Genomic DNA, 288,358 nt, shown 5'->3' on the forward strand with positions numbered 1-288,358 from the left:
CTACACAAACAGTTTTATTGGTTTATTGGTTTTGAATGATGTTAAAAACCTTTGAAATAATTCACTGACAGGAAGAGAAAGAACTTAAATGAACCAGTCAGACATAAAAAACAGACCCATTTAGTGCAACATCATTATATTGAATTTAAATTCTTGAATTCACTGTTTCACAATTCGCCAACTTACACAGCCCTTTATTTCCAAAAACAAGTCACAACATTGAATAAAGTGAATGTAAAGCCGGCTACTTTGGTTTTGTGCCTGCCCTTGACCTTGATCAATTGAAAATAGTAATCCTAGTGTTAAAAGTAGAGATGATCTTGTCTGGGGTACCCAGCAGCATGTCAGAGGTGGGTTTTTTCAAAAGGGGAAAAGTAAACAACCATTGTCATATCTGATAGAAGGTATCTGTCTGAATGTTTACAATAAATATTTGCTGGATTTATTTTTAATGTTGGAAACAGGATATGCAGCTTTTTATATCAAATGTAAATACCGGTAACCCTTTGTGCATGGCAGGAGACCTCTGTTCCCAAGCAGCACCCCATGGTGTGTGGATGTGTAGCAGACTGTTTTCCTCCATCACTGCAACAAATGGCTCTGGCAGCTCTCTGTGGCAGGTACTGTAAATAAGAACATCCTGCCTCACCTTTCCGCCCATCACAACTCAAGACCTGCATGACCTACCCTTCTGAGGAGTTGAGCAGCAGTGCAGTATCGCAGATCCAAACTGGGCTGTGTTCCCTCATGGCCGCTGGACAACTGATAGGTGAGACCCACTACTTACCCCGTGATCTGTAAAGAACAACATTCTTCCTTCCCCTGGAGTGGGAAAAATTGTGATATGGTACATGAGAACATGGGAAAGAATTGATAAAGCTCGACTTGTAGTGGGAGTAATGCCATTTTCTCTGCAAGTGTGTGTGATTCTGCACATCACACATCATGATGACTTAACTCTCTCTCTAGATAGTAGGAATTATTGAAGGTAAATAATATGTCCAGAAATGCAGGATCAATCACTTTTGCTGATGCACATGAAGTCAATCATACATCAAGAATTGATAAGATGAATACCCTGGCCTGAGGTATGTTTTATGTCAACTTTTTCGATTTTACATCAATTACCACAAGATTATGGGCTACATAATCCTCTAAAGAGGCCATGATTATGGGCTACATAATCCTCTAAAGAGGCTATGATTATGGGCTACATAATCCTCTAAAGAGGCCATTATTATGGGCTACATAATCCTCTAAAGAGGCCATTATTATGGGCTACATAATCCTCTAAAGAGGCCATTATTATCGGATACATAATCCTCTAATGAGGCCATTATTATGGGCTACATAATCCTCTAAAGAGGCCATGATTATGGGCTGAGAAATCAATTCAGTGAAGAGTAAATAGGGACATCTCACTGACTTCATAATACGATGAAACAATGTTATTTTCTTCTTCAAACCTTTTGTTCCTGAGCACATGAGAACGTGTGTGACCGGTCATGTGGTTACCATGTTCCACCCAGAGTGAGGCTCTAGCTGCTATGCAGTGTGTTCACTAATATGATGGAGTCTTCAGAGAGCAGGGCACATTCCCCTTGGAAAGGGAGGGCAGCTAGATAAGACTCAGGCAGGAACAATTGCTGGAAGCAGGGAGCTGAAAGGAGTGGGGTTTTAAGACGTTTTATTTTAGGATCTGCTGTAGGAAACACAATAAGAGGGCCAGCTCTACACACGCAGCTTGCGGTCGTTCCTCTGTTCCAACAATAAAGGCTTAGTAAAAGGAGCGCAAGCAGCAACAAAGACTTTCAACAGTGAGGCCGTGACCGCCGGTGACCAAATGACCATGATGGAAATAGGATGTAAATGATACCCTTCATTCAAAAGGGCTCTTTCTCATACGATGGCAAAGGAAGCTGGAAAATCTCTTGACATATGCAGTACACTGCATACTTTTATATGAACATCATTTGATAAAAAGTTTTTTTATTTGTTTTTATTAATAGTTTATTATCCTCATTACATCTTTATTAGCCTACAAAGGCTATGGTGGATAGCAGGGCTCAGGGATAGGCAACTGGTCGCTGCAGCCCCCCTTTTGTAGGCCACCCCCACCCCCATTTTTTTTTTTTTTTTAAAGAAAACTCAGTTGGGAACTCAGTTGGGGTCTCAACTTACTGTTGAGAGTTAGAATAGTAGAATACACAAGGTGCAATTTCGAAATTTGGTAGTGCATCAGCAGTTATTCTTGTTATGTCAGTCACTGACTCAATTAGCCCATGTCAGCTAACATTTTTTAGATTGGTAAATTAGTCTAGCGGTCAGTTATCTAAACTTGTAGTAATCATTACCGACCGGGTGGCCCCCATTGATTTTGTTAGTCAACAACATGTTGCTTAGGAATTAATGTGGGTAAGCAGACCCACGAGCCACTGCGGACCCTCATGAGTTCTTAATTTTTGTAGCCCCCACCCCCATCAAAAAGCCCTTCCCTGGCCTAGCTCAATAGACTGTTTATTGGATCAGAGTATAGATAGGCAACATTAATGCCTGCTGTAGGCTATTCAGTGCTCTAGTATCAGACACCATCTTGTGGATGTAAAATAGAATCGCACCAAAAGTTTTCATTAGAAGTGGGAAAGAACAGTCAACTTTCTTTTTCAGTTCTAAAACGTTTACATTCAATTTCATTTACAAAATAATTTGGCCAAAAATAAACACTATTTCTATAAAAAAGTGAATTAGGCCTACCTGACAATTTGATGCTTCAACCATAACGACAAGCTATATTTCAATCTGGCAGGTTGCTCACCTTCATTTTGGCTGCTCTTCACATCCCTGTGCAATTCTTCATCGCCTAACGAGAGTAGCTCGCACGTCGCCAAGATTACGGCTGTCAATGTGACATCTGACTGGAGCGCTAGATAGCAGTTAAAATTAGCTAGCTGGCTAGCGAGATAATAGTTACGTTAGCTACTTAGTTACATTATTTGTCTTTTTAACGCCTTCTTACATGTTCCTTCAACTGAAACCTTGTCCTGTCTGTTTCAAATGTGAAATGTGAGTTCATAGCTACTTTTTTCGACATTTGACTCCGAACTCTGGGTATCCTATCTAGCTGGGTAGCCAGCGCAGGCAAATTAGCATTTAAAGCTACCTTTACTTTAGCTGTGAAATACATGATTCATGCCAATGTCATCATCACTGACCTTTTCCTTCCGTGACGTGTACCTCCCTACTTGTCGGTCTGTCGTCAGTGCTTCATGTGGCATCAGACTGCTGTACTCATGTGCAGGGTTGCCAGGTCTAGCTAAAATGAATAAATCAATGACTACTCAAAACCCACCCAAAAGGCCTGAAAACTAGCCCAATTTTTGTATTTCTTTGCACAGCAAGAGAGGAGTTGCTATTTTTCCATGTTATCGAGCCAATTAATAAGGGATATCAATGTAACTTGTAACTATGTTAGAAGCAAAATTCGGATTTCATCTAAATAATAATTATTGTGAACTATGACACGACTTAATAAACAAATTTGAATATGTCGCAAAAGTAAAGATAATTCACCCTTATTAAAAACCGCCAGATCATATTCCATCAATGGATGTCGACTTCACTCGTTTGACTGCTATGATTAAGCCAATAAGGCACGAGGGGGTATGGTATATGGCAGAGGTGGGACAAAGTCATTGTTATGCAAGTCACAAGTAAGTCTCAAGTCTTTGCCCTCGAGTCCCGAGTCAAGTCGAGTCAAAGATGAGGCAAGTCCCAAGTCGAGTCAAAAGTCAAAGCCATCAAGTCTCAAGTCGAGTCCAAAGTCCTACCATTTTAGTTTCGAGTCATTTCAAGTCCTCTTACCACAGAAATAAAATGTATACAAATCATGTATGTCTGTAAGATTTGTATTTATTTAAACCCTTTTATACAATAACATTAATCAAATACAGCAAAAACATAACATTTAATTTTCACAAAAAAAATGCTTGTATTTGAACAGCATATTGCACTAGAACAATGCGAGAGAGAGAGAGAGAGAGAGAGAGAGAGAGAGAGAGAGAGAGAGAGAGAGAGAGAGAGAGAGAGAGAGAGAGAGAGAGAGAGAGAAAATGGTTTACGGGGAAGGACAAACACCAAAGCTCTGGAAGTAAAAACAGTGTGGGAACCTGCACTGCAAATGAACAGATCTTACTCCATGTGAAACTCCTACCACAGGAGAGAGAGAGCTGTGTGGACAGGTGATGAGCAGAGAGTGAGTGTGTGTGCGCGCATGCGTGCTGTGGACAGGTGGAGGGAGGCCCCTATACTGCATTGCATTTGCAAAAGATCAAATTGGCCATCCCTTTTCTGCCTCTTATGGTATGCAGCAAACAGCCCTTCTCCTTCCATGTCCTCTAGTTCTTCTTCAGCAGGCACCGGCACAGGCTGCTCTGTCTCTGCAGCATCTTGCAGGATCAATTCTAAAAATAAAAATAAAAACGTGTCACAACAGCAGAAACAAAAGAGCCCTTATTTCTGATGTTGATGATACTGTTCAAGACTGAAATTTTTATTATTGTTAAAGTCAGATTAATATCACATTAGATCCTATATCAGATTAAGATCAAATTATTGTACGTTGCATTTAAGTTGCATTGCAAGTCAATAATATTTACCTTTAACTCGTTGTGCCACCTCTGCCTTGATGTCACGGTTGACCAGCACATGGGGCTCAATCCACAGCAGACAAAAGGCTGGATCCAAGGCAGCTGCTTTCAGGTAGACTGTGTCTGAAAAGGGGGCAGTGATCCCTTCTTGAGACTGGGCCATTTTACATTAATGAAGATCCCAAGAAATCTTTTTTCAGGGATGCCTGCAGACCTCTGACCAGGCCACTCAGGAAACGAACTTGAGGCTTCAGCTTCTCAAGATGGTGATTGAGGGACAAGATGGATGGAACAACTGCACTGATTGTAATGACTTTCTCCCCTGTGTCAAATCAGTTGCTTCTCCGAACGGTTTTAAGATGTCCACCAACTCCTTCAGCAGATTCCACTCTCGTGGTGTGAATGACAGTTCTTTATGCCCGGCCTTCTCAAGAACTGCGCAGAGCTTTTGCTGATCACAATGAAGGACTGCTTTTACCTGCCGCAGTGTGGAATTCCACCTCGTGCTCACTGCAGCAGGGATGCCTCTGTGCTCCCCCAAATTCACCATCGAAGATGTCTTTAAACGTTGTGCTTGTGTGGAGCAGGGAGCTAAGTTTTGATAACTTGGAGAGAGAAGGACATGCCGCTTTTGTTTCTTTCAAACCGTCTCCCACAACCAGCTGCAATGTGTGTGCAAAAACACTGCAGGCGCTGTTTCTTTGCCATAGCAGCATCGACGGTTTGCTGGTCTTCTTGGGTTAAGTCATGCCATAGCTCAGGATCATCAAGATTATCTCCAGCATCTTCATCTTCCTCCTGTTCGCTGGGGAAGCAGACTGTAAATGCCTTGCGCATGTTAGCAGCATTGTCACTAATTATATAGTCCAATTTAGCTTTGATGTTGTATTCATCACATATTGCCTCAAATTGGTCACAGATTCGCTCTGCTGTGTGAGAGCCTTTGAAGCGGTTGCAGGCCAAGAGATTAGTCTTTAGCTGTACCCTCTCTGCATCTCGCTCCATCCAGTGCACAGTGACACCAAGGAATCCCCTCATCTTTCGATCAGACCAAATGTCCACAGTGACTGAAACATGGTCAGTGTTGCTCAATTGAGTTTTTAACTTTGACCGTCTCTCCTCAGCAAGGCTCTCTGTTTTTGTGGTCAGCGTTCGGCGACATACTGGGGTATACTTGCTGTCCAGCACAGCCAGAAAGTGACGAAAGCTCTTATTTTCCACAATAGACAGAGGGAAATTGCAATCAATAATCAAGTCAGACAGTATCGCATTGGAGATGGCCTTCTGCTGTGGGTGGGTCAGGCTGTAACGCCCTACACGAAAGTGTCAAGGAATTGTGAGATTGAAGGCTGTTGTGGTTCATCTACGATGATTTTGTTCATCTGGTATTCTTCATACCTGTAACAGAGAAGAATATGAAACAGATGTCAGAAAATCCTTTACAGCCACACATGTTGTATTTGAAACTACTCTTTACTCATATCAATGTTGTTGTGTTAATATTCATTGCCTATTGTACACTACGGTTTACGATAATACATTTCAGTTTCAGTGTATGCAATATTAAGAATATTTTCACTGCTTCAAAATTCATAAGAAAGCCCTTTCCCTCAAGAAACTGAAGTCATATGCTTTATAGCAGTGGTTTTCAAAGTGGGGACGGGGACCCTTGGGTGCCGCGAGGGGTTCTAGGGGGCCATGGCAAGTTGGCATGAAAAGTATAGAAAAACAAAATAATTGAATAAATTAAATAACTAAAGTAAACCAAATTAAACCAAAAATAAGCTAAACAATATTCCCATTAGTTAAGAACTGCACTATAATAATCTATTGCATCTCTGAACATTACTACTATAATCGTTATTATTTTATTATATACTGTATATATCCCAGTGGTGCGCTGCCTCACAGACCTACTGTAGACTACGGTAGCACTCTGTCCATGCGCTGTCTGCTGTTTGGGCATGATATGAAAAGGGAAGGCTAATGGTGGATCTACTGTGACTGTGTTATCATTTTCCTCTTTACAATGTATACGTCTTACTATGTTTCCTGTTGTACTTGGATGGGTTTAGGGATGCACCAACTACATCCGAGTTGTGAAAGGGGGTGCATTCATTGTTTAATTGTGATATTTTGTCTTCAGCGACAGTTCTGCTTAGTTGTGATTAACCAAAATTACATAAACGACCTCAATGAGGTCCACACCAGCAACTCTGAAACTGAATTCTAAAACGCTTAACGTGAAAAACGCTTAACGTTGCTTAATGCTTAATATACTAAGACAGTAATATTATAAGACCAAACTCTGCAAATATCATATTAATAAAGCATACTATGTACAAAACATCAGATGAGCCCAGAATATGAACGCAAACACGCTTTAATAACACGTTACGTTTTCCTCCCATAGAAAACCATTATAAGAAAAGGCTTAACGTGTCTTATGTACTAAGACAGTGTTATTAAAAGACCAAACTAAGTAAATATCATATCAATAAAGTATACTATGTACAAAACATCAGATGAGCCCAGAATACATAGTAGCCTACATAAGACATGTTAAGCCTTTTCTTATAATGGTTTTCTATGGGAGGAAAACACTTAACGTGTTGTTAAACGTGTTTTGCGTTCATATTCTGGCCTCATCTGATGTTTTGTACATTTAGTATACTTTATTAATATGATATTTATAGTTTGGTCTTTTAATATTACTGTCTCAGTATATTAAGACACGTTAAGCCTTTTCTTATAATAGTTTTCTATGGGAGGAAAACGCAACGTGTTATTAAACGTGTTTGCGTTCATATTCTGGGCTCATCTGATGTTTTGTACATAGTATACTTTATTAATATGATATTTACAGAGTTTGGTCTTTTAATAACACTGTCTTAGTACATTAAAGAACGTTAAGCGTTTTTTTTTTTTTTTTTTTAGAATGTCCATATAATAGCAGTTCAAAAATCCATATTTTTGTAAGCATGAACCAGCAAGGGAGACGTGCGTTTGTCTCGTTGATACAGTAAATATGCAGCAGCTAGCTAGTAAGTTACGGTACATCCGATAAGGTGCGTAGCATTCGTTCAAAACTTACCTTTCTTTGTGCAACTTCAGGTGTCGAACAAAGTTGGACGTTGTGGCAGCTCCGTCTGTAATCTTCGATCCGCATGTTTTGCAGATTGCAACTCGTTTTTTGTCGACTACCTCGTAATTTTTATAGCCAAACCAAACTATCTTCGGTATCATTTTGACAACTGGCGCGTTGTTGCTTGATGTGCTTCATTGGTTGTCTTGCAATGTGCCTGCTTAGATGCTGTCGAATCAAAACAACGTGGGACTACAGTGATTGGATAACGTGCAGGCAGCGCGCGCTCTCTGTATGCATACAGGTGGATGGTGCACATTTTTTTCACAGATGCAGATAAACGGAGAGCGGCGCGGCCGTGTGAAAAATTTTTTCCCCAGTTTTCATGGGAAGTAGCAAGTCTTCTCGAGTCATAAGGCGCAAGTCCAAGTGAAGTCACGAGTCATTGATGTTAAAGTCCAAGTCGAGTTGCAAGTCTTTGTACATTTTGTCGAGTCGAGTCTGAAGTCATCAAATTCATGACTCGAGTCTGACTCGAGTCCAAGTCACATGACTCGAGTCCACACCTCTGGTATATGGCTAATATACCATAGCTAAGGGCTGTTCTTAAGCAAGACACAACTCGGAGTGCCTGGATACAGCTGTTAGCCGTGATATATTGGCCATATACCACAAACCCCCAGGGTGCCTTGTTGCTATTATGAACTGGTTACCAACATAAAAATAATGTTTTGTCATACCCATGGTATATGGTCTGATATACCACAGCTTTCAGCCAATCAGCATTCAGGGCTGAACCCGTTTATAATTGTACATTTAATCCCTTTTGAGCATGTGCATAACTATAGATAAACTCTCCTGTCGGATTTGAGTGAAAATTTTAGGCTATTTTCTGGCAATTGTGCTGTTATTATGTGCCAGATGTTAAGACTACAAACAGTTATAAATGGCCCATTTGTTAGACTTCAGTGCGGCTTTTGACATTATCGATCATAGTCTGCTGCTGGAAAAACGTATGCGTTATGGCTTTACACCCCCTCCTATATTGTGGCTAAAGAGCTACCTGTCTAACAGAACACAGAGGGTGTTCTTTAATGGAAGCCTCTTCAACATAATCCAGGTAGAATCAGGAATTCCCCAGGGCAGCTGTCTAGGCCCCTTACTTTTTTCAATCTTTACTAACGACATGCCACTGGCTTTGAGTAAAGCCAGTGTGTCTATGTATGCGGATGACTCTTCACTATACACGTCAGCTACTACAGCGACTGAAATGACTGCAACACTTAACAAAGAGACGGCTGGCCCTTGGATGTACACAGAGAGCTAACATTAATAATATGCATGTCAATCTCTCCTGGCTCAAAGTAGAGGAGAGACTGAATTCATCACTACTTGTATCTATGAGAGGTATTGACATGTTGAATGTACTGAGCTGTCTGTTTGAACTACTGGCGCACAGCTCGGACACCCATGCATACCCCACAAGACAAGCCACCAGAGGTCTCTTCACAGACCCCAAGCCCAGAACAGACTATGGGAGGCGCACAGGACTACATAGAGCCATGACTACATGGAACTCTATTCCACATCAAGTAACTGAAGCAAGCAGTAAAATTAGATATAAAAAAACAGATAAGAATACACCTTATGGAACAGCGGGGACTGTGAAGCAACACAAACATAGGAACAAACACATGCATACACACACAATAAAATACGCACTATACACACACGTACACATGGATTTTGTATTGTAGATATGTGGTAGTGGTGGAGTAGGGGCCTGAGGGCACACAGTGTGTTATGAAATCTGTGAATTTATTGTATTTACTTATTTGTATTGTATAACTGCCTTCATTTTGCTGGACCCCAGGAAGAGTAGCTGCTGCCTTGGCATTGGGATGGACATCCATTATAAATACAAATACAAATGCGTTCTAACAACTGATCGTAATTGTGATAGAGCTTTGATAACTTCCAATTTAATTAACTAAACATGGCCATTAATAATTGCATAATAACACAAGGCTACAACAACAATACACTGAAGTAATAGGCTATCTATTAAATCTGTTTGCCAGCTCCAGGTCGGATACACAAGTGGCACAAATTGATTTGCAATGACTCCAGTGATATAGTCATTTCAACATATTTATTGTATCAAATTGTAGCCTACAGTAGCCTACACTGGTATATAAATTAATAGACTACTTGATGGCCAACAGATGCAAATGTATCATTCTCCACATTTAATGTCAGTTTCATTGAGGACTTTTTCCCCATAACAGAAGCACGCTAGGGAGTTCCATAACTTCTAATTTAAAATGTACACTCGCGCATAATGCCATGTTAAATAGCATACCTACAACTGGCAAAAAATTGTCATGACGTCCGCGTGCTGCTGTCTCCTCTCACTCACGTGACTCAGTCCAATAGTGGACTAAGCTGTATGCTGCAGTGCTTTCTCAACACACACACACACACCTCCGGCGCTCCCCACCACTCACTCACTCAGTAACAGCCTGCCTCACTGCCTGATTGTCAGCAGCAGCAGGTCACAGTGAAATATATATATATTTTTTAGAAATGCCATGGCGGGCGCGGTGCAACGTAGAAGTAGCCCAAAAACCCGCAACCAATACATTTTCGCCCGCGACATCGTTTTCAAAGTAGCCCAATTTCCAATAGATGGCGCTATGCGCAAACATCCTGTCAGTGTATCGTCTCACATGAAATAAACCACTGTACTGTAAGGCCTACGTCTCTGTTACTGTAATTATACTAAAACTCTGAATTCTACTTTCTTTACAGATGGCCAGCAAAACAGGAAGAACCTGGCTAGACTGTAAAAAGCCCCAGCTAGCTGATAACTTCATAAGTCTTGCTGTCAAAGTAAGCTTGCATATGTCAAACTATACCCTATGATGACTACAGTAGATTAGAGCGCTGATAACCTTCTCGAATTTCTGTCATAACACTCTGTCATAGCACTGAAATTCACATAATATATTCCGTAATATTGTTTGACCAGAGTTTGGAGACATTGTACAGCCAACTAACATCCCGAAGCGATGGAGGGACAGACATCAACACATCGAAAGGAGATGTGGAGAAGGACCTGCTTCGAGTTCTGTGAGGCAGACAATATGTAGTACCCAGCTATAGGAGGGGGAAAAATATGTTGACATATAGCTTTAATTTACTGATGTACTGGTTATATTCCCACAGGCACTTAGTTACAGTAAGTTGCTGAACCCTCTCCTTTAGGCCAAGGTCCTGAGGCTCCTTGCCACTGACTATCTAAAGCAGGGCTGTCAGCAGTTTCAGAAGGCACTCAACCCCCCCCCCCACCCGTTAATACTTTTTAATATTAAGCAAGATTATTTGGCTTTCTATTAATACTTTGCAATTTGACAGGAAAGTGTGAATCCCTCTGGGCTCTAGCTGAAGATCACAATTCTATTCAGATGTGGGGCTCAGGATGATCACATAAGAGCTGGTGAGTAGGACATTACCCTGCTTCTCTCTCTTTCTGCCCTTGAGTGGCTTGAGTGGGAGTTTTACATCAATTTAAGGACTCCAAGTCCAACTTTACAGTACTGTATAATGCATTACCATTTAATCTTGCTGTTCAACATCCACTGAAGTAGCTAGCAAGTTTACTAGATAGCTACAGTAGTTTCCGTGGTAACCAAACAAACAGACTTGCTAGTTTAGCTAACCAAACCATCAGTCCTAGCTTGCCATTATGAGAATCGAATTCAACAATGCCAATAATGTTTTAAATTCGACTTTTGCTTTCAAAAGCAGCTCAAACATAGAACATGTAAAAATGAACTATAGTCATTGAATTCTACCGTGCAAATATACTATGCATTATAGCGAAATAATGCTAGTTCTAGAATGCCCTTCAAGCCAATCAGAAACAAGCATTCAACAATGCCATGGTGTAATTAATAGTAATCTTTGTGTGTGTACTTTGTGCATTCCTGAGTGTGTGTGTGTGTGTCAGGCCAAAGAAGCAATAAAGGAGGCAGAGAGATTTGAATCAACCAGCATCTTCACTCAGTTCAGCGTTTACAAGATTGCTGTTCTGGAGAACAATGTGGAGGAAGGTAACAGCATATTACATGAGTGTGGTGAGTTTTGGGATTGACTACATGTATCCAGGCCCTCTGTACTGCTCAGTCTGAAACCTTGTTTCTATCAGCTGCAGGGGCAGTAAAGGCCATCGGGGCTCTGACCCAAGGACCTGTGACCAGTGAAGACAGACTGCTGGTGGCTGAGAACGCTGACTCCAACCTCCATCAGTCTGGCTGCTCAGATCGCTCTGGAGGTGGGTCCCCATTACTGACCTACCATTACTGACCTACCTCTGGTATGGTGATAATGTTGGTGATTATGGTGATGATAATGATGATGATGACAATTCTTGAAGGAGAACATACCCATCATCATCATGAACAACAGGACACAGCCATGAAGGCTCTGGAGAGTTTGTGTGAACACTCAAAAGATGAAGCTCAGGTTGTCACTGCTCTCAGGTCAGATACTAACACACAACATCAGCGAAATTGTCCAGCAAGATCGGAACACTTTATGTGAATGGTCCATCGTAATACATACATTATGTTATCATAAACATGACATAACCTACAATGACAGTTGATTATGACCATTTGTGTCACCAGTCTCCCACCATAAATGCATTAGAAAGCATGACACATGGTGCTGTGTAAGGTTTCACTGTCTCCCAGATCTACTGACCTACATCTTCAAATTTCTCCTGTGAAATATGTGCCTCTCAGTACAGTGTTAGTAGGTGAAAGGAACTAGGTCCCCAGTCCTCATCATCTTTGTATTTTATAGGCATTTGGTTCCACTGGTGCTATCAACAATAGAAAAAGCCAGTGTGGAGACAAGGAGAGATTGATGAGATATTGTTAAACATTATGCATTATACAATGTTGTTTAAATGCTTCATTTCTACCAGGAGTGTGACGTTTAAACGAATTTGGGATCGTTAACGTTTAGAAAAAATCCCTAACCCAAAATCCCCCCCCCAAAAAATTATGAAAATCAGTGCCAAAAATCTAACTACCACGAACAGTTCCCGATCATCATCATAAAGGCAAAATGCTGTGAATAGGAGACATGCAACTTCCAAATTATTTTCCAAAGATATAAAGCGCCACGCTCTTCGTTAACAGTTGGGAAAATGGCTGAGAGTGAGACAGGGAAGCGACAGCAGCTACATTTTGTAGGGCAATACTTTGAGAAGTTAAATGAGAAGAAGGTGATGAAATGCGAACTTTGCAAGGTGGAATTGAGCTACAGTGGCAGTACAGGTACAATGCTGAAAGGGAGACACCGCGAGACCCAAATCGTTGCTGGCAGCAGTGCGATAAGGGACGGAGTGAGAAAATCACAGTGCTGATTACAGAAATGATTCCAGTTGATATGCAGCCATTGTCAATGGTAGAGGATGTCGGCTTCAATACCCTAATGGCATATCTAGAACCAGACTACAAGATGCCATGTCGAAAAAACCGTGAAGGCCCTGATGGAGAAATTGTACAATGTTTGCTCTGCCACCTACATTTTCTCTTAATATATGAGTAGCCTGAGGTAATGCTTTAGCACCGATTCTATTTTTATCTGCTGTGCGTTGCTTTGTTTTCACCACAACCAGTGTTTGTTGTCACCAGCACAGAAATTCAGAAAGTATCACAGCTCAGCCCTGGGCCTAGCATGGCTGTGGAGTAGCAGCGCACAGAGGAGGCCAACTGGTTCACTAGCATGGCTGTGGAGCAGCAGCAAACAGAGGGAGGCCAACTGGTTCAGGAAGATTGGTACTTACATACTATCTGGAGATGTACTGTTATCTATCTCACTGTTGTACATTTATCTGGGTCATCTTGCTATTTTACGAGTTACAGTGGCACCATGAAAGCATAGTGCACTGTGCATTTTGTCTATTTTATTCCTGTGTGTGTGTTTGCGCCCACGTGCTTGTGTGTGTCCATGTGTGTCTTAGCTTGGAAATCTGCGCTGCAGTGTGAGAGCAGCCCTGACAGGATGAGGGATTTCTTTGTGTTCTCTTACCAGACAAGTCCTCTTATTAGCATCGCTGGGAGAATAGGTCATTATCAACAGCGCCGGAGAAGATGGCTGCCGTTTTACAGCCCTCTAACCAATTGTACTATTATGTGTGTTTTTCCGCGTTATTTGTAATTTATTTTGTACATAATGTTTATGCCATCGTCTCTTATAACCAAAAAGAGCTTCTGGATATCAGGACAGCGATTACTCACCTCGCATTGGACGAAGACTTTTTCTTCAACGAGTCGGACGCGAAGGATATTCTACAGACACCCGGCAAGGCCCAGATCCCCGTCATTCGCCTGAGGAAGAGACGGAGATATCGTGGGACGTAGGTCGGGGTGCCTTGTAAGGATCCGACGGCGAGCGAGTAAACTGCCTCTCCCATCAATACTATTAGCCAACGTTCAATCTTTTGAGAATAAAATTGACGATTTAAGATTACGGTTATCCTACCAACGGGACATTAAAAACTGTAATATCTTATGTTTCACGGAGTCGTGGCTGAACGACAACAATGATACCATTCAGCTAGCAGGCTACACGCTACATCGGCAGGACAGAACGGCTGGCTCCGGTAAGACAAAGGGTGGCGGTCTCTGTATATTTGTAAACAACAGCTGGTGTACAAAATCAAATACTAAGGAAGTCTCGAGGTTTTGCTCGCCTGAGGTAGAGTATCTTATGATAAGCTGTAGACCACACTATTTACCAAGAGAGTTTTCAGCTATATTTTTCATAGCTGTCTATTTACCACCACAAACCAATGCTGGCATTAAGATTGCACTGAATGAGTTGTACAAGGCCATTAATCAACAGGAAAACGCTCATCCAGATGCAGCGCTCCTAGTGGCCGGGGACTTTAATGCAGGGAAACTTAAATCCGTTCTACCTAATTTCTACCAGCATGTCAAATGTGCAACCAGAGGGAAAAAAACTCTAGACCACCTTTACTCCACACACAGAGACGCATACAAAGCTCTCCCTCGCCCTCCATTTGGCAAATCTGACCATAACTCTATCCTCCTGATTCCTGCTTATAAGCAAAAACTGAAGCAGGAAGCACCAGTGATTCGGTTAATAAAAAAGTGGTCAGATGACGCAGATGCCAAGCTACAGGACTGTTTTGCTAGCACAGACTGGAACATGTTCCGGGATTCTTCAGACAGCATTGAGGAGTACACCACATCAGTCACTGGCTTCATCAATAAGTGCATCGATGATGTCGTCCCCCACAGTGACCGTACGTACATACCCCAACCAGAAGCCATGGATTACAGGCAACATCCGCACTGAGCTAAAGGGTAGAGCTGCCGCTTTCAAGGAACGGGACTCTAACCCGGAAGCTTATAAGAAATCCCGCTATGACCTCCGACGAACCATCAAACAGGCAAAGAGTCAATACAGGTCTAAGATTGAATCATACTACACTGGCTCTGACGCTCGTCGGATGTGGCAGGGCTTGAAAACTATTACAGACTACAAAGGGAAGCACAGCCGCGAGCTGCCCAGTGACACAAGCCTACCAGACGAGCTAAACCACTTCTATGCTCGCTCGAGGCAAGCAACACTGAAGCATGCATGAGAGCACCAGCTGTTCCGGACGACTATGTGATCACGCTCTCCGTAGCCGATGTGAGTAAGACTTTTAAGCAAGTCAACATTCACAAGGCCGCTGGGCCAGACGGATTACCAGGGCGTGTACTCCGAGCATGTGCTGACCAACTGGCAAGTGTCTTCACTGACATTTTCAACATGTCCCTGACCGAGTCTGTAATACCAACATGTTTCAAGCAGACCACCATAGTCCCCGTGCCCAAGAACTCTAAGATAACCTGCCTAAATGACTACCGACCCGTGGCACTGACGTCTGTAGCCATGAAGTGCTTTGAAAGACTGGTCATGGCTCACATCAACAGCATAATCCCAGAAACCCTAGACCCACTCCAATTTGCATACCGCCCCCAACAGATCCACAGATGATGCAATCTCTATCGCACTCCACACTGCCCTTTCCCACCTGGACAAGAGGAACACCTACGTGAGAATGCTATTCATTGACTACAGCTCAGCATTCAACACCATAGTGCCCTCTAAGCTCATCACTAAGCTAAGGATCCTGGGACTAAACACCTCCCTCTGCAACTGGATCCTGGACTTCCTGACGGGCCGCCCCCAGGTGGTAAGGGTAGGTAACAACACATCTGCCACACTGATCCTCAACACGGGGGGCCCCTCAGGGGTGCGTGCTCAGTCCCCTCCTGTACTCTCTGTTCACCCATGACTGCATGGCCAGGCACGACTCCAACACCATCATTAAGTTTGCCGACGACACAACAGTGGTAGGCCTGATCACCGACAACGATGAGACAGCCTATAGGGAGGAGGTCAGAGATCTGGCCGTGTGGTGCCAGGACAACAACCTCTCCCTCAACGTGACCAAGACAAAGGAGATGATTGTGGACTACAGGAAAAAAAAGAGGACTGAGCACGCCCCCATTCTCATCGACGGGGCTGTAGTGGAACAGGTTGAGAGCTTCAAGTTCCTTGGTGTCCACATCACCAACGAACTATCATGGTCCAAGCACACCAAGACAGTCGTGAAGAGGGCACGACAAAGCCTATTCCCCCTCAGGAGACTAAAAAGATTTGGCATGGGTCCTCAGATCCTCAAAAAATTCTACAGCTGCACCATCGAGAGCATCCTGACTGGTTGCATCACCGCCTGGTATGGCAACTGCTTGGCCTCTGACCGCAAGGCACTACAGAGGGTAGTGCGTACGGCCCAGTACATCACTGGGGCAAAGCTCCCTGCCATCCAAGACCTCTATACCAGGCGGTGTCAGAGGAAGGCCCTCAAAATTGTCAAAGACTCCAGCCACCCTAGTCATAGACTGTTCTCTCTGCTACCGCACGGCAAGCGGTACCGGAGTGCCAAGTCTAGGTCCAAAAGACTTCTCAACAGCTTCTACCCACAAGCCATAAGACTCCTGAACAGCTAATCATGGCTACCCGGACTATTTGCACTGCCCCCCCACCCCATCCTTTTTACGCTGCTGCTACTCTGTTAAGTATTTATGCATAGTCACTTTAACTCTACCCACATGTACATATTACCTCAACTACCTCAACTAGCCGGTGCCCCCGCACATTGACTCTGCACCGTTACCCCCCCTGTATATATAGCCTCCCTACTGTCACTTTATTTTACTTCTGCTCTTTGTTTTTCTCAACACTTTTTTTTGTTGTTGTTTTATTCTTACTTTTTTGTTTAAAATAAACGCACTGTTGGTTAAGGGCTGTAAGTAAGCATTTCACTGTAATGTCTGCACTTGTTGTATTCGGCGCATGTGACCAATAAAATTTGATTTGATTTGATTTGATTTGATTTGTATCTGTGCATCTGTAGATCAATATAACCCACAGGGAATTAGTGTTGCCGTAGATAAAGAAACATGGAGCCCTGCAGCTTCCCTGGAGCCCTGAAGCTTCCCTGGAGCCCTGCAGCTTCCCTGGAGCCCTGCAGCTTTAGCACAAAACAACTTGGTCAGTCATTATATCCTCACACCCCCAAACACACAGACACAGACTATCATGCAGGCACACTCCATTTTAATGCGTTCTCTCTGTGTTGTGGTCCTTAATCTTTATGGTTCTCTTAATATATATATATATATGTGTATGTATGTGTGTGTGTGTGTGTGTGGTAACCCTAGCTGTCCCTGTTCTGTCCCCCTGACCGGGCTGAGTTGATGGGCAAGAAGACGTGCCTGTTGATAGCTGCTGCTGCCTCTGGAGCTCTGTAGGAAGTCTCCACACTCTGACCAGGTGTGTGTGCCACCCACTCTCCCTCTCTCTCTGCCTGTTGTCCACATTTAGCTCCCTCCATCCGCATGGATGGAAATTTACCATGCCAGCGGAGAGGAGAGGTGACTAACTGTGTTATCAGTGCTGGCGTAGGTGGTTATTTTAAATCCTGCTGTTATGGGTAGCGGCCACCAGGAGGCGATGATGAATACTGAATGACAATGTCACTGTGTCTTCATGTTTAGACCGAGCAGCTGACACAAGCCCTGGAGCACATTCAGATCTGCTGGGAGGTCTGGAAGACTCTTAAAGCCTCTAATTATCCCTCCTCTTCCATTCCATGCTATGCGCAGTTCTGCCATGATGTTGGATTACCTTGTGCAAGGAGAATAATCGGAGATCATCCGACATGCACTCCAGGGGACTTGTCCAAGGACCCAACATACATCTTGCTGCTGTTGTGTGAATTTGAGACTCGTGCCAAGCTCAAAGACAGTGCTGGAGTCAGTGCTGGAGCTGGATAACATTGAGACCAAGGTGTTGGAGACCATGGCAGGTGAAGAGGACACACCGTAGCTGACCCTCTCCTTACATAACTTGTTCTCTTCATCGAGGTGTTGTTTGTTGTGATGAGTTTATTCTGTCATGGAGCCTCCTGCCTACTTCCCTCTGCTGTGTAAGATGGCCTTGAGGATTGCTCTGCCTCTGTACAGGAAATGACCACAAGCAGACCTGGCCGGTTGCAGGTCCATCTCATCTGCCATCCCAACACCCAAAACAATTAAACGCCTCACAATTTACGATTGGTCCACTAAAAGGGTCTAACAGATACTGGTATATGATCCAGTCAGATATTAGCTGTGACAGAGAGCTCCAGTGTGTCCGAGCGTAGGTTGCTCTCTCTCTCTCTTCCCCTCTCCCCTCTCAGCCAGCGTATGCACAGCCTGATCCAGCTGTAGCTGCCGAGCGGCGTGTCGAAGGTGGAGGCCTCGAAGGTGGATAGCCCCATATCCTGGAGGAGGATATGGGGCTAATATGAGGATGGCCTGTCCATCATCACAGCCGCAGTGAGTCAGCACCAATCACGCCCCCCCCCGCCCCGCACTGTCATTACCCCCCCCCTCATCCCTTCGCCCCCCTCCGCCCACTGCTGCTGCCCTGAAAGTATCTTCTGTTTGTTTTTATCAATGGGCTTTCAGCACCACTTCAATTAGCAGATGCTTCCATTCACCATCCCCTTCCTGCCAATTGGAATGGTAATGTGCTGTACAAGCCATCACTTTAAGAGCGTTATTGAATGTTATTGAAGCATTACCAAGCTTTATGTGCACAGGCACATTTTCATATGCAGTTGCAACTCGAAGCGCTGCCATGCAGATTTTCCATTACACCACCTTGAAATCGATACATTAAAACAATGGATGGACAAGTGCCATAAAGGACAAGTTTACCCAAAATCCAGAAACTCCCAAGTGATTCCATACATTTCAACTAGTTCAGTGGAGTTTGCCCTCTCCCCCTCTCTCTCCCTGTAGTGCTGTACTGAAACAGTTGCAAAAACGGGTCACGTGACTCGTGAGGTTGCTGGATGCGAAGTGTGGCCAAATTCGTTTTATTTTTTTATCGTACAGCCGAATTAGCTATTTTTCAGCTTTGAGTCAGAAAATGTGTACATTTCCACCTACAACTAAATATTAGGAAGGTGTTCTTAATGTCTGGTAGCCTATGTTTATTTATCACACTGTTTTTCCCCCTCATCATAAATACAGTGGCTTGCGAAAGTATTCACCCCCCTTGCCATTTTTCCTATTTTGTTGCCTTACAATCTGGAATTAAAATTGATTTTTGGGGGGGTTTGTATCATTTGATTTACACAGCATGCCTACCACTTGGAAGATGCAAAATAAGACAAAAAAACATAACTTGAGCATGCATAACTATTCACCCCCCCCAAAGTCAATACCTTGTAGAGCCACCTTTTGCAGCAATTACAGCTGCAAATCTCTTGGGGTATGTCTCTATAAGCTTGGCACATCTAGCCACTGGGATTTTTGCCCATTCTTCAAGGCAAAACTGCTCCTTCAAGTTGGATGGGTTCCGCTGGTGTACAGCAATCTTTAAGTCATACCACAGAATCTCAATTGAATTGAGGTCTGGGCTTTGACTAGGCCATTCCAAGACATTTCCCCTTAAACCACTTGAGTGTTGCTTTAGAAGTATGCTTAGGGTCATTGTCCTACAGGAAGGTGAACCTCCGTCCCAGTCTCAAATCTCTGGAAGACTGAAACAGGTTTCCCTCAAGAATTTCCCTGTATTTAGCGCCATCCATCATTCCTTCAATTCTGACCAGTTTCCCAGTCCCTGCCGATGAAAACATCCCCACAGCATGATGCTGCCACCACCATGCTTCGCAGTGGGGATGGTGTTCTCGGGGTGATGAGAGGTGTTGGGTTTGCGCCAGACATAGCGTTTCCTTGATGGCCAAAAAGCTCAATTTTAGTCTCATCTGACCAGAGTACCTTCTTCCACGTTTGGGGAGTCCCACATGTCATTTGGCGAACACCAAACGTGTTTGCTTATTTTTTTGTTTAAGCAATGGCTTTTTTCTGGCCACTCTTCCGTAAAGCCCAGCTCTGTGGAGTGTACGGCTTAAAGTGGTCCTATGGACAGATACTCCATTCTCCGCTGTGGAGCTTTACAGCTCCTTCAGGGTTATCTTTGGTCTCTTTGTTGCCTCTCTGATTAATGCCCTCCTTGCCTGGTCTGTGAGTTTTGGTGGGCGGCCCTCTCTTGGCAGGTTTGTTGTGGTGCCATATTATTTCCATTTTTTAATAATGGATTTAATGGTGCTCTGTGGGATGTTCAAAGTTTCTGATCTTTTTTTATAACCCAACCCTGATCTGTACTTCTCCACAACTTTGTCCCTGACCTGTTTGGAGAGCTCCTTGGTCTTCATGGTGCCGCTTGCTTGGTGGTGCCCCTTGCTTAGTGGTGTTGCAGACTCTGGGGCCTTTCAGAACAGGTGTATATATACTGAGATCATGTGACAGATCATGTGACACTTAGGTGATAGCCCCCCATGTAGCTCAGTTGGTAGAGCATGGTGCTTACAACGCCAGGGTTGTGGGTTTGTTTCCCACGGGGGGCCAGTATGAAAAATGTATGCACTCACTAACTGTAAGTTGCTCTGGATAAGAGCGTCTACTAAATGACTAAAATGTGAACTTTATTTAACTAATTATGTGACATCTGAAGTTAATTGGTTGCACCAGATCTTATTTAGGGGCTTCATAGCAAAGAGGGTGAATACATATGCACGCACCACTTTTCCGTTATTTATTTTTTAGAATTTTTAGAAAACGTTTTTTTTTTTTTCATTCCACTTCACCAATTTGGAATATTTTGTATATGTCCATTACATGAAATCCAAATAAAATCCATTTAAATTACAGGTTGTAATGCAACAAAATAGGAAAAACGCCAAGGGGGATGAATACTTTTGCAAGGCACTGTACATAGGGCACATACGCTAACCTGTAGCGCACCTATGTTTACTTGGGCTCCCGAGTGGCGCAGTGGTCTAAGGCACTGTATCTCAGTGTTTGAGGCGTCACTACAGACCTCCTGGTTCGATTCCAGGCTGTATCACAACCGGCCAGCGTCGTCCGGTGTAGGCCGTCATTGTAAATAAGAATTTGTTCTTAACTGACTTGCCTAGTTAAATAAAAATGATAAGAACACCTCGAACTTCAAGAATCAGGCTAGGCTACATACCTCCGCTCGCTTTCTCTTCTCAAACGCGCCTTTATATTTTGGCACTGCGCCAGATCCAGTCAATGGAAATACAGTAGCAACATCTGTATTTTTCAGTATGCTTCGGTTTTCTGTCCCCATAATTTCAGACAGCATATCTCGTTCATCTGCATAGTCGCTGAAGTGCTTGCTACATACACGCAATGAAGCAAGGTTGGCTGCAGGAGTATTTACATCGTATTGACCATTTCGAATGGCTACTAACCATCTGCATCTCTCCATATATTTTATCGGACAACACTGACATTTTGTGCCTTTTTCCCTTGATTTCCTGTATAAAGTGCAGCCAGGGACCAAACACCAGCTTGGTCTTGCTGACATCTCTTTATCCACTTTGCGTAACTCACTTTACCTGCGATATACCTAACCCTATCAACATTCGCACCAGCTACTTCTCCCCCCCAAAGAACTTGAATCTGTGACGTCGAGCTCCATATAAGGGCATGCCGTGACGTTTCTTAGTACACATTTAATTACTCAAAACAGGTAGTACTTTTGACAAAAATAGTTAATTCGGCCATATGCTTTCAATAAAACAACGAATTTGTCCACACTTCGCGGATTTCAGAATAATTAATTAATTGTCATCGGAGCAGAGCAACGATTCACGTGACCCGTTTCCCCCCCGGTGTTTCAGCCAGCACTACAGGGAGAGAGAGGGGAAACTACACTGAACTAGTTTAAATGTATGGAATCACTTGGGAGTTTCTGGCCTTTGGGTAAACTTGTCCTTTAAATCAATATACATCAATCACATTTGAGTCTTTCTCAACAACTCTTTACCACGTGTTGTCATGTATAAAATCCTATATTTTCTGATGCTAGGTGTCATTCCCAGACTGACTATAGACATTAAAAGCCCATTCATAGGCATACCTGGACTCTGAGGCCAGGTGAGTTATCATCACAGGTGCTCCTAGACAGGTGGACTGCGGCAGCATGAATGTGTTCGTTGTCTCTTCTGTACCTCCCCTCCAGCCTGAGGACTTCCCTGAGATGGAGATCCTGTGGCTGCTGACCCAAGCCTGGAACACAGGCATCCTGCTGTACAGCCTGGCCCAGTACCCTGAGAGGTGGTGTGGCCTGGGCATGAGCTTCCTCTGCCACCTGGGCTCCCTGCAGGAGAGCTACCAGACACTGGTACTACTGACTGACTGGGGCAAGGAGGGAGGGAGGGAGGGAGGGGGAGAGGGGACAGCAGTGGAACGTGACAGGGCTGAGTCATCCAGAGTCAAATGAGAGGCCTCGGCCCAGGGAATACTGATTATATGTCTTAAATAAAAGTTTGTCTGTACACCTGTAACCGAAAAGAGATATAGACCTAGCCATTTGTTTCTTAGATTTCTAATATCCAGTATTGTTTGTCTGTCCACAGATGATAGATCTGTACACTGAGATCCTGGACAGGCTGGACAAAGCCAAGAAGAACCTCATCATGGAGTAGTGATAGAGCTGGTTGAGCTTTGCAGAGCTCTTTTACTGTCAAGTGCCTGATATGAGTCATGTGGTTGCTGGGATGCTGGTTTACTGTATGATGTCTCACAGGTTCTTGTATGACTGGTCTACAGTTTAGTCAGCTCGTCCAGGATGTCAGTTGCATCCTGCCCTCCCCCAGTATTTCCCTCACTTTCCCTATGGAGAGTTCAGATAACCATTTCTAGTTAATGTTTTGCTACTTCTGTACATGAATGTACTTTAATTATTTTATGCCTCCCGCATATATTACATTGATATGAAATTTACATGTAAAATTGTATTTATTGTCTTATATAAATAATCGTCTTAGAAACTGCCAATACCAGTAGACTCGAATAAAACACATCAAAATCGTAACCGAGTCACATATTTTATTATTTTCAAACAAATAAACTCTTGTCCAGTCCAAAATCCCAAACAAAATAGGTTGCAGAACTGTGTTCCCTCATGACTAGGACAGGGAAGACCGTTTGGCCCAGCGTCCTGATAGGCTCGAACACCTGCGGTGTGACAGGAAGGAAACTACTGTACAATCAAAGGGTTCGCAAGCACTTACTGCACAGGTGTGCTGTCACAAACAACTCATCACCCAAAAGGACAAACCATAACCCGACCGACCCCCCAGAGCTCATGTCCCTGTCACTGGAACAAAGACCCTCATCAATTATACAAACACAGAGGCATTCAGGTTCAATCTTGTTATACCGCAACCTCAATGGAAATAATAAAATGTAAATCAAGTTCTTTGGGCTTTATTGACATGGCTGACCGAGAGGTATAAATACCAGACGTTAACAGTCTGGTGTTTAGTTGAAACACAGCTGAGGACCAGTTCTAAAACTTCTAAATGAGATATTGATCAATGCTCCTCCTGGTTTCTGGAATATCACCTTGTAGGTTGCTGCCGGTGTCTCATCTTCATAATTGTTCACATAATTGTTTTAATCTATACACCCAGACACCATTTTCCACAAGAAATAACATGTAGACAGGCCCTACTTGAGGGAATTAAATTCCCAACTGACAAGAAAAGAAAACCCAATAGGCAGCTGAAGATTTGTCTAGAGAAATACCAACATTACGGCACATTTGTATGGAAATTATATCTCAGAATAGCTCAATTTACTTACCTGACATTTGTGATCTATAAAACGTGTTTTCCCCCAGTTTGTTTCACACATGCATGAAGCACAGGTGAGGGAGATCTGCTGGGGGCATATTTACATTTGACAGCTACCACACCCTTTGAAACAGTCTGTATGCAGTTTATAAATGGCTCTGTTCCCTTCGGTTATTCCCTGAACTCTGGTTTTGACACAGGTAATGACAGCTGGTTTAGCAGTGGTGCCTGGCAGGTGGGCACACCTGTTCAGAAAATGCCTTCAGGTACAGGTGCTTTAGGGGGAAGCAGGGGACCCAGAGGGCTAGGTGACAACTTCCTGTGGGCATACAGAAGATGGTCCGGCTCTCAGGCATCGGAGGAAAACCCTTTCCCCTCTTCCAAAAAAAGGTGGAAAATCAAATGTTCACAAGGTAGGGGGCCACAGCATTCCTTATTCTTCAACAAGTCAGACACGTCCCCTCACATGTACACAAACACAGTGCCAAGACAAGATCCGCAAAGGGAGATGGTGGCGGGTCATTTTAATCCTGTTGAATCCATACAGCCAACTCAGGCAAGGGTTTACCACAGAAGTGGTCTTCACAAAGCTTCACCGCATCATAAGATAGACATATTATATCTGCATATTAAATAGTTCAATGCAAATGCCTTTAAAATCGCTCAGACCGTTCATTCAATTACTCTTTCATTCACATTTAACAGCTTTGAACTCTCCAGGTCTCCTTTCAAACATGGCATTTCAGTCACAGGGGAAATTATATCTGTGTGTTAGATTCCTGAGCTGATCTAGCTCACCCCAGACATACCATTAGGATCATGACTGTAAGTCGCTTTGGATAAAAGTATCTGCTAAATGGCATATTATTATTATAACAGTGGTTCAACACATGCCCAGAACTAATTCAAAAAGGATTTAAAAACTTTATAGATACACAGAGCATATAGGTTTTAATTAAACCCCTCTTTAGTGTTCTTTTGGGTGGGGGGAAAGGGGACAATCCAAAAGCAGGTTAAATTGACTCTTTAATTGTTAGGACATCCAATACAATTATTGTCTTGTTCTACCCGTTTTTAAGGCCACCTTCATGATGGCATATAGAGGACAGTACCATGTGACCATTCAATCAGAAGAGACACTCATCTTGGAAGGTAGAGAGTGTAATAGGGTGGTCTGCTGCTCAACATGGGTGAGGGAGCTATGGCTGCCCAAATTAGATTCCAATAAATTCTTAAATTACAACAGGAAAGGAGTAAAAAAAAAATACAGGGGGAAGATAGGAATCCACAGAGGTGAGACTGCGTTCGGTCTATTGCACTCACAAGTTAGGCCTCCTGGAAGTCAGGAGGGCAACGCAGAAAAAGTGAAAATTAAAAATAAAAGTTCCCTCTTTTTTCCTTGTCAATTATTTGTAGCTTCCATCACAAAGTACAGGTAGTAATATAACAATTTGTATTTGATATAAGGCAGTTTGGTGTTTTGCAGAGAGCCCCGTTACACTTCTCTACCCCCATCCTTTACACAAAGCAGCTAAAAACCACAAGCAAAAAATCCCACGGAAAAACCCAAAAGAAATGAAATCTAACAGCCCTCCAAGTAGACAATTCTAGTGAAGTGTAAAACGTGTAGTTTTTAATATGTAGTAAAATCGCAGTAGGATTTGATAATTGACCTTGTGATTTCATTATATAAATGTAGAGATTCATAACTCATTTCCTCCATTTGTTCTGCCTCCCAAGAGGTCTGTATCAGCTGCTGCAGCACCAACAACTGGCAGCTGATCAAACAGCAAGCTGGTTTGTGATCGATCACCAGTCTGTAGGCTTCTCCACCAATTTCTTCAGTAATTACAAAGAAGAGAGCTAACTCCAACAGTACCACCAGCTGGGCTTGATATTATCCAGTCCTTGTAGAAAAAAACAACCTAAGTGGTCTTTGCTTCTCATCTTGCGTGTCTTTTTTAAAATGTGATTTGATGAACATTTACAAAGTGTTCCAACTTGTATGATTTGTCTCCGTTCCCCTGCAACTTCTCCTGAATCCCAAACTCCTCCTCACTCCGGCGTCGTCTGTAAAACATTCTGATCTTCAACTGTCAGTCCCATTTCACAAAGAACGATTCATTTTTATTTTCCCTTGTTTTGTTTTAAATGACAAACTCACTTGGAATGGCATTTCCAGTCTTGAATGGATTTGCTGAGAAACACATGCAGGGTTGTGCACAGTCACAGTAATGGTGATAAGACTTCTTTTCATTTGAGATTAACATAATGATGACACTAAAACTTGATATGAAACATATCTGCAAAAAAGGGGGAGGGAGGAGCTATTCCGGGGATGGGCAGGGTGTCGGGAGGGGTGGGGGGGCACTGTGCCGACAGAGGGGTAAAGCTGGGTGCTCAGAGCTTCTCTGAAGAAGGTATCCAGATGTAGGGGCCCGACTGTTCCTCAATGATCATCTTGATTTTGTTGTAGATCTCCTCTAGCGAGTCACCCTGTACAATGGCTGCAGATAGATAGAGAGATAGAGACAAATATCATGAGTGCATCGATGCATTAAGATTCCTACTCATACTACAATACAATTCAAGCTTATCTAAAATATTTAGCATCCGTGAAAAAATGAAATAAATAGTGGCATTACCTGTGAAAAATTCTCCAAACTCTTGTTCAAGCTTAATTGCCTTATCAAAGACTTTATTAGCTTGCTCGTAAGTCTGTCTCTTATTCATGTCCCTGCAACACAACACATGATTGGTTGTAGTACAGGAAGTGATTGTTGTATGGAGTTAACAGTAAAGTGCAACGCAGTTAACAGTTTATTAGTTCCAAGAACACACACTTACATAAGAGCTTCAATGGATTTTGGTTTGATGAAAATTGCAATCGAATAAAGTTGTGCTTGTTGCAGTCGCTTTATAGCATTTCCAGACACGTCCAGGATACAGTGTTTTCCCTGCAGGAAGAGGAAATTAAGAGCAGTTAAGTATGAAAATACCACATACTTTATCAGGCTACATCCATTAAGAATGAATCAGAAATTAACCCTGGATGCAAACTTGTGAGGACCCAAAAAGGTGACCATTTTTTCGCACAAAAACAAACAGAAAATCTGTACGCTGCAAGAATTTCCCCATTTTCAGAGTGGGGTTAACACAATACCAACATTTTACTAAAGATGTGATACCAGGCCAAGTATCACCATACCAAGTAGTATTGTGATTCCAGATTTAGCTTAGAATTACATTGATTAGGCATATGCATCCTACCGTTGAAGCATCTCTTTGAGTAGGCTATCACTTTTCTGTTTGTCCTGTGCCATCCATATTTGTGCATAGCCATGGTAACATGTTGTTAGCTAGCTAGCCAGGTAACATAACTAAACAAGGTTGTTTGTTATCAAACCAAAAACTTGCAGCTCGTCAGGAGTTGAAAAACGGCCTGCGACATGGTTCATTATATAAACTGGCACCAATTCGCAGTAGAAAGAGGAGAAGGTAGCTCCATTAATAAGGAGCATAACTTTTGAGTGGTTTGGCCTAGAAACTCACGGTTTCCAGTGATGTAAAGGCGCAAGCATGACTGTCACCGTGCTCTGTTTTTCCTCTATGGCTGCCTGACAGCAAAGCCTAGCAGACTGGCCTGCTTGCTCTTACAGGTGAAATTAAAGATACGTATCCACGTCGCTCGCGCTGCAATACCTAAACAGAAGCCTCATCAGTCTGCACACCCCAGCTCACCATCACGGCTAAATAACATTTTAAACCCGATGGAGATGCGCAGAAGGAACGGACTGAGAGAAGCAGCTGAGTAGGCTAATGGCTCTTTAGGGGATGTGGCTGGCTGCTCACAGCCGTCACAGGTGATATTGGATGAAGCACTCATTCTGATATAATCTCTCGTAGACCAATTAAATGCCAAACGTTCGCAAGATAATTTTACTTCTGGGTAACCGAGATTCATTTTGATATGACATCACGCTCTGAACTTTGTTTGATATTCTATTTGTAGGATTAGTAAAGATGCATTCTGTGCTGTCATTAACTTCGATATGAGAAACATACATTTACATTACATTTTAGTCATTTAGCAGACGCTCTTATCCAGAGCGACTTAAAGTTAGTGCATTCATCTTAAGATAGCTAGGCGGGGCCTCCCGAGTGGCGTCACTACAGACCCGGGTTCGATCCCGGGCTGTGTCGTAGTCGGCCGCGACTGGGAGACCCATGAGGCGGCGCACAATTGGCCCAGCGTCGTCTGGGTTAGGGGAGGGTTTGGCCAGCCGGGATGTCCTTGTCCCATCATGCTCTAGCGACTCCTTGTGGCAGGCCGGGCGCCTGCAAGCTGACTTCGGTCGCCAGTTGTACTGTGTTTCCTCTGACACATTATTGCGGCTGGCTTCCGGGTTAAGCAAGCAGTGTGTCAAGAAGCAGTGAGGCTTGGCAGGGTTGTGTTTCGGTGGACGCATGGCTCTCGACCTTCGCCTCTCTTAAGTCCGTACAGGAATTGCAGAGATGGGACAAGACTGTAACTACCATTTAGGGAGAAAAAGGCGCAAAAAATGAATAAAAAAGTACAAAAAGAAATAAGATAGCTAGGCGGAACAACCACTTATCACAGGCATAGCAAGTACATTTTTCCTCAAAGTAGCTATCAGCAAAGTCAAAGCTAGTAAGGGGGGGAGTTGTTTATTTAGTGATCACAGGGAGAAGAAGTCAAGATCTGTTTGCGCCTCTTTTATAGCTCAACGGGTGATCCACTGCGTCTGCATGCTTTACATTTCGTTTTTTTACGGATCTACACGATTCACGTGGATTACCTATTTGAGAACAAACCGGCGAATATCGCAGAAAAGTGAGGAGTTTGCATCTCTGTATGCTGTACATTTATGTTGTGTATGTGTGAGCCCCTTACCCTCTCAGCCACTGCTCTGACAGACAAGATGCTGGTCCCATAGAGGTTCTCGTTGAACTGGCCTGCCTCAATGAACTTATTATCCTGAATGTCCTTCTCCATCTGCTCCCGCGAGCCCACAAAGTGGTAGTCCTGTCCATCCATCTCATTCTCCCGCTGAGGACGTGTCGTGTCTGCACAGAGAGAGGGACACGTTCAAATGATGGTTAGAGAGTAGTCGCTAAAACACAGTGTTTCCATAAGTTGCTGTGATAATGTGATGCATGTTGCTGAGTGGTCTACTCACGGGGAACACAGGAGCCAAACTTGTGAGAGAACTCTGAAATCAGGTCATCGTTAACTCGGTCTTTCATTGGGCCCAAGATGATCACAGGCCTCGTGTAATGAACTGCAAACGAGAGGATTCAGGTCAGAACTAATGTCTGCAAACACTGGAATAAAGACACAGCAAGCATTAAATGGTCTCCAACCCTCTTCTAAATGGAGAACAAATCATTTATATACGTATATTATACTCACTCTCCTGTCGAATCACTGGCTCGTATGAGAGAATTGTGTCTTCCTGGCCCTCTGAATAGCAGAAAGAAAGAAAACGGTATGAGTTAAGAGAGTAGTCTTTATTATAATCCCATGACAATGGATTACCAGATGTGGTTGATAGTAGTGGAATGTTTAAAGTACTCTTTTCATGCAGTCACCTTTTCCATAACAGCATATAAGAGACGGTTTTGCTACTAAAGGACCTGATACTACCTCAGTGGAACTACAGCACCGAGGATTCAAAGACATTCTGGATACAGGCGTAATGACGTGCGGCGTGCTTTTCATTTAGGTGGGTTATTTTAGAAACGAGGCATTCATTTTTTTTTCTTACAAAAAAAGACGGTTGCTTACTTGAGCTGCTTTCACTGTCGCTGGTGTTTGACGTCAGGCATTCTGCAAGGAGAGGAACATGTTTATGTTGGGGAAAGTTTAAAGCTGGTAAGTAGTAGTAAAGCCACATTCATTTTGGTGAAAAAAATTATGTTCACCACCAGTCTCAGAGCATCAAGAAGAAAAAACAAACCCCCGTTGTCCCACTGCTTAACCCCAAAGAAAAACAGGCAGAGTGCCAGCGACGCCACTCTCTATAGGGGGAAGTGTTTGGAGGTGGCAGCAATAGGAAATTAAGTGTTTCCTTTCACTGACCCTGCGGTCCCTTGCCTATGTTTCCTATGGATGGGTCTGTATCTGTGACGGCAGATACAATGTCAGGGACAAGCCAAAGAAAACACAGTTGAAGTTAGCCTGTTAACAAGGATGCATGGGCACTGGGCAGTCAGGCGGCTGGCTAACAGGGAAAAACAGAATAGGAAAAGCAATCCCTGTCCAGTCAGTGAAGGGAAGGGAGATACTAGGTTCCTCCAAGTAATCACTCTCTGACAATGCCCTGCTAAACTTTTATAGTAAAATCCCTACAAGTCAGACGAGGTCTAACGCTTGCACTCTTACCCTAGGGGTGTGTGTTTGTAAGTGTGTGTGTGTGTATCGGTAAACAAGAGTGAGCACGTGTGCGTGTGTGTTGCAGCCATTGCCAGTCGGGTTGAACAGGCGTTTAGCTCGGAGCTCAGGGAACAGCAGCTGCAGCGTGACAGTCCAACCACACACTTACTCAAACTCTTTGATCCATAAAAGTCATCGCTTAACCCTGGGAAGTCCTGAGTGTCCCGACAGGTGAGAGCAGAAACACAGAGAGAAGAGGCAGACAGAAGAAGAAGAGGTTAGTGAGCGCTGGAACGGGCCGAGAGAGAGAAAGGGAGGTGTGCTATGCTGCTCGCCTGGAGGCAGGCAAAGATGGGGGGGACCAACACAAGGCACTGTGCGCCCTAAACCCGGAACGCCACTCTATTCCTAGTGAAATCCAACGTGTTTTTCAATTACACACAGTCAATCCCATTAAGAATGGGATTTTGACCCGTTGGTCTTAATGCTTTTTAGTTCTGCCGTCCAGTTAATGTGATTCTAGATCTGTGGGTCGAGGATTGACTGGGCAGCAGTGAATAGTGGGGATCTAACAGGGCCTCTAGCAGCAGTACACGGTTACTGTTTTAGTGCAGCCAGACACACACCTTCCCTGGCAGCCAGCAGAACACACCTGGAGTCTCCACTAGAGGACAGACAGATGGACACCAGAGAGAGGACGACACCTGAACCCCAGGCCTGGTTCTGTGTGGGTCTTCTCTGGGTGATTGAATAAGAGGGGAAAGACCGCACTGCCCACAGACAGACAGCCACGGTCTGCTCCCAGAGGTGAGTGGAGAGATGAAGCATGAAAGGAAAGCGTGAAAAGTAAAACCCCCTCGTATCACACACGTTGGGTACTCACGTTCAGACTCCACCAACTCCTGCACAATATTCTCCTTGCTCTTGTAAAACGGGAACTTGTGTGAGAGGTTGAAGCTTTTTTTGCGCTTTACTTTGATTGACTGCTTGGAGATGTGCATGATGAGGGGACAGGGGCGATAGGAGGGGTAATGAAACAACAAACAGAACAGAATGTTTTTGTTCAACGAGGACACCAAACACACATGCCAAATGAAATAAAACAGACAAAAATCTATAAAAAATTTAACAATAAATGAAGGCAGATAACCAGGGTGAAATGAATGGAACACTTATGCAAAGAAAAGATGCTACTTCCATTTTTGATCATAGAAACGGTATATAGAAGCTGAAATTACTTTCTTATATCATTACAGTGTGAATGATTGGGTCAAAATATTACATGAACATCATGTGATAACACTTAGCCAATCAATAATTGACCAACGAGAGCCTAGATTTGTGAACCAGGGGTTTCATACATTGCCTGATGTACACAGATTGTATATCACATAAAAAAAACACTAATGCACTTAGATAGGACAGTTCTTATTAAGCATTATAAACTGGGTGGTTCGAGCACTGAATGCTGATTGGCTGACAGCCGTGGTATACCACGGGTATGACGAAACATTTCTTTTTATGGTTCTTATTACGTTGGTAACTAGTTTATAACAGCAATAAGGCACCTTGGGGGTTTGTGATATATGACCAATATACCACGGCTAAGGGCTGTATCCAGGCACTCCACGTTGTGTCGTGCTTAAGAACAGCCCTTAGCCATGGTATACTGGCCATATACTACAAACTCCCTCGGCCTTATTGCTTAATTATTAAGCATGAGTCGGTTTGGTAGCCTGTCTGCAATGTAATGTATTCTGAGTCTTTAGTTTCCGCCACTAGCTCCAGTGAGTAGCTAGGTCCCTACTACATGCTCCTGTTCCCACACTGCCTGCCTCAGGGAGGGGGAAGTGGGTCAGCTCCCTGGGTGCCCACTGCCAGGCAGGAGAACCAGAGAGCACAGCCCTCCAGACTCACCCTGTTGGACTCGATCATGCCCGTCCTGGCGTGGAACTTGACTGTTTTTAACCTCGCTCGCTCTTTTTTCTCCACCCTGCATAGAAAAAGACATTTCAGATCTCTTACTGAGGCACTTTTGAAAGTCACACGACAGCTGCACATTTTGGGTAGTAAAAGGGGGTGATGAGGTTACCTCTTCTTGCTTGGAATGACCCCGATTTGCTCGCTCTCCCCGTGGGGCGTGACCAGGCGTGCCTGCCACCACTCGTCATCGGAGGCGTTGATGACATGCAGGATGTCCCCATAGGAGAAGCTCAGGCCCTGGCTGGGCAGACAGCTGTCTCTGGTCCGGTCGTAGTCAAACAGAGCTCTACACACACACACAGAGAGAGAGACAGACAGACACAGACAGACAGAGAGACACAGACAGACAGAGAGCGAGACAGACAGACACAGAGAGAGAGAGAGACAGAGAGAGACAGCGAGAGAGACAGAGAGGTGTCCGTGTCAATCACTCAACAACATATTACTGCACCACACTAGTAACAGGTTGTGAAGTTTAAAACCCACTACTTCTCATGTAGCCCCGTGTAGCTCAGTTGGTAGAGCATGGCGCTTGCAACGCCAGGGTTGTGTGTTCGTTTCCCACGGGGGGCCAGTATGAAAAAAAAATTTAAAAAAATGTATGCACTCACTAACTGTAAGTCGCTCTGGATAAGAGCATCTGCTAAATTGCTAAAATGTAAACGATGAAATTTGACAATGTTATTGCAAAACAGACACTGGCTTCTTTGTTGCCACAGTTTCCATTGAAGACAGCTAGGCTGCTGTGGGTCTGTCTGTTCCCTGTCAGACAGGTCAACCACTGCTATTTTACAGGGAGGAATTCCTGCTCTAGAGGTTCCACTGCTGCCACCAATCTGACCTGGATCTGCAGGACACTACGTGGTCCAGTGTGGAATTGATCTTACCAGTGTGTTCTCCCTACTGGTTGCCTGGTCTGAAGAAGTATTCAGACTGCCCTGCTACTAGCTCCCTGCAGGTAATGGTATTGAGTCTCACTGCCAGGTTGCATGACTGCCTCCCCTCACACAGGCATTCAGACACACCCTGGGTATGTGTGTGTGTGTGTAGTTGGAGTGTGTGTGAGCACTGGAGAGGCCTCCTCACATTCCAGAGGCTGCTGCAGTGGGCTAAAACAGACACAGCCTTTTCCTCCATAACTGTATGCTTAGTCACCCACACAGATGAAAGGAAAGGATGGCTCTCCCTGGTTGACAGGAGAGTCTTAGAGAGCATTAGTCATCCTGGTTTACACAGTCTACAGGTGGTCCAATGAGCTAGAGTCTTGCTGGGAGATAACACGAATGGTTAAATGACAGAGCAGTAGAATCTTACTTTTTTCATTGACCGTTTTTGCTTTAGAACATTGAACTGATTACACTTCAAGTAGGGGGCGGCAGGTAGCTTAGTGGGTAAGAGCGTTGTGCCAGTAACCAAAAGGTCGCTGGTTCTAATCCCCGAGCCGACTAGGTGAAAAATCTGTCGATGTGCCCTTAAGCAAGGCACTTAACCCTAATTGCTCATGTATGTCGCTCTGGATAAGAGCGTCTGCTAAATGACTAAAAATGTAAAATGTAAGTATTTTGATCTAGCTTATGTTCATAGTAAGATGCTTCCTTCTCTGTCAAGAATCTCCATCAAATAGGATCTGAAACTGTTCATATTATTGCAGGGGTTGTAGCCTAAATATTGGGCTCACGTGAAGCTGCTACACAGCACTTAACTTGAAATATGGTTCCTTGCTATCTCTCGCTCGCTCTCTCCGTCTCTCTCTCTGAGTGTTAAATCATAGATTCATCATTTTCACCATGACCCCCCCCAGAGCCCTTCCTGTCCTGAATCAGGCAGCTGCACTCATTATAGCAGAGAGAGCGAGAGGCCTGCCACCTGTTACTCTTCCTGACTGACTGGCTGGGGTTCCATACAGTTTGGCTTCATGCCCACAATGTGATAACATTATGATACCAGCAGAACTTTCGCCATTCGTAGGATGCGCTATATGTAAAATAGTTCATGTGTGGCATCCAACAGAAAAGCTTGCTCATCAAATTAATCAGATATTTGGCATCCGATAGTTTAATGACCTACTTTGTGATGATGAAAAATCTTAGTATTTGTGAGTGGTGAGCTAAATGTGATGAGTTTGGGAGCTGTGTGTACTGTTTGTGTGTGTGTTCTGGTACCTGATGTAGAGGGAGCGTTTCTCGCTGGTGCACAGGGAGGTTTGTGTGTGTGTTCTGGTACCTGACAGAGGGAGTGTTTCTCGCTGGTGCACAGGGAGGTTTGTGTGTGTATTCTGGTACCTGACGTAGAGGGAGCGTTTCTCACTGGTGCGCAGGGAGCCCGACCCAGAGCTCATGCTGCTGTTCATCATCTGTTCCCTCAGGTCGTGGATCTTCGACTCAAACCGGCTGTACTCTGCAGGGACACACACAAACGGTGTCTAGTCACAATGTCACACACAATGTTTCTCCCCCTTTAATTCTCACACACAATCGGATGTACGGTTGATGCACTTGCAGGGACAGACAAACTGTGTCCATATCCGCAATGACACACATTAGGTTTGCAAAGGGAGGGTAAATTACTGGTAACTTTCAAAGTAATTCTGTAACATTGATGTTTCTTTTCATTGATTTGGCTAATTTCTCTTGAACCATATGGTCTATCCACTAGAAACTCATGAACACAGATATAGAAGTGAATACTTCATATGAATATTTAAGTTATTCAAATATAAATTACCAAAAAAGATTACCTGATCATCACCAAAATTACCAAACATTCCAGTAACTTTTGTAAATTACCGTTAGTTTTGAAACCCTAACACACACACACACATTTCCGTGTTTCTCCCCATTTCATTCTCACACACAGCACCTAAAAATACCATTGCTCCACCTTCCAGTTCTGAGGTCAACAACACATAGCCTGCATCAATGTGAAGTGACCCCAATCCTCTACTAGCGTCTCCTGGCCAGGTGTGTGTGTGTGTGTGTGTGTGGCTCAGCGCTCGGGTGAGCAGAGTGTGAGTGGTGGAGTCCAGGTTCAGTAGCGGCTCTTTTCAGCCTGATTAATTACCTCAACACCAGATGGAGCTTCATCATGTATCTCCCTCACACATCCACTAATATCTCCTGTCAGGTCATTAATTATGCAGATTAATTAAGTAGGTTCAACAAGGAACTCAAACATGATTTTTTTAAAAGAAGCTAGCCACTCCAACACGTTTGAAAGCCAGTCCAACCCGTTTGAATGGATGACCATTTGTCATGGCGTAAATATCCCCTGCTTCCTGATATATGAATCCACCTGAGCCTCCTCATTAAACATGCACTCGTTAGACTAGCAGGGCAATGGAGTTCGTGTGTGTCCAGGCTGCTGTAACAAGCCAACCAACCAACCCATAGGAAGTGTACACACTAGGCAACAAGATCAAAACCAACAGACGCTGATAGAAAAACAAGTACTCGTGATGAGAACAGTGTAAACATCAGAAGCACAATGGTGTTTGTGGAGTGCCGCAACCAACGTTTGTATCTGCAGTCCCCAAAACATGAGATAAGGCAAGATAAAGCAAATATACGTGGAGGCAAAACATTGATTCCAACAGTATTGTGTCAGAGGTTCCACATTGCTAGTAACATACTGGACAAGGTGCCATTCATTCCATTGAGTGATACCCTACCACAAACCATTGCCTCTGAAGTCACCACTGTCGACAAACTAAGTGACATTCAGTACGTGTCAACTTCAAAAGGTTATACTTTTAAAACAGAGTTGCTTAAAACAAAAGATTGTTGTGCAATGAAACCGACTCCCATCCCCGTAAGGGTTTCACCCACCTTAGAAATCAGTCAGCTGGTTGGAAACACTTTCCAACATGAGAATGATCAGAGATCAATGTCCAGATATTGTGTACTGCAATGTTCTAAAGGTAGCCTAACCTCGGAAATAAACAACCTTTCCTCCAACGATGACTTAGGCTACTCCAGTTTCTCCGTAAATAAACCCTGTCAGATGTGAAAACAAGGTAATTCTCTCTGGCAGTAGGTCCCCGGCCTCAACTCCACCCCCCCAGCCGAAACCTGAAGTAGAGAGGATTCAAAGCAAACAGAAACCACTCCCGAGGCCTGCTGTGTAGTCTCCACCCTGCTCCCTCTCTCTGGCTGGCTGGGGTTAACGATACAGGAGGATGGCACAGCAAGGTGAGGTAACCCGACACCACCTGCCTGTAACCAGGGGCAACTCCCGGGCACTATCAGGAGCCACAGAGCAGCCTATGACGAAGCAGCCAGGCAGACTAGTCCACTTGGCTCTCAGACAAGGGAGGGGAGAGAAAGGAACACTGCCGGAAGCAGGTATATTAGAGGGAGGGACAAGAAAAAAGACTAAGAGAGACCCAAACATTAGTGTCCTATTTCCAAGAATATCAACACAATACCACATCGTTAGTCAACGCTCCGCAGAGCAATGGAGAAGAGAGTGGAGTGGGTGGGGCCCTCACTCCTAAAGGTCTGTAAGCAGCACTGTATCCATTGTCAGTCGTCCCTTCAGTCCTAACCACCAGAGAGAAAGACGTTGAGGGGTAGGACCACCCTGCAGCCCCCCTCCAGCTGCCAGGCTCCACAGGGAACACATGTAACAACAGAGGATACAGCTGTAGTCTGCAGTCAGCCTGGCTTTCAGAGGGGATTGAAGCACCACAACCTGATACGGAGCAGAGTCCATAACCAAGTCAAAACATAGGAACGACAATCTTCATATCTACACTACCAAAAAGTACAAACTCTTATCGGAATAAGTATGATAGGAGAGTACATTTTGGAATGATCCCCGAGGAAGAAGTACAGGGAGACAAGAACAGAAACTGGGTCATTTCTGCATCTCGCCATCTCCTACTGCTTGTCCTTATTAGCTGTACTGTCTTTTATTTCTTTGTCGGGGGGGCTGCCTACTTCGCTCTTGATCCAGTTATGCAACAGCCTGGGCATGTGTTTGTAATATGAGTGTACAGTGCTATGTTGCTATGTTCTCAGGGTTCATCTAGGTTGTGACTACTTTCCCCAGTGCTGTAACATGTAAACTTGGGCTACACTCAACCGTAAAATGAGTTGTTGGGGTTGACATTTAGCCTACTCCTGTTGCTGTGAAACCCCTCGCCGGGGCAGGGATAAGGTCTACTGTAATTCTACCCCAGTGACATAGGGAGGGGGGTAGCATGAGAGTACACTACGCACTACGCACCCCTCCATTCCACTCATTGAACTCAATGTTACGATTGAGAGTCAGAGAGACATTTGGTGGCAGTCCAGTAAGTATGAAAGGGTGCAGTCACTACGCTCTGCTGTGAGTTCAGTTAATGTATTCTTCATCGCTGGCCTTCCATCAGAGGTCTGTGGAGTGGACAGCCAGGCTCCTGCCCCTGAGAGAGGAGTCCAGGCAGTGGGCCCAGCATGAAGCCGCATTCACACTCCACTTACTCCTGACTAACTGAGTGACTGTCCTCTAAAGCGGGCCGGGTCCCTCCTCTGAACAGACCCAGGCTAAGGACATGTCATGTCTGAGCTCAGGATGCCAGCTGAGTTATTGGCCACAGATCTTAGAGCACGCTTGACTCATCCGTCTAGGTCTGGTTAAGTATTGCCAGCGCTAGACTTTAACAGACACTGCTCTGAGTGTCCTTCATTGTCCTGAAGGACACAACAGTAGAGAGGCACAATACTACAAAAGGCACTATTGTATTGACTTGAGGCATTTTACAAAACAAGAGTTCACTATGGCAAATGCAAAGTTATTTCAAGATATCTTTTGACGCCTGTAGATCAAATATTTAACAGACTGGCAACAGTTACTATGGTAGAGGGGGCATCATAATAATGATCTACTGTAAAGACGCACTTTGCTGTTCTTGTGCTTGTAGGCACATCAGCCTAGTTGGCCCGGGCCATCAGCCCAGCTGCTTCCAGAGCCAGAATCCAACTCTGATTCAATGAGCTTTTCTGGTCTCCATTGCCTGACTTTTCTTCCCATAGAAATGCCAGATCCGTGGAGAGTAATTAAACCATCCTTGATCCAGGTTTATGTTTTATGTGTTATTGGAGGTATCTGGAATATGGGGGAGAACAAGCTACAACTTAGACTCCTACATTCCTGTCATAGTCCAAGCTGAGAGGAGAGCTGAGACCTAAAGCTCATAATATCCTTTCAATTGTTGTTACAGCGTGTGCATGCATACTAGATTCTACTTCTAAAGAATGTCATATTTACCTATGATCTGCCCTTTAGGCTTTTGTTAGTAGGCTATGTGTTCATCTTTGTTACCTGAATATGAGTTGTTCTATGACATCAGAACTGCTAAAATGGCAATATCAAATCCTACTGACTCGTTCATTGCTTTAGGCAGAAAACTTAGTAAACATTATGTCAACGTGACCGGATGAGACATGTAAATGGTCATGCCTCACCCCGACATATCAATCAGGTGGTTGAACATTTTTGTTTCCTGATGAGGTCACTTCCTGAAATGACAGAAAACGTCCACGCACCTGCTCCATTCTGGTCAGGGCTAGAAGGGATGAAGCTGATGTCAAAGTGAGGTCAAAAATTGCATGTTACAGTTGCGTCGGGAGAATTTTTGCGTTTTAGCTAACCCTAACCTAATTCTCCTAACCTGTTACGAAAAGTCACTTCTAACATTAGCTGCATCACATCTAGTCAAAACCTTCCACTCTGACCACACCTCTCAGCGTACACCTGTGTGTTATCTAATGAGGCCTTTCATATCGCTAAATCAATAAGAACACTGACAAGAGTAACGTTAGATCACTAGCTATGTGCTGACAATCTATTTGGACAGTAACTTATTAACTCGTTCACTATAATGCAACATTTATAACTACCTAGCTAATACACATTTAGATAACCTCTGACATGTTATTTAGGTTGAATACTAACCTTAACAAGCTAGATAACTAGACTTCCTCAATTAATTTGACTAACTACCCAGCTAACGACGTTAGGTAAATTAGCTAGCTACGTTAACTAACTGCATTTGGTGGAAGCTGGCGATCTATGGGCACATAACTAGCTACTGTAGCTAGCTAACTAGTTAGCTACAAATACCATCTAGATTATAGCTAATTCCAAACGGATCCTAGCATCGGGTTTACCTAAGAATAGAGTTGACCAAAGGGCGCAAACATAAACTAACCAACGGCTTTGCCCCGTAACTTGGTTGGGCAACAACAGATAACCCTATAATGGCAAGTTACTCTCGTTAGCCGACCCCAAAAGCTTGCATGCCGACAGACAAAGTAAAGACACAAATGTTACAGTGAATGTTCTTGATTCCACTGTATTCTCTCCACCCTCTTTCCTGAAAATGGGAGCGCACGAGACAATAATTGCTCCTGCTTATTTCCTCACCTCTGTTCAGTGCAATGCTGTGTTACTTCGCAGCCCGTGGTATCTGATGATCCTAACATCCAGCCGACTGGGAATCCATGCCCATCCCCCATGCACATTTGTGTGTAGCTGAAGAAGTTAAAAAGTTCCTCCACCTTTTCCTTTCGTCTCCCTAGTATATCCTCGCGCACGCTCTGTAATTATGTTCGCGCCCCTCTGCCTGCCCTCTCTCCAGTTTGCTTTGTTTCCGTTTTCCTTCCCTAGTACAGTGACAGCCGAAATAGGGCCCTTCGGTTGGCCGCCTTGCAGTTGCCTCTACACTTCAGTCTGGCTGTACAGCGAATGTATTAATGTAAACGGTGCCCCTGAACATGAATCCAGGCACAGTGAGCCAATCACACAACGCTCTGTAGCCTACTGTCCTCATTTGCAAACCAGATTATCTTCAAGATAACTAAGCCAGACCAGGTAAGGGCTGCCTGTACCCTGATGAAGACAGCTGGTATGTGGAAACGTTATTATACAATTATTGCATCTGAGCTCCTAGTGTGAGAGAGGCTCTCCTTTTCTTTTTCAAGGGCTGCCTACACCACTGCAGTAGTTTAAACATTTGGGACATTTACATGTCACATGCTTCTGAAAGATTGGTTTTACTGTATTGTAAATATTTACATTAGTAGGTCTACACTTCAAAGTAAGAACTACAAATACTGTAGGAGCAGGTTTGCTTAACTAGATCACCTGTATGCCCCTCATTTAGCTCAGTCCTCGGTAAGACTGAGATGATTATTCAGCACATCTGTTCCACAACATAAAGATCAAGATAACATTGAAAGTAGAAGCTAAGAATGAGCTGTTTGTGCAGTTGCTCAGCAGCTCCCTTACTGCACACAAACAGACCATAAGTTGCTTTGGATGACAGCGACTAAAATGTAAAGTATGTGGGGTAGGTAGGTGTGGGTTGAGAGAGGGAGAAAGAGCAGAGAAACTCCTACCTTCTGGTCGGTACTGGGCGATGATGGTGACGGTCTGGCCGGCCCTCTTCAGCGCTGCAGCTGCCTGCTCGTGGGTGGCGTTCCGCAGGTTCACCCCGTTCACCTGAGACACAGAGCAGAGGGCAGAACCTCAACCATGGAGCCTTGATTGACATGTCAATGGACCAACCAACACTGTTCCTCACAGAGATATTGAGCCTACAAAGGAATGAGACTACCTGGCTCTGACATAAGGATGTACAGTGCTATGAAAAAGTATTTGCCCCCTTTCTAATTTTCTCTACTTTTGCATATTTGTGATACTGAATGTTATCAGATCTTCAACCAAAACCTAATATTAGATAAAGGGAACATAAGTGGACAAATAACACAACAATTACATATTTATTTCATAAACAAAGTTATGCACACCCAATTCCCCTGTGTGAAAAAGTAATTGCCCCCTTACACTCAATAACTGGCTGTGCCACCTTTAGCTGCAATGACTCCAACCAAATGCTTCCTGTAGTTGTTGATCAGTCTCTCACGTCGCTGTGGAGGAATTTTGGCCCACTCTTCCATGCAGAACTGCTTTAACTCAGTGACGTGTGGGTTTTCAAGCATGAACTGCTCGTTTCAAGTCCTGCCACAACATCTCAATTGGGATTAGGTCTGGACTTTGACTAGGCCATTCCAAAACTTCCAATTTGTTGCTTTTTAGCCATTTTCATGTAGACTTGATCGTGTGTTTTGGATCATTGTCTTGCTGCATGACCCAGCTGCGCTTCAGCTTCAGCTCACAGACGGATGGTCTGACATTCTCCTGTAGAATTCTCTGATACAGAGAAGAATTCATGGTTCCTATTAAGGCAAGTCGTCCAGGTCCTGAGGCAGCAAAGCATCCCCAAACCATCACACCACCACCACCATGCTTGACCTTTGGTATGATGTTCTTACTGTGGAATGCAGAGTTGGTTTTCGCCAGGCATTACTGGAACCATGTCGTCCAAAAAGTTATAATTTTGAATAATCTGTCCATAGAATGTTCTTCCAAGAGTCTTGATGATCATCCAGGTGCTTTTTGGCAAACTTGAGTCAACTTTTTGGACGAAATGGGTCCCATTATGCCTGGTGAAAACCAAACACTGCATTCCACAGTAAGAACATCATACCAAAGGTCAAGCATGGTGGTGGTGGTGTGATGGTTTGGTACTTTTTCATAGCACTGTAGAGGAGAGCCTCAGACTATTTACCCTCTCTTGGATCACCAGCTGGATGATTAGTTTTCAATCAGTGGAGGTATGACCTTGGCATGATGAACAGTTTCGTGACTAGAGAAAATGGCTGAGTCACAATGGGGGGCCTTGCATTAGATATAAGAAATTATTGGTTTAAATGAGAACTGTGACCTTGACTGGAAGATGGTCCAATGGTGTCTCTTTGGATTACTTTGATTCCATGCTGCCCAATTTACCATATTTAGCCTGTTCCCCCTTTGGGTCTACTCCCCTCTCCATTGTTATTGTCTATTGGTAAAGGCAAGTCTTTAATGGTAAATCTTCAGTGCTAAAACACCTTAAATGCATTTGGGAGCTATCTATGTCGCTATGTCGAAGCACTAATACTGTATATACTATGCAACCTGCTGTACATTTTAAAGCAAATATCTTAGATGTGCAAGCCCTGCCACAGGTTGGCTGGCTGGTTAGTTAGTTGCCAGGACCGGTAAGCCACTGACCGAGAGGATGCGATCTCCCCTTCTGAGCTCTCCGCTCAGGTCTGCTGGTCCTCCGGCCAGGATGAAGGAGACAAAGATGCCCTCTCCGTCCTCGCCGCCCACGATGTTGAAGCCCAGCCCCGTGGAGCCCTTGTGCAGCAGCACCTTCCGCGGCTCCCTGCCAAACAGAGCGACAGCGTCAGGGCGCGTTGCGGGACTGGGAGCACAGGAGAGAGGCAGAGACAGACAGAGAGAGGGAGAGAAGTGTTTAGATTATTCATTTGTTCATTCATTCATTCATTCAACAACAAAAAAAACATAAAACTTGAAAAAAAACATACATGCACTTGAGTAAAATCATCGAGAATAACACAAAGTCTGGGACTTATTTCCATTGTGGTCCTCTTGAGACAAGATGGCTAGGCAAGATCGGACACGGTTGAACACAGTATGACAACGAGATAATAAAACATAAAAACAAAGAAGAAGAACATCTATCTCATCATTGCAGTTACATCGTAGGGTACATTCATATGGGCACAGAAGACATAACATTTTTTAACTTTATTTTTAAAGCTGCCCAGAGAGGATGTTGTTTTTATGGTCAGAGGCAACTCATTCCACTCTGAGGCTCCAGTATACAAGAAAGTACCATTCCCAGCATTACTCCTGAACCTGTTTTAGCGCACATTAGCAACACCTGATCTGGTGCTGTGGTTGTGTGCATCCCTAACATGGGGAAAGTAGTCATTCAGATATCTGGGTGCAGAACCATAAATCCTCCTGTAAACCAGACCCAGTCTAATCTGGGACACCCTAATTAAACCAGACCCAGTCTAATCTGGGACACCCTAATTAAACCAGACCCAGTCTAATCTGGGACACCCTAATTAAACCAGACCCAGTCTAATCTGGGACACCCTCATTAAACCAGACCCAGTCTAATCTGGGACACATTAATTAAACCAGACCAAGGTCTAATCTGGGTCACCCTCACTAAACCAGACCCAGTCTAATCTGGGAGACCCTAATTAAACCAGACCCAGTCTAATCTGGGACACCCTCAACGGGCAGCCAGTTGATTCCTGAAAGCAGCTCCTGCCTATGTGAGTATATGGACTCACCTCACCTCACCTATTTACCAAGAGAGTTTTCAGCTATATTTTTCATAGCTGTCTATTTACCACCACAAACCAATGCTGGCATTAAGATTGCACTGAATGAGTTGTACAAGGCCATTAATCAACAGGAAAACGCTCATCCAGATGCAGCGCTCCTAGTGGCCGGGGACTTTAATGCAGGGAAACTTAAATCCGTTCTACCTAATTTCTACCAGCATGTCAAATGTGCAACCAGAGGGAAAAAACTCTAGACCACCTTTACTCCACACACAGAGACGCATACAAAGCTCTCCCTCGCCCCTCCATTTGGCAAATCTGACCATAACTCTATCCTCCTGATTCCTGCTTATAAGCAAAAACTGAAGCAGGAAGCACCAGTGATTCGGTTAATAAAAAAAGTGGTCAGATGACGAGATGCCAAGCTACAGGACTGTTTTGCTAGCACAGACTGGAACATGTTCCGGGATTCTTCAGACAGCATTGAGGAGTACACCACATCAGTCACTGGCTTCATCAATAAGTGCATCGATGATGTCGTCCCCACAGTGACCGTACGTACATACCCCAACCAGAAGCCATGGATTACAGGCAACATCCGCACTGAGCTAAAGGGTAGAGCTGCCGCTTTCAAGGAACGGGACTCTAACCCGGAAGCTTATAAGAAATCCCGCTATGACCTCCGACGAACCATCAAACAGGCAAAGAGTCAATACAGGTCTAAGATTGAATCATACTACACTGGCTCTGACGCTCGTCGGATGTGGCAGGGCTTGAAAAACTATTACAGACTACAAAGGGAAGCACAGCCGCGAGCTGCCCAGTGACACAAGCCTACCAGACAGAGCTAAACCACTTCTATGCTCGCCGAGGCAAGCAACACTGAAGCATGCATGAGAGCACCAGCTGTTCCGGACGACTATGTGATCACGCTCTCCGTAGCCGATGTGAGTAAGACTTTTAAGCAAGTCAACATTCACAAGGCCGCTGGGCCAGACGGATTACCAGGGCGTGTACTCCGAGCATGTGCTGACCAACTGGCAAGTGTCTTCACTGACATTTTCAACATGTCCCTGACCGAGTCTGTAATACCAACATGTTTCAAGCAGACCACCATAGTCCCCGTGCCCAAGAACTCTAAGATAACCTGCCTAAATGACTACCGACCCGTGGCACTGACGTCTGTAGCCATGAAGTGCTTTGAAAGACTGGTCATGGCTCACATCAACAGCATAATCCCAGAAACCCTAGACCCACTCCAATTTGCATACCGCCCCAACAGATCCACAGATGCATGCAATCTCTATCGCACTCCACACTGCCCTTTCCCACCTGGACAAGAGGAACACCTACGTGAGAATGCTATTCATTGACTACAGCTCAGCATTCAACACCATAGTGCCCTCTAAGCTCATCACTAAGCTAAGGATCCTGGGACTAAACACCTCCCTCTGCAACTGGATCCTGGACTTCCTGACGGGCCGCCCCCAGGTGGTAAGGGTAGGTAACAACACATCTGCCACACTGATCCTCAACACGGGGGGCCCCTCAGGGGTGCGTGCTCAGTCCCCTCCTGTACTCTCTGTTCACCCATGACTGCATGGCCAGGCACGACTCCAACACCATCATTAAGTTTGCCGACGACACAACAGTGGTAGGCCTGATCACCGACAACGATGAGACAGCCTATAGGGGAGGAGGTCAGAGATCTGGCCGTGTGGTGCCAGGACAACAACCTCTCCCTCAACGTGACCAAGACAAAGGAGATGATTGTGGACTACAGGAAAAAAAAGAGGACTGAGCACGCCCCCATTCTCATCGACAGGGGCTGTAGTGGAACAGGTTGAGAGCTTCAAGTTCCTTGGTGTCCACATCACCAACGAACTATCATGGTCCAAGCACACCAAGACAGTCGTGAAGAGGGCACGACAAAGCCTATTCCCCCTCAGGAGACTAAAAGATTTGGCATGGGTCCTCAGATCCTCAAAAAATTCTACAGCTGCACCATCGAGAGCATCCTGACTGGTTGCATCACCGCCTGGTATGGCAACTGCTTGGCCTCTGACCGCAAGGCACTACAGAGGGTAGTGCGTACAGCCCAGTACATCACTGGGGCAAAGCTCCCTGCCATCCAAGACCTCTATACCAGGCGGTGTCAGAGGAAGGCCCTCAAAATTGTCAAAGACTCCAGCCACCCTAGTCATAGACTGTTCTCTCTGCTACCGCACGGCAAGCGGTACCGGAGTGCCAAGTCTAGGTCCAAAAGACTTCTCAACAGCTTCTACCCACAAGCCATAAGACTCCTGAACAGCTAATCATGGCTACCCGGACTATTTGCACTGCCCCCCCACCCCATCCTTTTTACGCTGCTGCTACTCTGTTAAGTATTTATGCATAGTCACTTTAACTCTACCCACATGTACATATTACCTCAACTACCTCAACTAGCCGGTGCCCCCGCACATTGACTCTGCACCGTTACCCCCCTGTATATATAGCCTCCCTACTGTCACTTTATTTTACTTCTGCTCTTTGTTTTTCTCAACACTTTTTTTTTTTTTTTTTTTGTTGTTGTTTTATTCTTACTTTTTTTGTTTAAAATAAACGCACTGTTGGTTAAGGGCTGTAAGTAAGCATTTCACTGTAATGTCTGCACTTGTTGTATTCGGCGCATGTGACCAATAAAATTTGATTTGATTTGACCTTCAATAGTACCCTGTTCTTCCCTTTAAGAAATGGAACACTAGTCACTTTAATCATGTTTACATATCTTGCACTACTCATCTCATATTTATATATTCTATTCTATAATATTCTACTGTATCTTAGTCCATGCCGCTCTGTCATTGCTTGTCCATATATGTATATATTCTTACTAGTTTTGTGTGTATTGGGTATATGTTGTGAAATTGTTAGATATTACTTGTTAGATATTACTGCACTGTCGGAGCTAGAAGCACAAGCATTTCGCTACACCTGCTATAACATCTGCTAAACATGTGTATGTGACAAATACAATTTGATTTGATTTGATCATCTTATTCTGGGCTATCTGGAGCTTCCCCTTCAGAAGCTTAGATAAGCCCCCAAACCAGGAAGTACTAGCGTGATCAAAATGGTATTGAATGAGGGCAATGGCTAGCACTCTCATGGAGTCCTTATCAAGCAGCTTGGACATTTTAGCCAGAAACTTGGTCCTGGCATTAACCTTCCCTAGCACTTTTGTGGCCATGCTCACCCCCCCAAGCTTCCATCAAGGATGCATCCCAGGTAGCTAACAGAGGTTTTAGTAGTGGAAAGTGAGGGAGAGAAAGACAGAAGGGGAGACAGAGGCAGTTTAGGAAACAGCCCACACCAACATCTGTTTATACATGCCACCAACTTGTATTCTGGAAAAGGTGACACATACATATCTCATTTTGCAATAAGTATACAATCCTTGGACTATGCTGCCGCAGAGCCTGAAGAGAAGTGCTTTATATACATGTTTCAAAGTAAGTACTTTCATTTACCTTTGCAGGAAAAAAGATTGCAGCATATAAATGAGTAATAAACATCCTTACACAAACAGGAAATTAAATACTTAGACGGCACTCTCACACGTGCTGAACTACACTGGCAATAGGCCTGTAGGAAGAACATGTGGTGATTATGATCAGACTTCACCTCGAACAATGCTTTGAGTTTCAAGGCACAACTGGGCCCACCAAGACATGCTGTCTTTTGCATGAACTATTTGCCCCCTCAAGCGCTGTTCCGTTTCACGCTCATGTGCGTGTGCGGGCACACAAACACACACACCCACAATGAGCAGCCCCACGCATGACTGCTCCTGCTGCAGCTCTGTTTTAGTTTTAGCTGCTGTGAGTCAACAGGCAGGCTGAATTCCAGACTGTGTCGGACTGAGGATCCTGAAGAGGCCAAACCACTGCTAGGGACCATCAAAAACCTTCTGATAATATGCCTCAGACTATAAGGCAAAGACACACTCTGCAGAGGCTCTGGAAGCTTACACACACAGTCGCCCCTCTCAGCAGAGCCCTCCGCATGGTTCCCATTAGTGGTCTTCACTCCCAGTACTCAGCCTGCGGTCCACAAGAACAATTCCTACTCAATCCCTAATGGCTTTGCTCTAAGTTGCTGAAGAGACTCTTTTTACGTCAATGGGAGCCAAGACTGCATACAATATACTTTCCTAGCATTATGATTGTTCCAGTAAAACATGTGAAGAGGCATGGTACGTTTTAAATGGTTTCACAAAGGTTGATTAACATGAATAAAAGGTACTTAGACTGAAGAGCAATGATTGTATGGTACATACATAAATACCTCATATTGATCTAAAACCCATATCAGCACATTCTGGATTGTTACAAGAGGGTTGGATCCAAAATTATTTTCCAATCGTTCCGTTCTGAACATAACCCTTATTTTTTATGTTCCATTCCAGTGTTCCAACCAGAAAATAAAGTTCTGAACTGGTTCAAACCCAAAAAAAGTAATGGTTCATATAGTTCCTTTTTGTAATTTTTTTACCTGTGAAATCAACATAATTTTTTACAAAATAGCTCATTAATTTACTTGACCCATTAGTATAGATAGAAAAGCTTGCTATGGAACGCGTAAGCTAGTTGTTTGATTGGTCAGATAAATGCAGGCTCGAGATGCGACTGAAATTTCACTGATGGGGAGAAAGTGAGAGAGAGGGACAGACATGGAGGGGGCTTGGCTTGAAGCGCCGAACATCATGACATGATATGAATTGGAATATGGTTAGGCTATTACTAGCATTGTAACTTCACCAAATTACAGAATGATATACTAGACATTAGGAATATTTTTGGGAACAAAAAATAACATTATTAACCGGTTCTCAAGATTTGAAATGAACGGTTCTGTTCCGGAACACTAGAGATCACTTTCGTTCCCGGTTCTGTTTCCGTTCCTCGGTTTTCAGTTCTGTTTCCTGAACCGGTTCCAACCCCTGGTTACAATACCCTCCAAATATAATGCATTTCCTCTAATGAGAGTCCATTCATTTAGGTTCATGCCCATGGCCTCAATCTAGACTCTAGAGCATACTGTATGAATAAAGTTTATTCAGCAATGAAAGCCTGATGAACAATAGTAGCAGTGCAGTAGGTCTGGGTCTGAATAAGGCAGTCTTTTTCAAATGACTGCATTAGGTTTGTTCCCACATGGGAGGGTGAGTCACAGAGATTCATTAAGCCCATACTGACCACACACATACACACTCAATCTCTTTCTGTAATCCATGTACAATTCTGCTTAGCAGAGGCTCTTTTTTATCTTTCTAAAGGATGAATACCTTTTTGAAAAACGACATAACACTAACAAACATAAATAGAAGACATGAGATATGATCTTAAAAGACTTCATAAAATAGCAGCAAGCAGCGACACAAGAGGACCGTTGTACCCCGCAAAGCGGACCAGGCAGTATTTGATCATCCAGAGGAGCTCTATGTACTCCCATTCCAACACAGACAGCCGCATCACCATGGTTACCTGAGGTTCCTATGTATGCGCCTGATTGACAGTTGCTTCCTCAGCTGCTCGGGGTGAGCTCTCACAAACGACATGGAGAAGGAGATGTTCACCGTGAACATTGCGGCTACTGACTGTGGCACATTATTACTCTAACTCCAGGCATTATTACACTAACCCCAGGCATTATTACACTAACCCCAGGCATTATTACACTAACCCCAGGCATTATTACACTAACTCCAGGCATTATTACACTAACTCCAGGCATTATTACACTAACTCCAGGCATTATTACTCTAACCCCAGGCATTATTACTCTAACTCCAGGCATTATTACACTAACCCCAGGCATTATTACACTAACCCCAGGCATTATAACACTAATTCCAGGCATTATTACACTAACTCCAGGCATTATTACACTAACCCCAGGCATTATTACACTAACTCCAGGCATTATTACACTAACCCCAGGCGTTATTACACTAACTCCAGGCATTATTACACTAACTCCAGGTATTATTACACTAACCCCAGGCATTATTACACTAACTCCAGGCATTATTACACACTAACACCAGGCATTATTACACTAACTCCAGGCATTATTACACTAACTCCAGGCATTATTACACTAACCCCAGGCATTATTACACTAACTCCAGGCATTATTACACTAACTCCAGGCATTATTACACTAACTCCAGGCATTATTACACTAACCCCAGGCATTATTACACTAACCCCAGGCATTATTACACTAACTCCAGGCATTATTACACTAACTCCAGGCATTATTACACTAACTCCAGGCATTATTACACTAACCCCAGGCATTATTACACTAACTCCAGGCATTATTACACTAACTCCAGGCATTATTACACTAACTCCAGGCATTATTACTCTAACCCCAGGCATTATTACTCTAACTCCAGGCATTATTACTCTAACCCCAGGCATTATTACACTAACTCCAGGCATTATTACACTAACTCCAGGCATTATTACACTAACTCCAGGCATTATTACTCTAACCCCAGGCATTATTACTCTAACCCCAGGCATTATTACTCTAACCCCAGGCATTATTACACTAACCCCAGGCATTATTACACTAACTCCAGGCATTATTACACTAATCCCAGGCATTATTACACTAACTACAGGCATTATTACATTAACTCCAGGCATTATTACACTAACTCCAGGCATTATTACACTAACTCCAGGCATTATTACACTAACTCCAGGCATTATTACACTAACCCCAGGTATTATTACACTAGCTCCAGGCATTATTACACTAACTCCAGGCATTATTACACTAACTCCAGGCATTATTACACTAGCTCCAGGCATTATTACACTAGCTCCAGGCATTATTACACTAACTCCAGGCATTATTACACTAACTCCAGGCATTATTACACTAGCTCCAGGCATTATTACACTAACTCCAGGCATTATTACTCTAACCCCAGGCATTATTACTCTAACTCCAGGCATTATTACTCTAACTCCAGGCATTATTACACTAACCCCAGGCATTATTACACTAGCTCCAGGCATTATTACACTAGCTCCAGGCATTATTACACTAGCTCCAGGCATTATTACTCTAACTCCAGGCATTATTACTCTAACCCCAGGCATTATTACTCTAACTCCAGGCATTATTACTCTAACCCCAGGCATTATTACACTAACCCCAGGCATTATTACTCTAACCCCAGGCATTATTACTCTAACCCCAGGCATTATTACTCTAACTCCAGGCATTATTACTCTAACCCCAGGCATTATTACACTAACCCCAGGCATTATTACTCTAACCCCAGGCATTATTACTCTAACTCCAGGCATTATTACTCTAACTCCAGGCATTATTACTCTAACCCCAGGCATTATTACTCTAACTCCAGGCATTATTACTCTAACTCCAGGCATTATTACTCTAACTCCAGGCATTATTACTCTAACCCAGGCATTATTACTCTAACTCCAGGCATTATTACTCTAACTCCAGGCATTATTACTCTAACTCCAGGCATTATTACTCTAACTCCAGGCATTATTACTCTAACCCCAGGCATTATTACTCTAACTCCAGGCATTATTACTCTAACTCCAGGCATTATTACTCTAACTCCAGGCATTATTACTCTAACTCCAGGCATTATTACTCTAACCCCAGGCATTATTACTCTAACTCCAGGCATTATTACTCTAACTCCAGGCATTATTACTCTAACCCCAGGCATTATTACTCTAACCCCAGGCAGTATTACTCTAACCCCAGGCATTATTACTCTAACTCCAGGCATTATTACTCTAACCCCAGGCATTATTACTCTAACTCCAGGCATTATTACTCTAACCCCAGGCATTATTACTCTAACTCCAGGCATTATTACTCTAACCCCAGGCATTATTACTCTAACCCCAGGCATTATTACTCTAACTCCAGGCATTATTACTCTAACCCCAGACATTATTACTCTAACTCCAGGCATTATTACTCTAACCCCAGGCATTATTACTCTAACCCCAGGCATTATTACTCTAACTCCAGGCATTATTACTCTAACCCCAGGCATTATTACTCTAACTCCAGGCATTATTACTCTAACCCCAGGCATTATTACTCTAACCCCAGGCATTATTACTCTAACTCCAGGCAGTATTACTCTAACCCCAGGGAGAAGTTAGCTATCCCCCTAACACCGCTCTCTATCGCTCCCTTACTGGTGAGAGGAGCTCTGGTTGAGTCTCGCTGTGTACCGACGGAATCTCGGGCTGTTGTGTGATTGGGAAACAGCTCCACATTGGGCTGTCAAACTCTCCTGCTCATCATCAGCAATAGGACAAGACTTAACCCTCACCCAGACGCAGCAACAGCACACCAGCATTCCTGTCCATCAGCCCAGCCCTCTGGAGATTAGGCAGACAGTCTCCCAGCAACTCCCTGCTAATCTGTGATAGAATAAACAAGCTGAGGAAGTCGTGAACTTAACTTTCAAACCCCTGACATCGCATCCTAAAAGAACTGATGACAGTCAGGACCCGGCAATAACAGAGGCCCAAAGTTGTCTTTCAGTAAAACAGCAGGATACAACTGAGGAGAAAATGTGAATAACCGAAGTGACAAGGAGATTTGTTTACGTTCTTTGAGTGTTGGTGCTCTCTAGTTAAAGGTGTGCGTTTGTTTTGTGTGCCAGCACACGTGTGTATGGAATCCTGATAACAGAAAAAAGGCTTAGGCAGTGAATCCCAAAGGTTACGAACACAGGGATCAAGCACTCCCTCCCTATCATGTGACTACCTCCCCCGTCGTCTTTTCATCCACGCCAGGAATGTAAACAGTTATGGTGCTGTAAAACCTTTACTCTCTATGCCTGTCTATGGGCCTCTCTCTCCCGTTCACCCTGTCTCTCTCTCCTTCTCTTTCTTTGTCTCTCTCTCTCTTTGCCTCACTCACTCTCTCTCTATATCACTGCCCCAGCCACCCCCTTCCCCTCAGTGTTTTGGCTGAGGCAGCTCAGTCCTAATGCTCTGAATGGAGATGTGGGCTGTGGGGTTCAGCGGGTCGTGCTGCCCCAGTGCTCTGCTGCTCTGCTCTGGCAGTCTCCCTCTCCTCAGCCCAATAATTGGCTCTGCTTGGCTGATTAATAGTGGACACTGTGGACCACCATTTTCCATGAACACAGAGAGACAAAGTCTCAGTGGAAAACATTAGCTCCCTCTCTTTCTCTCTGGCAGGGTCACAAGCCCGTAGCGTGCAGGGCTGGCGTATACAGATGAAAGAAAGACTGCTCTCTCGTCCCTCTTTTAGTTTTCCCCTTTACATTCTCCAGTGGATTGTACCGCTACTGCCTCTCTCTCTTCTTAGACCTACTATTTCATTCTAATTCAGTGGTATTCAAACTTCTTCAGCGGGGACCCCATTTTTTCCGCCAGTATTTCTTGCGACCACACCCCAAATCTAATGACACAACCTTAAAATAATAATTCAAATAATTCTAAATTAATAGCATTTTCATCTCTTATCAAAATGTAAAAAAAAACAATAAATACATTTACTCAATAACATTGTATCTTTCAAAACTATCTTCTCAAAAACGTTTGTATATTGTCCCAATCTGTACTCTTAATTTTTTGTTCCCAAATATATATATATATATATATATATATATATATTTTTTTTTTTATGGCAACCCCACTGCAGTAGTGGGGCCGCGACCCCGACTTTGAATACCACAGTTCTAATTTGACATGGAAAAGAAAGTCCTCACTGCTAAGGCGACAGACGGTTCAATATATTTCAAGCCTCTCTGAGCACCTAAGAATAAACCAGACGCAATGAATGATTAACAGTTTAGACTCACTCTGGAGTTCAACTGAACAATTACTTTGTTCTAACCTTTCTGCTGTCTCTGTCCAGACTCACTCCTATCTCTGCTATGAATGGTTTCCAGTGGCCATTGAAGACCCTGCTGCTAATGTGTATAAATCCCTGTGACCCTCTCTAAAAGCTTGCCAGGTCAAAGGTTGATCGGATTCCAGAATGAAGAACAACGTCAAGTTACTGATTAGCTCACCTGCTGCAGGCTCTGTGTTTACAGTAGCTAGTCTCTGGGAAAACAGTCCTGGCCAATAGCATTCTTTACTCTGATAGCGCCCAGTTACACAGTTCAGGTGGCAGTAATGGTCAGCTGAGACACAAACACATGCGCTGGTCATGAGGTCTCATTTGAAAAAATATATTGTATCTCAACAAGATTAACCTGGATTAATAAAGCTCACATTGCCTGTAGCAGGGCTCTCCAACCCTGTTCCTGGAGAGCTACCGTCCTGTAGGTTTTCACTCCAACCCTAATCTAGCACACCTGATTCTAATAATTAGCTGTTTGGTAAACTGAATCAGGATAGTTACACCTGGGGTTGTAGTGAAAACCTACAGGAGGGTAGCTCTCCAGGAACAGGGTTGGAGAGCCCTAGCCTATAGAAACCAGTGATATATTAAGATATCTGCGTATGATTCCAGTGAGCTAGTAGTGCCAGTGGTGGACCTGGGTGCATGGCCTGGTTTTCCCAGAGTGCAGATGAATCACGACAGCTGCAGGAATGTCCGGTGTCTGGCGCTCCTCATTTGCTGCCCCGTGCCGGATCAGCCTCTCACTTCCCAGTACGTTTATGGTTAAGACCACGGCCCAGTGTTTATATTTACATAAGGACAGCAGCAGGCAAAACATTCCTGTGCTGCAGAGCTGTGTGTGTGAGCGATGACAGCCTCCAGTTACCCCTCCTCCCAATACTGTCTGTTCGCTTTACCCCTACAGTCTGTCTACAGCAAGACCTGGATACCAGGGTACAAACACCTGCATGCAAGCATATATGCATAAACACACACTGGCACATACACACAGGTACTGGTGGCATGTACTGTACACACACACAGGCATCCATGCACATTGACATAGATTAGACACGCATACTCTACACAATCATAAATACAGTGGCATGCACCCAGCAACATAAAGGCCTCCATGATGACATTGTGATTGATAAGGGAAGTGCAGACATTGTAGAGTGGACACGCAACATGAATAGACACTGAGTGTACAAAACATTAAGGACACCTGCTCCTTCATTTACATTTGAGTCATTTAGCAGACACTCTTACCCAGAGTGACTTACAGTAGTGAGTGCATACATTTTTCATGCTTTTTCGTACTGGTCCCCCATGGGAATCGTACCCACAACCCTGGCGCTGCAACTGAGCCACGTGGGACCGCCAGTCTATTTCCATGACATAGACTGGCCAGGTGAATCCAGGTGAAAGCTATGATCCCTTATTGATGTCACTTGTTAAATCCACTTCAAATCAGTGTAGATGAATGGGAGGAGACCGGTTAAAGAAGGATTTTTTAGCCTTGAGACAATTGAGATATGGATTGTGTATGTATACCAGTCAGAGGGTGAATGGGCAAGACAAAATATTTAAGTGCCTTTGAACGTGGTATGGTAGAAGGTGCCAGGCACACCGTTTGTGTCACGAACTGCAATGCTGCTGGGTTATTCACGCACAACAGTTTCCTGTGTGTATCAAGAATGGTCCACCACCCAAAGGACATCCAGCCAACTTGACACAACTGTGGGAAGCATTGGAGACAACATGGGCCAGCATCCCTGTGGAACGCTTTCGACACCTTGTAGAGTCCATATCCCGATTAATTGAGGCTTTTCTTAGGGCAAAAGGGTGGGGTGCAACTTAATATTAGGAAGGTGTCCTTAATGTTTTGTACACTCAGTGTATGACAACACATAAAAACAAATCAACTAAACAGACACAGAGATAGGTAGATGACTTAAAATACACTCATAAACAACACAGACACACACTAACAGACATTCTATCCATATATCCACTGTAGAGGTTTTCAGTAGGGAAGCTAGGACAATGACAGTGGCTTGGCTGGGGACTCAGGCCTGGGTTAAACTCAGCTCCTGACAGATGGAATTGAACAGCATGTGGGAGCGAGTGGCCCTGTCAGCCATACTGCTGTGGAGACGTGTGTCTCTGTGAAGGGCAAGTATGACTCTCTCATCTTGAACTATCACTTAGCCGACTCTGCCTCGACCTCGCCTCAGTTCAGACTGGAGTGATGTTACTGTTTCTAATTCATATACATGATCAGTTTGATGACTGATTAAAGGTATTTAACACTATTAACACAGTATTTACAATCTTAATTAATGTGAAATTGTATTTATGAACATTTCCAATAACTGAATGGAGGTTAGAATGGAAGTCTCCGCTCTAAACAAAACAATCAATCAAATGTATTTATAACACCTTTTTACATCAGCAGATGTCACAAAGTGCTTATACATAAACCCAGCCTAAAACCTCAAAGAGCAAGCAATGCAGATGTAAAAGCACGGTGGCATGGAAAAACTCCCTAGAAAGGCAGGAACCTAGGAAGAAACCTAGAGAGGAACCAGGCTCTGAGGGGTGACCAGTCCGCTTCTGGCTGTGCTCGGTAAAGATTATAAGAGTACATGGCCATTAAGGCCAGATCGTTCTTTAAGATGTTCAAACACTCATTGATGACCAGCAGGGTCAAAGAATAATCACAGTAGTTGTAGAGAGTGCAACAGGTCAGCACCTCAGGAGTAAATGTTAGTTGGCTTTCCATAGCTGAGAATTCAGAGGGAGAGGGAGAGGGAGAGAGAGAGAGTGTGTAGGGAAAACAACCTTTAATATGTTAACTGGAAAATACAAATGTAGATGAGTGGATGGAGAGGATGAAAGGAACATCAGTGGAACACGTTCACACTTGACTTGAGGGGGAGTTTCTGTCATTTCTTTGTCATTCCAAGGCAGGGCCGTAGCTTGTTAGTAAGGTCAGCTAAGCGTACGCAGCGATGTCTCTGGGTTAGTACCTGCCAGAGGAGGGGACAGGGCCTTGGCCAAAACAGTAGCCTGTGTCCCGGGGTGCCCCCCCACTGTAGAGACCCAGGGGGACACTGCTGTAGAGACCATGGGGAACCCCGCTGTCCCCATGTTGTTTGTGAATGACACTGTAAATAGGTTCAGGCCTGGTGGCCTGGTGGGGGAGTACAGAGATCACAATGACTGGGGCTTGAGAAGGACACAAACACAGAACACACAAACACACTTACAATACACATGACAAATACACAGGACAATACTCATACGTACGTGCACATACATAGAAACTATTACACACAAACATTGTAGAACTACACGCCCATACAGTCATTGCCACGCACATCCCACATACACACATGCACACGCACCCACACACATCAACACGCACACTCACTCACACACACACAATAGCTCGGGGTATTAAGGTGATGCTGCGCCTCTTAAATCAAGCTCTGTGAATGTTGTTTCAGTGTTTGGCCAAGAGGTCGTAAGGCAGAATTAGGGACTATGTGATGAGCAGAGCCCCACCTGTTTTGAGCCCTACATTTGTAGCTTTTTTTTTTGCTTGCCTGTTTTGCATGTTATTTTGGCATTAATACGTGTCACATATCAGTTTGCAAACAGCATGGCTACCACAGCATTCTGCAGCAATACGCCATCCCATCTGGTTTGAGCTTAGTGGGACTATCATTTGTTTTTCAACAGGACAATGACCCAACACACCTCCAGGATGTGTAAGGGCTATTTGACCAAGAAGGAGAGTGATCAGATGACCTGGCCTCCACAATCACCTGACCTCAACCCAATTGAGATGGTTTGGGATGAGTTGGACTGCAGAGTGAAGGAAAAGCAGCCAACAAGGGCTCAGCATATGTGGGAACTCCTTCAAGACTGTTGGAAAAGCATTCCAGGTGAAGCTGGTTGAGAGAATGCCAAGAGTGTGCAAAGCTGTCATCAAGGCAAAGGGTGGCTATTTGAAGAATCTAAAATATAAACTATATTTTGATTTGTTTAACACTTTTTTGGTTACTACATGATTCCATATGTGTTATTTCATAGTTTTGATGTCTTCACTATTATTCTACAATGTAGAAAATAGTAAAAATAAAGAAAAACCCTTGAATGAGTAGGTGTGTCCAAACTTTTGACGGGTACTGTATATTGAGTTGATAAAGCCGCATACAAACATGGTCTCTTTTTTGCTTTCTTGAGTAAGGCAGCTCCAAAATGCAGGTGTTTCAGCCTAGCTCAGCGCTTTCTGTGGTGGTGGGGAATCAAGCGGAAAATACGGAGTGTAGGTGTTGGTATTGTTCTCTAGTTGCGCTGTGATTGGCTCAGTGTTCTTTCACTCATGGGGACACTACATCCCCGCCAAGTCTAAGGGTAGAGCTCGAAAATTCAAGCCCATTGGGTGCTGCCATTGAGTTACATTAGAAGTGCCCATCCAAGAAGACTTAAGGTCAATGGCCACAGATAAGATGACGTCAAATCACATTATATCTACAGTAGCTTTGATTGGACTGATCATGTCAACATCATACTTTCAAAATCTTAGCTAGCAGTCATCATCATGAATCAAGTCGACAATCTACTGGCAAATCCTTTTTAATCCTTGTCATATGAAGATAAATAATGAAGAGAAATTATAGATAAAACGTATCGGTGCTCATCGGCCATTGGACATAAACATTACATAACAAGTTGGAAATCGCAAATTCAACTATGAGTGGTTTGGAAGGAATCAGTGGCTAACTGCAAGCATTTCAAAGCAATCACTAGCCTGTTATTCAGTGGAGTGGCTGTGTGGTCGCAAATCTGGGATTAAGAGTCTCTTTTCCAAGTTTAAAATGATAAACATTCAACATTGGCCATGCTGTCAATGAAGCATGATTTGTGCCGCGCTCAAAACAACTATTAATTCGGAACTGCGAAAACTTTACTTCAGTGAGTTCAAGGCAACTGGGAACTTGGGAAAAAATGAGCTCCGACTGGGAAAATACGCTTTGAACGGTCATCCAACTCGAAATTGTAAATCCGGAACTCGGGCCTCTTTCTATAGCTACGACCTGAAGATCACTGACGTCATCATGATTCTACCTGTTTTTTTTCAGAGTTCCCAGTATGAAAAATGTATGCACTCACTAACTGTAAGTCACTCTGGATAAGAGCATCTGCTAAATGACTCAAATGTAAAAATTTAAAAATGTCTTGAAAGCACTATAAATCCAGAAAATGCCAGAATCTGATGTCAAAATTTGCCCACGAAGGACCGCTGCATTTACATTTACATTTTAGTCATTTAGCAGACGCTCTTATCCAGAGCGACTTACAGTTAGTGATTACATATTTTTTTTATACTGGCCCCCCGTGGGAATCGAACCCACAACCCTGGCGTTGCAAACGCCATGCTCTATCAACTGAGCTACATCCCTGCCGGCCATTCCCTCCCCTACCCTAGACGACGCTGGGCCAATTGTGCGCCGCCCATGAGTCTCCCGGTCGCGGCCGGCTGCGACAGAGCCTGGATTCGAACCAGGATCTCTAGTGGCACAGTTAGCACTGCGATGCAGTGCCTTAGACCACTGCGCCACTCAGGAGCTGCGCCACCTTCCTGTTCAAGTGAGCACAGCATAACAAGTTGAGTCCAAAAATGTATTGTATGCTGCTGCATAAATGATGTAATATGCCAGGGAGATATGTATACTGTAACTAAGAAAGTAATACTAAGTGTATGTTGTGTAGTAAAATGTTAGTAGCCCATGTGCCTCACCCTAATAATTTGGTCTATTTTCCCCTCTTAATTTCGCCTACTGTTCTGACTTGGTGGTACATATGTAGCCTATAGCCTGTTTTAGAGAAATGTCATCATCGAATATTGTAAGAGCTTTCATTGTCTGCTTATATGCCCCCTTATTTATCCTACGGTTCTGACTCGGTGTACAGGGAGAATACTGTAAGAACGGCTCATGTTCTGAATTCTGTCGCTGTACATTTCAAAAGTGCTGAACAAATAGTTATATTGACTACGTCTGTCCTAGCTTGCTCATTAATGTCTTAATCAAAATTACAGATTGCCTCTTATCCGCTCGTCGTCCCCTTATGCCATAGATTGTACATCTCAATTGTCAGTAGAAACCACATTTGTTTAAGCAAGTCAGCCATATCAGCTATGTTATTTTTTTTATGCAGTAAATGAGGCTGAATGAACTGTTTCGCTGCCAGACAAGGCTCCGCTGATAGCCCCAGTCTAAGGTCCTGAGCGCTCTGGAGGCGGTTTTCATCAAGGATCTCTCTGTACTTTGGTCCGTTCATCTTTGCCTCGATCCTGACTAGTTTCCCAGTCCCTGCCGCTGAAAAACATCCCCACAGCATGATGCTGCCACCACCATGCTTCACCGTAGGGATGGTGCCAGGTTTCCACCTGACGTGACGCTTGGCATTCAGGCCAAAGAGTTCAATCTTGGTTTCATCAGACCAGAGAATCTTGTTTGTCATGGTCTGAGAGTCTTTAAGTGCCTTTTGGCAAACTCCAAGTGGGCTGTCATGTGCCTTTTACTGAGGAGTGGCTCCCGTTTGGCCACTCTAACATAAAGGCCTAATTGGTGGAGTGCTGCAGAGATGGTTGTCCTTCTGGAAGGTTCTCCCATCTCCACAGAGGAACTCTAGAGCTCTGTCAGAGTGACCATCGGGTTCTTGGTCACCTCCCTGAGCAAGGCCCTTCTCCCCCGATTGCTCAGTTTGGCCAGGCAACCAGCTCTAGGAAGAGTCTTGGTGGTTCCAAACTTCTTCCATTTAAGAATGATGGAGGCCACTGTGTTCTTGGGGACCTTCAATGCTGCAGAAATGTTTTGGTACCCTTCCCCAGATCTGTGCCTCGACACAATCCTGTCTCAGAGCTCTACGGACAATTCCTTCAACCTCATGGCTTGGTTTTTGCTGTGGGACCTTATATAGACAGGTGTGTGCCTTTCCAAATAATGTCCAATCAATTGAATTTACCACAGGTGGACTCCAATCAAGTTGTAGAAACATCTCAAGGATGCTCAATGGAAACAGGATGCACCGGAGCTCAATTTCGAGTCTCATAGCAAAGGGTCTGAATAATAATGTAAATAAGGTATCTGTTTTTTGTTTTTAATACATTTGCAAACATTTCTAAAAAAACTGTTTTCAATTTGCCATTATGGGGTATTGTGTGTAGAGTGATGATATTCTAAAATTGATAAAAAATATATATATACAGTGGGGAAAAAAAGTATTTAGTCAGCCACCAATTGTGCAAGTTCTCCCACTTAAAAAGATGAGAGAGGCCTGTAATTTTCATCATAGGTACACGTCAACTATGACAGACAAAATGAGAAAAAAAATTCCTGAAAATCACATTGTAGGATTTTTAATGAATTTATTTGCAGATTATGGTGGAAAATAAGTATTTAGTCAATAACAAAAGTTTCTCAATACTTTGTTATATACCCTTTGTTGGCAATGACACAGGTCAAACGTTTTCTGTAAGTCTTCACAAGGTTTTCACACACTGTTGCTGGTATTTTGGCCCATTCCTCCATGCAGATCTCCTCTAGAGCAGTGATGTTTTGGGGCTGTCGCTGGGCAACACGGACTTTCAACTCCCTCCAAAGATTTTCTATGGGGTTGAGATCTGGAGACTGGCTAGGCCACTCCAGGACCTTGAAATGCTTCTTACGAAGCCACTCCTTCGTTGCCCGGGCGGTGTGTTTGGGATCATTGTCATGCTGAAAGACCCAGCCACGTTTCATCTTCAATGCCCTTGCTGATAGAAGGAGGTTTTCACTCAAAATCTCACGATACATGGCCCCATTCATTCTTTCCTTTACACGGATCAGTCGTCCTGGTCCCTTTGCAGAAAAAACAGCCCCAAAGCATGATGTTTCCACCCCCATGCTTCACAGTAGGTATGGTGTTCTTTGGATGCAACTCAGCATTCTTTGTCCTCCAAACACGACGAGTTGAGTTTTTACCAAAAAGTTATATTTTGGTTTCATCTGACCATTTGACATTCTCCCAATCCTCTTCTGGATCATCCAAATGCACTCTAGCAAACTTCAGACGGGCCTGGACATGTACTGACTTAAGCAGGGGGACACGTCTGACACTGCAGGATTTGAGTCCCTGGCGGCGTAGTGTGTTACTGATGGTAGGCTTTGTTACTTTGGTCCCAGCTCTCTGCAGGTCATTCACTAGGTCCCCCGTGTGGTTCTGGGATTTTTGCTCACCGTTCTTGTGATCATTTTGACCCCACGGGGTGAGATCTTGCGTGGAGCCCCAGATCGAGGGAGATTATCAGTGGTCTTGTATGTCTTCCATTTCCTAATAATTGCTCCCACAGTTGATTTCTTCAAACCAAGCTGCTTACCTATTGCAGATTCAGTCTTCCCAGCCTGGTGCAGGTCTACAATTTCGTTTCTGGTGTCCTTTGACAGCTCTTTGGTCTTGGCCATAGTGGAGTTTGGAGTGTGACTGTTTGAGGTTGTGGACAGGTGTCTTTTATACTGATAACAAGTTCAAACAGGTGCCATTAATACAGGTAACGAGTGGAGGACAGAGGAGCCTCTTAAAGAAGAAGTTACAGGTCTGTGAGAGCCAGAAATCTTGCTTGTTTGTAGGTGACCAAATACTTAATTTCCACCATAATTTGCAAATAAATTCATAAAAAATCCTACAATGTGATTTTCTGGAATTTTTTTCTTCAATTTGTCTGTCATAGTTGACGTGTACCTTTGATGAAAATTACAGGCCTCTCTCATCTTTTTAAGTGGGAGAACTTGCACAATTGGTGGCTGACTAAATACTTTTTTTCCCCACTGTATGGATGTAACGTAACAAAATCTGGAAAAAGTCAAGGGGTCTGAATACCTTCTGAAGGCACTGTACTTATCACCAAAGAAAGCCACAACACCAACACCGGGGAATGCCAGGTAAAGCAACGGTCACCACACCAAGATCAAAGAAGGAATATTCTAAAGTTCACTACAAAACCCCTTTTACTGCGCTCTCTGATGGCTCTGTGCTATTTTGTCATGAGAAGGTGACGAAGCTTAGATTGTAAAAAATACTCCTTAAAACCTACATTCACATGGTAAAAACATAATATAATTCATTTTTTTGTGAATTCTACATTATATCATCCTGTAAAAAAGATGAATGTGCTGTACAACAATGAGATAGTAAGAAAACATGCAAAAATGGTACTGACCTGGTGAAGTCTTCCTCCCCCAGCATGTGACGGGGGTCTGGGGAGTACCTGGAGGGTGTGACCTGGGGGGGCTGGCTGTAGACGGGCTTGGGCTCCATAGCTCCCATGTAGGCCATGCCTGAGTTGTGGCTGACGTGGTTGTCCACCATGGTGGGGAAGGCTGGAGGGAGGGCGGGGAGGGCCAGACCAGTAGATAGAAAGGAGGGATGATTAAAACAGTGGTCCACTGGAGGCCGCTGGAGGCCTGGGAGCAGTCTTGTCAGGAGGGATCCACTCATACAACTATCATACATGTGACGATGCCTGTTTATATGTGGTATAAAACCTTTGGCCCATAAAATACAGTATTCTCTCTACATTAGATTAGTCAGTGTGGGTGTTGTCTATACCTGAGATATAATGGATGTGTGCAGGCTACTGTGAGACCACAATAGGTTCTACACCAGTAGTTTAGAGTAGCTAAAGTTGAGAAAGTCCCCAGATTTACATTCCGTCATGGGGGGCTATAGTACTTATAACCCATGGAGGGCTACAGTCCTTATAACCCATGGGGAGAAACAGTACTTATAAACCATGGGGGGCTACAGTACTTATAAACCATGGGGGGCTACAGTACTTATAAACCATGGGGGGCTACAGTACTTATAACCCATTGGTGGCTACAGTACTTATAAACCATGGAGGGCTACAGTACTTATAAACCATGGGTGGCTACAGTACTTATAAACCATGGGTGGCTACAGTACTTATAAACCATGGAGGGCTACAGTACTTATAACCCATGGAGGGCTACAGTACTTATAAACCATGGGTGGCTACAGTACTTATAAACCATGGGTGGCTACAGTACTTATAAACCATGGGTGGCTACAGTACTTATAAACCATGGAGGGCTACAGTACTTATAACCCATGCAGGGCTACAGTACTTATAAGCCATGGGGTGCTACAGCACTTATAACCAATGGAGGGCTAAAGTACTTATAACTCATGGAGGGCTACAGTACTTATAACACTTGGCTCTAAAAATGACTATACTGTAGAACACAAGTGTCAAACTCATTTCACGGAGCGCCGAGTGTCTGCGGGTTTCACTCCTCCATGTGCCTGATTGATGAATTAAGGTCACTAATTCGTAAGGAACTCCCCACACCTGGTTGTCTGAGTTTAATTGAAAGGAAAAACCAAAAACCTGCAGACACTAGGCCTAAAAATGGAATGAGTTTGACACCCCTGCTGTAGATCATACTGTCAGAGCTGGTTTAAGTCAGTATAAAGGCCTTGCTCAAACCATGGCAACCATACGTACTAAACAACAACATATACAGTCCCCCATATATCTTTTTTTTATAAATATATACTGTATATTATTTTAAATGTATACACTACCAGTCAAAAGTTTGGACACACATACTCATTCAAGGGTTTTTCTTTATTTTTACTATTTTCTACATTGTAGAATAATAGTGAAGGCATCAAAACCATGAAATAACACATATGGAATCATGTAGTAACCAAAAAAGTGTTAAACAAATCAAAATATATTTTATATTTGAGATTCTTCAAAGCAGCCACCCTTTGCCTTGATGACAGCTTTGCACACTCTTGGCATTCTCTCAACCAGCTTCATGAGGTAGTCACCTGGAATGCATTTCAATTAACAGGTTTGCCTTCTTAAAAGTTAATTTGTGGAATTTCTTTCCTTCTTAATGCGTTTGAGCCAATCAGTTGTGTTGTGACAAGGTAGGGGGGTATACAGAAGATAGCCCTATTTGGTAAAAGACCAAGTCCATATTATGGCAAGAACAGCTCAAATAAGCAAAGAGAAACGACAGTCCATCATTACTTTAAGACATGAAGATCAGTCAATACGGAACATTTCAAGAACTTTGAAAGTTTCTTCAAGTGCAGTCGCAAAAACCATCAAGTGCTATGATGAAACTGGCTCTCATGAGGACCGCTACAGGAATGGAAGACTCAGAGTTACCTCTGCCGCAGAGGATAAGTTCATTAGAGTTACCAGCCTCAGAAATTGCAGCCCAAATAAATGCTTCACAGAGTTCAAGTCACAAACACATCTCAACATCAACTGTTCAGAGGGGAATGTGTGAATCAGGCCTTCATGGTCGAATTGCTGCAAAGAAACCACTACTAAAGGACCCCAATAAGAAGAAGAGACCTGCTTGGGCCAAGAAACACAAGGAATGGACATTAGACCGGTGGAAATCTGTCCTTTGGTCTGGAGTCCAAAATTGACCGCTATGTCTTTGTGAGGCGCGGTGTGGGTGAACGGATGATCTCTGCATGTGTAGTTCCCACCGTAAAGCATGGAGGAGGAGGTGTTACGATGTGGGGGTGCTTTGCTGGTGACACTGTCTGTGATTTATTTAGAATTCAAGGCACACTTAACCAGCATGGCTACCACAGCATTCTGCAGCGATACACCATCCCATCTGGTTTGGGCTTAGTCGGACTATCATTTGTTTTTCAACAGGACAATGACCCAACACACCTCCAGGCTGTGTAAGGGCTATTTTACCAAGAAGGAGAGTGATGGTTGCTGCATCAGATGACCTGGCCTCCACAATCCCCCGACCTCAACCCAATTGAGATGGTTTGGGATGAGTCGGACCACAGTGCAGGAAAAGCAGCCAACAAGTGCTCGGCATATGTGGGAACTCCATCAAGACTGTTGGAAAAGCATTCCAGGTGAAGCTGGTTGAGAGAATGCCAAGAGTGTGCAAAGCTGTCATCAAGGCAAAGGGTGGTTATTTGAAGAATGTCAAATATAAAATATATTTTGATTTGTTTAACACTTTTTTGGTTACTACATGATTCCATATGTGTTATTTCATGGTTTTGAGGCCTTCACTATTATTCTACAATGTAGAAAATAGTAAAAATAAAGAAAAACCCTTGAATGAGTAGGTGTGTCCAAACTTTTGACTGGTAGCATATACAGTGGGGAGAACAAGTATTTGATACACTGCCGATTTTAGCAGGTTTTCTTACTTATAAAGCATGTAGAGGTCTGTAATTTTTATCATAGGTACACTTCAACTGTGAGAGACGGAATCTAAAACAAAAATCCAGAAAATCACATTGTATGATTTGTAAGTAATTAATTTGCATTTTACTGCATGACATAAGTATTTGATACATCAGAAAAGCAGAACTTAATATTTGGTACAGAAACCTTTGTTTGCAATTACAGAGATCATACGTTTCCTGTAGGTCTTGACCAGGTTTGCACACACTGCAGCAGGGATTTTGGCCCACTCCTCCATACAGACCTTCTCCAGATCCTTCAGGTTTCGGGGCTGTCGCTGGGCAATACGGACTTTCAGCTCCCTCCAAAGATGTTCTATTGGGTTCAGGTCTGGAGACTGGCTAGGCCACTCCAGGACCTTGAGATGCTTCTTACGGAGCCACTCCTTAGTTGCCCTGGCTGTGTGTTTCGGGTCGTTGTCATGCTGGAAGACCCAGCCATGACCCATCTTCAATGCTCTTACTGAGGGAAGGAGGTTGTTGGCCAAGATCTCGTGATACATGGCCCCATCCAACCTCCCCTCAATACGGTGCAGTCATCCTGTCCCCTTTGCAGAAAATCATCCCCAAAGAATGATGTTTCCACCTCCATGCTTCACGGTTGGGATGGTGTTCTTGGGGTTGTACTCATCCTTCTTCTTCCTCCAAACACGGCGAGTGGAGTTTAGACCAAAAAGCTATATTTTTGTCTCATCAGACCACATGACCTTCTCCCATTCCTCCTCTGGATCATCCAGATGGTCATTGGCAAACTTCAGATGGGCCTGGACATGCGCTGGCTTGAGCAGGGGGACCTTGCGTGTGCTGCAGGATTTTAATCCATGACGGCGTAGTGTGTTACTAATGGTTTTCTTTGAGACTGTGGTCCCAGCTCTCTTCAGGTCATTGACCAGGTCCTGCCGTGTAGTTCTGGGCTAATCCCTCACCTTCCTCATGATCATTGATGCCCCACGAGGTGAGATCTTGCATGCAGCCCCAGAGCGAGGGTGATTGACTGTCATCTTGAACTTCTTCCATTTTTTAATAATTGCACCAACAGTTGTTGCCTTCTCACCAAGCTGCTTGCCTATTGTCCTGTAGCCCATCCCAGCCTTGTGCAGGTCTACAATTTTATCCCTGATGTCTTACACAGCTCTCTGGTCTTGGCCATTGTGGAGAGGTTGGAGTCTGTTTGATTGAGTGTGTGGACAGGTGTCTTTTATACAGGTAACGAGTTCAAACAGGTGCAGTTAATACAGGTAATGAGTGGAGAACAGGAGGGCTTCTTAAAGAAAAACTAACAGGTCTGTGAGAGCCGGAATTCTTACTGGTTGGTAGGTGATCAAATACTTATGTCATGCAATAAAATGCAAATTAATTACTTACAAATCATACAATGTGATTTTCTGGATTTTTGTTTTAGATTCCACCTCTCACAGTTGAAGTGTACCTATGATAATAATTACAGACCTCTACATGCTTTGTAAGTAGGAAAACCTGCAAAATCGGCAGTGTATCAAATACTTGTTATCCCCACTGTATATACACTACCGTTCAAAAGTTTGGGGTCACTTAGAAATGTCCTTGTTTTCGAAAGGAAAGCAATTTTTTTGCCCATTAAAATAACATCAAATTGATCAGAAATACAGTGTAGACATTGTTAACGTTGTAAATGGCTATTGTAGCTGGAAACTGCAGATTTTTAATGGAATATATACATATGCGTACAGAGGACCATTATCAGCAACCATCAGTCCTGTGTTCCAATGGCACGTTGTGTTTGCTAATACAAGTTTATCATTTAAATAGGCTAATTGATCATTAGATCATGCTGAACTTCTAGGCAGAGTTGCAAAGAAAAAGCCACATCTCAGACTGGCCAATAAAAAGAAAATATTAAGATGGGCAGTCTGAGATGTGGCTTTTTCTTTGCAACTCTGCCTAGAAGGTCAGCATCTCGGAGTCGCCTCTTCACTGTTGACGTTGAGACTGGTGTTTTGCGGGTATTATTTAATGAAGCTGCCAGTTGAGGACCTGTGAGGCGTCTGTTTCTCAAACTAGACACTAATGTACTTGTCCTCTTGCTCAGTTGTGCACCGTGGCCTCCCACTCCTCTTTCTATTCTGGTTAGAGCCAGTTTGCGCTGTTCTGTGAAGGGAGTAGTACACAGCGTTGTACGAGATATTTAGTTTCTTGGCAATTTCGCATGGAATAGCCTTCATTTCTCAGAACAAGAATAGACTGACGAGTTTCAGAAGAAAGTTATTTGTTTCTGGTCATTTTGAGCCTGTAATCGAACCCACAATTGCTGATGCTCCAGATACTCAACTAGTCTCAAGAAGGCCAGTTTTATTGCTTCTTTAATCAGCACAACAGTTTTCAGCTGTGCTAACATAATTGCAAAAGGGTTTTCTAATGATCAATTAGCCTTTTAAAATGATAAACTTGTATTAGCAAACACAACGTGCCATTGGAACACAGGACTGATGGTTGCTGATAATGGGCCTCTGTACGCCTATGTAGATATTCCATTAAATATCAGCCGTTTCCAGCTACAATAGCCATTTACAACATTAACAATGTCTACACTGTATTTCGGATCAATTTGATGTTATTTTAATGGACAAAAAATTGCTTTCCTTTCAAAAACAAGGACATTTCTAAGTGACCCCAAACTTTTGAACGATAGTTTAAATTTATTATTTTAAATATATTTTCCTTTATTATTATTATTCCCCCTCCCCTAATTTGAGTAAACTAATGGACAACAACACTTAAACTTCTACTTCCAGCTTATAAATACTACATACATTTTACGGACACAGTACATTTAAATTAGTTATCTTTTGTTTGTTTTAATATACAGTGCTACTGTACAGGCCCTTTGATAATAAACCACTAGTTGACATGCATATTGTTTGGTGCAATATAGTATATGTGTAATAATTACATACAGTCAAGTACAGGTATGTGTGTGTGAGTGTGTGGTTCTTCTGTAAATCGATGTGTGTGGCTGGCAGGAGCCCCAGGCCGTGGGTTCTCCTGAGCAGGCATGTGGTATGTGAGAAAGCCTCCGCACTCAGTGGGAGAGACAGAGAGACAGACAGACAGAGCTGTTGCTGTGGGCAGCGGTGTGTGTGCACCATGTAGGAGTCTGGGCACAGCCGCGCCGAGGAGAACACACTGAAACAGCTCTACCGCTCACTAAGATCATCTATAAACATCCCTGTTACAGGGACAATGATGTGCACCTAGAGTTAACACTAATCAACAGAGCATTCTTCACACTGTTGCTGGGGTTTGTTTTTGAGGTTGAGGTATGAAATGATAATGAGCGTTGTGAATAGAGACCACCAGTGTTATTACTGCAGGGTTCCTGTGGTCTTCCATTAAAACAAAGTGTGTGCCGGTACCATTGAGGCATTGCCTGGGATATAAAAGTGTAGTTGGATGCATTGTAAGCAGTATGAGGGTAGGAGAGGAGTGGGAGTGTTTAGTTTGAGCCATAGGGGACTACAGTTGCTAGCAGAAGAAGGTACGTACTACTGGAGTAGTCCGGAGGGGCGTACATGTCGTTGAGGTGTACAGGTCCGGGCTTGGCCACCTTGAGGTAGACCATGTCAGAGGTGTTCTTCAGCGCCGCCACCGCCTCCTCGTGACGCACGTCCTGCAGGATGATGTTGTTCACCTGGAGCAAACAGACCACAGTGAAATCCTCAGGTCCACAACACTGAGGCTTATAGCTACCTCTCTTAGTTTGCCTGAGCCACACCCAAATCAATCATACACGACTGTTGCTGTGTCCTACTTAGATACAGCATGTGATATGCGAGCATAAGATGGCGCCGACGGAGATGGTCCAACCCGACTGACTCGGTACCCCTGGTATATAACCTCCTTATTGTTATTTATTGTGTTACTATTTAAAAAATGTATTTGCTCATTTTCTTACTTTTTAACTCTGCATTGTTGGGAAAGGGCTTGCGAGTAAGCATTTCACGATAAAGTCACAGGAAAGTCTGTTGTATTCGGGGCATGTGAGAAATAGAATTGGATTTGATTTGATAATATTTCCAAGGTTTTGAAGAGAGTTGTTCCATATAAGAAGCGAGAGATTACTTACTTAAGGAACCACCACGTCTGCATCATTGTGTCTACAGATAAAATTATGGATTTGGGCAAACACTTTAATCAAATAGCACAAACGATCAATACGGCTGTCCGTCCAGAAGTGTACTGTGATGAAAACAGTGCGGCGGGGATTCAATGTTGGGCAGCTGTAGTCACTCACAGCTCTCCCCACACAAAGGTAGCAGTGCTTTAATGACTTTGTTTTTATGTATGACAGCCTTAAACACATCTCATATTTTTCAAACAGCGTTGTCAATCATTCAGCCTGGCAGGTGGTTCTCTTTATGTTCTACCAGTGTGGCACAGAATATGCCCGGGGAGCAGCCGGGCTGTTTGTGCCCCGTCTCCAGCACCGTATCAATCACACACATGGAAATAAACGCTGATGAGTGTCGCCTCGCCTGGCTCTCTTGAGGAACGGCCAGGGATGGGCACAGAGAGGCACCCACCAAAGTGGCAGTGTCCTGATGTGTGCAGGGTATGAATGTAGGTGGGGATGGAGAGTAAAGACCACATAAAAAAGAACTCTGGCACTGCTCTGCAAGCAGCCATGGACACGAGTACTGCCCAACTTTATTTGTTTGTTTGTTTTGTCACAAACTAGGGAAAGTAATGCGCACTATTTTGCATTTAACGCACGAGTGACTGGCAAGGATTACTGGACTACTACTAACATGGCTGATTATATTCAGCGTCACGCAATGTTCCACTGCTACGATGCTGCACTTGGCACAGGGTGATCGGGCTTCATGGACATACACCAGGAAGGAGCTCCCAGCACTACGGGACTACGGAGATCAATCGCTCAAAGCCTAAATCTTGAGACTGGCCAAGACAGCAGGGAAGATTATAGGCATGATACTTCCCTCCTCTCTCCAGGACATTTTCCAGGAGACCATCATCAGACAGGCACTGAACGCAGAGTTCCAGCTGATGCCATCGAGGAGGCTACATGGTGCCTATATGCAGGCTGAACAGATATAAACTGTAGGCCTTCATCATGTGGAACTGCCCGCTAGTCACAGCCTTGCCTGACATGAACTTATTCACTTTTTGTGTGGGTGGGGAGGGGGTGTGTATGATGGGGTTTTGTGTCAATTGATGCTATGTATTTATGTGGAAGCAGCAGCACTCTATCGTCCAAGTCAAATTTCTCCTCAGGGACAATAAAGTATATCTTAACATTACAATAAGAGAATGAAGAGTGTTCTTGGGCATCCATTAGAGCTCAGTATCTGTGTGACTGACTGGGTATGGAACAAGACTGTGTTAGGCTGCTGAGCTTAAGTCTAGGCATTCCCTCTGGCTTCACCAAACCACCTCTGCTACATCAAAGCAGGGGTAAGCTCAGTTAATGAACGAAGGTCAAGAGTAGATGTGGTCTTACAGCTAGCAGGCGGTCTCCGGTCTGCAGCCGTCCGTCTTTCTGCGCGGCCCCGCCCTCGATGATCTTTGTGATGTAGATGCTGTTGTCTCCAGGGATGTGCTGGTTGCCGATCCCCCCAGCAATGCTGAAGCCAAGGCCTGGGGGTGAGAAGCACACAGAGGACAGTCAGTACTGGTTCACAGGCTGATCTCTAGGGGTTGGGGTCAATTCCACGTCCTTTTAGACAGCTAAGTGAAGAATAGAAAATAGCAGAAAATCTTCAATTCAAGTTCTCGGAAATACTCTCAATTTATGTTCCAATTTCAGAGTTGAACTAGAATTTCCCAAGGAAACAGGGGTTTTGTTAAGTTTTAGGGGCCTAGAAAATCCTGTCCCTCACAATGAGGATTCATTCATGTATGTAGTATATATCGCTGACCTTTGGGCCCCTTCAGCAGGTTGATCTCCAGGATGGTCTCAGGAGGGGCCTGTCTTCTCCTGACCAGCAGCCTGACCACAGGGCCAGCCTCTTTCAGGGCCTCCACCGCCCGGCTGTGGACCACCTCAGACACATCCACCTCGTTCACACGCAGCACACAGTCATTCACCCTGGGGAGACGAGGGGAAACAACGTTCATATTTTACAATGCTGTTAGTACTGTAAAAACACATACATGCACCCCCTGTCAATCCACAGGCTCTACAATATGGATTGAATCAACTGTTAGTCATACTGCTAGTCAAATGCATGCAAAAATAGAGTGTGGGCACACACACACAATCAAACACATAGGCCAGCCGCACACCAAAAGCACTCAATATCATTTTTTTTTTTGGCCTTTGGTTTCCCAGTGAATCATAACTTAGTGGAAACACAAACAGAGCCCGGGGGCAGAGGGCTGTAGAGACACACACACAACACACACACACACACACACACACACACACACACACACACGCAGAGCTCTGGCTGCCTGGCGGGACGTGGTGGAGTGAGAGAGAGAGAGAGAAAAAGAGAGCGAGAGAAGGAAAGAGAGAGTGGGACTAACTCACCCCAGCCTGCCGTCCATAGCTGCAGCTCCTCCAGGGATAATCTTGGTGATGAAGATCCCTGGGTCATCTGGTATGTGTGGATTGTCCATCCCCCCAGCGATGCTGAAGCCCAGGCCAGAGTTACCCTGCAGAGCGGTTATGAGGCAGGAATCTTCTTTTTATCTTATGTTTGTTGTGTAGTAAATATTTCAGCTTTTATTTTCATTGTTTTTTATTTGTTTTTCCCTGTGAAGCACATTGCGTTGCATTCCATGTCTGAAATGTGCTGTATAAATAAAGCTTGATTTGATTACACATACAATAGAGAGGCACAATAGACACACACACACGAGTGTTCAGCTGTGCACACGTTCACACACAGACACGTGCACGCAAGCACACATAGCTCTACTGCATAAGTGATGGGTTGCGTCCCACTCTAGGAGTGTGGACTCAAGGTCAGTGGGAGAAGGGGCTTCTTAATGGTATTGCAGTCTCAGGGGAACATGAGATCTATGCAGACTGCTCGGGGGAATTCAACATTGCTGATGACCATGGCACTTTCTCATACGTGTGTGTGCATTTTCCTCCCATTCAATGTACTTTATACTATACTGAACAAAAATATAAACGCAACATGTAAAGTGTTGGTCCCATGTTTCATGAGCTGAAATGAAAGATCCCAGAAATTTTCCATATGCACAAAAAGCTTATTTCTATTAAATGTTGTGAACAAATTTGTTTACATCCCTGTTAGTGAGTGTTTCACCTTTGCCAAGATAATCCATCCACCTGACAGGTGTGGCATATCAAGAAGCTGATTAAACAGCATGATCATTACACAGGTGCACCTTGTGCTGGGGACAATGAAAGGCCACTTTAAAATGCAGTTTTGTCGCACAACACAATGCCACAGATGTCCGGCTTCTTCACCTGAGGGATCGCCTGGCTCCCCAGTGGGTGGGTCTGGCTGACAAGTGGGTGGGCCTATGCCCTCCCAGGCCCACCCATGCCCACACATGGTTGCACCCCTGCCCAGTCACGTGAAATCCATAGATTAGGGCCTAATGAATTAATTTCAATTGACTGATTTCCTTATATGAACTGTAACTCAGTAAAATCTTTGAAATTGTTGCATGTTGCGTTACTATTTTTGTTCAGTATAGATACATCAGGTCACTTAATTCAATTCTAAATGTATGTAAGACAAAGTGTGGGGGGGGGGGGATTCATAGGTGGAAGACAATATGAGTCAGGGAAGTTTCATTTCTCTGAAGACTTGGTCCTTTTCTTCTCTCCATCTATATGCACCCCCATCCCCCACCTCTCCCTCAGCATGACAAAGCACCCATTTGGATCCAGTGGGCCCAGGCGTGCTGTTCTATCTGACAGCCATGGCTGCAGAGACAGGCTCCAAACAAGACAGCTGAGAAAAGACTTCACTTTATTATTTTCTATTATTAATAAGCAACCGTCGCAACCAATTAGGACAGAGGGAGGCTGAGGCCTCCCAGTACGCTGCTCCCGTTCCAAAAGGAGTGCACTGGGCCCGACCACCAAATGTTCCCCACCCACAGACCTTTTAAAGTGTGATTTTATCTAGTTTATTTAAGCCTCTGCATGCAGAAATGCCACTCAAGAGCGGGAGATGGAGAAAGCAGCCCTGCATCTAGCTGCTGGTGGAATAACAAGAGCAGGAACATACAGGATGTCTGCACTCCACTATAGACTGAACTCTGCCACTGACAAGTGCAACTGTCAAGGGTTCTGAGAGTGTGTGTATATGGGGAGATGACGTAATAACTATTTCATATGTGTGCTGTTTAAAGATGCAGTGTGAGGCCTATAAGGGTCTGACGATGACGACATGCAGCAAGATTATATAAAAAGGATGCCTCTTTGTCGAATCTCTGCATATGGTCAGATATAGGCCCGCTGTTACAAATACCGACGTATACTGATGTCATAATCTTTACCACTTACATATAGAATGACTATATGTAAGATATTCAAAATGTCATATGTGATAGAGAAATAATTTGCTTTGGTTTTCTATAAATATACTGGACAAAAATATAAATGCAACATGTAACAATTTAAAAGATTTTACTGAGTTACAGTTCATAGAAGGAAATCAGTCAATTTAAATTAATTCATTAGGCCCTAATCTATGGATTTCACATGACTGGGCAGGGTTGCAGCCATGGGTGGGCCTGGGAGGGCATAGGCCCACCCACTTGGCAGCCAGACCCACCCACTGGGGAGCCAGGCCCAGCCAATTAGAAATAGTTTTTCCCCACAAAAGGGCTTTATTACAGACAGAAATATCCTCAGCAGCCCCCCACCAACCCTCCCTCAGACGATCCCACAGGTGAAAAAGCCGGATGTAGAGGTCCTGGGCTGGCATGGTTACACATGGTCTGTGGTTGTGAGGCTGGTTGGATGTACTGCCAAATTCTCTAAAACGACATTGGACGCAGATTATGGTAGAGAAATTAACATTAAATTATCTGGCAACAGCTCTGGTGTTCATTCCTGCGTCAGCATGCCAATTGCACGCTCCCTCAAAACTTGAGACATCTGTGGCATTGTGTTGTGTGACAAAACTGCACATTTTAAAGTGGCATTTTATTGTCCCCAGCACAAGGGGCACCTGTGTAATGATCATGCTGTTTAATCATCTTCTTGATATGTCACACCTGTCAGGTGGATGGATTATCTTGGCAAAGGAGAAATGCTCACTAATAGGAATGTAAACTAATTTGTGCACAACATTTTAGAGAAATATGTTTTTTGTGCGCATGGAACATTTCTGGGATCTTTTACTTCAGCTCATGAAACATGGGACCAACACTTGAGTTTATATTTTTGTTCAGTGTATATGCAACATTTACTGTCCTGAGAAACCTTAAAGCCAAAGAGAGCTGCTTACTGCCATCTAGTGGGAAAAGCTCATGTGTTTAACAAAAGGCTTTGAAAAGAACACATGATCACAAGACAAGAACATAATAAGTGGTTATAAAGGTTTTAGTGAACCTCACCCTCTCCAAGATGATCTCTTCATATTTATACATCCCATCACTGCCATTTACCTGTCAACACAGAACACATACAGGTCAGTTACATCATCATCATCATCATCATCCCACATGAAAACATCCTACAAATAATTTAAAACAGAAAAGGATAACAGAACATTGACTGTAATCTTTCATCTCAATATAATCATTTTTAATTACCATAGAATTTAACATAGACATACAGGTAACTGCCAAAATAAAGGAAACCCTTGCGTAAATGAGGGATACATAGTATATTGAAAGCAAGTGCTTCCACACAGGTGTGGTTCCTGAATTAATTAAGCAATTAACATCCCATCTTGCTTAGGGTCATGTATAAAAATGCTGGGCAGGCCATTAGTTTGGCTACCATGACTAGAAGAAGAGATCTCAGTGACTTTGAAAGAGGGGTCTCAAAGGAGCATAGGGGGTTTAAAGGGTGTGTGTGTGTCTCAGTCACCAGATCTCAACCCATTTGAACACTTATGGGAGATTCTGGAGCGGCGCCTGAGACAGCGTTTTCCACCACCATCAACAAAACACCAAATGACGGAATTTCTTGTGGAAGAATGAATCCCTCAAATAGAGTTCCAGACACTTGTAGAATCTATGCCAAGGTGGATTGAAGCTTTTCTGGCAGCTTGTGTTGGCCCAACGCCCTACTAAGACACGTTTTGTTGATGTTTCCTTTATTATGGCTGTTACAGTGCCTTCAGAAATACCCCTTGACTTATTCCACATTTTGTTGTGTTACAGCCTGAATTTAAAATGTATTAAATGCATGTTTTTCTCTCACCCATCTACACACAATAACCCATAATGACAAAGTGAAAACATGTTTAGAAATTTGTTTGAAATACAGAAATATCTAATTTACATACAGTTGAAGTCAGAAGTTTACATACACCTTAGCCAGATATATTTAAACTAATTTTTTCACAATTCCTGACATTTAATCCTAGTAATAATTCTCTGTCTTAGGTCAGTTAGGATCACCACTTTATTTTAAGGATGTGAAAATGTCAGAATAATATTAGAGAGAATGATTTATTTCAGTTTTTATTCCTTTCATCACATTCCCAGTGGGTCAGAAGTTTACATACACTCAATTAGTATTTGGTAGCATTGCCTTTAAATTGTTTAACTTGGGTCAAACGTTTCGGGTAGCCTTCCACAAGCTTCCCACAATAAGTTGGGTGAATTTTGGCCCATTCCTCCTGACAGAGCTGGTGTAACTGAGTCAGCTTTGTAGGCCTCCTTGCTCGCACACGCTTTTTCAGTTCTGCCCACACATTTTCTATATGATTGAGGTCAGGGCTTTGTGATGGCCACTCCAATACCTTGACTTTGTTGTCCTTAAGCCATTTTGCCACAACTTTGGAAGTATGCTTGCGGTCATTGTCCATTTGGAAGACCCATTTGCGACCAAGCTTTAACTTCCTGACTGATGTCTTGAGATGTTGCTTCAATATATCCACATAATTTTCCTTCCTCATGATGCCATCTATTTTGTGAAGTGCACCAGTCCCTCCTGCAGCAAAGCACCCCCAACAGCATGATGCTGCCACCCCCGTGCTTCATGGTTGGGATGGTGTTCTTCGGCTTGCAAGCATTCCCCTTTTTCCTCCAAACATAACAATGGTCATTATGGCCAAACAGTTCTATTTTTGTTTCATCAGACCAGAGGAAATGTTTCCAAAAAGTACGATCTTTGTCCCCATGTGTAGTTGCAAACCGTAGTCTGGCTTTTTTATGGTGGTTTTGGAGCAGTGGCTTCTTCCTTGCTGAGCGGCCTTTCAGGTTATGTCGATATAGGACTCGTTTTACTGTAGATACTTTTGTACCTGTTTCCTCCAGCATCTTCACAAGGTCCTTTGCTGTTGTTCTGGAATTGATTTGCACTTTTCGCACCAAAGTATGTTCATCTCTAGGAGACAGAACGCGTCTCCTTCCTGAGCGGTATGACGGCTGCGTGGTCCCATGGTGTTTATACTTGCGTACTATTGTTTGTACAGATGAACGTGGTACCTTCAGGCGTTTGGAAATTGCTCCCAAGGATGAACCAGACTTGTGGAGGTCTACAATTCTTTTTCGGAGGTCTTGGCTGATTTCTTTTGATTTTCCCATGATGTCAAGCAAAGAGGCACTGAGTTTGAAGGTAGGCCTTGAAATACATCCACAGGTACACCTCCAATTGACTCAAATTATGTCAATTAGCCTATCAGAAGCTTCTAAAGCCATGACATAATTTTCTGGAATTTTCCAAGCTGTTTAAAGGCACAGTCATCTTAGTGTATGTAAACTTCTGACCCACTGGAATTGTGATACAGTGAATTATAAGTGAAATAATCTGTCTGTAAACAATTGTTGGAAAAATTACTTGTGTCATGCACAAAATATATGTCCTAACCGACTTGCCAAAACTATAGTTTGTTAACAAGAAATTTGTGGAGTGGTTGAAAAACAAGTTTTAGTGACTCCAACCTAAGTGTATGTAAACTTCCGACTTCAACTGTAAGTATTCCCACCCCTGAGTCAATACATGTTAGAATCATCTTGGGCAGCAATTACAGTGGTGAGTCTTTCTGGGTAAGTCTCTAAGAGCTTTGCACACCTGGATTGTACAATATTTGCCCCTTATTCTTTTCAAAATTCTTCAAGCTGTCACAGGAGGTTGGTGAAACCTTAAATGGGCAGGACGGGCTCATAGTAATGGCTGGAACGGAATAAATAGAATGGTATCGAACTCATCAAACACATGGTTTCCATATGTTTGATACTATTCCATTGACTCCATTCAAGCCATTATTATGAGCTGACCTCCCCTCAGCAGCCCCCTGTGAGCTCTGTCAAATTGATTGTTGATCATTGCTATACAATAATTTTTAAGTCTTGTCAAAACTGTAACTCGGCCACTCAGGAACATTCACTGTCTTCTTGGTAAGCAACTCCAGTGTAGATTTTGGTGTTTTAGGTTATTGTTGAAAGGTGAATTAATTTCCCAGTGTCTGTTGGAAAGCTGACTGAACCAGGTTTGCCTCTAGGATTTTGCCTGTGCTTATAACTCTATTTTAGTTTATTTTTTAGCCTGAAAAACTCCCCAGTCCTTAACGATTACAAGCATACCCATAACATGATGCAGCCATCACTATACTTGAAAATATGGAGAGTGGTATTGGATTTGCCCCAAACATAAGGCTTTTTATTCAGGATAAAAAGTTAATTGCTTTGCCACATTTTCTGCAGTATTACTTTAGTGCCTTGTTGCAAACAAGATGCATGTTTTGGAATATTTGTTATTCTGTACAGGCTTCGTTCTTTTCACTCTGTCATTTAGGTTAGTATTGTGGAGTAACTACAATGTTGTTGATCCATCCTCAGTTATCTCCTATCACAGCCATTAAACTATGTAACTGTTTTAAAGTTACCATTGACCTCATGGTGAAATCCTGAACTTATTTAGGCTTGCCATAACAAAGGGGTTTAATACTTATTATCGAGACATTTCAGCTTTTCATTTTTGATGAATTTGTAAACATTTCTACAAACATAATTCCACTTTGACATTATGGGGTATTGTGTGTAGGCCAGTGACAAAAAAACTCAATTTAATCTATTTTAAATTCAGGCTGTAACACAACACAATGTGGAAAAAGTAAAGCGGTGTGAATACTTTCTGAAGGCACTGTACCTGTACATAAAACATAGCATTGCTGGTTTGGGCTATTATATCCAGATTTTTACAATGAACACACAACTTATATTTAAATATCTTGCATTATCAAACTAAATGCATAACTGCATCATATTCATGCTGTAGAGGCAGCGTCAATAGAGATCATGAAATAAATCCACATGGTGAACACAACAGGATGCTGCGACTATGAGACATTCATTTACACAGAGAGACAACAGAATAGATACTCCATCCACACAGAGAGACAACAGAATAGATACTCCATCCACACAGAGAGACAACCGAATAGATACTCCATCCACACAGAGAGACAACCGAATAGATACTCCATCCACACAGAGAGACAACCGAATAGATACTCCATCCACACAGAGAGACAACAGAATAGATACTCCATCCACACAGAGAGACAACAGAATAGATACTCCATCCACACAGAGAGACAACAGAATAGATACTCCATCCACACAGAGAGACAACAGAATAGATACTCCATCCACACAGAGAGACAACAGAATAGATACTCCATCCACACAGAGAGACAACAGAATAGATACTTACATAAGGGCCTGCATCCAGTGAGTCTGCGTTGACGATGACGGGGGGAGGGTTCGCCTGCAAAGATAGATGAAGAGATACAACATTACCTCAGTGTGTGTGTGGGTGTGGCTTGCATCACACATTATCAGTCAGCTAGGAGACAGTAAGTGAATGCCATGGGAACAGTCGTTGTGTGTGTCTCACTGGGGATGGGTGGATGATGGCTACAGTAGGTGTGAGGACTGAGAATGAGCAGTGGGGAAAGGAGACCAGTGGTGTTATTATTGCCTGCTTCCTGTGTTAGACTCCATTTGAACAAACTGTGTGCATGTTAGGACCATTGGGCCATCACCTAGGATATCACAATCATCTCATCCTGTCCCCTACTTTCACTACCTGTTCTAATCGCTAGAAATGACAACTTTAAGTCTGGCATCCAACACTTCGTCTATGTTTTGATGGCCTATAGCAGGGGTACTCTAGTACTAGTTGAGATGGTCCAGTCACACACATTTCTTAGGTGGCAAAAGTCTGGATGGATAATGTCATTTATTGGCATGGTAACAAACTCCCACCCCGCAACCCATGCGACCCCAAAATGTTTTTATACAGTACCCAAGACCAATCTGTGAGTTAATTTGACCATTGGAAAAAGAGCTACTGCGTAAATACTGCAATGCAGGTTAGATTGAATTGAGCCCCTAATCTTCATTTTCAAGGTGATGATTGCATTTTTCTTCCCAACACAATACCGCAATAAAAGTGAGTCCACACTTCAAAGATTTTTTTGCACCCCATGCAGGATTCGAATTTACACTGCAAGTGGCAATAGATGTCAGGAACTCGGCGCCTTACCAATGTGAGACGTATATGCTCGCGATGCACATCATTTTGTTATCAGAGTGTGACAGTGGACTTCTGGTAAGTATGCTTTAGTGAGAAAGTGTTGGGATCAGGTACAACTACATTTACCCACACCCAAAATGTATATTCATGAGCAATTCCCCCACCCACAACCTCTCACCTGAAAGCATTAGATTTTTTATGAAGAGGTTTGGCAAAGGCTGAAATCAGGGTTGAGAGTTACCATTTAAAGCTAATTTCCTGCAATTCTATACATTTTGCCATGAGGCAGAGAGAAAATGTTGCCCGTATTGGCCTCATTCTGGGTCTGGATCCGGACCGCGTTCCACCTGTTGAATATGGCTGGTCTAAAGGGTCAGTAAGACACAAAAACTGTTGCATTCCTGTATTTTATCAGAAATAGATCTCTTAGGAAGACAATCTGGCTGTTTAGGCTCCATTACGCCACCTAGTGGCTGGTGTTCATTTCCCAACATCTCATGCATGTTGTATCAGAGGAGATGTTAAGGTCCTGTGGAAGGGCACCAGTCAAAGCAGAGTGCAGGAGAGGGCATTGCAAAGATATGCCTCTCACAGCAGCAGTTATAAACGTGATTTCTTCTAAGAAAACGTCCCCTCACAAGGATCTGATCCTTCCTTCCTTCCTTCCTTCGTCCCCTCCTTCCATCCATCCCTCCATCCATCCCTCCCTCCGTCCATCTAGCAGCAGTTATAAACATGACTTCTTCTTAGAAAACGTCCCCTCACATGGATCTGATGTGAATGCTATTCTCAGTTAAATGTTACAGAAAGCCTAGCAGCTCTCAGTAGAGGAGAAGACTGAGGAGGAGCAGGTCATAGCCCCAGTAGACTGGACTGGACACAGAGCTGGCCAGCGTAATGGCCTCTCCTTATAGCCCTGGAATGATGGACCACTTGCTGTTCTCTCTATTGATCTGATTGAGCTGTAAGGTGATGCTGCTGACAGGGCAGCTAGGGGACCAAGGCTGCCTGAAGTCTAGCAGAAGTCCAGCAGAAAGGAGCTACTGGTCCCTCACTACCTCCCCCTGCCTCTCCTCACTGTCTCCCCCCAGTATTCACTATTCACACATTACCAGGGTCTTGGGGCTTTCAATGTGGAACCACTCCTACTGATCCCCATTGATTCCAATCTTCTTCCACCAACCTCTATCGCACACATGCTTTCTCCATGTTTTGGCTGCGTAATGTGGCAGCCTATGGCCTGTGATATTACATATTACATGACTACTTTAAAACGCGACGAGGGGTCGTTTCAGCTACGGGCTGATTGCTTTCGTGGCACAGACTCTCGTACATTCATTTATTTCCGTAGCGTCTCTCCCCCCTAGTGACGGCATCGAAGGATCACTTGAGATACGTTTTTAAAAGCTTTTGTATTCCTACCTGGCACTTCTTTCACACAGGACTCACAGGAGGTGCAAGCGCGGTGCAACACTCCAATATAACAGGTCACAGTCTGAGAGAAGAGAACCACACTATTTATATTACAGCTCAAGTTATAACAGTCCTTTGATGCTGGCCCATTCTATATGAATACACACATACAATTAGAGCTGGTTTGAGCAGAAAACGCTGAAGCACAGCTAAAATACTGGAGTGGTACTGAAGTCATAAGATGATAGCATCAAGCCCCACTCACTTTGATCGGCATCATTCATCACCCAGCATGCAAGCTGCTACACCCCAGTATGCCTCTTTATTGTTCCAGAGCTTTGTTATTTATTTTCACTCAGTGACTTCTCTTATTATGGAAACTCCTCTAAAAATCCAACATAAAAGCTACATACTGTAGACGTGACCTCTTCCTCAGATCTGTAGTATAGTTTTATGGCTCTGGCTAGCTGTGGACGCACACAAACGTCCCTCAGTCAGCACAATCATGGCTTGTAATCTGCATATGGATGAACAGACGCTCGCGACAATGCGTGCACGTCTTTCATGTACCGCACACATTTAGGCATTTCCTGTTTATCATAAATATACAGGGCAGAAAGGTTCTCATCAGACCTAAAACAAAAGGCTTACGGCAGCAGCAGCTCCCCTTACATGCTTTTAGAAGTGTGTGTGTGTGTGTGTTAGATGTGCCATAGCACCATAGACAGTGGGGAGACACCCAGGCCTTTAAGAGGTCTATTCATCCCCACAGCCAACAGGTCCCAGTGAGCAGCCGTGTGTAAGGTAGAGGAGAGACGGAGCCTGAGGGCAACAGTGGGGACTATTTCTGCTCTGTCACTGTACTGGACTAAGCTAGTGAACTGAATCCAGTGCCACAGCCAAAGGACCACAAAAGACAAGCACAACAGCAGGAACAAAATGGTTTATCATAAGCAACAGAGAGGTTACGTCCTAGCTGGCTAATCAATTATTTAAAAAATAAAATAAAAAAACAGTGCATGTTACAATAATAGCACTATAAACCTCATAGGGTTCAGACTGAAATATCGTCTGAAAATAAAAACGTCATCCTAGTCTGGGATTGAAGCGGGTAATCCCAGTATCTGTATCACCCTTAACAAGCAAACAAAAAGGGGAAGATAATCTCAGTGTGTGTAATCCTAAATCCTCCCCACAGAGTGGTGTGTTGTCTCTGAAGTGGGAGTTGGGTTGGAGGAGGAGATGGTTGCTCAGCGTGGGGCCAAGGCACAGCACACAGCTTTATGACATAGATACAGTATCAGACAGCGTGTTCTTTCTGCTTGGACTGAGAGAGCCCTGGACACGTCCCTGAGAGAGCCCTGGACACGTCCCTGAGAGAGCCCTGGACACGTCCCTGAGAGAGCCCTGGACACGTCCCTGAGAGAGCCCTGGACACGTCCCTGAGAGAGCCCTGGACACGTCCCTGAGAGAGCCCTGGACACGTCCCTGAGAGAGCCCTGGACACGTCCCTGAGAGAGCCCTGGACACGTCCCTGAGAGAGCCCTGGACACGTCCCTGAGAGAGCCCTGGACACATCCCTGAGAGAGCCCTGGACACGTCCCTGAGAGAGCCCTGGACACGTCCCTGAGAGAGAGAGAGGCTTACACAGTCTGATCTCTAGGCTCACAGAGGTCAAGATAAACACACATTTACAGATCAATACCAGGGTACGGTGCATACAGTGCTGTGTGTATGTGTGTGTATGTGTGTGTGTGCGTACGTGCCTGTATGTGCACGCGAAAGACACGCACACCTATTTAGGCGAGGTGCTGACTAGCAGAGTAGAACACTTGAAAAAATAAACGAGAGCCACACACTCTAGGAGCTCAGATGCAATAATTGAATAACCTAATAACCAACGTTTCGACAGACAAGCTGTCTTCACCAGGGTATAAAGGGCAGAGGGGAACAGGGGAGGACGCCGGTTAAAAAGGTTGGCGACCGTCCAGATGTGGTAGAAGGGTGTGACGGAGCTGCATGGGGGGAATTGACCAAATCTGGATAAGATTATCATAAATTCCCTTAATTTCCTTTTAATTCAAACAGTAATCATTAAATGCTGTTTTCCCAGCCAGCTGTCGCTGTTCACTTCTGTCCACCTGCAGCTCAGGACTCAGGGCAGGCTTGGAGAGGACACACACACACATATAAAGACAAACACATACACACACCCTGCTCAGGATGCTCTCCCAACAGGAATGACTGTACAACCATTAGAACCAACCAATCCCAACTGACCACCATACCAGACAGAAACACTAATGTATATCTGTATACATCCATCTGTTCACATTAGTGTCCTCCAAATTGTTATCTATCAATTTATTGATCCATCCCTCCTTCCATCCATCCCTCCTTCTATCCATCCCTCCCTCCCTCCCTCCCTCCCTCCCTCCCTCCCTCCATCCATCCATCCATCCATCCATCCATCCATCCATCCATCCATCCATCCCTCCCTCCCTCCCTCCCTCCCTCCCTCCCTCCCTCCCTCCCTCCATCCATCCATCCATCCATCCCTCCCTCCCTCCCTCCCTCCCTCCCTCCCTCCCTCTATCCATCCATCCATCCACCCCTCCCTCCCTCTATCTATCCATCCCTACTTCCATCCATCCATCTCTCCTTCCATCCATCCATCATCCCTTCTGACTTCCATCCCTCCTCCCATCCATCCATCCATCCCTCTATCTATCCATCCATCCCTCCCTCTATCTATCCATCCCTACTTCCATCCATCTCTCCTTCCATCCATCCATCCATCCTTCTTCCTTCCTTCCTTCCTTCCTTCCTTCCTTCCTTCCTTCCTTCCTTCCTTCCTTCCTTCCTTCCTTCCTTCCTTCCTTCCTTCCCTCTTTCCATTCATCCATCCCTCCTATCCATCCATCCCTCCCTCCTTCCATCCCTCCTGTCTTCCACCTCTCCTTCCTTCCTTCGTTCGTTCGTTCGTTCGTTCCTTCCTTCCTTCCATCCATCCATCCATCCATCCCTCCATCCATCCCTCCCTCCCTCCCTCCCTCCCTCCCTCCCTCCCTCCCTCCCTCCCTCCCTCCCTCCCTCCTTCCTTCCTTCCTTCCTTCCTTCCTTCCTTCCTTCCATCCATCTCTCCTTCCATCCATCCCTCCTTCAATCAATCAATCAATCAAATGTATTTATAAAGCCCTTAACATCAGCAGATGTCACAAAGTGCTATTCAGAAACCCAGCCTAAAACCCCAAACAGCAAGCAATGCAAATGTAGAAGCACTGCAATAATCCTTCCTTCATCCATCCATCCATTCATCCTTCCTTCCATCCATCTATCCCTCCTTCCATCCCTCCCTCCGTCCATCTATTAATCTTGTTTCCTCATGTATTATCTCCAAACAGCACTGCACCTTACAGCACTGATTTGGCTCGGGTCTGCAAAGCTACAAAGACTCCCGCTAAACCTTGGCAAGCGTAGGGCACAGGCTTCGTCCAAATTGTTAAATAATCAATGTGTTCCCATGACAACCAGTGCTCGCCAGCATTGGCTGCGCGGCCCGCTTAGCTGCCTCTCCCTGGTTCACCTCTCAGGACGTTGACTGCAGCTTATGCGTCTCTCTGTCGCACATGCGTGGCCATGGGCTCAGCCTCAGCTTGGCTGGCCTGCCTGTCTGTCCACATAGCATTAGGACTATAGCTACAATCCTCATCCTGCAATGAATGAATGAAACAGCAGAGGGGCCAGGAGGAGAGACTGTTAGTTATGCTGGTTCCAGATCTCTACTAAATACTGTCAATCAGAGCCCACACGATCAGACGCCCTGTGTCTCCACTACCTAGCTAGAGTACAACTTTTTTTTAAATCCTCTTTTGTGAATGAAGTGTGAGGCTACACCTTTAAATTGTTCATCTGATTCACTCAGATTTTTCATTACAGTTATGATTCATTCTCTGAATAATTATATGAAAATACCTATTATTATCATATAAACTCCAGGTAAATACCAGTGAAAACAGTACCGTAAAATAAAGTACAAACAATATTAGCCTATATATGATGATGCCATATGTTGGCACTGCAATAGATAGTGAGGCCACGCCTCAAATGAAATCCAAGCGCCTCCTCATGCAGCAGTATTTCTATGGTGTTTTTAACTCCTTGAGTTCCCTTGGGTACAGGAGGGTTCGGCATTTGCATAGCAATGAGATGCTGACAAGACAATAACCCTCAGTTCCTTAGCAGATATCGCCATCCTCCTTTACAGAGCACACTGATATCGTATGGCAGCCCTGTATGGCAGCCCAATGGCAACATCACAGTGAAATATGACTCTGATCCCCTCTGAGACAGGGTAATGGAGGCTGTTCTGTCTGAAGATACGTGTACCATTAGGAGATGGTTTCCCTCTGCCTTCACTCATTCATGCTGATTACTAAAATATAGACATTGTGTGCCCAAGACCAAAAGTCAATCTCAACATTTACATCATCAACCTTCCCTACAGTACCTACTAGGCTTGGGCGGTATCCAGATTGTCATACTTTCATACCGACCTTGTGCCATACCGTGATATTAGGTAAAACCGGCACTGAACACAAGGGGCGCTGTTTTCAAACCTCACTGATACTCTGTAATCCGATGGTTAGCAATGCTAACAAGTACATGTACAATCCCATAGAGAATGCTAACTAAATGCTACTGAGCGCATTGCGAACATTTTGTACAGTTTCTGATCTAAACTATACAAGTATACAACAGTGGAGGCTCCTTAGAGGAGGAAGGGGAGGACCATCCTCCTCAGTGAATTTCAGAAAAATCTAAATAGGGACACATTTATCCTTTTTAGATAAAACTATGCTAAATATATACACGTCACCAAATAATTGATTAAACACACTGTTTTGCAATGAAGGTCTACAGTAGTCTCAACAGCATTCTGTAGGGTAGCACCATGGTGTAGCCGGATGACAGCTAGTTTCCGTCCTCCTCTGGGTACATCGACTTCAATACAAAACCTAGGAGGCTCGTGGATCTCACCCCCTTCCATAGACTTACTCAGTAATTATGACAATTAGGACATCCTCCAACCTATCAGAGCTCTTGCAACATGAACTGACATGTTGTCCACCCAATCAAAGGATCTGAGAATGATTCTAGTACTGAAAGCATAAGCTACAGCTAGCTAGCACTGCAGTGCATAAAATGTGGTGAGCAGTTGACTCAAAGAGAGAGAAAGACAATAGTTGAACAGTTTTGAACAAATAAATGTCTTCAAAAATGAAGGAGAAGCAAGAGAGAGAGCGAGAGAGAGAGAGAGAGAGAGAGCTAGCTATATTTCACCCCTCCCCCCTGTGTGTAGCGGTTATGATATGAAGGTTTGGCTTGGAAAGGTTTTTTCACCTGGTCACAGACAGCTGATGCGTTGTGCATTGAAGTCCACAAGCAAAGGGAAAAGGTGAGATTAGGAGAGCGCACAGATGGAAGAAGGAATTCTACAACGATCTGGCTGCTATGAAAGTGAACTGTGTTTGCATGTGATCAGGGGTGAATTCATTCTGCCGATTCTGTTGAATAAATGTCTTAAAAGGAAGCAAACGGAACAGAGATAAACATACCTGAATTAGACCAATAGAAACTCTCGTTTGCAACTGTTGGAGTAATGATTACACCCTAGATCAGCTAGATGCAGGCAAGATTGTGCACGGTGGTATTGAATGTGTCAATGTCTGTCACCTTGATTACTCAAATTTATCTTGACCTGTGCACCTATGTTGTAAACATTCATTCATAGGCTAGGTTGTAGCAACCTCGTGATGGGTATAGGGAAAATGTGAGTATCATGTAGTAAGTAGCCTAAACCTATCCATGTTACATTGAGCTGGGTGAATGGAATATGAATGACAGTCATCCAATATGCTGTAATAGAAATAAGGCCATGCTCATAAAAATAAAAATAAATTGGCCTCACTCATCTTAAACAGCACCGACTGCCACTGGTACACAAGTAACAAAAAAATGCTACTCACAGTTTGCTGCATGCACAAAACAAATATTAGCCAACAAAGCTCTTGATCCAGAAGGGGATTCTCTGCTGTTACCAAGCAAATGCTTGATTTTGGAACTAGCTACTAAATTAGCAAATCAAATACACAACTGCAGAGCATTTAGCACATTTTAGACAGTTACCTTAATAGTTATAAGATATCTAGCAGGAAAACATTTAGTAGTGAATTCCATACTGTAACTAAGATCACCTGGCGCATGCTGCACAACAATGAGTGACAAGGCTCCGGTCTCTTGTCGTTGTGTGCTTGTAAACAAACACCATGTGACATGTGACTGGGGACTACCATAAGCTTCATAATAATGTGACAGGGGAAATGAAGAACGCAATGTTCTTCAAAGAAATTGTTTGAAGGTATTAAAAAACCATCTGGTGGCTTTTTTCCAAATACCCCGGTATATGGTATATACGGTATTCCACCCAAGCCTAGTACCTACTGATGCTTACAGAACAACGGTTACATACACTATATATATAAAAGTATGTGGACACCCCTTCAAATTCGTGGATTTGGCTATTTCAGCCACACCCGTTGCTGACAGGTGTATAAAATCGAGCACATAGCCATGCAATCTCCATAGACAAACATTGGCAGTAGACAGGCCTTACTGAAGAGCTCAGTGACTTTCACTGTGGTGCCGTAAAATGTCTGCTAGAACTGCCCGGGTCAACTGTAAGTGCTGTTATTGTGAAGTGGAAACGTCTAGGAGCAACAATGGCTTAGCCGCGAAGTGGTAGGCCACACAAGCTCACAGAACGGGACCACCGAGTGCTGAAGCTCGTAGTGCGTAAAAATCGTCTGTCCTCGGTTGCAACACTCACTACCGAGTTCCAAACTGCCTCTGGAACCAACATAAGCACAATAACTGTTCGTCGGGAGCATCATGAAATGGGTTTCCATGGCTGAACAGCCGCACAAAAGCCTAAGATCACCATGCGCAATGCCAAGTGTCGGCTGGAGTGGTGTAAAGCTCGCCACCATTGGACTCTGGAGCAGTGGAAACGCGTTCTCTGGAGTGATGAATCACGCTTCACCATCTGCTTGTCCGACGGACAAATCTGGGTTTGGCGGATGCCAGGAGAACGCTACCTGCCCGAATGCATGGTGCCAACTGTAAAGTTTGGTGAAGGAGAAATAATGGTCTGGGGCTGTTTTTCATGGTTCGGGTTAGGCCCCTTAGTTCCAGTGAAGGGAAATCTTAACACTACAGCATACAAGGACATTCTAGACGATTCTGTGCTTCCAACATTGTGGCAACAGTTTGAGGAAGGGCCTTTCCTGGTTCAGCATGACAATGCCCCGTGCACAAAGCGAGGTTCATACAGAAATGGTTTGTCGAGATCGGTGTGGAAGAACTTGACTGGCCTGCACAGAGCCCTGACCTCAACCCCATCGAACACCCTTGGGATGAATTGGAACGCCAACTGTGAGCCAGGCCTAATCGCCCAACATCAGTGCCCGACCTCACTAATGCTCTTGTGGCTGAATGTAAGCAAGTCCCCACAGCAATGTTCCAACATCTAGTGGAAAGCCTTCCCAGAAGAGTGGAGGCTGTTATAGCAGCAAAGGGGGGACCAACTCCATATTAATGCCCATGATTTTGGAATGAGATGTTGGACGAGCAGGTGTCCACATACTTTTGGTCATGTAGTGTATCAATACAACATCATCTACAATCGCTTGTCCCTGTCAGCTGGTCAGTGTGTTGTAAGCCGTGTTTGGTTTGTGTGTTTCCTGCAGAAGGTGGGATGAGAGGCGCAGTGAGTTGGTCAGTAGCGCCTCGCTCTGATCCTCGGGCCTTCATTGGCCTCTCGTATGCCACGCTGCAGTGCAATCAATACCTATTCAATTACCATGCACTCAACATCTTATTCAGGCTGAGCTCACTGCCAGAGGGACCAGGGGAGAGGAGAGGAGGAGAGGAGAGAAGGAGATAGGAGGGAGAGAAGAAGGACGGGAGAGAGAGAAGGAGGGAAGGAGAGAAGAAGTGACAGACATATAGACAGTATATAGAGAGAAAGGGACAGAGCGGAAAAGGTGTTTTACCTTGAACCTGCTCTTGTTGAATATTACTGTTGTATTCTCCATTAGTGTTCCATTCTCCCTTAATGTTACATTCTCCCTTAGTGTTCCAATCTCCCTTAGTGTTCCATTCTCCCTTAGTGTTCCATTCTCCCTTATCCCTCTCCTGCAGTCATTGACAAAAGCACCCTCTTTGGCCTCACGGGTGGAATGCTATTCATATTGTTCATAATTTCATTTTATTAATTTTTTTAAACGACGACAATCCGGTGTTTCTATGTCAAACAGTTTTGTTATATTTCAGTGATGTGCATTCGGAAAGTGTATTCGGAAAGTATTCAGACCCCTTGACTTTTTCCACATTGTGTTACGTTACAGCCTTATTCTAAAATATATATATTTTTAAATGTGTTCCTCATCAATCTACACACAATACCCCCTAATGACAAAGCGAAAACAGGTTTTTAGAATCTTTAGCAAATGTTTTACAAATAAAAAACAGAAATACCTTATTTGCATAAGTATTCAGACCCTTTGCTATGAGACTCAAAATTTAGCTCAGGTGCATCATGTTTCCATTGATCATCCTTGAGATGTTTCTACAACTTGATTGGAGTCCACCTGTGGTAAATTAAATTGATTGGACATGATTTGGAAAGGCACACACCTGTCTATATAAGGTCCCACAGTTGACAGTGCATGTCAGAGCAAAAACCAAGCCATGAGGTCGAAGGAATTGTCAGTAGAGCTTTGAGACAGGATTGTGTCGAGGCACAGATCTGGGGAAGGGTACCAAAAAATGTCAGCAACATTGAAGGTCCCGAAGAACACAGTGGCCTCCATCATTCTTAAATGGAAGAAGTTTGGAACCACCAAGACTCTTCCTAGAGCTGGCCGCCCGGCCAAACTGAGCAATTGGGGGAGAAGGGCCTTGGTCAGGGAGGCACCTAAAGGACCTGAGGACTCTCAGACCATGAGAAACCAGATTCTCTGGTCTGATGAAACCAAGATTGAACTCTTTGGCCTGAATGCCAAGCGTCACGTCTGGGGGAAACCTGGCACCATCCCTACGGTGAAGCATGGTGGTGGCAGCATCATGCTGTGGGGATGTTTTTCAGCGGCAGGGACTGGGAGACTAGTCAGGATTGAGGAAAAGATGAACGGAGCAAAGTACAGAGAGATCCTTGATGAAAACCTGCTCCAGAGTGCTCAGGACATCAGACTGGCGAAGGTTCACCTTCCAACAGGACAACGACCCTAAGCACACAGCAAAGGCAACGCAGGAGTGACTTCGGGACAAGTCTCTGAATGTCCTTGAGTGGCCCTGCCAGAGCTCGGACATGAACCCGGTCGGACATCTCTGGAGAGACATGAAAATAGGTGTGCAGCGACGCTCCCCATCCAACCTGACAGAGCTTGAGAGGATCTGCAGAGAAGAATGGGAGAAACTCCCCAAATACAGGTGTGCCAAGCTTGTAGCGTCATACCTAAGAAGACTCAAGGCTGTAATCACTGCCAAAGGTGTTTCAATAAAGTTCTGAGTAAAGGGTCTGAATACTTATGTAAATGTGATAGTTCAGTTTATTATTTTCTATACATTTGCAAACATTTCTGAACCTGTTTTTGCTTTGTCATTATGGGTTATTGTATGTACATTGATGAGATATATATATATATTTTTAAATCCATTTTAGAATAAGGCTGTAACATAACAAAGTGGAAAAAGTAAAGGGGTCTGAATACTTTTCTTATGCACTGTAAAGTGTAATATTGGGATGCAAACTTAAAATTGAATAGATTTCAACTCTACACTGAGTATACCAAACATTAGGAAAACATTCCTAATATTGATTAGGAAAACCTTCCTAATATTGAGTTTCCCCTCCACACCTTTTGCCCTCAGAACAGCCTCAATTCGTCGGGGCATGGACTCTACAAGGTGTCAAAAGAGTTCCACAGGGATGCTGGCCCATGTTGTCTCCAATGCTTCCCACAGTTGTGTCAAGTTGGCTGGATGTCCTTTGGGTGGTGGACCATTCTTGATACACACGGGAAACTGTTGAGCGAGAAAAACCCAGCAGCATTGCAGTTCTCAACACAAACCGGTGCGCCTGGCACCTACTATCCATACCCCGTTCAAAGGCACTTAAATATTTTGTCTTGCCCATTCACCCTATGACTGGGACCCATACACAATCCATGTCTCAATTGTCTCAAGGCTAAAAAAATCATTTAACCTGTCTCCTCTCCTTCATCTACACTGAATGAAGTGGATTTAACAAGTGACATAAATAAGGGATCATAGCTTTCACCTGGTCAGTCTGTCATGGAAAGAGCAGGTGTTCTTAATGTTTTGCGTTCTCAGTGTATATCTGACACGGTACAGGTGTCTTCTTTTTTTTAAGCCCATAACCATGTGTGTATACGTTTGTTTCAAAGTAGATGTGTTTAAGACTACCAAGAATCACTCTGTGTGACCCTGATTTAGCTCACTGCAGTAAAACGTTATTAAGGCTGGTTTATACTTTGTCTATCGACATGTCTGTAGACAATTAGAATGTCGCTGGTCAAAACAACATTTAATTTATACTCCGGTGGAATGTTTGTAGACTGTCGCTGCGACTGTCGGTTTCCTTGTGGCAGAAAGTTAAACTTTGACCCTGTCGCTGTGTCCGTTGTCATGGTTACCTGACAGACAGCAACGAGACAGCGCACAAGTCATAAGTTATCCGGTAGATGCCCTGCTTTTATTTCATTGCAAGCTATATTCTGTATATTGTTGTGAATTTCTTTTCCTGTAATAATTAACAAAAATTTGCTAAAGTCATAGAAGGAAATGCTCACTAACAGGGATGTAAACAAATTTGCGCACAACATTTGAGAGAAATAAGGCTTTTGTGCGTATGGAACATTTTTGGGATCTTTCATTTCAGCTCATGAAAAATGGGACCAACACTTTACATGTTGCATTTATATTTTTGTTCAGTGTATTTTGGATCACCAGGCTGCTGATGTCATTCATGCAGCCTGTCTTTTTTGTGTTTATACGTTTTCATAACGACAACGACAATAGAATGTTCATGATGTCACTGCAACAACTGTCTACAGACATGTTGATAGACCAACTGTAAACCAGTCTTTAGTATTCTCCCTTAGTGTTCCATTCTCCCTTAGTGTTCCATTCTCCCTTAGTGTTCCATTCTCCCTTAGTGTTCCATTCTCCCTTAGTGTTCCATTCTCCTTTAGTGTTCCATTATTCCATGCAAAACAATTGCACACATTTAGGTCTATCATCAGAGTTATACAGCAAGTAACTGCATTCTTTTCATGATCAGTAAACATCAATGATCATGTAATTTCAGATACGTGAAGGTACCTATCCATGAAGCTAAGCAGGGTTGGTCCTGGTCGGTCCCTGGATGTGAGACCAGATGCTGCAGGAAGTGGTGTTGGAAGGCCAGTAGGAGGCACTCTTTTCTATGGTCCCCCCCAAAAAAATATATGCCCCAGGGCAGTGATTGGGGACATTACCCTGTGTAGGGTGCCGTTAAACGGTTGTCCTGACTCTCTGTGGTCACTAAAGATCTCATGGCACTTATCGTAAAAGTAGGGATGTTAACCCCGGTGTCCTGGCTAAATTCCCAATCTGGCCCTCATACCATCATGGCCACCTAATCATCCCCAGCTTCCAATTGGCTCATTCATCCCCCCTCCTCTCCCCTGTAACTATTCCCCAGGTTGTTGCAGTAAATGAGAATGTGTTCTCAGTCAACTTACCTGGTAAAATACTGTATATATATTTTTTTGAAACAAGTAAATTAATTACTTCACTCATAAAGCAGGTCTATTAAACAACATGGTTTCCATGGGAAGAACAGATTTGATGCGAATGATTAAGCATTGTGACACGCTAACAGGCATGATGCTCTTTGGCTTTCTCACAGAGCGAGAATGACTAGCACACACAGTCCCATTTTTATGAAATGATAATTAATAGGCGGTCACAGCTGTCAGCAGCATTCCCTCCTCATCTTGATGTAATATTACTAAAGCATGCTCAGGCTTAGCTTCCTGTTTGGTCACGGTGATCGGCTCCAAATGAGCCTCAGAGAGGTGGCTAGTCTGACCTTCAGCACAGCAGACACAGCCACACTCTGTAAATGGTATTACTTATCATATGCCCTCCACACAACACCACTCCCAGTGGATGCTTCAGTATTCATCAGCCTGTTATGTGGTACTCAAGTTGGAGCATGGGAATGTGTGTCTGATGAGTGCATGTATGTACTGTATGTAGGCTGGTATATAGAGTAGGTGTGTATATAAGTGGACTGTGTGTGTGTGTGTGTGTGTGTGTGTGTGTGTGTGTGTGTGTGTGTGTGTGTGTGTGTGTGTGTGTGTGGACTAAGCCTTACATCTGAGTGTGTGTTTGGGTGTGTCAAATCAAATCAAATACAATGTTATTTGTCACATGCTTGGTAAACAACAAACAGTAAAATGCTTACTGACGTATGTGTTGATGCGTTCATGTAAGCTCGTATTTAAACGTGTGTTGTATTGTGGTTGTCCATGTGTTGTATTAGGGTTGTCCATGTGTTGTATTGTGGTTGTCCATGTGTTGTATTAGGGTTGTCCATGTGTTGTATTGTGGTTGTCCATGTGTTGTATCGTGGTTGTCCATGTGTTGTATTGTGGTTGTCCATGTGTTGTATTAGGGTTGTCCATGTGTTGTATTGTGGTTGTCCATGTGTTGTATCGTGGTTGTCCATGTGTTGTAATAGGGTTGTCCATGTGTTGTATTGTGGTTGTCCATGTGTTGTATCGTGGTTGTCCATGTGTTGTAATAGGGTTGTCCATGTGTTGTATTGTGGTTGTCCATGTGTTGTATCGTGGTTGTCCATGTGTTGTAATAGGGTTGTCCATGTGTTGTAATAGGGTTGTCCATGTGTTGTATTGTGGTTGTCTATGTATGGTCAGTGTTTATTTTTTGGGATGCCCAGGGCAGTGGCAGCTTCTGCCTGGTCTGTGGATTACGCTGTGTGGTAAGAGAATCAGCAAAATCTGGGTTAATCATTTAATCTACCCCCCACCCCACACCTCCTTGTCTGCCTGATGCCACTGGTGCCAGGTTACTTGACCCACCGCCGTCCGGCCGCACTGCTCTAATAATTTCCACTCACTATTACACGGAACGCGTCGGAATTGGCACACTATTCCCTATGTAGTGCACTACTTTTGACCACACCTGGACTGCAACAGGCTCTGTCACTCCTCAGATAGATGATTGACGGGTTGCTTCAAATGACCACAAAAAGATGTGCGTCATTACATCGTTACAGGAAATTATGAAAAATAAATAGAATTACTATACATTATTATTACTAGAAATTCGGAGAACGGTGGATACCTTTTCCAATCCATTAACATGGCACACTGATCTGGAGGGGGGAAAACGTGTCATATGTACGCATCATTACCAGTATGCTTGGTATGATCCCGCCCCCACTGCTCCCTCTACATCAGAGGTCTCTACAGATTGCTAGCTCGCAGGCAGCCCTCTCTCGGCTGGTTGCTACCCCTTGTTGCTAAGCTGAGAGCAACACGTGTTCCTCTGTGCTGTTTGGGATTCTGCCTGTACTGAGTGAGAGCCAGCGACAGTGTACAGCACTACGCTGCCATTTTGAAGCTATCTGACAATAATAGTGTTATAATAATGTTTTGCCATCAATAGTCAATTACATTACGACATAGAGGATTTTGTGTTCTGGTCATTAAACATAGTCCCTTACGCGGGCTGTTTCTCTGGGATGCTAAGTGTCTCGTGATGTAATAGCCTTATTTTGGCAGCTTATTTTGGCACCACACTGTGACCTTTGACCTTTGATTGTGTCGGTGTGCTGCTTCGGGGCATTAGCCAAGCTGACAGCTTCCAGGCCATCCCTGCCTGGGCACCACCATACACAGTATCGCCTATATAAACACAAAAACACCCTTGGCTAAAAGAAAACACCAAAACAAATTATGATTAATTTGTTTCTTTAAAAAAATACCATAATTTGAATCATTAAGCTGAACCTGCGAGCCATGGGGAGATGGTGAGGGAAGCAGAGAGAGGCAGTTGTTCAGTAGGGAGAAGTACACTGTACAGGAGAGGCAAAAAGGTGCTGTATGGTCAATCCGCCATCTGCACTGGCCGTGCAGCATTTACGGTGATACAGCCTCGGCAGAAGTCAGGGCATTCATACTTCTTGCGCTTCAAGGAGCAGTACAGAGCTGTTGTGAAGGAAGTTGTCAAGGAAGTGAGTTTGTGTTTATACAGGACCTCCCGCCCTCACCTACTGTCAACCAATCGTGTCAATGCGGATCTATACGGAGCCCTCCACATTGTTACAACATTTGGGAGTCGCACAGAGATGTGGTACGGAGCTCAATTTGGCCTCTGCATGCCTCCGGAGGCGCCGCAATTGCGTCACAACCTCCACACGGAGCTTCCGACCACATTTTCGGATTAAGCATACATTGCCTTTAAGGGGTCGGCACAGAGCCACTGTTAAAACAACCAACGCCGATGACAGAGCCACCTATGACCCTGACCAGGATAGAGAGAGGATGGAGGGGCTGGTCCCAGGCGGTACCCCCGTGGCACTAGAAACAGCCCAGCAGCCCTCTTCCCCCTCCCCTCCCCTCCCCTCCCTCCAGTCATCATGGCCCACAGGGCTCAGCAGGTCTTTATTCCTCGACCGTGGAACACCCACACACAGCTCCATTCACTGCCTGCCCTCCTGTGCTCTGCCCGCGTTCACGTTGGCTGGCAAAGCGTGTAGGTGTTGAAAGTGATGAAGAATTACAGTAAAGTAGGACAATGGCGAGGCAACAAAAAGTGTGACACTACTTTCTACTGCGCAATTATTAATACATTCATGAGCACGTTTGTCCATATGCTGGTGTATTTACTGCCAAATGAAATGGCGGTGGAAAAAATGTCCTTTTGTTTCAAACGTTTGTATCACTTTGGGAATTGCCAAGCCAATCTGCCTCCTGTTGAGGGTCCAGATTTCCCTGTCTCTTCTTCTCCTGTAAAACACCTCAGGTTGGATCACGACACGCAGGCATCATGGAGGACCGTGTCTCAGCACAGATCAAAGCAGACTCAGAGCAGCCATCATTTGGGTATGGACACATGACACAAACACTGATCAAAGCAGACAGACAAGAGGCTTAAAAGTTGTAACATTTCAGCATAGAGGCCTCAGATCTGATGATAAGGCCTTTTTTCATAGAGTCCTTCAGTCAGGCCATGGGAAACAACATTGGAGCATGGGGCAAAAGTAAAATATTCAAATTCAATAATATTTAAGATTTTAATATACACTGAGTGTACAAAACATTAGGAACATAGACTGGCCAGGTGAATGGCATAGACTGACCAGGTGAATCCAGGTGGAAGCTATGATCCCTTATTGAAGTCACTTGTTAAATCCACTTCAATCAGTGTAGATTAAGGGGAGCAGACATGTTAAAGAATGATTTTTAAGCCTTGAGACAATTGAGACATGGATTGTGTATGTGTGCCATTCAGAGGGTGAATGGGTAACACAAAAGATTTAAGTGCCTTTGAACGGGGTATGGTAGTAGGTGCCAGGCACACCGGTTTGAGTGAGTCAAGAACTGCAACGCTGCTGGGTTTTTCACGCTCAACAGCTTCCCGGGTGTATCAAGATTGGTCCACCACCCAAAGGACATCCAGCCAACTTGACACAACTGTGGGAATCATTGGAATCAACGTGGGCCAGCATCCCAGTGGAACTATTTTGACACCTTGTAGAGTCCCATGCCCCAACGAATTGAGGCTGTTCTGAGGGCAAAAGAGGGGAGTTACAACTCAATATTAGGAAGGTGTTCCTAATGTTTGGTACACTCGGTGTATATACAAGAAGGTTACAATAAACAAGATCATTCCTTTAGTGTGCTAAGATCAAAGAAGCATATCATGGTAATTTAATATCTCCCATGAAGCAACTCTGTGGTAATTCCATACTGTACATGACTACAGCAGCTCATCACTACATAGTTCTCTCTGAGGACGCTCAGAGGGAGGAATAGTTGGATGTTTCTCTATCTTTACAACACAGAGGAGGGTCATGACCTGAACAAAAAGAACAACAATACTTTGGCGTATAATACCATACTCCCCATGGCCATTCTAGCTGGGATGAGATTTTTTGAAATGACCAAATCTCTAACAGCTTTTCATCTCCTGGGCACAAGAGAGAGCAATCTGTCGTTGCGGTGTCATTGGCTTCATTTTGATAATGCGCTGTAAATAGCACCGCAACCACATGTAACCATGGCATTACCTGGTCAGCCTGCCTAGCGGACACAGCATACACAGGAGATGACATTTCAGGGTATAAAGTGCATGGCCTGATATTGCATCATTCCTCTCACTCCCAAGCCCCTCCCTGCCTCCTTCCGCCCTCTTCTCTCTCTCTCGGCTCATCCCCCCCATCCCTGCCAGGCACGTCATCAGGCTTAGAGATATTCCAATGAGCATATGCAACGCTTGGATTTGTCTAATTACATAATTTGAATTTTAAATGAGGAATATTAATCCACATCAGCCCATATTGGGTTTTATAAACTGGCTGATCATGATCTGCAGCCTCTCCAGCAGCCTATTCACAGCAAGGCTCTGGGGCTCGGCTGCCTGGAAGACCTCTCTGTGTTACACAAGTGGTACGCTAAGTAACACAGGAGAGGAGAGGGAAGCAGCACTAGTACCAGAATGGCTCCTCATTCCTCCACTAGCTGTCTCTACCTAAAACAGCATCCTTCTCTGCCTGTGCAATAGCAGTGGGAGCATATAGGATTTATACTGTCTTTCACAAACATCTTCATTTTACATGTTGGTGAAATAAAAACATTTATGAAAACGTGTATGTGTGTAATCTGTGTACGTATGTGTACTAGCTACATGTACTCCATATCTACAGTGGCATGAAAACATCCTTTGCTAAAAAAGGCCCTTTGCCTTGCTGCCTGCTTGCCTGCCTTACTACCTGTCTGCCTTACTACCTGTCTGCCTTACTACCTGTCTGCCTGCCTACCTTACTACCTGTCTGCCTTACTACCTGTCTGCCTTACTACCTGTCTGCCTTACTACCTGTCTGCCTGCCTACCTTACTACCTGTCTGCCTTACTACCTGTCTGCCTTACTACCTGTCTGCCTTTCTACCTGTCTGCCTTACTACCTGTCTGCCTTACTACCTGTCTGCCTTACTACCTGTCTGCCTTACTACCTTACTACCTGTCTGCCTTACAACCTGTCTGCCTTACTACCTGTCTGCCTGCCTACCTTACTACCTGTCTGCCTTACTACCTGTCTGCCTGTCTGCCTTACTACCTGTCTGCCTTACTACCTGTCTGCCTGCCTACCTTACTACCTCTCTGCCTTACTGCCTGTCTACCTTACTACCTGCCTTACTGCCTGTCTGCTGCCTTGCTGCCTGCACGTCAACATTGCAGTCTCTCTCCATAACTAACAGAGCAGCAGAGCTTATGTACAGCTCTGGTTAAGATTGCACCATGGCAACACACTGGCTCCCCTCCTCTCCCCTCCCCTATCCTCTCTTCTTAACTCCCCTCCCCTCCTCTCCTCTCCTCTCCTCAACTCCTCTCCTAAACTCTTCGCTTCTCCTCTCCTCTCCTCTCCTCTCCCCTCCCATGCCATCCCCTCCTCAACTCCTATCCCCTCCCCCCAACTCCTCTTGTCTCATCTCCTCTCCTCTCCTCTCCTCCTCTCCTCTCCTCAAGCTCCTCCGCCCCAGCGACAGAGACACAGCTGAAGACGCCTTATGGCTTCACATGTGGGAAAGCAGCGCTCAACATTACTGCCTTACTTATTCTAACACAGGGATATGTACTAGGATATTATGTAATTCAGTTAAACTACAAATTAGGGCCATCTCCAAGATACGGTGCCTAACATCAGTGCTTAGACATCACGCAGTTGCCCTCAGTGAATCTTTGTTTGTAAAAGGCTGGCAAGAGTGATATTGAGACACATGAATGATAAGGCCATTCATCTGATCGTTGATCATTTATGCGATTCATTGACATGAATAGCCCTGCACATTCAGGGACCAACACTAGGAGCCTGAGCTCTGTGACATTCCATGGGCCAATAGACAGACTGAGACGACTGAGAGAGCAGGCAACCAACCCCAGGTTCAAGCCCATCCAGCCCTGGCTTTGCTGCTCCGATTGCAAATGTAGCGAGCAGGCTGAGGCATCTCGCTATTGCAAAGGTTTAACGGGAGTTCACATCTCTTTTCCTATTTCCAGAAGCAGCCCTTCCAAAAATCACTAATGTCACATAATAAACTGCTGTTCTTCTTTTTTTCTGTCTTTGCCAGATGCAACATGAAACACGAAGCAAATATCTATTCTGTGCTCTTCAAGCATCACCGCCCTTTCCTTACTTGTCACGAGTTTTGGGGGACTCAGGTTTCAAGAGGACACCATCAGCCTGAGGTTAAATAGTCCACAGTTGACCCTAAATACCCAACAGACAACAGGTCTATACTGCATTCACCAGTGGTGGGCACCAATATCAATAATTTGATATGATATTGATATCGTTTGAGGCATCAGTTTATCCTTTCTGTTAACCTACACTTCTATGTAAAAAAGAATACATGACTGTTCCTGCATTCACAAAACCCTCTCAACTTAGCATACTTAAAGGGTTAGTGTGACATTTTGGCAACTAAGCCTTTTTTTCTACTTACCCAGAGTCAGATGAACTCAAGGATACCATTTTGGATACTGCATTCTAGTTGTTCCTGTGGACTTCCAGTCACTGTGCTAACGCTAGTTAGCAATGGCTCCAGAAACTATCTTCAAACTTCCTTCAAACTGCACGCAGAAACATGGTATCAATGAGTTCATCTGACTCTGGGTAGTAGAAATAATTGCCAAAATGTTGCACTATCCCTTTAATTGCCTGATCATGGTGCATTGATTGATGCCCATTGCATTCAGACTGTTTGGGTAGGTCTTAGGCTCTCAGAACATTCACACCTGACCTAATGGGAGACTAGTGAACATTCAAACAGTGGCAATGTTTCTTTTTATTTTTTTAAATTTTATTTCACCTTTATTTAACCTGGTAAGCCAGTTGAGAACAAGTTCTCATTTACAACTGCGACCTGGCCAAGATAAAGCAAAGCAGTGCGATAAAAACAACAACACAGAGTTACATATTGGGTAAAACAAAACATAAAGTCAAAAGTACAACAGAAAATATATATACACTGTGTGCAAATGTAGCAAGTTATGGAGGTAAGGCAATAAATAGTGCAAAATAATTACAATTAGTATTAACACTGGAATGATAGATGTGCAAGAGATGATGTGCAAATAGAGATACTGGGGTGCAAATGAGCAAAATAAATAACAATATGGGGATGAGGTAGTTGGGTGGGCTAATTACAGATGGGCTGTGTACAGGTGCAGTGATCGGTAAGGTGCTCTGACAACTGATGCTTAAAGTTAGTGAGGGAGATAAGAGTCTCCAGCTTCAGAGGTTTTTGCAGTTGTTCCAGTCATTGGCAGCAGAGAACTGGAAGGAATGGCGGCCAAAGGAGTTGTTGGCTTTGGGGATGACCAGTGAGATATACCTGCTGGAGCGCATACTACGGATGGGTGTTGCTATGGTGACCAATGAGCTAAGATAAGGCGGGGATTTGCCTAGCAGTGATTTATAGATGGCCTGGAGCCAGTGGGTTTGGCGACGAATATGTAGTGAGGACCAGCCAACAAGAGCGTACAGGTCACAGTGGTGGGTAGTATATGGGGCTTTGGTGACAAAACTGATGTTTTATTGGGGAGGGGATATGATATCAATAATGGAAAAATGTGACTGATATCAATATGGACTTTCCATATCGGTGTCTATCACTAGTATTTATGAACAGCATACAATATGGTCTCCATCACAAGGATTTTTCTCTGCAGTCTCTGAAATATCTGCCTTCAGAGACAAACCCAAGGCTACTGCTCAAGTGAGGTTCAATTCAAGACAGAAAAGACAAAATGAAGGTAACATTTCCACGAATTCCAATCGTATGTCACGTGCACATGCATACTGCACGATCCCACCTTTTCCTCGTATTGATAGGAGACTCACAAAAGCCAGTGTTGGAAAGGGAGATGGCATGCTTGTGGTATTTCCAGGTGGTAGTCGTGTATAAGCCCATAAAGACTTGAGGAGTGGCTTTCTAGTCCAGCAAAGTCATCGCAGTCATGACTCCTCTCTGTGCTACGTCTCATCAAACTAGGTCTTTATCCTAGTCACCATTCAGATAGGCAAACATACATATAATATATATGTAGTCTCTCCTAAAACCAGCTCTTCAGACCAACTCTATACAGTAAAGAGAATCAAATCCTCACTAGGATTTCGAATAATTATCCATGTTCACACCTCAGCTACACTTCCCTCTGTATTTATTTGGACAGTGAAGCTAAAACCTTTAATTTGTCTCTATACGCCAGCATTTTGGATTTGAGATGACATTTTTTATATGACGCGACAGTACATAACGTCACCTTTAATTTGAGGGTATTTTCATGTGGTTAATGCATCTCTTCCCATGTGTAGCGTAGTTGCACTGAGTGCCATCTCGATAATGCATTATCCAAGCAGCCCTTCAGCCATTTGGTCTTCTGGCCTCTCAATGTTTTTTTTCTTCAGTTTTTCTTTATTTCTGTCATCCTCCTCTCATCTCTTCCTCTGCCCTTCTGTCTTTCTCATACATTGTCAGAATCAAAAGCTCCATTTCAGGGTGTCGACTAGCTACATGGTGAGGGTATGTTGCAGCAGGCGGCTTCAGCTCTGTGCGTCAGTATAATTAGCACAGCTTTTCTCTGCCATTTTAAGAGGATGTGCAGAAGCTGCCGTTTCATTCAAATACAGCCGCTATGCCTTTAAAACAGTCATGTGTTTAATCTTTGAAGTCGCACTGAATACTGCATGTTTTTTCTTTCTAAATGAGGCCTTGACCAAATGTAGTACATTAAACTAAATGTTGATGGTTGATCCGTAGTTGAAATACGTGGATTACTTTTGTCAAATCTAACAATAAAACTGGATAAATCTTTTTGAACCTGCTGTTCATTGCACGTCTGTTTAACATAGCGCAGTTGGTTTGTAATTATTCATGTTTTCACCGCCATTCCTGTAGTTAGTCTTATTTTTTTACATTGCTCTTTAGATTGGGTTTAGTCAATGTGTCTCTGCAAAATCAGTCGCTCCTAAAGGGATGGACACAGTACAAGCACCATATAGCCACATATAGAAGCATATGTCTGTCTGCCGCTGCATTCTCCCTCCATCCCTCTCTCCCCCCTCTTCCTCCCCAGTGAAAAGACAGGATGAGTGAGAGGGTGACTGACGTTATCCAAACATATGTCTATGCTAGAACACAGACCACAGAATATCCTTTAACAGGCCCCAGGTTCATTATCAGTCATTATTGCCTAGTGGATATATACTGTGTCTACCCATTGAGCTTAATGTGCTTAAGATAGTGTCTCTCTCTCTCTCCCCTCCTCACTCTCTCTCTCTCTCTGGGAAATGGAGACAGATATCCCAGCCTAGAGACAGAGAGAGCAAGAAGAGAGAGAGAGAGAGATAAAGACAGAAAGAGAGAGCACAACCCGACCCGTTCCTGGTTACAAACAATACAAACAATCCCATCTTAATATCCTACATCTCATTGCACTGTAGATGGGGTACACCGGCCTTGACATAGCTTATTCTGGATTTATTACATCTCCTCTCCCTCTGTGCATCTAGGGTGTCTGTGAATATGCCATATTTGAGTGGCGGTTAGATGCCTGTCTGTGTCTTGTCTACTCTATATGATTGCATTGTTGCCCCTCAGGTACGCAGCTCTCTCCCTTATATGTCCTCTCCTCCCCTGGATTTGTGTTAGTGCCGTAGTATGGGAGTATTTGACTGTTCATTAAGACCCGTAAAACACTGCCGTGCCCACTGTCTTCAGACTACAGAGCAGTACTGTATATGAATATATTTGTTCTCTCTTTTTCCTTTTTGCTGAACATACATTTGATATCCATCTGCCCAGAAACATGGATGTGCGTAGGTCTATGTAATATTTCCCTGTACTGTATGGGCCTAAATGTCATCTCTGCATCTCTCCGTCCCCTGACTGTACTGTAGGACTGTATTTAAGATTTAACACAAGCTGAGTCTGTCCAGATTACATGCTGGATTACCATGGTATGTTATCAAAGTTTCTAAGTAGTACATGGTCAGCAGGCAGCAGCCCAACGTTGGAGCTGGCAGGGCTCAGCGGGCCGTACACAGCAAAACAATAAGAACTTCATTGGGCACTGATGTAATTGTCTTTATGCATCAGTGTAGCGCCTCTGCTGCTCACTGCTATTGCGTTCTTCTTCATGACTGCCGGCTGAGGCAAGGCACTTGTGGGTATTTGGGTGTGTGGTTGATTTCTAAGCATTGGAAGTATAGAGCGTTGGCACCCTGACTCATTGTAGATTATCATGCCATCTTTATACTAACAGCACAGCATCCATTTTGTAGCCATTACTTCAATGTAATGATGTTTATTGTTCACATCAAAAATCTACTGCCAATCCTCAACCTCAACCATGGATATACACGCCCCTACGTGTTTATTTGGACAGTGAAGCTGAAACTTTTAATTTGGCTCTGTACTCCAGCATTTTGGATTTGAGATAAAATGTTTGATAGGAGGTGACAGTACAGAATGTCACCTTTAATTTGAGGGTATTTTCATGTATCTTGTCCCCCCATTTGAAGGTGTCATAAGTACTTGGACAAATTCACTTATAGTGTATTAAATTTAGTCAAAAGTTTAGTATTTGGTCCCATATTCCTAGCACGCAATGACTACATCAAGCTTGTGACTCTACAAACTTGTTGGATGCATTTGTAGTTTGTTTTGGTTGTGTTTCGGATTATGTTGTGCCCAATATAAATAAATGGTAAATATTGTTTACCATGATTACGGATTCTACCACGATTACGGATAATCATGAATGAATCATGAATAATGATGAGTGAGAAAGTTACAGATGCACAAAGATCATTCCCCCAAAACATGCTAACCTCTCACCATTACAATAACAGGGGAGGTTAGCATTTTGGGGGGTATGATATTTATGCCTCTGTAACTTTCTCACTAACCATTATTCACAATTTATTCAGCATACACATGAACGTAGAAATGTTCAGAAACATATTACATTTTTATTACCCATAAAAGTGACTGCAAAATGACAAAACATTATTTACCATTTATTTCTATTGGGCACAACATAATCCGAAACACAACCAAAACAAACTGCAAATTCATTAGATCATTTGTTTTGGTACTGTCCATTTGTAGCTTGTTTTTGGACACAGGTTCAGGAATGGCTAAAGGATTGCAATATTTACCTGGAGCTAACCCTGCAGATAGCATTACTGGGTGATCTGAAAAGTCATAGTCAATCGATCAATAATATAATAATACTTTTAGCAAAAATGTTTATTTTCAATTTACAATCTATAGAAACAATGAGAATAGAAAGGTGCAGAACTTTTGTAAATCATCACAGTACAGTTGAAAAATATATGGCAAATATAAATCCAATATGGATGGTGTTAAGAGATAGATCGGTGGTGTTGAATGGAGTTGAAGGATGGGACTAATAACAACTAACAACAACTAATAACAAGATAACTAATAATGTAAGCATACTGTGTCCATAATAAGTATATAAGTTATAGGTTGAGAGCTTTTGTGAAAGAGCACAGTTAGAAGATATGGCATATAGAAGCAAACCGGATGGACATCATGAAAATGATCGGAGAGGTTGAGGGTAGAGGAAGTTCAGGAGTAAAAACAAACAAAATATAATTATTGTAAAATTGACTGTGTCCATAAAATGTATATAGTATGTATATATTTGCGAGAGAAAAAAAACATATGGGGGATTGGAAGTGATGCAGACAATTACATTGACGGAAGTTACAATCTATCTGCAATATTAAAGCTGATCTACCCCCCCAAAAAATAAAATCATCCAACAAGTTTGTAGAGTCACAATTTACGAAACTTTTGACTCAATTGAATACCCTATAAGTGAAGTTCTGTACTGTCGCCTCATATCAAACATTTGATCTCAAATCCAAAATGCTGGAGTACAGAGCCAAATTAAAAGTTTCAGCTTCATTGTCCAAATAAACACGTAGGGGCGTATATATCCATGGTTGAGGTTGAGGATTGGCAGTAGACCACCATTTTTTACATTGAACAATAAACATCATTACATTGAAGTAATGGCTACAAAATGGATGCTGTGCTGTTAGTATAAAGATGGCATGATAATCTACACTGAGTCAGGGTGCCAACGCTCTATACTTCCAATGCTTAGAAATCAACCACACACCCAAATACCCACAAGTGCCTTGCCTCAGCCGGCAGTCATGAAGAAGAACACAATAGCAGTGAGCAGCAGAGGCGCTACACTGATGCATAAAGACAATTACATCAGTGCCCAATGAAGTTCTTATTGTTTTGCTGTGTACGGCCCGCTGAGCCCTGCCAGCTCCAACGTTGGGCTGCTGTTTGCTGACCATGTACTACTTAGAAACTTTGATAACATACCATGGTAATCCAGCATGTAATCTGGACAGACTCAGCTTGTGTTAAATCTTAAATACAGTCCTACAGTACAGTCAGGGGACGGAGAGATGCAGAGATGACATTTAGGCCCATACAGTACAGGGAAATATTACATAGACCTACGCACATCCATGTTTCTGGGCAGACGGATATCAAATGTATGTTCAGCAAAAAGGAAAAAGAGAGAACAAATATATTCATATACAGTACTGCTCTGTAGTCTGAAGACAGTGGGCACGGCAGTGTTTTACGGGTCTTAATGAACAGTCAAATACTCCCATACTACGGCACTAACACAAATCCAGGGGAGGAGAGGACATATGAGGGAGAGAGCTGCGTACCTGAGGGGCAACAATGCAATCATATAGAGTAGACAAGACACAGACAGGCATCCAACCGCCACTCAAATATGGCATATTCACAGACACCCTAGATGCACAGAGGGAGAGGAGATGTAATAAATCCAGAATAAGCTATGTCAAGGCCGGTGTACCCCATCTACAGTGCAATGAGATGTAGGATATAAGATGGGATTGTTTGTATTGTTTGTAACCAGGAACGGGTCGGGTTGTGCTCTCTCTTTCTGTCTTTATCTCTCTCTCTCTCTCTCTCTTCTTGCTCTCTCTGTCTCTAGGCTGGGATATCTGTCTCCATTTCCCAGAGAGAGAGAGAGAGTGAGGAGGGGAGAGAGAGAGAGACACTATCTTAAGCACATTAAGCTCAATGGGTAGACACAGTATATATCCACTAGGCAATAATGACTGATAATGAACCTGGGGCCTGTTAAAGGATATTCTGTGGTCTGTGTTCTAGCATAGACATATGTTTGGATAACGTCAGTCACCCTCTCACTCATCCTGTCTTTTCACTGGGGAGGAAGAGGGGGGAGAGAGGGATGGAGGGAGAATGCAGCGGCAGACAAACATATGCTTCTATATGTGGCTATATGGTGCTTGTACTGTGTCCATCCCTTTAGGAGCGACTGATTTGCAGAGACACATTGACTAAACCCAATCTAAAGAGCAATGTAAAAAATAAGACTAACTACAGGAATGGCGGTGAAAACATGAATAATGACAAACCAACTGCGCTATGTTAAACAGACGTGCAATGAACAGCAGGTTCAAAAAGATTTATCCAGTTTTATTGTTAGATTTGACAAAAGTAATCCACGTATTTCAACTACGGATCAACCATCAACATTTAGTTTAATGTACTACATTTGGTCAAGGCCTCATTTAGAAAGAAAAAACATGCAGTATTCATTGCGACTTCAAAGATTAAACACATTACTGTTTTAAAGGCATAGCGGCTGTATTTGAATGAAACGGCAGCTTCTGCACATCCTCTTAAAATGGCAGAGAAAAGCTGTGCTAATTATACTGACGCACAGAGCTGAAGCTGCCTGCTGCAACATACCCTCACCATGTAGCTAGTCGACACCCTGAAATGGAGCTTTTGATTCTGACAATGTATGAGAAAGACAGAAGGCAGAGGAAGAGATGAGAGGAGGATGACAGAAATAAAGAAAAACGGAAGAAAAAAAACATTGAGAGGCCAGAAGACCAAATGGCTGAAGGGCTGCTTGGATAATGCATTATCGAGATGGCACTCAGTGCAACTACGCTACACATGGGAAGAGATGCACTGGCTGCATCGCCAAATGTCCTCCTCACAAGACACAACTCTCCAGAAAATGGAAGAAGACATCTAGATTCCCACGGGGGGCCAGTATTAAAAAAATAATGTATGCACTCACTAACTGTAAGTCGCTCTGGATAAGAGTGTCTGCTAAATGACTAAAAATGTAAATGTAAATCTAAATCTGTGCATTTCAGCTCTTCAGCTTTAGCATCTAGTATTCATTCAGCAGCTAAAGCCTCACAATAATGCATGAATAACAGCATCCCGTCAATGCTCAAATGAACAAAGCGACACAGTACTGCGGTGAATATTCTAGACGTGCAGGCCCTGGTCCACACCACTACAATACAATACATGCATCCACTGGAGCTGTGTTTGTAAAATGACTAGCCGTGGAACAATAGCGCGAGGGCTGTTGAAAGCACCCACGGACACCCACAAAAAAAGGAGAGGAGTCAGAAGGCTTGGGGATAGGCCCACTCTTCAGCGTTATCGATTGTGATGCATGCAGATTCCGTGGCAGTGTGTGGGTGTTCTAGTACGCTCTGGCCAGGATGTTAGTGCTGCGATCTGAAGCCTACCCAGCCAAGAGCAATAGAGGAATATAACACAGATAAGGTAACAGGAGAGTACTGTTGAAGCTAGAAGTATCCTACAGAAATCATACAGTACTGTTTTCTGTACATAACCTTTACTATTCATCATAGATTATAGCAGGAGGGGGCGTGACCATGTCTCCATCATCAACCAATGAAAGGCCTCTTCTTCCTCTCTTGTCTTCCTGACAGAACAAGGGAACGATGCTTCCATCCCTGAATCAGGAGTACAGCACAGTCCCGTTTTCTAGGCCAGTCGCTACTGTGATCAGCAAAAACAGCGAAATAAAACAAAGCAGGCCAGCAAACAAACAGCCCCTCCCCTTTCTCCTCTCCTCCCTGGCTGATTGGCTGGCTGGCTGGGTGGGAGAGGCAGAGGGTTGGGCCCAGGCAGGGGCTCTGACAAACAGCATAGAAAGCAGGCACACCTGTTTACACATACTGCAGAAACAGCCCACGCCAATAAACATGTCATTCAAATTCTGCAGTAAATGTTTTTATAAAGGACTCCACAAGATCGCTATGTTTTTATGATGGTTTGGTTGCATCTGAGAAGCATATTTGTATTATATGTTGAGTACAATATTTATATTTACAGTAAGCCTAACGTTGAAACAAAGCAGGTCCACCTCTCTGTGAATGATGTGAAAAAGCAGCAGATTTTACAGGAGGTGTGGGAGGTGAGGTTAGATACCGCTCCAGTCCAGGGTCAGTGTTAGACCAACATACCTGACCATTCAGAGATCAAGCTGCAATACTTTTCTAATGGCCGCTCAGCTGTCAAACGATCCCTGGCACTCTGACGTCCACGTCTGGCCGGCCTCTTCTCAACCACAGAATCCTTGCCATCTCTAATGGTGTAGAAAAAGTTGACTTCTGTAAAAGTGCACATAAATATTGCAGCACACCTTCTGCCCTCTGTTTCATAGTGCATTTGCAGTGATTCACCGTGCTGCTCTCCTTTATCTGTCTTGTAAATTTGGTTTTAGGCAAAGGTGTGTTTTATGGTGTGTGTGTGTGTGTGTGTGTGTGTGTGTGTGTGTGTGTGTGTGTGTGTGTGTGTGTGTGGGAGAGATCGAAAGAGACAGAGAGGGGAGACATATTGATGGATAAATACAGTATTGGACAGGCAGTATCCACAGGCAGTAAGTCGTTGTAAAATGACAATTGATACTGCAAGTGAGCATCAGTGTGCAGCCAGCCGCTGACAGGCAAGTCAGACAACATAGCAATTACTTACAGGGGAGAAAGTCTCGTGGTTGTTAACCAGTCTAGCAGATTGTCAGAGCTAATAAGATTATGCCGTAACTGTGTTGCACTGGACCACGTCAGCTAGCTGGACGACTCCTCTCTCCCTCCCCTCCTTTCCTCTCCCCTCCCCTCCTTTCCCCTCCCCTCCCCTCCTCTCCCCTCCTTTCCTCTCCCCACCCCTTTCCTCTCCCCTCCCCTCCCCTCCCCTCCCATGGCAGGGCACTGCTGGCCAGCTTGGCATGGAGGTTATACAATACCAAATCCAGCTTTATGTGCACACGGCAGCAAAGACAAACTGACAGACCTACTGTTCTATGTTTTATCACACCAAAATGTTCAAGGCTGAGATCCCATGAGTCTCATGTATAAAGTAGCACAATGTAGCAATTGGATTTCGTAAAAGCTACGATTAACAAACATGTGTAGGCCTACAGTACATTTATTCCACTAAGTATCAAACCAAGCACAGAACATCCCACACTGTCTGACATCAAGCTGACTCTGAACATCCAGTTCTGTAACCCCTGAGCATCCATCCAGCACTCAGCCCCAGTGATTAGTCAGAAACAAGCACACTGAGCTCTGTTTTGGAACAAGCGCGTAGGCCTCCATCCATCCATCTCTGTTTCTTCCCTGTTTATACCCCCCTTTTGTACAGACACCCAGTGCATTTCAAATGACATCATTCTCCGGATGCCAAGCTGTCTGGCCTTTTAGAGTCACCAGAGATAACGGTCAGGGAGGATAGAGGATGGAAGGGGGGAGGTGGGGGTAGGCCCCCCTGGGATCCACCCCAACCCCATCTCTGTCTGGGGCGGCCTGTGATCAACACTCTCTGTCTGCCACCCCTGTCTCTGTCAAAAGGAGAGGCAGCACCTCACCAATCCACTCCACTCCACTCACTGACAGACACCACCAGGAACCTAGCTGCTCCTGATTCTTACCCCTCCAGATGTACTGTTAGAAAGCTATGCATTATTACTGTCTTTGCGTGTCCCAGGGGTGACATCTCAGGCCAGACAAATAGCGAAATCCAACTAACCAACCCCCTCCTCTCCTCTTCCCTCCCATCATCTCCCTTCCATTCTCTCCTGTCCTCTCCTGTCCTCTCCTGTCCTCTCCTGTCCTCTCCTGTCCTCTCCTGTCCTCTCCTCTCCTCTCCTCTCCTCTCCTCTCCTCTCCTCTCCTCTCCTCTCCTCTCCTCTCCTCTCCTCTCCTCTCCTCTCCTCTCCTCCATGGAGACCAGTCCAGAGAGCAGCCCACTGCCGAGGCCCCAGTGACAACATGATACGCTGGATATCTGCTGACATATGGGACATATCTTCCCCGTCTGAGAGAGGAATAATAGCCAATGAGAACGCTGACATGTAACGTTACACACTATATATGCAAATGACTCCTCCTCATTGATAAGACACTTAAAAGACAACCATGAATGAATCATCTGTAACAATGGCCAGGGTGTATGGACCTCAGAATATATGCAATGAAAGGCCATACATCTTGCCCTGTAATAAGGACGCTGCAGTGCTCCAGTCCCAGTGTAGTGTAGCCTATCATACCAACATCACCTCGTCCTTGCTCCACATTTTGAGATCAGCTCAGAGATAAATCCCTCTTGATCTGATGAGAATATTGCTGCGTTCAGATGGAGGCTGTCTAAATCACGGCAGGGGTCTGAGCTTAAGACATTTGGGTAAAAAAGCCTTTGTAAATCCCCTCCTGTAATACTCCCTGGGTTGGGGCCCCTGTTATAGGCCTGGCAAATCACATCAAATGGACCAAATCTTCACATGGATGTACAAACACGAAAACACACAAATCGAATTGCTTTATCTACACATACTGCATTAAATGTGGTATCATACAAACACACCAGATATGTGGATTTAAGTATCAAGGAAAGACTTGATCATAAGGATATTGATCAAAAACACAAACATTGGGCAATCTGTTAATCACTGTTAATTTCCTATTCAACTACACGCAGCTGGTGGTTGGATCGTCTAAAATGGAGACATTGAAGAGCGATCCAAACATTTCAGTGAGTGATAATAACAGCCAAGATCACCCAGCGAGAGACAGAACTATAGAGGCAAAGAGACATTTCTAATCCAACCCTAAAGGCTCTCGACAGGAAACCACCTATGGGAGTGGTAATGATGATGTAAGCCCACCCAACGCCCATGCATTAGAATGATCCTGTACGTCCACAGCACCAATCATCCGGTAAACAATAGACCTACAACGGAGCATGGGGGATTGGGAGAGCAGTTTGGAAAATATTTAATATCTTGCTCTTAATAAATAAAGTAAAATCCAATTAATATTTAAAGCTAATCATAGCCACAGAGCTGGAGAGCACACACAGACAGATTGGAGCCTGAGGGGGGGACGGCGCGTTCTGAGTGAAGCCTCCCATTAGGCCGGGGTCTCCTCATCTCTCAGATGGAAATTCAACTGCTCTTGTTTAAAGGAAATGCTCCTTTTCATCCCAACTGGCTTCATGTACATCCATCCATAATTAACCTAACCAACCCCCTGACAATAGACCGTTATCTTGCTTTAAAGGAGATATGTTGGGGAGGGAGGTGAACACAGATGTGCGGTTAAATGGAAGGATCATATACTGTACTTTGGTTAGTTTGGAACAATGTCTCTGCCATTTTAGGGGAACACTTGTGTCTATCAAAATCCTTTGGAAAATAATATATGACATGAAAATAGGTTACCCAACTGTAATCATATATTATTTTTGAGAGATTATGTCGGATGACTACAAATAACTATTTCAGTCTCCCAAAAATCTTCTATCATAAAGATCAGTGTGGTTGAGTGGCTGTGTTTAATATGAGCATTACACATGTCCATGATCTGGGCTCTGGCCTATTGTGAGGGCTGCGAAGGTGGTGGGGGTGGGGGAATATTCCCACCCATGGATGTCCAGTGGGAACTGAAGGGAACAGAGGCTACAGCGTCCATCCAAGGCTGTACTCTGTGCCACAGCAAGCAGGAGGGATGGTGCTAATGTATGTTGATGCTGTACTAGAGACTGAGAGGGGGTAAAACCTAACTCTGTAGAGGGCCTGTTAGGAGGCTGAGGCCCCTCTCTCTCTTTCTCTCAGCACCACCAACTGCCTCCTCTTACATAACCCCCTCCCCCTCTCCAGGCCGGCTGCCTTTATTGGCTTATTTCTCTCTTTTTTTTCTACATTCGTTTTTTTCACCTCTACTATCACCACTAATTCTGTCTCTGTATTTCCGGTTCTGTTGTGCCGGTTTGTATGGTGTATTTGACACAAGTTGAAACGTCTCTCTGTACACCCAGACCATCTCCTAACAAAGATCTGTGATAATGTGTAACTGACTGAGCTACAGTATGTGTAGTATGAACCATCCCAAAGATCCTCTGACAGGATGACAGAAGAGGAGCAGAACCAATCATTTTACCTCTACTGATTTCATCTATCAAAGGCTGTGGCTAAGATGTGATGATGCATGCTCGAAATAACCAACACCCTTTGCATGAATTAACAAGCCACTACATAAATGAACGAGCGACTGAAAAACATCTCACATGAGATATTGATTCCAATTCATTTGAAATCGGGACATTCAATATACGCTGGGAACGAGCAGTTGGCAGGAGGATATTTGTACTGATGATGGTAAATAAATAGTAGCCACGAAAATGCTTACGTAATCAAAACTGCTGTGAGGTTTTAAACGTGTGAGAAGTGAAATCTGCCTGATTGGTCTCTGTGCACAGCTGAAGGTGGAAGAGGACCGGTTAGAATACTGTAGAATATTATTACAGCACTATCATGTCAAGGGTGCAGAAAATCCTAGGCTACTTACAGTTGAAGTCGGAAGTTTACATTAAAACTTGTTTTTCAACCACTCCACAAATTTCTTGTTAACAAACCATCGTTTTGGCAAGTCGGTTAGGACATCTACTTTGTGCATGACACAAGTAATTCTTCCAACAATTGTTTACAGACAGATTATTTCACTTATAATTCACTGTATCACAATTCCAGTGGGTCAGAAGTTTACATACGCTAAGTTGACTGTGCCTTTAAACAGCTTGGAAAATTTCAGAAAATGATGTCATGGCTTTAGAAGCTTCTGATAGGCTAATTGACATCATTTAAGTCAATTGGAGGTGTACCTGTGGATGTATTTCAAGGCCTACCTTCAAACTTAGTGCCTCTTTGCTTGACATCATGGGAAAATCAAAAGAAATTAGCCAAGACCTCAGAAAAACAATTGTAGACCTCCACAAGTCTGGTTCATCCTTGGGAGCAATTTCCAAACGCCTGAAGGTACCACGTTCACCTGAACAAACAATAGTACGCAAGTATAAACACCATGGGACCACGCAGCCGTCATACCGCTCAGGAAGGAGACGCGTTCTGTCTCCTAGAGATTAACGTACTTTGGTGCAAAGAGTGAAAATCAATCCCAGAACAACAGCAAAGGACCTTGTGAAGATGCTGGAGGAAACAGGTACAAAAGTATCTATATCCACAGTAAAACGAGTCCTATATCGACATAACCTTAAAGGCCGCACAGCAAGGAAGAAGCCACTGCTCCAAAACCGCCATAAAAAAAGCCAGACTACGGTTTGCAACTGCACATGGGGACAAAGATCGTACTTTTTGGAGAAATGTCCTCTGGTCTAATGAAACAAAAATAGAACTGTTTGGCCATAATGACCATTGTTATGTTTGGAGGAAAAAGGGGAAGTCTTGCAAGCTGAAGAACACCATCCCAACCGTGAAGCACAGGGGTGGCAACATCATGCTGTGGGGGTGCTTTGCTGCAGGAAGGACTGGTGCACTTCACAAAATAGATGGCATCATGAGGAAGGAAAATGATGTGGATATATTGAAGCAACATCTCAAGACATCAGTCAGGAAGTTAAAGCTAGGTCGCAAATTGGTCTTCAAAATGGACAATGACCCCAAGCATACTTCCAAAGATGTGGCAAAATGGCTTAAGGACAACAAAGTCAAGGTATTGGAGTGGCCATCACAAAGCCCTGACCTCAATCCTATACAACATTTGTGGGCAGAACTGAAAAAGCGTGTGCGAGCAAGGAGGCCTACAAACCTGACTCAGATACACCAGCTCTGTCAGGAGGAATGGGCCAAAATCTACCCAACTTATTGTGGGAAGCTTGTGGAAGGCTCCCCGAAAAGTTTGACCCAAGTTAAACAATTTAAAGTCAATGCTACCAAATACTAATTGAGTGTATGTAAACTTCTGACCCACTGGGAATGTGGTGAAAGAAATAAAAGCTGAAATAAATCATTCTCTCTCCTATTATTCTGACATTTCACATTCTTAAAATAAAGTGGTGATCCTAACTGACCTAAAACAGGGAATTTTTACTAGGATTAAATGTCAGGAATGTATTTGGCTAAGGTGTAAACTTCCAACTTCAACTGTAATTGTTTCTGTTACTGTTCAAACCTCTCCCTCCATGGTTGTTGTAGAGCAGGGATGGGCAACTTTCACACCCCAAAAATGTATCCGAGGGGGGAACTCAGTCGGGATCTCAATTTACTGTTGCGAGATAGAATAGTAGAATACACAAGGTGCAATTTCGAAATGTGGTTGTGCATCAGCAGTTTTTCTCTTGTTATGTCAGTCACTGGTAGTCACTTAATTAGCCCATGTCAGCTAGATTTTTATAGATTGGTAAATTAGTCTAGTGGCCAGCTTTCTAAACTTGTAGTAATGTCGAATTAGAGCCCGGGGGGGCCCCATTGATTTTGTTAGTCAGTCTCACTCAGATATCATATTAAAAACTGCCTTCTCACCCTATGGCAAAATGTGTAGAATTGCAAAAGATTAGCTGTAAAACTGCTAATTTTCCTCCACACCCCATGGCAAAATGAGTAGAATTGCACGAAATGAATGCTAAAAATAAAAATGTTGCATGAAATTAGTTATAAAATTGCTAAATATTCTCTCCACTACATGGCAAAATGTGTAGAATTGCACGAAATTAACTCTAAAACATACATTTTTCTTTCGGGGTGGTGGGGGGGGGCAACTGCGGAACCTCATGATGAGTTCAGATTTTTTGTGATCCCCACCCCCATTAAAGTTGCCCATCCCTTTTTTATAGGAAGGCAAGCTACTAATATCAGTCAGGTTGCTGTTCATCTGTGCTCTGTGTTCAGTAGAATTTCTCCAACATTGCCATTGAGATTTCAGCCTCCATTTTACCCCCATAATGTTTCTCACTCTCTCACTCTCCTGCCATTCTATGCTCTTTGCTCAAATACACAAACACCCTGATTTCATAGCGTTAGTCAAAAGAGATATGTCTAGACTGAGATGATAGAGGCCCCAGGAATGTGAAGGAAATGTTAAATGGAGAATATAAAACATGTGCTGGTTTAAATGGTCCTAGTCACAGTATCATATTCACCCAGTAGGATGGATGCTTCTTCCCTTTCATCAGTCAGCTTTTATCCAACCCTCCATCTCAGGAGAAATGTACATCTTATAAGGAATAACTAGCTGCATACAGAAATAAGACATCTTAATGGAGCTCTTCCTTCTCTCCTCTCGCCTTCTCACCTCTCTCCTCTCCATCTCCTCTCCCTCTTTCTACCGAAAATCTGCCTGATGAGAGACAACCCTTTCATTAGTTAATCTGTGAGAAACATGCATCACATATAGGGTGTTCGTGTCAGACAAAATGTATTTTTGTTAAGGGCCGATGGAGGAGAAACATTTATTTCTACATTGCAGTATAATGAGCCGGCTTTAGCATCATTTAGCTTTCAATGCATATTTCTCTATCGCCTCTACACTGTGGCTGTAGGATGAAAACAAATGCAGGGCTGTTTTAGTCTGTAATGTTAACCTAGGCCTTCGATGAAATAAAATTAATAAGCAATTTCAATCCCATCTGACCTTTATGTAAGGCATTACATTCTTATGTTGAAGTGAATGTAGAATAGTCTGCCTGCTCAGTATAGTTGAACAATGTATAGGAAACAGCCCACTACTCCCTAAATGAATGAATGAGAATGAACAGATGAACCGAGAATCTGTATTAGAGCAGAAGGCTGGGATGAAGGAAGGATGAAGGAGTGAATATGAGGCATCAGCTCCGGTTGCTCTCTACCACAACACAGCACAACAGGCTCCACCAAGACAGATAAGCACCTCTAAAAGATGTACACACTCATGTCTGTTCCAACCCAGCAACCTCACATCAAATCCCATTCACCCACTGCCCCTCTGCCTAACCCTTACGCTCCCAGAGGCGTGGGATGGAAGGCCATAAGGCCGGCTGAGGAAGTTGAGGTAGTTACCTGGTCGTACCACTCCCGGTTGGAACAGGTGCACTCCGGCCACCAACCTGCTTGACCACCAGAATTGTTGCCATTCACCTTGGGGCCGCCCTTGGATTGGCCCTTGGGGTTTGGGCCTCCGGGACCCCCGGCAGACGTCATCTTGCCTTTACTTCTCCCCAGAGTACCCCCTCCTCCTCCCATGCCTCCTCCTCCTCCTCCTCCCCCTGAGGCTGGAGGCTGGGGTAAGGTCTGCCCGCCTCCGGGCCCGTACCCGGCCGGGTATCCATAGGGCTCGGCCTGCCATTCTTGGTACTGAGGGGCGTCCATCCTGCGCAGGGCGGCCATGCGGGTCACCTCGTAACATTCTGGGCACTTGCAGCAGTGGTGGTGTTTGTGCATGCTGACTGGGCTGACTGGGCTGGCGCTGGGCTGGCTGAGCGGCGTGGTGTGGCACTTTCTCTCTGCTGCCTCCTCAAATCACACGCAGCACGCTGCGATCGGCTCGCAGAATGCTAATACCGACAAAAATAACACTAATCACAGCAATTCGACAGATTTTCCCTTTTTCTCCAAATCCTGTTACTCTCCTCTCTTCATTCCCCTCAGATGACAGAAAAAAGAGCGAGGAGGGTGGAAGTAGCAACAGGAAAACAAAAAATTAGTACGTAGTCTTCCTTCCTCTTGACGTAGAAGATAAAATAAAATAATATTGAAAATATTGTATACGATCACACAATCAGAGACCAGCCCCGATGGTACATTTTCCTCTCACCGCTCGTTTCACAGTGATATGTATATAAATTAATAGATATATTAATTTGTTTATATATTATATATATATATATTTACACACACACACAAATACATATAAAAATATTAATATAAACAGACAAGCACAAATACACAGATATATACAGAGATATATGTATATAAATATCTATATGCGTGTGTACAAATATATATATAAACAATATGTACAGGTATAAATGATATCCTCAGACGAAATCTTCCTCTGTGTTTCTCTTCCCTTTTTCCAAACCCGTTTTCTTCCTCCTGTTTTTCCTCCTGCGTTGATAAGCAGCGTTTTTATGTCTTTCTCTCTCTCTTTCTCAGCCTGCAGAGAGGAGCTAAGCACTGGATTGCCTCTCAGTCAGCTTGCCCTAGATGTGGATTATACAGAGGGATGCGAGAGGGAGATGGAAAGAAAGAGAGAGAGAGGGAGAGAGAAAAGAGCGAGAGGCAGAGAGGGGGAGACAGAGATACGTAGCAGCATCCCTCCAGCCCCTCAGCCCTGACAGCCACAGCCAATCAACTGGCAGCACTGCCCTCATCAGCAGCAGCAGCAACAGGACTGAGCGCTTCACTGGCTGCTCTTAAAGGGGCCACGCCACCTAAACCACACTGCTCGCTGCCTAGGTAGGAAAGACATTGCCTCACACACGCAATGACTGTAACCTAGTCACATTTGTCCATCTCCTCCATATGTGTGGACTGTGTTTGGAGGTAAAAGATAGATCATAACCTATGCCATTCGAATCCATGTTTTCCCTGGTTCCAATGCAACCAAGATCCAACATACAGCCTCCAATTTACAGCCCTGTTCCTGGAACCGGTCCCTGGGCGTCTACTGTAATCTCTGGTTCAATGATGGGAGCTTTGTTGTCTTGGGCCATTGATTGACACCCTCAGGGCTAATGTCATGGTATAGTGCTGAACATCTAGACATAATGTAACAATGAAACAGGTGTTGTTGCACCTCACATTCACATGACAATCCTGTTGCATTTGGTATATTATCAACAAAATACTAGGGGTTATTATACTAAAATCCATTACCATTATAGGGCTTTGCCTTGTAATAAAGTGTGCCTATAAATCACCATACTATTACTATAGACCCCCCCCTCCCCTGTCTATACCAATGTACTACATTTTCAGCAAGCCTTGAACAATATTGAATCACGTCATTCTAAACACCTAGATCAAACCTAGTATGACGACCAGAGCCCTGTACTGACAGGTAGAGACTAGTATATCTATTAGAATACAATGCAGTTCAGTACATCTAAGACCCCATAGCACAGTGAAGAATCATGGGGGAAATATCTCACATGTTCACAATGATGACATCAACACATGTGTACGCAACCAACAAGATTACACGCTTGGGCTTTCGAGTGGGTGGAGGAAGAGAGAGAGTGAGAGAGGCAGTGAGAATGTGGAAGAGAGACAGAGAGGAAGAGAGTATGGACGGATATGGTATTTTTATGTGTGTGGTTACGTTTTTAGTCAGTGATGACTGCCAGTGTACTATTTATGCAAGCTTAGAAATGTAAGTGTTGATAAGAGCTCCATCTAACAGACACCAAGGCTGATGGTCTGTCTTGTGGATAACTGGAGTGTGTGTTACAGTATCTGCATTAAATACCTGTATATACACAGTACCAGTCAAAAGTTTGGACACACCTACTCATTCAAGGGTTTTTCTTTATTTTTAAAAATGTTTACATTGTAGAATAATAGTGAAGACATCAAAATATGAAATATGAAATAACACATATGGAATCATGTAGTAACCAAAAAAGTGTTAAATAAATAAAAATATATTTTATATTTGAGATTGTTCAAAGTAGCCACCCTTTGCCTTGACAGCTTTGCACACTCTTGGCATTCTCTCAACCAGCTTCATGAGGTAGTCACCTGGAATGCATTTCAATTAACAGGTGTGCCTTCTTAAAAGTTAATTTGTGGAAATTCTTTCCTTCTTAATGCGTTTGAGCCAATCAGTTGTGTTCTGACAAGGTAGGGGTGGTATACAGAAGATAGCCATATTTGGTAAAAGACCAAGTCCATATTATGGCAAGAACAGCTCAAATAAGCAAAGAGAAACGACAGTCCATCATTACTTTAAGACATGAAGGTCAGTCAATACGGAAAATGTCAAGAACTTTGAAAGTTTCTTCAAGTGCAGTCGCAAAAACCATCAAGCGCTATGATTAAACTGGCTCTCATGAGGACTGCCACAGGAAAGGAAGACCCAGAGTTACCTCTGCTGCAGAGGATAAGTTCATTAGAGTTAACTGCACCTCAGATGGCAGCCCAAATAAATGCTTCACAGAGTTCAAGTAACAGACACATCTCAACATCAACTGTTCAGAGGAGACTGCGTGAATCAGGCCTTCATGGTCGAATTGCTGCAGAGTTTACTAGCAAACAGTGAGGAGAAACAATAATAGACCAAAATGTGATTCGGGGCACAGTAACCAAAAAAGGTTGGGAATCACTGTCTTAGTGTGTACATGAAGAATATATCTATGAGTACGCACCTTGGTGTGTGTCTGGGGACATATCTTAAGAGTAGATGTGTGTGTGTGTGTATAAGTGAGTGCTTACAGTCAGTACACAGCTACTGCAGCCCTACCAGGAGGTACAAACAGCAGGCTCAGCAACACTTCATTACATGCAACAGTAACTCACTTCATTATCATGATATTCTATTCCTGTAACTTATGGAGATTCTGCAAGCAGAGCAGAAAGAAGGGGGAACGTTTACATTTTTAACGGAGCGAGAGGTGCCGCTGAGAGCGCCCATCTCGGTTACGAAGACGCAGTCACAATTTCTGTCAAAGCCAATCACGGCTTAAAGGCGCTGCTTGAAGGCGCTGCATGAAGACGCTGCTTAAAGCCACTGCTTAAAGGCGCTGCTTGAAGGCGCTGCTTAAAGGCACTGCTTGAAGGAGGTGCTTGAAGGTGCTGCTTATAGGCGCTGCTTGAAGGCGCTGCTTAAAGGCGCTGCTTGAAGGCGCTGCTTGAAGGCGCTGCATGAAGACGCTGCTTGAAGGCGCTGCTTAAAGGCGCTGCTTGAAGGAGGTGCTTGAAGGAGGTGCTTGAAGGAGGTGCTTGAAGGCTGTACTTGAAGGCGGTGCTTAAAGGCGCTGCTTGAAGGCATTGCTTGAAGGCATTGCTTGAAGGTATTGCTTGAAGGCATTGCTTGAAGGTGGTGCTTGAAGGCGGTACTTGAAGGCATTGCTTGAAGGCATTGCTTGAAGGAGGTGCAAGCATATCCATCACGGCACACATGACCGAGCACATGTTGGAACCATCCTCCCTCTGCCTCTCTGGCTCTCTTACCCATCACCTGCATCATATTTACCGTCCAGCGGTTTGCAGCAAGGGCGTTTGCAGTATAAAAGGCACCATATGACAGAGGGAATGAAAATATATGGATACAGTACAGGCAGGAGAGATGGAGGAGAGCAGGAAAGAAACAGAGACTGCCTGCACTGTATGAATACAGATATGTCATGTGTGTGTGTGTGTGTGTGCGTGTGCGTGTGTGTGCAACAGTGTGCATCTGTGTGAGTATGCGAGTGCATGTGGGCGTTTGTAGTACCTCTGGGGAAAATAATCCTATTCCTTTAAAGATTATATAATATGAAATATAAAACATTTTGCTTGGTCTCCTTAGAACCAATCAATGACCAGTACTCTATGTGTAAGCAGGACAGGGAGATGGAATGAGAGAGGAATAAAGAGGGGAACAGTGATACAGGAGGTTACCAATGGCAAATCAGACCAGAGGTTCTATGAAATGGTCTCCAGCATGGCATAGTATGTATTATATTATCTTACAGTAGCATGGATGTGCCTTTAAGCAGATTATTACTGACTGACATGGATGCATTGGATATACAGTCATTTTGATCAAATGCTTTACTGGTCATTGAGGTTTGGGAATAGTGCGTATAGCAGTATATGATCCTAAGAGTGGGTCCATATTGTCACGCCCTGACTCTGGGGACTCGTATTTGTTGAGTCAGGGTGTGTATTTTCTGTGTGATTTTCTATGTTGTATTTTCTATGTTTGGATCTAGTATGTTATAGATCTATGTTGGCCGGTGTGGTTCCCAATCAGAGGCAGCTGTCGCTCGTTGTCTCTGATTGGGGCCAATACTTAGGCAGCCTATTGGCACTAGTGGGTTGTGGGATCTTGTTCTGTGTGAGGTATGTTGTTTGTGTACTTTACGTTTCGTTTGTTGCTTGTTTATTCATTCCAAATAAACATGTATGCATATCACGCTGCGCCTTGGTCCGTCCCGCCCGTCAACGATCGTGACACATATCCTAGTTCAGTCGCTCTCACACACTGAGGGCTCAGATGCGTCTGTGAACAGATACAGTTGAAGTCGGAAGTTTACATACACCTTAGCCAAATACATTTAAACTCAGTTTTTCACAATTCCTGACATTTAATCCTAGTAAAGATCCCCTGTCTTAGGTCAGTGAAGATTACCACTTTATTAAAAAAAAAAAAAATGTCAGAATAATAGTAGAGGGAATGATTTATTTCAGCTTTAATTTCTTTCATCACATTCCCAGTGGGTCAGAAGTTTACATACACTCAATTAGTATTTGGTAGCATTGCCTTTAAATTGTTTAACTTGGGTCAAACGTTTCGGGGAGCCTTCCACAAGCTTCCCACAATAAGTTGAGTGGATTTTGGCCCATTCCTCCTGACAGAGCTGATGTAACTGAGTCAGGTTTGTAGGCCTCCTTGCTCGCACACGCTTTTTCAGTTCTGCCCACAACTTTTCTATAGGATTGAGATCAGGGCTTTGTGATGGCCACTCCAATACCTTGACTTTGTTGTCCTTAAGCCATTTTGCCACAACTTTGGAAGTATGCTTGGGGTCATTGTCCATTTGGAAGACCCATTAGCGACCAAGCTTTAACTTCCTGACTGATGTCTTGAGATGTTGTTTCAATATATCCACATAATTTCCCTTCCTCATGATGCCATCTATTTTGTGAAGTGCACTAGTCCCTCCTTTTTTTTTACTGTGGATATAGATACTTTTGTACCTGTTTCCTCCAGCATCTTCACAAGGTCCTTTGCTGTTGTTCTGGGATTGATTTGCACTTTTCGCACCAAAGTACGTTCATCTCTAGGAAATTTCGTTTGGAAATTGCTCCCAAGGATGAACCAGACTTGTGGAGGTCTACAATTTTTTTTCTGAGGTCTTGGCTGATTTCTTTTGATTTTCCTATGATGTCAAGCAAAGAGGCACTGAGTTTGAAGGTAGGCCTTGAAATACATCCACAGGTACACCTCCAATTGACTCAAATGATGTCAATTAGCCTATCAGAAGCTTCTAAAGTCATGACATCATTTTCTGGAATTTTCCAAGCTGTTTAAAGGCACAGTCAACTTAGTGTATGTAAACTTCTGGCCCACTGGAATTGTGATACAGTGAATTATAAGTGAAATAATCTGTCTGTAAACAATTGTTGGAAAAATTACTTGTGTCATGCACAAAGTATATGTCCTAACCGACTTGCCAAAACTATAGTTTGTTAACAAGAAATTTGTGGAGTGGTTGAAAAACGAGTTTTAATGACTCCAACCGTGTATGTAAACTTCCGACTTCAACTGTACCTGCTCAGAGGGTAATTTCTAAAAGTTAAATGTGTTCACTGTGTTGTTACCACAGCTGCACTGTCAAGCCAGTGCTTAGGATTCTCCTTAGTTTACAGGAGTCAAGTAGGACGTCTACAAAGCACTTACACAGAGGAGCGTTTCAACTGAGATGGAACACATCTATAAAGATTGTTTACAGTATGTCATTTTTTATGCTGAGAGGGATATCATAAACTAGGTTTCCATCCAATTGGCGACAGATTTTCATGCGAATATCCTAAAATCCGCATAAAAACAATATGCGCATTTTCCCACCAGAGATGTGTTCCCATCAAATTGACTTGTTGCAGATAAAGACTGTGCGTGTTGACGTAGTGCACATAAAAATTGCTTTTGCGGTTAAAAAAGTTTAATGGGTTTCCATCGCATTTTCAACTCTACTGATGGTTTTCTCACAAAAATTGTTTGCGTTATATAGTGAATGTGCCCACTCCGGTATTGGCACATGCGCTCTAGCCACAGCGCACTTATAACCTACATGATGAGATTATTATGGATTGAAGAGCGAGACTATTTTTACTTGTCAAACGGCAGCCAAACATCGATGATCATGTCACCAGAATAAGACCCTCGATATTTATTGGAAAGGAGCATCAAGCTCATCACCGTGCACTTTCACCATCCTGTGAAGTTAATAATAATGTATTTAATCTGTAGTCTAATAAACTGCATGCTTTCCTGATGAGTCGTAGTGGGAGGACCACACAACGTCATCACGTGACTCCAAGTTTACTTCGATATGATGTTTATTATATCAATATTTGCATATAAAAGCGTTTCCATCGACATTTGTTGCATAACTATTTTTACTGACACAAACAGATCCCACCTTGTCTAGCATATTTTGTTTTGTCGACATTTGGAACGTTTACTTCAAAAAAGTATGTTTTTAAAAAAAAAGGTTGGCTGGAAACCTGGTTATAGAAATAACCAATATTTAATATGTGGTCCTCTGTAGCTCAGCTGGTAGAGCACGGCGCTTGTAACGCCAAGGTAGTGGGTTCGATCCTCAGGACCACCCATACACAAAAATGTATGCACGCATGACTGTAAGTCGCTTTGGATAAAAGCGTCTGCTAAATGGCATATTATTATTATTATAATCTCTCTTTTATCCTTAATGCAGGATTAATATCGGGGAATAGAAATGTCTAGAAGCGAATAATGAATGACAGTACTAATTTACCTCGCACATGAGGTAACGTGTGTACGTTTGTGCGCACGTACATGTGTGTGTGTGCATATGTTTGTTTGTTTAGGTAAACACTGTGTCCAATTAAAGGCTTGGGGACTGCTGGGAAGATTTGGATCAACAATATAAGGTGATTTATCTTTGAAATTAAATCGGTAACCCTTGACCCTCCCTTGACAAATGAAAAGGGGAGACCTGTGATTTATGTTGTCAAGGAGGGACTTTTCCTCTGGCTTATGGGAGGGCTACAGCATATCCCACCTCACAGCCTCACAGCACATCTGTCTGTCAGCGTACTGTCACCTAGCGCTCACATCCCCTATTATATAAACACACCTGGAAGAACCAACACACTCAAACTCACTCACAAACACACACTCACACACACACCCATTATCACCATAGCAACACCCCCACCCCCTGCACACACAGCATGTGTAATGTGGAGAGCATTTCTGTAATTTCTATGCATTCTCAGAGAAGCAATGTGACTACTCCCTGGTCACCTGACAGGATGCATGCCCATGTAAGGAGACAGGACGGAGAGGCAGTCTTAAAGGAGCAGTCACACCATAACCCATCCTGATCCTCTTCTGTTGTCTTAAAGGAGCAGTCACACCATAACCCATCCTGATCCTCTCCTGTTGTCTTAAAGGAGCAGTCACACCATAACCCATCCTGATCCTCTCCTGCTGTCTTAAAGGAGCAGTCACACCATAACCCATCCTGATCCTCTCCTGTTGTCTTAAAGGAGCAGTCACACCATAAACCATCCTGATCCTCTCCTGTTATCTTAAAGGGGAATTTCACCCTGGGGGAATCTGGGCTTGTTTGCATCATGTCTGAGGCATTTCTAGGACAGTGAGATGTGTTTCACACATAATTTCCCAGGAGGAAGGCAGGTCAAGGCTTCGCACTCTGAATGATACACCCTATGACGGCTTCCAGTGTATTGATGGGGTGGGGGGCGAGATCAAAAAATTCATGTAGTCCTGCTTTGTGCCATTTCGCGAAGGCTCTATGTTATACTGATCGTACTATACATTTTTGTGGGTGTAGATATGGTTGTCCTTGTTCGATAGAGCCATTGGACTTCTTTCAGCGATGTTCCTATCGGCGGATTCATTGCTAAATATACAAGCAGACACATTTTTCCAGTCTGAAAGACTACAACTTGTGTTGCTCTGGCCCCCGTCCCTCCCTCAATGTGGGCTTTATTTAAAAGGAGGCAGACACTATAAACAATCCTTTGGTGATATTCAACCATTCATGTTTCAACCGCAATATAGCAAAGAGGATTGGAAACAAAGGGTTGGATTTAGCTAACGTTAGAAGCTCAGCTACAACCGATGCCAGCACCAAGAGGGCAGATAACAAATATGGTGCCTAGTTAAGTAAGTAATTTTTTCTGCAAGGCACCTATATATATATATATATATATAGCTAACTTTAATTTATTTACTGAAATCCATATTGTGTATTGCTGGCTAACATATTTCAGTAAATAAATGCTGCCTTTGACACCATCGATCACCACATTCTTTTGGAGAGACTGGAAACCCAAATTGGTCTACACGGACAAGTTCTGGCCTGGTTTAGATCCTACCTGTCGGAAAGATATCAGTTTGTCTCTGTGAATGGTCTGTCCTCCGACAAATCAACTGTACATTTCGGTGTTCCTCAAGGTTCCGTTTTAGGACCACTATTGTTTTCACTATATATTTTACCTCTTGGGGATGTTATTCGAAAACATAATGTTAACTTTCACTGCTATGCGGATGACACACAGCTGTACATTTCAATGAAGCATGGTGAAGCCCCAAAATTGCCCTCGCTAGAAGCCTGTGTTTCAGACATAAGGAAGTGGATGGCTGAAAACTTTTTACTTTTAAACTCGGACAAAACAGAGATGCTTGTTCTAGGTCCCAAGAAACAAAGAGATCTTCTGTTAAATCTGACAATTAATCTTGATGGTTGTAAAGTCGTCTCAAATAAAACTGTGAAGGACCTAGGCGTTACTCTTGACCCTGATCTCTCTTTTGACGAACATATCAAGACTGTTTCAAGGACAGCTTTTTTCCATCTACGTAACATTGCAAAAATCAGAAATTTTCTGTCCAAAAATGATGCAGAAAAATTGATCCATGCATTTGTTACTTCTAGATTGGACTACTGCAATGCTCTATTTTCCGGCTACCCGGATAAAGCACTAAATAAACTTCAGTTAGTGCTAAATACGGCTGCTAGAATCCTGACTAGAACCAAGAAATTTGATCATATTACTCCAGTGCTAGCTTCCCTACACTGGCTTCCTGTTAAGGCAAGGGCTGATTTCAAGGTTTTACTGTTAACCTATAAAGCGTTACATGGGCTTGCTCCTACCTATCTTTCCGAGTTGGTCCTGCCGTACATACCAATACGTACGCTACGGTCACAAGACGCAGGCCTCCTAATTGTCCCTAGAATTTCTAAGCAAACAGCGGGAGGCAGGGCTTTCTCCTATAGATCTCCATTTTTATGGAACAGTCTGCCTACCCATGTGAGAGATGCAGACTCGGTCTCAACCTTTAAGTCTTTACTGAAGACTTATCTCTTCAGTAGGTCATATGATTGAGTGTAGTCTGGCCCAGGAGTGTGAAGGTGAACGGAAAGGCTGGAGCAACGAACAGCCCTTGCTGTCTCTGCCAGGCCGGTTCCCCTCTCCACTGGGGTTCTCTGCCTCTAACCCTGTTGCAGGGGCTGAGTCACTGGCTTGCTGGTGCTCTTTCATGCCGTCCCTGGGAGGGGTGCGTCACTTGAGTGGGTTGAGTTACTGACGTGATCTTCCTGTCTGGGTTGGCGCCCCCCTTGGTTTGTGCTGTGGTGGAGACCTCTGTGGGCTATACTCGGCCTTGTCTCAGGATTGTAAGTTGGTGGTTGGGGATATCCCTCTAGTGGTGCGGGGGCTGTGCTTTGGCGGAGTGGGTGGGGTTATATCCTTCCTGTTTGGCCCTGTCCGGGGGTTTCTTCGGATGGGGCCACAGTGTCTCCGGACCGCTCCTGTCTCAGCCTCCAGTATTTATGCTGCAGTAGTTTATGTGTCGGGGGGCTGGGGTTAGTTGGTTATACCTGGAGTACTTCTCCTGTCTTATCCAGTGTCCTGTGTGAATTTAAGTATGCTCTCTCTAATTCTCTCGTTCTCTCTTTCTCTCTGAGAACCTGAGCCCTAGGACCATACGTCAGGACTACCGGGCATGATGACACCTTGCTGTCCCCAGTCCGCCTGGCCTTGCTGCTATTCCAGTTTCAACTGTTCTGCCTGCGGCTACGAAACCCCTACCTGTCCCAGACCTGCTGTTTTCAACTCTAAATGATCGGCTATGAAAAGCCAACTGAGAGACCTGAGCCCTAGGACCATACGTCGGGACTACCGGCCGTGGTGACTCCTTGCTGTCCCCAGTCCGCCTGGCCTTGCTGCTATTCCAGTTTAAACTGTTCTGCCTGCGGTTATGGAACCCCTACCTGTCCCAGACCTGCTGTTTTAAACTCTAATGATCGGCTATGAAAAGCCAACTGAGATTTATTCCTGATTATTATTTGACCATGCTTGTCACTTATGAACATTTTTGAACATCTTGGCATGGTTCTGTTATAATCTCCACCCGGCACAGCCAGAAGAGGACTGGCCACCCCTCATAGCCTGGTTCCTCTCTAGGTTTCTTCCTAGGTTTTGCCTTTCTAGGGAGTTTTTCCTAGCCACCGTGCTTCTACACCTGCATTACTAGCTGTTTGGGGTTTTAGGCTGGGTTTCTGTACAGCACTTCGAGATATTAGCTGATGTAAGAAGGGCTATATAAAATAAAATTGATTGAAAATTGATATAGTGAGGGAAAAAAGTATTTGATCCCCTGCTGATTTTGTACGTTTGCCCTCCTCCAAACACGGCGAGTTGATGCCAAAGAGCTCCATTTTGGTCTCATCTGACCACAACACTTTCACCCAGTTTTCCTCTGAATCATTCAGATGTTCATTGGCAAACTTCAGACGGGCCTGTATATGTGCTTTCTTGAGCAGGGGGACCTTGCGGGCGCTGCAGGATTTCAGTCCTTCACGGCGTAGTGTGTTACCAATTGTTTTCTTGGTGACTATGGTCCCAGCTGCCTTGTGATCATTGACAAGATCCTCCCGTGTAGTTCTGGGCTGATTCCTCACCATTCTCATGATCATTGCAACCCCACGAGGTGAGATCTTGCCTGGAGCCCCAGGCCGAGGGAGATTGACAGTTATTTTGTGTTTCTTCCATTTGCGAATAATCGCACCAACTGTTGTCACCTTCTCAACAAGCTGCTTGGTGATGGTCTTGTAGCCCATTCCAGCCTTGTGTAGGTCTACAATCTTGTCCCTGACATCCTTGGAGAGCTCTTTGGTCTTGGCCATGGTGGAGAGTTTGGAATCTGATTGATTGATTGCTTCTGTGGACAGGTGTCTTTTATACAGGTAACAAGCTGAGATTAGGAGCACTCCCTTTAAGAGTGTGCTCCTAATCTCAGCTCGTTACCTGTATAAAAGACAAATGGGAGCCAGAAATCTTTCTGATTGAGAGGGGGTCAAATACTTATTTCCCTCATTAAAATGCAAATCAATTTATAACATTTTTGACATGCGTTTTTCTGGATTTTGTTGTTGTTATTCTGTCTCTCACTGTTCAAATAAACCTACCATTAAACTTATAGACTGATCATTTCTTTGTCAGTGGGCAAACGTACAAAATCAGCAGGGGATCAAATACTTTTTTCCCTCACTGTACTACTGTGATACAGTGGGGGGAAATGAAATTATTTTTCAGTTTGCTAATTTAGCTAGCTATGTAGCTATCTAAACAACTACCGGTAGGCATATCTATGACAAAAAAAATATATTTTGTATCTCGATTGTAAAACCTCTTCTCTTTTTAGTCGTAGATATGGTTAGCTACTAAACAGCAAGCTACAACGTTACAACCAGCCACCTAAGCTAGGTTTACCAGCAAACGTTAGCACATGACTGGAGTTGGCTAGCTAGTTAGCTTGGCGCCTGCTAACTTGTTATGTGCAACGCCTCGCATTTGTAACTTGTTAGCAAACATGTGTCGCATCAGCAACTGTAAATAATTTACTAGCTAGCTATGTAACATAATTGACAAGGGCTGACATTGGTTATGATTATGACCTTGGATGCATTTAAATCAGAAAATTATAAGCATGACACAAGATAGGATTCCAAACAGATGTAAATAACAAGTATTGCATAGCAAGCAAGCTAGCTAGCTAAGTTTACTAGCAAACAGTGAGGAGAAACAATAATACAACAATTTACTATTGTAAATCTCTAAAACTGAAGCTGGTTTTACTATCAAAAAATATTTGCCTAAGCATGCCTGATAGACATGGCTCTAGGTAGATACTGTCTGCCTACCTACCTCATTTGTACGGTCTGGTCACTGTGCAAAGGCTGAGGGTTATGCCGTATTTCTTTCTATTAGGCTAGATATTGTTGTAAATGTAAAATCTGTGCCTGTGAACATGTATGCATGTTCAACTAGTCTACCCTAATGTTGATGTTATGCTGGCATGGTTCAACTGTTGTTCAAACTGTACAAAAGAGTATAATTGTATTTGTTTTTTGTCTTACACACAATACTGTGTGGTGTCTGGGCATCTTCCTGGAGTGGATTCTAGGTACAGAAACAGAATTCCTTTGCCTGCGTGTGTCATTGTATCAGAACTGTATCCCGTGAACTGTATCCCTCTCGAGGGTTTAGACATTATGTTCAATTTCAAGCATAAGACTCATGAGGAGCTGAATGGCAGTTTGATTATAACACTCCTCCCACAGCTTTACAAGTATTCCCTGAACTTACTGTATGTTTCTTTGGAATGGCAAATTCATCATGAACACCTCTCCCATCATCTGCTGATCACCATTTCTCTTAGCTACAGATAGAGAATGAAAAACAGCTTCTATCTCAAGGCCATCAGACTGTTAAATAGCCATCACTAGCACATTAGAGGCTGCTGCTGCCTAATGAAATCACTGGCCACTTTAAGGAATAGAACACTAGTCACTTTAATAATGTTTACATATCTTACACTACTCATCTCATATGTATATACTGCATTCTATTCTATAATATTCTACTGTATTTTAGTCCATGCCGCTCTGTCATTGCTTGTCCATATATCTTTGAGAATGGTGCCGGAGAAGATGGCTGCCGTTTTACAGCCATCTAACCAATTGTACTATTATGTGTGTTTTTCCGCGTTATTTGTAATTTATTCTGTATATAATGTTTCTGCCATCATCTCTTATAACCAAAAAGAGCTTCTGGATATCAGGACAGCGATTACTCACCTCGTATTGGACGAAGATTTTTTCTTCAACAAGTCGACGCGAAGGATATCCTACAGACACCCGACAAGGCCCAAATCCCTGTCATTCGCATGAGAAAGAGACAGAGATATTGTGGACGTAGGTCGGGGTGCCTTGTAAGGATCCGACGGCGAGCGAGTAAACTGCCTCTTCCATCAATCCTATTAGCCAATGTTCAATCATTTGAGAATAAATTGGATGACCTAAGATTACGGTTATCCTACCAACGGGACATTAAAAACTGTAATATCTTATGTTTCACCGAGTCGTGGCTAAACGACGACAAGGACAACATACAGCTAGCGGGCTATACGCTACATCGGCAGGATAGAACGGCTGACTCCGGTAAGACAAGGGGTGGCAGTCTGTGTATATTTGTAAACAACAGCTGGTGCACAAAATCAAATACTAAGGAAGTCTCAAGGTTTTGCTCGCCTGAGGTAGAGTATCTTATGATAAGCTGTAGACCACACTATTTACCAAGAGAGTTTTCATCTATATTTTTCATAGCTGTCTATTTACCACCACAAACCAACGCTGGCATTAAGATTGCACTGAATGAGCTGTATAAGGCCATAAGTGAACAGGAAAACGCTCATCCAGAGGCAGCGCTCCTACATTTACATTACATTTGTCATTTAGCAGACGCTCTTATCCAGAGCGACTTACAAATTGGTGCATTCACCTTATGATAGCCAGTGGGACAACCACTTTACAATTTATTTATTTATTTTAATTTTTTTTTTAAATTGGTGGGGGGGTGGGGTAAGGATTACTTTATCCTATCCCAGGTATTCCTTAAAGAGGTGGGGTTTCAAGTGTCTCCGGAAGGTGGTGAGTGACTCCGCTGTCCTGGCGTCGTGAGGGAGCTTGTTCCACCATTGGGGTGCCAGAGCAGCGAACAGTTTTGACTGGGCTGAGCGGGAACTGTGCTTCCGCAGAGGTAGGGGAGCCAGCAGGCCAGAGGTGGATGAACGCAATGCCCTCGTTTGGGTGTAGGGACTGATCAGAGCCTGAAGGTACGGGGGTGCCGTTCCCCTCACAGCTCCGTAGGAAAGCACCATGGTCTTGTAGCAGATGCGAGCTTCAACTGGAAGCCAGTGGAGTGTAAGGAGGAGCGGGGTGACGTGAGAGAACTTGGGAAGGTTGAACACCAGACGGGCTGCGGCGTTCTGGATGAGTTGTAGGGGTTTAATGGCACAGGCAGGGAGCCCAGCCAACAGCAAGTTGCAGTAATCCAGACGGGAGATGACAAGTACCTGGATTAGGACCTGTGCCGCTTCCTGTGTAAGGCAGGGTCGTACTCTGCAAATGTTGTAGAGCATGAACCTACAGGATCGGGTCACCGCCTTGATGTTAGCGGAGAACGACAGGGTGTTGTCCAGGGTCACGCCAAGGCTCTTTGCACTCTGGGAGGAGGACACAACGGAGTTGTCAACCGTGATCCTAGTGGCCGGGACTTTGATACAGGGAAACTTAAATCCGTTCTACCTAATTTCTACCAGCATGTTAAATGTGCAACCAGAGGAAAAAAAACTCTAGACCACCTTTACTCCAAACACAGAGACGCATACAAAGCTCTCCCTCGCCCTCCATTTGGCAAATCTGCCCATAACTCTATCCTCCTGATTCCTGCTTATAAGCAAAAACTAAAGCAGGAAGCACCAGTGACTCGGTTAATAAAAAAGTGGTCAGATGACACAGATGCTAAGCTACAGGACTGTTTTGCTAGCACAGACTGGAACATGTTCCGGGATTCTTCAGATAGCATTGAGGAGTACGCCACATCAGTCACTGGCTTCATCAATAAGTGCATCGATGATTTCGTCCCCACAGTGACCGTACATACATACCCCAACCAGAAGCGATGGATTACAGGCAACATCCGTACTAAGCTAAAGGGTAGAGCTGCCGCTTTCAAGGAGCGAGACTCTAACCCGGACGCTTATAAGAAATCCCGCTATGCCCTCCGACGAACCATCAAACAGGCAAAGAGTCAATACAGGACTAAGATTGAATCGTACTACACCGGCTCTGACGCTCGTCGGATGTGGCAGGGCTTGAAAACTATTACAGACTACAAAGGGAAGCACATTCGCGAGCTGCCCATTGACACGAGCGTACCAGACGAGCTAAATTACTTCTATGCTCGCTTCGAGGCAAGCAACACTGAAACATGTATGAGAGCATCAGCTGTTCCGGACGACTGTGTGATCACGCTCTCCGTAGCCGATGTGAGTAAGACCATTAAACAGGTCAACATTCACAAGGCCGCAGGGCCAGACGGATTACCAGGACTTGTACTTCGAGCATGCGCTGACCAACTGGCAAGTGTCTTCACTGACATTTTCAACCTCTCCCTGTCTAAGTCTGTAATACCAACATGTTTCAAGCAGACCACCATAGTCCCCGTGCCCAAGGACACTAAGATAACCTGCCTAAATGACTACCGACCCGTAGCACTGACGTCTGTAGCCATGAAGTGCTTTGAAAGGCTGGTCATTGCTCACATCAACACCATTATCCCAGAAACCCTAGACCCACTCTAATTTGCATACCGCTGTGGCTTCGTAAGAAGCATTTCAAGGTCCTGGAGTGTCCTAGCCAGTCTCCAGATCTCAACCCCATAGAAAATCTTTGGAGGGAGTTGAACATCCGTGTTGCCCAGCGACAGCCCCAAAACATCACTGCTCTAGAGGAGATCTGCATGGAGGAATGGGCCAAAATACCAGCAACAGTGTGTGAAAACCTTGTGAAGACTTACAGAAAACGTTTGACCCGTGTCATTGCCAACAAAGGGTATATAACAAAGTATTGAGAAACTTTTGTTATTGACCAAATACTTATTTTCCACCATAATTTGCAAATAAATTCATTAAAAATCCTATAATGTGATTTTCTGGATTTTTTTCCCCTCATTTTGTCTGTCATAGTTGACGTGTACCTATGATGAAAATTACAGGCCTCTCTCATCTTTTTAAGTGGGAGAACTTGCACAATTGGTGGCTGACTAAATACTTTTTTTCCCCACTGTATATTCTTATATCCCATTCCTTACTAGTTTTGTGTGTATTGGGTATATGTTGTGAAATTGTTAGATATTACTTGTTAGATATTACTGCACAGTCGGAGCTAGAAGCACAAGCATTTCGCTACACCCGCTATAACATCTGCTAAACACGTGTATGTGACAAATAAAATTTGATTTGATTTTACACCAGATAATGTGATTTAACCGAAATTGTTGCTATCTATTACTGGGAGTTACAGGATAGGTACTGTTTGGTGTAGCACAGAGGTTTTCCACCAACCTTAGCGATGCCGTCTTCGTCCTCGATTTGGGGAAACAGGAGTCTCATAAAAAGTCTGTGTCCAGTTGCAGGGGGTCAGTTTGAATTTAGAAAACGCTCCGTTATGAAAATACTTTTTTTGCTCCATAAAGTAATCCAGCAATACAGTGCATTCGGAAAGTATTCATACCCCTTGACTTTTTCCACATTTTGTTACATTACAGCCTTATTCTAAAAACTGATTACATTGTTTTTTTCCCTCATCGATCTACACACAATACCCCATAATGACAAAGCGAAAACAGGTTCTTCAAAAATGTTTACACATTTATATGTTACCATTGATCATCCTTGAGATGTTTCTACAACTTGATTGGAGTCCACCTGTGGTAAATTAAATTGATTGGACATGATTTGGAAAGGTACACACCGGTCTACGCTACCTGTCAAAAGTTTGGACACACCTACTCATTCAAGGGTTTTTCTTTATTAGTAAAACATTTTACATTGTAGAATAATAGCACACAATTGGCCCAGTGTCGTCTGGGTTTCATAGTTGAATTGCTGCAAAGAAACCACTACTAAAGTGCACCAATAATAAGAAGAGACCTGCTTGGGCCAAGAAACATGAGCAATGGACATTAGACCAGTGGAAATGTGTCATTTGGTCTGGAGTCCAAATCTGAGATTTTTGGTTCCAACCGCCATGTCTTTGTGAGACGTGGTGAGGGTGAAAGGTTGATCTCTGCATGTGTATTTCCCACTGTAAAGCATGGAGGAGGAGGTGTTATGGTGTGGGGGTGCTTTGCTGGTTACTCTGTCTGTGATTTATTTAGAATTCAATATTGTGGATACAGAGTTACCTGTCTAACAGAACACAGAGGGAGATGATTGTGGACTACAGGAAAAAAAAGAGGACTGAGCACGCCCCCATTCTCATCGACGGGGCTGTAGTGGAACAGGTTGAGAGCTTCAAGTTCCTTGGTGTCCACATCACCAACGAACTATCATGGTCCAAACACACCAAGACAGTCGTGAAGAGGGCACGACAAAGCCTATTCCCCCTCAGGAGACTAAAAATATTTGGCATGGGTCCTCAGATCCTCAAAAAAATTCTACAGCTGCACCATCGAGAGCATCCTGACTGGTTGCATCACCGCCTGGTATGGCAACTGCTTGGCCTCTGACCGCAAGGCACTACAGAGGGTAGTGCGTACGGCCCAGTACATCACTGGGGCAAAGCTCCCTGCCATCCAGGACCTCTATACCAGGCGGTGTCAGAGGAAGGCCCTCAAAATTGTCAAAGACTCCAGCCACCCTAGTCATAGACTGTTCTCTCTGCTACCGCACGGCAAGCGGTACCGGAGTGCCAAGTCTAGGTCCAAAAGACTTCTCAACAGCTTCTACCCCCAAGCCATAAGACTCCTGAACAGCTAATCATGGCTACCCGGACTATTTGCACTGCCCCCCCACCCCATCCTTTTTACGCTGCTGCTACTCTGTTAAGTATTTATGCATAGTCACTTTAACTCTACCCACATGTACATATTACCTCAACTACCTCAACTAGCCGGTGCCCCCGCACATTGACTCTGCAACGGTACCCCCCTGTATATATAGCCTCCCTACTGTCACTTTATTTTACTGTATATATAGCCTCCCTACTGTCACTTTATTTGACTTCTGCTCTTTTTTTCTCAACACTTTTTTTGTTGTTGTTTTATTCTTACTTTTTTTGTTTAAAATAAATGCACTGTTGGTTAAGGGCTGTAAGTAAGCATTTCACTGTAATGTCTGCACCTGTTGTATTCGGCGCATGTGACCAATAAAATTTGATTTGATTTGATTTTCTTTTCTTTAATGGAAGCCTCTCCAACATAATCCAGGTAGAATCAGGAAATCCCAGGGCAGCTGTCTAGCCCCATTACTTTTATCAATATTTACTAATGACATGCCACTGGCTTTGAGTAAAGCCAGAGTGTCTATGTATGCGGATGACTCAACACTATACGTCAGCTACTACAGCGACTGAAATTACTGCAAGACTTAACAAAGAAATGCAGTTAGTTTCAGAGTGGGTGGCAAGGAATAAGTTAGTCCTAACTAGTTCTAAAACTAAAAGCATTGTATTTGGGACAAATCATTCACTAAACCCTAAACCTCAACTAAATCTTGTAATATATTGAATGCACCGACCTGTCTGTTTGAACTACTGGCGCACAGCTCGGACACCCCATGCATACCTCACAAGACATGCCACCAGAGGTCTCTTCACAGTCCCCAAGTTCAGAACAGACTATGGGAGGTGCACAGTACTACATAGAGCTATGACTACATGGAACTCTATTCCACATCAGGTAACTGATGCAAGTAGTAAAATTAGATTTTAAAAAAAAAAACAGATTAAAAAAACACCTTATGGAACAGTGGGGACTGTGAAGCAACACAAACATGGGCACAGACACATGCATACACACACGATAACATACGCACTATACACACACACGTACACATGGATGTTGTACTATAGATATGTGGTAGTGGGGAGTAGGGGCCTGAGGGCACACAGTGTGATGTGAAATCTGTGAATGTATTGTAATGTTTTTAAAATGGTATGAACTGCTTTAATTTTGCTAGACCCCAGGAAGAGTAGCCGCTGCCTTGGGAGCAGCTAATGGGGATCCATAATAAATACAAATACAAAATACTCTTCCTGCCTAAATGACTACCGACCCATAGCACTGACGTCTGTAGCCATGAAGTGCTTTGAAAGGCTGGTCATTGCTCACATCAACACCATTATTCCAGAAACCCTAGACCCACTCCAATTTGCATACCGCCCCAACAGATCCACAGATGATGCAATCTCTATTGCACTCCACACTGCCCTTTCCCACCTGGACAAGAGGAACACCTACGTGAGAATGCTATTCATTGACTACAGCTCAGCATTCAACACCATAGTGCCCTCAAAGCTCATCACTAAGCTAAGGATCCTGGGACTAAACACCTCCCTCTGCAACTAGATCCTGGACTTCCTGACGGGCCGCCCCCAGGTGGTAAGGGTAGGTAACAACACATCTGCCACACTGATCCTCAGCACGGGGGCCCCTCAGGGGTGCGTGCTCAGTCCCCTCCTGTACTCCCTGTTCACCCATGACTGCATGGCCAGGCACGACTCCAACACCATCATTAAGTTTGCTGACGACACAACAGTGGTAGGCCTGATCACTGACAACGATGAGATAGCCTATAGGGAGGAGGTCAGGGACCTGGTCGTGTGGTGCCAGGATAACAACCTCTCCCTCAACGTGACCAAGACAAAGGAGATGATTGTGGACTACAGGAAAAAAAAGAGGACTGAACACGCCCCCATTCTCATCGACAGAGCTGTAGTGGAACAGGTTGAGAGCTTCAAGTTCCTTGGTGTCCACATCACCAACGAACTATCATGGTCCAAACACACCAAGACAGTCGTGAAGAGGGCACGACAAAGCCTATTCCCCCTCAGGAGACTGAAAAGATGTGGTATGGGTCCTCAGATCCTAAAGAAATTCTATAGCTGCACCATCGAGAGCATCCTGACTGGTTGCATCACCGCCTGGTATGGCAACTGTTCGGCCTCCGACCGCAAGGCCCTACAGAGGGGCCAAGCTTCCTGCCATCCAGAACCTCTATACCAGGTGGTGTCAGAGGAAGGCCCTCAAAATTGTCAAAGACTCCAGCCACCCTAGTCATAGACTGTTCTCTCTGCTACCGCACGGCAAGCGGTACCGGAGTGCCAAGCCTAGGTCCAAAAGACTTCTCAACATCTTCTACCCCCAGGCCATAAGACTCATGGCTACCCGGACTATTTGCACTGCATTTCACTGTAATGTCTGCACCTGTTGTATTCGGCGCATGTGGCCAATACATTTTTGATTTGATTTGAAGTCTGTATTGCCGTTCGGCTGGAGACAGCCTAGCTCTGTCTAGTTGCATCGGATCGGGGGAACTCGGGTAGCCTCGGGTTCTCTCAGCAACGTAGCTGTTGGGGACTTCCGGGATGCCTCGGAGTCGAGGTGGAATCCTTCCTCTCCTTCCTTAATTGCCGTAGTCGCCCATCGATCCAAATGGTCAAGGGGATGAGCGAGTCGAGATCCGTCGGTAGTTCCCGGGTTGCAAGCTCGTCCTTTACTTCCTCCAAAAATCTGTGCAGGAACTTGTCGAACAGCGCTTCCGGGTTCCAGGCACACTCAGCTGCCAACGTGCAGAAATCCACTGCATAGTCTGCCACACTGCGGTATTCTTGCCGAAGCAACTTCCGGGCAGCATCACTCCTGGACAATGGAGCATCGAAAACCTTCTTTACCTCCTGCATGAACTCCTCCAGACTGAAGCATACGGCCGACTGTTGTTCCCACACTGCCGTAGCCCAGGCGAGAGCCCTCCCGGACATCAGCGTGATGAGATACGCTCTCTTAGAGCGGTCTGAGGGGAAGGAGCTGCAGTCCCCGACTCTCCAGCGAAGCGTTCAGGGGGAGGTAAGCAGGGTTCTCGGGAAACCGGGGGTGGCTGGGGAGGCCGCGCTGCTAACAGCCGGGTTACTGAAGGGCTGGGAGGTTACCGTTGTGGTAGGCTGCCTAACAGACAACCCACGGAATTGCTCCAGCAATGTGTTAAACGCTCGGTCATGGCGTTCGGCAAGGTCTGGAACCATGAGACCACAAAGCAACTCCTCGTGCCTTCCAATGGTGGTTCCTTGGGAGGAGATGGCGTTGCGGAGCTGGTCCAAGTCTGCTGGGTCAGTCATGGCCAGTTCGTACTATCACGTTTCAGGAGAAGACCCAGATGCAGACAGTGTCGAAGTAACAAAAGTTTATTACAAAAACAGGGTGCAGGCAAACGACAGGTCAAAGGCAGGCAAAGGTCAGTAATCCAGATCAGAGTCCAAAAGGTACAGAACGGTAGGCAGTCTCAGGGTCAGGGCAGGCAGAGGTCAATAATTCAGGGTGGTGTGACAAGGTACAGAACGGCAGGCAGGCTCAGGGTCAGGGCAGGCAGAATGGTCAAAGCCGGGAAAACTAGAAAACAGGAACTTGAAAAAGACAGGAGCAAGTGGAAAAAAAGCTGGTCGGCTTGACGAAACGAAACGGCAATAGACGAACAGAGAACACAGGTATAAATACACTGGGGATAATGGGGAAGATGGGCGACACCTGGAGGGGGGTGGAGACAATCACAAAGACAGGTGAAACAGATCAGGGTGTGACAATCATCAAGCTTTGATTATTTGAGTTAGCAGTGTAGTGCTAGGGCAAAAACCAAAACGTGCATCCCTTGGGGTCCCCAGTACCGAGTTTGGGAAACCCTGTCTTATGTTGAGCCACACTGGCTGCGTTTACACAGGCAGCCCAATTCTGATATTTTTTCCACTTATTGGTCTTAATCACATTTTTCAGAACTGATCTTATTGGTCAAAATACCAATTAGTGAAAAAATATCAGAATTGGGCTGCCTGTGTCAACTCAGAATTAGTCCTTTATCCGGCTTCGGTACACTGGCAATGGTGGGCTGGGGAAGCTGAGACTCTTTGTGCTTATGGCGATGGTCTAGTCCTGTCTGCGGTGAACGGCCAGCTGGATAAGACTCTGCCAAAAGTGTTGTAGGGCATCTTAACCTCCTCTTGCAGAAGACTTGCTGGTACTGCACGTCTCATGGAAAGACATGGTTGTGGTCTTAGCATTTTACACTTTTTGTGGAAGGGACGTAGGGCAACACACCTTTGTTGGTAAAGGTATCAACCGAATGGGACTGGCTAGTGTATTGTTTAGGGACAATGAGAGGACATTGGGTGCTGCTTTTAAGAGGAAAGATCAGTCAACAAAATGAATGGGTGGGGGGCTTAAGAAGGTGTGAAAATTCTTAGGAAGGCAGTTCTTACACCGTATGAATTGTTGTGTATGGGAGATTGAGGAGAAATGGCACCTCAATCGCTCCCATACACAACAATACATTTACTGTCTAAGCACAACCCTGCACAACCAAAAAAACCTTCCTCATCTCAAAGTACTGTCTGTAAACCTCCCCCAGCCCATTGACTTTGACAGATCATTCTTGTCAATAGCCGTCAGCTTGTGTTTTATAGACAAGGGTGGAATAGATGGCTACCAAATTGAGACTCGTATTTGGTAACATTAGCTAGTTTACGTTAGCTAACGTCAGTCAGAGATAGAACAAGCATGTTTGCTCTGCTGAAGGTAGCTACCAGTCTAACAGTGACTACCATGGCATAGGCGAAATTGATTGACAGTGTGTCTACCAAAAGATAGCTATATGATTTAGCTGATGGCTTTCAGAGTTCAATAAAGGTCTGCAACATTAGCTAGCTAATGTACCCAGCTAGGCTAGCAAGCTAGCTAACATTAGCTAGCTAACATTACACAAAGAAAATGTATGCACGCATGACTGTAAGTCGCTTTGGATAAAAGCGTCTGCTAAATGGCATATTATTATTATTATTATTATTAGGTTACCTCTAATTGAGAATCTTTTGTTTTTTTGTGAAGGAAATAATCAATGGTATCACATCACTTCTCTGCTGTTGTTGAAATGGATTCCCCATAAGTTCAGCCTGAAAATTCTTCTGATAATCTTTGGTCACTGCATCATTCTTGATAGGCGCAACACAAGCCACTGGCATATTAGCACAGAACACCACACGGGCATGAAGACAACCATTAGTGAAAAAATAACATTTTCAAAAATATCTTACCTAGAGAAGTTCTGAGATTACTGTGTGTTGGTCATTCTAAGTAAACAACGCCATTATTGAAGTTTGTGGGCACGCCCCCTCTACCTAGCGGGCGGTATCATGATTCGCTATGAATGCCGGACTTTGTGGTTCACTATGAGCAGACGAATACACAGGGAGTCGACACTTCCCGATTCTACCAGTGAAATGAAAATGTGTTAGTTCTAGCTTGTGGTGTGGATAAAGTTGATGTTTATGATAAAAACATAATGTTGTTAATATAGTCATGACTATATGCCATGGCAGAGCCAGGATGAAACTCCCCTTTAATTAACCGCAGGGAGGCTTGGAGATGGCTAGAGGCACAGGTCCCTCTCTCTCAGGATGAAACTCTATATCAGAGCACTATCCACCTGTTTCCTCCTCAGAAGAAAAGGGATATAGCAAGGCGCCATATCTCAATATAGCAAGACGTCAAATATTGTCAACATGGTCAATAGGAATGTATCCAGAGGAATTGACATAAGACATAAAATTGATCAATGTTCAAAATGAGATCCTCCGACCTGTGGAGGCATGACACACACACACACATACATAACTCTGTACTGAACCAGAATATAACCTGCAAAGGAGCTTACAGTTTGCACTACCAGAAACACAGAGAAAGGAAACAAAGGCTCCACGGCTGTGACTCCTATTAATAGGCCCCAGTGGCAGAGAACAGCTGCTCCACCAACACAGCACATCCAACTGATAGAATAATGATAGAGGGAGGGAGAGAGCAAGAGAGAGGGAGGGAGGGGGAAAAGACAGAGGGAGAGAGAGAGAGAGAGAGAGAGAGAGAGAGAGGGAGGGAGAGAGAGAGAGAGAAATAGAGAGAGAGAGAGAGAGGAGAGAGAGAGAAAAGAGAGAGGGGGGTGTGAGAGAGAGAGAGAGAGAGAGAGAGAGAGAGAGAGAGGGTAAGAGGAAGAGAGAGACAGAGAGAGAGAGAGAGAGAGAGAGGGAGGGGGGGAAGACAGAGAGAGAACAAGAGAGGGAGGGGGGTAAGAGAGAGAGAGAGAGAGAGGGGGGGTAAGAGTACGAGAGAGAGAGAGAGAGAGAGAGAGAGAGAGAGAGAGAGAGAGAGAGGGAGAGAGAGAGGTACACCTATAGCTCATCTCTTGGCAGTAGTCCTGTAGACTACTTTATCACTGACCTCAACCCAGAGTCTCTCAGAGCGTTCACAGTCAGTCCACTGACACCCCTATCAGACCACAGCAAAAGCATAGTCTACTTGAACAGAGCAATACTCAATCATGAGGCATCAAAGCCAAAGGAACTGAATAATATTAAGAAATGCTATAGATGGAAGGAAAGTAGTGTCGAAACCTACCAAAAAACAATTAGGCAACAACAAATTCAATCCCTTTTAGACTACTTCCTGGACAAAACGTTCCACTGTAATAGTGAAGGTGTAAACTTGGCAGTAGAAAACCTAAACAGTATATTTGACCTCTCAGCTTCCCTATCAAATGTAAAAATCTCTAACAGAAAACCGAAGAAAAGTAACAACATTGACAAATGGTTTGATGAAGAATGCAAAAACCTAAGAAAGAAATTAAGAAACCTATCCAAACAAAAACATAGAGACCCAGAAAACCTGAGCCTACGCCTTCACTATGGTGAATCACTAAAACAATCCAGAAATACACTACGGAAAAAGAAGGAACAGCATGTCAGAAATCAGCTCAATGTAATTGAAGAATCGATAGACTCTAACCACTTCTGGGAAAATACTAAACAAACAACAACATTACATTTTAGTCATTTAGCAGACGGTCTTATCCAGAGCAATTAGGGTTAAGTGCCACAAAAGTGGAGCCAAATTTGACCCCAATAACTAACGTGGGATATGCGTCAACAGCAACCTTGGGAAAATTCTCTGCATTATCATTAACAGCAGACTAGTTCATTTCCTCAGTGAAAACAATGTACTGAGCAAATGTCAAATTGGCTTTTTACCAAATGACTGTTCAACAGACCACGTATTCACCCTGCACACCCTAATTGACAAACAAACAAACCAAAACAAAGGCAAAGTATTCTCATGCTTTGTTGATATCATAAAGCTTTTGACTCAATTTGGCATGAGGGTCTCCTATACAAATTGATGGAAAGTGGGGTTGGGGGAAAAACACACGACATTATAAAATCCATGTACACAAACAACAAGTGTGTGGTTAAAATTGGCAAAAAACACACACATTTCTTTCCACAGGGCCGTGGGGTGAGACAGGGATGCAGTTTAAGCCCCACCCTCTTCAACATATATATCAACGAATTGGCGAGGGCACTAGAACAGTCTGCAGCACCCGGCCTCACCCTACTAGAATCTGAAGTCAAATGTCTACTGTTTGCTGATGATCTGGTGCTTCTGTCACCAACCAAGGAGGGCCTACAGCAGCACCTAGATCTTCTGCACAGATTCTGTCAGACCTGGGCACTGACAGTAAATCTCAGTAAGACAAAAATAATGGTGTTCCAAAAAAGGTCCAGTTGCCAGGACCACAAATACAAATTCCATCTAGACACCGTTGCCCTAGAGTACACAAAAAACTATACCTCGGCCTACACATCAGTGCCACAGGTAACTTCCACAAAGCTGTGAACGATCTGAGAGACAAGGCAAAAAGGGCCTTCTATGCCATCAAAAGGAACATAAAATTTGAAATACCAATTAGGATCTGGCTAAAAATACTTGAATCAGTTACAGAACCCATTGCCCTTTATGGTTGTGAGGTCTGGGGTCCGCTCACCAACCAAGAATTCACGAAATGGGACAAACACCAAATTTAGACTCTGCATGCAGAATTCTGCAAAAATATCCTCTGTGTACAACAAAAAAACACCAAATAATGCATGCAGAGCAGAATTAGGCCGATACCCGCTAATTATCAAAATCCAGAAAAGAGCCGTTAAATTCTATAACCACTTAAAAGGAAGCGATTCCCAAACCTTCCATAACAAAGCCAACACCTACAAAGAGATGAACTTGGAGAAGAGTCCCCAAAGTAAGCTGGTCCTGGGGCTCTGTTCACAAACACAAACAAACCCCACAAGCCCCAGGACAATAACAACAACACAATTAGACCCAACCAAATCATGAGAAAACAAAATGAGAATTACTTGACACATTGGAAAGAATTAACAAAAAAAACAGAGCAAACTAGAATGCTATTTGGCTTTAAACAGAGAGTACACAGTGGCAGAATACCTGGCCACTGTGACTGACCCAAACTTAAGGAAAGCTTTGACTATGTACAGACTCAGTGAGCATAGCCTTGCTATTGAGAAAGGCCGCCGTAGGCAGACCTGGCTCTCAAGAGAAGACAGGCTATGTGCACACTGCCCACAAAATGAGGTGGAAACTGAGCTTGACTTCCTAACCTCCTGCCAAATGTATGACCATATTAGAGACACATATTTTCCTCAGATTACACAGATCCACAAAGAATTCGAAAACAAACCCATTTTTGATAAACTCCCATATTTATTGGGTGAAAAACCACAGTGTACCATCACAGCAGCAAGATTTGTGACCTGTTGCCACAAGAAAAGGGCAACCAGTGAAGAACAAACACCATTGTAAATACAACTCATATTTATGTTTATTTATTTTCCCATTTGTACTTTAACTATTTGCACATTGTTACAACACTGCATATAGACATAATATGACATTTTAAATTACTTTATTCTTTTGGAACTTCTGAGTGTAATGCTTACTGTTAATATTTATTGTTTATTTCACTTTAGTTTACTATCTACTTCACTTGCTTTGGCAATGTTAACATACGTTTCCCATGCCAATAAAGCCCTTAAATTGAAATTGAATTGAATTGAATTGAGAGAGAGAGAGGGAGAGAGATGGAAGAAAACGTTAGGAACAGGGCGAGTCAAGAGAATAGTGTAGGTAAGGTGTAGTGGGGGTGGAGGGGTGTTGTATAGGTAAGGTGTAGTGGTGGAGGGGTGTTGGATAGGTAAGGTGTAGTGATGGAGGGGTGTTGGATAGGTAAGGTGTAGTGGTGGAGGGGTGTCGGATAGGTAAGGTGTAGTGGTGGAGGGGTGTCGGATAGGTAAGGTGTAGTGGTGGAGGGGTGTCGGATAGGTAAGGTGTAGTGGTGATGGAGGGGTGTTGGCTAGGTAAGGTGTAGTGATGGAGGGGTGTTGGATAGGTAAGGTGTAGTGGTGGAGGGGTGTTGGATAGATAAGGTGTAGTGGTGGTGGAGGGGTGTTGGATAGATAAGGTGTAGTGGTGGTAGAGGGGTGTTGGCTAGGTAAGGTGTAGTGATGGAGGGGTGTTGGCTAGGTAAGGTGTAGTGTAGTGATGGAGGGGTGTTGGCTAGGTAAGGTGTAGTGGTGGAGGGGTGTTGGCTAGGTAAGGTGTAGTGGTGGAGGGGTGTTGGCTAGGTAAGGTGTAGTGGTGGAGGGGTGTTGGCTAGGTAAGGTGTAGTGGTGGAGGGGTGTTGGATAGGTAAGGTGTAGTGGTGGAGGGGTGTTGGATAGTAAGGTGTAGTGGTGGAGAGGTGTTGGATAGGTAAGGTGTAGTGGTGCAGGTGTGTTGGATTGGTAACGTGTAGTAAACATAGAAAACTGTGATGGGAAGAGATTAGGAGAGAGAGAGAGAGAGAGAGAGAGAGAGAGAGAGAGAGAGAGAGAGAGAGAGAGAGAGAGAGAGAGAGAGAGAGAGAGAGAGAGAGAGAGAGAGAGAGAGAGAGAGAGAGAGAGAGAGAGAGAGAGAGAGAGAGAGAGAGAGAGAGAGAGAGAGAGAGAGAGAGAGAGAGAGAGAGAGAGAGAAATAGGGAGCAAGAGAGAGACAGGAGAGAGAGAGAGAGAGAGAGAGAGAGAGAGAGAGAGAGAGAGAGAGACAGAGAGAGAGAGAGAGACAATAAAGACGAGGGTGTGTGCATGAGACTGCATAATCATGTCCGTATATTTACACATTTAATTCCTGCAGTGAAGCAATGCATTTAAATCACATGATCCATGCTAAATACAGCATCATTTGAGGATGTGCGGATGCCTGTGTGTGTATAGTATGGCTGGAAATTTAACTGGGAATAAAAGAGAGATGCAAAAGAAGGAATGAAAAATGGAGAGAAAGAGAGCGAGAGAGAGAGTCAGAACAGTCTGTAGGGATGCGGGCAGGGGGAGGAATGTGGTTACCATGGCAACCCAAGGAAGGCTGAGCTCTGGGTGTCCGTTCCAGCTCTGACTGCGCGTTGCACTGCACCGGCCCTCGCCTCTCTGCCGCCTGGCTCTTTCCATCCTCCCCCACGCTCTCTTTCTCCCTCTATTTCTCCCTCGCTCACGCATCCCTCCCCCGCCACCTCCTCGGCTCCCTCCCTCCATGCGAGAGAGAGGAACTCAGCACTACCCACCCATCTCCATATTATCCAGCCCTTCACTGAGTCAAACTGTACTGTCACTGTGGTTTTATGCAGATATTACATTACCACAGAGCACAGTGATCCCGTACCACCGTGCCTCAACCCAGGCAGCAGCCCCCTAACCTCTATCCTCCGAACCCCTCTCCTCACGCCCCCGCCCAATGCACTAGTTCTCGGCTCAGCTGAAAAGCCAGCGCCTGTGGGCATTATGCTGCCATGTGCCGCTGGGCATGTTGTGATTGGGAAGGCATGTGAAAACAAGGCCTTCCATGATACTGTACTGAACATGGACAGGATGCCTCCCTCCCCCTCCCTGACAGTCAAACAGACAGACAGACAGACAGACAGACAGACAGACAGACAGACAGACAGACAAACAGACAAACAGACAGACAGACACAGGGGCTGTGTGACAGCAGGTGAGTCACACCCCTCCATTCTTAGGTAACATGACCTGCTACAGACTACACTAATATACAGTAGAGAGCAGTGGAGGCTGCTGAGGGGAGGATGTAAACAATGTGTTTGATGTATTTGATACCATTCCACTAATTCCGCTCCAGCCATTACCACGAGCCCATCCTCCCCAATTAAGGTGCCACCAACCTCCTGGGGTATAGACATATTTTCAATCTTTGATGATTCATCATACATGCATGATTTACATCATTTACATATTGTCTAAAAAATACATTTAAAAAAAGATATTCGAAAGTATGACAGTTTACCAAATTAGAAGAGGCTAAATACCATGAAATACCAGGCCCCGTCATCTCCCCAGTGTTCACATATTGAGTTCAAACGGCTGTCAACATGCTTGCCACTTCCTTTTTTGACATAATGAACCCAAACTAAGCAATGTTACAGCCTCCACCTCCACAAATATCTAATTGCAAAATAGATGTGGAATTTCAGAAACGCACACCAGTAAAATCTACAACAATTCAGAATATTCTCATTTCAACAATATGATGAATTGTACTAAAGGCTGTGGTCATGACAGCTGATATAACTGATTTGAGATTCCGTGTGATGCACGCACTGTGACATCCTTATCTGATTATTAAAATGTTCAAAAGGTCATTGAGCTTAATGAAAAAAAATGAAAGGGCACCCATGTGATGCTTCACTGAGCAAGCTGGGAGAGGACACTGATTGGGTCAAACTTTTTGGGCTCCTTTATGTTATGGAGCGTTCATTTGACCCCTGGGTGACCCTGGGTGACTGACCTTAGGCGTCTCGACGTGGTAGCGGCTCACGAGCCCCAACACATGCTCCACCTTCTGAGGGCTCCTCCTACTGGTCACTCGTACCCGCGACACTCCCTCCTCCTCCTCAGAGTTCTGTAGGAAGGACACACAGGATGGAATGGATCAATAGCTGATTAATATAGCAACACGCATGCCCCACCCACATGTGGATCTGTCTTTTCAGCCATCTATTTCCTGTGTTTGAGGGGTGAAAAATCAATTTGTCATTTAAATCTCGCTGGATTTATTGCTTTAATTTTACTCCTGCTACTCTTTCATACTCTTGCTTGTGCCTGACGTTTTTTGCCGTTAACGTTATGACCGCGGAAATGTTTGTAATGACCTGTCAAACCCATCCCGGTAATGGCGGAATTGGGATCAATGGAATACATGGTCTTACCGTTGAATCTATAAGAACGCTAAAGCTTCGTCAGGGATTTAACGCACCGTCACGACACTTACATCACAAGAAAGATACGTTTATTTTGATGGGTGTTCATTTTGTGTGGAATTTAAATTGGTATTAATTTAATAAAGTTGAAATGTTTACAAAATTAGATGAATGAAAGCAATTTCCGAAAATGAACACTTGGATTATAGTGATATTATGTCTGATCTCACAAACAATGTAAACTATGTATAGATAGGAGTAATCTAGACCCAAGTGTGTTGATCTTTAAACCGAGGGTATTCTGCTATTGACACACTTGTTGAATTATGCAAGAGAACGTGACAACAACAGTAATTAATGAGGCAGTCTAGACAGCGCAGGTGAGTACAGGTAGGGTAGACAGAGCAAGTGTTTGGTGGTTGCAGCCCTGTTTCACCCCTTTATGTTAATTTATTCATATATGTAAATACAGCTGGCATGTTTATTTTAACACAAAATAAATATGTTTTAATACCTGATACAATAAGCACATTTACAGTTGAAGTCGGAAGTTTACATACACCTTAGCCAAATACATTTAAACTCAGTTTTCACAATTCCTGACATTTAATCATAGTAAAAATTCCCTGTCTAAGTTCAGTTAGGATCACCACTTTATTTTAAGAATGTGAAATGTCAGAATAATAGTAGAGAGAATTATCTATTTCAGCTTTTATTTATTTCATCACATTCCCAGTGGGTCAGAAGTTTACATACACTCAATTAGTATTTGGTAGCATTGACTTTAAATTGTTTAACTTGGATCAAACGTTTCGTAGCCTTCCACAAGCTTCCCACAATAAGTTGGGTGAATTTTGGCCCATTCCTCCTGACAGAGCTGGTGTAACTGAGTCAGGTTTGTAGGCCTCCTTGCTCGAACACGCTTTTTCAGTTCTGCCCACAAATCTTCTACAGGATTGATGTCAGGGCTATGTGATGGCCACTCCAATACCTTGACTTTGTTGTCCTTAAGCCATTTTGCCACAACTTTGGAAGTATGTTTGGGGTCATTGTCCATTTGGAAGACCCATTTGCGACCAAGCTTTAACTTCCTGACTGATGTCTTGAGATGTTGCTTCAATATATCCACATAATTTTCCTTCCTCATGATGCCATCTATTTTGTGAAGTGCACCAGTCCCTCCTGCAGCAAAGCACCCCCACAGCATGATGCTGCCACCCCCGTGCTTCACGGTTAGGATGGTGTTCTTCGGCTTGCAAGTCCCCCCGTTTTTCCTCCAAACATAACGATGGTCATTATGGCCAAACAGTTCTATTTTTGTTTCATCAGACCAGAGGACATTTCTCCAAAAAGTACGATCTTTGTCCCCATGTGCAATTGCAAACCGTAGTCTGGCTTTTTTATGGCGGTTTTGGAGCAGTGGCTTCTTCCTTGCTGAGCGGCCTTTCAGGTTATGTCGATATAGATACTTTTGTACCTGTTTCCTCCAGCATCTTTACAAGGTCCTTTGCTGTTGTTCTGGGATTGATTTGCACTTTTCGCACCAAAGTACGTTCATCTCTAGGAGACAGAACGCGTCTCCTTTCTGAGCGGTATGACGGCTGCGTGGTCCCATGGTGTTTATACTTGTGTACTATTGTTTGTACAGATGAACGTGGTACCTTCAGGCGTTTGGAAATTGCTCCCAAGGATGAACCAGACATAGATCCCCAGAGATTGGAAAGCTGCCGCGGTCATCTCCCTCTTCAAAGGGGGTGACACTGTTACAGACCTATATCCATCCTGCCCTGCCTTTCGAAAGTATTTGAAAGCCAAGTTAACAAACAGATCACCGACCATTTCGAATCCCACCGTACCTTCTCCGCTATGCAATACGGTTTCCGAGCTGGTCATGGGTGCACTTCAGCCACGCTCAAGGTCCTAAACGATATTATAACCGCGATCGATAATAGACAGTACTGTGCAGCCGTCTTCATTGACCTGGCCAAGGCTTTTGACTCTGTCAACCACCGCATTCTTATTGGCAGACTAAATAGCCTTGGTTTCTCAAATGACTGCCTCGCCTGGTTCACCAACTACTTCTCAGATAGAGTTCAATGTGTCAAATCGGAGGGCCTGTTGTCTGGACCTATGGCAGTCTCTATGGGGGTGCCACAGGGTTCAATTATTGGGCCGACTCTTTTCTCCGTGTATATCAATGATGTCGCTCTTGCTGCTGGTGACTCTCAGATCCACCTCTACGCAGACGACACCATTTTGTATACATCTGGCCCTTCATTGGACACTGTGTTAACAAACCTCCAAACGAGCTTCAATGCCATACAACACTCCTTCAGTAGCCTCCAACTGCTCTTAAACACTAGTAAAACTAAATGCATGCTCTTCAATCGAACGCTGCTGGCATCCGCCTGCCCGACTAGAATCACTACTCTCGACGGGTCTGACCTAGAGTATGTGGACAACTACAAATACCTAGGTGTCTGGTTAGACTGTAAACTCTCCTTCCAGACTCACATTAAGAATCTCCAATCCAAAGTTAAATCTAGAATCGGCTTCCTATTTCGCAACAAAGCCTCCTTCAATCATGCTGCCAAACATGCCCTCGTAAAACTGACTATCCTACCGATCCTTGACTTCGGCGATGTCATTTACAAAATAGCCTCCAACACTCTACTCAGCAAATTGGATATGTAGTCTATCACAGTGCCATCCGTTTAGTCTCCAAAGCCCCATACACTACCCACCACTGTGACCTGTACGCTCTTGTTGGCTGGTCCTCACTACATGTTCGTCATCAAACCCACTGGCTCCAGGCCATCTATAAATCACTGCTAGGCAAATCCCCGCCTTATCTTAGCTCATTGGTCACCATAGCAGCACCCACCCGTAGTCTGCGCTCCAGCAGGTATATCTCACTGGTCATCCCCAAAGCCAACACCTCCTTTGGCCGCCATTCCTTCCAGTTCTCTGCTGCCAATGACTGGAACAAATTGCAAAAATCTCTGAAGCTGGAGACTCTTATCTCCCTCACTAACTTTAAGCATCAGTTGTCAGAGCACCTTACCGATCACTGCACCTGTACACAGCACATCTGAAATTAGCCCACCCAACTACCTCATCCCTATATTGTTATTTATTTTGCTCTTTTTGCACCCCAGTATCTCTATTTGCACAAAATCTCTTGCACATCTAGCATTCCAGTGTTAATACTAATTGTAATTATTTTGCACTATAGCCTATTTATTGCCTTACCTCCATAACTTGCTACATTTGCACACACTGTATATATATTTTCTGTTGTATTTTTGACTTTATGTTTTTTTACCCCATATGTAACTCTGTGTTGTTGTTTGTTAACAATACATTTGTGGAGTGGTTGAAAAACGAGTTTTAATGACTCCAACCTAAGTGTATGTAAACTTCCGACTTCAACTGTATATATGAGTGCAATCAACAACAAAAAAAGGTGACTTTTGACAATAAATTGAATATCTGAATTCCCACTAAGATCCCTTAACTATTTGTCTGTGCCAGTAAAATGTTTTATGTGCTATAATTAAGTCAATATCTGATGGATTATAACAATTTAAAACGTTTGGAGTGTCTTCATCCATTGTCCAACTGTTGCATTTATTAGATTTGTTTTTAAAACCTTTGAACAATTTTGATGACCGTTGCTATATTCATATACACACAGTGTACACTGCCAGAGAAGAGTACCTACAATACAATAGAACCAGTAAAGAGTCAACGTTTATGTACATTTTTATTGACAACTTTTATGGGTAGCTATGAATTTAGCTACCCATCAAAGTTTTGGACTGTATCAACAGTATTGCATTTTTTTTATAAAGAGGCAAAGCTTCGCCTTGACCTGTAGTAAAATATATTTGTCTTCAGACCACAATGTTGTAAAAACATATAAAGACCATTAAGGAAACATTAATCTGTGAAGAAACATATTGAGTAATACAGCGGCTAGGCTTTCTTTCTGTCGGCTACTCTGCTAACGACCATTGACTGACTGATATTTGTTGTGCAAACAGTCACCGGTGACCCGCAGAACAAATGGAGGCAAGCCAGAATATAAACTGGACTGGACGGACCAGTCTGTCAAAGATCTGTTGAACATGACAAACATCAGGAGAATAGTGAAGAGAAATGAAATCTCAACCAATACATAGTGATGAGAGGAGGAGTAATTCCTACACACTAAAAACAAATGGTTCTATATTGGCATTTGTGACCAAGGTGATATAAAGAACCATGCTCATATGGTTCTAAATGGAACCTTTATGGTGCTATAAAAGAGCCCTTTCCTAAGGTTCTATAAATAACTATTAAAAAAGGTTCTATATAGCACAAAAAAGGGTTCCGCTATTGTTAAAACCCTTTTTGGTGCTGTATAAAACCCTTTTAATGGTTCTTTATATAACCTTAATGGAGAATGGCTCTATAAAGAACCTTTCTCAATCTCAAAGATTCTACAAAGAACATTTTGAAGAATGATACAGGGTTACCTTTCCTGGTTAGCCATATTATATTGTTCAAAATTACATAGGTTTTATTATTGTGTTAATTGACAAGTTCAATTATGTGTTCTAGCACTGGAAAAGCTTGGGGGCCCTGAGAAGAGAATTGAGAACCACTGATTTAGACAATAGTTCTCAATTGACGCAAGGCCATACATGAGTCTTCCACAAGACACTGTCACTGATCATAATCGTATTTAACATGTAATGAAGTAACACAACATATTAGATACATTGGAATGACATGCTCACTCACGGTTGCACAAAAAGAGCTATGCGCAAACCACACCCCATAATATTCTAATGAGCCGCTGCCCCTACATTTTAATTATCACTAAAGGAGGAAAGAACCCTTTTCTGAACTGCAAAGATCCATTGAAGGGCTCAAAGGTTTTTTTGGGTTAGTATGGTTCCACATAGAACCATCACCTCTCCCAGATAACCCCTGAGGAACCCTTATTTCTTAGTGTGTATGCTCCAGGTTAATACAGCACAGGCTGGTAGCCTAAAGACTTTTACTATATGAAACGATATGAGGATGTTGGCAGCTATTGATTCTTACACACGACATATGTATTATTCATAGTAAAATCTGACACAGAGACTTTGCCTTCCTGTGAGCTGCTGAGGCTATTGCCACAGCTTAACCCGCACAGACCCTTAACAGACAGCAGAGGGCAGCCTGTAGAATAGGCCATGGCTGCCTGCCTGACGCAAGGTCACAAAAGGCTCTGATAAAATTGAATTGATTACTATCCTGATGATCAAGGCTCCAGGGGGTTCTTTGTCCTCCCAGCAGAACTGAAAGCGTGTCCTGATCTTACCCTTAACAACAGGGTGGCGTGTGTAACATATATACTATACTAACGGAAGCATGCAGGCTACTTGGCCCCAACCACACCCCCTTCAGCAAGAGCTAGAGCTAAACATCCCTCATTCCGTAAAAAGCATGACATAGATACACTTGTATCATATTTCAAATGAATGCTTGTAGATTGTCATTGCGGTTCTGTACTTTAACCAAACATGTAGCTGTGTCTGAATATGTTATCGGTGATGATAAGTGGGTTTTGCTGTGACAGCTCTGTTCCCACATGGCGGTGCTGACAGGCAGGTCAACTGACACCAGCAGGGCCAAGGGTGCCCCCTGCCCTCTCAGCTGCCCCCTCAGTCTAATGGTGGCAGCTAGGAGGACAGCCTCAGCAGCACTGGCCGGTCACTTATCACACACACACACAAATGCAGGCACACACACACACAGACACATTCATGCAGTGTGCTCAGAGACAAGCACACATGAACACACGCACGGTCGAAAGTCAACAAACAGCATGCAGTATTCATTAGAAACATTCCTATGAACAGTCATGGTCAAAGAACAAGTAATGATAACTAAATAGACCAAATCACACAAGTATGACATTTCATACTCATTAGGAATCACATTTTAGATCCGAACTAGATTCAACTCTTTGTACTCTCTGTCACCTGGGGCTGCATGGCAAACGGCCCAGGAACACATAAGACACAAAGGACAATGATTTAAGGGCCAGTACGCACTTCCCCCCTCTGAGGGGCCAAAATGTATCGCTCTCTCTCTCCAACAGTAACCAGAGAATTTACTACAGAAATGTGTGTTAGAATAACACTGTTGCAGCCATGTCTGGTATCTATTTAAGACTTTTATGTCATAAAATAACTTTTAGGTCATCTATATGGATGTATGATCTATGTGGTTAATTGTAGTTGTTCAGAGTAAACTCTGATGACAATGTATGCAATTGTCCTCTCAGGAACGCTGTCTTCTCTCTATGGTAACCAGCCCACCCCGCCAGGTCATCACACATGGACGTGACCCCCTTCCTAGAGGACGTTGGCTGGTTCGATCTGATTGGATATCTTAGTTTTACTACTTTTGGTTTGGTCTGTGGATTGGTCACCAATTGATTTTGAATACAAACAAGTCAGATCTGGTAGAAATGGAATGAAGGTCTGTTGTTCTCCCTCTTATCCTGTATCCAGTCAATTAGAGAATGGTTGTATGATCTTTTTTCATTTCCTAGGCTTCTAGGCCTCTTTGTCCTCTAAGTTAACCTTAGGATCTATATGCCTAGAATTAAGCTTTGTTCTTGTCAGTATTGCCTTGTAACTTCAGCTTTATAACTTGTTTGTGAATCCATTCATTTTACAAAGTTATTAAATAATACTTGCGTTTTGCATTCGCTTCTCATGACCATGTATTGATCTTAGTCAGCTAAACGCATAATACTTTATTCCACTTGGTATTACTCTTCCATCAGGCCTCTTTCTCCTAAGTACCTGTCTCTCTTGAGCCAGCTTCCTTCATTCCATCTCTACAGAAGCTATTCTCCCCCTAACCTGCCTCACTGCACCAAATCAGTGAATTTGCAGACTCATTTAATGTCCCTCCATCCTCACTCAGCCTGGAATGCTGATGAGGGCCTCCTCACTGGCCCCCACTGCTAGGGCCTCCTCACTGCTAGGGCCTCCTCACTGCTAGGGCCTCCTCACTGGCCAGCCACTGAGCTGAGCTGTCCCATTCACTAGCCCCCACTGCTAGGGCCTCCTCACTGGCCGGCCACTGAGGTGAGCTGTCCCATTCACTGGCCCCCACTGCTAGGGCCTCCTCACTGCTAGGGCCTCCTCACTGCTAGGGCCTCCTCACTGGCCAGCCACTGAGCTGAGCTGTCCCATTCACTGGCCCCCACTGCTAGGGCCTCCTCACTGGCCAGCCACTGAGCTGAGCTGTCCCATTCACTGGCCCCCACTGCTAGGGCCTCCTCACTGGCCAGCCACTGAGCTGAGCTGTCCCATTCACTGGCCCCCACTGCTAGGGCCTCCTCACTGCAAGGGCCTCCTCACTGGCCAGCCACTGAGCTGAGCTGTCCCATTCACTGGCCCCCACTGCTAGGGCCTCCTCACTGCTAGGGCCTCCTCACTGGCCAGCCACTGAGGTGAGCTGTCCCATTCACTGGCCCCCACTGCTAGGGCCTCCTCACTGCTAGGGCCTCCTCACTGGCCAGCCACTGAGCTGAGCTGTCCCATTCACTGGCCCCCACTGCTAGGGCCTCCTCACTGCTAGGGCCTCCTCACTGGCCAGCCACTGAGGTGAGCTGTCCCATTCACTGGCCCCCACTGCTACTTCTACTGCTGCTGCCTCCCTATATAGCCCACACTGGCCAGGCCGGAGGCTATGGATGGGGCTGAGGGATAGGGCTGAGGCTAGGGCCTGAGGCTATGGATGGGGCTGAGGGATAGGGCTGAGGCTAGGGCCTGAGGCTATGGATGGGGCTGAGGGATAGGGCTGAGGCTAGGGCCTGAGGCTAGGGGTGAGGCTGGTGTTGAGTATGGGCTGGGGTTGGGCATGGTGACCAGCTGTAATGCAGGGAGGGAGGGCTGGGGCCTTTGTGTGGCTGATGTAGTTGTAAGCAGCACCAGGGTGTATCTGAGCAATGGTGGGTGGGGCACTAGGTCTTTGGTTAAAGCCTTTGACGTGTGACCACAGTGCGTGTTTAACATGGGCCAATGAGATGAGGGATTTGCAAAATGATATCTGTCATGTGAGCATTAAATCTGACTGTAATTCATTGAATGAATGAAAATCAGATTATGTCAGGGAAATGATTGGTTCACTACTAAGGTTGAATAGTTAAAGCTAGGAGGTACATATAGGAATACCTAGAGCCAACAAATACATTGAAGTACTGCAAATGGAATCTTTCTAGAAGCATTCACACATTCAACAAATGAATCAGATGATTCCTCTCTCCAGGCTTGGCTCCTAGTTATGTCATGTCACACACTAAGCTATGTGAACAAGTAGCAGCCATGAACTGCACAACACAATCTTCTGTGTTAACCCATCCATTCAATTCAATCTGGTAAGTGATTACTGACATGTTTATTGCACGTTCCCTATTTGACTGACCAAACGTAATGCTTATAATGCATGGATTTAAAAAACACATTGCCATTACTTGATTGTTTTGGGGGCTGGTTAAATCATGACGGGATATAAGACCCAGAAGAATGAACGTGTCAGGTAAACGAGATTTCTGTCTGATGTCCTGGATTGATTTATTATGGACTATCAATATTACATTAAAAACCACTTCACTTAAAGCAGCTGAAAAAGCGGTTGTAACAGAGGCACGAGCACTCGTGCACACACACACATTGTAGGTAGTAGTATTTTCTAATCCCAGTGCTAAAGCCAGGCCAAAAAGCGTTCCCTTAATGGGCCATAGAAATCAGCCAAGGATCGATTTCATTAACATTTAGGCTTAGCTGGAACAAAGTTATGAGGCAATATTAAATTATTCAGGTTATATGAAATCAGTCGTCACCTCCCATTCAGAGACCATTACACCATCAATCACAACACGGTACTACTTTAGACCAGATACATAGAACCCTGATTCACAGGCAGTTGACTAGAGTAAATGGCCTGTATTTACTATAGTGTACACCCAACTAGAGAACTAGTGTTTTATGCTCTCCTGCTTTGAATTTAATTACTTTCTACCAAACTTCTCAGTGTTTATTTATCCTGAGCTTGTCTATAAATAATACCGGCGGTGATCATGTGATGCAATTGCAAACACTTGCAATGAAAGGTCTGTGTGACATCATCATCATGTGACATCGTCATCTGCAGCCCACTGATATGCACATGGTGTTACCACTGCTGAACTGACTAATGTTGTGGTGTCTGTCTTCCTCTATCACTCCCAGACAACCACTACTTTCTCTCTCTCTCTCTCTCTCTCTCTCTCTCTCTCTCTCTCTCTCTGCATATCACTCAGTCTCTCTCTCTCTCTCTCTCTCTCTCTGCATATCACTCAGTCTCTCTCTCTCTCTCTCTCTGCATATCACCCAGTCTCTCTCTCTCTCTATCTCTCTCTCTGCATATCACTCAGTCTCTCTCTCTCTCTCTCTCTCTCTCTCTCTCTGCATATCACTCAGTCTCTCTCTCTCTCTCTCTCTGCATATCACTGTCTCTCTCTCTCTCTCTCTCTCTCTCTGCATATCACTCTCTCTCTCTGCATATCACTCAGTCTCTCTCTCTCTCTCTCTCTCTGCATATCACTGTCTCAATTCAATTTCAATTCAATTCAATGTAAAGGCTTTATTGGCATGGGAAACGTATGTTAACATTGCCAAAGCAAGTGAAGTAGATAATAAACAAAAGTGAAATAAACAATCAATATTAACAGTAAACATTACACTCAGAAGTTCCAAAATAATAAAGACATTTCAAATGTCATATTATGTATATATACAGTGTTGTAACAACGTGCAAATAGTTGGGAAAATAAATATGGGTTGTATTTACAATGGTGTTTGTTCTTCACTGGTTGCCCTTTTCTTGTGGCAACAGGTCACAAATATTGCTGCTGTGATGGCACACCGTGGTATTTCACCAAATAGATATGGGAGTTTATCAAAATTGGGTTTGTTTTCAAATTCTTTGTGGATCTGTGTAATCTGAGGGAAATATGTGTCTCTAATATGGTCATATATTTGGCAGGAGGTTAGGAAGTGCAGCTCAGTTTCCACCTCATTTTGTGGGCAGTGTGCACATAGCCTGTCTTCTCTTGAGAGCCAGGTCTTCCTACGGTGGCCTTTCTCAATAGCAAGGCTATGCTCACTTGTCACATTCGTTGATGAACGGGTCAGACCAAGGCGCAGCGTGATATGCATACATGTTTATTAGAACCTAATAAACAACGACAAAAACAACAAACTAACAACACATGAAGTCCAAGGTACACAAACAACATACCTAACACGGAACAAGATCCCACAACCCACTAGTGCCAATAGGCTGCTTAAGTATGATCCCCAATCAGAGACAACGAGCGACAGCTGCCTCTGATTGGGAACCCCACCGGCCAACATAGATCTAGACATACTAGATCTAAACATAGAAAATACAACATAGAACATCACAACAAGGAATATACACACCCTGACTCAACATATAAGCGTCCTCTGAGTCAGGGCGTGACAGTACCCCCCAAAGGTGCGGACTCCGACCGCACAACATACACATAACAGGGTAGGGCCCGGGTGGGCATTCCGCCTCGGAGGGCGTGACGACCTCTCACTCTTCGCCTCCCTGTTGCGCCCCTGGTCTGGTCTGGACCTCGGCGCATTGCTTCCCCTCTCCCACTATACTCCAAGCCCTGTCTGAACCCTGGTGTGGGAGACCCCGAACCTGGAGAGGGGCTGACGTCTGGGTCTGGACTGGAGCCGCTGACCGGAGCTGGACCGGGCACCGGTGGAGCGGACTACTCAGGCTCCGGACTGGAGCCGCTGACCAGAGCTGGACTAGGCACCGGTGGATTGGACTGCTCTGGCTCCGGAGTGGAGCCGCTGACCGGATCTGGACTGGACCCGGTGGAGCGGACTGCTCTGGCTCCGGAGTGGAGCCGCTGACCGGAGCTGGATCAGGCACCGGTGGAGCGGACTGCTCTGGCTCCGTGGTGGAGCCGCTGACCGGATCTGGACTAGACCCCAGTGGAGCGGACTGCTCTGGCTCCGGAGTGGAGCAGCTGACCGGAGCTGGATCAGGCACCGGTGGAGCGGACTGCTCTGGCTCCGGAGTGGAGCCGCTGACCGGAGCTGAACTGGGCACCGGTGGAGCGGACTGCTCTGGCTCCGGAGTAGAGCAGCTGACCGGTGCCGAACCGGGCACCGGTGGAACAGGCACGGGCCGTGCCGGACTGGACACACTCACCACTGGCTTGGTGCGAGGAGCAGGAACAGGCCGGACTGGGCTGGCGACGCGCACCATTGGCTTGGTGCGAGGAGCAGGAACAGGCCGGGCCGGGCTGGCGACGCTCACCACTGGCTTGGTGCGAGGGGCAGGAACAGGCCGGGCCGGGCTGGCGACGCGCACCACTAGCTTGGTGCGAGGGGCAGGAACAGGCCGGACCGGGCTGGCGACGCGCACCACTGGCTTGGTGCGAGGGGCAGGAACAGGCCGGACCGGGCTGGCGACGCGCACCACTGGCTTGGTGCGAGGGGCAGGAACAGGCCGGGCCGGGCTGGCTAAGCGCACCACTAGCTTGGTGCGAGGGGCAGGAACAGGCCGGACCGGGCTGGCGAAGCGCACCACTAGCTTGGTGCGAGGGGCAGGAACAGGCCGGACCGGGCTGGCGACGCGCACCACTGGCTTGGTGCGAGGGGCAGGAACAGGCCGGGCTGGCGACGCGCACCACTGGCTTGGTGCGAGGGACAGGAACAGGCCGGACCGGGCTGGCGACGCGCACCACTGGCTTAGTGCGGGGAGCAGGAACGGGCCGGATCGGACTGGCGACACGCACCACTTGCTTGGTGCGAGGAGCGGGACTGGGTTCCTTTATTAACACCCGTTCCTTCTGCTGCCTAACCAGCTCCTCTCGCCGTGCCTCTACACTTTCCTTCTCCCTTTTAGCCTCCTGTAGCCTCGTCATCCACCCCGTGTGCCCCCCCCCAAAATGTTCTTGGGGTTGCCTCTCGGGTCTCCGTCGTCGGCACGGTTGGCACCGTTTCACCTCTCCTGCCTGGGCATCTACCTTCGCCCATGGCCCTTTCCCCGCAAAATATCTCCTCCCATGACCACCATTTGCCCACCTGTGACATGGCTATTCGCTCTTCCTGGGCATGCTGCTTGGTCCTCGTTTGGTGGGATCTTCTGTCACGTTCGTTGATGAACGGGTCAGACCAAGGCGCAGCGTGATATGCATACATGTTTATTAGAACCGAATAAACAACGACAAAAACAACAAACTAACGACACGTGAAGTCCAAGGTACACAAACAACATACCTAACACGGAACAAGATCCCACAACCCACTAGTGCCAATAGGCTGCCTAAGTATGATCCCCAATCAGAGACAACGAGCGACAGCTGCCTCTGATTGGGAACCACACCGGCCAACATAGATCTAGACATACTAGATCTAAACATAGAAAATACAACATAGAACATCACAACAAGGAATATACACACCCTGACTCAACATATAAGCGTCCTCTGAGTCAGGGCGTGACATCACTGAGTCTGTACATAGTCAAAGCTTTCCTTAAGTTTGGGTCAGTCACAGTGGTCAGGTATTCTGCCACTGTGTCCTCTCTGTTTAGGGCCAAATAGCATTCTAGCTTGCTCAGTTCTTTTGTTGATTCTTTCCAATGTGTCAAGTAATTATATTTTTGTTTTCTCATGATTTGTTTGTGTTTGTGAACAGAGCCCCAGGACCAGCTTGCTTAGGGTGTGTGTGGATACTGGTTGGGTGAGGTTGTGTTTCTCTAGCGGGAGATGCGAACTGGCTGAATCGATTTAGTGGCTAGCTTTGCACTTAACTGGCTAACAGTAGCTACTACGGGACATGGGTGACTAGTTAACGTTAGCTTGGCTCTCTCTGTGTGTTTCGTGCCGTGGGTGGAGGGGTTGGTTCGTTGGCAGAGAGCAATGGCTAGCTAGTATGCTAACTATTCTAGCTAACTAACTGGCTGAATAAGATGACGTACTCACTCAAACTGTCAAAACTAACCCAAAACTTTAGACGTTAGACACGGACACGAATGATCTGTTTGGCGTGTTAACACACTGGTGGTTTGTTGTAACCGAGTATTGGTGCTAAACCGTGTTATTGGAGGCTGGCATGATAGTTGGCTATGGCCCTGGACGGTTTTCACGGAAGAATACTGTACCAAGTTAGCTAGCTGAATAAACTAAGTTAGAGTCTATTCCTAGAAAACATTGAACCGCTGTAGTTTACAACAATTATAATTTCTAAAGTGGAAGTTGGGAGAGTTATATTTGAGTGTTTCAGTGAAACGTAAGTGAGGGAGGCCCCGCTCTCTCGCTTTCCCAGATGTTAAGTTAATTTCATTCTGATCTCCTTTGCATTATTGTAGCCTTTTTCTGTAGCCTGTCAACTATGTGTCTGTCTATCCCTGTTCTCTCCTCTCTGCACAGGCCATACAAACGCTTCAAACCGCGTGGCTGCTGCCACTCTAATCTGGTGGTCCCTGCGCGCACGACCAACGTGAAGTTCCAGGTCTCCGACAGCCTCTGGAACTGCCGTTCTGCGGCCAACAACGCAGAGTTAATCTCAGCCTATGCTACCCTCCAGTCCCTCGACTTCTTGGTGCTGACGGAAACATGGATTACCACAGAAAACACTGCTACTCCTACTGCTCTTTCCTCGTCTGACAATGTGTTCTCGCATACCCCGAGAGCATCTGGTCAGCGCGGCGGTGGCACAGGAATCCTCATCTCTTCCAAGTGGACATTCTCTCTTTTTCCCCTGACCCATCTGTCTATCTCCTCATTTGAATTCCATGCTGTCACAGTCACTAGCCCATTCAAGCTTAACATCCTTGTCATTTATCGCCCTCCAGGTTCCCTTGGAGAGTTCTTCAATGAGCTTGACGCCTTGATAAGTTCCTTTCCTGAGGATGGCTCACCCCTCACAGTTCTGGGTGACTTTAACCTCCCTACGTCTGCCTTTGACTCATTTCTCTCTGCCTCCTTCTTTCCACTCTTTTCCTCTTTTGACCTCACCCTCTCACCGTCCCCCCCTACTCACAAGGCAGGCAATAGGCTTGACCTCATCTTTACTAGATGCTGTTCTTCTACTAATCTCACTGCAACTCCCCTCCAAGTCTCCGACCACTACTTTGTATCCTTTTCTCTCTCGCTCTCCTCCAACACTACTCACTCTGCCCCTACTCAGATGGTAATGTGCCGTCGCAACCTTTGCTCTCTCTCTCCCGCTACTCTCTCCTCTTCCATCCTATCATTTCTTCCCTCTGCTAAATCCTTCTCCGTCTGATCTCCTGATTCTGCCTCCTCAACCCTCCTCTCCTCCCTTTCTGCATCTCTTGACTCTCTATGTCCCCTATCCTCCCCTCCTGCTCCGTGGCTTGACGACTCATTGCGAGCTCACAGAAGAGGGCTAACTAGACTCCCTGCGGACCTGTCATCTTTTCACTCCCTCCTCTCTACATTCTCTTCCTCTGTTTCCGCTGCTAAAGCCACTTTCTACCACTCTACATTTCAAGCATCTGCCTCTAACCCTAGGAAGCTCTTTGCCACCTTCTCCTCCCTGCTGAATCCTCCTCCTCCTCCCCCTCCCTCCTCCCTCTCTGTGGATGACTTTGCAACCATTTTGAAAAGAAGGTTGACAACATCCGATCCTCATTTATTAAGTCAAATGACACCGCTGGTCCTGCTCACACTGCCCTACCCTATGCTTTGACTTCTTTCTCCCCTCTCTCTCCAGATGAAATCTTGCGACTTGTGACGGCCGGCCAGCCAACAGCCTGCCCGCTTGACCCTATCCCATCCTCTCTTCTCCAGACCATTTCCGGAGACCTTCTCCCTTACCTCACCCCGCTCATCAACTCATCCTTGACCGCTGGCTATGTCCCTTCCGTCTTCAAGAGAGCGAGAGTTGCACCCCTCCTCAAAAAACCTACACTCAATCCCTCCGATCTCAACAACTACAGACCAGTATCCCTTCTTTCTTTTCTCTCCAAAACTCTTGAGCGTGCCGTCTCTAGCCAACTCTCCTGCTATCTCTCTCAGAATGACCTTCTTGATCCAAACCAGTCAGGTTTCAAGACTGGTCATTCAACTGAGACTGCTCTTCTCTGTGTCACGGAGGCTCTCCGCACTGCTAAAGCTAACTCTCTCTCCTCTGCTCTTATCCTTCTAGACCTATCTGCTGCCATTGATACTGTGAACCATCAGATCCTCCTCTACACCCTCTCCGAGTTGGGCATCTCCGGCGCTGCTCACTCTTGGATTGCGTCCTACCTGACAGGTCGCTCCTACCAGGTGGCGTGGCGAGAATCTGTCTCCGCACCACGTGCTCTCACCACTGTTGTCCCCCAGGGCTCAGTTCTAGGCCCTCTCCTATTCTCTCTATACACCAAGTCACTTGGCTCTGTCATATCCTCACATGGTCTCTCCTATCATTGCTACGCAGACGACACACAATTAATTTTCTCCTTTCCCCCTTCTGATAACCAGGTGGCGAATCGCATCTCTGCATGTCTGGCAGACATATCAGTGTGGATGTCGGATCACCACCTCAAGCTGAACCTCGGCAAGACGGAGCTGCTCTTCCTCCCGGGGAAGGACTGCCCGCTCCATGATCTCGCCATCACGGTTGACAACTCCATTGTGTCTTCCTCCCAGAGTGCAAAGAAACTTGGCGTGACCCTGGACAACACCCTGTCGTTCTCCGCTAACATCAAAGCGGTGACCCGATCCTGCAGGTTCATCCTCTACAACATTAGCAGAGTACGACCCTACCTTACACAGAGAGCGGCACAGGTCCTAATCCACTTGTCATCTCCCGTCTGGATTACTGCAACTCGCTGTTGGCTGGGCTCCCTGCCTGCGCCATTAAACCCCTACAACTTATCCGAACGCTGCAGCCCGTCTGGTGTTCAACCTTCCCAAGTTCTCTCATGTCACCCCGCTCCTCCGCACACTCCACTGGCTTCCAGTTGAGGCTCGCATCTACTACAAGACCATGGTGCTTGCCTACGGAGCTGTGAGGGGAAGGGCATCTCCTTACCTTCAGGCTCTGATCAGACCCTACACCCAAACGAGGGCACTACGTTCATCCACCTCTGGCCTGCTAGCTCCCCTACCTCTACGGAAGCACAGTTCCCGCTCAGCCCAGTCAAAGCTATTCGCTGCTCTGGCACCCCAATGGTGGAACAAGCTCCCCCACGACGCCAGGACAGCGGAGTCACTGACCACCTTCCGGAGACACTTGAAACCCTACCTCTTTAAGAAATACCTGGAATAGTATAAAGTAATCCTTCTTCCACAACCCCCCATACAAATAAAAATAAAAGTTGGTTGTCCCAATGGCTATCCTAAGTTGAATGAACCAATTTGTAAGTCACTCTGGATAAGAGCGTCTGCTAAATGATGTAAATGTAAAATGTAAATGGGACTCGTCTCCAGGTTCATCGCTCTGTAGGTGATGGCTTTGTTATGGAAGGTTTGGGAAACGTTTCCTTTTAGGTGGTTGTAGAATTTAACGGCTCTTTTCTGGATTTTGATAATTAGCGGGTATCAGTATCTCTCTCTGTGTCTCTCTCTCTCTCTCTCTCTCTCTTTCTCTCTGCATATCACTCAGTCACTCTCTCTCTCGCTCTCTCTCTCTCTCTCTCGCACTTTCTCTCCCCACTTCTGACACCAATGTAGCAAATGGCGGGACAGGGGAGCGAATCCGGGTTGCTGGCGTGAAAGGTAAACACCCTACGCATCGCGCCAATAGAGTTAACCCACTTGGTAGTAATTGTAACATGGTTCATATTAGCAAGGATCGCTACAATATATTTTTTGTGCATTATGCAAGATGTGTAGAGCATTTGTAAAAGGATACAATTGTATCTGGTTTATTGATTTTTACAGTGTGTACAGTTTGACTGATAAAGTGAAGCAGGACTTTCTCTAAGTTTCTCACCTCCCCCGCATCCTCAGCACTGGCCTCCTTCACAGCGTTCTGGGTTGTGTTCAGTTGCAGGGTCACCTCGTAACATTCTTGGATATCTGCAGGGAATTGAATAAACACCAAGTTATAGAAAGCAAGGCCATTGTCCCCGCACAAAAATAAAAAATAAAAAATAAAAACTGATGTCCCCGCACAATTTTTTTTTTCTTGTTTCCTTCAGTGTGTTTCTCTGCATGGGTGGGACATCTGTTCACTATTACTCATTTATGTTTTTGTCTTAAACTTTTCTAAACGTTGTTGTATGACTCAGGTCCTGACTGGTCAATGTCCAAACTGCCCCAACAAGTCATGCTTTGTATACAGATCAGCACTCTGCCTCCTACGGAATTGAGTTTAGACTAAATTAGATGAGAGAAGTATAGCTTTCTCCACAAATACCCCATCTGCACCAATGGTATGGCATGAAGATGTTGGACTGTCTGTGATGTCCATAGACCCTCTGAGGTCATTGGTGCTTATACAGTGGGGGAAAAAAGTATTTAGTCAGCCACCAATTGTGCAAGTTCTCCCACTTAAAAAGATGAGAGAGGCCTGTAATTTTCATCATAGGTACACGTCAACTATGACAGACAAATTGAGGAAAAAAAATCCAGAAAATCACATTGTAGGATTTTTTATGAATTTATTTGCAAATTATGGTGGAAAATAAGTATTTGGTCAATAACAAAAGTTTCTCAATACTTTCTTATATACCCTTTGTTGGCAATGACACAGGTCAAACGTTTTCAGTAAGTCTTCACAAGGTTTTCACACACTGTTGCTGGTATTTTGGCCCATTCCTCCATGCAGATCTCCTCTAGAGCAGTGATGTTTTGGGGCTGTCGCTGGGCAACACGGACTTTCAACTCCCTCCAAAGATTTTCTATGGGGTTGAGATCTGGAGACTGGCTAGGCCACTCCAGGACCTTGAAATGCTTCTTACGAAGCCACTCCTTCGTTGCCCGGGCGGTGTGTTTGGGATCATTGTCATGCAGAAAGACCCAGCCACGTTTCATCTTCAATGCCCTTGCTGATGAAAGGAGGTTTTCACTCAAAATCTCACGATACATGGCCCCATTCATTCTTTCCTTTACACGGATCAGTCGTCCTGGTCCCTTTGCAGAAAAACACCCCCAAAGCATGATGTTTCCACCCCCATGCTTCACAGTAGGTATGGTGTTCTTTGGATGCAACTCAGCATTCTTTGTCCTCCAAACACGACGAGTTGAGTTTTTACCAAAAAGTTCTATTTTGGTTTCATCTGACCATATGACATTCTCCCAATCCTCTTCTGGATCATCCAAATGCACTCTAGCAAACTTCAGACGGGCCTGGACATGTACTGGCTTAAGCAGGGGGACACGTCTGGCACTGCAGGATTTGAGTCCCTGGCGGCGTAGTGTGTTACTGATGGTAGGCTTTGTTACTTTGGTCCCAGCTCTCTGCAGGTCATTCACTAGGTCCCCCCGTGTGGTTCTGGGATTTTTGCTCACCGTTCTTGTGATCATTTTGACCCCACGGGGTGAGATCTTGCGTGGAGCCCCAGATCGAGGGAGATTATCAGTGGTCTTGTATGTCTTCCATTTCCTAATAATTGCTCCCACAGTTGATTTCTTCAAACCAAGCTGCTTACCTATTGCAGATTCAGTCTTCCCAGCCTGGTGCAGGTCTACAATTTTGTTTCTGGTGTCCTTTGAAAGCTCTTTGGTCTTGGCCATAGTGGAGTTTGGAGTGTGACTGTTTGAGGTTGTGGACAGGTGTATTTTATACTGATAACAAGTTCAAACAGGTGCCATTAATACAGGTAACGAGTGGAGGACAGAGGAGCCTCTTAAAGAAGAAGTTACAGGTCTGTGAGAGCCAGAAATCTTGCTTGTTTGTAGGTGACCAAATACTTATTTTCCACCATAATTTGAAAATAAATTCATAAAAAATCCTACAATGTGATTTTCTGGATGTTTTTTTCTACATTTGTCTGTCATAGTTGACGTGTACCTATGATGAAAATTACAGGCCTCTCTCATCTTTTTAAGTGGGAGAACTTGCACAATTGGTGGCTGACTAAATACTTTTTTCCCCCACTGTAACTAGGTGTTAGTCAGATCAGGAAAAACTCCTGGCTTTGCCTCTAAAAGTGTTCTGTGTCACTCCCTCACCACTAGGCCATGCTGTGTTCCACCGTGGCCAGCTCTGTACCGCAGCCTCCCTCACTGCCAGCCCAAAACTTCTCACCCTCCCAAATTCTGCTTACTCTCCTACCATAAACTCATGCCTTCCCTTCCTCAACTCATCCTCCTTCTTTAATTTAGTTTCTTAAACACTCCTCCCTCTCCTTCCTTCCCTTCTCCCCTCCCTACATTTACATTATTTAGCAGACGCTCTTATCCAGAGCGACTTACAGGAGCAATTAGGGTTAAGTGCCTTGCTCAAGGGCACATCGACAGATTTTTCACCTAGTTGGCTCGGGGATTAGAACCAGCGACCGTTCGGTTACTGGCACAACGCTCTTAACCACTAAGCTACCTGCCACCTCCCTCTCCTCCCTTCCCCTCTCCTCCATCTCCTACCACCTCACTCTCCTCACTCCTCCCTCTGCTCTCCCTTCATCACCTCTCGGGTCATTAAGCTGCTGTGTCCTGTGGTCACCTATTGACTGGCAGCCACTTGATGAGAATGCAGGGCGACATTGTTGCTGATGTCACACACTGGCCCCCTTGCTGAACTGTCGACATAAAGAGGTCGCTGTTCTCATAAGAGCTCCTGCTACAATTTTCTTAGCTTCAATGTCAGGACACATTGACAGAAACAATGTGTAGAAAGAACATCAACAATAACTTGAAATGTATAAATATGTATTTCTGTATAAATATGTATTGCGTACAAATATGTATGTGATTTCTGTAAACTAGAGCTGAAGGAGTGAAGGAACTGTGTGTACCAGCATGTGCGTGTGCGTGTGCGTGTGCGTGTGCGTGTGTGTGTGTGTGTGTGTGTGTGTGTGCATGGGGTCGTTGTATCCCAACAGGGTGCAGTGGGAACAAAAGTGGAAGAAGGGGGTATGTGACTCATCACTGTGTAAGAGTGTCTGAGTGTGTAGGAGTAGAGGCAGAGATTTTTGCTGCCCAGCTGGTTAGAGAGGCGCGCACACACACACACACACACACACACACACACACACACACACACACACACACACACACACACACACACACACACACACACACAGTATTATATAGTCCTGTGATTTTACAATGTAGTATTTAGCTTTGTTGTAAGCATTGTACAAACAATGCAAACACATAACTTGAGATAAATATATTACTACATATCGCTTGTGTAAATTGTTCAATTTATGTGAAATTGCTTGGCATTAACCACCACTTATATGAAACCATTATCACACTGCAAACTTAGTTTACAGAGATGATTTCTTTAAAAAGGTTTATTATCAACTGAGAACAGTGTGTTCAGAGCTGTGAAGAGGTGCAATGTTTTGCACAAAAACCATAGTCAGATAAAACCTCAGAGACTGGAGCTTTCTCTTTCTCCAACTTTCCAAAAAATTTTCCAACCCTCAAAGACCACATAAATTCCTGGCCACGGAACAGAAAATAGAAAACCTGTTTTATCCCGGTTAGTAGACCGCCTCTTTCACAGGCCGTCTCTCACAGATCTCCTTTCAGCACTGTGATCCCGTTTTGGGATGTCCTGGTTAGAATGTGTGCCTCAGTCAGTGCAGAAATCTTCCAACTGTTACTTCTCTCTGTTCTACAAATGACACCATGGGCTTTGTATGTCTGTGTGTGTGTGTGTGTGTGTGTGTGTGTGTGTGTGTGTGTGTGTGTGTGTGTGTGTGTGTGTGTGTGTGTGTGTGCGCGTATACACCCATGTTAGACCCTCCTCTATTTGCGGTAGACCTATTCAAGTGTACTGGAGACATCTCTCCACTCATAGCCTGCTCTGGGTGAATCATCCCAAAAATAATGTGCCCCTGAGTGCTTTCCATGGGATGACAATGAGCGACAGACAGACAGACACTCTGCTCATTAGAATCTAACAAAATTGGGTCAGAAGTACAATTCCAACCCCCCCACCCCCACTCTCTTCCTGCATGTTTGCATGTTGGGGAACAAAGAGATGAGTCCGCAGTTAAGGCGACCTTTGTTCGTGATTGTGCAACCATGCAAAACATCCAATCAAGCGCTCAGTGCTCCAACTTCCCACAGTGCATCACAGGCAAGGGCACTCCCATTCATTCACACATCAAATACTAAAATACTGTACAATTCTGCCCACAACTGAACTGATGAACACTTTTTTACACCAGTCATGCCAGGTTTCATTCACTATCATCATACCTTGTTTGACATAGTGCCAATACTGTTAATTTACACATTTTCCCACTGTGGCAGAGCATACCGGTAGCAATACATTGGCAACAACACAAATACAGCCAGTGCAAAAATACCTTCACCACTACAACAATCCCACTACAACAAGTAGCCTAAGCAAAGTCCTTCTACCTCTATTGTAACGATCCCGGCAGTCTGAGTCGGGTCCTGTCTGTGGACTAGTTGTTATGTTCGTGATCTCCAGTTTCCCGAGGGTTCTGGAACGCTCCGGGGAGCTCTCTTGATTTCCGCACCTGCATCCCATCAGCAATCTGCACACCTGGTCCTGATCATCACCCTCCTTAGGCTCTGGCCTAACATCCATTCCCTGCCGGATCGTTAGCCATGAACAGTAGGTTTACCAGAGTATCAGTCTTAGAGCCTAGCGTTAGTTTTGTTGTTTTTGCACCTTGTTGGTTTGTTGCTTACTTACCCCCGTTTTGTTCCATCTGCAGTCACCCGTCCGGAACCTTCCTCCAACCTCTGCCTGGTGGTCGGCGGCTGCCGACCCAGGATGGGATCAACCACTGCACCCCCCAACAACTAATCAACGCCGCCCGCTCTGTTCCCTGGATTATTCAGCATCACTCTTGAACTTGTAAATAAACACTCACCTTCGTTTCAACTTACCTTGTCCTGGTCTGCTTCTGGGTTCTGGCTTAGCAACTCGTGACAGAACGATCCGGCCCGTAATGAACCCAGCGGACCTGGACTCTGTTCGCCATGCCATTACCCAGCAGGAGAAGATGTTGGGCCATCATAGCACGGTACTACAGGAGATCGCGTTGTCAGTTCGGAACCTTTCTACCGGTCTGACGGAGGTCCAGAACCAACGCAAGTGTCCAGTGGAAGATCCACTACCGGTTTCACCCATCTCGCCTGCCGCTTCTGAAGCTGTGTCCTTCCGTGAGCCCAAGGTTCCGACACCGGATAAATATGAGGGGGGAGCTGGGAAGATGCCGTTCCTTCCTTATGCAGTGTGGATTAGTGTTCGATCTACAGCCCTACTCTTATGCCACAGACAAGGCTAGGATAGCCTTTGTGATTGAGTTGCTGCGTGGTCGAGCGCTGGAGTGGGCTTCAGCCGTTTGGGAACGACAGGATCCCTGCATGGCTTCATACCAGGGGTTCACGGCCGAGATGAGGAAGCTCTTCGACCATTCCGTCCGAGGGAGGGACGCAGCTAGGCGCCTGTTTTCGCTTCGCCAAGGAACTCGTAGCGTGGCCGACTTCGTGATCGAGTTCAAGACGTTGGCTGTGGAGAGTGGGTGGAATGAGGAGGCTCTGCAAGCGGCCTTTTACCAGGGTTTGTCGGAGCAGCTCAAGGATGAGTTGATCTCCTATCCGGAGTCTAGTGACCTGGACAGCTTGGTAGCCTTGTCTATTCGGGTGGATAATCGAGTCCGAGAGCCGAAGGAGGGAGAAGCAATGGGCTCCGTCCAACCGATCAGCTTCTCAGGTTCCAGTCGGGTCGTCAAACTGCGCGGCTCGCTAAAGTTGGGAGGACTTTTAGCGAGCCAGTTTCGACCTCTCAATACCTCTGTCAGACCCCCGTTTCCCGGCTACCCTTATGAACAGGAATCAGAGCTTAGCGATTAACGCTTTATCGATTCAGGTGCCGATGGAAGCTTTCTAGATGCCGAGTTGGTGGAACAGCTGGGGCTTTCCAAGGAGCAATTGCCGGAAGCCATTGAAGCTACCACTCTGGACGGCAGTAGTCTGGCACGTATCACGATGAGGACTGAACCGGTTAAGATGCGGTTGTCGGGGAATCATTCTGAGATGATTTCATTTTTCATTCTGCCGTCTTCCCAGGTTCCTCTGGTCCTTGGATACCCCTGGCTGAAGGAACACAATCCCACGTTCGATTGGGTGACGGGCAAGGTAACGAGTTGGAGCCTTGATTGTCATGCTAACTGTCTCAAGACTGCCTGCCCCCATTCGGTTCCCAGTCAGGTGATTGAGGCTAAACCCCCAGATTTGTCCCTGGTTCCCGAGACATATCACGATATGGGGGAAGTTTTCAGTAAGCAGAAGGCTCTGTCACTCCCTCCCCACCGACCATATGATTGTGCCATCAACCTGTTCCCTGGAGCTGTCTACCCCAAGGGAAGGTTATACAGTATCTCCCGACCTGAACGTGAGGCTTTGGAGACCTACATCAAGGAGTCCCTAGCTGCTGGTCTCGTTCGTCCCTCGTCATCACCCCCTGGGGCAGGATTCTTCTTTGTGGGTAAGAAGGATGGCTCTCTTCGACCGTGTATTGATTATCGGGGGTTGAATGACATCACGGTCAAGAACAAGTATCCCCTGCCCTTGATGAGTTCTGCCTTCGACTCCTTACAGGGTGCTACGGTGTTCACCAAGCTAGACCTACGCAATGCGTATCACATGGTCCGGATCAGAGAGGGGGACGAGTGGTTGACGGGTTTCAATACACCGATGGGTCACTTCGAGTATCAGGTGATGCCGTTTGGACTGACCAATGCTCCAGCGGTATTCCAGAGTATGGTGAACGACGTCCTGAGAGATATGATCGGTCTCTTTGTGTTTGTTTACCTGGATGACATTCTGATCTTCTCGAAGGAACCTTCCGACCACGTCCAGCATGTCCGGCAGGTTCTGCAGCGATTGTTGGAGAATCGCCTGTTCGTGAAGGCCGAGAAGTGCGAGTTTCACGCCCACACGACATCCTTTCTCGGGTACATCATCTCCAGGGGAGAGATTAGGATGGACCAGGAGAAGGTTAGAGCGGTTCTGGAATGGGCCCAGCCCGGTACGAGATTGCAGCTCCAGAGATTTTTGGGGTTTGCGAATTTCTACCGCAGATTCATCCGGGATTACAGCCGTGTGGCCGCTCCGTTAACTGCCTTGACTTCCAGTATCAGGACCTTCAAGTGGAATCCGGAGGCGGATCGAGCGTTTCTGGATTTGAAGAGGCGATTCACCAACGCACCGATTCTCTCTCAACCGGACACGGCCCGTCAGTTCGTCGTTGAAGTGGACGCGTCTGATGTGGGAGTTGGCGCCATCCTGTCGCAGCGATGCTCCACGGACAGTAAACTCCATCCCTGCGCCTACTACTCTCGTCGCCTTTCGCCTGCGGAGAGGAATTACGATGTGGGTAACCGGGAGCTTCTCGCGGTGAAACTTGCCTTGGAGGAGTGGCGCCACTGGTTGGAGGGGGGCGGAGCAACCGTTTATTGTCTGGACTGACCACAAGAATCTTGCTTACGTGCAATCGGCTAAACGTCTCAACTTCCGTCAGGCCAGGTGGGCGTTGTTTTCGGACGATTCAAGTTTTCCCTGACGTTCCGACCTGGATCTAAGAACGGCAAGGCGGACGCCTTGTCCCGGATGTTCTCCAAGACGGAGGAGAGTGGGTCCAAGACCGAGACAATTCTCCCCCGGAACTGCGTCGTGGGAGCAGTTATGTGGAAGATTGAGGAGGAGGTGCTGGCGGCCCTTCGGACTCAGCCCGGTCCCGGTAACGGTCCACCCGGTCGGTTGTTTGTGCCTGAGTCGGTTCGTCCTGCTGTCCTCAAATGGTCCCACGCCAGCAAGATGGCTTGTCACCCTGGCGTGGCTCGGACAATGGCGTTTCTTCGCAGACGTTTTTGGTGGCCTGCCATGGCCGAGGATACTCGGGGTTATGTTGCTGCCTGTCCAGTGTGTGCGCAGAATAAGAGTACCAATCGGCCCAGCTCTGGACTACTTCACCCCCTTCCTATTCCCCGGCGACCATGGTCGCATCTGGCCCTGGACTTTGTCACTGGGTTGCCCGCTTCTGAGGGGAACACGGTCGTTCTGACTATCGTGGACAGATTCAGCAAGTTCGCCCACTTTGTGCCTATTGCCAAGCTTCCCTCTGCCTCGGAGACGTCCGAGATCCTGGTTAGGGAGGTTTTCAGGGTCCACGGGTTGCCCAGTGATATCGTTTCCGACCGTGGGCCTCAGTTTACCTCTGCTGTCTGGAAGTCCTTCTGTTTGGCCATTGGAGCTACAGTCAGTCTCACATCTGGTTTTCACCCCCAATCTAATGGTCAGGCGGAGAGAGCCAACCAGAAGATGGAATCCACGCTACGCTGTCTGGCCTCTTCCAACCCCACCTCCTGGGTCTCTCAGTTGCCTTGGGTTGAGTATGCCCACAATACTCTCCCTACATCTGCCACTGGGATGTCTCCCTTCCAGTGCCTGTATGGCTACCAACCTCCCTTGTTCCCTTCTCAGGAGAAGGAGCTCTCAGTGCCTTCTGTTCAGGTCCATATTCGTCGTTGCCACCGGACCTGGCATCGGGCCAGAAAAGCACTCCTTAGAGTTTCGGACCGGTATCAGCTCCAGGCGAATCGTCGCCGGATCCCCGCTCCCACCTACACCATCGGAGATAGGGTCTGGTTGGCCACACGGGATCTTCCTTTACGGACTGAGTCTAGGAAGTTGTTACCGAAGTTCATTGGTCCGTTTGTGGTGGAGAAGGTGATCAATCCGGTGGCAGTTCGACTCAAACTCCCGAGGACGCTCAGAGTCCATCCCACCTTTCATGTCTCCTGCCTCAAGCCTGTTTTCCTCAGTCCTCTGTTGCCTCCTCCGCCTCCTCCTCCTCCTCCTCGGATGATCGGAGGTGGTCCTGCCTACACGGTGCGTCGCATCATGGATTCCAGACGGCGGGGCCGGGGTTTCCAGTATCTCGTGGACTGGGAGGGGTATGGTCCTGAAGAGAGGAGTTGGATTCCGCGGCGACAGGTCCTAGATGCTGACCTCATCAGTGACTTCTACCGCCTCCATCCTGGCGCTCCGGGAGTCCGCCCGGTGGCGTTCGTCGGAGGGGGTACTGTAACGATCCCGGCAGTCTGAGTCGGGTCCTGTCTGTGGACTAGTTGTTATGTTCGTGATCTCCAGTTTCCCGAGGGTTCTGGAACGCTCCGGGGAGCTCTCTTGATTTCCGCACCTGCATCCCATCAGCAATCTGCACACCTGGTCCTGATCATCACCCTCCTTAGGCTCTGGCCTAACATCCATTCCCTGCCGGATCGTTAGCCATGAACAGTAGGTTTACCAGAGTATCAGTCTTAGAGCCTAGCGTTAGTTTTGTTGTTTTTGCACCTTGTTGGTTTGTTGCTTACTTACCCCCGTTTTGTTCCATCTGCAGTCACCCGTCCGGAACCTTCCTCCAACCTCTGCCTGGTGGTCGGCGGCTGCCGACCCAGGATGGGATCAACCACTGCACCCCCAACAACTAATCAACGCCGCCCGCTCTGTTCCCTGGATTATTCAGCATCACTCTTGAACTTGTAAATAAACACTCACCTTCGTTTCAACTTACCTTGTCCTGGTCTGCTTCTGGGTTCTGGCTTAGCAACTCGTGACATCTATTTAAATAGGTACTATACAAATGTACAGTAGTGACAGTAGCAAACAAACCTTGGCCCTGAATGCAAACAACAGAGAGCATCTGGGAGGCTAATGCGATGAGTAATGTTTGAATAACCCCGTATTCCCTTTAGCTGTGTAAACGTTCAGCACCTCCCCTGTGCCTGGGCTGATGATTAAAACCACATGTTGAGTAGAAAACCCGGGCCTCATTTGACCCTGCTCTGCCCCTGCACCTGAGACACTCTCTCTCTCACACAGACTCTCTCGGCTGTATCCTCAGGCTGAACTCAGATCAGTCAGGTAGGCCAGGAGAAACAGGGAGTGAGGATGGCGCGGCACAGCAAACATGACCGTTTGTTTTCTACAGTACTCTACTCCACCGTACCTCCAGCCCCAGCCTATGGCTGCACATTCCTGCCCCGGGATCCAGACTCTTTGGAATGGAATGCTTGGAATCCTGATTCGGGATCATAAACCTCCTCGCTGCAGCCCAGCCTGCTCTTTTCATATGGAGGCCACGTCTTTAATAAATCAGATGCAAACTGTTGGGATAGTCATATGTGGTTTACAAAGCCATCCTTTGAATACTGAAGATATTGACCACATGAACTGGCTGACAGATAGATCAATATATCTGGTATTTTCTGTGTTGTGATTAACACATTGTTTTTTTGTTAGACTGCAGCAATAGTTTCGCTAATAGCACATTATCATCAATGTATCTGTTCAACGAGTTTGGACAGGCATGCATCCATGTCTGGAGAGACCACTGATCAGGGTGGACAGCATCCTCAGTCTCCCGTCTTCTCCAGTCCTCACCCCTGCTCCATGGTCACCCATCCCCCATGGAGGCTCCAGAGCGCTGGGTAGAGCATTAGTAGCAGCAGACCCACAGGCTAGCATCATTATGGCATGGCCATGGTAATTAGAGGGGCCACTCAACCATTGGTTAAATGGAACTAATTTGTCTCCTTTGCAGGGTAAAAAGACTGAAGTGAAATATAGTTTCACAGGAGCTATTTTGGGGCCCTAACTGCTTATTAAGGTATCGTTGCAATTCACTCAAGACTTAGTTTAGTTAATGGTTCCAGTTAAGCAATGATACTGTAGATGTGGTGAGGTCATGCACATTCATGGTATTGCAAAAGCTATTCTGGACTGGTAACACCCTGTTATTACACCTCATACAGCAGGGTTTTGGCTGTTGCGAGTGAACCATACCTAATGAGGAACTCTTTCTATGAGATGATCCTGACCAAGTTAGGAAAAGATGGCACAGTGCAAATACTGATTCTTGTGCAAGTTGAGAAAATATGTGTAACTCTTTTAAAAGGTAAAGAAATGTGAGATTTTGGTAAAACTTTGAGCTCTGAGAGGGCCGGCTTGTGATCAGCCCATAGATAGTGTCATGGGCATGTTTATTGGATTTAATTACCATCCGAGTACATTAGAGTGGGGGGTATACAACAAACCTTTTGTGAGTTGAACTGAAAGGCCTCTTTCATGGGACTTAATTGAGAAACGTTTAGGCTCTTCCCACAAAAATTTATATAACCTGCCTCTGCCATCTACGTCCTCTAGTTCTGGCCAATAACAAGCCTCCACACAAAAACAACTAGTGAGTCGTCTCTCATTTTCTCACACATCTGTACGTAGGAAGATCATAGTTTTGTTGAAACTAAACACACTAGTTTCCCAACCCTGGTCCTTGAGTACCCCCAGCAGTACACATTTTATTGTAACCCCTGGACAAGCACACCTGATTCCATTTGTCAACTAATCATCAAGCCCTTAATGAGTTGAATAAGGTGTGTTTGTCCAGGGCTATAATGAAAAATGTGTACTGTTGGGGGTACTGGAGGACCAGGGTTGGGAAACACTGCACTAGTTGATTTGGAGTAAAGTGATTTGAAAATGAATGTGCTTGTATTGTTGTGGGAATGGACTGAGACTTCCTTATTCATAAAATAATAATAGTGAAAGCCTGTGTGTATTTTCCTTCTCTTACCTAGTAGGGCATGAAACAGTTGGCTGCCGAAGATGGCGGAGACCTTCCCCACGCTGGTCTTCAGGGCCTGTTCCTCTGGCCTGGTCAGACTATCCTGGTACTGTCTCAGCAGACCCACTGCCCTCTCTGTGTCTGACAACATGAATGCTTCATGTTAACACCCTCACAGAGCCAGTCGTGATAGAAAGTTAAGAAACTGATCAGATGTGCAGTGTACATTACCATTATGGTCCTTCAAACGATTAGCAATATTATTCCACCATTAGCATAACACAAGTCTAAATGTATGTGAAACTGTAGGAAATGCCTAATATTAGGGGGTTTACCGGGCACACTCATGTGATAGGCTACTATACAATTTAGGATTGAGTTGGTTTTGTTCATTGCTCAAGAGTTTGTCTGACTTTTGGTGCTGCTATAGGCAAGAAAGGGGAGTGCTATCAGAACTTGAGTATAGTAGGCTACAGCCTACCCTATAATGTATAGCAGCCATACCCTATAATGTATAGCAGCCATACCCTATACTGTATAGCAGCCATACCCTATACTGTATAGCAGCCATACCCTATACTGTATAGCAGCCATACCCTATAATGTATAGCAGCCATACCCTATACTGTATAGCAGCCATACCCTATACTGTATAGCAGCCATACCCTATAATGTATAGCAGCCATACCCTATAATGTATAGCAGCCATACCCTATACTGTATAGCAGCCATACCCTATACTGTATAGCAGCCATACCCTATACTGTATAGCAGCCATACCCTATAATGTATAGCAGCCATACCCTATACTGTAGATAGTGATATTTTTGGAATTTGGTCAGGATTCGACTCCTGGTATCATATGAACAAACATAAGACATGGAAAATGTGTAGAATTGCAGGAAATTAGCTTTAAAACTGCACATTTTTCTCTCTGCCAACAAGAGGGATGTGAACAGTTTGGGGTCGCATGGGTTGCGAGGTGGGGGTTTGTTACTACACCAATAAATGACATTATCCATGTGACCGGACCTTCTCAAATATACTGAACAAAAATATAAACGCAACATGCAACAACTTCAACGATTTTACTGAGTTACAGTTCAAATAAGGAAAATAGTCAATTGAAATAAATTCATTATGCCCTAATCTATGGATGTCACATGACTGGGCGGCGCAGCCATGGGTTGGCCTGGGAGGGCATAGGCCCACCCACTGGGGAGCCAGGTTCAGCCAATCAGAATGAGTTTTATACCAACCTAATTGACAGAGTGAAAAGAAGGAAGCCTGTACAGAATACAAATATTCCAAAACATGCATCCTGTTTGCAACAAGGCACTAGAGTAATACTTCCCCACAAAAGGGCTTTATTACAGACAGAAATGCTCCTCAGTTTCACCAGCTGTCCGGGTGGCTGGTCTCAGACGATTCCGCAGGTGAAGAAGCCGGATGTAGAGGTCCTGGGCTGGCGTGGTTACACGTGGTCTGTGGTTATGTGGCCGGTTGGATGTACTGCCAAATTCTCTAAAATGACGTTGGATGCGGCTTATGGTAGAGAAATGAACATTCAATTATCTGGCAACAGCTCTGGTCGACATACCTGCAGTCAGCATGCCAATTGCAGGCTCCCTCAAAACTTGAGACATCTGTGGCATTGTGTTGTGTGACAAAACTGCACATTTTAGAGTGGTCTTTTATTTTCCCAGCACAAGGTGCACCTGTGTAATGATCATGCTGTTTAATCAGCTTCTTGATATGCCACACCTGTCAGGTGGATGGATTATTTTGGCAAAGTAGAAATGCTCACTAACCGGGATCTAAACAAATTTGTGCACAAAATGTAAAAGAAATAAGCTTTTTGTGCATATGAAAAATGTCTGTGATCTTTTATTTCAGCTCATGAAACATGGGACCAACACTTTACATGTTGCCTTTCGATTTTTGTTCAGTACAGTATTTGAGTACCCCAGCTGTGTATACGTTGCACGAGGGTGCACAGCTGTTTGCCGAAGCCAGGTGGGAGGTATAGGTAGCCTAATTAACCGCCTTGAGATGCTCCTCACTCACTTACTACAACCACATAAAGTTTATTATGAGTAAACTGAATTACTTCCCTTGGCAGTGTGAAAGTGCTCCATGGCAGTTGCCTATATATGAATTCATGGAAACATACTTCCTGTTTTCCCTTAGAAGACTTCACGTTTCTTCCAAAAATGCACTAGTTCATTCGGTTCAGGCTTCATAGTTGGTAACACAGTGGCAAAACCACGGATAGCCTATGTTGTAGCTGCTATTTTCGACTTGTCAATACTTTAACAACTATGAAAGCGAATAAACCTAAACGTTCTATAAACTGTCTCGAACAAAGTATAAAACTTGTACACAAACTAAACACCTGAGAAAAATTATGTAGGCACTTACCGTACTTGTGGACCATGGTGTGTAGAAAAATATTTTGAGGACTACTATACTAGGCAATCCGAAAACGAACCCACACACCAGAAGAAAAAAGTTGAAGTTCGGCGTAGAATGTTGTACCGTTATTCTCCACCAAAACAACTGTAATCCTGACCACCAAAACAGACACTCCCAAATTCGCTCTACACTGAACTGTTACATTAACCGTAGAAGTAGCAGGACACTTGGCACGAGAAGGGTTCCATGTGAAGTTCCCGGGATTTCTGTTGAAAAAGTGAAAGTGTTTATGCGTCACGGGTCGCGCCCTCGGCCCCTCGCCTAAACATGTGATCACTGTATAGGAGAGTCTGTAGCCCATCCATGGGGATGTATCACTGTATAGCAGTCTGTAGCCCACCCATGGGGATGTATCACTGTTTAGCAGTCTGTAGCCCACCCATGGGGATGTATCACTGTATAGCAGTCTGTAGCCCACCCATGGGGATGTATCACTGTATAGCAGTCTGTAGCCCACCCATGGGGATGTATCACTGTATAGCAGTCTGTAGCCCAACCATCAAATCAAATAAAATTGTATTTGTCACATACACGTGTTTAGCAGATGTTATAGCGGGTGTAGCGAAATGCTTGCTCTTCTAACTCCGACAGTGCAGTAATATCTAACAAGTAATAATTAACAATTTCACAACATATACCTAAAACACACAAAACTAGTAAGGAATGGGATTTAAGAATATATACATATATGGACAAGCAATGACAGAGCGGCATGGACTAAGATACAGTAGAATATTATAGAATATAATGCAGTATATACATATGAGATGAGTAGTGCAAGATATATAAACATGATTAAAGTGACTAGTGTTCCATTTCTTAAAGTGGCCAGTGATTTCAATATGCAGCAGCAGCCTCTAATGTGCTAGTGATGGCTATTTAACAGTCTGATGGCCTTGAGATAGAAGCTGTTTTTCATTCTCTCGGTCCCAGCTTTGAGGCACCTGTACTGACCTCGCCTTCTGGATGATAGCGGGGTGAACAGGCAGTGGCTCGGGTGGTTGATGTCCTTGATGATCTTTTTGGCCTTCCTGTGACATCGGGTGCTGTATGTTTCTTGGAGGGCGGGTAGTTTGCCCCCGGTAATGCGTTCGGCAGACCGCACCACCCTCTGGAGAGCCCTGCGGTTGCGGGCAGTGCAGTTGCCGTACCAGGCGGGGATGCTCTCAATTGTGCATCTGTAAAAGTTTGTGAGGGTTTTAGGTGCCAAGCCGAGTTTCTTCAGCCTCCTGAGGTTGAAGAGGCTCTGTTGCACCTTCTTCACCACACTGTCTGCGTGGGTGGACCATTTCAGTTTGTCGGTGATGTGTACGCCAAGGAACTTGAAGCTTTCCACCCTCTCCACTGCGGTCCCGTCGATGAGGATAGGGGGGTGCAACCTCTGCTGTTTCCTGAAGTCCACGATCATCTCCTTTGATTGGTTAATGTTGAGTGAGAGGTTATTTTCCTGGCACCACACTCAGAGTCCTCACCTCCTCCCTGTAGGTGGTCTCGTCATTGTTGGTTATCAAGCCTACTACTGTTGTATCGTCTGCAAACCTGATGATTGAGTTGGAGGCGTGCTTGGCCACGCAGTCATGGGTGAACAGGGAGTACAGGAGGGGGCTGAGCACACACCCTTGTGGGGCCCCAGTGTTGAGGATCAGCGAAGTGGAGATGCTGTTTCCTACCTTCACCACCTGGGGGCGGCCCATCAGGAAGTCCAGGACCCAGTTGCACAGGGCGGGGTTCAGACCTAGGGCCTCAAGCTTAATGATGAGCTTGGCGGGTACTATGGTATTGAATGCTGAGCTATAGTCAATGAACAGCATTCTTACATAGGTATTCCTCTTGTCCAGATGGGATAAGGAAGTGTGCAGTGTGATGGCGATTGCATCGTCTGTGGATCTATTGGGGCGGTAAGCAAATTGGAGTGGGTCTAGGGTGACAGGTAAGGTAGAGGTGATATGATCCTTGACTAGTCTCTCAAAGCACTTCATGATGACAGAGGTGAGTGCTACAGGGCGATAGTCATTTAGTTCAGTTGCCTTTGCTTTCTTGGGTACAGGAACAATGGTGGCCATCTTGAAGCATGTGGGAACAGCAGACTGGGAAAGGGAGAGATTGAATATGTCCGTACACACACCAGCCAGCTGGTCTGCGCATGCTCTGAGGACGCGGCTAGGGATGTCGTCTGGGCCGGCAGCCTTGCGAGGGTTAACACGCTTAAATGTCTTACTCATGTCAGCCAGGGGATGTATCACTGTATAGGACTCTGTAGCCCACCCATGGGGATGTGTGTCTATAGACAGCATGCACCGACAAATTCCTTGTCATTAAAACATACGTTCAGGTTTTTGTGGGATCATTTTGCTAGACTAAAATCATAATTTCCATCATCTTCATCATTCATCTCTGCTAATTCTGTTCTCATGATCTGATGACACCTGTATATTGCTTTGTTTGTTGTCTGTGTTCTATGTTCTGTGTTTTGGATTGTTTTTATTATTTTTAGGATTATTTATAGTGTTTATTTTTCTTGTCTCTTGGTGTGAGAAAAGCGCTTTACAAATTAAATGTATTATTATTATTATTATCATCTTCATAATCTTCATCTTCATCATCGTCATCATATCCACCACCAACAACCCGATTATTATCATCAATATCACCAAGGAACAATTACCTTCGGTTCCCACTTTTTCAAATAGCCAACCAAAAATACTCAATAGTTTGACACTTCAAATTTGACCATGGCACAAACATTTGGTTACTTCTGCCATCTAATGGTTGTAGAAGAGACTTTTTATTTTTCTCTTATTTTTTTTTTTTTTTAGTCATTTAGCAGACGCTCTTATCCAGAGCGACTTACAGTTTGTGAATACATATACATATTTTTTTTTTTACTGGCCCCCCGTGGGAAACGAACCCACACCCCTGGCGTTGCAAACGCCATGCTCTATCAACTGAGCTACATCCCTGCCGACCATTCGCTCCCCTACCCTGGACGACGCTGGGCCAATTGTGCGCCACCCATGAGTCTCCCGGTCGCGGCCGGCTGCGACAGAGCCTGGATTCGAACCAGGATCTCTAGTGGCACAGTTATGCAGTGCCTTAGACCACTGCGCCACTCAGGAGAGTTGCCAAGGAGTAGCACCTGCAGCAACTGAACCCAACACATTCCAAGGTGTTACTGCATTTTGTTTTGTTATTCACACAGACAAATAAATCATCATAACATGTTTTTTTTCTGACACACACACTCTCTCTCTCACGCACACACCTACTCACTCACGCACGGGTGCGCGCGCTCACACACACGGGCGCGCGGTCACACACACATTCTCTCATGCGTTCACACAAGCACACACAGACGTGTCAAATACGGATATGATTTTATCAAAAATATGATATAAGATGATTTTTGATCATTTTGTAAATCTCTCATTCAGAATGTAACCCCCAGTGGAAATAGTGCTGACATTTATCAGTGAACACAACACCAGTAGTTTCCAAATAAGACTAAACTTCATGTATACAGTGTATATAAAAAAAAAAATACAGTGTCACACAAACATTTTCTATAGGAAAACCCTATTTACAAATGGTCACAAAAAGCATCTAAAATATATTGAAATAAAATGACTATGAAATGACTTCTTGAATTAAAAGCAAATAAAATGGCCATCCTACGGCAACATGTGGATGTGGTATTTGCACCTTTGTTCATAAATTCTCATGATGAATGTAAAATGTACTTTATGCATGTGAACCACACATTCTTTTGATACTGTCTTTTCAATTAGCTTAATTACTTCCTGATTCAAGGCTGAGCCATACAGATGGTAAGGTGGGGTGGGGTGGATTTCTGGATCCAGGCTGAACTATTCAGAGGGTAAGAAGGGGGATAGTTCTCTCTGATTCCAGGCAGAAAATCCCTTTATTTGCTTTTTCCCTGTAGAGATAATCAGACACAAACAATTATTCCACTTCCTCATTATAGGATGTCTCTTTACATGATGCCCTTGTGTCCTAGTTTATAGGATCATAAGCACAAATACAGCAGTTGTTTTCTTTGCATGTCATTAATGCAACCAAAACACTAAACATTTAATTATTTACACCATCAAAACAAGAATGAAATGTATTACGGTAAGAGAGCGTGGTATAATCCTTATATATCAGTCCCATATCAAAGTTTACAATAGCTATCATAAAGATTCATCATACAAGATACATACAGTGCCTTCAGAAAGCATTCACACCCCTTTAATATTTCCACATTTGATTGTTACAGCCTGAATTTTAAATTGATTACATTTAGATTTGTTTTTATCACTGGCCTATACACAATACCCCATAATGTAAAAGTGGATTTTTAGTTTTTTTTAGTTTTTACAAATTAATTAAAAATGAAAAGCTAAAATATTCAACCCCTTTGTTATGGCTTAACCAGTTTCATAATAAGTTGCATGCACTCAATCTGTGTGCAATAATAGTGTTTAAAATTATTTTTGAATGACTACCTCATCTCTGTACCCCACACATACAATTATCTGTAAGGTCCCTCAGTTGAGCAGTGAATTTCAAACAAAGATTAAACCACAAAGACCAGGGAGGTTTTCCATTGCCTCACAAAGAAGGGCACCTATTGGTAGATAGGTAATTAAGTAAAAAAAAGCAGACATTGAATATTCCTTTAAGCATGGTGAAGTTATTAATTACACCTAATTCAGTTGCCTGAGATGAAGGAAACCGCTCAGGGATTTCACCATGAGGCCAATGGTGACTTTAAAACCGTTACAGAGTTTAATGGCTGTGACAGGAGAAAATTGAGGATGGATGAACAACATTGTAGTTACTCCACTATACCAACCTAATTGACAGAGTGAAAAGAAGGAAGCCTGTACAGAATACAAATATTCCAAAACATGCATCCTGTTTGCAACAAGGCACTAGAGTAATATTTCCCCACAAAAGGGCTTTATTACAGACATAAATGCTCCTCAGTTTCATCAGCTGTCCGGGTGGCTGGTCTCAGACGATTCCGCAGGTGATGAAGCCGGATGTAGAGGTCCTGGGCTGGCGTGGTTACATGTGGTCTTTGGTTATGAGGCCGGTTGGATGTACTGCCAAATTCTCCAAAATGACATTGGAGGCGGCTTATGGTAGAGAAATGAACATTCAATATCTGGCAACAACTCTGGTGGACATACCTGCAGTCAGCATGCCAATTGCATGCTCCCTCAAAACTTGAGACATCTGTGGCATTGTGTTGTGTGACAAAACTGCACATTTTAGAGTGGTCTTTATGTTGCACAAGCCAGGTGTGGAAAGCTTACCCAGAAAGACTCACAACTGTAATCGCTGCCAAAGGTGCTTCTACAAAGTATTGACTCAAGGGTGTGAATACGTTTGTAAATTAGATATTTCTGTATTCGTTTTCCATAAATGTGCAAACATTTCAAAAAAATATGTTTCACTTTGTCATTATGGGGTATTGTGTGTAGATGGGTGATGAAAAATATATATATATATAATCAATTTTGAATTCAGGCTGTAACACAGCAACATGTGGAATAAGTCAAGGGGTATGAATACTTTCTGAAGGCATTGTAGATGGCAATTATCTTAGTAGTTAGTACCGTACATAATTACTGTAAACATTGCAAAAAAGGGGAACAATTTGAATTTTTCCATATTGATTATATTGATCATCAATGTCTACTAGAAAAACCCACCGTTAGCATGACTGAGACAGCACCTTTTTCAAAGCAGAAGAGTAAAGTGAACAAATCAAGTCTTAAAATTCCAAAGACTGTTTCCATTGTCTTTTACAGACAATGGTAGTGCGCTACTCACCTCTGTAAGATGAAAACTGCAAACATTATGAGCAATGACACCAGGTCCACTGTGATCCATATAATTCTGTATATATCAGGTCTCTGAAACACACACAGACACACACATATAGTAAGTACCAGCAAACCTAGTAGGTACACTACCGGTCAAACGTTTTAGAACACCTACTCATTCAAGGGTTTTTATTTATTTTTACTATTTTCTACATTGTAGAATAATAGTGAAGACATCAAAACTATGAAATAACAAATATGGAATCATGTAGTAACCCAAGAAGTGTTAAACAAATGAAAATGTATTTTATATTTGAGATTCTTCAAATAACCACCCTTTGCCTTGATGACAGCTTTGCACACTATTGGCATTCTCTCAACCAGCTTCATGAGGTAGTCACCTGGAATGCATTTAAATTAACAGGTGTGCTTTCTTAAAGTTAATTTGTGGAATTTCTTTCCTTCTTAATGCGTTTGAGCCAATCAGTTGTGTTGTGACAAGGAAGGGGGGATATACAGAAGATAGCCCTATTAGGTAAAAGACCAAGTCCATATTATGGCAAGAACAGCTCAAATAAGCAATGAGAAACGACAGTCCATCATTACTTTAAGACATGAAGGTCAATCAATATGGAACATTTCAAGAACTTTGAAAGTTTCTTCAAGTGCAGTCGCAAAAACCATCAAGCGCTATAATGAAACTGGCTCTCATGTGGACCGCCACAGGAATGGAAGACCCAGAGTTACCTCTGCTGCAGAGGATAAGTTAATTAGAGTTACCAGCCTCAGAAATTGCAGCCCAAATAAATGCTTCACAGAGTTCAAGTAATAGACATATCTCAACATCAACTGTTCAGAGTAGACTGTGTGAATCAGGCCTTCATGGTCGAATTGCTGCAAAGAAACCACTACTAAAGGACACCAATAATAAGAAGAGACATGCCTGGGCCAAGAAACACGAGCAATGGACATTAGACCAGTGGAAATGTGTCCTTTGGTCTGGAGTCCAAATGTGAGATTTTTGGTTGCAACCGCTGTGTCTTTGTGAGACGCGGTGTGGGTGAACGGATGATCTCCGCATGTGTATTTCCCACTGTAAAGCATGGAGGAGGAGGTGTTATGGTGTGGGGGTGCTTTGCTGGTGACTGTGTCTGTGATTTATTTAGAATTCAAGGCACACTTAACCAGCATGGCTACCACAGCATTCTGCAGCGATACGCCATCCCATCTGGTTTGGGCTTAGTGGGACTATCATTTTTCCCCCCAATAGGACAATGTCCCAAAACACAGCTCCAGGCTGTGTAAGGGCTATTTTACCAAGAAGGAGAGTGATGGAGTGCTGCATCAGATGACCTGGCCTCCACAATCCCCCGACCTCAACCAAATTGAGATGGTGTGGGATGAGTGGGACTGCAGAGTGAAGGAAAGTCAGCCAACAAGTGCTCAGCATATGTAGGAACTCCTTCAAGACTGTTGGAAAAGCATTCCAGGTGAAGCTGGTTGAGAGAATGCCAAGAGTGTGCAAAGCTGTCATCAAGTCAAAGGGTGGCTATTTGAAGAATCTCAAACATAAAATATGATTTGATTTGTTTAACACTTTTTTGGTTACTACATGATTCCATATGTGTTGTGATGTCACGAGAGGCTGTGTCCTGGAGGGACGTTACATCCCCCTGAGGTGGCTGCAAACCCAGACAGCTATGGCTCCATCTGCTGGTAGGGTCGGGAACTCCACCCCTCTATGGCCAATCTTCCCACGCAGCTGAAACAAATGAGGAGCTGATGAGCTGAAGGTTTGGGAAGTGAAGAGACACACTGAGGGAGTGTGTGGGGGGTGAAGAGACACAGTCTCCAACCTGGGCTCTCTGGAGGACAAGAGTGCTGCACGTCCACTTCCATGAGGAATATAAGGATTTGGAGATACTTACCTTTGGGAAATACTCACCTTTGGATATATGCACCTGTGGAAATACGTGAGAGACATTTGGAAGGACTTTTTGCTGGGTTGGCCACTAGCTGCAACGTGGACTACAGTAAGGCTGGGGAAAAGTTATCTGAGCGAGTGAGAATTATGATTTTGGATGTGGAAGAGACATCCCTGAACTGTTAACCCTTAAAGAGCCACAAGAGAACAGAATTTTGTTATATTTTCGTTAATTTCCCAAGACCTATAATAAAATCCTTGTTTTGTTTGAACCTTGTCTCCTTGCACTACTTGAGCAATCCCGCTGAAAGCTGTGTAGCCTCTCGTGACGTCACAGTGTTATTTCATAGTTTTGATGTCTTCCTTATTATTCTACGATGTAGAAAATAGTTTAAAAAATAAAGAAAAACCATTGAATGAGTAGATGTTCTAAAACTTTTTACCAGTAGTGTACATTTATACAACCCATAGATGGCGCACAAGATGAAAAACTCGTAAGAAAATGTCAAGTTCAATGCTACACATGGATATCATAATATATGCTAGCTAATATTTAAAAGCAATATTGACTTTGTGAGAATTACAATGTCAGGGTGGGGTGATCTGGTTGACCGTTGAAGAGGGAGTGACTATGGGAAAGTGAAGAAGAGGGGGTTTGATGTGAGTCCCTCACCATTGTCCAGTCAGGCTGGGACATGTCCTTTAGGAGGGAGCAGGCGTTGGTGGTCACAGAGCTGGCCCCCGAGCACCACAGCAGAGAGAAGAGCCATGGTTCATTCACCACCCACAGGTTTACCGTCACGTTCCTGTTCCGAAGCTCCCTGTCTCACACAAACACACACAAATACAAGTTCAGTAGCGAATTAAAAGATTAGGTGAAAGAGCTGGCTCAGATCAGCAACATATAATTAGTAGTAGGAGTGATCAATCATACTGTAAGATGTCATATTATTAAAGGACACATCATGCTTGTTCAGACAACACTTTCCCATCATCTTTGAGCTGTTTGTTTCACTAAATCAACAGACACTATCATCCCATGAGTAACGTTCACTACTGGGCTCTCAGCCATTAAAAATCCACCTGTGCGAAAACATGATTTTAGTCTCATTCCCCCCTGAGGCATTGTGGCATTGTGTCTGTCTCAGTCTAAGATAGTGCCATTTTCTTGTCTCAGCACGCCAACATAAACACTTTTAATTGTGTAACCACTACACCTGCAGCTGTCAATCAGCACAGGTGGAATGTGGTTCTGGAACTACAGCTCTGAGAAAAGCGTGGGAACTTTGAGGTAGGCTACTCACCCGATCTCTGCGGTGCTCAACGCACTGTATTTGACATTCAGATAATCTGCTCCGTCACGGTTCATATCAGACACAGTGTTGTAGACCTGCTTGAACCCTGGTGCGAACTCCCTCACATACTCCCTGTGTTTAGGGGGAAGCCAGAGGATCTAAAGAGAGAAGAGACACACTGTCAAACAACTGCAATAAGAGTATAACTACACAGAACTGGTGAAGTAGTGATCCTGATAGAGATTCCACTCACCAGGTCTTGGGGGATGCTAGAGTTGAGGATGGTGTTCACAGTGTCGTTAGTGTCATTGTTGTCGTCATTCTTCAAGTCAAAGATGACAGAGGTGTTATGAGTCTTGGCCAGGTCCAGCAGCTGCAGAAGGGAGGGAACACTCTGGTTCCCAGCTGTCTTCTTCTCCTGCTCTGAGAGCTGGGACACTGAGCGGAATGGATCTGTCTGAAAGGGAGATATCCATAGTATGGATGTCATTATGTCAATGAGTTGGTGTAGTTCAAATTGTAATACACATTTTAAGGATCTACAGTAAATAAGACATGTTCAACTAAACCTAAACTGAAATGAAATGATTTCCAACTAATAATAATTTTGGGGGTGCTTATACTGTGTTTGTCCTGTTACACACAAGGGTGTAATGGAACTGTGTTTCTTTAACATCCCAACTCCCCCTGAGACATCTGCAGGGACTGGGGTCACAGCCAGGGTCACCATTGTACAGTACCCCTGGAGCAATTAGTGTTAACTGTCTTGCTCAAGGGCACAGCGGCATATTTCTCATCTTGTTGCTACACATGGATATGTACCAGCGACCTTTCGGGTACTGGCCCAACGCTTTAACCTGCCGCCCCACTACAACATACAAGGGAGGCTTGTGAAATTGGATATCACCCTTACCTTCAGGAACCAATCACCAGCGTTTAATTCCTGTAGCTCCTCCCAGGTGAGGTTTGTGCTGTGGTTCAAGTCTTTCCCAGGGAACTTCTGTAGAACATCTGTAGTCCTCCTCAGGAAATGGCTGTTGTGGTCATGCATCAGGTAAGGAACTCTGTCCTTACTGGAGGAGAAAGAATTGTCAACAAACTGCATCTTTGGGTCTTTGAAAAGCGCTATATAAATCCCATGCATCCTTGTTATTATTATTCAACTGAAAACAATTTGAAACAGCAGTGCACTTTTGATCCTTCACAACTCTGCAATGTCTATGCATACAGGAAGCCGCCTTAGTCCCCTGGGTACCTGAGCTGCACGTCCGTCTCGAAGGCGATCACGCCGCACTCCACACTCTTAATGAACGACATCAGGGTGTTCTCTGGGGCCAGCTGAACACAGAGAGAGGACAGATTGGTGAGAAACACTCCTGTGACTACCCTGATGCTGTGCGAACACTGAGCCATGCTGCATATGACACAGCTCAGCTGAGTGGGCCTACGGTGGTGATATTGGAGAGGACTAGAGCAACGACTGGACAGCAAATCTAAGCCCTCTGATTCACTGGAAATGATGGAAATAGGGATATGTGCACTGCCGGTCAAAAGTTTTAGAACACCTACTCAATCAAGGGTTTTTATTTATTTTTACTATTTTCTACATTGTAGAATAATAGTGAAGACATCAAAACTATGAAATAACACATATGGAATCATGTATTAACCAAAAAAGTGTTAAACAAATCAAAATATATTTTATATTTGAGATTCTTCAAATAACCACCCTTTGCCTTGATGACAGCTTTGCACACTCTTGGCATTCTCTCAACCAGCTTCATGAGGTAGTCACCTGGAATGCATTTCAATTAACAGGTGTGCCTTCTTAAAGTTAATTTGTGGAATTTCTTTCCTTCTTAATGCATTTGAGCCAATCAGTTGTGTTGTGACAAGGTAGGGGGAATATACAGAAGATAGCCCTATTTGGTAAAAGACCAAGTCCATATTATGGCAAGAACAGCTCAAATAAGCAATGAGAAACGACAGTCCATCATTACTTTAAGACATGAAGGTCAATCAATATGGAACATTTCAAGAACTTTGAAAGTTTCTTCAAGTGCAGTCGCAAAAACCATCAAGCGCTATGATGAAACTGGCTCTCATGAGGACCGCCACAGGAATGGAAGACCCAGAGTTACCTCTGCTGCAGAGGATAAGTTAATTAGAGTTACCAGCCTCAGAAATTGCAGCCCAAATAAATGCTTCACAGAGTTCAAGTAATAGACACATCTCAACATCAACTGTTCAGAGTAGACTGTGTGGAATCAGGCCTTCATGGTCGAATTGCTGCAAAGAAACCACTACTAAAGGACACCAATAATAAGAAGAGACATGCTTGGGCCAAGAAACACAAGCAATGGACATTAGACCAGTGGAAATGTGTCCTTTGGTCTGGAGTCCAAATGTGAGATTTTTGGTTGCAACCGCTGTGTCTTTGTGAGACGCGGTGTGGGTGAACGGATGATCTCCGCATGTGTATTTCCCACCGTAAAGCATGGAGGAGGAGATGTTATGGTGTGGGGGTGCTTTGCTGGTGACTGTGTCTGTGATTTATTTAGAATTCAAGGCACACTTAACCAGCATGGCTACCACAGCATTCTGCAGCGATACACCATCCCATCTGGTTTGGGCTTAGTGGGACTATCATTTGTTTTTCAACAGGACAATGACCCAAAACACAATTCCAGGCTGTGTAAGGGCTATTTTACCAAGAAGGAGAGTGATGGAGTGCTGCATCAGATGACCTGGCCTCCACAATCACCCGACCTCAACCAAATTGAGATGGTTTGGGATGAGTGGGACTGCAGAGTGAAGGAAAGTCAGCCAACAAGTGCTCAGCATATGTGGGAACTCCTTCAAGACTGTTGGAAAATCATTCCAGGTGAAGCTGGTTGAGAGAATGCCAAGAGTGTGCAAAGTTGTCATCAAGGCAAAGGGTGGCTATTTGAAGAATCTCAAATATATAATATGTTTTGATTTGTTTAACACTTTTTTGGTTACTACATGATTCCATATGTGTTATTTCATAGTTTTGATGTCTTCCTTATTATTCTACGATGTAGAAAATAGTAAAAAATAAAGAAAAACCCTTGAATGAGTAGGTGTTCTAAAACTTTTGACCAGTAGTGTACTTAGTGCAATGTAAACAAACACTAATACTAACGTCGTTCTGGGTATATATACATACTGAATCATAACGGATGATTATGGAATTTATGTCAACGGTAAAGTGTAACACATAAGCCATTTTCTGATGATGGTCTTATATCTCTGTCATTAAGTCGTATCCACTGTATGACTAAGGTAGCCAATCACCTTTAGGTACTTTGCATTTTCAGCTTATCACTTTAATATTGAGACCATAGAACCAATGCACGGTATGAGAAATAAAGTGGGCACTTCCTCACCATTGGTGCTCCTCGATGACCAATGAGGTTAGGTTTACGGGGCAGCTGTTCCTTCTCCACCAGACAAGGGGATTGGATGAGTAGGGGGCTGAGGAACATTGCCACTGACACGCCAACAAACACTGCCATGATGAGGATCTTAGAGGCTGGGGGTCAAACAGACAGACACAGGTTAAGAATGAAACAGTCATACTTTAACTATTGTTGTGAATACAAAAAGGCAAGGAAAGAAGATAGTCAACTGCATTGAATTAGTTCATTCAGCTGGTGTATGTATTATCATTCCAGGGTTCACAGAACGAAATTATATTCTATCAATATTGAAATAATATCTATAAGCGTGTACTGTACGTCTCATATTATTGATGTCACGGTGAGTGTTTGTGTATTTTCATTGGACAAGTTCAGTATCAGCACTGACCTACTCTGCGGGTCCTATGGAAGCCCTGGAACACCAGCCAGCTGACCAGGGTCAGGGCTCCAACCCCTCCCATCTGTAGGAACGGAGCGGTGGCCTGAGGGAGATCAATGTTATAAACAGTGTAATACACGTAGCATACTGCTGCCAAGGCCCTGACCCAAAACACACAGGCTTACTACACACCTCACTCTAGCTCCAACATTCTCACACACACACTACACACACACACACACACACACACACACACACACACACTACACACACACACACACACACACACACACACACACACACACACACACACACACACAAACACACACACACACACTACACACACCTAAAAGACAGTTCCATGGTGCTATACTTTGGCCCTGCTATACCTGTAGTGACAGAAGAACAGTGTGCCACTCTTTTCCCCACTTTAGGCTTATTCCAGTGGTGCCCAAGGCGACGAAGACCACTCCTAAAAACAGGAACAACTGTGCAGAGCAAACCACAACACAATACAATTCAGTCAACACAGGTCAATACCTAAGCTATACATGAAGTTAGTTACTATTGTTAATCAGCCATGCTATTGCCATTCTTGTTATGCCACTATAGCTTTGCTCTACTTATATAACATGTAAAGGGAAACATTCTAGGAACAAAGAATGTTCCTAATACCTTGTGGAGACTGTGTAAGTCCAAAGGCACTTTCAAGGCAAGTTGGAACAGTGCAAAGACCTGCAATTAAACAGTCATTACAACTCAGCTGATGTGAACATCATACAGTAAATGCATTGACAGGTATATGAACTGTGTCCCTCACCAGTAATAGGGTGCAGTAGATGGTCAGTACAGCAGAGATGATGATTAGCACCATGAACCAGTTCACCCACAGTTTCAGAATGGAAAATACCTTCCTGGTAGGGGACAATAGAGGGTAGGTCACAGGGTTTGAGTCCATCGCTGTCAATGTGTGTGTGTGTGTGTGTGTGTGTGTTTGCGTTTGTGTCTGCAGCTGTATGTGCACACATTCACACACAGAGTGTATGACCAAGCTCACCAGTTGACATCGTCGCGGTCATTGTAAGCCATCAGACAGATGTACATCCAGAACAGAGTGAGGATGGACACAGCGGTAAGGACTGACAACCAGCAGCAGGAGCACTATAGCAAGACGAGACAACTATTACTACTGGATCCCTAAACCTGTTCTCATTTCTACTGACATTGGAAGATCTCATTACTAAACGTATTTGTCAGGAAGACATTTACCTTCCAGGATTTATCTCAGCTATGGTTTGGAAATACATATTCTCTGAGTGTTATTGTATTGCTGGTCAACAAGTGTGTGTGTGTGTTTGTTTGTGTGTGTGTGTGTGTGTGTGTGTACACTGTACATGTGGTGAGTCTGAGGGTATTTGCGGTTAGCTCCCTCAGGGCTGTTGGATTCTCTCCAATGCCTCTTCATGTTTGGTTTCGCCTGCTGTTCCATGCAACCACCACACTACATGTAGGGAATAAAAAACACCAGTATCCACCCACCCTTAATTGTGTCCAAACAGAACCCCCACCACCACCTTTGACACTAATGGTTTGTCCCCTTTGTACTTCTGTCCAGTGGTGTAAAGTACTTAAGTAAAAATACTTGAAAGTACTGCTTAAGTAATTTTTTTTGTGGTATCTGTACTTTACTTTACTATTTATATTTTTGTCAACAGAAAATAATGTACTTTTTACTCCATACATTTTCCTTGACACCCAAAAATACTTGTTACATTTTGACTGGAAAATTGTCCAATTCACGCACTTATCAAGAGAACATCCCTGGTCATCCCCATTGCCTCTGATGTGGCGGACTCACTAAACACAAATGCTTTGTTTGTACATTATGTCTGAGTGTTGGAGTGTGCCCCGGGATATCCGTAAATTTAAAAATAAAAATAAAATGGTGCCGTCTGGTTTGCTTAATATAAGGAATTTGAAATGATTTATACTTTTACTTTTACTTTTGATACTTAAGTATATTTGAGCAATTACATTTACTTTTAGACTTTTACTCAAGTAGTATTTTACTGGGTGACTTCAACTTTTACTCAAGTAATTTCTATTAAGGTATCTTTACTTTAACTCAAGTATGACAATTGGGTACTTTTTCCCACCACTCGTTCTGTCCCAGATAAGCTTTTACCCAGCCTGTAGGGGCCTGTGAGTTCAGTTCAGCAATTAGTCCTGGCACACATTCACATGCTCTACTGCATTGCAATCTCCCTCTCCCAATTATCCTGCACTTATTTACACAACAGGTCTGAATGAATGGATGCCTCTCCAATAACATCCATACACATCTCATTGGCCTAGGAATAGAGGCTTCCTATTACAGTGGGGGAAAAAAGTATTTAGTCAGCCACCAATTGTGCAAGTTCTCCCACTTAAAAAGATGAGAGAGGCCTGTAATTTTCATCATAGGTACACGTCAACTATGACAGACAAAATGAGAAAAAAAAATCCTTTAGTCAGCCACCAAAAATTGGTGGCTGACTAAATACTTTTTTCCCCCACTGTATACACCCACAGTGAGTTTATAAAGGGGATTAAATCCTCATGCTTCAACTGAATGCTGTCCAATGGAATGCTAATCCCTTATAATCACTGTAAAGCAGGTACAAGAAATTGAACTGTAGAGAAGGCATAAGGAAATTCAAAGCTGAATTCCCTTGGCAATGCCTCAGTGATTGCTGCTGCTGGATGACAATGACGATTTTTATTGCAACACATATCAAAGCCGTGTGAACATTTCCTTGTAGGCCAACTGTAGCTCTGACCTGAGAGAAGTCACTAAAACAACATTTGAGCTACATGGAATTACAGTATACAGTGGGGGAAAAAAGTATTTAGTCAGCCACCAATTGTGCAAGTTCTCCCACTTAAAAAGATGAGAGAGGCCTGTAATTTTCATCATAGGTACACGTCAACTATGACAGACAAATTGAGAAAAAAAATCCTGAAAATCACATTGTAGGATTTTTAATGAATTTATTTGCAAATTATGGTGGAAAATAAGTATTTGGTCACCTACAAACAAGCAAGATTTCTGGCTCTCACAGACCTGTAACTTCTTCTTTAAGAGGCTCCTCTGTCCTCCACTCGTTACCTGTATTAATGGCACCTGTTTGAACTTGTTATCAGTATAAAAGACACCTGTCCACAACCTCAAACAATCACACTCCAAACTCCACTATGGCCAAGACCAAAGAGCTGTCAAAGGACACCAGAAACAAAATTGTAGACCTGCACCAGGCTGGGAAGACTGAATCTGCAATAGGTAAGCAGCTTGGTTTGAAGAAATCAACTGTGGGAGCAATTATTAGGAAATGGAAGACATACAAGACCACTGATAATCTCCCTCGATCTGGGGCTCCACGCAAGATCTCACCCCGTGGGGTCAAAATGATCACAAGAACGGTGAGCAAAAATCCCAGAACCACACGGGGGGACCTAGTGAATGACCTGCAGAGAGCTGGGACCAAAGTAACAAAGCCTACCATCAGTAACACACTACGCCGCCAGGGACTCAAATCCTGCAGTGCCAGATGTGTCCCCCTGCTTAAGCCAGTACATGTCCAGGCCCGTCTGAAGTTTGCTAGAGTGCATTTGGATGATCCAGAAGAGGATTGGGAGAATGTCATATGGTCAGATGAAACCAAAATATAACTTTTTGGTAAAAACTCAACTTGTCGTGTTTGGAGGACAAAGAATGCGGAGTTGCATCCAAAGAACACCATACCTACTGTGAAGCATGGGGGTGGAAACATCATGCTTTCGGGCTGTTTTTCTGCAAAGGGACCAGGACGACTGATCCGTGTAAAGGAAAGAATGAATGGGGCCATGTATCGTGAGATTTTGAGTGAAAACCTCCTTCCATCAGCAAGGGCATTGAAGATGAAACGTGGCTGGGTCTTTCAGCATGACAATGATCCCAAACACACCGCCCCGGGCAACGAAGGAGTGGCTTCGTAAGAAGCATTTCAAGGTCCTGGAGTGGCCTAGCCTGTCTCCAGATCTCAACCCCATAGAAAATATTTGGAGGGGAGTTGAAAGTCTGTGTTGCCCAGCGACAGCCCCAAAACATCACTGCTCTAGAGGAGATCTGCATGGAGGAATGGGCCAAAATACCAGCAACAGTGTGTGAAAACCTTGTGAAGACTTACAGAAAACGTTTGACCTGTGTCATTGCCAACAAAGGGTATATAACAAAGTATTGAGAAACTTTTTTTATTGACCAAATACTTATTTTCCACCATAATTTGCAAATAAATTCATAAAAAATCCTACAATGTGATTTTCTGGATATTTTTTTCTCATTTTGTCTGTCATAGTTGACGTGTACCTATGATGAAAATTACAGGCCTCTCTCATCTTTTTAAGTGGGAGAACTTGCACAATTGGTGGCTGACTAAATACTTTTTTCCCCCACTGTATAGTAATGCACTAAATATAAGTCGCTCTGGATAAGAGTGTCTGCTAAATTAATCAAATTTAAATGTAAACAGTACATAAACCAAAGGTGAGGATAGTGAGGAGTTAGTGCCAAAAAAAAAAGTTAGTGCCTGGGATAGGATAAAGTAATCCTTCTACCCATTGTAAAGTGGTTATCCCACTGGCTATATAAGGTGAATGCACCAATTTGTAAGTCGCTCTGGATAAGAGCGTCTGCTAAATGACGTAAATGTAAATGTAAAAATCGTAATTGTCTTAATGAATGTCCTATAGCTACTGTATATTCTACACACAATACAATTCTAGGCATACAGTACTCACTTTTTGGTTCCTGTCACTGGGGTGCCTCCAGTAGCAGCTATACATCCCCCTACAGCATATTCGGCCACAGCTGTCCTCTGACATCATCACCACCCCTCCTCATTCACAGTAAACAAAAAGGAGATCCTGTCCAGAGGAGTGTGGATCCTGTTGTGTAGTAATCTGATCCTCTCAGCCTAGAGGGGCTGGATAGAGCGGTGGAGGGTGACAACACTCCTGGAGAACACCTTGTCTAGCAGCTCTGCGCTCTGTATGTGAGGAGAGGGGTTCAGCTCCGCAGAGGGCTGACTCACCACTCTAAACCTACACAGTGTAGGAGGAGAGAGAGAAAAAAGAGTAAGAAAGGGAGAGTGATGGATAAAGAGGGAATATCTGTGAGTATTAGGTCCATCCCTGTTCAATAAATTCCTGAATAGAGCTTCTATGTTGGGGGCCGGCCTGACTGGCTGCTGAAAGAGCTGACAATGGCCGACCCTGTGGGGTTCTGCGAGAGGCCTGAGAGTGAAGTCATGGCATAAAACCCTCCGTTCCAACACAATATGAGAGAACTGACAGTGACAGGCACATCCATACACAGGGTGGACGGAGAGGAAGGAGGAGGAGGGGGTTCATTGTCAGCAGGGGGTTGCAGTGGGGAGACTTCAACCGGGGGATTAGTATGGGGGACTGGCAACCTGGTTTTACCAAACCAAGACATAAAGCTTCACAATATTAAAATGTTACTCTATAGAGACTGGGGTGTTCATAAGAAATTAGAGCAGGGTGCCCAGTTCCCACAGAACAACAAAACGGTGAAATACACATTTAAAGTTACAGACTCGTAGCTATAGTACTTGAGGCAGTGAATTTCTAAATCGTTCTACAACATTGTAAAGCAAATTGACATTAGACCATCTATTGATCAATGTCGGGAAGGTTTTGACAAGTCTTTTTTAAAGCATGAGCTGTTCATCCATCAAGTTAGAACACTTGTTGAGCTTCCTTGAAAATTAATAGCTATTACTGTAACTACAAGGCAGATGTACTTGGTCAATATACATTTCAAATTTGTTTTTGATATTCGCCATCAACATTTATCAGGTAAGCAAATTTACACTGTTGGTCAAAGGCTGAAGTGTGTTAAGCAAACTTCAGACCTGACACATTTAGTTTGAACGGGTATTTGGTCCACAAGTTAAAAACACATCACGCTAAAGAAGTATTTAAAGAAAGAAAAAAGTAAGCCCTTATAGAGAGGGGCACATGCAGTGTGAAGGTATTCTGTGCTGTGGAAAAGCCCTCCGGTCAGACTCATGTCTGAGCAGGTCGGCAAGCAGTGAAACTCAGAGAAATTTGAATAGATTGCACCACATGAAACCAGATGCCTTGCCATTGTGTAATGTAAGATGTCTAGGTTACAACTGAACAGACTAAAAATGTATGAACGGGAGTGAATTTCAGGATGCTGGGGGGAAGTCCCTTAAATCCACCACCTCTTGGCCAGGGCTCCCTTGAAAAAGAGACTTTGTCAGCTGCTACAGAATCACAGTGTTCACAGAATGTCATCAATACAATACAACAGTGAATAATCAGTGTGTCCTTGTACATCCAGTCTGGCGTCAATCACTATCAACAGATATGTGAATAATCCATAATATTCAGCTTCAAGTCTAGTGACCATCAACTCACACCTTAGCGGTGTTTACACCGGCAGCCGAATTCTGATATTTTTTCACTAATTGGTATTTTGACCTATCAGATCAGCTCTGAAAAAGATCAGACAAACAGGGAGATAGCAACAGCATCAAGAACATTCCGATAAACATGTGTGGGCCTAAAACAATATCCATATTTGTTAGAAGAAACATCTCTGTATGCTGTATAATTTACTCCTAACAATAGTTATAGTAAGTTATGTTGTCAGTAGTGTTGCCAGTGTGAGAAATCTTGATATGCACCTTGCCACACATCAAGCACTGGGACTTGGCAGTTACATCGTAATCAATCTTTGTGTCATGCACAGGTAAGCTTGGTGAACTAGCCGACACGGAAATAGGGGAGGGTTGCTGATCAAAACAGATAAGGGGAAAATTATTATTTTTTTGCCAAGATTCCAACACATATTTTTTTACTTCAACATTTATAATGTGGTCATGATCCATAAGATCCTGGTCATGACAATAGATGTTATGTTTTGAGAGTTCTCATCATATTCAGTAATTACTTTCTCAAACCATGATGTTGGATCTAACTTGATTGTTTCCCTTTCAAAAATGGATATTGTTTTAGGCCCGCACATGTTTATCGGAATGTTCTTGCTATCTCCCTGTTCATCGTCAGATGTTTAGTATTCTATGTTTTTATGTATTCTTCTTGTAATGGTGTGACGAGTACTGAGTATACGAAGAGGCAGGACGCAGACGCAGGAATTAACAAGGTAAAGTTTACTTAGCAATGAGAAAGAGAATAACAAAGAGCGAGTAAACGACACGATACTAACAATTACACACAACATCCTCCAGAACAGTCCAGGGCTAAATAGAGGTGGTGATGAGATGATGAGGTGCAGGTGCGCTAGAGGTGATTAGGGTGCGTTGGGTTTCCATTTCTGTGTTTGCTGAGGTGGTGCGCTCAGACCGGTGACTCAGTAGACCGGTGAATCAGAGCGCCGGAGGGGAGCAACGGGAGGAGACGTGACAAATGGGGTAATTTAAGATCACTAAAGTTCGTATTTAGTTTAGAGTGATCAACATGAGAACTTTAAATGTGGCTTGACTGTCCTGGATTTTAACATTTGGAATGCTTTTAAAATACTAAATTAAACCCACTCATGATGATATAAAAAGGTAATAAAATGCCATACAAAACTAAGTGACAGAAATCAGTATTTCTGTGGTGAACCCTGTAATGAGTAATGTGATTCAGAATTGTTTTAAATGTGTTAGTTAGAATGTGACCTACTGCATCACAACCACAGTCTACACAGCACATTTCACATGTTCTCCTCATTTGACCAAAGTTTAAAAACAACTTTCCATCTCAGTTCAATACTGATACAGACTGAATGTGTTTAATCAATTACATTTAGTTGAAATAGGTAGATATATTAGTCAATTTGAGTTAATTTGACAACGCATTAAAATACAGTAGGCTAGTGAAAGCTGGAGGAGTGAGGTGCACCATACCTTTAGATCACAGAATGTGTGCATCTCTATTGCAACACTGTAACGGTGATGTTCTGTTCATCAACTTGTTCTAGTCCAGTCCACTATATTTCATTAACTCTTTTCTGTGCCTGTTGTTCTGTTGACCACTCCGGTTCTTTGTGGAAATCCGTGTCAGGAATGTTAATGAATCAGAATGAACGTGTGCAAGTTCCTAAAGTAGCAAGGGGGAGGGGTATGCCTATTCGGAGGGAGGTGCTCAAATGCAGGTAGCCTATAACTGCAGCACTAGGGGTAGAGGCAGGGAAGTTTTTCACACAACTCATTAATGTACTAAATATATGCTATTAACTCCATAATAAGAGCGTCAGAACACCAGGGCTTCTGTCTGAGGATGTCTACAGCACTATTCCATAGAACTTTAGTTTAATACTGTGCTACCTCAGTTCAATGAACTCTGAGGAAACCAAGCATACTTGAGTTAGTTATTATAGTAAACTAAAACTGAAACTAAAACTATATCATGAAAACAATTCAGTAAACTGAAATAAAATAATTAACAAACCCATAAGAAAAACTAAAACTATACTGAAACAAAAATATAAATGCAACATGCAACAATTACAAAGATTTTTATTCATTAGGCCCTAATCTATGGATTTGTAGTATTTTTGTAAGTTTTATTTATTTTAATTTATTATTATTTATGTTTTATCTATGGATTTCACATGAATGGTAATACAGATATGCATCTGTTGGTCACATATACTGTACCTTTAAAAAAAGGTAGGGGCGTGGATCAGAAAACCAGTCACTATCTGGTGTGGCCACCATTTGCCTCATGCAGCGCGACACATCTCCTTCTCATAGAGTTGATCAGGCTGTTGATTGTGGCCTGTGGAATGTTGTCCCACTCCTCTTCATTGGCTGTGCGAAGTTGCTGGATATTGGCGGGAACTGGAACACGCTGTTGTACACGTTGATCTGGAGCATCCCAAACCTGCTCAATGGGTGACATGTCTGGTGAGTATGCAGGCCATGGAAGAACTGGGACATTTTCAGCTTCCAGGAACTGTGTACAGATCCTTGCGACATGGGGCCGTGCATTATCATGCTGAAACATGAGGTGATGGCGGCGGATGAATGGCACGACAATGGGCCTCAGGATCTCGTCACAATACATGTATATCTGTGCATTCAAATTGCCATCGATAAAATGCAATTGATATTGCACGCCCAGCGGTGAATCAGAGATATATTAGGCACACATCAATATAGTCTAATAAGCAACTAATTCTAAAACACAGATAACATTTTTAATTGAATCAATTACAAATTACATGACCATCCCCTTGACTAGATTTAAAAAATACTAAACCCTCCCTGAAATTTAAAAAGCATGACCCTCCCCCATTTTTTCCCCAGGTAAACATTCTCTAAATGTCAATCCATCCCTTAGCTGATAGGTAAAATACCTATCCAGGCGTTGTAATATATGGCACGCGTCAGCAATGCCTGGGCTGAGGAACGTGCCCATTGAGATGAATTTTCTCTCACACAGTGAGTTATTTTAACCTGAGCCATGGTACACCAGCTATGGCATGAACGGGCAAACACAGGGAGGGAGGAGCTCCCTTTCTCAAATCAAACTGTAATCTGTGCAGCTCGGTCATGTTGTCAACCAGGTAGCATGGTCCTGAAACATACAACATCTCTTTTCCATAAAATATATGTTCTGATTTTTGGTAACACTTCATTTTAAGGGGTCCCTATTACAGTGTAATTACATGTGTAATTACACTGTAACAAGTATTGGAGTTAATTGTAATAACTGAGTTACACTGTAATAACAACATGTAACTGGTGGTAATTGCAGTCTGTAATGCAGTCTGTAATGCTTGTCACAAATGGGCAAGTTTCCACTAAATTCACCAATTTAGTGTTTAGTTACTTCTCAGCTGCAGTAAGAACTTTCACAAGGTTGTAATCTCTTGTGGACAGATGCACTGGGTGTCCGAGATTTCAAGGGTTGGAGGCTCTAATTACCAGCCCGTGAATAGGCTCTAATTACCAGCCCGTGAATGCACACTCTTCAAAATCTCTACTCAATGTTGTTGCTAGTGTCATGGAAAGGTCAATCACCAATCAGGATATGACTTTATTCAAAACGTATTAATAAGGTAGTAAGTGAGGCTGTTCGACCCAACACTCTTGGGTGTTGGGCGGAGAGCTCTCACATACAGACAATACAAATATATTTTATAGCAAAGATACACCCTCTCAGTCTACAGTGAGGGAAAAAAGTATTTGATCCCCTGCTGATTTTGTACGTTTGCCCACTGACAAAGACATGATCAGTCTATAATTTTAATGGTAGTTTTATTTGAACAGTGAGGGACAGAATAACAACAAAAAAATCCAGAAAAACACATGTCAAAAATGTTATAAATTGATTTGCATTTTAATGAGGGAAATAAGTATTTGACCCCTCTGCAAAACATGACTGAGTACTTGGTGGCAAAACCCTTGTTGGCAATCACAGAGGTCAGACGTTTCTTGTAGTTGGCCACCAGGTTTGCACACATCTCAGGAGGGATTTTGTCCCACTCCTCTTTGCAGATCTTCTCCAAGTCATTAAGGTTTCGAGCCTGACGTTTGGCAACTTGAACCTTCAGCTCCCTCCACAGATTTTCTATGGGATTAAGGTCTGGAGACTGGCTAGGCCACTCCAGTACCTTAATGTGCTTCTTCTTGAGCCACTCCTTTGTTGCCTTGGCCGTGTGTTTTGGGTCATTGTCATGCTGGAATACCCATCCACGACCCATTTTCAATGCCCTGGCTGAGGGAAGGAGGTTCTCACCCAAGATTTGATGGTACATGGCCCCGTCCATCGTCCCTTTGATGCGGTGAAGTTGTCCTGTCCCCTTAGCAGAAAAACACCCCCAAAGCATAATGTTTCCCACCTCCATGTTTGACGGTGGGGATGGTGTTCTTGGGGTCATAGGCAGCATTCCTCCTCCTCCAAACACGGCGAAGTTGAGTTGATGCCAAAGAGCTCGATTTTGGTCTCATCTGACCACAACACTTTCACCCAGTTCTCCTCTGAATAATTCAGATGTTCATTGGCAAACTTCAGATGGGCCTATATATGTGCTTTCTTGAGCAGGGGGACCTTGCGGGCGCTGCAGGATTTCAGTCCTTCACGGCGTAGTGTGTTACCAATTGTTTTCTTGGTGACTATGGTCCCAGCTGCCTTGAGATCATTGACAAGATCCTCCCGTGTCGTTCTGGGCTGATTCCTCACCGTTCTCATGATCATTGCAACTCCACGAGGTGAGATCTTGCATGGAGCCCCAGGCCGAGGGAGATTGACAGTTATTGTGTGTTTCTTCCATTTGCGAATAATCGCACCAACTGTTGTCACCTTCTCACCAAGCTGCTTGGCGATGGTTTTGTAGGCCATTCCAGCCTTGTGTAGGTCTACAATCTTGTCCCTGACATCCTTGGAGAGCTCTTTGGTCTTGGCCATGGTGGAGAGTTTGGAATCTGATTGATTGATTGCTTCTGTGGACAGGTGTCTTTTATACAGATAACAAACTGAGATTAGGAGCACACCCTTTAAGAGTGTGCTCCTAATCTCAGCTCGTTACCTGTATAAAAGACACCTGGGAGCCAGAAATCTTTCTGATTGAGAGGGGGTCAAATACTTATTTCCCTCATTAAAAAGCAAATTAATTTATAACATTTTTGACATGCGTTTTTCTGGATTTTTTTGTTGTTATTCTGTCTCTCACTGTTCAAATAAAGCTACCATTAAAATTATAGACTGATCATTTATTTGTAAGTGGGCAAACGTATAAAATCAACAGGGGATAAAATACTTTTTTCCCTCACTGTACATGACAAACAGCAGATGTGTGGAATGAATCAAAAGGTTAGGATTTGTATGAAAGAAATGAATAATTCACAGCAGACAGTATCTGCTATGAAGACTGTTCTCATTGTATGGAAACCAGGGTTGGCCCCCAAGACAAGGTTCTTATCAACTATTCATAACAGATCTCGTCACTGGTACCTTACAGACACCAATTCAGTCTATGAAAATGCAGGATCAGTCAGACCAGAGACATCTCCCTCTCACACACCATTAATCATGAAATGTGTCTGTTGGTTTTATCACCTAGCCATTCATAAATCAGTTGACAGCTCCAGATACCCCTATCTTGAGTAAAACCCATGTCCTTGACTACACACCAAGACTAGCTGCAGGGAGCTGGAGTAGAAACCATCCCTTTACAAAAACACAGCATTAGTAGGACTGAAATGTCTTACTATTTGTTAAACAAAGCAGGTAAACATGTTACATGTTAATTTTTCTCTCACACTAGCACTTGCCCCCAAAAAGTGTACCATCTGCGTTAATTTGGTTGAGTTTACAGAAACAGATCAGATATAGGTCAACCTGATTCAGATGGGCCGGGTAAAATGCGGAAGACACATTTCAGTTGAATGCATTCAGTTGTACAACTGACTAGGTATCTACCATACGGGTCATCCCAGATTATAATAAAACAATTATTTATAATTAATGTGTAGGTTACCCATTATGACAACCTGAACCCCCTTGCCATCCAAGTGAGAGGATAAACCTACAAGTACGCCACAGAGTCCATGTACTATCTGCAGAAGTACAATGTAATTCCTAAGTGTTTAGCAGGATTTAGCTACTTTAAATGAAGTGTATCTTGAGGGGTACCTAGAAAGTATGCTACCCAGTTTGACAATCTAATCGTCAGTTTCTGAAAGCTCCATCCAAGTGAGAAAATAAACACACTAGTACACCACAGATTAAATATCTGTCATATCTGCATAAGTACAAGGTTGTCGCTAGTTGTTACCCAGGACTTAGCTAGTGAAGTGTAACTTTATAGTTTCCTATGAGTAATTTCTATATAATTACTTATTACTCATTACCAAGTGAAAATACCTGCAAACAAAAGATGAGCTTCTACTTTATTCAACTTTTTTGTAAAAAGACCTTACATTTCTTACAAAATAATAATACTTTTTATTGTTAGATTAATAATTTTATTAAACAAAGATATAGGCCTACTCAATAACAAAAAAGTACATATTCTAGTGGGGACTCAAATCTGTAGCCTATAGTATGGTGAGTAGCCAAGATAGCTAATTTGAAAAAAATGGGATTGTCTTTTTCTTTCATTTGTAACATTACAAGTAACAATGGAAATCAAATGTCTTCTGACTGTCTTCATCGGTTTCTTTCTTGTAAGCATTTTCCCATCCTGGAGTCTGAGACCTTGTGGGAATCTGTGGTAGAGAAGAAGAATGTATTAAAATGTAGCATAGTCACTCTGCATTACACCTAGTTATCATCATCATTATTTCTATGGTTTAGGTATATACAGTGCCTTCAGAAAGTATTCACACCCCTTTACTTTTTACACATTTTGTTGTGTTATAGCCTGCATTTAAAATGGATTACATTTGTCACTGGCCTACACACAATACCCCATAATCCCAAAGTGGAATTATGTTTTTAGAAATGTGTGATGAGTGTAATGGAAGGAGTCAGGCGCAGGAGGGTAATGTCACGATCGTTGTAAGCAACGGACCAAGGCACAGCGTGATATGCGTACATCTTTTAATGAGTACTTAAATGACAATAACAAAACAACAAAACGATACGTGAAGTCCTAAGGTTAACAAACACAAACCTCTCCGGAACAAGATCCCACAAATGACAAGTGCAAAACAGGCTGCCTAAGTATGGTTCCCAATCAGAGACAACGAGCCACAGCTGTCTCTAATTGGGAACCACCCCGGCCAACATAGAAACACAAAACCTAGAACATGAACATAGAAAACGAAACATAGAAACTACACATAGAAACTAACACCCTGGCTCAACATATAAGAGTCCCCAGAGCCAGGGCGTGACAGTACCCCCCCCCCCAAAGGCGCGGACTGCGACCGCGCCAACTAAACCCAACAGGGCAGGGGCCGGGTGGGCATTCCGCCTCGGAGGCGGATCCGGCTCCGGGCGTGACCACCACTCTCTAACTACCCCCCCCGTAGCGCCCCTGGTCTGGTCTGGCCCCGCTGGCTGGAGCTGGACTGGACATCGGTGGAGCGGATTGCTTAGGCTCCGGTGTGGAGCAGCTGACCGGTACCTGACCAGGCACCGGTGAAACAGGCACGGGCTGTGCCGGACTGACGCAGCCACGCACCACTGGCTTGCGCGGGAGCAGGAATGGGCCGGACCGGGCTGACGACGTGCACCACTGGCTTGGTGCGGGGAGCAGGAACAGGCCGGACCGGGCTGACGACGCGCACCACTGGCTTGGTGCGGGAGCAGGAACAGGCCGGACCGGGCTAACGCAGCGCACCACTGGCTTGGTGCGGGAAGCAGGAACGGGCCGGACCGGGCTGACGACGCGCACCACAGGCTTGGTGCGGGGAGCAGGAACAGGCCGGACCGGGCTGGCGACGCGCACCACTGGTTTGGTGCGGGGAGCAGGAACAGGCCGGACCGGGCTGGCGACGCGCACCACTGTCTTGGTGCGAGGGGCAGGAACAGGCCGGGCCGGGCTGGCGACGCGCACCACAGGCTTGGTGCGAGGGACAGGAACAGGCCGGACTGGGCTGGCGACGCGCACCACTGGCTTGGTGCGAGGGGGCAGGAACAGGCCGGGCCGGGGCTGGCGACGCGCACCACAGGCTTGGTGCGAGGGGCAGGAACAGGCCGGGCCGGGCTGGCGACGCGCACCACAGGCTTGGTGCGAGGGGCAGGAACAGGCCGGGCCGGGCTGGCGACGCGCACCACAGGCTTGGTGCGAGGGGCAGGAACAGGCCGGACTGGGAACACGCACCACTAACTTAGTGCGGGGAGCAGGAACGGGTTGGGCCGTACTGGGAACACGCACCACTAACCTAGCGCGGGGAGCAGGAACGGGTTGGGCCGTACTGGGAACACGCACCACTAACCTAGTGTGGGGAGCAGGAACGGGTTGGGCCGTACTGGGAACACGCACCACTAACCTAGTGCGGGGAGCAGGAACGGGTCGGGCCGGACTGGGAACACGCACCACTAACTTAGTGCGGGGAGCGGGAACGGGTCGGGCCGGACTGGGAACACGCACCACTAACTTAGTGCGGGGAGCAGGAACGGGTTGGGCCGTACTGGGAACACGCACCACTAACTTAGTGCGGGGAGCAGGAATGGGCCTGACCGTACTGGGAACACACACCACTGGCCTTGTGCGGGAATCAGGAATGGGCCGGACCGGACTGGTGACACACACCACTTGCTTGGTGCGAGGAGCGGGACTGGGTTTCCTCATAAACCTCTGCTCCCTCTGCTGCCTACTCAGTTCGTCTCGCCGTGCCTCCACACTCTCCTTCTCCCTCCTGACCAATGGCCCCCGTAACCTGGTGGCCTCCTCTCCTAGTCCACAAACTCGCCCTGTAGCTGCCTCCAGCAGCCCCGTCGTCCATGCCGTGTGCCCCCCCCAAAAAAATATTGGGGTTGCCTCTCGCCTGTCCGACGACGACACATACGTGAAGTCCTAAGGTCCCATGTCTCCTCCACGCGCCGAAACCAGTCATCCACCGCCAGGGCTTTAACTTTAGCCCATGGCCCTTTGCCCGCGAACATGTCCTCCCAGGACCACCATTGGCCCACCTGGGCCATCGCCAACCTCTCCAGCTCCTTACCCGGCGTTTGCTCCTGCACACGCTGCTTGGTCCTTGTATGGTGGGATCTTCTTTCACGATCGTTGTAAGCAACGGACCAAGGCGCAGCGTGATATGCGTACATCTTTTAATGAGTACTTAAATGACAATAACAAAACAACAAAACGATACGTGAAGTCCTAAGGTTAACAAACACAAACCTCTCCGGAACAAGATCCCACAAATGACAAGTGCACAACAGGCTGCCTAAGTATGGTTCCCAATCAGAGACAACGAGCCACAGCTGTCTCTAATTGGGAACCACCCCGGCCAACATAGAAACACAAAACCTAGAACATGAACATAGAAAACGAAACATAGAAACTACACATAGAAACGAACACCCTGGCTCAACATATAAGAGTCCCCAGAGCCAGGGTGTGACAGGTAATCACCGAATACAGAGTTTATTCCTTCGTTACACAAAATACGCTGGAATAGCGACAAACGAAACAGGCACAGGGGAAACTATCTACCCTGGCAATACACTGTAACGGTCTCCATACAATACATAGGCACAGGGGAAATATCTACCCTGGCAACAAAATGGTACGAGTAGCTCCACCGAGCTACACTACTCTCACATTCAAACAATCACACACAAGGACAAGGGGCAGGGCAGGCGGAGGGGCAGATTCCGGGTCGAGAGCCAGACCCGATCCCCCGGAGACCGGGGCCTCACTGCAGTGACGGTCAGCGTTGGCCTTCTGACGACGCATGGCGCTTGAGGTGAACATGGGCAGCGTCCCACGTCTCCTCCACGCGCCGAAACCAGTCATCCACCGCAGGAGCCTGGGTCTGGCTCTGGTGCCACGGTGCCAGAACCGGTTGGTAACCTAAAACACATTGGAATGGTGTTAGGTTAGTAGAGGAGTGGCGGAGAGAGTTCTGGGCATATTCTGCCCATGGCAAGAATACCGACCACTCCCACAGCCGGTCCTGGCAGTAGGACTGCAGGAACCTAACCACATCCTGATATACCCGTTCCACCTGCCCATTTGACTCGGGGTGGAACCCAGAGGTCAGGCTGACCGAGACCCCCAGACGTTCCATGAACGCCTTCCAAACCTTTGACGTGAACTGGGGACCTCGGTCGGACACTATATCCTCTGGCACCCCGTAGTGCCAGAAGACGTGAGTAAACAGGGCCTCCACAGTCTGTAGGGCCGTGGGGAGACCGGGCAGAGGAAGGAGGCGGCAGGACTTGGAAAAGCGGTCCACAACGACCAGGATGGTGGTGTTACCTTGGGAGAGGGGAAGCTCAGTCAAAAAATCTATACTAAGGTGAGACCATGGTCGTTGTGGAACTGGTAAAGGTTGTAACTTACCCGCTGGGAGGTGCCTAGGTGCCTTACTCTGGTCGCACACCGAGCCAAGGTAGGCCACCAGTACTTTCCGATCAAGCAGCGCACTGTACGACCGATACGTGTGTGCCCAGAAGATCAGACGATCACGGATAAGAGCAGGCACGTACCGCAGCCCAGCTGGACACTGAGGTGGAGATGGATCTGTGCGTAATGCCTGCTCTATATCCGCGTCCATCGCCCATACTACCGGCGCCACAATGCAGGAGGCCGGGAGTATGGGGGTCTTGTCTCTGGGCCTCTCCTCTGTGTCATACAGCCGGGACAGTGCGTCTGCTTTCACGTTCTTCATACCCGGAATGTATGATAGTGTAAAATCAAACCAGGTGAAGAATAGGGCCCACCTGGCCTGGCGAGGCTTCAGCCTCCTCGCTGCCCGGATGTACTCCAGGTTACGGTGGTCCGTCCAGATGAGGAAAGGGTGTTTTGCCCCTTCGAGCCAATGCCTCCACACAGTCAAAGCTCGGACAACAGCCAACAGCTCCCGATCACCAACGTCGTAGTTCTGCTCCGCCGGACTGAGCTTCTTACAGAAGAAGGCACAAGGGCAGAGCTTGGGTGGCATGCCCGAGCGTTGGGACAGGACAGCGCCTATCCCTACCTCGGACGCATCCACCTCCACTATGAACGGTAGTAATGGATCGGGGTGGGCCAGTACCGGGGCTGAGGTGAACAGGCCAGGTCAGCCTCAGCAGACCAGCGGAGCTGGGACGGCCCACCCTTCAACAGGGATGTAATGGGAGCTGCAACCTTGCCAAAGCCCCGGATAAACATCCAATAGTAGTTGGCAAAGCCAAGGAAGCGCTGCACCTCCTTAACCGTGGTTGGAGTCGGCCAATTACGCACGGCTGAAATGAGATCTCCCTCCATCTCCACACCTGAGGTGGTAATGCGATATCCGAGGAAGGAGACGGGCCGCTGGAAAAACATACACTTCTCTGCCTTGGCATAAAGGTCATTTTCCAACAGTCGGGACAGCACTTTGCGAACCAGGGACACATGCTCGGCGCGTGTAGCGGAATACACCAGGATGTCATCGATGTAGACCACCACACCGCAACCAAGCATGTCCCGAAACACCTTGTTCACAAAGGACTGGAAGACGGATGGAGCATTCATCAAACCGTAGGGCATCACCAGGTATTCATAATGCCCAGTGGTTGTTCTGAATGCTGTATTCCAGTCATCCCCCTCCCGAACACGCACCAGGTTGTATGTACTCCTGAGATCTAGCTTAGTGAAGAAGCGCGCGCCATGCATTGACTCAATCACTGAAGGAATGAGGGGGAGAGGATAACTAAATCTAATCGTCTCCTTGTTCAGTGATCGATAATCAAGGCACGGGCGCAGACCGCCGTCTTTCTTCTTCACAAAGAAGAAACTCGAGGAGGCGGGTGAAGTGGAGGGACATATATACCCCTGGCCCAGGGACTCGGTGACGTATGTTTCCATAGCCTCCGTTTCAGCCTGCGACAGGGGGTACACATGACTCCTGGGAGGTACAGCAACTAAATTACCACCTCATCGGGTGGGGGATTGCGCGATAAACCTTTGGGTAGACGCTGTAATTTAGTTGCACGCATCTGGGCCAAATCGAGGTATTCGGGGGGAATGCGCACGGTGGAGGTACCGTCTGGACTTTCCACCGTGGTTGCACCAACAGACACACCTAGACACCTACCCTGACACTCTCGCGACCACCCTGTGAGAGCCCTCTGCGGCCATGAGAAGGTGGGGTTGTGGAGTGCTAGCCAAGAGATACCTAATACCACAGGGAAAGCAGGAGACTCAATAATCGAAGAAATAACCTGCTTACAATGTGTCTCCTGGCTGATCATGGTGACGGTATAGTGACTTCCGCAAAACAAACCCGGACCCTAATGGTCGACAGTCAAGTGCTCTGATGGGGACTGGAATGGATAGGGGAACCAATGAAATGCCTTGACGGCGTGCGGACGCCCTGTCCATAAATTCCCAGCTGCGCCTGAATTGACTAGCGCCTTACACTGGGGAACTACCATGTGATCGGGAAAGTGGATAGGTAGGGTACAGTGCGCAGCAGAGGGCTCTGAACAAGTGTGGGTGTTCGATACCTGGGGTGATGTGAGAGTGCCCTGCCTGCCGCCGCCAGGCCCAAAATAACGTTGACTACGACGTGTGGTGTACTGTCCCTTCGTGCCACCAGAGTGGCACTGTCGCTGTCTTCCTCCGCTCTCTCGGACGGCGGCTCCACCCAGCTCGGGATCCGAGTCGTCCCGGGTGGAAACGGGCAGACCCCTACCAGGATGTCCTCTGGCTGCCAGCAGGTTGTCCAAAAGAATGTCCATGTCCACCAGTCTCGTGAAGGACAACATGGTGTCCCGGCAGGCTAGCTCCCGTTGGACGTCCTCCCGCAGATGGCACCGGAAATGGTCGATCAGGGCCCGCTCGTTCCACCCGGACCCTGCTGCCAGAGTCCGAAACTCCAACGCGAAGTCCTGTACGGTCCTCGTCCCCTGCCTCAGGTGGACCAGCCGCTTGCCCACCTCTCGACCCTCGGGCGGGTGATCGAAGACCGCCCGGAGGAGGCGAGCGAACTCCCCGTAGTCCTCCAACGCGGCTCCTCCTTCGTTCCACACCGCGTTGGCCCACTCCATACAGTACATACAGTAAGGGAAAAAAGTATTTGATCCCCTGCTGATTTTGTACGTTTGCCCACTGACAAAGGCATGATCAGTCTATAATTTTAATGGTAGGTTTATTTGAACAGTGAGACACAGAATAACAACAAAAAAATCCAGAAAAAACGCATGTCAAAAATGTTATAAATTGATTTGCATTTTATTGAGGGAAATAAGTATTTGACCCCTCGCAAAACATGACTTAGTACTTGGTGGCAAAACCCTTGTTGGCAATCACAGAGGTCAGACGTTTCTTGTAGTTGGCCTCCAGGTTTGCACACAGCTCAGGAGGGATTTTGTCCCACTCCTCTTTGCAGATCTTCTCCAAGTCATTAAGTTTTCGAGGCTGACGTTTGGCAACTCGAACCTTCAGCTCCCTCCACAGTTGTCCTGTCCCCTTAGCAGAAAAACACCCCCAAAGCATAATGTTTCCACCTCCATATTTGACGGTGGTGATGGTGTTCTTGGGGTCATAGGCAGCATTCCTCCTCCTCCAAATACGGCGAGTTGAGTTGATGCCAAAGAGCTCGATTTTAGTCTCATCTGACCACAGCATTTTCACCCAGTTCTCCTCTGAATCATTCAGATGTTCATTGGCAAACTTCTGACGGCCCTGTATATGTGCTTTCTTGAGCAGGGGGACCTTGCGGGCGCTGCAGGATTTCAGTCCTTGTGTTAGTGGCGTAGTGTGTTACCAATTGTTTTCTTGGTGACTATGGTCCCAGCTTCCTTGAGATCATTGACAAGATCCTCCCGTGTCGTTCTGGGCTGATTCCTCACTGTTCTCATGATCATTGCGACTCCACGAGGTGAGATCTTGCATGTTAGCCCCAGGCCGAAGGAGATTGACAGTTATTTTGTATTTCTTCCATTTGCGAATAATCGCACCAACTGTTGTCACCTTCTCACCAAGCTGCTTGGCGATGGTCTTGTAGCCCATTCCAGCCTTGTGTAGGTCTACAATCTTGTCCCTGACATCCTTGGAGAGCTCTTTGGTCTTGGCCATGGTGGAGAGTTTGGAATCTGATTGATTGATTGCTTCTGTGGACAGGTGTCTTTTATACAGGTAACAAGCTGAGATTAGGAGCACTCCCTTTAAGAGTGTGCTCCTAATCTCAGCTCGTTACCTGTATAAAAGACACATGGGAGCCAGAAATCTTTCTGATTGAGAGGGGGTCAAATATTTATTTCCCTCATTAAAATGCAAATCAATTTATAACATTTTTGACATGCGCTTTTCTGGATTTTTTTGTTGTTATTCTGTCTCTCACTGTTCAAATAAACCTACCATTAAAATTATAGACTGATCATGTCATCGTTGTTATTGTACAGAGGTGTTTGCACATTATTAGAGTAATGAAATGAGTTGGCTAGTTGTTATTCATAGAGTAATTATCTATTTGGTTTGTCGTCATGTCAGATACATGGTAACTTGGCACTTGCTTTGTATTTATGCAACTTCAACTTGAAATGTATAATGTACAGCTACAGTATGTCAATGTGAATTGAATACTAAAGTATATTATGTTCTGTATTTGCAGTTTCACAACATAAACATTTTCAATACATTCGTTCAAGGAAAGTCACGCCTTGGAAGTTTTATTGAAGACTCAGTTGTTAGCTATCTGTCTAGTTTTGCATGGGAACGCAATTCCAGGGCAGAATAGTGAAAAAACATCATCACGGCGGGCTCAAGCACAAGAATAATTGCACGTGGTGGTTATGATTCTACGTTCATTAGCCAACAAAGCATCTGATCCTAGGGATGACCAGCAGTCTACAATGCACCAACCAGAGGCAAATGTTCGACAGAAAGAGGAAGAGGAGCGAGTAAGAGAGATGGAGGAGCCTCTTCAGCACATTGAGACCATGTCTCAGTCTACAAGAACAAGGTCATCAAAACAGTCAAGCAGATCCTCAACGGCGAGTTCTGCAGCCATCAAAGCACGTGTCAAAGCGGAAGCAGCGCGTGCTCAAGTCTCCTATGCTGAAAAGGAAGCTTCTGTGATGAAACAAAAAGCTGACCTTGAAGCAAGTCTATATGTTCTCCAAGTTGAGAGAACAGCTGCTGCTGCGTTGGCTGAAGCTGCAGCCTTTGAAGAAGCTGTAGAGTCAGAACGCAGAGAGCTCCGCAAAGAACTCAACACAGGGACACAGCCCTTAAGTCCAGTCCAACGTACTTGTGAGTATGTACAACAACATGCTAGGCCCTACTTTGCTGAACTGCCATTTGAAGTAGAGACACAAGAGTTTAGTGTTGACCCAGCTCCACGCCACAATCCAGAAAGTAGCAAACAACGGAGCATGAGCAGAGACTCTCTGTTCAAAAGAAATGACCAGCAGCATGGTGGAAAGGGAAAACAAGCCCACTTCCAGTCACCGACACAAAGCTTCCCTGAGCCACAAGTGGCACCAGAACTCACCAAGTACCTCCTGCGCCGTGAGATGGTGAGTTCCGGACTCCTGAAGTTTGATGATCGTCCTGAAAATTATTGGGCATGGAAAGCATCTTTTCTCAATGCGACCAGAGACTTGAATCTATCAGCCAGGGAAGAGTTAGATCTAATTACCAAGTGGCTAGGGGCAGAGTCGTCTGAGCAAGCAAAGAGAATTAGATCTGTGCATATTCTCAATGCAACAGCAGGGCTTAACATGGTCTGGCAACGACTAGAAGAGTGCTATGGTACACCCGAAGTGATCGAGAATGCACTGTTGAAGAAAATTGATGATTTTCCAAAACTGTCTAATAAAGACAATCACAAACTAAGAGAACTGGGTGACATTCTTCTCGAACTGGAGTGTGCTAAAGAAGAAGGGTACCTTCCAGGCCTCGCTTATCTGGACACATCTCGGGGGTAAACCCTATAGTAGAGAAACTTCCATTCAGTTTACAAGAAAAATGGATAGCACAGGGATCCAAATACAAGGAGGACTATCGGGTAGCATTTCCACCATTCTCGTTTTTCTCGAGATTCATCAGGAACCAGCCAAAAATTAGAAATGACCCCAGCTTCACCCTCTACACCTCAACTACCCAGGTGTCTGTGAAAAGTGAGAAACCTGGCAGGTACAGCAGCAAGACACCTGTGACTGTACACAAAACAGATGTGTCATCTGAGCCCTCAGACCACCAAACCAAACCCAGTAAGACAAAGGTTGAAAGCCCTGACCATCACTGTCCAATACATAACAAGCCTCATCCTCTTAAAAAGTGTTGTGGGTTTAGATACAAAACTCTAGATGAGCGCAAATCATATATCAAAGAGAATGGCATTTGTTTCCGATGTTGTGGGTCAACTCAGCACAGAGCTAAAGACTGTAAGGTGTCAATCAAGTGCTCCGAGTGTGACAGCGACAGACATCTTGCAGCTCTGCATCCAGGTCCAGCCCCTTCAACTATAGACACCGCTACAGCAGAGAAAGAGCATGGCGGGGAGCAAGGTGAAGATGCTCTTCTATCAGTCACCTCAAAGTGTACCGAGATCTGTGGTGAGGCAGCCAATCCAATATCATGTTCAAAAATATGCCTAGTCAACAGAGCAACAAATCTCTGGCCAAGACAGAGTTTTTCAATCTCTTCAACATCAATGACAACTCTGCTCCATACACCATGAAGACCTGTTTTGGGGTAACAGAGACTTCAGGCAGGAGAGCCGTCAACTTCATGGTGGAGTCTATAGACGGACACAAGCAGCTCACTCTCCCTACTCTGATAGAGTGTGACATGATGCCAGACGATAGAATGGAGATTCCCTCCCCAGACATTGCGCATCATTATCCCCATCTGCAACCAGTGGCGGACAAAATTCCAGCTGTGGACCCAGACGCTCCCATCCTCCTGCTCTTAGGACGAGACATCTTAAGGGTACACAAGGTACGAGAACAAATCAATAGGCCCCACGACACTCCTTATGCACAGCGACTCGACCTCGGGTGGGTCATCGTGGGTGAGGTTTGTCTGGGAACGGCTCACCGACCAGCCAGTGTTAACGTGTTCAGGACAAACATACTTCACAATGGTCGCACGTCTTATCTGAGCCCTTGCCCTGACATCATCCAGGTGAAAGAGAACTACAGCAGCGTAGCTCAGCAACACATCTTTCTCTCTACAGGGCACCTGCAGACAGACTCACATCTGAGCCACCATTTACCAGTGTTGGACTTGATGTGTTTGGACCATGGAATGTCATAACTCGCCGCACTAGAGGTGGTAGTGCAGACTCCAAGCGCTGGGCGGTACTCTTTACATGTATGTCTACTAGAGCAGTCCATATTGAGCTCATCGAATCCATGTCCACATCCAGCTTCATCAACGCGCAGAGGCGTTTTTTCTCTATCCGTGGTCCAGCAAAAGTGCTACGCTCTGATCGAGGTACAAACTTTATAGGTGCCTGCAGGGAACTGGGAATCGACACAAATGACTCAGAGCTGACTAAATACCTCTCAGACAAGGGATGTACTTGGATATTTAATCCCCCACACTCGTCTCATATGGGTGGTTCTTGGGAGAGACTCATTGGGGTTGCCAGACGTATCCTTGATGCTATGCTGTTTCAGACGGGCTCCACTCGTCTCACACATGAGGTCTTGAGCACTCTTATGTCTGAAGTTATGGCAATAATCAATGCGAGACCCCTAGTGTCAGTGTCAACCGATCCTGACATGCCTGCCATTCTCACACCCTCATTGTTACTGACACAAAAGACCAGCGCTACCTCAGCCCCTTCTGGATATATCAGAAGCCTCCTTCCTAAGTTTGAGTTATTCACTGCGTTAGCACACTCCGCCAACCCTGATGTTCTAGCAGTGTCTGAATCCTGGCTTAGGAAGGCCACCAAAAATTCTGAAATTTCCATCCCCAACTATAACATTTTCCGTCTAGATAGAACTGCCAAAGGGGGTGGAGTTGCAATCTACTGTAGAGATAGCCTGCAGAGCTCCATCATACTATCCAGGTCTGTGCCCAAACAGTTTGAGCTTCTACTTCTAAAAATCCACCTTTCCAGAAATAAATCTCTCACTGTTGCCGCTTGCTACAGACCCCCTCAGCCCCCAGCTGTGCCCTGGACACCATATGTGAATTGATTGCCCCCATCTATCCTCAGAGTTCGTACTGCTTGGTGACCTAAATTGGGATATGCTTAACACCCCGGCCATCCTACAATCTAAACTAGATGCCCTCAATCTCACACAAATTATCAACGAACCTACCAGGTACAACCCTAAATCCGTAAACATGGGTACCCTCATAGATATCATCCTGACTAACTTACCCTCTAAATACACCTCCACTGTCTTCAACCAGGATCTCAGCGATCACTGCCTTATTGCCTGCGTCCGTAACGGGTCCGCGGTCAAACGACCACCCTCATCACTGTCAAACGCTCCCAAAAACACTTCAGCGAGCAGGCCTTCCTAATTGACCTGGCCCAGGTATCCTGGATGGATATAGATCTCATTCCGTCAGTAGAGGATGCCTGGTTGTTTTTTAAAAGTAATTTCCTCTCAATCTTAAATAGACATGCCCCATTCAAAAAATACAGAACTAACAACAGATATAGCCCCTGGTTCTCCACAGACTTGACTGCCCTTGACCAGCACAAAAACATCCTGTGGCGTACTGCATTAGCATCAAATAGCCCCCGCGATATGCAACTTTTCAGGGAAGTTAGGAACCAATATACACAAGCAGTTAGGAAAGCAAAGGCTAACTTTTTCAAACAGAAATTTGCATCCTGTAGCACTAACTCCAAAAAGTTTTGGGACACTGTAAAGTCCATGGAAAATAAGAGCACCTCCTCCCAGCTGCCCACTGCACTGAGGCTAGGAAACACTATCACCACCGATAAATCTACAATAATCGAGAATTTCAACAAGCATTTTGCTACGGCTGGCCATGCTTTCCACCTGGCTACCACTACCCCGGCCACCAGCTCTGCACCCTCCGCTGCAACTTGCCCATGCCCCCCCGCTTCTCCTTCACACAAATCCAGACAGCTGATGTTCTAAAAGAGCTGCAAAATCTGGACCCCTACAAATCATCTGGGCTAGACAATCTGGACCCTTTCTTTCTAAAACTAGCCGCCGAAATTGTCGCAACCCCCTATTACTAGCCTGTTCAACCTCTCTTTCGTAACGTCTGAGATCCCCAGAGATTGGAAAGCTGCCGCGGTCATCCCCCCTCTTCAAAGGGGGTGACACTCTAGATCCAAACTGTTACAGACCCATATCCATCCTGCCCTGCCTTTCAAAAGTTTTTGAAAGCCAAGTCAACAAAACAGATCACCGACCATTTTCGAATCCCACCGTACCTTCTCCGCTATGCAATCCGGTTTCGAGCTGGTCATGGGTGCACTTCAGCCACGCTCAAGGTCCTAAACGATATTATAACCGCGATCGATAATAGACAGTACTGTGCAGCCGTTTCATTGACCTGGCCAAGGCTTTCGACTCTGTCAACCACCGCATTCTTATTGGCAGACTAAATAGCCTTGGTTTCTCAAATGACTGCCTCGCCTGGTTCACCAACTACTTCTCAGATAGAGTTCAATGTGTCAAATCGGAGGGCCTGTTGTCTGGACCTATGGCAGTCTCTATGGGGGTGCCACAGGGTTCAATTCTTGGGCCGACTCTTTTCTCTGTGTATATCAATGACGTCGCTCTTGCTGCTGGTGACTCTCAGATCCACCTCTACGCAGACGACACCATTTTGTATACATCTGGCCCTTCATTGGACACTGTGTTAACAAACCTCCAAACGAGCTTAAATTCCATACAACACTCCTTCAGTAGCCTCCAACTGCTCTTAAACACTAGTAAAACTAAATGCATGCTCTTCAACCGAACGCTGCTTGCACCCGCCCACTCGACTAGAATCACTACTCTCGACGGGTCTGACCTAGAGTATGTGGACAACTACAAATATCTAGGTGTCTGGTTAGACTGTAAACTCTCCTTCCAGACTCACATTAAGAATCTCCAATCCAAAGTTAAATCTAGAATCGGTTTCCTATTTCGCAACAAAGCCTCCTTCACTCATGCTGCCAAACATGCCCTTGTAAAACTGACTATCCTACCGATCCTTGACTTCGCGATGTCATTTACAAAATAGCCTCCAACACTCTACTCAGCAAATTGGATGTTGTCTATCACAGTGCCATCCGTTTTGTCTCCAAAGCCCCATATAATACCCACCACTGTGACCTGTACGCTCTTGTTGGCTGGTCCTCACTACATATTCGTCGCCAAACCCACTGGCTCCAGGCCATCTATAAATCACTGCTAGGCAAATCCCCGCCTTATCTTAGCTCATTGGTCACCATAGCAACACCCACCCGTAGTCTACGCTCCAGCGGGTATATCTCACTGGTCATCCCCAAAGCCAACACCTCCTTTGGCCGCAATTCCTTCCAGTTCTCTGCTGCCAATGACTGGAACAAATTGCAAAAATCTCTGAAGCTGGAGACACTTATCTCCCTCACTAACTTTAAGCATCAGTTGTCAGAGCACCTTACCGATCACTGCACCTGTACACAGCCCATCTGAAATTAGCCCGCCCTAACTACCTCATCCCTATATTGTTATTTATTTTGCTCATTTGTACCCCAGTATCTCTATTTGCACATCATCTCTTGCACATCTATCATTCCAGTGTTAATACTAATTGTAATTATTTTGCACTATAGCCTATTTTATTGCCTTACCTCCATAACTTGCTAAATTTGCACACTGTATATTATATGTATTTCTGTTGTATTTTTGACTTTGTTTTGTTTTACCCCATATGTAACTCTGTGTTGTTGTTTTTATCGCACTGCTTTGCTTTATCTTGGCCAGGTCGCAGTTGTCGTAGTAAATATAAACTGTTATAGATTGATCTGAATATATGTTGTGTAAGATGTTGTGCAAGACCTATTAGGGTCAGGAGCTTGTTTTCAATAAATGCTGTTCCTATGCAAGAACAATGGACAGAGGACCATATCTTGTCACCAGGTGGCCAAGGACAACACCCACGCCACAGGCCACAATCACTTGTTGCTCCCCACGAGTTTCCCTTGAGACACACACACACACACACACACATCTCACTATGGACGCACACTCATTCTCAACTCCCCTTCTACTGGTCGGGTGCCAAGGGCAGAGGACTCTGCCGTGCACCAATGAGGCTTCTACTCTGGACAGAGCAGACCCGCCTCCTACGCCTCGGGAACCAATCAAGGGACTAGAAGAAGGACCCCTTCCTTTATGTTACATTGTATAAGTAATGCTGTAAACTCTGTTTATCCATCCTTCTCAGCTGACACTAATAGAGTGCTATATGATTAGGTCCATGCATGTTAATTAGCAGGATCCCATGCATGTTAGCTAACAGTAACAGATATCTCTGTGTTTAATAAACTGCCTTTTGCTTAAGCAAATTCCTCTCTGTCTAGCGTCGATGGTTTTGTACTTCCTCTCCTAATTATGGTTTCACCAACACAGTTGTAAATGAGAACTTGTTCTCAACTGGTTTACCTGGTTAAATAAAGGTGAAAAAAAATAAAAAATAAACATGAACGACCTTCATGGAAAACAGTGGAAGCAAGTCCAGTGTCTCGCTGAAAAGGTGAAGACAGGAGTACCTGACAACACTGCAGAGACGCAGAAAACGACAGCAGAAAAGCCAAATGTAAAAGTGGGAGATGTAGTCTTAATGAAAGACAGTCAGGCGCACAGAAATTACTGGCCAGTCGGACTTGTAGTCAAAACCTTTCCCAGTACTGACGAAAAGGTCAGGAAAGTAGAACTAAAGGTTGTCAAGCAAGGGACTGCTAAGGTGTTTCTGAGACCAATCTCAGAGATTGTTGTTCTTCTTTCTGAAGCATCCTAGAGGCAAAATGTTTTATTTCATAGTGGCAAAATTTCATTATACCAGGCGGGGAGTGTGCTGCCATCCTGTTAGAAGGTAACAGATTATTTTATTATAGTGGTTAAGAGTGACTTTCATTGTGTTCCATGGTGTTTATTACCCCCTAGTGGAGCTTTCTGGTACTTAGAATATTATACAAAAACCGGAAGTAAAGTAGTCATTCTGCACGCAGACAATCAGCTAGAAACAACGCTACTGTACAGTTCTTTCTGTGCAACTATTTCTTGTTACGCTTCAGCCTCGGAAAATATGTGTTTTTAAGTTCAATTCAAGCAGATTGCTAGTGATGATAATATTGTTATTGATAGAATTGCTTACTTATCAATGTTAGTTGGTTACATTTACTCACGCAAATTGCATTGACTTTCATGGATGCCGTCAGCTGTATTAGTTTGCTCGTGCGTCATGTAAAAGAAGTGTAAAACATACTATAGTTTGTTACTGTTTCTAGTGTAATATGCTTTGTTATTGTACAGAGGTGTTTGCACATTATTAGAGTAATGAAAGGAGTTGGCTAGTATCTATTTGGTTTGTCGTCATGTCAGATACATGGGAACTTGGCACTTGCTTTGTATTTATGCAACTTCAACTTGAAATGTATAATGTACAGCTACAGTATGTCAATGTGAATTGAATACTAAAGTATATTATGTTCTGTATTTGCAGTTTCACAACATAAACATTTTCAATACATTCGTTCAAGAAAAGTCACGGAAGTTTTATTGAAGACTCAGTTGTTAGCTATCTGTCTAGTTTTGCATGGGAACGCAATTCCAGGGCAGAATATATAGACACAGACACTACTGTGTATAGCTCAGAGATACAGAGGTTTATACAGTGGTGTGATGACCACCACCTGATCCTAAACGTCAAGCAAACTGAGGAAATTGTTTTTGACCCCAAATCTGTTGGTGACCACTCACCTGTGGTGGTCCATAATGTGGACATTACTCAGGTCCACTCTTACAAATGCACTAGGGTCCAACAATGCCTTTATTTTCTGCATAGGTTCAGCGTTTTTGGAGTCAAACAGAAGGTCATGCTCCTATTCTACCAGGCTGTCATAGAGAGCATTCTATTCTGTGGCATTTCAGCCTGGTTTGGCAACTTGTCAGTTACCTTAAAATCACAAATCAATCACCTGGTCCAGACAACCATGAAGGTGATGGGTTTGAGCTAGCGCCCTTCTTCTTCTTTGGTATTATGACGGTCCTTAAACAAATGTTATAGATGCAGGCCACCACCTACTGTATTGGCTGTGTATCAGCCTACTATTTTGTAATATGAATTCATTACACGTTGTGAAAAAATTCCCCTACCAACTAACCCTGCACCCATTAAAACCACCACTATTGAGGTAGCACCCGTCACTGCAGACTGTCTTTGAATGAACAATCACTTGTTAAATCCACTTCAATCAGTGTAGATGAAGAGGATACAAGTTTTAAGCCTTGAGACAATTGAGACATGGATTGTGCATGTGTGCCATTCAGAGGGTGAATGGGCAAGACAAAAATTTTTAAGTGCCTTTGAACGGGGTATGGTAGTAGGTGCCAGGCGCATTGGTTTGAGTGTGTCAAGAACTGCAACGCTGCTGGGTTTTCACACTCAACAGTTTCCCGTGTGTATCAAGAATGGTCCACCACCCAAAGGACATCCAGCCAACTTGACATAACTGTGGGATACATTGGCGTCAACATGGGCCAGCATCACTGTGGAAAACTTGACACCTTTGTCCTGAATGATAGACCTACATATTATTCTGATACATAGCATATTCATCTTGACAAACATTAAGCTTTACACCTGATGAAATGTTAAAATGTCTGTACATCCTGATCTATGGTTTTAAATATCTGTTTGTACATAATGTTGTCATGTTTATATGTTCACCTGCCCAGTGACTGCAGATATAAAGTAGCTGTCAGCTAAATCTGGTGCAGCACATCACTTCTCATATTCTGAGACTTACAGTGGAGAAAATAAGTATTTGGTCACCTACAAACAAGCAAGATTTCTGGCTCTCACAGACCTGTAACTTCTTCTTTAAGAGGCTCCTCTGTCCTCCACTCGTTACCTGTATTAATGGCACCTGTTTGAACTTGTTATCAGTATAAAAGACACCTGTCCACAACCTCAAACAGTCACACTCCAAACTCCACTATGGCCAAGACCAAAGAGCTGTCAAAGGACACCAGAAACAAAATTGTAGACCTGCACCAGGCTGGGAAGACTGAATCTGCAATAGGTAAGCAGCTTGGTTTGAAGAAATCAACTGTGGGAGCAATTATTAGGAAATGGAAGACATACAAGACCACTGATAATCTCCCTCGATCTGGGGCTCCACGCAAGATCTCACCCCGTGGGGTCAAAATGATCACAAGAACGGTGAGCAAAAATCCCAGAACCACACGGGGGGACCTAGTGAATGACCTGCAGAGAGCTGGGACCAAAGCAACAAAGCCTACCATCAGTAACACACTACGCCGCCAGGGACTCAAATGCCAGACGTGTCCCCCTGCTTAAGCCAGTACATGTCCAGGCCCGTCTGAAGTTTGCTAGAGTGCATTTAAATGATCCAGAAGAGGATTGGGAGAATGTCATATGGTCAGATGAAACCGAAATATAACTTTTTGGTAAAAACTCAACTCGTCGTGTTTGGAGGACAAAGAATGCTGAGTTGCATCCAAAGAACACCATACCTACTGTGAAGCATGGGGGTGGAAACATCATGCTTTGGGGCTGTTTTTCTGCAAAGGGACCAGGACGACTAATCCGTGTAAAGGAAAGAATGAATGGGGCCATGTATCGTGAGATTTTGAGTGAAAACCTCCTTCCATCAGCAAGGGCATTGAAGATGAAACGTGGCTGGGTCTTTCAGCATGACAATGATCCCAAACACACCGCCCGGGCAACGAAGGAGTGGCTTCGTAAGAAGCATTTCAAGGTCCTGGAGTGGCCTAGCCAGTCTCCAGATCTCAACCCCATAGAAAATCTTTGGAGGGAGTTGAACGTCCGTGTTGCCCAGCGACAGCCCCAAAACATCACTGCTCTAGAGGAGATCTGCATGGAGGAATGGGCCAAAATACCAGCAACAGTGTGTGAAAACCTTGTGAAGACTTACAGAAAACGTTTGACCTGTGTCATTGCCAACAAAGGGTATATAACAAAGTATTGAGAAACTTTTGTTATTGATCAAATACTTATTTTCCACCATAATTTGCAAATAAATTCATAAAAAATACTACAAATGTGATTTTCTGGATTTTTTTCCCTCATTTTGTCTGTCATAGTTGACGTGTACCTATGATGAAAATTACAGGCCTCTCTCATCTTTTTAAGTGGGAGAACTTGCACAATTGGTGGCTGACTAAATACTTTTTTTCCCCACTGTATGTTTTGTTGTACATTGTCCCTGCCAAATAAACTTAATAAATAATACATATTCCCTATTCAGCTCAAGCTAAACAATCCTGAACCACATATTTTACATGCAGTACAAGTAATGATAGATCGACTCTCAATCACACAAATGTTTAGCCTGGTCTGATGGTTTCCCATGTGAACAGCATCCAAACTTATCACGTAGGACAATAAAATATATAATTAAATTATGAAAGAGGGCATTTTAATGTGAGATATTCATCTAACAAAGTACAGCCCAAACAGAATGGCATTTGGAGTATACATGAGGTGGTACTGTAGTTCTTGAGATGGAGGAGTGTCATGATGTTATGTCAGTGTTATAATCATGACTAAACCAGTTGGACATTACAAGCATCTATGCCTAATCTGAATCCTAAAGAAACCCACCCCTCTTCAGACCACTTTTTCTATACACATTTCTGACAATATAATGTACATTCTAGCTTGGCATGGCAACATGATAACAATGAAAGCCAGAAATAAATAATGAAAGAGGCCTTTTTACTGTGATATTTATTGCATTTCCATGACTGATCAAAACTTTTCTCATGGGTCCCTCTTGTCCCTCTGCAGCTGACATATAGTGAGCAAAATGTTTGGAACATCGAATCACAGTATCAAATCGCAATACATATAGAATCGTGAGAATCGCAATACATATCGTATCAGCACCTAAGTATGGTGATAACATCATATTGTGAGGTCCCTGGTGATTCTCAGAAGAATGTCATGACTTCCCCCCCTCCTTTTTTTTCTGGTTTGCCACAAAATGTATTCCCACATACACATTTTTTGAAACAACTGCTCTAAAAGATAGGCATTGTTGTGTGTTTGGTTCCACAAATACATAAAGGATATTAAATAACAAAAGAACAGTGAGGAGTCTCCATCGAACAGTCAGACGTCTAGAGCTCCATGAGGGCTTGGAAATCATCTATGCGCAACGTCTTCTCTGTGGTGAGGCCGAAAGCCTTCTCCACCAGATTCTGCCTCTGAATCCTCACCATGTTCTCCTCCACGGAGTCCTTCACTATGAACTTAGTGATGACAACGTCTCTCTTCTGGCCGCGGCGGTGACAGCGGTCCACACACTGGTCCTCTGTTGCTGGGTCCATGAGGAAGACGCGCAAGGCGGCTGTGAGGTTTAGCCCCACACCTCCGGCTTTGATTGACAGAAGCATGATTAATGGGCTGCCGGGTGCATTGCTCTGAAACTCCTGGATGAGCTGCGCCCACCTCTTCGGGCTCAGTGCCGTCCAGACGCACAAACCTTAAACCCTCCTCCCAGAGAGGGACCTTCAGTAGAGTGAGGAAGCGTGTGAACTGAGAGACAACCAGATTCTTGCTGCTGTTGTCCTCACTGTGCGGTCTGAGCAGGCTAGACATTAGTCTCTCCACCTTGGAGGTTGCTCTCCTCTTCTTCCTGAGGAAACTCCACCAGCTCACTGGCCTTGATCTGCAGAGGTCACCACACCTGCTCCTGCTCAGTAAGTATGACCTCTGCGATGCAGAATCTGCAGTAGATGTGTGTGATGATAGCAGACGGACAGTCCAGACACACAACACAATCCTCAGCAGAGCCACTGCCCAGCACCAGCCTCAGCCTCTCTATCAGATGCTCTCATAACTCTGCAGGAGTCACAGCTACCACACCTGTATGTAGTGGTCTTGCCCAGCAGGTCAGGGTGGCAGCAGAACTGTCTCAGCCTGACCAGGATAGCCAGAACATCCGCATAGTTCCTGAGGACGGACCCCTCTGCAACATACCTGCTGATGGTGGTGTCCCTCTGTGCGTGCCAGCTTGTATTCCTCCCTCTCTTTCTGTGTCAGCTCCACCTGTTCTATTCTAATGCTCCTCTCCGGCAGAGAGCAGAGGCCGCCCACACACACACGACTGGTCTTCATACGACGCAGCGCGATACACTTGACCAGAGCCTGCAGGTTCTGAAGGCCGGTCCTGTCCCCCTGTGTGACAGGCCTCTGTATGACTCGGTTCCACCACTCTCTCATGTCGAAAGGCTTCAGATGCAGAAACGCCACCAGCATCCACAGATCCCTCTGAAATGGAAAAAAATTTTCATGGAAGGGGATGCAAATAGCCTGGCTAGCCTATATTAATCATGGTATCATGTAATAACATTTACATTTGACATTTTAGTCATTTAGCAGACGCTCTTATCCAGAGCGACTTACAGTTAGTGAGTGCATACATTTTCATACTGGCCCCCCGTGGGAAACGAACCCACAACCCTGGCATTGCAAGCGCCATGCTCTACCAACTGAGCTACAGGGGACTGTAATCCCTGGAAATATTTCATTCCAACCTCATGTCAGAGCCTGTAGACTAGAGCTAGGGGATATGGACATAAATCCATATCCCGATAAATCGACTAAAATTTCACAATAACTATAAAATGAACAATAAGTATATAGTGTGCATCGATATCAGTAAAATGTCTGATAAATTATTGGTTTGATCGATATCAATAATTTTATATTTATCATCCCAGCTCTACTATAGACAAACATTCATAGGGGCTTACAAGTATAATTAATTGGTAGGCTTTATGTGGCTAGCTATCTGTAACACTCCCCCTACTGTGAAAAAAGTATTTACATATTTGATTTTGTATATATGTTGGCGCAATTACTGTAGCTACATGTGCTTACCTCTATGCGGCACAGCCTTCAATATGTGAGACTAAAATGTATGCCCACAAACTGGCATAGGCTCGGGGCTTTATAACTGATGGCTGGCAGAAGGGGCAATGATACAGCAGCTTTACAAACTGTAATATGCTGTCAAACACAAATGACATATAGTTTAGTAAACTAGGTAGTTAGTTAGTTAGATGAGTTGATAACGTTTGCTAACATTCGCTCACAGCAAACAGGACTCTCGGTTATGATAGGTACATTAACAGGCTAGGTTACCTAACGTCAATTTGGTAGATTATAGCCACGTTAATGTTAGACAGCAATAAAAAAGCTTGTATACATCTACAAAGACCTTAGGTAGCTACACCAAAGACACAGCTCAAAGCGAATGGCAAAATGTTGGCCTAACTTAAGTACCTTACAGTCATCTGTCTACCAAGACACACACAGAATGTTTGAAAACACAGCAGCCACGCAAAACGGTCTTGAGTGGCATCAAATTTGCCCAATTAACTGATTCGCTTTCTACACCCACTCCCAGGAACTCAACGTATGCAGTTACCCATGACTCGTCAGCAGGGCGTGGCTTGAAAGGGAAGTTCTCTTTTTTGCCTGGTAAGATTGTTTGTTGCTATTTGTAGCTAGCTAGATTACATTAATATAATAACTGTCTTTATGTTTTAGATTCATTGTAACATTTAAAGTAATCTGTAGTTTACTTGCGGTATTTTGTCAGAATGACGCCGATACAGCTTGTAATCTCCGCCTACGCTAGCTAGCATTAGCAAGCTAGCTAACTGGTGATAGCTACCTAACAACAAATGTCAGGACAGGTTGCTGTTGCTAACATGAAAAATGCAGGAACTAATGGCTGAGCTAGTAACGTTAATGGAATTTGATGCGAGTCCCTGTTCAATAAGTTATTGTCCCGCTTATTGCTTGTAAAACTGTAATGCTGAGGCAAACCTCCTGTGAATATTTGCTATATTTAATTTGGCCAAATTACCTTCTGTAATCTTGCCAGCGCAGAATCATATCTCTAAAATCCTGTCCATGGCCAAAGGAACCACTCCCTCTTCGAAAAAAAAAAAATAAACCAGCCCGCGAAATCGGGAATGCTAATTAAACAGTGACGCAAAAACCATGCAGCGCACTTGACGGGTAGAATTGTTCCCCATTGAAACCCCTAAAAGCCAATTTATGCTTGATCCGAAATGTGGTCGGAGGCGCCGTTTGGAAGGTGTGACGCAAACGCGGAGGCACGCAGAGGCCAAATTGACCTCTGTACCGCATCGCCGTGGCTTCTCACATTTTGTAACAATGTGGAGGTCTCCATATATCTCCGCATTTACATGATTGGTTGACAGTATGTGATTGCGCGAGGTCTGTATAAACACAAACTCTCTTTCTTGACAACTTTCTTCACACCGCTCTGCACTGCTTGGCAAAGCGCAAGAAGTATGAATGCCCTGACTTCTGCAGAGGCCATATGAAATGCTACACTGACAATGCAGACAATGAATTGACCATGTAGTGCCTTTTAGTGTCCCACAGCCTCCAAACAGACATAACATAAAATTTTGTTTTGGAGAGACTATTGAATGCTGTAATTATCATTGCCTATGCTTTTTTAACCAATAGGTTTTGAAACCATGGACCAAAAGATCCCGTATGATGACTACCAACTCCCAGTTGTCTTTTTGCCTTCCTACGAGAGTCCCCCAGCATGGATAGCCCCGCAGGAGGTATGAGCCTGACATGACATCCATACCCTGTCATAACACTGGCAACATTCAGTCTAGGGCGCCACCACCACAGATCTTCAACGATGTTCCCTCTGTGTCTGTCTGTGTAGCGGATCCACCATCCTGACTACAACAATGAGCTGACCCAGTTCCTGCCACGCACCATCGTGTTGAAAAAACCTCCAGGGGCACAGTTAGGCTTCAACATCCGTGGGGGCAAGGCCTCCCAGCTGGGCATCTTCATCTCCAAGGTGTGTGTGTGTGAGAGAGAGGATGAGGCTGAGCCTGGTGCTACTGCCCAATCTCCTTAATCTCTCTGTGTGTGTATGATAGGTGGTCCCAGATTCAGATGCCCACAGGGCAGAGCTCCAGGAGGGAGATCAGGTGCTGTCTGTCAATGAGGTGGACTTCCAGGACATAGAGCACTCGAGGGTTAGTGATATGCTGTAGAATGTACACACCAGTGGAGGCTGGTGGGAGGGGCTATAGGAGGATGGGCTCTTGTAATGGCTGGAATGGAATCAATGGAATGGTGTTTGACTTTGTTCCATTGATTCCATTCCAGCTATTACAAGAGCCCGTCCTCCTATAGCTCCTCCCACCAGCCTCCTCTGGTACACACAACACTATACCTCTTGATAAATCTCATTACTTCATTTTGTACCTCAACACTAACTTATGTTTATAAAAAGGTTCACATTTTTCAGGCATACATTTGTCACTCATAGAAAAAGTTTATTCTCCTCTCAGGCTGTTGAGATTCTGAAGACTGCCAGAGAGATTCTGATGAGGGTGCGCTTCTTTCCCTACAGTAAGTGTTGCTATCACCTGCTCCGCCATCTATTATTTAGAAGGTGCCTAAATTGTATATAAATGATGCCATTATTGTCTGTTTATCTCCTCTCCAACTTGTGGAGTTTTAAACTTCATGTAACTTAATGTTTCTCACAGACTACCAGAGACAGAAGGAAAGGACTGTGCACTAGGTGGCAGAAGAGTTACCCGGGAGAGTGAGTGAGACAGTGTCCATCTCATAGGAGTTGATGTCCTTGGTGGATAGACCTGCACTTCACTAGTGTCCTCCTCCCACAGACAACAGCCCCCGCCCTCTGTTTCAACCTAAGGATGAACGACCGCATGACTAACTGGATCCATTCACATTTACACCCCAGGACCATATAAAGACGTTGCATTCCCCCTCTGCATACTAAACGATGCACACTGCTTCAGATGCTGAAAGGATGTTGTTATATCAGGTGTTCACTCACTTACACAATGAGTCATTCATTGAAGACAGAGACTTTTCTCTGGTGTTGATGCTGACATGCTTAGTGTTTATTTTATATGTAGGGGACCTGGAGCATTATGGTGTGTAAATAGTATACATTATTTACAGTACTCTGATATGTAAACTACATCAACTGAAGTGCATGTCAAAGGGACATATTCTTAAGGGAAATTAGAATCACTGAATATGCCATCAAAGGATTGAGTGATGACAGGAATAAAGCTTGCAGCCCTTTATTTTAATTTTATAAAAATGTTACATTTGAGTCATTTAGCAGACGCTCTTATCCAGAGCGACTTACAGTTAGTGAGTGCATACATTTTCATACTGGCCCCCCGTGGGAATCGAACCCAAAAACCCTGGCTTTGCAAGCGCCATGCTCTACCAACTGAGCATATACAGTGGGGAAAAAAAGTATTTAGTCAGCCACCAATTGTGCAAGTTCTCCCACTTAAAAAGATGAGAGGCCTGTAATTTTCATCATAGGTACACGTCAACTATGACAGACAAATTGAGAAAAAAAATCCAGAAAATCACATTGTAGGATTTTTTATGAATTTATTTGCAAATTAGTTGAGTTTTTACCAAAAAGTTAATCTTGCTAAGAAATCTTGCTTGTTTGTAGGTGACCAAATACTTATTTTCCACCATAATTTGCAAATAAATTCATCAAAAATCCTACAATGTGATTTTCTGGATTTTGTTTTCTCAATTTGTCTGTCATAGTTGACGTGTACCTATGATGAAAATTACAGGCCTCTCATCTTTTTAAGTGGGAGAACTTGCACAATTGGTGGCTGACTAAATACTTTTTTCCCCCACTGTATATATTTACACTGGATATAAAAAGTCTACACACCCCTATTAAAATGCCAGGTTTTTGTGATGACAAAGATGAATCATATCAGAACTTTTTACACCTTTAATGTGACCTATAACGTGAACAATTCAATTGAAAAACAAACAAATCTTTGAGAAAAATAACAAAAAAACACAATAACCTGGTTGCATAAGTGCACACCCTTAAACTAATACTTTGTTGAAGCACCTTTTGATTTTATTACAGCACTGTCTTTTGGGGTAGGAGTCTATTAGCATGGCACATCTTGACGTGGCAATATTTGCCAACTCTTCTTTGCAAAAGCGCTCCAAATCTGTCAGATTGTGAGGACATCTCCTGTGCACAGCCCTCTTCAGATCACCCCAGAGATGTTCAATTGGATTCAGGTCTGGGCTCTGGCTGGGCCATTCCAAGACGTTAATCTTCTGGTGAAGCTATGCTTTTGTCGTGCTGAAAGGTGAACTTCCTCTTCAGCTTTCTAACAGACGCCTGAAGGTTTTGTGCCAAAATTGCCTGGTATTTGGAACTGTTCATAATTCCCTCCACCCTGACTAAGGCCCCGGTTCCAGCTGAAGAAAAACAGCCCCAAAGCATGATGCTGCCACCACCATGCTTCACTGTGGGTATGGTGTTCTTTGGGTGATGTGCAGTGTTGTTTTGGCGCCAAACATACCTTTTGGAATTATGGCCAAAAAGTTCAACCATAACACATTTTCCCACGTGCTTTTGGGGGACTTGATGTTTGTTTTTGCAAACTTCAGCCGGGCTTGGATGTTTTTCTTCGTAATAAAAGGCTTCTGTCTTGCCACCCTACCCCATAGCCCATTCATATGAAGAATACGGGAGATTGTTATCACATGTAGTAAACAGCCAGTACTTGCCAGAAATTCCTGCAGTTCCTTTAATGTTGCTGTAGGCCTCTTGGAAGCCTCCCTGACCATTTTCTCGTCTTTTCATAAATTTTGGAGGGACGTCCAGTTCTTGGTAATGTTTCTGTTGTGCCATATTTTCTCCACTTGATGATGACTGTCTTCACTGTGTTCCATGGTATATGTAATGCTGTGGAAATTATTTTGTACCCTTCTCCTGACTGATATCTTTCAACAATGAGATCCCTCTGATGCCTTGGAAGCTCTCTGCGGACCATGGCTTTTGCACTGAGATGCAACTGAGAAAATGTCAGGAAAATCCTACTAGAACAGCTGAACTTTATTTGTGATTAATCAGAGTCACTTTAAATGATGGCAGGTGTGTAATGACTTCTATTTAACATGAGTTTGAATGTGATTGGTTAATTCTGAACACAGCCACATCCCCAGTCATAAGAGGGTGTGCACACTTATGCAACCAGGTTATTGTAAGGTTTTTATTTTTCATTTTTCCAACTCGAAGATTTCAGTTTGTTTTTCAATTGAATTGTTCACATTATAGGTCACATTAACAGTGGAAAAAGTTTTGACATGATTTATCTTTGTCTCATTCTTTTACATCACAAAAACCTGGCATTTTAACCGGGGTGTGTAGACGTTTTATATCCACTGTATGTGTGTGTATATATATATATATATATATATATATATACATACATACATACATACATACATACATACATACATACATACATACATAGTACAAGACAAAGGTTTAGACACACCTACTCATTTAAGGGTTTTTCTTTATTTTAACTATTTTCTACATTGTAGAATAATAGTGAAGACATCAAAGCTATGAAATAACACATATGGAATCATGTAGTAACCAAAAAAGTGTTAAACAAATGAAAATAGAGTTTATATTTGAGAGTCTTCAAAGCAGCCACCCTTTGCCTTGATGACAGCTTTGTACACTCTTGACATTCTCTCAACCAGCTTCACCTGGAATGGTTTTCCAACAGTCTGCGGTCCAACTCATCCCAAACCATCTCAATTGGGTTGAGGTCGGGGGATTGTGGAGGCCAGGTCTTTCTGATGCTGCACTCCATCACTCTCCTTCTTGGTCAAATAGCCCTTACACAGCCTGGAGGTGTGTTGGGTCATTGTCCTGTTGAAAAACAAATGATAGTCCCACTAGGCCCAAACCAGATTGGATGGCGTATCGCTGCAGAATGCTGTGGTAGCCATGCTGGTTAAGTGTGCCTTGAATTCTAAATAAATCACAGACACAGTCACCAGCAAAGCACCCCCACACCATGACATATTTTACATTTTAGTCATTTAGCAGACGCTCTTATCCAGAGCGACTTACAGTTAGTGAGTGCATTCATTATTACATTTTTTTCATACTGTTGATGTAGTTTTTTCATAACACCTCCTCCTCCATGCTTTACGGTGGGAAATACACATGCGGAGATCATCCGTTCACCCACACCGCTTCTCAAAAAGACACGGCGGTTGGAACCAAAAATCTCCAATTTGGACTCCAGACGAAAGGACAAATTTCCACCAGTCTAATGTCCATTGCTCATGTTTCTTAGCCCAAACAAATATCTTCTTCTTATTGGTGTCCTTTAGTAGTGGTTTCTATGCAGCAATTCAACCAAGAAGGCCTGATTTACACAGTCTCCTCTGAATAGTTGATGTTGAGATGTGTAGAGGTAACTCTGGGTCTTCCATTCCTGTGGCGGTCCTCATGAGAGCCAGTTTCATTATAGCGCTTGAGGGTTTTTGCGACTGCACTTGAAGAAACTTTCAAAGTTCTTGAAATGTTCCGTATTGACTGACCTTCATGTCTTAAATTAATGATGGACTGTTGTTTCTCTTTGCTTATTTCAGCTGTTCTTGCCATAATATGGACTTGGTCTTTTACCAAATAGGGCTATCTGCTGTACACCCCCCTACCTTATCACAGCACAACTGATTGGCTCAAACGCATTAAGAAGGAAAGAATGTCCACAAATTAACTTTTAAGAAGGCACACCTGTAAATTGAAATGCATTCCAGGTGACTACCTCACGAAGCTGGTTGAGAGAATGCCAAGAGTGTGCAAAGCTGTCATCAAGGCAAAGAGTGGCTATTTGAAGAATCTCAAATATAAAATATATTTTGATTTGTTTAACACTTTTTTGGTTACTACATGCTTCCATATGTGTTATTTCATAGTTTTGATGTCTTCACTATTATTCTACAATGTAGAAAATAGTAAAAATAAGAAAAACCCTTGAATGAGTAGGTGTTCTAAAACTCTTGACCGGTAGTGTATATATACTTAACAAAAATATAAATGCAACATGTAAAGTGCTGGTTTCATGAGCTGAAATAAAAGATTGCAGACATTTTCCATAAATTTGTTTACGTCCCTGTTAGTGAGCATTTTATCCTTTAAGATAATCCAACCACCTGACAGGTGTGGCATATCAAGGAGCTGATTAAACAGCATGATCTTTGCACAGGTGCACCTTGTGCTGGGGACAATAAAAGGCCACTGTAAAATGTGCAGTTTTGTCATGCAACACAATACCACAGATGTCTCAAGTTTTGAGGGAGCGGGCAATTGGCATGCCTTCTGCAGGAATGTCCACCAGCGCTGTTGCCGGAGAATTGAATATTCATTTCTCTACCATGAGCCTCCTCCAACGTCGTTTTATAGAATTTGGCAGAGTGTCCAACCGGTCTCACAACTGCAGACCACATGTAATCACGGCAGCCATCTGAGGGGGTGCCGAGGAGTATTTCTGTCTGTAATGAAGCCCTTTTGTGGGGAAAAACTCATTCTGATTGGCTGGGCCTGGCTCCCAAGTGGGTGGGCCTATGCCCAGTCATGTGAAACCCATAGATTAGGGGCTAATTTATTTATTTCAATTGACTGACTTCCTTATATGAACTGTAACTCAGTAAAATCTTTACAATTGTTGCATGTTGCGTTTATAATTTGGTTCAGTATATACATATTTATATATAGAGAACAGTTGAATGATATTCAAAAAAACATAATGGACCAAGGACCTGATAATGCCTTGATACTGTGTAAATGTAATATGAAATGTTTAGATTATCTAAGATTATAGCATTTTTCAGACTAACTATTACACAAATAATTGTATAGATTTATTAACTAACTGAAATTATATTTGACATAACGTGTCAACTATTAAGGTGCCAACATCCTTCATTCAACTATGGCGACAACATACTCTCATATAAATTAATACTTGCCTTGTATGAAGCTCAATACAGTAAACAAAATCACATTGTATCCTGTGCCATAGTTTATGGTCCCTCACCTTTAAAATGTCAGCACGGAATGAGTTCCAAATATGTTTTAACATGTCTGAAATAGATTAGATAGTGTAAAAAAATCAAAATTGTCCATTAATGACCCTAAAGATGGAGTCAGGATAGTAGAACCTGTTTTCGCTGTGTCAACTCTTTATCTTCTGTCCTGTGACCCACTTCACAGATCATGCTCTCGTAGAACATTAAATAAAACATGTTTAAACTCTCAACCCTCCCAATAACTTTATTTGATATTCTGTGACATATTTTGTTTCCTCTTTCAATGAAAGTATCATTACTACATGGTTACAGAAGCTTAACATGGGCTAAATCAGGTAATGTAGGCTAAATCAGGTAATGTACACTACCATTCAAAAGTTTGGGGTCACTTAGACATTTCCTTGTTTTCGAAAGAAAAGCAATTTTTTGGTCCATTAAAATAATATCAAATTGATCCGAAATACAGTCTAGACATTGTTAATGTTGTAAATGGCTATTGTAGCTGGAAACGGCTGATTTTTAATGGAATATCTACATAGGCCCATTATCAGCAACCATCAGTCCTGTGTTCTAATGGCACGTTGTGTTTGCTAATCCAAGTTTATCATTTTAAAAGGCTAATTGATCATTAGAAAACCCTTTTGCAATTATGTTAGCAAAGCTGAAAACTGTTGTGCTGATTAGTCTCCGCTCCAGCAGGTATATCTCACTGGTCATTCCCAAAGCCAACACCTCCTTTGGCCGCCATTCCTTCCAGTTCTGTGCTGCCAATGACTGGAACGAATTGCAAAAATCTCTGAAGCTGGAGACTCTTATCTCCCTCACTAACTTTAAGCATCAGTTGTCAGAGCACCTTACCGATCACTGCACCTGTACACAGCCCATCTGAAATTAGCCCACCCAACTACCTCATCCCTATATTGTTATTTATTTTGCTCTTTTGCACCCCAGTCTCTCTATTTGCACATAATCTCTTGCACATCTAGCATTCCAGTGTTAATACTAATTGTAATTAATTTGCACTATAGCCTATTTATTGCCTTACCTCCATAACTTGCTACATTTGCACACACTGTATATATATTTTCTGTTGTATTTTTGACTTTATATGTTTTTTTTTACCCCATATGTAACTCTGTGTTGTTGTTTTTATCGCACTGCTTTGCTTTATCTTGGCCAGGTCGCAGTTGTAAATGAGAACTTGTTCTCAACTGGCTTACCTGGTTAAATAAAGGTGAAATAAAAAAAAATATGAGGGAAATATCGAGCTCTTTGGCATCAACTCAACTCACCGTGTTTGGAGGAGGAGGAATGCTGACTATGACCTCAAGAACACCATCCCCACTGTCAAACATGGAGGTGGAAATATTATGCTAAGGGGGTGTTTTTCTGCTAAGGGGACAGGACAACTTCACCGCATCAAAGGGACGATGGACGGGGCCATGTACCGTCAAATCTTGGGTGAGAACCTCCTTCCCTCAGCCAGGGAATTGAAAATGGGTTGAGGATGGGTATTCCAGCATGACAACACATGGCCAAGGCAACAAAGGAGTGGCTCAAGAAGAAGCATATTAAGGTCCTGGAGTGGCCTAGCCAGTCTCCAGACCTTAATCCCATAGAAAATCTGTGGAGGGAGCTGAAGGTTCGAGTTGCTAAACGTCAGGCTTGAAACCTTAATGACTTGGAGAAGATCTGCAAAGAGGAGTGGGACAAAATCCCTCCTGAGAAATGTGCAAACCTGGTGGCCAACTACAAGAAACGTCTGACATCTGTGATTGCCAACAAGGGTTTTGCCACCAAGTACTAAATCATGTTTTGCAGAGGGGTCAAATACTTATTTCCCTCATTAAAATGCAAATCAATTTATAACATTTTTGACATGCGTTTTTCTGGATTTTTTTGTTGTTATTCTGTCTCTCACTGTTCAAATAAACCTAACATTAAAATTATAGAATGATCATGTCTTTGTCAGTGGGCAAACCTACAAAATCAGCAGGGGATCAAATACTTTTTTCCCTCACTGTATTCTTCCTCTTGCTCAGTTGTGCTCCTCTTTCTATTCTGGTTAGAGACAGTTTGCGCTGTTCTGTGAAGGGAGTAGTACAGCGTTGTACAAGATCTTCAGTTTCTTGGCAATTTCTCACATGGAATAGCCTTCATTTCTCAGAACAAGAATAGACATGAGTTTCAGAAGAAAGTTATTTGTTTCTGGCCATTTTGATCCTGTAATCGAACTCACAATTGCTGATGCTCCAGATACTCAACTAGTCTCAAGAAGCCCAGTTTTATTGCTAATTTAATCAGCACAACAGTCTTCAGCTGTGCTAACATAATTGCAAAAGGGTTTTCTAATTATCAATTAGCCTTTTAAAATGATAAACTTGGATTAGCAAGCACAACGTGCCATTGGAACACAGGACTGATGGTTGCTGATAATGGGCCTCTGTACGCTTATGTGGATATTCCATTAAAAATCAGCAGTTTCCAGCTACAATAGCCATTTACAACATTAACAATGTCTACACTGTATTTCTGATCAATTTGATGTTATTTTAAATGGACAAGAAAACATTGCTTTTCTTTCAAAAACAAGGACATTTCTAAGTGACCCCAAACCTTTGAACGGTAGTGTAGGTTAAATCAGGTAATGTTCCACATGCAGCTACAATATGGTCCTATGTGCCCTGATAACACCCTCCCTTCCTGAGAACAACAGGCCTCCCTGTATTGCTCCAGTCACACCACAGTAGATTAACTTGTTGTTCCACTTTGAGTTTCTGTTGGGTGGTTGACTGACTGTCACAGCAAAATCACAGCAAAACACAGTAATTACACACACACACATACATGTGAACCATATCTGAGGTTTATAAAAAAACAAGAACTTTACAATCATTTATGTCTTCAAAGTCAAGTTCAAGAGCTGTTTGCAAGGCTAACTTCAGGATCCTTGCTTGCTCTGTCATGACATTACTTATCAGTAACTTTATGAAAATATATACACTTTAAAAGGGGTAAGATATGATGGTGATTCTAATTCTTCAGCTAATAACACAAAAAAATGTATCATACAATTCACTTTATAAATGAATAACTCCCTGTGTACATTTGTTAAAATACTAAATGTGATATTTTGTTTAAAATATTTCAATTTAATGAAGTCACCATTGGATCAGTGCCTACACTAATACCAAAGCATACATAACCACCAAGGGTATATAACCAGCAATGGAATGAATTCCATTGTCTTGCTCCCAGATTGCAAACTTTCAATAAATACCAATATCGATATGGGAACCTACAGAATGACAAGGCACTTTCTGTCTATCCATACTCATGGTTTCCAGTGATATCAGGACAATAGTGAAATACAATGTAGCTCAATAAATAAGTATTCCATCAAATAAAAAAAACATCATATACAAATAAATCTTTTCACTTCATTTATACTCAGGAAATCAAAACAGCCAATCCTGGCTATTCTTTAACTTGGTTCTGAATTATTCCATACCTCATATCAAATTGTATAAAAAACTTTGAAGCATGGCTGGTAATATAAAAATACCTGATGCTGCCGTTTCTAAAAGTAGCTGTACGTAACAATCAACAACCAAGTCCTTCTAACACTTCTGCCAGTGCATTGTCTGGAGTTGGCACAGTACATTGGCAAACACTGGCTGAATTATCAGTTCAGGCGGAGGGGATGAACCAGAATTGCCACTCGATGGTATGTTGTTCAGCTCCATAAGGCCAAACAGATGTAAACAGTTAATTCTTTCGTCCTCCTTAGAGGCATAAACTGTGGTTTATAAGGCAAAAACTGGATAAATACAAAATAAATTGGGGGTGGATCGTAAAACTTTAAAGATTGGGATCATGTGCCATGGAGAGGTTGAGGACTTGAGTCTTTAGGTCTGCGTGAGCGTGTCCATCCATCCTCTCTTGTCTAGGCTTCATCCCCTCTGACAGATGTGTTCAGCTGCTGTGCTCTGCTTTGTTAATCTCCTGAACGTCCAGCTGGGAGGTCTCGTCTACGTTCTCCAGAGAGTCCGCCCGCTGGATGGTCAGCTCGGCCGCGTCCATCATGGGCAGGGTGCTTTGCTCTGGGTACAACCAGGGCTTCTGATCCGGAGAATTCTGCTCTTTCCACTCGGGGTAACTCTGGCCTGCCTCGTGCACACACTTCAACACCTGCAGGGAGAGAGGAGTGCGTCAGAGACCGAGAGCTGAGCCTCAGCCTAGTTTTTCCCCTTCACTTCATTTTTTTTACAGTTCTGGCCTGAGTCATATGCATGTACAGTCGTTCAGAAAGTATTCACACCTCCCAAACCCTTGACTTTTTCCACGTTGTGTTACAGCCTTAATTTAAAATGGATTAAATTGTGATTTTGTGTCACTGGCCTACAGACAAAATACCCCATAATGTCAAAGTGGAATTATGTTTTTAGAAATGTTTACAAATTGATTCAAAGTGAAAAGCTGAAATGTCTTGAGTCAATAAGTATTCAACCCCTTTGTTATGGCAAGCCTAAATAAGTTCAGGAGTAAAAATGTGCTTAACAAGTCACATAATAAGTTGCATGAACTCACTGTGTGCAATAGTGTTTAACAGGATTTTTGAATGACTACCTCATCTCTGTACCCCACACATACAATTATCTGTAAGGTCCCTCAGTTGAGCAGTGAATTTTAAACACAGATTCAACCACAAAGACCAGGGAGGTTTTCCAAAGCCTCGCAAAAAAAGAAGGGCACTTATTGGTAGATGGGTAAAAAATTTAAAAAAAGCAGACATTGAATATCCGTTTGAGCATGTTGAAGTTATTAATTACACTTTGGATGGTGTATCAATACACCCAGTCACTACAAAGATACAGGCATCCCTCCTAACTCAGTTGCCCGAGAGGAAGGAAACCGCTCAGGGATTTCACCATGAGGCCAATGGTGACATTAAAACAGTTACAGCGTTTAATGGCTGTGATAGGAGAAAACTGTGGATGGATCAACAACATTGTAGTTACTCCACAATACTAACGTAATTGACAGAGTGAAAAGAAGGAAGCCTGTACAGAATACAAATATTCCAAAACATGCATCCTGTTTGCAATATGGCACTAAAGTAAAACTGCAAAAAATGTGGCAAAGAAATGAACTTTATGTCCTGAATACAACGTGTTATGTTTGGGGCAAATCCAACAACACATCAACTGAGTACCACTCTTAAAAAATGTCAATTTAATCAATTTTCAAATTAGGCTGTAACACATCAAAATGTGGAAAAAGCCAAGGGGTGTGAATACTTTCTGAAGGCACTGTACATAATGTAATGATATTACAATGAGTGTAAGTGGGGTGCTATTTAAGATGAGAAGCTAGCTGTTGATCATTAATCATCAGGTTTCCATTCAATCACAGCTATGAGCTACACACACAGTCTTGGTTTCACACACAAAGACACACCTTGCCTGGAATAGTTTCACGCTGCACATGCTATGAAACCAGAAGAACAAGTTCTACAGGGCCGCTGAGAGTCATTTGCTCTGCCTAAGAGACTGAATTGTCCCAAAAAACTGAGCAGGACAGAACCTTCCAGTGGGTTTATATGGTTACCATGGTTCCAAGAATTACCACCGTAACGTGCACAAACACACACAGGTATTGGCTGATTGTTGCTTTGGAACCAAATTAAAAACCAGTTATAACTCTGTCGTCAAACACAAAGAAGCTAAAGAATTTAACTGAAGGAAGATGAATAACAATGTTGTCTGATTTTATTTACATACCCTGGGAGCCAGAACCTCAGATGCTTTGTTCACCACCCACTTTGGAAGAGAACCTGAAATACAGAATAAACCAAATAATAAATATTCACAGCAACTCTTGGTACCTGTAGTGTAACATACACTGTATCAAATATCTTTCAACAAAGAAAAGACAACTGAAACATAGGAGCTGAAGGTGGTCAGTGGACGGTGGGTCTCACCTTTGGGGTCAGCCTGTGAGAGGTAGGTAAAGGAGCAGCTATTGGGTCCTGTGGCCTTCACCAGGTAGCCAGTCAGGAGGGAGATGGCTCTCACAAGGTCCTTTTTGGGAGGATATTTCTGTGATGAAAGTAATAAGAACCAAATCAGCTGATATTTGGGGCGTATGTGGACTGATGTAACATTCTGTAACTATTAGTAACTGAATGTTACATTGCAATAAAAACATAACTTCTTCATCCGCATTAGAACCACCTCAACTTGTTAAATATACACAAGGTGGTGCCTTGCAAAATAATTCAGACCCTTTGGATTTCTTCGCATTTTATTTGTTACAAAGTGGGATTAAAATGAATTTAATTGTCATTTTTTTGGCAACAATCTGCATAAAATACTCTGTAATGTCAAAGTGGAAGAAAAAAAGAAAGATGTAATAAATAAATAAATAAATATAGTCTTTGCATAAGTATTCAGCTCCCTGAGTCCATACATGTTGGCAATAATTACAGCTGTGAGTCTTCTTGGGTAAGTCTCTAAGAGCTTTGCATACCTGGATTGTGCAATATTTGCACATGAATGTTTTCAAAATTCTTCAAGCTCTGTCAAGATGTTGGGGGATCATGGCTAGGCAGCAATCTTTATGTCTTGCCATAGTATTTCAAGCAGATTTAACCGCATCAGTCCCGAGACCCCAGCAAAAATCTGCTCTTCATATTTCTGACTTTTATCTGCATGTAGCCCTTATATTTAGCATCACAATGAAGTGGTTTACCATTTTCTTTTCAGGACAACCAGGGCTACAAATAGAACACAAAACAATTTCACATAAACAGTTGCATTCATGACTTTTATTGTCAAATGTCAATTACAGTGAGGGAAAAAAGTATTTGATCCCCTACTGATTTTGTACGTTTGCCCACTGACAAAGACATGATCAGTCTATAATTTTAATGGTAGGTTTATTTGAACAGTGAGAGACAGAATAACAACAAAAAAATCCAGAAAAACGCATGTCAAAAATGTTATAAATTCATTTGCATTTTAATGAGGGAAATAAGTATTTGACCCCTCTGCAAAACATGATTTAGTACTTGGTGGCAAAACCCTTGTTGGCAATCACAGAGGTCAGACGTTTCTTGTAGTTGGCCACCAGGTTTGCACACATCTCAGGAGGGATTCTGTCCCACTCCTCTTTGCAAATCTTCTCCAAGTCATTAAGGTTTTGAGGCTGACGTTTAGCAACTCGAACCTTCAGCTCCCTCCACAGATTTTCTATGGGATTAAGGTCTGGAGACTGGCTAGGCCACTCCAGGACCTTAATGTGCTTCTTCTTGAGCCACTCCTTTGTTGCCTTGGCCGTGTGTTTTGGGTCATTGTCATGCTGGAATACCCATCCACGACCCATTTTCAATGCCGTGGCTGAGGGAAGGAGGTTCTCACCCAAGATTTGACGGTACATGGCCCCGTCCATCGTCCCTTTGATGCGGTGAAGTTGTCCTGTCCCCTTAGCAGAAGCATAATATTTCCACCTCCATGTTTGACAGTGGGGATGGTGTTCTTGGGGTCATAGGCAGCATTCCTCCTCCTCCAAACACGGCGAGTTGAGTTGATGCCAAAGAGCTCGATTTTGGTCTCATCTGACCACAACACTTTCACCCAGTTCTCCTCTGAATCATTCAGATGTTCATTGGCAAACTTCAGATGGCCCTGTATATGTGCTTTCTTGAGCAGGGGGACCTTGCGGGCGCTGCAGGATATTTCAGTTCTTCACGGCGTAGTGTGTTACCAATTGTTTTCTTGGTGACTATGGTCCCAGCTGCCTTGAGATCATTGACAAGATCCTCCCGTGTAGTTCTGGGCTGATTCCTCACCGTTCTCATGATCATTGCAACTCCACGAGGTGAGATCTTGCATGGAGCCCCAGGCCGAGGGAGATTGACAGTTATTGTGTGTTTCTTCCATTTGCGAATAATCGCACCAACTGTTGTCACCTTCTCACCAAGCTGCTTGGCGATGGTCTTGTAGCCCATTCCAGCCTTGTGTAGGTCTACAATCTTGTCCCTGACATCCTTGGAGAGCTCTTTGGTCTTGGCCATGGTGGAGAGTTTGGAATCTGATTGATTGACTGCTTTTGTGGACAGATGTATTTTATACAGGTAACAAGCTGAGATTAGGAGCATTCCCTTTAAGAGTGTGCTCCTAATCTCAGCTCATTACCTGTATAAAAGACACCTGGGAGCCAGAAATCTTTCTGATTGAGAGGGGGTCAAATACTTATTTCCCTCATTAATATGCAAATCAATTTATAACATGCGTTTTTCTGGATTTTTGTTGTTATTCTGTCTCTCACTGTTCAAATAAACCTACCATTAAAATTATAGACTGATCATGTCTTTGTAAGTGGGCAAACGTACAAAATCAGCAGGGGATCAAATACTTTTTTCCCTCACCGTATTAAAAGAAATCTGCCAAAGCAAAAATCGGATAGAAATGAATTGATATGGATGTTGTAAGTACAGAAATTGTTTGCTCAGTGGGAAATGAATATCCAACTAGTCAGTGACAACTGTATGGAGTTTGTGACAGCAACTAAACTCAGCAAAAAAAGAAACATCCTCTCAATGTCAACTGCGTTTATTTTCAGCAAACTTAACGTGTAAATATTTGTATGAACATAACAAGATTCAACAACTGAGACATAAACTGAACAAGATCCACAGACATGTGACTAATAGAAATTGAATAATGTGTCCCTGAACAAAGGGGGGGTCAAAATCAAAAGTAACAGTCAGTATCTGGTGTGGCCACCAGCTGCATTAAGTACTGCAGTGCATCTCCTCCTCATTGACTGCACCAGATTAGCTAGTTCTTGCTGTGAGATGTTACCCCACTCTTCCATCAAGGCACCTACAAGTTCCCGGACATTTCTGGGGGGAATGGCTCTAGCCCTCACCCTCCGATCCAACAGGTCCCAGATGTGCTCATTGGGATTGAGATCCGGGCTCTTCGCTGGCCATGGCAGAACACTGACATTACTGTCTTGCAGGAAATCACGCACAGAAAGAGCAATATGGCTGGTGGCATTGTCATGCTGGAGGGTCATGTCAGGATGAGCCTGCAGGAAGGGTACCACATGAGGGAGGAGGATGTCTTCCCTGTAACGCACAGTGTTGAGATTGCCTGCAATGACAACAAGCTCAGTCCGATGATGCTGTGACACACCGCCCCAGACCATGAAGGACCCTCCACCTCCAAATCGATCCCGCCCCAGAGTACAGGCTTCGGTGTAACGCTCATTCCTTCAACGATAAACGCGAATCCGACCATCACCCCTGGTGAGACAAAACCACGACTCGTCAGTGAAGATAACTTTTTGCCAATCCTGTCTGGTCCAGCAACGGTGGGTTTGTGCCCATAGGCGACATTGTTGCCGGTGATGTCTGGTGTGGACCTGCCTTACAACAGGCCTACAAGCCCTCAGTCCAGCCTCTCTCAGCCTATTGCGGACAGTCTGAGCACTGATGGAGGGATTGTGTGTTCCTGGTGTAACTCAGGCAGTTGTTGTTGCCATCCTGTACCTGTCCCGCAGGTGTGATGTTCGGATGTACCGATCCTTTGCCGGTGTTGTTACACGTGGTCTGCCACTGCGAGGACGATCAGCTGTCCGTCCTATCTCCCTGTAGCGCTGTCTTAGGCGTCTCACAGTACAGACATTGCAATTTATTGCCCTGGCCACATCTGCAGTCCTCATGCCTCCTTGCAGCATGCCTAAGGCACGTTCACGCAGATGAGCAGGGACCCTGGGCATCTTTCTTTTGGTGTTTTTCAGAGTCTGTAGAAAGGCCTCTTTAGTGTCCTAAGTTTTCATAACTGTGACCTTAATTGCCTACCGTCTGTTAGCTGTTAGTGTCTTAATGACCGTTCCACAGGTGCATGTTCATTAATTGTTTATGGTTCATTGAACAAGCATGGGAAACAGTGGATAAACACTTTACAATGAAGATCTGTGAAGTTATTTGGATTTTTACAAATTATCTTTGAAAGACAGGGTCTTGAAAAAGGGCTGTTTCTTTTTTTGCTGAGTTTATGTGAGCTTATTACAGTATTATTGACACTATGTCCTGGGATTTCCTATGTAGAAGAACCCCTTACCTTCTAATGACTTTTGTAGCTTGTGAGGGTCATAGAGCAAAACATGCGTGGTACACGTGCGTGCTCGTGAATCTCAGCTTTTCATAGAAACTGTAGCTTTTAAATCGTTTGTAGCTCAAACCATTTTGACTCTACAGACGTTTTTGTAAAAAAATATCCAGCCCCGGGCCCCTTCGGGGTCCCACAAACACTGCTCTAGCTCAGCCCCCGTTAATCACACAGACTAATAGTTGGTACCACAATGTTTAAAAAGGGTTAGAAGTCCTAAATCATGCCGGCACGACGGTGGGACTCATTGGGTTAAGTCAAAACTGTAACTTGGCCACTCAGAAACATTCACTGTCTTCTTGGTTAGCAACTCCAGTGTAGATTTGGCCTTGTGTTGTAGATTATTGTCCTGCTGAAAGGTGAATTCCTCTCCCAGTGTCTGGTGTAAAGCAGACTGAAGCAGGTTTTGCTCTAGGATTTTGCCTGTGCTTAGCCCTATCCTGTTTCTTTTTATCCTGAAAAACTCCCCAGTATTTGCCGATGTCAAGCATACCCATACCATGATGCAGCCACCACCATGCTTGAAAATAAGGAGGCAGTTACTTAGTGATGTGTTGTTGGACTTGCCCCAAACATAGGGCTTTGCATTTAGGCCAAAAGGTGCATTTCTTTGCCATGTTTTTTTGCAATATTATTTAAGTGCCTTGTTGCATTCAAAATGCATGTTTTGGAATATTTGTATTCTGTATATTTGTGTTCTTATTTTCACTCTGTCATTTAGGTCATTATTGTGGAGTCACTACAATGTTATTGATCCATCCTCAGCTCTCTCCCATCACAGCCATTGAACTCTGTAGCCATTTTAAAATCACCAATGGCCCCATGGTAACATCCCTGAGCAGTTTCATTCCTGTCCTGCAGCTCAGTTCAGAAGGACGACTGTATCTTTGTTGTGTCTGGGTGGTTTAATACATAATGCACAGCATAATTTGTAACATGACCATGCTTTAAGAGATATTCAATGTCTGATTTGTTATTGTTACCAACCTACCAATCACTGCCCTTCTTAATGAGGCTTTTGAAAAGCTCCCTGGTCTTTGTAGTTGAATCTGTGCTTTAAAGTCAATACTTGACTGAGGGACCTTACATATGTATGTATGGGGGACAGAGGAAGGCTTAATCATTTAAAAATCAAGTCAACCCCTATTATTTCACAGAGTGAGTACATATAACTTTTTATGTGATTGTTAAGCTACATTTTACTTCTGAACTAATTTAGGCGTGCCTAAACAAAGGGGCTGAATACTTATGCAACGACTATATTCTTTATATTATTTTTTATTAGTCTTTTTTTAAAGTCAAATGTTTCTTCCACTTTGACAGAGTATTTAATGTATATTGTTGACAAAAAAATGACAATTAAATCCATTTGAATCCCACTTTGTAACACAATAAAATGTGAAGAAATCCAAGGGATCTGAATACTTTTGTAAGGCACTGTATGAGGACAATAGCTGACATTGAACTATACGAATGGTAGAGCAGAGACAGATTGCTGTATGTACTGGATGGTTGCTAAGAGCCAGAGAGTCTACAGACAGAGGAGGTGGAGGTGCAAGGCGTACGTACCGGGTGTTTGACTGAGTAGTTAACGATCACATACTCGTTGTCCGTCACCTGCCACGAACGCAGAGTCACCACATCTCTGTTCTTCAGTGGCTTCGGACACAGCCCTGAAAACCAAAAGGGACAACAACAAATTAAAAACAACTTGATAGCTTTCCTACAAACAACACCCCTTCCTTGCCCCACCCTCCTGTCATGGTAACCAAAGATTCAGAGGACCAACAGTGGCAGCAACTGCACTCTCGTGTTGACTACAAATACACTCTGAAAACCAGCTCCCTCATGCCTTATCTGAACTCCTGAGGGCAGGATGAGAAGTAGACTACAACTGCTGATGGAACCATTGCAATATAGTGTAATGTATGTAAGTCAGTGAGAGAGGATGAAATGGAAACTGAGAGACTCAGTGGAGGGTCAACATGGAGAAAGGGGTTCCTTAGAGCAAGGGGAAAGTGGAAGGAATGTAAATTAAATACTTTACACCAGATTTACTGCACATTTTCACCTGTGGTCATGTCATGTTTGAACCTGTGGTTCAAAGTCAAACGCTTAGTAAATTTGACCAGTCAGGTTCTTGCACTGAGAGGTTTGAGACAATAACAGAGGAATGTGGAACAGCACTTTTAACTCAAGCAGATAAGAGGGACGCACATGAGTAATAGCCCAAATCGGTGTTAGGGGAGAGACGGGCAATGTCAAAGCTCTCCAACATGGTGGGGTCCCACTTCTTGCGATACAGTCCATCATGAAGGACGTCATACATGGTGGCGGCCGACACATCTTTTATGGTCATTCTGCACTGAAATAAAAAAATCAAAAAGAGAGCCTTGAAGTAAATTGATTATTGAAGTAATACAATAAATGAATTCCATCTCAAGATCGGGTCTTAACTGTTGAGTATTAACTACAATAAAATATGACACCAGATAAACCAATGGTCATTGAAAACTGGAAACCCCCTAGGTGTTCTTGTAACAATGCTGCCACACAAAATGATTATGGTGGAAATGTGTAACAGAAAACCTGTGTTACGCTGTCTCCAAGGACATTGAAAGGCTCTTCAACCCTGTTCCCGGAGCGCTACCCACCTGTAGGTTTTTGCTCCAACCCCAGTTGTAACTAACCTGATTCAGCTCATCAACCTGCTAATTATTAGAATCAGGTGCGCTAGATTAGGGTTGGAGCAAAAACCTACAAGATGGCAGCTCTCCAGGAACAGGGTTGGAGAGCCCTGACAGAGATACATTAGAAAAAGTCAGGCAAAAGAGAGAAAAGGGTAAAAGTTAGTCCTTTAATGCAATGGCTATTGCTCTATTCAGACTATGGGATTCATAATGGAATACAGGATATGCCCCTATTTTGTCAATATAGTTGACTGAAAATATAACATATTTTGGTCAAACAACTCAACTGATCCATGGCTATAACTTTATACTGTTACAGTGCTAACACATTAGGCTACACTACTGTGTATCAAATCGACAGATGAGTCAAGCCAAAGTGTCCTTACCTTTATCTTGTGAACTTTAGGGACGTTTTTGTTTCCTTGAGGGGATGTTACAGGGGCCACCTCGACCCAGACCTCCATTCCGTTCTTGTCATATTTACTGTACCAGTTGTCCGTTGACAAGGCTTGTCTTCTGAAGTCTGTGAAGACTGCCTCGTCTGGTATAATTCCCGAAAGAATTCGAGACATAATAACGTTTTCTGAATGAATCGGGGGGGAGGGGGAAACGGTAGCAACTTAACAAGCAGTAAAACAAGTGCGAAAGACAATGTTAGTAAAGTCACTGAATTGATGTTGTGTATCCAGTCCGATACTCCTGCCTCCAAAATGCTATTATATTATGACAGTGAGATCAATCCGGTGATAATCACTAATTATCATATCAAGTTAGACTGGATTTTTGTGTTGGATTCCTGACCTACCCAGCTTCCACCCGAAAATAACGCAGAACAGCTCCTCACGTCACTGTTTCCGAAATTCACACAGGTGTAGCCTACAGGAATCTTGTCTGCACACCTAGGTTTGGAATGAGACCAACTACTCCTAGCTTGTGTTAGCTCAACTTGGCTGACGTTGGGAATGATGGTAGCCCTAGATTTATTTCGTACATAAAGTCCAGGGCCCGGTTTCCCAAAAGCATCTTAAGGATACGTTAATCGTTATAACCTTCGTAGGAGCATCGTTAAATCTCCGAGCTGTTTCCCAAAACCATCGTTGCTAAAGTTGCTCTTGAAAACGCTCGTTATTACCAACGGCCTCAGACCACTCCTAGATCAGCCAAGTACGTCGCTAGATGCTTTTTGCCCTTCCGCGTCACTTTATGCAGTTTTCTGCTAAACACTAAATCAAGACGTTTATCTGTCTTTTGTGCTGACAACTTCAGAAGTAATGTGACAACTACAAATACAGTTGCCCATTTCTTTGCATAACAAGCGAAGGATATAAAGACGCTTCAAATGAAAATGAAAAAAGAGATGACTGTATTAAAATATAAATAGGCTACAGTATGGGCTACATAGACCTATATATTTCAATGATATTGAAATCAGATTCATGTTAATTCAATTGAGTTTTATTTAGTTATTTGTACGCTACTGTCACATTTTTGCCTCGATATATTTCATGTGTAACATGTGCGCAATGATGTGCCAAATCTTGATTTAGGTCATTAATTATTGTAGGGTATTAGGTGCCATAGGGGATTTCTCTGAATAATTATAACGTTAAGGTAAGATTGAAAAGGGAGAACGCTGCTCTGAGAGCAGTGCTTCCTTTCTTTCGATCCTATCCGTCATAAATCGTTTCGGTTTGGCCAATAAGTCACTCTCAAAGTCTAAATACTTTATATTGTAAATGCACAATATCTTACGCAAAAATAAAATGTATGTCCTCCTGGCACAGAAACTGTCACATTGTTGTTGCAATTATCACTAATGCATTGTGGACTACATTTTACATTTACATTTTAGTCATTTAGCAGACGCTCTTATCCAGAGCGACTTACAGTTAGTGCATACATTATTTTTTTATTTTTTCATACTGGCCCCCCGTGGGACTACATGATTAGGCCCATACATCTATAGGTGGGTGTTCTCGATTATATCGACTGATTGGTTCCGTAGCGGGTGATGGATCGGGGCTACACTGTAGTGACAAAGGCAACGTTCCATTAATTAGGGCTAATAACCTTTGACTTGCAATACTATATTAAATGGATAAAAAAAAGAGGTAAAATATATTTTGAGTGAATATATTTAAAAAGACCAGGATGATAAATAAATCTGTCATTCTTCATTTTGTAGGAACAAAGTTATAAATTAACATTTCTAAAATAATGTGTATGTAAAAGTAGGCCTATCCCATTAATAATAATACATCTACAATATTCATAAAAATCATTTGCGAGAAGCTTGGAACAACTTTGGTGAAATACCTTTATTTCATGTGATACACTTCAGTGTTCTTTAACTCTTTTTTTATACAGCAGAGTAATACTAATAGTACATTATTATTCACACAAACGTTGCTAAACACTAGTAGACATATTTCAAATGGACAGACACTTCAGAATAGCACAGAGCCGAGTATTCAGTCAGCGACGGGTAATAGAATAGCTATTAAGATAAAGGTTGTTCGATGTAATTAAATACTTATCTACATTTAAAAAAACATTTTCAAACAATCTACAGATAATGTATTGGTGTGTGACGGTGGGGATGAGACATTTATGACTGGTTATTTGGTTTGTGTGTGTTCATGTTTTTGTGTACACCACTGTGAGTACGTGGTAAAGGACAGGGGTGGAGTGTAGCCTTTTCTGTAACTAAACCAATCCACTGACTACACACTGCAGGGAGAGTCAACATCAGTGTGACCCGGGTGACATGAGACGAAACAACCAGCCCTGGCATTTGCTTTCAAATTCAGCATCCAATCTGAGACACGGAAATAATAAATAAAATACTAACTTCCCATGTGCGTGCCAGCAACTGTAATTTTGGCAAGCATGCAATGCGATTTTACGGTTCCTTGTGTTAAAACATAAAATCAACAGTCCTGCACAGGCAATAGCGATAAAAGTTACTTCACTTAACTTGTTTTTTTACAGCAACGGTGTTAGCTGTATCTGAGGACCAACTAACACTTCCTATCTAAACTGCTCTACAAAACAACTACTGAAGCCAGAGGCCCATCAGCAGGCCTCTCGATCTTTACAATATTAGTGAACAAACAAGGCATCTGTGTCCTTAACCGTCTATGAATCCTGCATGATGAGCATGCTGTTCCTGCAATAGTGTGACGAAAACAAGACAATATATATCAATTGGAGGGTGAGTAGGAGACATTGTATGGGCCCAGTGACATGTTTCCATTTAGTGTGTAAAAGGTTTGACACCTGCTCACTCCATAGGCCCACATATGGACTTTAAACACATTTTCTCCTCAGACAAGGAGATGTGTTAGTATGCTTGTAGTTAACTGAGGAAAGTTCCTATGACAGAGCTGCTATAGTTTCAAAAAGTGTACATCAGTAGATTTAACTTAGTATTTTCCAGTACAATGAATTTGGGATTATGTCCCTTTTCTAAAAACACATACCCTTGTTTCCTATCGGATTGGCTACATGTACTTTCTGAAGCATCCCCTTGGGAAGACCTGCCAAAATAACAAACCAGCCGCCATTGAAATCTTCAATCAACTAACTACAGTAATCCTAAGTGTTCTTTGGCTGTTCTTGCCTTTAAAATGTCCTGATAATAATGTCCCTTATTCATTAGGCCTAAATTTATAGATTTGATTTGAGCCAACGATTAAAAATAATGTTCATCAAGTTTAGAGGGGAAGTATTTCAAAAATCATGGGAATCAGTAACAGACACTTTGGTGATCACGTAGATAGAATACTGTAGTTGACCCAATCCAGAAAGCATAAAACCAAAAAGGGACTGAATAAATCACTTAAATAAATCTCTAAACAATATAACTTTACAACAATGACAAGTGTGATCGCACTGATGATCCTAAAAGTGCAATAACCCAGGAGCAGTTAGCTATGTCAGTCTGCAATCCTAGAGAATGCCATGCAGTTGGATGAAAATCTGATCATATTCAGCATTTAACCAATTGTTTGACAGTTTTACTTCTTACCTTTAATAGTATTATTTTAGATTATCTGTTTAAATACAGAGTAATAGCACATCCACACGGTTACTCTGAAAAGTCACTGAGTCGAAAGGGAGGGAAAGAGGTTCTCCAGCCGATGGCAGTGAGCCATGGGTGGGGAGAGTGGCCACTGAGACACAAGCTGTTGGTGGGGAGGAGGCAGGTCAGGTGGGGGGGGTGAGGTGTTTACTAGCAGGAGCAGCTGCTCTCCGTCACCGCCATCTCCGGCGGCTTCTCCAGTTTGATATCGATCACTGAGAGATGTGGTTAAGGAACATTATTAATTAGTCATTTCATGAATCATAAACATTTTGGGGAATTTAAAGAATATTCTGCAAGTTTAACCAAATTAAATCCATAAGCAACAGATAACATTACAACAGACACTGAAGCATTTCTGGAGTGTCAATTACATGTTGAGCTCAAACACGCTCCAAACCATTCTGCCTCGGGATAACCCCTTTGTGAAAAGATACTGTCCTCTTTGCTCTTCTCTGGTGTGCTATCCATCCCAGGTAGGGCTGCGGCAACACGGCGAAACAGCTGAGGAAACACAAGAAAGGAATCAGTGGAGAAAAACAACCATACCTCAATAACGTGAAGTTGGCCACATAACAGTGACGACCTAGATGGTAAGTCAATATTTATACCTGATCATTTCATGTAAAAAAATTAACATACAGTATATTTGTACATGGGGCTACATGCATCTGGCAAAACTGATCCTGATATTTATCACACATTAAAATCTTGGAAGATCTCAATAACACATTAGAAACAATGCAAGAAAATGTCCCTACAGAATATTTAAAAATCTTGTTAACTTGCGTCAAATTGTCATATGATTATTTAGATTCGATGCCTGTGCAGCAGGCCTATGTCGATGGCTCCTTGCCAAACAGTGAGAAGCACAACAAGCAGACATTTTGTGGAACGAGGCAAAATAAGAGAAGCCCAACAACATGGAGCTAGACAGCGCAGTACAATTGATGCCAAAGCGTTCTAAAGCAATGGACGTGAATGACAACAACACCTGAGCACTGAGGTGAATCACAATGCAGAGAGGACAAGGAGGACAGGCCATGAGGATTCAAGTGATGAGAGAGCGGAGGGAAAACTAGAAGTTGTGAAAGTAGTCTATGAGGGCAGATTGGGCTGGACTACCTTGAGTGAACAGAAGCTCTACCTGTTTGACATTGTAGCCAGTCTTTGCGCTGGTTTCAATGAACATGACATTCAGTTCCTTAGCTCTCTGCTCGCCCTCTTCCGTGGTGATCTGTCTGCTCAGGCCACAGCCGAGAGGCGGAGAGATGGAGGGATAGACAGACAGACATGAAAGAGGACAGGCCGAGAGGCGGAGAGATGGAGGGAAAGACAGACAGACATGAAAGAGGCCGAGAGGCGGAGAGATGGAGGGATAGACAGACAGACATGAAAGAGGCCGAGAGGGAAAGATGGAGGGAGAAAAAGAAAGGAGAGCTCAGAGTTTTTTGGTTAGAAAGAGAGAGGGTTAGTTTGGTCATACCTCAGAGACAAAGGGATAGGAGAGGGAGCAGCTTTGCTGAGAAAAGATGAAACAGCTTGACACGATATAGAGAAACACTCCCAAGTCACTCACAGCACAGTCACTCGTTCCACATTAAACATCTAATCCACATAGTACATCCCAAATGAATCTCGGTAAAGCGGAGCATAATGGGCAGTTCTGGAGGCTGTTTGTACACCTGCTGGTGGTAGCTGGACACCCACCTGTTTGACGTTATAGCCAGCCTTGGCGCTGGTCTCTATGTACATCACATTGAGTTCACGAGCTTTCCTCTCTGCAGCCTCAACAGACACTTGTCTGCCATGGTCCCAGGGGGAGGGACAGGAGGGGAGGGTGGTGGGAGTGGACACCAAATCAAAGTGACATGGGGAGACACCGGGGAGAGGGAACAAAAAAAAATAGATAAAACCAAAATGACGAAAATAAAAAGGCTTAACCAAATAGTAACCAGGGTCAACATGGAGTAAAGTTCAATAGATAAAAATCATAAAACACTTGAAAATGAATATGTTGTGCCCAATATACTCATTAAAATCATGGGATGCCAAATACAGTCAAGGGAGGAGGAGGAACCAGGCTTTGACAAAGGGTGCACACATACAACTGTTGTTAAACAGGTCGACATCCAGTTCAGGGACCACATTGCCGTTTACCACCCCACCACACACACCACGTACCTTTTATCAGCCAGGTCTGTTTTGTTTCCCACAAGCATGATAATGACATCACTTCCTCTCTCTGTTCTGACATCATCAATCCACTTTGAGGTTTGCTGGAATGAATTGAGGTCTGAGGGGAAGAACAGTAGCAATTCAGAATGCACACAGAGTGAGCATGATCACTTGAAATATCCCATGAGGTTTGAACTCCGAGTGATGGGGATATTAACACGTTAGATACATTCGCAAATCAGAACGGTCTTTGCTCCTCAGTGAAAGTACAGTTGATTTCAGCAGAGGAGTGAACCCAGTAGCCAGGTGTTAGTAAACAAAAGTCAACCGTAAGTGAAGTTTAAGCACAGAAAGAAAGGAATAGTAGTTCCCACGCCACTGTTAATAAACTCCCTCATCACCATGAAGTCGCATCATTAAAGTCCCTACATGGTGACACTAAATGCCTCCAATAATAGTAACACTACTCATACATTAGAAGCTGTTGAGGGCTGCTACTGTGTTATGACAGCCTCCTTCCCAATGTAATGTGCCAGTTGACCCCGCCCCACCTACAGTGATGAGAGCACAGCTCTAACTCACTGGTGATGTCATAAACCACCACAGCGATGGTGGAGTCGCGGATGTAGCTGGGTATGAGACTACGGAAACGCTCCTGTCCAGCAGTGTCCCAGAGCTGGAGTCGGACCTGGGGATTGGGACGGAGGAGAAGAAAACGGGACAGACGGAAAGGGAAAATGGAGAAGAGGAACGACATAAAATAGTTGCAAGAGAACAGCAAGGCAGCAGAGGCGAAAACGATCATGCATCCTGGAATAGGAAAAAGCTTTCCCATGTAGCTAGCAGATTACCTGTTCCCAACGTTGACGCCTTTTAGTGACCCATTACAGATGGCAAATGTTCCAAATCAATGCTTTTGGCGCAAGGAAAGCATTTTCCCCATTCCTTAGACAAGCCCCTTTAGGGACATTTCCACAAGCACAATCACCACTGGATGTACTGAGAGGTCTACCATTCCACTCTATAGGCCTATTTGTAACCATTGCACTAACAATGTCATCTATAATATCTACTCACTTTAGTGTAGCACAGAATTCTCAGACAATGGAAGCACTGAAGTGCCAGAAGGCTATTTTCTGATCTGATTACTCACTGACCACAAGCAAGTCGGGTTCAACTCATTTCTACAGTCCAGTGACGTTGCCAAGCTGTGGAAATGCTGTTTGCCCTGTTCTCCCCTTCTGTCCACTGAGGGAAGGGCAGGGAGGTGATACCTACTTGCTATGTCATAAACCACCACAGCAGCGGCTGAGTCTCTGATGTAGCTGGGGATGAGACTGCGGAACCGCTCCTGCCCGGCCGTATCCCACAGCTGGAGCCGAATCTGTGGCCAACCACACAACAAACCGAGGAGCGGACACAGTTCGAAACCCAGCCATGGGGATGGAGGGGAGGGGTGGACAGAGACATAAACTTATAATGATGGAACTAAAAACAGAATCATGGCAGGAAAGAAAACATGGGCTAAATGAAAACGTATAATGAAACTGCAAATCATGGTTAATCTACGTCCATGCTTTAAACAAGCAGTCTAGTCAGAATTAGATAAAAAGCAGAATACCTAAGCCCCTTTTTGACAGTGACATGTAGAGGGATATACAATGTTGTTTATGTATGGGCACAAACAAGGGACATGTGAAATGGTTTCAAGTGATGCAGATGATATAGAAACAAAGTGGTACTTACCGTACGATCTTCCAGATACATCGTTTTCGATAAAAAGTCTATGCCAATTGTTGCCTGCAAGACAAAAAACATTATCCTCAGAGATCACTGACATACTGCATGACTGTACTACATTCAAAAATAAGCCGAAGAGAAGAATAGCCTTGTGTCCTCATTTCCCCCCCAGTTTTGTAGCAGATTGTATGCAAGCTATTATCAGGTTACAAAAGACAGAACACAGCTCTCAACGGCAGACATCTCCACCAAGCAAAACAACCCAATGCACAGAGTGGTGTGGATGCCAACTAATGTTACTCATGTGTTAGTTTACCGTTTACATGCAATGAATTACCAGTATTGTACTTGAGATGAGGTAATGTACCTGATAGGTGTTGTCAAAGCTGTCATACATAAATCTGGTGATAAGCGATGTCTTCCCCACTGTAAAGATAGAGCAGAGAGTATTTAGTTTACACTGACATTTGCTAAATGATGCATGATCCTGTGGAACTGTAATTTGGGAGGAACAGTAATAAACGTAGCCTATGTTATGAGCATTTAGCTCCTTAAAACAATATACAATACTGACAGTGATCATGTGTTACGCAATCATATGTGATTATATTGTTTATTTCCATGATAAATCTCAAAACTAAATCGCTGGACTACTGAACCCATGCTGAGCTGGCAAAGGGTGGAGCCACGAATGGAGGAGATAACTAGCTAGCTAAAATGGACTGGAAAAATCGATACACGGGTTTGGAGCTATGCACATCTGAATTAAGATTTGTTTGAGGAAATAATATGGCATACACTACCAGTCAAAAGTTTTAGAACACCTACTCATTCAAGGGTTCTTCTTTCTTTCTTTTTAATGTTTTTTCTACATTATAGAAGAATAAAAAAAACTTGAATGAGTAGGTGTTCTAAAACCTTTGACCGGTAGTGTATGTCTGGTTTATTTCTATGAATGTTGACGTTAGTCACTGGAAATGGCCAAGGTTGAATAAACGGCTCAGTGAGTTGCCAGCCAAGCTAGCTCAACTGGATCCCCTCTTTAACTGACAGACGTGGCTCACAAACTGTTACACGACTCCACACACACACACAAGCTAAAGCTAGCTGGCAAGTAAACAGAAAAACATTCACATCGAATGGAAAGAATGTGTAACTTCAACTCGTGAATGACACCGACGATTCAGTAACTTAACGTTAGCTAGTTACGGGATATGCATGACCAGATATATTACCAAGCTAATGTTATCTAGTACCTAAATTAGTTAGCTAAAGCTGGCTAGCTTTATTCACGAACATCTTTTGCAACATGATCTCAAGCAACCCATTTTTCCTGATTCAATGGGATAACTAGTAACGTTAACTTAAACAAGTTCCCTTTACGTGTTTAGGGCCTTGGCTAAAATACAGCTAACCTGGCAAGGCATTGTCTGAGTCGTTTAGCATCATCTTTCTGCCTCGGCCTGGCTAGCTAACAGCTAGGCTAACGCCAGTTAGCGGTACTCTCACCAAAACAAATAACCACACATGCCCTACTGAATACACTCCACTTACCACTTTGCTCGCCTAAGAATACGAGCTTGAATTTCCGCAGGGGGTTTCCAAACTCTCCGCCGCCGGTCGTGGTCGACATCTTTATTAAACGATAAATAACAGCTAGCTAGCTATATTGCCAGTTTCCTATGTTGTCTCCACAGGGTAGTATCGATAGCCTAGCTTTTGTTGCGTTCTGTGTATATGCTCGTTCTGTATGTGAAATTGTGACGAGCGAGCCAGCGCCCCCTGCGGACAAACTACGAGTACCAAAAAGTGCAGCGTTTCAATGGGCAAGTCTTCTTTTTCGAAAAGGTATAACGGCGATTGGCATCCAATAACCGTTGCATTACCGCCACCTACTAGACTGGAGTACAACTACCTTATACTTTGCTTAAAAATATATATTTAAAAAAATCAACAAATATCCTAAAATCTAACCCACTAAAAACCCACCACCCTACTCCACTATTTAAATCTATATTTTCTCTCCAAAACTCTTGAGCGTGCCGTCTCTAGCCAACTCTCCTGCTATCTCTCTCAGAATGACCTTCTTGATCCAAACCAGTCAGGTTTCAAGACTGGTCATTCAACTGAGACTGCTCTTCTCTGTGTCACGGAGGCTCTCCGCACTGCTAAAGCTAACTCTCTCTCCTCTGCTCTTATCCTTCTATACCTATCTGCTGCCTTTGATACTGTGAACCATCAGATCCTCCTCTCCACCCACTCCGAGTTGGGCATCTCCGGCGCTGCTCACTCTTGGATTGCGTCCTACCTGACAGGTCGCTCCTACCAGGTGGCGTGGCGAGAATCTGTCTCTGCACCACGTGCTCTCACCACTGGTGTCCCCCAGGGCTCAGTTCTAGGCCCTCTCCTATTCTCTCTATACACCAAGTCACTTGGCTCTGTCATATCCTCACATGGTCTCTCCTATCATTGCTACACAGACGACACACAATTAATTTTCTCCTTTCCTCCTTCTGATAACCAGGGGGCGAATTGCATCTCTGCATGTCAGGCAGACATATCAGTGTGGATGTCGGTTCACGACCTCAAGCTGAACCTCGGCAAGACGGAGCTGCTCTTCCTCCCGGGGAAGGACTGCCCGCTCCATGATCTCGCCATCACGGTTGACAACTCCATTGTGTCCTCCTCCCATAGTGCAAAGAACCTTGGCGTGACCCTGGACAACACCTTGTCGTTCTCCGCTAACATCAAAGCGTTGACCCGATCCTGCAGGTTCATGCTCTACAACATTCGCAGAGTACGACCCTACCTTACACATAAAGCGGCACAGGTCCTAATCCAGGCACTTGTCATCTCCCGTCTGGATTACTGCAACTCGCTGTTGGCTGGGCTCCCTGCCTGTGCCATTAAACCCCTACAACTTATCCAGAACGCTGCAGCCCGTCTGGTGTTCAACCTTCCCAAGTTCTCTCATGTCACCCCGCTCCTCCGCACACTCCACTGGCTTCCAGTTGAAGCTTGCATCTACTACAAAACCATGGTGCTTGCCTAAGGAGCTGTGAGGGGAACGGCACCTCATTACCTTCAGGCTCTGATCAGTCCCTACACCCAAATGAGGGCACTACGTTCATCCACCTCTGGCCTGCTAGCCCCCCTACCTCTACGGAAGCACAGTTCCCGCTCAGCCCAGTCAAAGCTATTCGCTGCTCTGGCACCCCAATGGTGGAACAAGCTCCCCCAAGACGCCAGGACAGCGGAGTCACTGAACACCTTCCGGAGACACTTGAAACCCTACCTCTTTAAGGAATACCTGGAATAGTATAACAGTAATCCTTCTACCCCCCCTCCCTCCCCCACCCCCCATAAAAAAAGGGTGGTTGTCCTACTGGCCATCCTAAGTTAAATGCACCAATTTGTAAGTCGCTCTGGATAAGAGCGTCTGCTAAATGACTAAAATGTAAAATGTAAAATGTATCTAGTCTTACCTCAGGCCAACAGCCTGAAAGGACAAGACACCACCACTCAACACACCCTGTAACTCTTCTGACGTCAAGTCTCGTACACCCAAATACCTCTCTGCAGATGCCACTACAATCTCAATTTTCAGCGATTTACGTTCCATCACTGCAGTACAGTTGATAACCATTGCTATAAACGCAAAAAATCCTATCTTACTGAAGCATATATCACTTGTTGGTCTATCCCTCTGTACTGCTACAGATCTACTACTCTCACCACTCCTCTCAGGATCCCTCCCCCTTGACCCATCTTCCTCTACTTTCTTCACTGCCTCAGCATACGACAACTTCTGCACTACTCTAACCCTGGAAACCTCAACCTGCCTCTCTCGCACCGGACATTTCTGATCCCCAGCCCCACGGCACCCTTACAATTAACACAAACCACTACTTTCCCCAATGCTACACATTCCTTTGTCTCATGCTCTTCTGCACACTTCTCATACCTAGGAACCTCCCTCCTATACACTGCTGCCACATGCCCATAAGCTTGACACCTGTAACAACGTAATGTATTCGGCACAAAAGCTTGTATTGGATAACTTATATATCCTAACATTACTTTGTCAGGCAAAGACTCAACATCAAACTCAAAAGAACAGACAACGACTCTTCTGTTTCACCACTCACGCCACCCTGTTTACTTCGCACCAAACGACGAGCATCACAAACACCGGGAATCTTCCCCTTGGTCAACTTTCACATTTACCGCTACCCCAGTAATCACTCCTTTCAATGGCGCCCTTTCCTTGAGAGAAAAACAATTCACATCTCTTGTCCCCATTAGTTTAACGCAGAGCGCCTGCTCCCTCTGACCAGCAGAAACACAAACAATTATCACCAGACCACTTCAGGTTACCTTCACCGATTCCACAGCACCCAACTCTTGTTTTCACCCACCCTGAAACCACAAATGGATCAGCCAAAAGGCAGGGGTCCACTTTTTCCAAAAATGTCACTCCTACCATCACAGACACGTCTTTATCCTGACCCTCAGTGCAAGCAATAATGGACAGGTGATGGTGCTACAATTTGCTTTGTTGCAAGCTATATCTTATGTTGTAAAATGTAATACATAGCTATTGGTTGAAATGTTCTGAATTATTCGTCTGTGAGCCTATGTGACTGCGTTAGCCATTGTCCATGTGTGACACGCTAGGAACCTATCATGCCCTGACTTATGGGACTCTGGTATGTTGAGTCAGGGTGTGGTGTTCTATGTTGTGTTTTCTATGTTTTCATTCTAGGATTGTATGTCTATGTTTGGCTGGGTGTGATTCCCAATCAGAGACAGCTGTCGCTCATTGTCTCTGATTGGGGATCATACTTAGGCAGCCTATTGGCACTAGTTAGTTGTGGGATCTTGTTCCGTGTGTAGGCTTGTTTTGTGTTTAGCCTTAGGACTTCACGTTTCGTTGGTTTGTTGGTGTGTTTATCGGTGAAATAAACATGTACGTATTTCACGCTGCGCCTTGGTCTGACCCGTCCTTAAACGAACGTGACAGAAGATCCCACCAAACACGGACCAAGCAGCGTGCCCAGGAGCAGACAGCCTGGACATGGGAGGAGATCCTGGACGGAAAGGGATCCTGGACATGGGAGGAGATTCAGGCTGGGATGGATCACCGTCCTTGAGAGGAGACAGTGGAGGCCCGGTATAGAGAGGAGCAACGGCAACGCAGAAGGCGCCGGTCGAGGAGGAAGCCCGAGAAGCAGCCCCAAGAAAATGTTTTGGGGGGGCACACGGGGTGGTTGGCGGAGCCTAGTTTCAGAGCAGAGCCAACTCCCCGTACTCACGCGAGGAAGCGTGTGACTGGGCAGGCTCCATGTTATGCGGAGATACGTACTGTGTCGCCTGTGCGCCGGCACAGTCCTGTACGTCCTGTGCTAGCACCACGCACGTGCCGTGCGAAGATGGGCATCCAGCCAGGACGGGGTGTGCCAGCTCAACGCTCCTGGTCTCCAGTACGCCTCCTCGGTCCCGCATATCCTGCGCCGGTTCTACGTACTGAATCGCCAGTGCGCGTGCACAGCCCAGTGCGACCTGTGCTAATGCCACACATGCACTGTGCGGAAGTAGGCATTCAGCCAGGACGGGTTGTGCCAGCTCTCCGCTCCAGACCTCCAGTCTGCCTCCACAGTCCGGCCCGGCCCGTTCCTGCTCCCCGCACCAAGCCAGTGGTGCGTGTTCCCAGTCTGGCCCGGCCTGTTCCTGCTCCTTGCACCAAGCCAGTGGTGCGTGTTCCCAGTCCGGCCCGGCCTGTTCCTGCTCCTCGCACCAAGCCAGTGGTGCGTGTCGCCAGCCCGGTACGCCCCGTACCTGCCCCCCGCACCAAGCCAGTGGTGCATGTCGCCAGCCCGGTACGACCCGTACCTGCTCCCCGCACCAAGCCAGGGGTGCGTGTTCCCAGTCCGGCCCGGCCTGTTCCCACTCCTCGCACCAAGCCAGTGGTGCGTGTCGCCAGTCCGGCCCGGCCTGTTCCTGCTCCTCGCACCAAGCCAGTGGTGCGTGTCGCCAGTCTGGCCCGGCCTGTTCCTGCTCCTCGCACCAAGCCAGTGGTGCGTGTTCCCAGTCCGGCCCGGCCTGTTCCTGCTCCTCGCACCAAGGCAGTGGTGCATGTCGCCAGTCCGGCCCGGCCCGTTCCTGCTCCTCGCACCAAGCCAGTGGTGCGTGTTCCTAGTCCGGTCCGGCCCGTGCCTGCTCCTCGCACCAGACCAGTGGTGCGTGTGTCCAGTCCGGCACGGCCCGTGCCCGTTCCACCGGTGCCGGTCAGTGGCTCCACTCCGGAGCCAGAGCAGTCCGCTCCACCGGTGCCCAGTCCAGCTCCGGTCAGCGGCTCCAGTCCCGAGCCAGAGTAGTCCGCTCCACCGGTGCCCGGTCCAGCTCCAGTCAGCGGCTCCAGTCCAGACCCAGACATCAGCCCCTCTCCAGGTTCGTGGTCTCCCACACCAGGGTCCAGACAGGGCTTGGTACTTCGTGGGAGGAAGGAGAGGGGAAGCAGCGCGCCGAGGTCCAGACCAGACCAGGGGCGCAACAGGGAGGCGGAGAGTATGTGGTCGTCACGCCCGGAGCCGGATCCGCCTCCGAGGCGGAATGCCCCTACCCTGTTATGTTAAGTTTGTGCGGTCGGAGTCCGCACCTTTGGGGGGGGTACTGTCACGCCCTGACTTATGGGACTCTGGTATGTTGAGTCAGGGTGTGGTGTTCTATGTTGTGTTTTCTATGTTTTCATTCTAGGATTGCATGTCTATGTTTGGCCGGGTGTGATTCCCAATCAGAGACAGCTGTCGCTCGTTGTCTCTGATTGGGGATCATACTTAGGCAGCCTATTGGCACTAGTTAGTTGTGGGATCTTGTTCCGTGTGTAGGCTTGTTTTGTGTTTAGCCTTAGGACTTCACGTTTCGTTGGTTTGTTGTTTTGTTGGTGTGTTTATCGGTGAAATAAACATGTACGCATTTCACGCTGCGCCTTGGTCTGACCCGTCCTTAAACGAACGTGACAGAAACATAGTTTTGGTCCATGTTTCCCAGGGGCCCTAATTAGTGTAAAATATATAAAAGCACCGCATTCCGGTTTGTACTGTGCTTGTCATTTGTTTCAGACCCATTTGAAACCCCATGCTGTCTTGATAATTGTTTGGGGGGTGTGGTTGATTGTGTTCCGACATTGTTTGTTTGACGTTGACAAAATCCAAGAGTTTATTGCATTGAATTACTTCTGCAATAGGCCCAACATCCTTTGTTTTCAGTTGGTTGCAGATTGTCATGTGTTTGGAGAGGCTTTGATGGCTGTGGGGAATTGTTTATCGTAATCAGAGGAAATAAGTGGTGAACTAACAGAAGACAGCAGATACACATGAAGACTTGACACAGGAAGAAGGAGGTGAACATCTTTTTATTTTTTTTGTTGTCATATCTGACATGGTCCTGTGTAGCTCAGTTGGTAGAGCATGGCACTTGCAATGCCAGTGTTGTGGGTTCGATTCCCACAGGGGACCAGTATGAAAATGTATGCACTCACTACTGTAAGTCGCTCTGGATAAGAGCATCTGCTAAATGACTGAAATGTAGAGTGCCACAATCAGGGTTCCTCTACAGCCTTCTCCCCACCCACCTCTGTTCATATAATAACAGTCAAATGCTCCTACAGTTCCTTTTGAGATACCATCATGTGTACAAAAAAATAAATAGCTGTTATATACTCTTTATTGTAGCGCTCACTTGTAAAAAGCAAAACAATTTAAACTATAGAAATTACTTTTGGACCTATAGTGGCTAGTAATTAATTGTGTTTCATTCAAGGGGACTCAGAGCCCTCTCATCTATCTGCTATATGATGCCATCCCAGTGTGCCCTCATCAGTAAGTGTAATGTTGAAGAAGGGTCTAAGGAAGAGAGAAAGAAAATTGATATTGTTGTGATCGTCTTGGGTCTCTGCTATATGTTTATTGGTGCTTAGTTTCTCTGATGTCAGTTGGCCTTTCAGCAAGTCTGTTGCAGTTTCTCTTCCTCCTCGTCCTTCTGCATCTTCCGTTGGGGAATCTACTCAAATTTTATATCCGTTCTAGAGGGGGAGACATGGACAAACACAACATCACATCAGCTATCTGACAAGGAATTGTTTGAATATGTGGTTGTTCTGTTCAATAGTTTATCTCTTTTGATTCCACTATCAAACCATGATATCTTGTGCATTGTGCTACAGTAGTCATAGCCGTGGGAAGTAGGTGTGCTGAGGGTGCTGCATCACCCCCTGATATTTGTTTTATAAAAAATAAAAAATAAAACTATTATTACCCAATCCAAAATATCTTCCCGTGGCCATGACAGTAGTATTTCTATATCATCCTAATTGGCATATGTATCCAAGTATATGGCCATTTTGTAGCACAATACACAAGCATATCAAGAGGATACATTGTGTCGACATTGTGCACTCCTTTAAGAGCTATTTCTATAGCTTGACTGTATCTCCTATGAGCAACAATGCTAACTATTTCAACCCTTTCCCATTTTTACCAAATAATAATGCTTTTGTATCCCTTGAAGAAATGAACATCGGGCCTAAAACATGTGACATTGGGAGTGACCTCACCTGCACTACAGAGGCATTTACTCCACAGGGCTGTAGTTCAAGAAATGCACAAACACACGTAAGATCAGCATTCTTATGGAAACAATTGGAAAATATAGACTCGTTGGAAAACTGAAATTGTCACGCATGCCAGAATATCATCACGCATGAATCCCCCATTTCACACTGATAAACCAGGTAGTAGAGTTGTACTTACACATCTGCGGGTTTGGGAGACATCAATACCAAAGGTAATTCTACTCCGACATCACTGTGGCGAAACAAAAATGTACATTATCAGTGGGCAACATAATCATGTTTCTCCAAAAAAATGCTGACATATAAAATGCACACTGAGTGACAAAACGTTAAAAACACCTGCTCTTTCCATGACATACACTGACCAGGTGAATCCAGGTGAAACCTATTGTCCCTTATTGATGTCACTTGTTAAATCCACTTCAATCAGTGTAGATGAAGGGGAGGAGACAAGTTAAATAAAGATTTTTAAGCCTTGAGGCAATTTAGATATGGATTGTGTATGTGTGCCATTCAGAGGGTGAATTGGCAAGACAAAAAATTTAAGTGCCTTTGAACAGGATATGGTAGTAGGTGCCAGGCGCACCAGTTTGTGTCAAGTACTGCAACGCTGCTTGGTTTTTCACGCTCAACAGTTTCCCGTGTGTATCAAGAATGGTCCGCCACCCAAAGGACATCCAGCCAACTTTACACAACTGTGGGAAGCATTGGAGACAACATGGGCCAGCATCCCCGTGGAACGCTTTTGACACCTTTTAGAGTCCATCTCCCGACAAATTGAGGCTGGGGGGGGGTGCAACTCAATATTAGGAAGGTGGGTTCCTAATGTTTGGTATACTCTGTGTATTCGTCATATAATAAACTGTATATGTCATATATCAACTCCTGTTCTTACCTGGCTGTTAGGCCTCCCAAGAGGCCTCCGCTGGAGACCAAGAGGTTGACCTTGATTTTGTAAGTGACTAGGATTCCCTGCATTCCTTTATCCATGCCAGGACGAATGCTAGGAGAGGGGAGGACAGGACAGGGATGGGTTACCTCAGGCTTTTTGACATAAGATGATGATGCAGTGAAAGGTTTTTATCATCTACAGAAGGAGAGGAGGATGTGGTGGAGCTATGTATTGGGGAACTCATTGACTAACAGTGTGGTGGAAGCCAGGTTGGTATCCTCATCCTTTAGTCTGCCGTCCACGGCCAGACCACGCTTCTCTTTGTTGTTGGACAGAAGAGGGATCACCGTGAATGTCTTCTCCAGGGTGGATTCTCCTTTTACTTCCTCCCTGCGCAGGACGACCACACAAACATGTTGTGATTCACCAACAGTGAAAATCGAAATATACTTTGTTATTGTTTGACTTCAGTATTGGGGTATAGACATAAGATTTAGTAATTCTAGATTACAGTAGTAATGGAAGGAATGTGTTCTTGACTTACGCAAATTCCTCATTCAGAACAGTCTTGGTATATTTGTCAGCTTGGTAAAGCAGCACCTCTGTTGTCTGGTCAACTGGTCAAAAAGAGATGTGTTGGTCAGAAACAAGATTTGAAACACACGCAATCATGACAGAGAATAAATATGTGCTGTTTAGCAGACGCTTTTATCCAAAGCGTCTTACAGTCATTCGTGCAAACCAACAACCCTGGTGTTGCAAGCGCCATGCTCTACCAACAGAGCCAGTCATGACAGAGAACTCACGACACAACCACTTTTATGATGACTCACTTGTTACTTTAATTTTCTTCACCACTTTTGTGGTTTCATTGTTGACTTTGACTTTTACAGGGATTGGGTCTCCATGGAAATAGAGCTGAAAATCACCAAATGAAAGCAAACATGTTCAAATAAACAGGTATCATACAGATTGATCCATCAATGGAAAACTAGCACAGTAATCAATGTTCTCCTATGCTTACAGGAGAAAAGTCTAATTCATGTAAGGATTACAGGCCTACCTCCTTCTCTATGGAGGCCTCCAGGTGGACTAGCTTGTCAGACATCATGAAGTTCTTGCTGATGTCAGCATGGGGTCCAGCAGGTATTGTTCCTGGGGCAAACTGGATCTTACGAATGATCAGACGGCAAGTGTCCCTGACAGGAGAGTGAAAGAGAGGGAGAAAACCATCAGAACACACAATAATCCGATTTCTAGCAACAGCAAATGGTATGTACAGTAGTGGCATTCCACTAATACATACTTCTTGTTAATTTTCTCATCAGGATCGTCTGCCTCATTGGCGATGTAGGCTTTCACCTCATAGTCGACACCACAAGCCTTCAGGGGTAGAAAACAAATAAGTGATTTGTCTTTGATGAAATGATAAAATTGAGAGAGTAAAAAAGAGAAATAAGAAATAGAGTGAACATTAGAGAGAGAGAGAGAGAAACGTACCTTGCCGACATCCTCTGGTGCAGGCTGAAGGCCGACTGAACATGGCAGGTTGTTATCAATCTGAAATGGACAGGAAGCAGGAAGTGATGAGGTGTGGATAGATACAAACCAACAGGCTAGTATGTCAATTTCCCTTAAAGGTCCAATGCAGCTGCTTTTATCTCATATCATATCATTTCTGGGTAACAATTAAGTACCTTACTGTGATTGTTTTAAATTAAAATGGTCAAAAAGAAACAAAAATAGCTTCTCAGCAAAGATTACATTCTCAAGCAAGAATCTTTCTAATCTTGTCTGGGAGTGGTCTGAGTAGGGAGGGGAAAACTGAAAACGATCTGTTATTGGCAGAGAGGTTTGGAACTCTCTTTCTTACTGGCCTATTAAGTAATTGATGTCACCAGGCAGGCCAAAACTCCCTCCCACCAAAACATGCTGAGATTTCAGGCGGTCTTTTCAAACAGCTCTTACACTAAAAGGGCATTATAATCATTGTACCAATTTCACAGTATTTTTCCAACCTCATAGTATGGAAATATATATAAAACACAGGAAAATAAAGTTTTGGACTGCACTGGGCCATTAATGGGAATGTCCATTGTGACAAAAGTCTTTGATGTGGTTTTCAACACCAGCTAAGAGTGCGGCCGAGATTACACTTTGTGTGGCTGAACAGTGAGCTATGCACAGACATAATATATTTTTGTGTGATGCCACTTGAAGGATGAGACGGAAGGAAACACACAGTGAAACTCACATTGAAAGTGAAGGCATGGCCTTGGTCCTCACATTTCTTCAGGAGGGCCTCCTGCATGGCAGTGTTGGCTGGTTTGGTGCCAACAACAGGGTAGATCTGCTGTCTCTGTATCCAGATGTCTTTTCTGTAGTTCATCCCGATCAGATCCAGGTCGTCACTACCATAACGGAAGGAGCATGCCAGATACACCCATACTGCAAAGAGATTAGAGATAGATTTTTGATATCAAGACTGAACCTCGATGGGTTGAATTTGACTTCATGCATCTTTCCTGGTTCAGTAGATACAGTGAAATTTACATTTTAGTCATTTAGCAGACGCTCTTATCCAGAGCGACTTACAGTTAGTGAATACATTTTTTTATTATTTTTTATTATTATTATTATTTTTTTTATACTGGCCCCCCGTGGGAATCGAACCCACAACCCTGGCGTTGCAAACACCATGCTCTATCAACTGAGCTATATCCCTGCCGGCCATTCCCTCCCCTCCCCTACCCTACCCTGGACGACGCTGGGCCAATTGTGCGCCGCCCATGAGTCTCCCGGTCGCGGCCGGCTGCGACAGAGCCTGGATTCGAACCAGGATCTCTAGTGACACAGTTAGCACTGCGATGCAGTGCCTTAGACCACTGCGCCACTCATGATGCAACTGAATGTTACCTTTCCTGCCTTCAAGTTCAGCGGGGTCCACCTTGATCACCCCATCTGCAAGATAAAATATATGTATGAAAAACACACAAAAAAAACACACACACATTTACACTACTCTAAGAGTAGTAAAGAGCAAAGATATTCAGAGATAACTTTATAACACACCGACGATGTCAACACTCTCCACATGGTCCACGAAGTCTCTCTTCCCCAGGTAGAGAGCAATCTGGGAAAAGGAGAAAGGGAGAGAGAGAGGTTACTTTCTGTCTGTCATCAACACCATATAGATAGGACTAATCTCAGTTATCTTGATGGAGCCGTTTGTACATTTGGCTCGGTTAGAGGAAGCCTAAGGATTCCTGCTCTGGTATGCGATAAGCGCATCAGAACAGGTCCTGACCAGTGTGTCCCACAGTTATGATGTCAGAGGGGATCCTTACAGATCCGTTGCCACTGGTCTTCTTGTAGATCCTACAGAGAGAGGGTGATATGACGTTTAGACACTAGATTGGATTCAACAAATCTGTATCATGTTTTATAATTATTCATTGTGTCCTGCATCCATTGTAGGACACACCCTGTCATCATTAGAATCCTCCACAGCCTGGTCCCACATGCCCTCAGTCTAATTCCACTTAGTGGTATTAGTTAGTTATCGTCCCTAGTGGCAGTGGGTCTTTACAGTCTTAGAACTCACTGCACTTTTTGTGATTGCTATCCTTACTGAGCCATCCCAGTATGTTGCTTAGTGACCTACCCTAACTGGCCTGCTGTCAGCTCCAGTTTAATTAAAAGATGAAGCCTCTACTCCCCCTCCCTCCATCCCTCCCTCCTCCCACTGAGGCTCTGGATTGATTAGTACCCTGGGTGGCATGGGAGCTGCTGGCATGACTGGTACAGCCAGCTATCTTCACATAACAATTAGGCAACCATAGGTCTGTCTGAAGGGCAACCTGACCTATGCTTTGATCTGGTTACAACAGAGACACTGCTGAGGGTGACTCCACAATGACTTGCGTAGCGTATACATTTTCTCACATATGTTTTTTTCATACGTTATCTCATAATATAATCCTATCAGTTCAATAGTCCTAATATCCTTTTTTACCTCGCCTAATCCCTTATATCAGTTTATCAATCAATATAGCATGCATCGCTTGCCTATTTACTCACATCTTTGCTTGTGTATGCTAGGCTCTGGACTGTTAATGCTAAACTGCTCTATTCCGGATCTAATCCAGAGTCGATCCGTCCTAATCAGGTTCTTTCTGGATCCTCTTAACCTTAGAAGTGTCACACATCCTTCCATGACCCAGGCAATGTGCTATAGGTAGTAAGGTAATTACATTTACATGTTAGTCATTTGGCAGACTCTCTTATCCAGAGTGACTTACAGGGTTAAGTGCTTTGCTCAAGGGCACATCGACAGATTTTTCACGTAGTCGGCTCTGGGATTCAAACCAGCGACGTTTAGGTTACTCGCTCTTAACTGCTAGGCTCCCTGCCGCCCTTTTAGATATTCATAACCTAGCACCTCTCTGTTCTGTGCCACAGTCTATGGTTTAGTATATTCTGAAAATAAACTCCACCTCTATATATCAATAATACAAATTAGCCATTGTTGGTAGTTGATGGGTGAATTTAAAAGATACTCACTTTGCCATGTCTGTGATGAATTGGATGAGGTTGTCTGTAGAGGTAGAAAATAAAGTTTAATTAACCAATAGGGGGCAGCATTAGGATACTATAGCAAGTACATTACACCTCAAAAGAGCTGATAAGGGACTGTAACACTCTTCCAAATAAGATAAGAGTCCTTCCTGGTCGCAAATAAGTTATATGGAGAAGCTGGACAATTTGAGCAGAAACAAACAAATGAGTCTTTGATTTGATTTGTCTAAACCAGTTTAACTAATCAGCGGGAGATAAACATGATGCACTTGTCCGCTAGTTGAGGAGGTCAGATTAACACATGCCACTTCTGTCTCCATTTCCTCTCCCACTGATTAGCTACGCTGGTAATTAGACAGATCAAATCAAATACAAATTACCCACTGGGCAAAAACTGGTTGAATCAACGTTGTTTCCAACATCATTTAAAATTAAAACTAAAATGGATGATCTTAAATCAACGTGGAAAACTGATCGGAGTTTGCAAAAAGTCATATTTTTTTCACCCAACTTTTATCTTGAGTCCAATGGCATGGTGACATTTTTTGTTGATTTCGCATTGAATTCACGTTTAGTTGACAACTCAACCAAATTTAAATCAAAAATAGACCTTGAATTGACATCTGTGCACAGTGGGTAGTTTGTTTCCTACTCTTATTTGCGACCAGATTTAGCTAATGCCTAAATGAAATTGGTTAGTGCAACGTAAATATGCTTAAAATGAACTTGGTCCAAGATAACTCTGTGCACTGTCTATTTCTGACCGAGGCTGCAATTGTAAACATACTACAGCCATTGCCAATACAGGTGACATATGAATATATTTCAAAATGGGCACATCACATGTCCTGTACATTCAAAGAAGTTGGTAAAATCCTCCCTATTCTACAATAGTTTTTTGTTAATACTCTGTGCCTAGTATCAGTTTTAAAGACCCTTGATAAATGATATCTGTAATGAAAGGTTAAGACAAGTGTTCCTTCCATCCCATGACAATAAAGCAAGGGTGGCAATTCCAGGCCAAGGCAGCCTCAGTGTGTATAGGTTATTGTTCCAGTGCATCCCTAACCTGAGCAGGGCTGGAACAAAAGCTTGCTCACACTGAAACCCATGTCCCATCCTTGCAGTAAAGGCTACATTGCACGTCCATCCATCTCCTATTCAGTCATTCCTAGAATCAGTGTGATAGTTATCACTTAAGACATAGATTAGATGCAATTACAGTTTTCTGAGATGTTGACAAGATATGATGTCATGCACGATATGATCCTCCATGCATGATGTCATCTTTCCCCAGTCGGCTATGCTGTGGATGTAAAGCAGGGTTCGCCGGTCTTGCGTTGTACTCACCTCAGTGTCTTGACTGTGTCTGTTGTCTGGTGTTGCTGTCCCTGTAATCCGTCACTCTGTGCCTGTGTAGCGGGTTTTCGCATCTGCCTCCTTCCGTCCTCCGCCTTTATACCTCGACCTCTCAACCTCGCCACCCTCCGCTCGGCTTCCCCTGCCATTATAGGAAGCTACTTTTAGGCCTTATCCTATTAATTCATTAGCTGGCGGCGTTTTTTGGGCTACAACAGGGTTACAAATAAGTAGAGTATGTGACTTAAAAGGATTAGATCCTGAGTAACTTGTGGTTGAATAGGTGGGTGTAAGGAGCAGGGCTGTTTGGTTGGATTAAAGGGAATATGATAACAAAGGTCTTGCCCTTTGTCAGTCTACACCTCTGTGGGCATGTTATCCTGTCTGGGTCCATTTTGGGCTTGTATTCTCTGTGGTGCCTTGGCTTGCACTATGAGTCAGTACAGAAAGATAACAATACCATTGGGGATGCCACCGCACAAGCGGCTCTGCTCTCTCCCCCAGTGTGTGTATGTGTGGCATACAAGCTACGTGTCTGTCTGCCTGTCTGTCTGTCTGCCTGGCTGACTGTCTGCCTGTGTCTGCCTGTATGCCTGCATCTGTCTGTCTGTATCTGTCTGTCTGTATCTGTCTGTCTGCCCGTCTGTCTGTATCTGTCTGTCTGCCCGTCTGTCTGTATCTGTCTGTCTGTATCTGTCTGTCTGTATCTTTCTGTCTGCCTGCCTGTCTGTCTGCCTGTCTGCCTGTATCTGCCTGTCTGCATCTGCCTGCATCTATCTATCTATCTGTCTGTCTGTCTGTCTGTCTGTCTGTCTGTCTGTCTGTCTGTCTGTCTGTCTGTCTGTCTGTCTGTCTGTCTGTCTGTCTGTCTGTCTGTCTGTCTGTCTGTCTGTCTGTCTGTCTGTCTGTCTGTCTGTCCGTCCGTCCGTCCGTCTGTCTGTATCTGCCATTCTGTATCTGTCTGTCTGTCTGTCTGTACCTGCCTGTCTGTCTCCGTCTCATAATATGCCACTTAGTGGACATGTCTGAATCTAATGGTAGTTATGTCACTTAAAGGGTAAATCCGCAGTGGAAACAATCTCCCCTCCTCTGTTTTGGTAAAGAGCTGAGGGATGGGCCTGGAGAAATGTAACCACTCTCAAATTGATAGACAGATCTATGGATGCAAGGGCTGACCATCCAATATATCAAATGATAGTTTTAAGTATGTTTTGAGGCTATACAGTAGTGTTTGTTTACAAACATTGGAGCAAAACAAGCTTATATTTTCGGTTCTGATGGGGTACGACAGTTGAACTAAACTCATGAGACATTTATAAGTTACAAATTATTCTTCAAGAATCAATGGTACAGCCACACCTGTTGCTGACAGGTGTATAAAATCGAGCACTCAGCCATGCAATCTCCATAGGAAAACATTTGCAGTATAATGGCCTTACTGAAGAACTCAGTGACTGTCAACGTGGCACTGTCATAGGATGCTACCTTTCCAACAAGTCAGTTCGTCAAATTTCTACCCTGCTAGAGCTGCCCCGGTGAAATTTAAGTGCTGTTATTGAAAGTGGAAACGTCTATGAGAAACAACAACAACGAGTGCTGAAGCACGTGGCGCGTAAAAATCGTCTGTCCTCGGTTGCAACACTCACTACCGAGTTCCAAACTGCCTCTGGAAGCAACGTTAGCACAAGAACTGTTCGTCGGGAGCTTCATGAAATGGGTTTCCATGGCCGACCAGCCACACACAAGCCTAAGATCACCATGCGCAATGCCAAGCGTCGGCTGGAGTGGTGTAAAGCGCGCCACCATTGGACTCTGGAGCAGTGGAAACGTGTTCTCTGGAGTGATGAATCACGCTTCACCATCTGGCAGTCTGACGGACAAATCTGGATTTGACGGATGCCAGGAGAACGCTACCTGACCGAATACATAGTGCCAACTGTAAAGTTTGGTGGAGGAGGAATAATGGTCTGTGGCTGTTTTTCATGGTTCGGGCAAGGCCCCTTAGTTCCAGGGAAGGGAAATCTTAATGCTACAGCATACAATGACGTTCTAGACGATTCTATGCTTCCAACTTTGTGGCAACAGTTTGGGCCCTTTCCTGTTTCAGCATGACAATGCCCCCATGCAGGAAGCGAGGTCCATACAGAAATGGTTTGTCGAGATCATTGTGGTGGAACTTGACTGCCCTGCACAGAGCCCTGACCTCAACCCTATCGCCCAACATCAGTGCCCGACCTCACTAATGCTCTTGTGGCTGAATGGAAGCAAACCCTGCAGCAATGTTCCAACATCTAATGGAAAGCCTTCCCATAAGAGTGGAGGCTGTAATAGCAGCAAAGGGGGGACCAATTCCATGTTAATGCCCATGCTTTTGGAATGAGTTGTTCGATGAGCAGGTCTCCAAATACTTTTGGTCATGTAATGTATATATCACTAGTCCAAAAATGGATGTAGCAACTGGAGATTGCCCATTTAACGTTTTCATGTGGTTATGTTATGTTAACTCTTTCATTATGCACATTCCTGTCTCCACATGCAAATGGCTCACCAGCATTTCTGGATGGCTATTTCTGATTGGTAAAGCCAACTAGCAACAATGGTCTCTCATGTGAATGGTCTGTTTATTCCACTAAAAGGTGGAAAGTTGGTCAGTCTGGTTTTGTTTAAAGGTAACACTTTATTTGGATAGTCCATCTCAGTGGCGATTTTAGCATTTAAATGTTGGTAGGGCAAACTCCCCCAAAATGTTTTAGATGCATGCCAGCAAAGCTACTACACAACACAACACTAAACAATACATTAATTGCACTATAACGTTGCCAAACGGTGCCCACAAACTGTTAGGGCCTACATAAAGCTGTCTCAACAGCAGAGTCCCAACACCATAACACTGCTACACCTGGCTATCAGCGGAGCCTTGTCTGGAAGCGAAACAGTTCATTCAGCCTCATTTATTGCCTTAAAAAAAGCATAGCTGATATGGCTGACTTGCTTAAACAAATGTGGTTTCTACTGACAATTGAGATGTACAATCTATGGCATAAGGGGACGATGAGCGGATAAGAGACAATCTGTAATTTAGATTAAGACATTAATGAGCAAGCTAGGACAGACGTAGTCAATATAACTATTTGTTCAGCACTTGAAATGTACAGCGACAGAATTCAGAACATGAGCCGTTCTTACAGTATTCTCCCTGTACACCGAGTCAGAACCGTAGGATAAATAAAGGGGGCATATAAGCAGACAATGAAAGCTCTTACAATATTCGATGATGACATTTCTCTAAAACAGGCTATAGGCTACATGTGCACCACCAAGTCAGAACAGTAGGCTATATTATGAGGGAAAAAGGGAGCAAATTATTAGGGTGAGACACATGGGCTACTAACAGCTTACTACACAACATACACTTAGTATTACTTTCTTAGCTACAGTATACATATCTCCCTGGCATATTACATCATTTATGCAACAGCATACAATACATTTTTTGACTCACCTTGTTGTGCTGTGCTCACTTGAACAGGAAGGTGGCGCAGCGGTCCTTCGTGGCAAATTTTGTCATCAAACTTTGTCATCAAAGTCTGGCATTCTCTGGATGTATGGAACTGGGAACTTGGAAAAAACAAGGTTGAATCATAAAGTCAGTGATCTTCAGGTCGGAGCTCTAGAAAGAGGCCAGAGTTCCCCACTTGGAATTCCGAGTTGGATGACCGTTCAAAACGTATTTTCCCAGTCGGAATTCGTTGTTTTCAGAGTTCCCAGTTGTCTTGAACTCACTGAGGTCTGAGATTTCCCAGTTCCGAATTTCCAGTTGTTTCGAACACGGCAGAAGTCATGCTGGATTGACAGCATGGCCAATGTTGAATGTTTCTCCTTTTAAGCTTGGAAAAGAGACCCTTAAACCCAGACTTGGACCACACACCCACTCCACTGAATAGCAGGCTAGTGATTACTTTGCAATGCTTGCAGTTAGCCACTGATTCCTTCCAAACCACTCATTGTTGAATTAGCGATTTCCAAATTGTTGTGTAATGGCCGATGAGCACCGATATGTTTAATCTATAATTTCTCTTCATATGACAAGGATTGAAAAGGATTTGCCAGTAGATTGTCGACTTGATTCATGATGATGACTGCTAGCTTGCTAGCTAAGATTTTGAAAGTATGACGTTGACATGATCAGTCAAATCAAAGCTAGGGTACATATAACGTGATTTGACGTCATTTTATCTGGGACCAATGACCTTGAGCCTTCTTGGATGGGCACTTCTAATGTAACTCTATGGCAGCACCCAAGGGGCTTGAATTTTCGAACTCTCCCCGTAGATTTTGTGGTGACGTAGTGTCCCCATGAGTGACAGAACACTGAGCCAATCACGGCGCAACTAGAGAACATTACCAACACCTATGCTCCATATTTTCCGCTGGCTGCCCCAACACCACAGAAAGCACTGAGCTAGGCTGAAACACCTGCATTTTGGAGCTGCCTTACTCAAGACAGCAAAAAAGAGACCATGTTTGTATGTAGCTTTCTTAACTCAATTATGTTTTTGTATTTTTACATTGTTTCCAAACTGATATGTGACACGTATTAATGCCAAAATAACATGCAAAACAGGCAACAAACATTTTTTTAAACCCTAACCGTAGCAAGCAGTTGCTTATCAACAGATAGTTTGTTGATAGTATGACTATCTCTAGAGCATCTACAGATGGACTTTCTGGACTATCCAAATAAAGTGTGACCTGTTTAACCCAATAGAAGTAAAGCTTTTGAATATTTCCTATCATATAAAAAGTGATTAATGCATCAAGAATGTGAGCAAATGTATCATATGTTACGTTAATGTGTTTGTTTACTAAGACATTCCCTCTTGCCTGGGTTAGACATGGGGTTAAGGGATATACAGGGATGGACAGATGGTTGTTCAGCCAAACCTTGTGCAGATGGCTGGCATAGGGAAATGTGAATTGATCTGTTGACGTGAATGATGCAGCACGCAACAGGGAAGCTTTATCTACCCGCATGTGATAAGGAGATTATTGGGTCGCTCCATGGGGTTACCCTAAACCTAACCTTAACACTTACCCTAATCCATTATTCTAAACCTCTGACTCTTGATGGTGTAGGTTGGCCAAGATGATGTCAACAACTGAAAGGTATCTCTATTGTGTTATGACATGTTTGACACCAGTGATACAATGGTTGTCAGATAGGGGTGAAAGCAGTATTGATATCCTTTCCACTATTATGTGGAGACTCCATTTTTTATGATATGTTCTTGTGTTGGTGGTTTTTATTCGCACTTAAATGCACAGTCTGTTATAGCTGTCTCTGTCCAAAACCCCCGTGGCCAGGCGTAAGTGGCTACATTGAGGGATGTATGGCCCGGCCCTGCCTGCTGCCATTCATGGGCCAGAAAGGCTGGGATTTCCTTAAATGTACCCAGGCAGGAGGACACCTGCTGGGGATTACGTCGCCGGATCATGAGGGCAGGTTGAGATGGTCACGAGCAGGCCGGCCAAGGAAGGGTAACTGGGAATACCTGTAAACACCTTAATACCTGTGACCTGTCCTCCTCCTCACTATCCCTTCTACTACTATACATATTACTGAAGCATATAATAGAATGATTCTATTTATATGTACTGTACAGCTCCTTGAAAGACACCTGGCACTCCAGGAAAGACACTGCGGCAGAGAAAGCAGCAGCTATATCTTTAGTTCCAATCAGATATGAATTCAATCTACACAACACAAAAAAAGAAAGCTTATTCCACTAAAAAAGTTTATTTTGGGTTCCACTGGGCCTTCAGTGAGCATGATTAGGCTATTTTCCCCATTGATTTCAATATGACTCTAGTATGTCTTATATGGCCACCCATATGAGGGTGATGGATACAGTAAAGAGGGAAATGGAACTCGACCAAAACAATGGAAATGCCATAGAAACGCGTATGGGAATGATGCCGTGGGGGAAAGAGATCTCCTCATTGCCCCCCAGCTAAATGTTCCTACATTTAGCCTATTGTTTATACAGTATGTGTATTTCACACTATGTTGAGGTACAGTATAATGCATGTATGGATGTCAACCCCAATACGTGTTCACGTCATCGTCACCAATCAACTTCATTACAGTTAAAAATGACTTTGACTACCACCACCGATTTCTCTAAGCTAGTTATGCTATCAGTTTATACGAATGGAGGTTAGCATTTCTTCTAAACCTGAAAAGGGACTACTTCTAAATGATAGGCAGCGAAAACAGCCAAATATATCCAAATCGTAACCACATTGTTACAATACATCAATCATGAAGGATTTGACGAATATCCACTTTGTTAGAACTGATTTGTTGAATGTGCGGCAATCCGGCATCCTTCTTCTATCCCTCATGGTCTGCATTCCATTGACCTCTTTACTGCATCTTATTGTAACATCTGCCTTATAGTCATTCAAAGATGATGCAGAACAATGAACACACTCTAAAAATTAGGGGTTCACCAAGGGTTCTCCTAAGATCCTCAAAGTTCTTTGAAGAACCTTAGGGTTCTTGGTACTGAAAAATGCCCCCAAAAGGTACTTCCAAGAACCCCATAGGAGGTGGGGTTAATCGAGAAACCTCCTTAATTCTTGGGGGTTCTTGCAGGAACCTAACTGTGCAGGCACTTAACTGAAAGGTTTTTCCCTTGTATGATCTAAATTTATGTTGTTTTATGATGATACCATCTATCTTTTCATATTTGTGCAAATGGCTGTCTTGTTTGGCACTTTTCCTTTCTAAAACAGAAAATGGACACAATTCAATCGATGTCAATCAACAAAGAGGTAAGAACATGTTGAAGGCTATAGCTGCATTGGGCGCAGATGACTGAACTGTCCACTTATTTGTGTGTGTCTGTTTCTGCAGGTGTACTGACGAGGAGGCACACAAAGGTATGTATTGTGCAATTGGTATTGGTTTGTCACATAATGTTATGCAGATCACATGTAGGCCATCATCTAATTTGTATTAATAGTTTCTCTAAAACCTTATAGGACTGAGTCACAGCAGCCATCTTCCTCCTCCCTGACCTCTTCAATGAAGATCCCAGAGGTCTCTACATTATGGACAAGGTATGTGTATGAAAACCGTTGTCAAAAGTGAAGTTTTTTCATTCACATTTAACACAAAAACCAAGGTATGAATACTGTCATGTGCACGTTTGGGTTCCAGTTAGAACACTTTTGGGTTCCATGTAGAACCCTCGGTGGAAAGGGTTCTACATGGAACCCAAAAAGTGTTCTTCAAAGGGTTCTCCTATTTCGACAGCCAAAGAGCCCTTTTAGGTTCTAGATAGCACCTTTTTTCTAAGTGTATGAATCTAAACCAGTGTAGCTAATCATTGGGAGAGGAGATTACCGTAACGATTTTGGGGGCATTTTTCAGTACCAAGAACCCTAAGGTTCTTCAAAGAACTTTGAGGATCTTAGAAGAACCCTTGGTGAACCCCTAATTTTTTTTAGAGTGTAGCAGTGTTAGTGTGAAATCATTGGCTGCGTCTTATCAATAAGCCTCTTATGCCTTGCACTTCTGGCAGCTTGATTCTCCACTTCTCAAGGAAAGCCTAAGTTGCTATAAGTGTATAGAAAATCACCTATCCTCATTCACACTGGGCTTAACTGGACTCAGTGCTGCTTTTAGACGCTGTTAATTAAAGTGCACTGAATAGGTGGACTTGGATGCCATCACAATGTGTTTTTGGGACTGTATGGTCCATACTTTGTATTCTAAGCATGTATTACAAGAATTGTATTATGAAATCAATTCAATCAATATGTATTTCATATTTATCTACTATTTTTAGCTGGTGACAAAAAAAATGGATGTAGAGTGATTACAGTAACACAGAAATAAGCTTTGTCCAGTAACATCCAACACTAAAATTGTATTTCCAGGCCTCTCCCTTGGTTATTTAATTAGTTTTCTAGGTATTAGTCTGCCAGTTTCAGCTGAAGGAAGGAGATCACAAAGCATGTCTTCATCTAATCCCCTTACAGCTAAGCTCGCTCCCATTTACCCTCCATGTTGCTGAAACTTTATATAGATAGACAATAAGTAACTTAATCAATGTCCCAGACCAGTGGCGAGACCAGTTATAACACACAACATCATCACACCTTGCAGGATTATAAAAGCCACAACAAGTGACATGGAGAGCAGTGGAGGCTGCAGAGGGCAGGACGGCTCATAATATTGTCTGGAACGGAGTCAATAGAATGGCATCAAACACATGGAAACCATGGAAACCATGTGTTTGATCTTTTGGATACCGTTCCACCCATTCCACTTCAGCCATTACCACGAGCCCGTCCTCCCAAATTAAGGTGACACCAACCTCCTGTGATGGAGAGTGAAGGACAGGGCACTGATCGATATGGAAGGAGACTAACGTGTACGGCTAAAACAGAAATATGTGATTTTTGAAAATATTATCATAAAAAAATTACCAGTTCAAACAGTTGTGGTGTAGGACTCTGTATTGACTTTATATTGCGCTATACTCATCTATATCGATACAATGTGTAGTCATACCCCCAACTAAAGCACCAATACTGAGCAACGTATGTCAGCCATGATGTCCATGTGTTTCTGTGCCCTCCCATGCTTTCTCAGTGGTGATGGGCAGGCAGGTATTAGCTATGAGCTAAAGGGTCGCTAAAGGGTCAGATTAAAGATTAGGATTACCAGGTTTGGAGAAATTCCAGGGCAAAAGAGTGATGTCCCTATCTTTATGTAGAACATTGCCATGAGATCTGCTGGGACATAGGAATTTACAGGAACCACATTTCTTGGGATATACCACGGGTATTAACATACCCATTGGATCCAGAAACTCTTGGTTGGTAACCAGTGTTCCCCTTCTCTCCCTCGCTCTCTCTCCCCCCTTCTCTTTCTGACCTTTCCTCTGCCCTGCTTAGTTCTTTTTTTCTTTCTTTTTGTTGTATTTCCAACTGATTAAGTCTGACTTTGGAACAGATCAGTGTAACAGTGTCATCAGTTGGAACGCATCACCAGTGAGGATGCCAGCTCTAGGGGTATTCATAGGCTGGAGATTACGTGACTAGGGGAGCAATTGAAATCACCATAGAAATCAAATCACATTTTATTTGTCACATGTTTTGTAAAAACAACAGGTGTAGACTAACTGTGAAATGCTTACTTACGGGCCCTTTTCCAACAATGCAGTTAAAGATAAAGATTTTACACATCTAACAAAAAAATATAAATAGTGACATGAGTAATAAATACACAGTGAATAACGAATAACAATAACGAGTAAAAATAACATGGCTATATACAGGGAGTACCAGTACCAAGTCGATGTGCAGGGGTACGAGGTAATTGAGGTAGCTAAGTATATATAGCAGGGGTAACTAGGCAACAGGATAGATGCAGTAGCAGCAGCGTATGTGGTGAGTGTGAAAGTGTGTGTGAGAGTGTGTGTGTGGTGTCAGTATGTACAGTGGGGAAAAAAAGTATTTAGTCAGCCACCAATTGTGCAAGTTCTCCCACTTAAAAAGATGAGAGAGGCCTGTAATTGTCATCATAGATACACGTCAACTATGACAGACAAAATGAGAAATAAAATTCCAGAAAATCACATAGTAGGATTTTTAATGAATTTATTTGCAAATTATGGTGGAAAATAAGTATTTGGTCAATAACAAAAGTTTCTCAATACTTTGTTATATACCCTTTGTTGGCAATGACACAGGTCAAATGTTTTCTGTAAGTCTTCACAAGGTTTTCACACATTGTTGCTGGTATTTTGGCCCATTCCTCCATGCAGATCTCCTCTAGAGCAGTGATGTTTTGGGGCTGTCGCTGGGCAACACGGACTTTCAACTCCCTCCAAAGATTTTCTATGGGGTTGAGATCTGGAGACTGGCTAGGCCACTCCAGGACCTTTAAATGCTTCTTACGAAGCCTCTCCTTCGTTGCCCGGGCGGTGTGTTTGGGATCATTGTCATGCTGAAAGACCCAGCCACGTTTCATCTTCAATGCCCTTGCTGATGGAAGGAGGTTTTCACTCAAAATCTCACGATACATGGCCCCATTCATTCTTTCCTTTACACGGATCAGTCGTCCTGGTCCCTTTGCAGAAAAACAGCCCCAAAGCATGATGTTTCCACCCCCATGCTTCACAGTAGGTATGGTGCAACTCAGCATTCTTTGTCCTCCAAACACGACGAGTTGAGTTTTTACCTAAAAGTTCTATTTTGGTTTCATCTGACCATATGACATTCTCCCAATCCTCTTCTGGATCATCCAAATGCACTCTAGCAAACTTCAGACGGTCCTGGACATGTACTGGCTTAAGCAGGGGGACACGTCTGGCACTGCAGGATTTGAGTCCCTGGCGGCGTAGTGTGTTACTGATGGTAGGCTTTGTTACTTTGGTCCCAGCTCTCTGCAGGTCATTCACTAGGTCCCCCCGTGTGGTTCTGGGATTTTTGCTCACCATTCTTGTGATCATTTTGACCCCACGGTGAGAACTTGCGTGGAGCCCCAGATCGAGGGGAGATTATCAGTGGTCTTGTATGTCTTCCATTTCCTAATAATTGCTCCCACAGTTGATTTCTTCAAACCAAGCTGCTTACCTATTGCAGATTCAGTCTTCCCAGCCTGGTGCAGGTCTACAATTTTGTTTCTGGTGTCCTTTGACAGCTCTTTGGTCTTGGCCATAGTGGAGTTTGGAGTGTGACTGTTTGAGGTTGTGGACAGGTGTCTTTTATACTGATAACAAGTTCAAACAGGTGCCATTAATACAGGTAACGAGTGGAGGACAGAGGAGCCTCTTAAAGAAGAAGTTACAGGTCTGTGAGAGCCAGAAATCTTGCTTGTTTGTAGGTGACCAAATACTTATTTTCCACCATCATTTGCAAATAAATTCATTAAAAATCCTACAATGTGATTTTCTGGAAAAAATTTTCTCAATTTGTCTGTCATAGTTGACGTGTACCTATGATGAAAATTACAGGCCTCTTTCATCTTTTTAAGTGGGAGAACTTGCACAATTGGTGGCTGACTAAATACTTTTTTTCCCCACTGTATGTGTGTGTTACGGATACAGGTATCCTGTGTCTTTTTGTGTTTCCTCTCCTTCTGCCCTAATAACAGGTGTCCTGTATGTTCCTGATTGGTGGTCGTTGAGGTGTCTGCTGATTGCTAAGGTGGACCAATCAGTGAACATTCCTCTGCATTGCACCACCTGTTGCTGGTTTTTCAATCACACATCCCATTGTATAAAAGCCAGTCAGTTGTGTTTGTTGTCAGAGAGACTATTTCCGTATGTGAGTATGGATACTGTGATGTCCTGTGTTTAGGTTACTCACTAAGTTGCTGGTTACTCTGTTTGGTAATTTTGTTAGAGACTAATTTCTGTATGTGAGTATGGATACGGTGGTGTCCTGTGTTTAGGTTACTCACTAATTTGCTGGCTACTCTGTTTGGTAACTTTGTGTGTTTCTGGGAAAAGGGGAAGTTAAGCAAGCTGCCCTTGGGCATACATTACCCGTAGAAAGAAAACTGTCTATAAACACTAGTCAGACCTGAGCGGACCACCCACTGTATTTTTGTATGATTAGCAGTAGTTTAGCGGTTCTTGAGGCAGGCAAGATCAGTTTAGGGGTGTTTTACACTATTGTTTCATTTCTTGGGTCCTGCTCAGCCCTTTTTCCCAAACCTTTACCGTGTGTTCACAAATAAACATTTCATGTTTGACGGTAGTTTATGGTTGTCGTGTAGTTTTTGTTCTCACTGTTCCATGTCACACTTATAATTTGCATGATTTATGTTACGGGTCTCTTCTCCATCCACCCTAGACGTTTAAAGCCACGGGGTTCGTAACATAATGTGGGGGTTCGTCCGGGATATATCTCATTGATACTCATGCAAATTAGTTAGTGTCTGGTTCAGTGTTGAGCTTGGCAGCTGTAACTACCAGTTTGTTTTGTGTTCAGTATTCGACGGCTCGTGTTGCTAGTTTAGGATGGCTACTTTTGAGTTGGATGCATTTTTGGAAAACCCTACGTGGGAGGTTTTTGAAAATTGCCGTAGAGTAGATCTACAGGCTTTGGCTGACCACTTTTCTGTACCCATATCCAGGGTTTTAGTGAAAGCCGAAGTGAGGAAAGCAGTGTTAAAGATATTGTTGAACGAGGGAGTGCTTGAGTTACCGCCGCCTGAGTCTGCTGCTCCTGTAGGGGATGTGGTTGCTGCTCCTGTAAGCCCATCGGTGTCTGAGGACGAGGCTAAGGCTCCAGCCACATTGCCCCGTTTTGACCCACTCTCCCCACTGACTGACAGTGATGCTAGGATGGATGTCCGCTCGACACGGCTCCAAATGGAGGCGGAAGAGCGAGCACAGATCAGGCAAGACAAGCTGGAAACGCGTAGGCTTGATCAAGAACTGGAGACGCGTAAGCTAGAGGCAGAACTGGAGACGCGTAGGCTTGATCAAGAACTGGAACGCGTAAGATGGAACTGGAGATGCGTAAAATGGAACTAGAGGCAGAAACAGCGAGGTTAGTCTCTGCTCGTACTGTGCTTTCTAGTGAGCCATCCTCACCAGCTGTGTCGTCTGCTACTTTTGATATTAGTAGACAGATCACCTTGGTACCTGTGTTTAGGGAGTCAGAGGTTGATTCCTATTTCAGTGTTTTTGAACGTATAGCAGTAGCATTGAAATGGCCCGAAGAGGTATGGTGCCTATTACTTCAGTGTAAATTAACAGGTAAAGCCCAAGAGGTTCTGTCAGCGCTACCTCTTGAAGACAGCTTGAATTATGACGTGGTCAAAGCTACTGTTCTTCGTGCCTATGAGCTTGTTCCTGAGGCATATCGTCAGAGATTTAGGTCTCATAAAAAGGCTTCTACTCAGACTTATGTGGAGTTTGCTAGAGACAAAGGAAATCTGTTTGACAAATGGCACAGTGCTAGTAAGGTAACTGATTTTAACTCTCTACGGGAGTTAATCTTGTTAGAAGAGTTAAAAAATTGCTTACCCGAACGCATTGTAGTTTATCTGAATGAACAGAAGGTATCCTCACTGTCAGAAGCGTCTGTATTGGCAGACGAGTTTGTGTTGACGCATAAGAGCGTGTTTTCGGCTCGTACGGAGAGCAGGGCTGCGGAGTTGCTAACTTTTAGTCCTAGTCGACCAGCAGTACATCCAGCACGCCCAAAAGATGTGCGTCACTGTTTCTATTGTCATAAGGTGGGACATTTGGTTAATGATTGCTTTCTGCTTAAACGCAAACAGGGGATGCCTCAGCACGCCAGGCCGCCAACTGGTGTTGGGCTGATTCGTACGGTTGTAAGGCCGGAATCAAGACGGAGGCCTCATAGTGCATGTGGTTTGAAAGTCCCTGTCCCAGATCACAGTTATGAACCGTTCATTTTTGAGGGGTTTGTTTCCATATCAGATGACGAAGCGTCTCAGCGTCCAGTTAGAATCCTCAGAGATACTGGTGCGGCGCAGTCGTTCATACTATCTGATGTGTTGCCCTTGTCCAATAACACATATTGTGGTTCCAGTGTGTTAGTACAAGGAATTGAAATGGGATTCGTCCCCGTGCCATTGCACTTTGTGAACGTACACTCTGAGTTAGTCAGTGGAGTGTTCAGAGTTGGCGTACGTCCTATGTTGCCAGTAAAAGGTGTGACATTTATAATGGGCAACGATATTGCCGGAGGAAAGGTGATACCCGTATTGGAGGTATTGGATAAAAGTGACCAGTCTCTCTCCGAGGAGCTGGCACAGGGTTATCCAGATGTGTTCCCCGCTTGTGCTGTCACACGTGCTCAAGCACGACAAGTGGGTGAAGTGATAGATTTGTCGAACACGATTCTATTCAGAGAGTGTGACCCAGAGGATAGTTTGGGTGCTACCTCTGGTAAGCTGGTGCACTCTGACCCACAGCCCAGAGAAAGGAAGAAGGATGTGGAACTTGCTGCTGAGGCAATACAGTTACCAGTTACTCGTGAGCAGCTGATCGCTAACCAAAAGGTTGACATTAGCCTGGCTAAATGTTTTTCTAGTGTTGTCTCAGAGGAGGAGCTAAAGAAGAAAAACATGGCATACTTCATTGATGGTAATCTCCTCATGCGTAAATGGACATCCCATGTTGACGCTGGCGGAGATTGGAATGCTGTTTACCAAATAGTGATTCCTACAGCCTTTCGACAAAATGTTTTATCCCTCGCTCATGATCACCAGTGGTCCGGACATCTGGGAGTCACCAAGACTTATGATCGAGTTTTGCGACATTTCTTTTGGCCTGGTTTAAAACAAGATGTGGCTCAGTTCTGTCGGACTTGCCACACCTGTCAAGTAACTGGGAAACCGAACCAGGTTATTTCCCCCGCGCCTCTTTGTCCCATACCGGCCATAGGTGAACCATTCGAACATGTGATGGTTGATTGTGTTGGACCATTACCAAAGACAAAATCTGGTAACCAGTTTATGTTGACGATTATGTGTGTGGCCACCATGTACCCAGAGGCCATTCCTCTGCGAAGGATTACTGCTCCGGTGGTGAGTAAAGCGTTGATCAAATTCTTCTCAACTTTTGGGTTACCTAAGGTGATACAAACTGATCAGGGTACGAATTTCCTTTCTAAACTTTTCAAACAAGTGTTAAAATCCTTGTCAGTTACACACCGTGTGTCAAGCGCATATCACCCAGAGTCTCAGGGTGCGCTTGAACGTTGGCATCAGACACTGAAGTCTATGCTCCGTAAATATTGCTTGGAATCTGAGAAAGATTGGGATGAGGGAGTTCCTCTAGTTTTATTTGCTGTCCGTGAGACAGTACAGGAATCCCTAGGGTTCAGCCCAGCTGAACTGGTGTTTGGACACACCATGAGAGGACCTATGAAAGTCCTTAAGGATCAGTTTTTATCACAAAGAAAATGTGTTGGACTACGTTAGTTGCTTTCGTGAGCGCCTACATGGTGCCTGTGCTCTAGCAAAGGAAGCGCTGTCTTCCTCACAGAAACGGATGAAACGACACTATGACACACAGGCTGTTTCTCGTTCACTGCAGCCAGGTGACCAAGTTCTTGTATTGTTGCCTGTGCCAGGAGCGTCATTGTCAGCACGTTTCTCTGGTCCTTATGTCATTGAAAAGAAACTAAGTGAAACTGACTATGTGATACAGACTCCTGATAGAAAACGCCAATCTCGTGTGTGCCACGTTAACATGTTGAAGACATACCACACCAGACCCGTCACTCAGATAGACAGTCCAGAGAAACTGGCCGAGTCGGCTGTCTCTATGGCTGCTACGGCTGTAGTGGGAGGTCATGTTAATGATGTGGACGGAGATGGTTTGGAGTTGCGCAATACTCAGCAGCAGTGTGCTAGATTGCCCAATTCAGAGATGCTGCTGTCTCTCCCGTCAAGCCTGATTCATTTAACGGACGGACAGTCAGAGGATATTGTGAGACTATTACACAGCTTTCCATGTCTTTTTAATGATGTTCCTACATGCACAAATGTGTTAGAACATGACATTAACGTTGGAAACGCTGCACCTATCAAGCAACATGCTTATCGTGTCAACGTCTCTAAAAGAAAGATAATGAGGGATGAGGTCGGTTATTTGCTGGAGAATAACCTGGCTATGCCAAGTTCAAGTCCTTGGAGTTCTCCGTGCATTCTGGTTCCTAAACCTGATGGGACGTCCAGATTATGTACTGACTATCGGAAGGTCAATGCTGTCACAGTGCCCGACTCGTTCCCGTTACCCAGACTGGATGACTGTATTGATACTGTTGGTGCTGCTACTTATGTAACCAAACTAGATCTTCTAAAAGGTTACTGGCAGGTGCCGTTAACCTCACGTGCCTCCGACATCTCTGCCTTTGTGTCCCCAGATCACTTCCTACAATATGCTGTCATGGCATTTGGGATGCGGAACGCCCCAGCCACTTTCCAACGCCTGGTTAACACAGTATTGGCTGGAGTTCCTAATTGTAGTGCTTACCTTGATGATCTGGTAATTTATTCAACTGAGTGGTCTGATCATGTTAACACTCTAAGGGTAGTGTGCGAACGTCTAGCAGCCGCTTCTCTAACCCTGAACTTAGCAAAGTGCGAGTTTGGGAAGGCCACTGTTACTTATCTTGGTAAACAGGTCGGCCATGGTCAGGTGCGCCCTTTAGATGCCAAGGTCTCAGCTATAAATGCATTTCCCGCACCTACCACCAGAAGAGAGCTACGCCGCTTTTTAGGGATG

The 288,358-nt window shown here is 44.2% G+C and overlaps 6 protein-coding genes across 18 annotated transcripts; 1 reads left to right on the forward strand and 5 right to left on the reverse strand.

Annotated features, from left to right (window-relative positions):
• Positions 1 to 23,283: 23,283 nt before the first annotated feature.
• Positions 23,284 to 180,219, reverse strand: LOC121532055 (disks large homolog 3). 7 transcript variants are annotated; one of them, XM_045227074.1, is made up of 24 exons: positions 179,984 to 180,219; positions 177,572 to 177,697; positions 165,773 to 165,858; positions 148,322 to 148,435; positions 79,698 to 79,751; positions 75,422 to 75,472; positions 72,402 to 72,526; positions 71,788 to 71,957; positions 71,370 to 71,506; positions 69,395 to 69,539; positions 62,826 to 62,985; positions 42,528 to 42,723; positions 40,811 to 40,913; positions 34,712 to 34,826; positions 32,539 to 32,715; positions 32,364 to 32,439; positions 31,330 to 31,432; positions 29,859 to 29,900; positions 29,484 to 29,534; positions 29,251 to 29,352; positions 28,965 to 29,137; positions 26,897 to 27,006; positions 26,695 to 26,786; positions 23,284 to 26,556 (listed from the first exon to the last, which is right to left on the reverse strand). In XM_045227074.1, exons 1-24 carry the CDS (start codon positions 179,997 to 179,999, stop codon positions 26,450 to 26,452), a joined length of 2,631 nt encoding a protein of 876 aa, XP_045083009.1. In that variant the 5' UTR covers positions 180,000 to 180,219; the 3' UTR covers positions 23,284 to 26,449. The 7 variants fall into 7 exon arrangements, with proteins under 7 accessions (XP_045083009.1, XP_045083008.1, XP_045083020.1 ...); XM_045227073.1 differs by having other exon boundaries at positions 177,572 to 177,703; XM_045227085.1 differs by lacking the exons at positions 31,330 to 31,432; positions 148,322 to 148,435; positions 165,773 to 165,858; positions 177,572 to 177,697; positions 179,984 to 180,219 and adding exons at positions 30,616 to 30,661; positions 117,599 to 118,430 and having other exon boundaries at positions 42,528 to 42,684.
• A 3,180-nt stretch (positions 180,220 to 183,399) lies between these two features.
• On the reverse strand, positions 183,400 to 201,038 carry LOC121532058 (glycerophosphoinositol inositolphosphodiesterase GDPD2). 2 transcript variants are annotated; one of them, XM_041837726.1, is made up of 15 exons: positions 200,892 to 201,038; positions 197,728 to 198,030; positions 193,970 to 194,073; positions 193,733 to 193,826; positions 193,588 to 193,647; positions 193,302 to 193,400; positions 192,922 to 193,015; positions 192,501 to 192,646; positions 190,346 to 190,428; positions 190,004 to 190,163; positions 189,344 to 189,547; positions 189,100 to 189,248; positions 188,469 to 188,616; positions 185,879 to 185,961; positions 183,400 to 183,971 (listed from the first exon to the last, which is right to left on the reverse strand). In XM_041837726.1, the coding sequence occupies exons 2-15, from the start codon at positions 197,812 to 197,814 to the stop codon at positions 183,905 to 183,907; spliced, it is 1,578 nt and encodes a 525-aa protein (XP_041693660.1). In that variant the 5' UTR covers positions 197,815 to 198,030; positions 200,892 to 201,038; the 3' UTR covers positions 183,400 to 183,904. The 2 variants fall into 2 exon arrangements, with proteins under 2 accessions (XP_041693660.1, XP_041693668.1); XM_041837734.1 differs by lacking the exon at positions 193,970 to 194,073.
• A 27,126-nt stretch (positions 201,039 to 228,164) lies between these two features.
• Positions 228,165 to 230,930, forward strand: LOC121532072 (PDZ domain-containing protein 11). Its single transcript, XM_041837746.2, has 6 exons — positions 228,165 to 228,259; positions 229,286 to 229,389; positions 229,500 to 229,640; positions 229,723 to 229,821; positions 230,140 to 230,200; positions 230,341 to 230,930. The coding sequence occupies exons 2-6, from the start codon at positions 229,297 to 229,299 to the stop codon at positions 230,373 to 230,375; spliced, it is 429 nt and encodes a 142-aa protein (XP_041693680.1). The 5' UTR covers positions 228,165 to 228,259; positions 229,286 to 229,296; the 3' UTR covers positions 230,376 to 230,930.
• Positions 230,931 to 238,577: 7,647 nt separating this feature from the next.
• Positions 238,578 to 249,743, reverse strand: LOC121536581 (START domain-containing protein 10). Of its 2 annotated transcripts, XM_041843978.1 has the most exons (7): positions 249,406 to 249,743; positions 248,987 to 249,183; positions 248,128 to 248,275; positions 247,480 to 247,583; positions 241,713 to 241,830; positions 241,513 to 241,565; positions 238,578 to 239,920 (listed from the first exon to the last, which is right to left on the reverse strand). In XM_041843978.1, the coding sequence occupies exons 2-7, from the start codon at positions 249,170 to 249,172 to the stop codon at positions 239,705 to 239,707; spliced, it is 825 nt and encodes a 274-aa protein (XP_041699912.1). In that variant the 5' UTR covers positions 249,173 to 249,183; positions 249,406 to 249,743; the 3' UTR covers positions 238,578 to 239,704. The 2 variants fall into 2 exon arrangements, with proteins under 2 accessions (XP_041699912.1, XP_041699902.1); XM_041843968.1 differs by lacking the exon at positions 249,406 to 249,743 and having other exon boundaries at positions 248,987 to 249,394.
• A 1,157-nt stretch (positions 249,744 to 250,900) lies between these two features.
• Positions 250,901 to 258,390, reverse strand: LOC121532081 (ras-related protein Rab-6A). 4 transcript variants are annotated; one of them, XM_041837767.2, is made up of 8 exons: positions 258,157 to 258,390; positions 256,970 to 257,028; positions 256,609 to 256,662; positions 255,445 to 255,550; positions 254,869 to 254,980; positions 253,832 to 253,925; positions 253,122 to 253,188; positions 250,901 to 252,899 (listed from the first exon to the last, which is right to left on the reverse strand). In XM_041837767.2, the coding sequence occupies exons 1-8, from the start codon at positions 258,233 to 258,235 to the stop codon at positions 252,835 to 252,837; spliced, it is 636 nt and encodes a 211-aa protein (XP_041693701.1). In that variant the 5' UTR covers positions 258,236 to 258,390; the 3' UTR covers positions 250,901 to 252,834. The 4 variants fall into 4 exon arrangements, 3 of the variants coding, with proteins under 3 accessions (XP_041693701.1, XP_041693711.1, XP_041693719.1); XM_041837777.2 differs by lacking the exon at positions 253,832 to 253,925 and adding an exon at positions 254,395 to 254,488; XM_041837785.2 differs by lacking the exons at positions 253,832 to 253,925; positions 255,445 to 255,550 and adding exons at positions 254,395 to 254,488; positions 256,141 to 256,246.
• Positions 258,391 to 264,569: 6,179 nt separating this feature from the next.
• LOC121532099 (arrestin-C-like) lies at positions 264,570 to 272,162 on the reverse strand. Of its 2 annotated transcripts, XM_041837808.2 has the most exons (16): positions 272,055 to 272,162; positions 270,690 to 270,723; positions 269,474 to 269,504; positions 269,199 to 269,259; positions 269,043 to 269,087; positions 268,381 to 268,574; positions 267,627 to 267,686; positions 267,433 to 267,509; positions 267,190 to 267,325; positions 266,960 to 267,044; positions 266,671 to 266,743; positions 266,379 to 266,516; positions 266,130 to 266,237; positions 265,413 to 265,466; positions 265,217 to 265,246; positions 264,570 to 264,685 (listed from the first exon to the last, which is right to left on the reverse strand). In XM_041837808.2, the coding sequence occupies exons 2-15, from the start codon at positions 270,695 to 270,697 to the stop codon at positions 265,234 to 265,236; spliced, it is 1,083 nt and encodes a 360-aa protein (XP_041693742.1). In that variant the 5' UTR covers positions 270,698 to 270,723; positions 272,055 to 272,162; the 3' UTR covers positions 264,570 to 264,685; positions 265,217 to 265,233. The 2 variants fall into 2 exon arrangements, with proteins under 2 accessions (XP_041693742.1, XP_041693733.1); XM_041837799.1 differs by lacking the exon at positions 265,217 to 265,246.
• Between the last annotated feature and the right edge of the window lie 16,196 nt (positions 272,163 to 288,358).

The sequence above is a fragment of the Coregonus clupeaformis genome, chromosome 2 (genome assembly GCF_020615455.1).
Source record: "Coregonus clupeaformis isolate EN_2021a chromosome 2, ASM2061545v1, whole genome shotgun sequence".
Lineage (NCBI taxonomy): Eukaryota > Metazoa > Chordata > Actinopteri > Salmoniformes > Salmonidae > Coregonus > Coregonus clupeaformis.

Bases quoted from the DNA above. Each gene is read 5' to 3' on its own strand.
- LOC121532081 (XM_041837767.2), bottom strand. From the start codon at position 258,235: ATGTCGACCACGACCGGCGGCGGAGAGTTTGGAAACCCCCTGCGGAAA. The intron at 253,189-253,831 runs GTAGAGCTTCTG...GTGTTTCCTCAG, and splicing joins CTGGCTACAATGTCAAACAG to CTGTTTCGCCGTGTTGCCGC. The intron at 252,900-253,121 runs GTATCTTTTCAC...CACATCTCTCAG, and splicing joins AGAGAAGAGCAAAGAGGACA to TGATCGATATCAAACTGGAG.
- LOC121532058 (XM_041837726.1), bottom strand. From the start codon at position 197,814: ATGATGTCAGAGGACAGCTGTGGCCGAATATGCTGTAGGGGGATGTAT. The intron at 193,648-193,732 runs GTGAGGGACACA...GTTTAATTGCAG, and splicing joins TCTACTGCACCCTATTACTG to GTCTTTGCACTGTTCCAACT. The intron at 190,164-190,345 runs GTACCCAGGGGA...TTTCTCCTCCAG, and splicing joins GAGACGGACGTGCAGCTCAG to TAAGGACAGAGTTCCTTACC.
- LOC121532099 (XM_041837799.1), bottom strand. The intron at 268,575-269,042 runs GTAACATTCAGT...ATCTCTTTGCAG, and splicing joins TGAACTTGAAGGCAGGAAAG to TATGGGTGTATCTGGCATGC. The intron at 266,517-266,670 runs GTAAGTCAAGAA...CGTCCTGCGCAG, and splicing joins GTTCTGAATGAGGAATTTGC to GGAGGAAGTAAAAGGAGAAT.
- LOC121532072 (XM_041837746.2), top strand. From the start codon at position 229,297: ATGGACCAAAAGATCCCGTATGATGACTACCAACTCCCAGTTGTCTTT. The intron at 229,822-230,139 runs GTTAGTGATATG...TTCTCCTCTCAG, and splicing joins AGGACATAGAGCACTCGAGG to GCTGTTGAGATTCTGAAGAC. The intron at 230,201-230,340 runs GTAAGTGTTGCT...TGTTTCTCACAG, and splicing joins GGTGCGCTTCTTTCCCTACA to ACTACCAGAGACAGAAGGAA.
- LOC121532055 (XM_045227070.1), bottom strand. From the start codon at position 117,979: ATGCACAAACACCACCACTGCTGCAAGTGCCCAGAATGTTACGAGGTG. The intron at 31,433-32,363 runs GTGAGTCTGGAG...CACATCTCCAAG, and splicing joins GCATGATCGAGTCCAACAGG to CAGTCAATCAAAGTAAAGCG. The intron at 26,787-26,896 runs GTAAGTGTGTGT...GTTGTGTTGCAG, and splicing joins AAATCCATTGAAGCTCTTAT to GGACATGAATAAGAGACAGA.
- LOC121536581 (XM_041843978.1), bottom strand. From the start codon at position 249,172: ATGTCTCGAATTCTTTCGGGAATTATACCAGACGAGGCAGTCTTCACA. The intron at 248,276-248,986 runs GTAAGGACACTT...TTTTTATTTCAG, and splicing joins CTAAAGTTCACAAGATAAAG to TGCAGAATGACCATAAAAGA. The intron at 241,566-241,712 runs GTGAGACCCACC...TCTGTATTTCAG, and splicing joins CTCACAGGCTGACCCCAAAG to GTTCTCTTCCAAAGTGGGTG.